The sequence below is a fragment of the Melospiza melodia genome, chromosome 20 (genome assembly GCF_035770615.1).
Source record: "Melospiza melodia melodia isolate bMelMel2 chromosome 20, bMelMel2.pri, whole genome shotgun sequence".
Taxonomy (NCBI): Eukaryota; Metazoa; Chordata; class Aves; order Passeriformes; family Passerellidae; genus Melospiza; species Melospiza melodia.
In genome coordinates this window covers 4,455,379-4,704,052 of record NC_086213.1, presented here as the reverse complement: position 1 = coordinate 4,704,052, position 248,674 = coordinate 4,455,379, and the positions used below count along the sequence as shown (strand labels likewise).

Genomic DNA, 248,674 nt, shown 5'->3' with positions numbered 1-248,674 from the left:
GTCTGTATGAATTTCTGGAGAGATTGGCAGACAGCTTGCTTTTCTAGGAAATAGGTGTAAAACTTTGAACAATCCTAGTCTAAAAGACAGAGAACCCACCAATATATTTGGGCTAATTCCTTGTTCACTTTTTGTCTTTAGGAGCTGGAATTCCCCTTGCTCAGAGTAGCCAAAGAATGGCATTGATGAGGATGGAACAGACCTGGAGGTTAGAGAGGTACCTGGTCTCAGGTAAGAGAGAACATAGATAGGATCCTGCAAGCACCAGTTCAGCTGAAAGAACTCTGTTTCTTGTCTGATGGTTGCAGGTGGCAGCCCCTTGCAGGCAGCAGCAGCTACAGCACTCAGCTGCTCTATCAAAATCCTCACCCTTCTCTAGCAGTAGCTATTTCATTCCCATTGGTTTCAGTACCTTCAATTTTCAAGTTTGTTGTGTGTGACAAGAGGATGGCTCACAGTCCTGGGGCAGTTAGGACACATGTTGGTGGAATTGTTTTGTTGGGATTTTTATCATGTCCTACAGGGTATTTTGGGATGTGTTTGCTTTTACAAATATTTACAGCAAGAAACTGTATCTCATTAGCATTTCCCTCTTCCATCAGGATCTTGGCCCTTACTGAGGTTCTTGCCTCCCATATTCCTAGTTTTCTTTTTATTAATTGTTTTCTTGCTCATTAATAAAACTATATGTTGTGCTTCTCAAGTAGCAGAATCACTATTCTCTTAGCCATAGAAGTGTCACTCTAGCCTTTGCCATTGGCATTCCCAGGTATTTTTAGGACAGATGCTCCCTCTGGGTACACTGGTCATACCTCTGGAAATAATTGGAATTGTACTTTGCAAATGAGCAAAATGTATGGAGATATGTCCTGTATCTTGTACTGGCTGCTATCTCTGCATCCAAGTGGCAAGAAACACGACCACATAAAAAAACCTTGCTCTGAGATTCAAATACAGCAAAGGACTAAAGTTTCTGAAAGCAGGGAAGTGAGGCTCTTGTGTTATTGCTCACTGATATGGGAACACTCCAAGAGCAAACTCCAAGGTATCACTCTCTGTACCCTTGTTAGGAGACAGGGAAAAGGTAATAATGAAGAAAGGGAAGACAGGTTAGAGGTAGGAGCAGAAAGGAGAATTGTCCTTTTATGAGAGCCAGGTACCAGTAAATAACTTTTAAGTGCTAAGAAGGTGGTAGAAGGCAGGACTAGAATCTTTTCAAGGTTTAGGTTCTTCTATGGAGTAAATCACTTCTGTTTAGGAAAAAAAAATCATGGAAGATAAAATATTCCCTGACATGAATATAAAAATGATGAAGCTGCACATGATGAAACTATAAAATTCCAGAGTAGGTCTGTTTTAAAACTCTATCAGGACAAAATGATTAACTTTTAATAGAATGTACCTTGTTGCTTTGATGATGAATTATGAACTGGAGGGAAAATGAAGAGGCAGCTCATGTAAAGCTGCATCATCCTCTGCCTCTGTTCAGACAACACTGTATAACTCAGCTGGTAGCAAAAAGTCTGGCAAGCTCTGTCATTGTTTGCATCCCAGCATGACCTGGAAGCAGACTCACCTCCAGCCAGCACCAGTGCAGTGCTGGGCACCACTGCCAGAGGCCACAGGCCTGGGCAATATTGCTCTTGACAGGAGCACTGAGCAGTGGCAAATGGAGAGAGCTGCAATACATTGCTCTGTTTATTCTGTTTGTGAATTTTAGTTTTCAATATTCTGCTTGCAAAGGTTTGACTTTAACTGAACTGTTCAATTATGTTGATTTTGTGTGCTGTTGTCCAGAGCTTGCTTTCTCACATGATGCTTGAGTGAGCAACAGGATACAGCCATTAAACTTAGTTTATTGAAAATATACAACAATCATTTTGACCACATTGTCTTAAACTCTCCATGTGAAAGAAATGTAGCAGATTTCCTCATGTTCTGTCTCCAAATCTTACTTTCTGGTGGTTCTGTTTTTTTTGTTTTTTTTTTTTTAAGAACAGTAACACTGCCTTGGGGACCCTCCTTGTGTTCCTTTCCTGATATTCTTTTCCTTCCTTTTAACCCAGTATTTGTTTATTTCCCCCACTGTTAAGTATTCATGCCCAACCCCTTCAGTCCCTGAGAAGCACAGTAAATTAGTGTGATTTTCTTGGCTAGGACTTGTGCTTTACTTATTTACATAGGTGTTTATCCTAAAATCCATGAAACATCTATCTTTATTGTCTTAGGTTTGAGAAAGGACCTGTTTCAGGAGAGCTCCATCTGTCTCTGAATAAAGTCAACATGAGCCATCAAATAATCATTAGAATTTCTTTACTCTGGGCACCTGGTGTCCTATGCAAGGTCAGGAAATCTCGCCAATCACATTCTGTTTTCCTGCCACAGAACTGAAAGAGATACAGCTGTCTATCAGCTGGGTTAATTTGTCTCACAATGGAATAAGCAAATCTGACTTTTCTTGTTAAAGTTCTCATGTTATTTTATCATAGGGAATACTGAGATGTGCCTGGTAGCACACCTCACCTAGAGGTGAGGGTTTGTCAGCCGGCTTGCTTGTTGCTGGTCCCAATTGCTGAGCAATGTCACCAAATCTTGGTCAGAAAAAAGTTCTTTGTAAACAGAATGAGAGGTCCATGCTCAGAGATCTGCTCAACCATTCCCATAACAAACCAATTAATGGTTAGAAGCTCCAGTTGAAGACCAAGGTGATGTGGATAATGGTGTGGACAAGGGGGTTGAAGTGCCAGTGTACATTTCTAAGCCCTCCTGATGGATGTTACATTATTCACAAGGCACTGGCTTTTGGGTGCCTATGAGTAATGAGTGGCTCTGGATTGTTTGGTGTCCCTGTCCCCCAAGGCCACTGCCCTTTGAGAGGGAACAGAGTGTGCCACTGCTTGGCAGCCACGCTCCCAACCTGACGCAGTCGTTTTGGGGGGGCATGGAGCTGCCAGAGATGACTCATTCCGCCTCAGTGGCTCATTGAGGAGCTGCAGGGAAAAGTTATTTATAACCAGACCTTTCAGGTTCAGTGCAGCAGCATCTTCAGCAGGAAGGGGACAAGAATGGGGATGGCACATAGGACTTTTCAGTTACAGATCAACCCTCACCCCAATATTGTCCCTAGAGCCACACAGCCACTAGCTGACTTCAGCCAGCATCTTTTCCAAGTCTTTTGCTTGGCTGTCTGGGTGCTGTGGTCCTGTTGCAAGATTCTGGTGATAACTCATCAGCTTCTCAAAGAGCAAGGAGACAGCTGTGAATGTCATCAGTGTGAACAAAACACAAACTCTTTCTACTGCAGCTTCGAAGCTGACACTTGCTGATTCTTTCTGACTCATGGCCATAGCATTATCACTTCTATCTTTTCTTTGTCCATGTTTATCCCTGGCTCACCATTAAGATGAACTCTTGTCATGGGTGTTTTCAAACGGGCTTTATGCTGCCAGCAAATTGCATTTAAACCTCCTGAGGCTTCTCTTCTATACAAGCTAATGCTATAAAACTGCTTTTGGTTTCCTGATCTTGCTGTGGACTCACTTCATCTTTAGGTGCCTCCATGACTCCACATGTGGAACAGAGATAATGATACCCCCTGGGTTAAGCACAGTGGGATCTAGAGTGATGAAACACCACCTAAGTGGCAGTGTTATTATCAGAGTCACAGTACAATAGGAAAGCATTTTACACAACAGCAGAGGACAGCATGTGTTAAAGAAAATATTTGCTACAAACACGTATGTTTTTGTATCTAGGTAACTGTGGACTTTGTCTTGAAGCATATTAGCACACATAAAAATTTTATGTCAAATTAAACTTCTTTGAGTTGTCTGTTCTCTTAACTGGGTTTTGAATTCAAAGCCACAAAGCACCAGGGGTCCTGTTGTATAAATGCCTAAATGCCTACCTTGTTCTTTTCCTACCTCTGTCCTATTCTTAAATCAATTTGCATGCATGTCTGGAACTGGGCTGGAGTTAGATGGCTCTTTGTCTCCAGTCTGTTGATTCTACCCATAGTTTAAATCCTACATATCTGGCCCTTCATCTTCTCTCTTTTTTCCTCTTTACTTCTTTCTTCCTCTCTGTTCTTCACTCAGTAGACAATTGGCTCAGCAGTGTGCAGCTGTTGCACAGTTTGATCAGTGTAAAATGTGTGTAAGGCCCTTTGGTAGATCCATATGGGTTTCCTTGGTGGTCTCTCTTTTGGCTGCCCCTGTGCTCTGGACCCAATGCTACAGTAGCCTTTTTACAGTGGCTTGTGCTGATTATCTTCATACAAAAGCTTTGCTATAAATAGTTCTTGCCTTCAGCTTTGGCAGTGAGCAAAAGGGGAAGTCTACCTTGCATGAACCAGACAGTGCTGCAATGACAATTTATTTCTCCAAGTCCAGCCATAAGACTGCAGAGCTGTGTGAATATGACATGCACATCATGATCTGGACTGGAGGTTACCTCTGCACAGTGTCCAAACTCTTCCTAGCTGCCACATTATTTTCTGTAATGTCTGTTTCATTTTGGGAAAAGCAGACATTTGACTTTAACAAATAAACCTCTGAAACATCAACAAAATGTAACTGGTGCAGAGATATTTGTACCTGTCTTGAGAAAAAGAGACCATATTTCTGTGACATGAGGTGCAGTGTTTTTTGGGGGTTTTTTGAGGGGTAAACTAAGGTGCTTATAACTCATAAGTGATTATAATTAGAATGTCAACTTTGCTCCTTGTCTTCAGCAAATTTTACACAGTAGATAAAATGAGTTTTAGAGCTGTTTTGGTTTATCCTTTTAGCAGCTGCTCTCTTTTCCCTTTGGCACTTTGGGTAGCCATGAGTATGGAAGTGCAGCTGGCTCCCCTGGGTGTCTCATCACTCCACTTGGCCTGAGGCTTGCAGCATTCTTGGGCAGACCCCTGGAAGGGAAAGGGGATCCCAAGGATGGTCAGCTTGACCAGAGAGCGCACAAGGAGATGTGTTCAGGTCTGACTGCATGAACCCAGAACCAAGAGGGCTGGGAAGGGAAACCAAGAGTGTTCATACATGTCAGAGCCTGAAAGGATTTACTTCCCTGCATTTCCAATTGCTTGTTTTCTATCTGGGGAAAATCCCTTTTGACAGCCCAGGCGGTGAGCTTCTAATTCCTGTCTCCGGCTCATTTTTCACTTCAATCCCTCAGCGAACGGATTTTAATGCTTGATGGATTCAAACAAAATTATTTCCGTTCCTGTGGCTTTGCAAAAGCCTCTGGGGTGTGTGTGTGTGCGCACAGGGGAGGAGGGATGGGGCTTGTTTTCGTTCCACTCCAGTAAGCCTCCTCTCCAAGGGAGACCCAGTTCATTTCTTCATTAAGGGCTTTCTTGCTGGTGGTTCCTCCCATGCTGTCCTCCTGGCTCCTGGGTCACAGGGGGACCTGTAAAACATTTGCTGTTCCAAGGGGTACAGCCTGCAATGTTCCAGATCAGTGTTTCTGCAGCAAGTGGGGATTCACATAATATGACCATACTGTGCTTCAGGAGTAGCACTGGACTGGGGGGAATAACTGTGGGGAAACTTTCATCCTCCCCACTCTCACTGGGATTGAGACACCACCACAGGCTGAGGGGTGGGGTTGGTGCCTGAAGCATTAGCTGGGTAATCAGTAGTGTTTAGCACTGACAACTTGTTTGAATGTGTACAAATCACAAATCACCCTGCTGCCATTGTAATGGACAAGTGTTGCTTTTTAGTACTTTAAAATTTTTCCTGATTTTATTTAATTAATAATAATTTTATTAATTTTAAATGAATTTCCAGGCTCCTTTGCCGGCAGAAATCACTGCAGGGAGCTGTGCAGGGGCTCTGCTTGCATAACATTCAGTAATCAGAATTTCAGCTGCTCAATGACCATGTGTTTCTGCTGGGCTTCTTCTACAGAGTTCCTGTGTTTGGGAGGCTAAACTATTTAAATGCTCAGTATATCACCCTTCTATTCAAACCAGATCATTGCATCAAAATTTACAAAACAATTGCTCTATCATACACAGCTCTAATAAGGATTTATAACTAATAAAAGCTAAATATCCTCAATATTCTCTGAAGAATTTAGAGTGTGGCATAAAGTTGATGATATTTGCCAATTTATAAAACTAGTGTTGTTAGGATGTGCTAAGCCCACTTGGTGATACCATATCTAGATTAAGTTGTTTCAACTTATTATAACTGCTCCCAAGCTGTCACATTGTCAAGGCAAAAATCTTGTTCCTGGAGTTGGAAATGTGTTCTGTGTTTCTGTACAGCACATGCCTATCTTCTAGGGCAGCCTCCTCTGTTCACAGCCCCCTGTAATATTTGTTTAGTTACTGATCACCATAAATGATGATCCCTATTGTGTCATGTTTGTAAAGCTGGTGGATCTGGGGACTACAAGGTGTAACCTGTGAGTTTGTTCCTTTTTATCTATCTCTTTATATTATTTCAAACCCCCAGTTCCTCTTCTAACTTCAGTTTTTTTCAGTATGTGTTCTCATTTTTTATTTTGTTAAATACACTGTCTACAGGTGAGAAGCCCTTTATTAGTGTAGTTTTCTAAGATGTCAGATCAGAGACTGTTATTTTGCATTATAAATACTCAAAATTATACACAGAGTATGTGTTCAAGTTTTAGTTGTAAATACAGTAACTGTACTTCAAGAATAATTTATCTAGTTAATATAGTCTTGCCTGTAATTGTATTTTTATTTCAACTTTGTCAATAATCCTCAAGATTTCAAGCCAGGCGTAATAAATTGAAGTGGTAATGAACTTTGGAACTTCATTAATAAAATGATGCAAAGTCTGTTAGGTGGAAGAGCACACTAATTTATGAACCAATAGATACTACTGGCCTGAATGCTTCAGCTAATTGTTACAGCAAGGGTACAGGCAAGACTAATTTTGCATATCTTTAGATTTCAAAAAAGAAATAAATCTAATTGACAGTTTCCTAAGGATCAATTAGAATTTGAATTCATTGTGAGTAATTTGGATTTACTTGCATCACATCAAATTATCTGATATTAGATATGTATTAGCATCTGACTGCAACAGTTTCATCAACGGGATTTGACAATAAATGATAACTTATTTTAATACTGATTTGCACCACATACTTGAAGTGAGGATAATGGAGACTGGAAGTTATCCACAGGGACAGAATAGTGTCAGTACCACTGGGAAAGCAGCATGCTGGCTTTTCTCTGTCACTTGTCTTTTTTACTTAGTGACTGAGACCAGTAAACCTTCCCATCATTGGGAAGTCTGAGAGATATGACTGGAGTCTTTCAGCTGGAAAACCAATATCAAGGTTTTCTTTGCATTCCATGTTGTACCAACTTTCCCACCTGTGCTGCCATTGGCTCAATCTAGGGCTTGCTGTGCCTCTGGCACACCAAACAATACTCTTGCCACTACCCTCAAAGTTTTTCAGTCTCCTATTTACTCATTTATCCAGTCTCAATAACCCTTTAATTGTGACAGGCTTATCAGTGTCATCTCTGAATTTTACCTGGATATTCCTTGCTGTATTGTTGTTTTATTTTTTAATTGCATGTAAGACTGCATCTAGCATGGTACTTGTGTGCCATTGCCCAGTGTAGTGAATGTTTTATTTCCTTTAAAGCTGGTAGCATGTTCATTTCCCACTGCAACACTGAGCTTTCCCCTCTGAACATCTCACTGGAGGTGCCACTGCAGAGGACTTGTCCATGTTGTGCACGCTCTGCTGCTGCTGGCAAAATGTGCAAAGCTGATCCATGACATTTCTGCCTTCTTCTGCATGCCAAATATATTCTCAGTTCATCCTGGTTATCATAGACCAAGTGTGATTGTCCATGATTTGATCTTTGAGCTTACATCTCTCAGATCTCTTATATGGCGTTTTTTGTGGTTTCATGGAGTTTAGATCTGACTTGCAATTAATTCTGGGCTGGATGACTGCCAGAGGCTGGTTCTTTGACCTTCTGCCAGTTTTGAAAATTTTGAGGGTGAATAAATTCCCTGTGAAGAAGACAGACCTTAATTTGGATTTTCTGAAAAATTCTTGGGAGAGACACCCCTTAGTACTCTTTGAAAAGGTAAGAATCAGCCAGGCACATGCTTTTCTTCAGCTTCACTTTCTTTTTTTTTTATATATTTGCCTAAAGAAAATAAATCTTAACATTTCATTTTTACATGAAGTGCACTATCTCATGGTGTATATGGATTTGTGAGGAGTCACTGCCAGAATTAAGTGGAACCTCTTAAACATTTCAAATGCATCAGAACTGAGTATTAAGAAAAGTAAAGCTTCTGATTATCTTCCTTTTGACTGGCATACATGGCTTTTAAATAAACATGGATTCATAGCACATACACATGCAATTTATGTTTTCCCAGTTGCCTTCTGTATTTCCAGACTTTCAGCTCTTCTGGACATCTCTGTAGCTTCTTCTTTTATTCCTGATACCATATGGCATTCCTTAATCCCTCTGCACCCAAACTGCTTTCAAAGTTATTCCTTATTAGTGACGCATTTCCAGCTGTCTCTGCTTAACCCAATGAAGGCTTTGGCCACGGCCCTGCTCCTGAGCCTGGGCAATGGAACCATTTCCAGTCACAGTGGCCAGGGCTGTGCCTTGGGAGGGAACATGCCACAGGCAGTCCCTGCAGCAGGTCATGGTGTGGGAAGGACACACTGGCAGAGGGGGTCAGTCTCCAGGTTCTTCCAAGAGGAGGACACTTTGTAAGTAAGAAATATATTCAAAATGCAGCCAATACTGTTTGCCTGATTACAACCTGATATTTCAGTAGAACACAATGAAACTATCAGAGCAATTGTTCCCATGAGATTTACAGAGAAATGGCCCAGGCTCTCAAAATAAATACCCTTTAGGGCACTTCCTTGGGATATTGTTTTTGGAAAATATTATCAATCTCCAGAAAATAAATTGAATAAACCTCAGTTTGTTTATGTAGCGTTGAGCCCTGTAAACATCCACGCTCATTTCTCTTGGCTGCTGCTCTGGTGTGAGGAGAAGGCATCACCCCTGAGTGACAAAAGTACCAAGTGGGAATTCTGTTCTCACATGCTCTGCCCAGGACAGCCAGTACAGCCACAGGGCTGTAAATCAGCAGACACTTCTCTCTTCTTGTGCAGATACCTTCTGTCAGAGGGCACATTGCTGAGCAAGAGTCTCTAGGCTCCACTCCTAAGTTTTGTCTTTTTTTCTTCAGCACAAGTAGCTGCTGCTGCTGTTATTATTGTTATTATTAATCATCAGTATTGTTTTGTAGTGCTGCAGCTCTATTCCCCCTCTTCTAAGATGTTGTTTCTGCCACAGCCTTTTCTGCCTTTGATCACAACCAAGAAAATGGCTTTGACATCGTATGTATTCCCCTAGCCCACTGCAAAGTCCTAATCCTTCTAATAGCTGGAGGTTTTCAGTTTAAGTCTTTTATTAATATTCAGTCTTAATTGTAAAGCACTTCAGTGATATCCAAAAGCCTGTCTTACATAACAGTCTTATCCACATTTGAGTTCTTCAGAGCTGGAGTGTCAGGAAAAACCTCTGTTTGATCTGCCTCGTCTGTCACAGCCCTCATGCCTTTAATGCACAAACCCATTAACAATACCTTTCAACTGTCTAAGCTCAGATAATGTATATTTTTAAATATTTGATATTATTAGAAAGAGTATGACTTGCTGTCATGTACATATTTAAGTGGTGTCGTGAGCAGAGTCTTTATAAAGTCTTCTGGGAGCCTTGTTTGCAGCTCTAAATCATCTGAAAAGTGAAAGAAGCTATAGGAAATTGAGCTAATTAAGACGTTTCATAAAATGCCAATGATGATAAGATCCTACTATGCCTTAGGTTTTCCTCAGCTGGGTAAACAGGCAAGAGCAACTAGAAACTGGGAAATGCTTCCTTCCTGGCAGTGGATATCCCAGAAAGTCACTGAAAAGTAATATAAGAGAGACCTTTTTGCTAATCAATAATACATTTTTGAATTACAGTTTTTAATATTTAAATTCATTGTAAATGATCATTCACTTTCCTCTTACAGTGATTCAGCTGTTTTAGGAAATTGCCAGTGTTTATATATTTTAGTAAAGACTAGGAGTGAGCCTTCACACTAAAACTGGCATATTTACCTTATATAAACCCCTATTTACCAATATGAACCCTTCATGTTTACTTAAGGAGCTGGTTTTCAGAGGATTGATTCAGCTCAGACATGTATTGTTCAGATTGAACAAAGCCCAAAGTGTAAAGATAGCCTGAAGTGAGAGCCCTTCCAGTAAATGAATGCAGTTTTAAAACAGTTTGATGTTATTAATAAGCAGATAAAAGAGAGATCTAAACTTGGGCTTCAGACAGCAAATATTAACATATCCTTAAAATCTGCCTAAAAAGACAAAGGACATAACAGCACATGTCCACAGTTTGCATTTAGAAGTCGTAGCCAGAGGCAGATTTCTGCTTCCTCCAGCTTCTGCACATGCTGTGTCAAAAGATTTTTAGAAGCCTGCAACACTTTCTCTTTGAATCTGAACAGAGAATCTTAAATCCAAAAGCCTGAGAACCCCTTTGGAAAGCAGATGTTACTTCCTGTTCTTCACATGGAAAGGAACTAAGCCATGGTGCAGTAAAGCTGAAATCCCTGTAGGAACCCTTCACTGGGGGGAAGTACCAGAATTTATCATTTGTGCTTCAAGCAAAATTGTGGGCAGTAAGGGTGGTCATGAACTCCTCTTGTGACAGCAGTTCCCAGTTCCCTGCTTACAACTGGTGTATGTTGGCTGCCTGAAAACTGCAAAGCTGATTTTTGCCACTGCACCGATAAAACTACTTATTCTGTATTAATTAATTTGATCCTTTAATAATTATTAAGAGTAGTAGAACTGCTCCTCTAGATGTTTAAAGGAATTGTTAGAAATTACAAAAAACCTACATTATTCAATATAACTTGATAATTGTATTAATGAGATGTTGTTAGATCCACTACCAAAACATAGCAGCCCTCTGAAATGAGGAATACAAAGCATTTTGCAACAAACTTATTTGTACAGTTGACAAAATATCTGAAATTGAAAGGTAATTTAGGCAGGGTGATACTACCTAAGCTGTAATTTTGTTCAGGACATCAGGTCTTCTATTTAATTATTGAAAAAAAATATTAGATCCTTATAGATAAGGAATTCTCAGTGCCTTTGTCTGGTTTCCTGTGCCAGTGACACTGGTAGCAGCATCTTGTCCCTCTCCCTCCACGAGCCTGCTGGCTCAGCAGGGAGGTGGGCATGTGTGCACAGGAGCTGTTTCAGCTGATGCTCAGACAAGGTGTCCTTCCTCACTGCCATCCTAGGGCTGTTTGTCACCTGGAGGGCACTGCTGGCTGCTAACAAACCTGACCACATTTTGTAACTCAGCTTCCTTTGTAACAGCTTTTCTTTCTGGTTATAAACCAGATGTGCCAAACCCTGTCTCTCCCTGGAGCTATATTCTACTTACAACTGTGCTGGTTATGTACCAGTATTAATGTTCATTAAATAAAAAATTAGAGAGAGAGCAGCTCTATGGAGAGAGAACAGCTGCCCTGGAGATAAGTGATTCACTGCAGTTGATCCCAAATGAATTTCAACTCACTATAGTTATTTCAAACTCTTGCCTTTGTTGTATAACTAAATTTACATTGTATAATGGAGTTGTTCCATGACACATTTAGTTGTTCAGCTCATATTTTAGTTGTTGGTGTTGAAAGAGTCAAAGCATGAAAGCAGCGCCTACTTTTAGTCTGATTTCCCAGGTGCATCAAAAGTGGCAGAATAAAATATGAGGACTGATGTATGATAATCTTGATACACCTTCATACTCTTCCCACTGGAAAATATCCCTCTCCCAAAATAAATACAAGAGGTCTTCTTTGCCAGGAGACTGGCCTGAGATCTGGCTGCTGGACAATGAGCAAGCAATAGCAATTTATTCAGCTTTGTCCCTAAACTACTTCCAACTCAAATTGCAAGTATCTGGTCTTCAGTGCTGCTCTCTTTCCATTCCCTGAACTAATTCTTTAGGCAGTTGATAAATAACCTCTTTTTTTTTTTTTTTTTTTTTTTTTTTTTTAACTGGCAACGATTAAATGTTCCTAGTTAAGAAAAAAAAAAAAAAAAAAAAAGGAAAAAAAAAAAGGCAGGCTTTTAACCTGATAATCAGGAATCCTTTTAAATGCAGCTGAAGGGTCCACCTGTCTCTCTGAAAAGCAGCCATACTCCTGAAGTCCAGATCACATTTTACAAAGAGATGACTCCATCACATATGTAGTTCATTGTGCTTGTAAAACATCTGCATGAGCTTGTGAACTTTGCTCTTACCAAAGAGCTTTGCTCAGGTCTTCTGAAAAGTGGAAAATTATGAAGGGATTTAATTTTCTCCCTCCTAAGTTAATTGTTGCTCTCAGTGTAAACCGAAGACAAGCTGACCAATTGAGCATCCCTTTGTTATTTACTATTTGTCATATTATCATTTTATGCCTCCACACTGTGTCAAATGAAGAGACAGACCACTGCCACTGCTAAAACCACATCAGTTTTGCTTCAGCGATTTTCAGAGGTTTGGGGTTTTTTCCTGGAACCTGTACTCAGACCTTCAATGTGCTTCCTGCCTGCCTTGTAGCTCACCTCCACTTGCACAGCAGTGCTTTCTGCAGAGATGTGACTGTGAAGTTGACTGTAGTTTGGCAACAGAGATGTCTGATATGAAAGAGGTGACATTTGCCAGCCGTGGGCTCTACAACTGCAAAGCTGAGGCAGCTATATCAGCTTAATTAATTGCATTCCTAGCTGTATGAACTGAGACTGAGACTCAGAAAGGGTGTGTAGGAAGGAGGTAGGGTGAGGAGTAATTCCAGGAAAATTATTTACTTTTGTTACATTCCTGGAGTAGGAAAGGTTGCATCCCTCCATAGCAGTCTGGCTAGAGTTAGGCCATGCATGGTAGCTCAGGGAGCCCAGTTGTATCTGTTCCATTGAACAGCAGAATTTCTGTTACATTTCTCTCATGTTATTTGTTTTTACAAGCTAAGAAAGGGTTGGGGCATCATTTCTGTGTGAAATGTGGTCTCCTTCTATGACTGGCCTCTCATGTGCCAACAACATGAAGCTCTAGAGGCAAGCCCAGATCTGTGCCCTCCCAAAGCATCACAGTGAAAAGGTTTGGTGCTTCTCTTTGGAAACAATTCCCCTCTTCCACACTCATGATTGCACTTACCTGTTTTTCCCCCTGCAAGCTTTGTGGGCACAGCCTGGCCCTCTAGCCAGTCCTGTATATTTACATTATAATGTACAGGGAGCTTCACCTTTGTCCCTACACACTTCTGTCCCTTATCTCTCTGTCATCTGGCTTTTCTGCAATTGTGTTTTTCCTGTCATTCATCCATTTCTCTTGTGAACTGTTATTTTTGTTCCATTGCCCTTCATCCTCCTTTCCCATTCCTGTAGTTATTACAGGATCTCACTGCAGCCTTTCCACCTTCAATGCTATTTGACCATAGAAAACAGTGACATCCAATCTATCTGCCACTGTCCTGACAAACACAAAGGGAAGTTCTCTCTTTGCAATCAGGATGCAAGTAACCTGAAGGATGGATTTGAGCACAGGGATTACAGCTGGAACAATAATGCCTTTGTAATACTGTCAGGATTATTCCCCTCCTGTGGAGAAAAACTTGAAAAGCAAAACCCAGTCTTCAAGCAAACAGGATCTCCAGCTGTCAGTTCTTTTGCTTCCTCTGGAGGAGACACATGCCTGTCTAAATACAATATGCCTGAAGACCAACACTTGGCATCTAATGACTATCGAAACATGATGTGTTTCTAAAATCCTCTGAAAGCAATGGAGGGGAAAGGGAAAGACCTTAAATGGGGGCTAGGCAGTTCATCTTCTGCTACAGGACAGATTCCTGATCAGTTTCCTGATTCTCAGCCCAGGCCAGCTTAGATTTTAGTTTGCTTTAGCAAATTGTTTGTATGACATCATACTTACCCTAGATGATTCTATTCTTGAAAATGCAGGTGGGAGAAATAATAAAGACTAGAAAAACCATCACAGACATTTTGTCCCTTCCCATCAACAGCTTGCTGGAGACTTTTTTTTTAATGGGCAGTGCTCACAATTTTACTCATAAACTCCTTTTCTAGGCTTTTAACTGAAATGGAATTCAGGGCAGGCAATGCAGCCCTTGTTTGTTTTAACAGTATTCCCATTTTTGTCAAAAATTTTCTCTAAGCACAAGTGAAGCCAAAAGGAATTGACCAAACCCTTCCCCCAAAAATGCTCATGCATTTGCTCACGGGCTTGCTTTTTGATAAGCACTCTCACAGAAAGGCACGATTTTACACTTGCAGGCAGTGCTGTTTGTCACTGCACGCTGGAATTGGATCTACCTTCCCCCGCCAGCCTCAGGCTGCTCACTTGCTCCAGAATCCCCCAGGTCCAGGAGGGAGGCACAGTTCCTCTCTGCCTTGGCCTTGGACTGAATCACACGGGTAGTTTAACTCAGCTCTGGCTGGGGAAGCAGCGAGCGTGCATGTTACATAATATAATCTTCATGTCTTGAGGATTCAGGCCTGTCCTCTTTTGTGCTGCCAGATGGAAGAGGAGCCACGCTGTCTCTGGAGAGATGTCCCTGCACATCTCGCTGCTCAGCTGTGCTGGAATTAATGTGCTTCTCTCTGCAGCGGGGCACTGTTGTTCCCTGGCATTTGGCTCCAGAGTAACTAGCTCTTTAGTATGCAGTGGATGCTATGCAGCCACTGGGATCCCAAGATTAATTTGTCTAGAAAAAGAGATACACGAAGAACCTCCAAAAGGAATTTGTGGGAGGATGTACTCCAGATTCTCTCAACTGCTAAGGTTTGTTCCCAGCTGAAACCCAGATACAGATGTTGTGGACAGCCAGGTTTCTGCTTTGTGCTCTCACTCTGTCCCATTACAGTTTTTTCAGCTGCTGCTGCTGTTTTGTTACTCAATTCTGTAACATGGCCCCTGTCTGCACTGTTATTGCCTCTGTTAGTCAGGCCGTTTCATGCCCTGATCCCTGACGTGCTCTCCAAAGTGATGAATCACACCTGCACTGGTGAGTCCCTTCTCACTAATGAGACATATGCTCCAAATTCTGCAGTGCTCAGTTGATTGAGGCAAGGAGCTACAACCCACCTGTAGACAGAAATGGCACTACAGTCCTCAGGAATAGCTCAAAAGACCCCAAGGAGGGTGAGGGCAGTGTTAGTCAAACTAGCAAGGAATTTTATCTGTGGGACTTCCTCACAACAATGCCTCATCAGCACCAGCTGGAACTCCAAAAACAGCAGCCTCTCTAGAAGCAATGTTACATCCTGATGGAATTAACTCCCCAAGACATGGAACTATTGAGAAATATTCCTTTCAGCCTCCTGCTACCTCTGAGATTCCTGGCAGAAGAACCCCTGTAGCAGCCATGGCTCCAGCAATGCAGGTGCATTTCCTGCAGGGAAAGCCAGGAGAAATATTCCAGCCATGAGTAGCGATTCTGCACTGCTGACAACAAATAGGAGCAGCCTGTTCTGAAATAAAAACCAGCCCACAACAAAACCCCAAAAGGTACCTTGGCTATAATTAGGAGCTGAAATGACACTGCAGGTTTGAGTGGAAAGTTGGTGCTAGACAAACGTCCCTGCCATGAATCCCTTCAACAGCCCATTTAGCCACCACAACAGCTGCTGCCAAGTGTCCTGAGCAGGACAGGGGCAGAGGGGCCAGCCTCTTCTGCTCTCTGCCATCCATGGGATGGATGGAGGGCACCTTGGGCAGGAATTGCACATGGCTGCTGTGCATCTGATGCTGATAGCACAGCTGATGAGATGAAGCAACGTTGAGCCAGGGCTGCAGCATTTTCCTCTTTCCATGGCAGCTTTGCCCTGACCAGCACTGTATCTATAGTGGTGGGGGCACAGGCTGCAATGGGACCCCAGGCTGCAGAGAAGTTGCACTTGTACTGTTGCAGAGAAGATTGTCATCCCATAGTAACTGCTGTGCATGTGCCAGCAAGAGCAGAGTGAGCATGAGTAAGCTTATTATGCGATAATCACACCTTCATCTTTCTGGGTAGATAAACTGCTGAGGTATCCAAGTCTGGCAGTGAGGCACAATCACTGTCTGAGGATGAGCAAGAAGCAACTGGGACCTTTCCCCATTGGAAACATGTCTGATTTGATGCCATTATCTCTTTCTGTTTTTAAACAGAACATCGTTATTGAACCACCTGTTGCCACTTAATTACCTGTGTTTGATTACAAAGATGTTAAGTTATTGGCTTTTTAGGTACAAACTCCTTCATTTTTATATCCTTGCATGATGTCTCCTAGCAAAGCTTTTATGTCCATTTCAAAAGCTGCATTAAAACTTCTCCTGTGAGCTGTGTCAGGGACACAGCAGCCCAGCCTCCTGTCCTGAACTTTGCGAAATCTGGATCAAGACTTTGAATCCTCTCTGCTATAGTGATCAGACCTATAGGTGCCGACCTATGGGGCAGTGTCGGTAGGCTGAGCACACGGGTGGTGCACTCAGGTGGGCCACGACCCCCAAACCGTGCTGGGTCCTGGCTGCGGTGTGAAGGAACTGTCCGAGGGGCACACGTGTGGGCAGGTGGGTCACCCCGGGGGCAGGGTGCTCACCTTCCCGGCTCTGCCCTCGGAGGGGCTGAGCTCCTTCCCTGGGAGCTGAGGGAGCTGAGGGAGCTGAGGCAGTCAGGCCTCCCCCACCGTCGCCCCCGGGACGCCGCCAGCCTCGCCGTCAGCGCCGCCGGGGGCGATGGTCCCGCGACTCCCGCCCGCCGCCGCGCCGGGGGCTGCGGCCCTTGGGCCCCCAGCGCCGTGCCCGGGGCTGCCGGGCCCTGCACGCCCGCCGCGCTGCGGGAGCGCCGCCCGCCGCCGCCCGCACCCCTCGGCGGCGCCGCTTCGCCTGCGGCGCGCCCCGGCCCGAGCCGGCCCCGGCGGGGGGAGGCCCCGGCTCACCTGGAGAGGCGGCGGCGCGGAGGGTGAGGGGGCAGAGCCCCGGAGGGGGAGACGGTGCCCGCCAGCCCCCGCCGGAGCGCCCCTGCCGCGGCCTTTGTCTGCGCTGTCACATGGGCCGCGGTGCGGGATTTAAGCGGGTCTCCGCAGGACATGCTGTGAGCGGCGCGCCGCAGCCCTGCCCGCAGCGGCAGCGCTCCGCCCGGCCGGGGATGCGGCTCTAGCGGCCCCGCGATGAGCGGCTCCTCCATGGCGAAGAGCGAGTCCCGCACTTCGCTGCTGAAGGCGGCGGGGAGCCGGCGGGCGGCGGGCGGCCAACCCCAGCCCCGCGGCAGCCGCGTCCGGGACGGCAAAGGACAAGGCGAGCAGATGGGGAGGGAGCTGAGCCAGGAGCAGCTCCCCGGGGAGCCCAGTGCCCGCAGGCCGCTCTGCCACCCAGGCGCCCGGGAGGACGGAGCGAGGGGCGCGGGGAAGCTGTCACATGGACGGGGGGAGAGTCAGCCCGAGCCGGCGGAAGGAGGTCCAAGGAGAGGCAGCGGCAAGGAACCGGTGCGGACATCCAGGCAGCATCACCACCTCCCGCCGCACGCCAGCCACGGTCACCCCCAGGACCAGCATCAGCTCTCAGACAGGGATGGGGAGGAGGCAGAGGAGGACTTTTTCTTCAGTCACAGGCAGAGGTCCAGCAGAGAGTCCCTGAAGCTCTCGGAAGGCGCTTCACCTCTGTCCAAATCCAGCAGCAAGTGCTCCACCAAGTCCAGCGGCAGCGATCGGTCAGTGGAAGCGGATCCCCTCATCCAGCAGCTGCACCCCATGCTCAGCTCGGTCTTTGGCCAGGTAAGGGGCAAAGCGCCCCTCGCCACCCACCCCTCTCTCTCTTCCCACCCGCTTTCCCTCCGCGCCCCCTCCTCCTGCGGCTCCCGGACCTTGGGCTCCTGGCTCCGGAGTCCCCGCGGCCCCGGGCACAGCCCGCCGCTGTAAATGCACTGCTTCCTGGGCGCCCCTGCCCAACTTCTCCCGGCGCTGCGGCACGGCCGGGGGCGCTGCGGGGTCGGCCCCAGGAGGGCTCCGCGCCGGGGACGGGGCGCGGGTCAGAACCCCCGGCCCCGCCGGGCGCTGCGGAGGGCGCTCTCGGCGGTGCTGACGGGGGAAGTGCCGGTGCTTTCCCTGTCACCGGGGGAAGTTGTGGCTCTGCCTGCTGAGGGTGAGAGTCAGAGAAGCGGATTTTTAAAAGCTATTTACTTATTAGATTCCATCTCTCTGGCTCCCCGCCTTGCTTTGCTGTATTTGTTTACATCTCCTTATGGTACATTTCTGTACAATCAGCATATGAATCATTTCTGATGGCAGAAGCTGTCAGGGGAAGGTAGTGGGGAGGACGACAAAAAAAAAATCCTGACCCAATTCCGAAGCCTTCCCAGTCACTGTGTTAGAATGGAACAGATGCTTTTGGTGTTTGCAAGCTCTTTTGGTACAAAGCTGTCGCTTTTAGCTGCTTTTGGTAGTGAAATTATCCAACACGGTTACCCTCTAAAAATGAAAAGGCAGAGGGAGACTAGCTTGAAATTCTCTTTTAGAGACATCTAGGGATGTTACTGGAAAATGTAATCTCTGGGAAGATTAATGTAACTGCAATCTTCCAGAAGCACAATTATAGGTATAAGCCAGTAGCCTGGATGGCTAAGTTCCATCCAGCCCTGGAAATGATCAATTAATCCAGAGTTATGATTTCTGGAGTTTGTTATCATTGAGTCTTTTCTTTCTTTCCTGTCTTTCTCTTATTTTTTTTTTCTTCCCTTTTTTTTTTAATGCGTGTTTGGGAGGCTTTGCAGGGAGCCCATTCAGACTGAGATTATGGAGAGAATTAGCAAAAATTTTGTCATAGGATGGAAGGAGGTGATACACCCCTATGTTTAATACAAGAGTGTTGTCTACTTCTGTTCATCTTGACTTCTCCAGATAAAAATCAAAGCACATCTGTTCCCTCCAAAGCACAACACTTTTCCATCCTCACTGACAGTCTGCTGTTTGGGAATTTTGCAGTTGTGTTTAACTTAAAACAAGTGTTACCCTCCCTGTGCCAATGGTGCATCCGAAGTCTAGATTAAAATTTTGTTGTGACAGTAAGGACGAGCCTGGTCAGCAGATTGAAGCTCAACCAGGTTACAAAAAGCCGTATTCCAGCGCCAGGCTTTGAAATGCGTGGTCTTGGCTCTGATTTATGCTGTAGTTCTGAGTGAAGTGAAGATGTATCCAAGAAAAGATTTTAAGTCTGTGGGAGCTGTATGTCCCCAAAGCATCAGAAATACAAACAAATTCATGCCAGATCTCCCACTCATGGAAACCCCTCTGGTTTTGAGCTTAGTCCTTACCTGACCAGCACCTTTATTTTACCTGCTCTGCTGTTCACATTCCAGTGTCAAAAGACAGTTCTGAAAGCTGTAAATATAGCAAAATTTACCTGTGGTGTTCAACAATGCCCTTTACTGAAATGAGAGAGATACAATTCTAATTTTCACTTTTTCGCTGAGTACATTGCACCGGTGCTTACACGCACACACCAGCATCTCTCTTTTGGAGTGTAGTGTTATTTATTGCATTTTTCTCTCTGTATTCGTGTCTCACATGCTTTCTTAGAAGGAACTGTGACAGAATGAAAATTTACTGGAGATTTTAGGACTGACTTTTAGGACTGGGCTGTAGTAGATCCCCCTGTACAGGGGCAGGATGGGGAGCTATAATTTTTTATAATTTAGGATACACAAAGAGCTGGTTACATGAAATATGTGAACCTTTGTTTTTTTTTTTTTGGTAGTGATATCAAAATCCTGGGATGAATAAAGACCCAGGTGTAAGATGTGTGGAAATTCTGTCATGGCACAGAATGATACAAATTTTGTTTCTGTGAATGAAGAAATAAATGCCCAGCATTGTGTAAAAAGGTGTGTGAAGTTTTGAAACTGTGGCAGGGTCATAGGTGCAGACACGTCCAGGGTTGCAGTCTGAGGCTGCAGGTGCTGTAACACCAGTCTGCTCCACATTGTGATTACAAGACAGCAACAGCTCAGCAGATAATTCATTTAATATGAAAACTTCTTTCTAGCCCACACAGCCCAGTGTGAAACAGTTAGAACAGTAATTTTGCAGTACATAGGAGAGGAGCACAGTGATGCATATCACAGCAGCAGAGCACTGTGGTCCAGCAGCACCAGTTTATCTTGATTCAGCTCTACAGATGTGGAACATCATCACCCTGTGCCGTGGTGGTGCAGTGATGTGGTCGCAGATGCAGACACTACAGTGGCACAGTCAGATACACAGAAAAGATTGCAGGGCTGACTCCATGGAGAATGTCATTATTGCAGTAACAGCAAAAAGGAGCAGTTCAGGACTAGAGGGTTGTGTCTGAGGGAGACAGATTTGTAGCTGTGCAGAAAAAAAGACAGAGTGAAGGAAGAAGCGCCGTGTTTATATAACCAGCACAGCAATATAGTGCACTGTGGGTGTGTACTCCAGAAGAATGCTAAGATACTGCCAGGATACAGGATGCAGTGATATTCTATTAATTAGGCTTATGCTATATTGGTGCAGTGATGTTCTAATACCATTAAGCAGTAATACTCTTTTAGGATATTTTACCATTTTGTAATTGAGCGGTACACGAATTAACAAAAGTAGGGTAGTGTAATGATGCATTAAGTATAAGCCAGGATGTCATCTTAGCCTAATGACATGTTTGCCCACCAGCTCAGTGCAGCACTTGCAGAGGAGCACTCTGCTGTGGACTTTCTGCTGGGCTGGGATGCAGCGCGTGCAGCTCCGAGCGTCTGGAGAGCTGCACTGACAATGCAGTGGTGTGGTAACGCAGTCCTGGGGCACAGCAGAGATGTGATACTGGTGCCGTGTGGTAGGAGTTTGGCAGTGCACGGGTGTGGTAATTGTAGAGTGTTGTAGCCTGACAGAAGAGTTCAGCAGTCTACTGGTGTAGTAATACAATATTGCAGACAAGAGCCATTCTGTGCAGCAGTGATCACTTCTGGTGTGATATTTGCAAAGGGCTGCACTGATCTGACAGCACCATCCCGCTGTAGCAGAAGGCAGCAAGTGAAGTATTACCACCATGCCACAGTTTTGGAAGCACAGCTGAGTTAGCAAGAGGACAACGCCACAGACTTACCTGGTGACAGTGCAGTGTGAGTATGGGCTGGTTTTATGCGGGACAGTGGGACAGCAGTGTTTTAAAGTGGCCCTGCAGTGGCAGAGGCTCAGTACAGTGTGAGAGTAGTGCTGTGATTCACGGTGTAGCTGGCAAGGAATGTGTGTATGGTAATGCAGCAAAGTGGGAAATGGCAAGAAAGGGAGCACGAGGAAGATGTTTCATATGATTTTGGCCTGATAGGATAGTGTTGGAGTGGCCAAGTGGCAAAAGTGTGTTGTGAAGCATAAGGGAGCATGCTTATTACCCCTGCAGAGCAGAGAGTCCTGTAGTGTCTCTAGTGTGGCTACAGATCACAGTTCAGCAACAGAAGTGGAGTGGTGACCCCTCAGCAGCTGGGATGGCAGGGAGGTGGCAGGCCTGGCAGCAAGACACAGTTTATCAATGTGACAACAGCAGCAACAGCAGCACAGAGACCGGGACAGCAGTGTGGTGGCAGCAGGACCGCAGTGCAAGTTTTGTGGCATTCCTGGGGCAGCAGGGATGTGGCTGCAGTGCCCAGGGTGAGCAGTGTCACGGGGATGTGGCTGCAGTGCCCACGGTGCAGCAGTGCCAGGGTGATGTGGCTGCAGTGCCCACGGTGCAGCAGCCGCCTGGCACCTGGCTCACATGGCTCTGTGCAGGGACTGCGGCACAGACAGCCACCGGTTCTCATCGCTTCATTCCTCCTGTGCCTCAGCGCTGGCCTAGCTGGTATCTTTAAGAACAGCTTTTTCCGGGCATTTGCTATGCAATATTAATTTGTAAGCGATCCTGCCATGTGAGACCGGAACGTTTTCAGAGCCGTTTAGCTTTCACACCCTACCTGACTGTTAAATTTTTCAGTGAAGTGATTCCCCAACAGTTTTCTGTCAATTGCCTCTGGTAGCATGGGGATCAAAGGGGTCAAACAATTGCCGTAGAGAATCATGAAATATTTACAGGGTTCTGCTGTTAGCACTGTGGCCAAAGGGGCTTTTGTATTCCTATTTGTACAGGGAGTTTAAAGCCTCTCCTGCACCATCTCCCATTCCTGCTTTAATGTCAGTGTCCACATTACCATTAAAATAGGGACGGAATCTTTCTGCATTTCCTGTGAAATTTTCCTTTTATTTTCCTGCTTCATCTCCCTTTATTCTTGAGCTTTAGTTCTTAACAGGTTTTAATGGACCTTACAGCAAACTGGGATGACAGAAGTGGCCCCATTTTGAGACACAAAATGTGGAAAGCATGTGTGGAAATCATGTCAAGAACATTCTCCTCTGACCAGCCGAGAGAGCGTGTAGGGAAAAGATGCCTTGTCCAGCCTTCCTGGTGTTCTCATCTGCCAGATAACTTTGTTCCCTCCAATGTCTTTGGCTTCAGCTGATTCTAACAGGCGTTTTGCCCAAGAGCAGTCACTGCATCAGGACCATTCTTGGAGATCCATCCGTGGAGAAGTAGAAAGCCCTGGCCAGTCCTGCCAGGGTAGAGTGGCTCCTGCCTCAGTAATGGGAGTTTTCAGCTGGCCCTGTGTATTAGCAAGGGAGGCTGCAATGGAAACTTTCATGTGTCACGCTGTGGGGTGGCGAGGTGAAGGTGAAAGGTCTGGGTTTCCAAGTGCTCGCGTGCTGTGTTGTATCTGTAGGGCAGGTGAAGCAGTGGCATGTCAGGGCTGGTGACAAACTGAGACAGTCTCTAACTAAACTGCTCATTAACGCTGTTAAATCGGCACAGTAATTTGGGGTGAACAGACTTCTGGCTTAGCACGACTGACCGCCGGAGTGGTGCTGGTCCCGTGGCACGGTCTTGGCTCGTGTGGAGCATGGAGCGTGGGTGCGCAGATTAGGAGGCAGAAAGAACCCGGAGAAATGCTGTATCCTGCACCGACTTTTCCTCCGTGTTTTATGGCACCTCTGAAGGTTTATACCGGCCCAGAAGGGTCCCTGAGGGCACGGGCGGAGAGGGAAGGGAATCCCCGTGGCCGCAGGGACAGTCCCGCGGACAGACAGCGGTGTTCCCTCTGCTGCTGCCCGTCCCGCCGGGGCTCCCGGGATCGGTGCTGCGGGCCTGTCCCCTACATGCTCCGCCGCGGGCTCCGGGACAGCGGGGCTCCGGCGGGGCTCCAGCGGGGCTCCAGCGGGGCTCCGGGACAGCGGGGCTCCGGCGGGGCTCCAGCGGGGCTCCGGCGGCCCCGGCGCGCCCCCGCGCGGCCCCGCCGCCTCGGCCCGGGGCCCTTCCCCGCCCGGCGGAGCCGCCTTGACACGGACCCGCCGCGCTCTGGGCTCCCGGGACATGCCCTGTCCCTAGGCCGCCCGGTGAGTGTGTCAGAGCCGGGGACAGCCCCGCCGGTGCCGTGAAGTTGGCGAGAGCCGCTCCCAGCTGCGTGTTCACTGGCTCCGGATACCTGCGTGGGGCCCGTACAGCCTGCGTGCTTCCATCCCTGCATGAGTTGCCACAGCCCATGTCCATGCATGTAGATTGACATAAAAAGCCTTCATGTACATGTCTTGTCTATGTACACACAGCTTGCTCGTGCAGCCTCTGCTAAATCTTCTGTGTGGCTTCACAACCACCTCTGTACACGCTTATGCATTCCTGTGCTTAAAACATCGCTCGGCGCTTGTGTGCTCACCTGCCTGCTGACACCTGCCACACCTTCCAAGGTACGTCTCATGTTTTTATATGTAATGACCTCAGACACAGAGAAACATTGTTCCACTTGAGCATATCCACTCAGTTCCCCCTTTGCTCAGCTTGGAGAAAAGTTCATCACATTTATTGCTTGTAAAGAGCTTGAGGGATGTGAGCCAGACGTACAGAATCACTAAGGGGCAATGGATAAGCCTCCTGTCTACAGTAGGTCTGCCAGCAAACATTAATCTTTGTCAGTGATTTACTTTTTAAACAAATCTGTTTTAAAAGGCTATAGAAAGACATCAAAATAAAACCAAGCTAAAAGAACATTCATTAAATATTCTGTTCATGAAATATACAGCAGCATGATCTAATGCACTGAAATACACAAACCTTCTGGTTAGATTCAGTTTATCTTTGGAGAAGAAAAAAAAAGCTTTCAGTAATAAATTAATCATCATTTACATAAGTCCACTGTCCATTTTGTTAAGCTTTACCACCTTGATTTTTGTTTCATGCAATCCTGGGTTTCAACACAATGTCAGGGAAGTTTAGCTTTAGATGCAGTGGCTGGTCTGCAGGTTGTCAGCTGAATTAGCTGTGATTCTTTGTAGCATTCCAGCTTCAGTAACTGTTTTTCCCTGATGCATCCATGAGTGGTATTGATTTCCAATAACAAGCAGCTATATGGTGTACATTCAGTAAAAGATGTCTAGCTAACTTTGGGCTCCGTTTCAATAATCCTCTGACATTCCTGTGACCTCAGAGAGCAGCAGCAGTGTCCATGAACCTGAGTAATCCTTCAGTCAAATGCTCCACTTAAAAATAAAGAACTGTCCTAGCTATGGTCATATTTAGATTTTTAGTAGCGTTCTGCTCCAGCATAAGACCATGAACTCGGTGCTACCCAAGAATGAAGACATTAGCAATATTCTAATATTTCTTCCACCCATTCCTCCCCTGGAGTACTTTGCATCTTGCAACCATCTTTGGAAGGAATACAGAGCATTGTTTCATCCCACTCAGGCAAAATACATTCTCTGCATTTGGAAGGAAACAGGCGATAGTGTAACATTGGGAAGCATCATGTCACAACAGTTGAAGGCAGGAAGTAGAAAAACGGCAGCAACCTCAATGTTCTGCTGAAATAAACCACAAATTGTTAGGTACTTTGGGACCAGTTGTGTTGAGGTGTAGTCAGAGACCTGGGGTACACAGTTTGGTCCTTTTAAAGGTGCTGTCAGATCCTTACTCAAATTAGAAGTGAGGCAGATCTCTGTTTTAGGGTGGCAAATCTCACGTAATGCTGCAGGATTGGTTTGCACTATTTGGTTGATATGGGTTTCCAGGCCTCTGCTCATCTGATGATCAGCCACATTTTCAGTAGCACCTCAGTGTGCCAGCTAAACAGTGACCCCCTGTCCCTCTTGTTTCCAAAGAGGTGAGAGAACCAGACAGAATTAGCTGCTTCTGCAGTAGTCGCAGTTGGATGGAGTACAACAAAATTCCCATATTCTGGAGCAAAGACAAGGAACCACGTAAGGTTTATTTTAAACAACCTCTGTGCTCCATATACATGACAAATCCTCACAGCAGCTTCTGAGCTGTCAAGTTTGTACTTTGTACTTGTCTTTTTGTAGCCCATTGATGATCTTTAGGATCATCATCAGCAAATATCCACAGTACATTGTGGTCTGGCCAACGCATCTCCTGCGTAGGAACTTGGAAGTTGGGCTAATGCAAAATCCTTGGATCAGATCTGCAGGGAAGGTGTCAGGAGAAAGCACGTTCCCATCTATTTTCATCTGATGCAAACTGAAGCCAGCTATTTACAGACAGAGCTGTTCCAAACAGAAGTTGACAGGCAGTCCAGGCTTTGTTACCTTGAGAGGAATAGAAAATATTCTCCGTCTTTTTAATAAACATTCTGTTGTTTGTGATTGATTATGATCCAATTGCTCTAATGGAAGAGAATATTATGCACAGCATGAGTCAGCAACACTTTCCTCCTGGAACAGCTGACAGCAAAGAAAGTTCCCAAACTCTCTGCAGAATTCCTTTCCCTAGATGAGAACCTGGACTGCATCCACCAGTACCTGCCTGTGCCCCCCCCTTGAGATGGACCTGTACTTGTCTGACTGGCATATGGAACCATCCAAGGTTCCTTTGATGTTAGAAGACACAACTCAATGTGCAGCAAAAGCACTTGGGAGCTGATGCAGAAGAAAAAACAGAAATCAGTCACAGAAGTTGAGAGTGCCAGTGCATGTTCCAGTGGTTGGGAGCTTCAAAATAAGATCCTTGACAGAACTGGTACAGGAGCATGTTGCCCACTCCAAATGGTTAGGCTCATCTGAGGTCGTTCAGTAGACAAGACAGTTTCTGTAAAACTATACGTTTCCTGTAAAATACAGATCTGTAGCCACCAGATAAAGGGTTATTTGAAGCAGATTTGAAAAATATTAATCCATGTGGGCACTTTCCACTCTGGAGTAGGAAAAAGTACAACAAAAATTCCTGCCCTGTTAGGATAAATAAAATAAGGGGATGTATTTTAATATACTAAATGTTTAAATCATTTAGTGGGCTCTTGGTAGAACTATGGACTTCAGTGAAAAGATACTAGGAAAGAGTTTTTCCTGCTTTACTATACAATACCCATTACCTACTGACATTGCCCTGTAGCAGTGTTTGTGTTGAGAACAATAATGTAATGTTCCAGCACATGAAGGACTGTGCACTGAAACAGGCCTAGCATCTGAACAGTCCCCATACAAATCCACACTTCCACTGAAAATTTTTGCCAAGCAAAGCTACAGTTTGATAAGCAGTCACATGTTTTGGATTGATTTTGTTTTTTCTGTTGTGTCTGTTGGATATTTGCTGCCACTAGATAAAGCTTCTGGCACCTGCCAAATGATTAGCTATGAGGAGTTCCAACATTTTCCTATGAAATGAGCATTTCTGCCAAAGGTGCCAGCCCAAAGCACAGCACTGCTGCTTTTTAAAGTATCCAGACATATTAAACCACCTAAATCATTCCTTGTTGAATGCCAAGTCAGCCAGCCTTCTCCCTTCCATGTGGTCGGGTCAGTCAGTGTGCCAAATGCTTCTCTCCCATGAGCTGACACCTTGCTCTGTGCCAAGCTGCATCCCTTGAGCTCTCTGCTCTCCACCTTGGACCTGGGGAGAAAGGGAGGGATGCACGAACAGCAGCGAGACTTGCATTTCACAAAGTTCTTACAGATTTTTAGAAAGTTTACAACAGAGACGCAGACCTTAAAAGAACAGTGTGATTGCCACAAAGAACAGTGTGGGAAAACCAGTATACATGCATGTGCAGCCCTCCCACATGCACACTGACTACCCCAGATATAGGCATACCCACAGATCAGCACCTACACAGAAATGTTTCTGACACACTTATTCTCAGCATCCCGTTCTCTTACAGCAGCGTCAGTTGGAGGAAGGGAGAAAATATGTTCCTTCTAACCTAATCTTCTAATGACCTTTCTGCCAACTCCACTTTCCTTGCCTATCTTTAAGCTACCTGTGGTGGTGATGGGAACAAGATCCCACTGTAGAGAGATTTTTCTCCTCAGAGCTCAGCAGGGGCTGTCTGCCAGATTGTGGTGTCCTGCCCAGTTGCTCTTAAGAGAGTCAGAGTAAATAAGGAGATAAAAAAATTGCTCATGATTGCATCTCTTGGGCCTCTTGAGCTCCACTGGAGTTCTTACACAGTCAGAGGATTGTGTCTGTGCTGCAGACCTGGTGCACATGGGCTCCCATTCCCTCTTCCCTTCCTGGACTGCAAATTCCCTGCCAAGCCTGGCAGGAGTCTCAGCCCCCTCACTCTGCCCTGCACATTTCCTACAACTGCCTGTAACTGTAGGGGAGAAAAGCTGGAGAGTAGGCAAACACAGTGGCTGGCTCTGAATGCTCTGGTACAAATCAGTAGAGGGTCACCATCTCATTGAGAGGCTTTTAGAGCTCACTAAGACATGCTCCACAGCTGTATTCCAAAGCTGTCCCACAATAGTCTGGGAACTGTGATGGATTTTTCTGGCAGGACATGTCTGACTCCCTTTCTTCCCTCCCTCTCCCTGGGACAATGTGGGAGATGGGCACTTCTCAGTTGCAGGGTGTTCCTGGCCTCCATGCTTCCTGTCAGGGAGAGATTCATTAGCAGCAGAAAGGCAATTCTCTCCCCTCTCTGCTCTGGAATTGAAGTCATTTGTCTCAGGAAGGAGCCCAGGCGCCTCACTCGCTGTGTGGCAGCTTCTGCTCAAGGGAGACAAGCACTTTGTCAATAAACAAGGAGCCTGGGGAATGGCTCCAGCTGACAGAGGATATTATTAATGACTGGCACTTTGTCAGAGGGTAGATCAGCCTCCCATTAGCTGCCTTAAGAGGGAAAAGAGAAATAGGGCCAAAGATGGAAGCCTGAGAGCAGCTGGGAGTTTCAGCATCCTCCTGCAAAGACCCCACTGCAAGGCCCAGGGCTGGCACAGCCCCCAAGGAGTGACTGTATTTTTCCTCAGCATCTCCTGATGAGGGAGACAGGCCAAGGAAGAGTTTTGCTTTCCACCCTAGCATGGGTGGGCTCTGCTATGGAGGTCTTCCCCTCTGTCCCCCTCTCAGTTTGCCCTGGGTACAAGGGGCAGACAAGGAGTGTCTTCCAGCATGTCCTGCTGCAGCTTTTTGTTTTGGAGAGCCTGTGGACCTTTGTGCAGCTCCTGCAACATCATCTAATGAAGAAGGCATTCAGGGAATCTGAGAGGAGGCTGTCCCACTGCCTTCAGTCTTGGGAAGTTGTTATTACAAGGAAGAGCAAGAAGCACCATTCCCTATGGCCATGCATTTCTGTCTGTGGCTAACTGGAGAAGCTGCAGACTTTTGTCATACTCCCAGACTCATCTCCTTAGGTGGAAGAAGCCTCTAAGCTCTAAAGCAACTGTTGAGTCACCTTAGAATCATACTTAATTTGCCACAGCACCATCAGGGTGGAAGGAGAAATCCTTGCTTTCTTTTGACATTGACAGTTCATCCTTTGTCCTACAGCCCTAGACCTCCAGGAGAGCGAGTCCTTGGCTGCTTCACAAAAAGCATCTGGTGCAAGTCCTCAGCCTATGGAGCTGGTCTTTGTAGAAGCTTTTGTTTGGAACTGCACTTGCAAATAAAGATGTGAAATCTTTCAGCTCAACACCAGAGTGTCCAAGCAGCCTGCTGCATAACAGGGTGTAAGATCAGTGTCATCCTGGTCCTTAGCTCTTCATTCTTCTTATCACTGTGGAGCTGCAGCTGTGGTGCCTCATAGCTAAAGGTGCATCCACTATCCTGCTCAGATACTGTTGCCTGAGTGTGATTATGTGGTTTTTATTCAATTTAAATCTCTTTTCAGACTGAATGCTCTTATGCTCAGCCTGTGATCAGGAAAAAATATATTGGGGACTCATCCCTTTTCTTTCAGCGATTATTCTCTGCTACAGGCATAAAGTCCAAAGTTTAGAGCCAGCTCTAGGTTCAGGTGCCTCTTATTTATTTCAGGACTTGGGCTCTTGCAAATGAAATGGATGGATCTGACATCAAAATTCTTTGATTCACATTATCTAACCTGGGGCTGTTTAGATTTAAGATTCGGGTGTGAGCCCATCTTTGGCAGATTTGTACAGGTTAAACTGCCAGTTGATTTTTACTTGCAGAAATCTGGAAAAACTTTACTGCAAGACTGGCTCAACATCTCTCCCTTGTGGTTAAATATTACTGTCCTGGGGCTGAGAGTGTTGTAGGGTCCCAGGACTGCTGTCTCCAGGCTTGCTTCCACTGTGACAGAATAAAAATCAGACACTTCTAGGTCTGCTGGTATTTATAAGCTGAAACAGGTCCCACCCAGATAAATTGGACCATTTCTGCTCTGAAAGGAGCTGTGGTCTGCTCCAAGCCCCTAAGTGGATTGCCTTCTGGCCAGCCTGGGGCTGTGGTGATTGAAAAGCCAGGAGGAGTTAGAAGGGGGGTGGGTAGGGATGCAGTGTTCAGAGGCTGTGGGGACCCAAACTAGCTAGATTCACAGAACTCATCACTGAAATCACTTCTTGCATTGCCTCTCTGTTTTAATTCTCCCTGAAACAGCCCTCTCCTATGAGTGAAACAATCTTGCCTGCAGATTGAGTGGGGTGGGAGGGATTTGAACATTAATCTGATGTAGATTATACATCCGCCTCCCTCTCTCCCCCCTTCTCACTCACTCTCTCTCTCTCCCTCTCTTTCTGTCTGTTTCTCTCCCCTCCCTCTCCTTCCTGCTTCATCTCTTCAAGAAAGTGAACATAAAGTAAAATACGGAGAGAGAGAGGCAGAGAGAGAAAAAGCTCCCTGAAGAGGGAAAGCCCCAGCAGCCAGTAGCTGTTTGGATTTGCCTGGTGCTGCCTTTCTTGCTTTGCTCCCAAGGAATACCTTTAATGGGATCAATTGCTTCAGTTCCTTTATAACCAAGTCCACCGGAAAGGCAGCCTCAACATATTATGGGCAACTGTGTGAAGTCTCCTCTGAGAAACCTCTCTAAAAAGGTATGTTCCCTGAATTGAATCAATCCAGCCCTGCTTCTTGGGATGGGTGACACTGTGGGCAGATGAGAATGGGAGGTGGGAGAAACATAGAGATGAGTATGAAGGGTTCAGCTTCTTCACCAGACTTTTTCTGTCAGAGCTGCTCGTGCAAGTGCAGCCAGTAAAGCCCAGGATGCTCAGAGCCATAATATGTATAAATAAATGTGTGTATAGGCTCGTGTCCTGCTCACTGTGTGTGTACAGCTCTCCTCTGGGTACGTGCAAGCATGTGCTTGTTGATGTGCACAGTGTGCTGGCACACTCCTGTCAGGGCAGGAGTGAACTTGTGCTTGTGCTTCAGCTGAGAGTTACCTGCTTGAGTAATCATGTGTGCTGTGGGTGTAGGGACATAAATGCATGTATACATGAAGGGTCACTTGTCTGTACATGTTGCCATTGCTGTGTAAGGGTGTGCACACCTATGGGCCCATCTGAGGTACCTGTGTGTCCTTAGCTCTTTACATCTCTAACAGGCATCCTGAGTGCCTGGGCAGGTTTGCTGTGAGTGCAGAAGGCATTCCTGTGTATCACACACATGCCCTTGCTTGTATGGTGCTGTGTGTGCTCACCTGCTGGTGCATGTCCTCACACAAGTCTGTGTGTAGACATGCACATTTTTATGTCTATCCATCCTTACACATGAAACAATTAGTTTTGGTATGTGTTTGGGTACAGAAGCATGTTTTTCTCTCTGTTCTGCTTGTCCATGCATCTGTTTGTGAGTGGATACACTGGGCCCTGGCTGTGTGTTTGTGCATCATGTTGCACATCAGTGTGGCCCATGTGTCCACATGCTTGGGCCCAGCTGCACTTTGTGAGCTGCCACATGTATCTGTTAGGCTTCAGCCCACAGTCTACTCTGTGCTGAAGTTTTGCAGTGGTCCTGGGACAAACTAGATCCAGATCCAGGAATAATTCTGCTGTTATGGACTGGGTTGAAATGGGAACGACATGCCCCAGAAACATTTCTTGTTTGACTGAGGAAGACCTTACAGCACTGTGTACCTGTCAGCCACACGGTTCTCACTTGGCATTGCTGCAAATCTAATAGCTCAGCAAAATGCTATGCAGTTCATTCTCCATAAATGATAAAGTTATGCTGATCATCCAGAGAATTGCAATGAGATGCTGCCTCTGTGGAGACCTTGATGACAGTGAAATGCCACTGCCATCAAAAAGCTTTATCCAGGAGACCTTGGCACCTGGGAAAGCTTCTCTGCAAGGGAGCTGTCTGGGAGAGAGAGGACCTCCATCGTAGAGTTTCTTTTGGCTGCATTTTGGCCTCTTCTGTATAGAAACACAATTTGCTTGTTATCTTGGCTGCTGTAAACAAAGCCAGTAATGGCACAGTGCTGCTGTGGGGGAGCTGGGATACTTGATGAGGAAATTCATCACCCAGCAGTTATGCAGTGCTGAGACCAGTCCTAGGTCAGGGTGACCTGCAGGGAGATGTAGAAGTAGCTCAGGTTCACCCAAATGTTGCACATATGAAAAACCAGCTTGGTTGCTTGTAGGTCGCCTTCAACTTGGAATAAAAGGAGTTGGCTGCAGCTGTACAAGGCGATTGCAATTAAAGTCTGACAGGTAGCCAGGCTGCTTGAATCGAAATAGATTCAAGAACCTGTAAATTGTGTTGTCAGTCTTTGAGGTAATTTATGCTTTTATTCCTAAAAGCTGCTTTGAATAACTCACTTTGTGCCTAGTTACAAGGCCTGGGATGTCAGGACTGAAGAGAAAAAGTTGCAAAGCTGAATCAGAGAATTTCTCAGACATCATTCTAGTGAGCTATGAAATCAGGCACTCATCCTGACAGGTCCTGGTACTCTGCCACTCTTTTCATCACAACACACGTGATTGTACTGCAGACTTTGCAGATCAGTCTTAACATTGCCCAACTTCACTTGGCTGTTATATGATCCCAGTAATTTTTCTCAGATTTTACTTTGAGCAAACTAACTTTGCTGAAATGTTGAAGAGGAGGGACTGCAGACAACACGTGTGGAAGCTGCTCTTGGGTGACAGTCTCAACTCTTGAATACATGATTTCAACCCACAATTTGGGGTTCACTCCCATGCACCAGCTGACTTGGTCTAGGTCTGGATGACACCAGGGTACCTTGCTTGTTCAGGCTGTGACTCCCTGACTGTTGTTGGTAGCTTCAGTTTCTTGTTGTTACGTTGTCCCCCCAAGCGATTGTGGAAGCCATCCTGGCTGCTTTTCCCTCCAAGAGATGCTGCAGTTGGGATCAAGGCCCCTCCAGGTTTGCTGTTCTGCAAAGTCCCTTTGACATTCATTCACTTCATTAAGTGAATCCTGGTGTGCTTCTGCTGTGCAGAAATTAAAAGCCTTGGCATCCAGGTCCCTCACTTTACCACAGCTCTCCACCCCTTTGGCCATCTCTAGATCAACCTGGTGTCTTCCCACTCCATAATCTGACACAGCAAAGGGCTGGACTTGGCCAAGAAGGTTCGTGGTCCTTTGCTAAGAAGGGACTGGGAAAGCCTGATCTCCTCAGTCCTATTCTTGCATTTTCTTTGTCATGAACACTGCTGTTCCCCTGTAATGGGTGGCTGATGTTTCTTTGCCCCATACCAATATCACAGCTCCGTTGCCCTCTCTTCTGCGATGTAGAAGGAGCATGGTGAAGGGAACTTGAGTGGATATTTGCAGGAGAACCTGTGAGACTGCTGGCAGAGGGAACACTGAATGCCATAAATCCTGCCTGCAGTGACAGTGCAGGGCAGGGAGCCTTGCTGAGCTGTTCACCTTGGTATTCTGGCACTGCAGCAGTTTGTCTGGTCACAGTCCTCGGTAGCTCTTGGCAACTGTTTTGTCAAACTGGCAACCTCTATCAAGACAGAAAAATAATGGGATGACTATTATGAGGTACTGCTGTATAGCTTGGTAATAAACTATTGACTGGAAATGTCAGCAAACAAACATTTGGGGCCATGGGGCTTTGCATCCTTCATGTGGCTTCACTGGAATTAAACACTGATGTGGGGCATTTAAGTGATTCATATTATTTGGTATATTAAACTGAAAAACATGCCAGGAAATAAAGCTAATAATTTTGAAAATACATTGCACTGATGTCACAAAGCTGTGTAGCTCAACACAGATGTCTTGACATTTAGCTGAGCTAGTAATATGCCATTCGTGGATGGATGCTCATCTTTCAGTTTTCTAAGGACAAGTGTCCTATGTGTCAGAATTAATCAGAGACCAATTCCTTTCTCAGGCACGGCTGCAATGAAAATGCTTTTCTGCTTCATCATTTTCTTTCTCCCTGGCTTGCTTTTTGAGTTATTTTTGTTTTGATGCTTGATATTCACATGACATTATACATGAGCAGATTGGTGTAAGACTGTGTACAAAAAGGCAAATTACAAACCATGCATGCAATGTAATAGCACATGACAGACACAGCAAGTAGATACAATAGTCTCAGACAAGTGTGAATGGGGGGTGTTTGTGTCTGGTCTTTTAGCCTGAAAATTTACCTCAGGCTTTCAGGAAAGGGTTAATAGAGACAATGACAAGTGACAGAGCTTCTCTGATCACCCCTGGGAACGCTGGCTGTAAAAGTAGAATCATTCCTGAAGAGGAATCTAATGTATGATTAATGTTTATTCTGTAAAACCGAGGGTCCTGTGGGTTGTGTTGGCTTTTTATAGCTGCATGGGAATATCAGGATAAGAGGTTTTTTGCAGAGCCAGGGAAATGCATTTCTATAAAAGGAAAGCAGCGCCTCCTTATAAAATCCAGTGCTGGATTCTGTTCTGGAGCCTTAGCTTAGCAGGACGTGTGCACTTAGAAAATGTGCAAATGCAAACACTCAAAAACGTTGTGCCCGTGTCTGATCTCCACTTTGGGACTGTCGGTGATTAAAAGAGGCCAAGGCAGTGAGTGCCTCAAGCCCTGAGGATGTAACTAATTAGTAGCTGCACAAGGCAGCGTGAGCCTGCAGTTGGCAGGGCCACCTGATGCTGTAAATGGTCTTCTGAAAACGTGATAAAGCGTGTGATGCTGTGTGAGCCTGAGCAGTGGCTTTGTGCAGCTCCGCCGGCTCTCCTGGGGATGCCCGGGCACGGTTTGGCACACGTACTGTTAAGGTGGGCTGTGCTTGTCCTTTCAGCTCATTCAAGGCAGTGTTAGCTCTGGGGCTGACCGTGGGAGTGTGGCACTTCGGGCTGTGTCTGGGTAGATGTGAGCAGCGCTGAGAGTTTGATGTCATTTCAAAGAGAAATTCTCGTGGTTGGTTGTTCTTTCAGCTTTTGAAAGTGAACTCCTGGACTTACTGCTTCTGTACGAATCCAAATAGGCCGGTGGGGGGGACGCAGTGTGCACCAGATGAAAGAAATGTAGCAATTATATCTCTGCGAGGCGGTTCAGTAAAACTTCAGAGGAACGAGATGGGGAGGTAACATCCTCTGTTGTGTTGTTTGCTTGCTGCTGGTTGGCTGGGAAGATCCGCCATGACGAGAAGACGAGCTATAAAGCTGTCCAGACGAGCGAAGAGGGGTCGTCGGCTGGCGAGTACCAGGGTCCGCTCATGGTGCTGGCCCAGAACTGCGCCGTCATGCACAACCTGCTGGGGCCAGCATGCATCTTCCTGAGGAAGGGCTTCGCAGAAAACAGGCAGCCTGTACGTAAGTTACACCCAGCGGGGCGAGACACGCACAAAGCCACGTGGACGCGAGTCGGGGATGCGGAGCCGCCCCCGTGCTCCGCCTGCGTGCAGCTCTGTAACTCCCAGCCCTGGATCTCGAGCGTCCCGGCTCCAGCTCCAAGTGCAGATACAGTCACAGGCTAATGTCTAACCTGAAGGATGTGCAGATATCCTTGTGCTTAAACACCAAGAAAGGAGGATTCTAAACTTGAAGCTGTGGAAAAGAGATCCAAGTCTATACTCGAGTAGCCATAATCATATGAGTTTATGAAAAGGTTTTAGGACTTCAGGACTTGCATTATTCATATGGACTCAGGAAAAGTCCAGTGCTCAAAGCTGTTATTCCAGCAAGACACACATCTCTTGATTAGCTCAGATTAGCATTTAAAGCCTAAATAGCCAGTTAAATGCAAATCAGGGCATCTGTATTGGGAACAAGCTGTCCATATTTGATACTGTTCCTATCAGTTCACAGTGAGCACACTAGCACCAGCAGATATAAGCAGACAGCTGCCTCCTCACAGATACCCAGACACAATCTCTTGTGCACTGGCATACCCAGCCTGACACTGCAGCAATCCCAGCCAGTTAAACTGAGGAACATCAGGCTTTCCTTATATTTGCAAATAGTGCCAGGCTACCAAATGTTATTACCCTCCCACATAGAGGGAGAGAAATAGCAAAACCACCCCTATTCATTCAGTCACACCTATTGTAACTAGGTGCTCATATGCATCCAATGTATGCATTTATACACAAACAATAAACATGTGTGCTTGTATGTATGCCCCCCAATATTGTGTCTTTACAAGAATTAAAACATATTTTTGCCCCCAAACATTCTACTTCTACAGCAATGTGAATTTAAAGACAAACAATTTAATATGATTAACACACTTTTTATGGATATGTACTAGTGAATATGTGAATTGTCAGATATTCACCCAATGCCTTCCATGTTCTTGTGGTGAAACAAAGCTTACCCCAATTGCCTCAGAACCAGAGGTTTATTGCCTCTGTAAGAAACCTCTGCTTTACTTGTGTGTTGATATGGTCATCTACAGCTGTAGGAGACATGTAGGTCTTTATTTCTAAAACCTCTGCTTCAACCAACAACTCAAAAAAGAGTAATTATGTGTCATTATTGATGAAAAGGCTTTTGTTCTTCCTAACCTTCAGCCACTAAGTGATCACACAGTCCCTGTACCAGGTCACTAAAACATGAAACACACTCTTGCACAGGTACACTTGCTGACCTGCCCAGAGCCACCTGTCACAGGAGATAGGTCCAGCTCCCTAGTGGACAGCTGGACAAGTGTCCATCCTGCTTAGGCCATGGAAGCTCAGTGTACCCTGAGAGGTCTCCAAAATAGGATTAGTGATGTCTCTAAGTACCCTGATGTAGAATAAGTGCATCTAATACACAGCTTTACTTTTACTGACTCTCTGGGCCAACAGGATTTCTTGTGCATAGAACAGAAATAAATGAGAGTAAGACCATTAAGTATAATGGACTCTCTGGGGGTCACCTCTGCTCATATCTGGGATCTTAACTCTTGGAATAGTTTTATTCCTCTTCCCATATGTTCTCCGAAAGCTTCAGAGTGATTCAGCCCATTTTATCCCAAGCAATTTTACTCCTTAATAATTTTAGGGAATCTTTCAAATTTAAAACAGAAAACCTCTTCCTGATGTTAGTTATCACTTGAGTCAGATTTTTGGAAGGACATAAAACCTCCCCCTCCTTCTGCATTTGCAGTATCTGGCAAATGCAAATTCTTTGGTGTGCAAAATTAGAGCCAGTGCAGAAGCCCCCACTTCTGACAGGTGTCACTGATGTCAGTTACAATGTGGTCTTCAGTGAGGGAGGAGGAGGAGGAGGGGGAGGATGGTCTTGTGAGGACTGTGCTGGAGGAAGGCCTGGGTCCTACCCTGGCCACTGTCACAAGACAGCAGCTACCATGGGTGAGTCATGGCACCCTTTGCACTGCAGTGCTGGCACTCACAGCCCTGCACCTGCACCTGCACCTGCTGTGCACCCAGCCACTATCTCCAGGGATCAGTGTTTGCACTCCATGGAATAAAGTGCACAAGGTGCTGGAACTGATTGTGGGTGGTTTTCTTCTGTTATTTTATCTAAGGCAGGAGGGCAATTATGCCTCCTGCATCCGGTCTGAGGAGATTGAATTGCTTTATTACTTGGTATTGATGAAAGCAGAACAAATGGGATGACATGTTTGAAAATACCAGGTCTGTGAAGGATGAAACAGCAGAGCCAGCACGCTCTGACAGTTCCATCCAGCACAGAAATGCCTCTGGGAAGGTTATGAGTGGCAAGCTGGTCATTTCTCTGGCACAGCCCACTTCTGCACAGACGTAAACCAGTGTGTGTCCTAGTTTGCTATGCACTCCGAGCAGCTGCCATTAGAGTTTCCAGAGGAGCCTGTGGTTAAATAGCAAAGGATCATGCTTCTCAAACTGATCAAAGGCACCGTCTCCAGGCACATGTGGTGAGGCTGGAGGACACCTGGAAGGCAAGGAGAAACTCCCCACAGTTGAGGGGAAAAGCCGAGAGTGAGACGACAAAAGAGATCGCGTTTCTGTGTTTCCAAATTCTCAGATGATTTGGATTTGCCTGGGAGCCATGAGACGAATTAGAAAGGGCATTTAAACCAGAAAGCAGTGCATTTCCATGCTCATCTCTTCTTCCTGGTGCAGTGTTGGAGCTTTCCTATACTCTTATATCCTCCCCCTTCTTCCAAGAAATTCAAATTGGATGTTTGAAGTTGCAGTGTTTCCTGAACATGGTGAATCCTTGTCCTGTTTCATTTGTGGATGACCTTGATGATGTATATGTTGTGTGTCTGCCTTCATGACTGGTTTTAAAATGCTTGTATATGGAGTTGAGGCTGGGGGGAAGGGGGAAGTTGCTACCTTTTTGTGGGGACAGATTGTAGGAGATGTCACTGAGACATTGACTGTGAGAGACCTCATGGCTGTTGCTGTCCTGCCAGAAGGACAGAGATCAAGCAGTGATCTGAGCAGATGATAGTCTAGACCTGCTGGTTACAAGGACTGCTTCCAGCTGCTTTGATCTGTGTGTGTCAGCGGGAATGGCACTAGAAATACAATCAGAGCTCCAGAGGAGATCATAAGTGCTACAAGGACAGTCTCTGCTCCAGAACTTGGTGCTGGGGAATGATGAAGCAGCTTCATGAAGTTGCCAATAATACCATCAGTGGGGAGGCCACAAATCTTGCTGTGTTGGTCCAGGTCTATTCTGTTCAGGGACCACCTGTCATCCCCCTGTCCACCAGATGAGAGGGAGAGGGCTTGCAGAGAAATGTGTGCAGGTTAACACCCCTCTCTTTGGGAAGGAAAGCTGGGAAGCCTTCCTAGGTAGATGGTATTAAACATGTCATCACCTTCTTGTTTCTTCTCTCACTTTCTGGCTTGTTCCAGAACCCTTTGTACCAATAAGTGCTATTTTGAAACTATTTTGTGGCCAACAAATGTCTTTAACATAATATGTTCTCTTTTTCCAGGATAGAGAACTGCGTCCAGAAGAAATTGAAGGTAAAATTTGTTGTTCCTTCTTTGTCCTCTTTCTCTCTGCCCAGTGAAAATGTGTTGGCTGGCCCTTTCATGGTGGCCCCCATGGGTTAAAATTATTTGGGGCAAATCAAGGGAGATGATTACTGAAATAATCCCAGTAAAAGAAATAATGTATAAAACTGAAGAAGTTCTGACTGTGAAGGAATTTGCATCCATTTCATATTCTTCAGGGTGAGAGGATAAGTAAGTAATGGGATATTGGCTGTTAGGGAATTGCTGTCCCTCCAGCTCCCACAGAAAGTGTTGTGGAGCCTGATACTATAATATGGCTCCAAGGAAGCTGTCTTACCTGCTGATCTCTACAGTGAGGGGTTATATAATAGAGTGCAGAGGTAAATGTTGGAAAAACTTACCAGTTGTAATTTCTTTAGGGAGCACAGTTTAGCAATGAAGTGTTTGTGACACTTGTAGTTGGAACAAGCTTTCCTGCCAGGAATGAGCCAGCAGACAGAATGCTGACAGAAGAGCTTAACTTTGCTCCAGTCATTGCCTCATGTAGGGAGATCTGGTGGGAAAACACTGAGTATCTTAGAGAGTCTGCCTTCATAAAGTGCTGTCTATTCTGGGGAGTTTTCTTGGAAAAGGTATTTCAAGCTGTCGCTGACAATATTGTTCTTCCTTTCCCACAGAATTAAGAGAAGCCTTTAAGGAGTTTGATAAAGACAAGGATGGGTTTATTAACTGCAGGGACCTGGGGAACTGCATGCGGACCATGGGCTACATGCCCACTGAGATGGAGCTAATAGAGCTATCCCAGCAGATCAACATGAACTGTGAGTAATGCACACCCAGCTGTACCTGCCTGTTGCTGCTGTGCCCTGCATCATTGCCTCTTGGTCTCTGGCTGCCTCTTTCCCATTGGATTTTTCCCCTCTCTCCTTTGGTTTTGATTTTCACTTCTTATCATCTCTCCTGTTTGTTTGTGGTCCCTAGAAGTCAATGCCTTTGTTTTTGCTTATCAAAGGGACTGTGTGGACTGTACTGTATATGGGAACAGTGGGTGGAAGGGTTGTCCTTCATGCTTATGTTGTCAGGTATAAAATTGCCCTTAATGTGTGCAGTCAGGCACTGGTGCACAGGTTCTGTGTGTTGTCACATAGAAGCTGTTGTCAGATGGTGTCAGACTGAAGAGTAAGCCTGGGAAGATGGGGATGCTTTGTTTAGATGGGTGATGGATAGGCTGTTGGTCTGTGGTGGTTTTTTGTGTATCTGCTGTGTGCCTGGGGATGGGCTGTGAGCGAGCTGTGCTGGCAGTGTCAGATGGGAGCATCTGCTGCAGTCATGGAAAGATGGGACAAATGCATCTGATTCACTGTAACTGTGTTTGTGACCCTTGTCTTTCACCATCGTTTTTGTCAGCTCTCATCTGTGGCAGTGCAGGGTATCACCCTCAGCCAGGTGGGGAGAGGCATATTTAGTGCATGTTATTTCTGACACAGGATTATGTTAAAAGGACAAATTACTTGGTCAAGGGAAGGAGAACAGCTGTGACATGTGCAACCAGTCACACACAAAAGCAGCTGATAACCCTGGCACACAAGTGCTTGGGAATTTGAGAGTGTTGCTGACAGCTCTCAGGGCACTAACAAGTAAAAGAACTAATACAATGAATAAACAGTTGGACATACATTAGCTGCTGTAATGGAGCAGGACTGCACCAGTGCTGCAGGGCAGTGCCCAGGCTCTGCAGGAACATGGTGCTGTGCCCTTGCTGTGCCCTTTGGCACAGGCACAGCAGAGTTGCTGTAAGCACTAGAACGATCAAGCCTCTGATACGTATTGTGTGATGCAATAAGGGTGTGACAGTCCATGACAGCCTAGGATGGAATAGTTTGGGCTCATTCTACCCAGCCCATAATCCAGAAAACATGGGGTAAAACTGCCTTTCCTTTTCCTTCCACTGTCCCACACCCTCTGTGCTTTGCTTCCTGGAGGGCCAAGTGCTCTGTGGCACACACAGAAATGCAAAGTGAGTGCTGGTCTTGGCTAACTTCTGGAGTTCTTACACACAATCTTTCATCTTGTCCCAAGTGGGCGGCCATGTGGATTTTGAAGATTTTGTTGAGCTGATGGGACCAAAACTTCTAGCAGAGACTGCAGACATGATTGGTGTAAAAGAACTCCGTGATGCCTTCAGAGAGGTGAGTGATCCCTTCCGCGTGCCCCCAGAGAGGTGAGCAACACAAGACAGGATAGAGAGAAGAATCACTGGAGAAGAGAAGAGGAGGAAGAGAGAGCAGCACAGTGGAAGATCTAGAAAGAGCCCAGTCAGGCATGGAATAAAGGAAGAGCAGAGAACATTGCTAAGATAAGGGAACTCTTGAGGCAAGGAAAAGAAAAGCTGGTGCAGACAGAGCATTTGCAAGGGTTTTCTGAGGAGAAAAGACAGACTGGATCCAAAAGACACTCAAAGGAGGAAAAGGAGGGACATGGAAGGAATGGAGAAAATACAGAGCGCTTAGGAGCAAGACAGTACAAAAATCAATCCACAGCAAGATCTGTTTCCCTTAACTGTATTTCCCCTGCTGGTATTTTTCATGTACTTGCAGTTTGACACCAATGGAGATGGGGAGATCAGCACCAGTGAGCTGCGAGAAGCCATGAAGAAACTCCTAGGGCAGCAGGTGGGTCACCGGGACATTGAGGAGATCATCCGGGACGTGGATCTGAACGGAGATGGGCGTGTGGATTTTGAAGGTGAGAAGGGATCAATGCTCGCTGTCCATCTCCCCTGGAGTGAGTCAGAGTCTCTGATCAGAAGCTGAAGTGGAAGACTTGCATGCTCAGGGCCCATGGTTCTGAAGTATGGAGAAAAAAACCTTCATTTTTTCAGTCAGATGAATTGTTCATTTGTGTATCATTTCTTGCTGCATCTCAGTTTTCACTGAGTCTCCATAATTCTAGCATGGTAAGAGATAGAACCTGTCATACAGAAACAGATCCTGGTGCACACATGCTGTGCCTGCCATTGTTTTATGGGGCATTTTCCTTTCTTTTAATCTATTGCAAGAGCTGTGGGGTGGCTGAATTGCTTTGGAGAATGCATTGCACCTTCCACTTCCTCTGGTTCACCTTTGTTATATGCCTTTATAGAGAATTGTTTCTGTGCCTTTATGCCAGAAGATGGTCATATGCCAACTGTGCTCACTTATACTGCAGATATCTGATCCCTAGGTGTCATGTTAAATCCTAGAGATAATTAATTTCTTCTCACACTTTTCATGCCAGAAGGACTTTGAAAAAAAAGAGTGGTTAGGCTACTATCCTAGCCATTAGCTGTGGCAGGAGCAATATTAATAGACCCCAGTGTTTCTGGCAAGGAAGCAGTTGATATCAGACAGCTAAGAAGATATAAGAGCTGGAAGGGTGTGAGAGTGTGGCAGGCTGCTTTTTTCCCTGGTAGAAATCCAGATGTCCCTTTGCAGTAAGGGTGAAGTACTTGAGCTATGAAATTAAAGTAAAATTGACATAATTTTTTTGGCTCAGTGTATTCCTGGGTCTCCTACATGACAAGGCATCTCAGTCCTCAGGATTACTGGAGCCTCTGAGGGCTTTCAAAATATTAGAATACCACCAGTATCTTCCTGGAAAGTATCTGGTAGCTGCAGTTGTTCTAATGCACTGGCTGATTACATGACAGAAGCTCTCCTTGTTTCCCACAGCTAAATTATGTTAGACAGCTAAAATACATGAAATGCTATCCCAGTATCAATTTCTCTGTGAGTTACCACTTTAGTTGTCAAAGGACACCTCTATCAATGGAAAAGGAGAAGTCAAGGGGGTAATTTCCACTGCCCTCCTCTTTGCAGAGTCATTAGTTCCTCAGCAATTCAAGTGCAGAATGAAAACACATTTATATTTGATGGCATTTACACTCAGTTTGAACAACTGCAATTGACTTCACAAACTGCAGGGTAGTCAAGAAATAGATCCAGGCCATCCTTACAGTTAACATGTATCTTTGAAAACAAGAAGTCCCTTAAAGTAAACTTTTCTCTGCAAGAACGCCAGTATAGACACTGGCACAACTCTCCTGCTCTCCCACACTGGTATCTCTGTGAAGTGGCAAGCTTACTAAGAAATCATACCATGTTCCCAAAACTGTAAATCAAGGTTCCCTGAAGTTACAGAGAAGGGAGACAATGCTGGCTGTAGTGTTGCACAAAGAGTTGCTTGTGCAAACAGGACCGTAGGTGGCTGGGAAGGAGTCCAAGGCAATGAACTGACCTGCTGGAAGGATCTTATCACCATATCCAATGCAAGGATTAAAGCCCACGTTATGTGAGCTCTCAGGGCCAGTCTCAGAGTGCACAGGCTTCGCTGGCAGCCTGGGGACTCCAGTCTCACCCTGGCTGCTGTCTCCAGTGAACGAGAGCTGGGCTGGGCACCATGGATGCCTTCTGGCTCAGGGATCTCTTGTGTTGTTGGTTGCAGAGTTTGTTCGCATGATGTCCCGTTGAAGATTATCTCAGCTGCAGAAGAATCAGCACCTTAGAGAGGGCAGAAGAGGACCTGGCTGGAGCATCTAGCCCCGATGTTCCTACGTGAAGGTTTATCGGCTGGCTGCAATTAGGACATTGCAAGATGACCTGCTGCTCCTCCCTCATGGTGGTCCCCATGCCCCTCCACCCTTTCACACTGTGAAAGACTTGCAACTTCCTACAACTGGAACCATTCCTTGAAGAAGATTGCAGGAAACTGCAGAGCCAGGACTTGCCATGATGCTTTCATGGGATATTTGCAACTTTAGACTCCTCCTCCCCAGCTTTATTCTCCCACCAGCTGCTGCAAAGCAAAAGCAGGAGAAATCCTCTTGGCTTGGTGGATGAGAGCAAAGCCATTGGGACTGGTGGCAGCCTCAGGGCGTGCTCTGCACTTCTTGGTTTCCCTTGGTGAACTGTGTCTGTGTTTGCTGTCTCAGTGTGTGTCTATCTGTGTGGAGTTATTTATGCTTCCCCAACACTTATTTGCATCTCCTGTGGTTATGTTTACCAAGAGTAAATTCAAATATATGTCTTGTGGGGGGAAAGTGATAAATATGCACGTTGAAATGATGTGGAGCCTGGATGTCCCTGTGAGAGGTGGTGACCGGGCTGGGGGAGAAGGGCTTGGGCAGATGCACACCCCAGTGTCTGCACCAGGATCCAGAGGCAGGTCCTTGCTGCAGAAAGGGGAGTCAGTGCTGGCCACTAAGTCTGTGTCAGGACTCTGCCCTCCCTCCCACTGTCCCCAGGCCTAGGGGCATGGAGGGGCCTCCCAGTGAGGGCAGTGCAAAGGGTCCCCATCCACTGGCATGGACACAGGTGAGAGCCCCTGCAGTATTGTGGGAAGGAGCTGTGGGAGAAAGGGCCCACAGGGGAGCTGGGTGGGAAGGGGATAAGCAGCAATAGCCAACTTCACCCTTTTCAGTTCATTTTAAACACAACTGTGAGCACATTTATGGTGAGGCCATGGTGTGGGAGCTGAGCTGTAACTCCACTGGTGTTGGGGATTGGCTGGGAGCCTCCTTGTGTGGCAGTGCCCTGCTCTCCAACCTCTTCACACTCAGAAATGCTGCAGGTCTGCAGCAGTGACAGCAGCAGCCTCCAGGTCCTAGCAGCGCTTCCAGACACATCAAATCTTACCCTCCTTTCCCTAAGATGCTCCCTTCCCCTGCTATACCAGACCTACAGTTGTTTCCCTTCTCTATGCAAGGCTCAGTCACAAATTGCCAGGATTAATTTCTGTTTGGCTTCAAATGGCTTCAAAACCATCATCACTGTGTTTCTTGGTGTGATTGGGAGTTGTTTTCCTCTTGGTTGCCTCCTTACACAAACTGGGAGGTCAAGGACCAATATCCTCCTGCTTCCTCCATCTCAAATCTTTCACTTCCAGGGTTCTCCATCAGATTCTCAGGGTCCACAAATCCATGTCCCAAAGGAGGATTTTCTCTTCTGCTTTCCTGTTGCTGTGCCAACCAGCATAGCTGTAGTGATGGCTGATGCTCCAGTGATGGAAAAACTGTTTCTCCTTATATTTGCGTGTGTGTGCATGTTTAGTTGTGTTTGCACAGGTGTGTGCACTAGGAAGGGTTTGTGTGTGTGCACATCAAAGCAAGGAGTGCAGATAGGTACCTGGGAGTGAAGCAATAGAAGAGTTTGTATGCAAGTGGGTGTGTGCTCACTGTGTGTGTTTATCTGTGGAGCTGGTCCCATCTTGGAGATGTGGGTGTGAGCCAAGAACTTGGAAAATGGATATTTACAGATCTCCACATTTACTGGCTCAGTAGCTGTATTATTGAGGGTGATATTGGAGATGAGGGTGATAAACTGAGCAGAGTCCAGAGTCCTGGTATGTTACAAATGTGTTTAGGGCAATACTGGGGAGGGGGAGTCTTGTGCAGGCTTGTCTGCCAAAGGGAGTGCTGGTACACAACTGTGCTTCACTTACAGTGGAGCCTGTTGAGGAAGGAGCTGTTTGTGCCTGTGCTGCTGCCTGTGTGCTGCAGGGTGCTGTGCCTGCCCTGGGCACTGGGCATGGCTGGGGGTGTGCCTTGTGCCACAGCCAGCCTGCAGGAGCCCAGGGGATAGTCAGAGGCCACGAATGTGCTGGCTGCTTCTGCCCATTCCCTGCCCAGACCCTGCCCTGAGCAGTCTCATCTTTTGCCCACAGCATCAGATGGCAGGGCAGTGTTTATTGAAAATGGTTCCCACATGTCTGGAGGCTGGGCTGATCCACAGTGCAGCATCACAGTGGCTGGGCATCCTCCCTGCAAACCACAGCCACTTTTGCTTGAGCAGGTCCCTGTGCTTGTGGTGTGGCAGAGCTGTGCCTGTCATCCCAGGAGTGCTGGGCAAAAGCTGGCTGCAGGACACCTTTGTGTCATTGCAGAGGCAGTCCTGGAACCACAGCTACTTCTGAGGAAAGCTGAGTCTGCCAAATCATCTGTAGCTCTGTTCTGCCAGGTCTCACCATGATACAGTGAACAGGTCAGACAGGGCAGGTCTCAAAAGCCTTCTTTTTTTTTTTCTTTTTTTTTCTTTCCTTCCAACAGAAGCTCTTGAGCTCCTGTTGCTAGTCTGATTTTACTTTCACAACAAACCCCAAATAATCCCAGGGAGTTTTACTATTTCCTTGTGTGGACAGGGGGCAGAGATTAAAGATCCAATCTAAATAATCTAATTCCAGAGATAATCCTTTTGCTCTTATCTCCAATTTCGTACTGGGGAGCTGCTTCCAAGGAGCTCTACATAGCAGGGCACAGCTGTTCCCTTGTGGGCACCTGAGCCTTGTAGCCCTGTGCCATTTGGGAGCCTATGGGGCAGTGGGGCTGGCTCACACTGATTTCTGAGATACCTCATTAACCACGAGGCCTGCTTCTGACCCACATCTTTTTGCTGCTCTTTTTGGACATCCCACATGCTGCTTCCATTTTCCAGCAGTGAATGGCCAATTCCCTAACCATGTGCCCCTCGTTGCTCATGAACAATCAAGGTGCTAGGTAGACCAGGCAGGACTGATTCATTTTGGCACAGCTGCCAGGCGACAGGCAGAGGTCAAGGGATTGAGAAAATGACCCTGAGCCTTTCACTTGTGGGTTACTGGTGTAAATCCAGCCTGCATCAAGGAACTGACTGATGGCTCAGTGGATTAGTAACAGGATGGAGCTTCTGACATCTGGGGCACAAACTGACATCAAGCTGCTGGTGTGACAGCAAGTATTGATTTGGGACAGCAGTGGACACAGGGCAAACAGCATCTGCCATCCTCTTCCAGGAGCTGTCACCAGCCTGTGAGCCAGGGTGAGGGGGCTCCTCTTGCCCCAGATGAGCACAGGCACTGTCCCTCCTCACTGCTGCTCAGTTAATCCCTCGTGCTTTGTGATGCACTACTGATTCCCGGAAAATGATCATCCAAGCTAGTTTTTAGAAAATGCTCATCCTGGGAATACCTGGTAACACTTAAAGTGTTTATGTGCTTCAAAGTTGTGTTCCTGACCCACACATCACAGTTGAAAGTGTAGGATTGGGGAGGATCATTTGTAATCAGCACAAATGAGCTCTAATGAGGCCTCCCTCAGCCTCACCAACTGGACAGCATGGTCCTGGCGATGGCTGCTTGCACTCCTTTGGTAACAGAACTTGGGGGACACCCAACAGGTCACAAACACAGCAGGGAGACAGGAGATTAGCCTGGATTTGATCAGATGCTGCCAGGGCTGGGGTCTGTATCTGGCTGAGATGATTTGCCAGGAATCAGTGTGAGGTGGCTGAATCTGGGGAGGTGCTAAGTTACACATTTCATGCTACTAATGCGGATGTGCTTTCCTAAGGCACCCTGTAGTTTTAGGAACCCCTTCCTTGCAGCAGTGCTGGTGTGGGAGTGCAGCAGTGCCATGTCTGTCCTGACCCAGTTACATCATGAGCCCAAGAACTGATGTCACAGCAGCAGGAACATGCTTTGGGATCCGCTCCAGCCTGGGCAGAGCAGACTGGGGAGCAGGGGGTGGGTGGTTACACATTCTGCCAAACAGTTCACTTCTCCAAGACTGTGTCTGGTTAAGAGGCCCAGAGGTGCATTACAAAAGCAACAAATGCATTTAATTCCCAGTCTGCAGCACCAAGTCTTTATATTTATAGAAGCAAATGCTTTGCGAAAGACTTGAATTAATAAAATATCACTGGCACTTGAAGCAGCCACTGCTATTGCAGCCGGTGCCAGGAGCGCAGCCGTGAGGCCTGCCCGGTATCTGATGCCTCAAGGAACACCGTGATCAGACAAAAGGGCAAACATTAAGTTATTTGTTCCCCCTTTGTGTAGGGAGTGAGTTTCATTCCACCTCCCCCTCTCACTCCAGCCACCCAAGACCTTGCCAAGGTCCTCCAGAAAACAAACCCAGGATTTTACATTCTCCTATAAAGTCCAAGCCAGGGCTCAGCCCACTGGCAGTGTCACGGTCACCTCCCTGCCTTCCCCTTCATTGCCCGCTTTGCTTTGCCCGCAGATTATAGCGGTGCGAGGTGCTCGCACGCCACCGGCCGCTTCGCTCCTTACCGGGCGGACGGCAGCTGCCTATACCCTTACTCCATGGCAGGGGCGAACGGGAGAACCAGCGAGTTCTGCCAAGGCAGCGAGCGGGGCTTGGCAGCCGCCGTTCAAAGCACAGCGGGCACGGAGCTACCGGGACGTGCCGAGGAGCCGCCCCCGACGGCGGTGGAGCTCCCGCTGCCCTGGGTCCGCTCCAGCCCCTTCCCCGAGCGCACCGGGTGCGCTCCGCTCCGCGCTGCCGCAGCGCCGCCCGTTGCCGCGGCAACCCTCGGTCTGCGCTTCCCGCCGCCGCCCCGCCGTGCTCCGCGTTCCGCCGCGCTGGAGCCCCGCGATTGGCGGCGCGGAGGGGCGGGCTTTGCCCACCAGCCGCCGGCGCTCAGGCCAGCTCGCCGGGCTGTCCCTGCTGCGGACACGGCGCTGGGGAGCCTTATCCGTCCCCGCCGCGCTTTCCTAGGGGAGCCTGTTCCACACCCACTCCGCTCCCTGCGCGGGCGGTACCGGCCCCGGGCGCCCCGGCCCGCAGGGACCCGGCTCCCCGCGCCGCTCTCGCCGCTGTCCCCGCGCCGCTCAGCCCAACCCGCCCATCGCCGCCGCTCATTGGCCCGCCGCCTTATGAATATGCAGATACAGGCCCGCGGCGGTCTAATGTCAGGCGGGCAGGTAATTAATATTCTCGTTTCGGCGCGCGGATTGGCCGATGCTCGTCCCGCCCCGGCAGCGGGGTTAGCCGCCCCCTGTCGGCGGCAGGAAGGGGCGGGCGCGGCGCCGGGAGCGCGACATGGTGGGCGCTCGTACGCGCGGGGCGCCGCTGCTGCCGCCCGTGCTGCTACTGCCGCTGCTGCTGCGGGGCGCGGCGGGCGGCATCGCCGACAGCGTCGTCTGGGCCGTCAACGCGGGCGGCGATGCACATGTGGACGTGAACGGCATCCACTTCCGCAAGGACCCGCTCGAGGGCCGCGTGGGCCGAGGTGAGGGCGGGGGACGCGCCGCGGCCGGGGGGTTTCGGCGGGACAGCCCGCGGGGTCCCGCTCGGCTCCGCTCCGCCGGGGCTGCGGGGTCCCGCTGTGCTGGCGGCGGCCGGGACCCGCGCGCCCCCGGCGCCCTCCTGCCCGCTGCACTCCCGGCGGGTCTGTGTGTGTCCCCGCAGGACGGCGGGGGCTCCTCTCCCGCAGCCGCCCGGGGACGGTCGTGGTCCGAAGGCAGCACCGCCACTTGTCACCAGCGGGACCACGGCCCCCCCCCGTTCTCCCGCCGGGCCCAGCTGGGGCCGCATCCCTCGTCCCCGTGGCGGTGCGGGCCCGGGGCCCCAGAGGCGGCGGGATGAGCCCTGCGGGATGGTGCTGTGCCCTCGGCCTGCGGGGTTGTGTAATGCCGGAGGGGAAGTGGCTCCGCGAGGGTTGCAGTAGGATTTCGGCCGGAGAGGCGGCGGGAGCAGTGGCGCTGCCAGCCCTGCCGCGTGCGCCCGCCGGTCGCTTTTTCTCTCCCGTTTTCCGCTGAAGAGCCCGTGTTCTACAGCAGGATCCGCCGGTTCACAGCCCAGTGCGCAGCGCGCTCGGTGCAGTGGGAACAAGCTTTTCCAGCCCTCTGCAGCCGGATCTGGGTCGCGCACGATGGGGGCTGATGCTTGCAGCATTCTGGACCCGACAGCGGAGAGCACAGGCTGCTCGCTGGAGCCCTCGGTGCTGGGCCCCGCGGGGGGAAGGTACAGCCGGCCGCTCTGCTCCATGCCCCAGACCGTGGCTGGCTGTTCAAGGGCAGCGACACGAGCAGAAGTAGAGGCAGATGGGAAATCATCGGCTGCTCTAACTACCAAGTCAGTAAAATCTTCAGCCTACTATTTAGGACAGGATGGAAAATTAATTACACTTGGATTACCTTTTCCTATTTCCCTCAAGACCACCACAGTTGGAATTGTGCGTGTTTCTGATAATTGGTGTACCAAAACTTAGTTGATTCACTAATATATTGAAAAGATAGCTGTGCTGGGCTGCTCTGCTGTCAGTGACAGGTGAGTGGTGGAATGTGGAGATGAGTTCTCAGTCTAACCTTTGCTGTTTCCATGTAGGATGGTGAGGATTTTCCTGTGTTATATGGCTGGAACTGTTATTGCTTGTCCTGCATGAGTGCCATCCCAAATGGAGAGCCTTTTGGGCACACTGAATACAGTGGAGGTCACATTTAAATTCTCATATGGTTTTTCACACCCATGGAAGCTGCTGCTCCAGTCACACTGTGTGCCCTGATCACTATAGGTCAGCTTCCCTTCACAGACCTCTCACAAGTGTGACTTGAATGTCCTTGTGGACTTGAACTATTTATTTCGAGTTGAAGAGAAAAAAGGATCTTTTTCAAGCACATTGTAACATGCACTTCCTTTGTGGAAAGCCCGTGGTGTTTCCTCTGAGCAGCAGGCTGTTACAGTAATCCTGCACCAGCCAGTGGTGCCAGGCACAGTGGAGACTTTACCCCTTTGAGCTCTCAGCTGCCTTTCCCTCAATGGCTTTTTATTGCACCATTGTTCCTTTACTCTGGGCTCCTCTCTGTGTTGATAGACATGTAAGGGCTATAGCAGAAATGTATGGCTGACTGGGAGGAAATGACCTAGGGATAATAATTCTGCCTCTGGGCAATTTAAAACCTTTTTTTTTAAGCCTCCATTCAGCTGCTGTGCCCTAAAGGACTGACTGTGCTGATGGCAATTACAGAATAGGCAGGTGCCAAACATAGTTGAGTTAAAGCTTGGTGTGTACTGCTTGCTCCCTGTGAGCACCCAGCGTGCTGTAAAATCCATCTTGCTTCCACAGCTCTTGTCAACAGAGCTCTGACATGCAGGTGACAGGTCTTCCTCTCCAGTTATCTTCTTGGCTATTAAAGGACTTTCTTCCTGTGCAGGCTTTCCTTTAATAGGAGCTGCCTTCTGTGGAGTCCTTGGTTTGCTATCACTGTAATCTGTAGCTGGCCAGAAATATCTGTGTGGGAGGACAGGTTAAACTTTTCACCCTCTGTATTTCTGGTGGTTAGAGTCCTCTTTATGCCCAAGTTCGAGTGGTAAAGAGAAGTGGAAGATTGCCTGAGCAGCTCTGTGTGAAACAGGAGACTCAGAACTGGCATTAATTTCCTCTCACTCGTTTGCATTGGCTCTGTCTTTGGCAGCGTGTGCTGGGTTAGTAGCTCTTGCTTTGTCTTGGCCAGTGCAGTGTCTGTTCCCATGGAATTGGGGCTGGGAGAGGTGAGTGTCAGCAGAGAACTTCGTCTGGATCAGCTTCTGCCTGAAGTGCCCGTGGATGGATGGTGTCCACAGTCGTCCCTCCTGCCCCTGTTTCGTTGGGAGCTGTTTGGTGTGCAGCCCTGGAGGCATTGCAACAGTTTGCATTTATGCAGGAACCCTGATACAGTAGCAAACCAAGGCAGGTAGAGTTGTTGGGGGCTGCTGTGGAGGTAGTGAAACACTGAAAAGAGGCAAATTTTGTGATTTCTCTTATTTGTCAGTTGCTGTACTGTTTGGGCACAGTGTTTGGGCCCTTCTCAGGGGCTCTTTGCATGCCTACAGACAGCCCCCATTTCAGCTGGGTGGCTCTGAGAACATCAGCTGATGAAGCTGCTGGTGCTCTTGAAATGCTTGTTTATCTTTTTTGCTTCCTTCATCCCATCTTCATGCTGAGAGGTATTGTGGGCCTGTGCTGAGAAGAAAGGGCTTTGTAAGATGCCTAATGCTTTTCACCCTTCTGCCATTCCCCAGTTCTTTGTTGAGGAGGATAAGTCTAAAACCCAGTGCTATCAACTGCTAACTTCAAATCTGTTGCATCAATGAGTCGAGTCAGTCCTATGCCAGCTATTTTAGTTTTGTACTTGGAGTCTGAAATGTGAAAATATTGTAAAAATATTCTAGGTGTTTTCACTCTTTAAAGCAAGAGCCAATGGCCAAGTCCTTTGGCTTCGTGTAATGCTTTTGTAAACAGGCTTTTCTTTCTGAAATGGTGAGAGTGAGTTTACTGTGTCTTGAACTGCAGCAGGTCTCCAAACCTGTTTCCTTACATTTCTTGGATTTTGGGGCTTTGGCTTCTTGTGCTTCTGCTCTGGTAGTGCTGCCACCTGGTCAGAGCAAGCAGGGGAGCTGGGTCTGATGGGTTCTAAGTGCTAATGCCACTTCTGGAGTTAAGAGCTTCAAGAATATATAAAATGTTTCTTCCTCAGAATATAACCCTTCTCTCACTCCTTTGTGCTCAAAACCCAGCCTCTGACTATGGTATGAAGCTGCCAATCCTGAGGTCCAATGCAGAGGACCAGATCCTGTACCAGACCGAGCGCTACAATGAGGAAACCTTTGGCTATGAAGTTCCCATCAAAGAGGAGGGTGACTATGTGCTGGTGTTGAAGTTTGCAGAGGTCTATTTTGCACAGTCTCAACAGAAGGTAAGCAACAGCTCCTTGTGTGTCTCTGATGCGAGTTCCTGGCCAGGACTGAGTGTGCTCAGGTTACCTCTGCTGCTTTGCATGCTGGAGGAAGGAATAAGTTAACTGAGGTCCCAACCTCTGCCAGGTTCTGAACCTTTAGAGCTCTTTTCCACATTCTACCTATACAGTTGGACTGGAAAACTTAATTTCAAAGTATTCAAACAAACATGTGCAACTGAACATAACTAGCAATAGAGTTTTACAACCTATTTAGGCTGTGCTGGCTTTGAGAAGTTTTTTCCTTTTTCTTGAACACTTGTATCTGACTGGACAGCATAGTTATGTTGGAGGAAGTATTGCATAGATTGAAGCAGGGAGGTGGTCTGGGTTTAATAGCCTACTCAAAACAATTTTTACAAATGTAATAAGACTTGATACTGGTTCAGTCTGATCTTGAAAGTAGAGGTAAATTCATCTGCTTTTTGCTTTTTAGAGAAGAATAACCCTTGTCCACTTTTGAAACCCCTCATGTACAGAAGTGGAAGCAGAAACAAGCAGAACTCAAAGCCCTGTTACAAATTGGGGTAGGGGTAGTTTGGGTTTTAGTCTGGCTTTCCTGATTCCATCAGCTTCTTTAGGGCTGATCTCCTTAAGCACTGTGCTGCCTTCCTGCCAGAGAAGTATTTCAGGGAGCAGAACTGGTGGGGCTAGCTTACAGAACAGATGCAAAAAGCAGCCTCAGATTAAACTGAAGGGCTGAGGTATCTTTGGTTCCTCTTCCTTCATGTGGTTCTGCTGGGATTCCCCAGGTGCTGCACGAAGTTTGAGTCATTACAGCCCTGAGGAGGACTTTCACTCTGAGTTCACAGATGTGGTTAGCAGTTAAACATTTTACCTCCTTCAAACCCTGTGTTCCTTACCAGCTTGTTTCCTCTTCTCTGTTCTGCTGCAGGCTGTTAGTTAGAAATGGCTTCATTCCCTAGGGTGTGGTGTGTCACAGCCACCCCAGGGTGGTAGGAGCAGGTCTTCAGACAGGAGAAGAGTTGTGAAAGAGAAGCATGAATAAACTAGAATGAAAATGTGCTGTCCTCAGTCTGAACAGCAGATGTAGGGGCTGTTTTAAAAGGAGGAGGCAGATTTCAGGGTATTTGAAAGCATTGTTAATGCTTTATAGTGTCTTTACCTGGCTGGTTTTGGGCTTTGAATCCTTCCCAAAGGAGGGAGCCAGGACATGTTACAATGCTTTCTGGCTCTGGGTGCATAAAAAGCAGAGACCTTTCCTGCTCTGTTCCCATTTCAACTGTCACGTGCCTGAATCTGCTCTGACTCTGTCATTTCTTCCACCCTGAAGGTATTTGATGTTCGCTTGAATGGCCACGTGGTGGTGAAAGACTTGGACATTTTTGACAGAGTTGGACACAGCACAGCTCACGATGAGATCATTCCCATGAGTATCAAAAAAGGAAAACTGAGTGTCCAGGGAGAGGTTTCAACATTCACAGGAAAGCTCCACATTGAGTTTGTAAAGGTAATAAGCTTTTCAGGGCAGAGCCTTGATCTTCCCTTTCCCCTTCTTACCCAGTCATGTGCAGCTGTGTGCAGGAGGAGGAGAGGTGTTGGTAGGTGGGGAGACCATTCCTGTTCTCAGAGCTGCAGCACTGACTGCTGCTTTTGCTTTTTCCAGGGCTACTATGACAATCCGAAAATCTGTGCCCTATACATCCTGCAAGGAACAGTGGAAGGTAAGCACAGTTTCTGAGCCAGAAGGCTCTTCCCCCTTGGAGAGCAGCCTGTTGCTTCTCAGACTATGAGATCATAGCTTTTCTGACCCACATCTGCCAAAATTGTTTCTCTTTCACTGAGTTCCCACAGAGTGCAGTTGCAGAGAGAAGTAGGTGTGTACTGTCCTCATTCTCCTCTAAGTCACAAAGCTTGTGTCATTTTGGAGTGAGAAAAATCAAATTGTTTTGGAATTTCCTGTATATGGGGTAGAGGAGAAGGGAACATGTCTGGTCAGTCTCAGCTTATAGCTACACATAAATACCCTCTGGCCTTGTATGTCAGCAGCAGCCCTGCAGACAGATAATTTACAGCTATTTTAGCTAGTGCTTAAATATGTCTTACCTGGAGCTTTGTTTTGCCTTTTCAGCTTTAGGACAAGGCAGTATTTTTTCCCAGATACCAGTTCCTCTGGATAGCTCTGGGGAGTGCTGGAAAGGTCCTTGTTCTTTTATCACCCTCTTTGTAAGTGAGCTGGAATTGGAGCCCCTCTAACTCCTGAACTAGAAAGGTTTAGGTTCCCTCTCTGACCATAACATTAATTTGCTTTACTATGGGATGGCCAGGTGCTGCAGAAGATTTGGTAAGAATCTTGTGACCAGGTGGCACCTGCAGCTCAGGCCCAAGGCTCTGGAGGCTGGATTTGAGTGGGGCTTGGCCATGCTGCTCTCACAGCTCTAACTTTGAGGGGTGCAGTGATGTGGAATAGGACTGCTTATGAAAAGGGTTGTTCCTGTTCCTGTTTGCACCTGCATCTGCTGGTTCTGCAGGCAGATCTTACTCAGCAGCTGCAGTATCTGAATTTGTGCTCTACATGTACTTTTGTGCATTAACTTGTCTGTGTGACACATCAATGGTGTGGAAGGATGAAGTTTTTCTGCAGGCTGGATCCTTACATGCTCTTATCTTGCAAAGAAAAGAAATAGTGGTGTTATCCTCTGTGGTAGAAGATATTCCTCTCTTCTGAGGTGTTCTGGTTGTGGTTTTGGTGGGATCTCAGGTGCCCTCTTGCTGATGTTCATGTTGGATTGGGGAGAGGGGAAGGAAGCGTCCCAAGTGAACTCCCAATTTACATCCTGCCTGCTTGCAACCTTTTGTCTTGTTCAACAGATGTTCCAAAGCTGCAGCCACACCCAGGCCTGGAGAAAAAAGAGGAAGATGATGATGAAGATGACTATGATGATGGTTCAAGTGTCAAAAAACAGGCAAATAAGAACCGGGTTCAGTCAGGCCCACGCACACCAAACCCCTATGCCTCGGACAACAGCAGCCTCATGTTTCCTATACTGGTGGCCTTTGGTGTCTTCATCCCTACCCTCTTCTGCCTCTGCCGATTGTGAGAGCAAGCCCCACAGTGCATCAGCCCAGGGGCTGGGAGGGAAGGAGTTGGACCAAATATGGTTGCTTTCAATTTCTCCATATTGTTCATAATTTAAGGAAAAAAAAAAAAAAAGAGATGATTCATTTGGAATGAATAGCAATGAATAGCAGGTCCAGGTAAGAGGGAGCTTACCTTCCCCCTGCCAGCAAGCAGCAAGGCCCTCGCCTTCCCCTTCGCACCATGTGCAGCCTCTGATTCTCCCTGGGGCATCCAAGAGTGAACTGAGTCCTGGCTGGGTGTGTATTGGGCCATGAAAGCTGAGGCTGCCAGTCCTGGGCCGTGTCCCACACTGAGAGAAAGCCATGTGCTGTAGGATCTCTGCCTTTACTGGGTGGAATACGGTTCCTTAAGCAGGAAAGCAATTCTTAAAACAAGGCTGGGGTACACATTTTGTCCAGGAGTGTGGAAGTGTTGTGGTGCTGTTGGGTGTCAAGCAGCTGCAGAGGACGGAGCCTGGCTCAGCATCTCCCTGAACGTGTGCAACACAATGTATGGTACTTGCCTGCAGAAAGATACCAAGGCTCCAGACCAGCCTCCGTGGAGACAGTTCCCTCCTAAGACTGCAAGCTGTGCCAGGAGCAGAGGGATTTGTCTGGCCTGATTTGCTGCACCAGTTGGGAGAGACTTTCCTAGTCTGGCAATTGCAATGTTTGTTCCATCGCAGAGGGATTCTGCTGTAGCCTGCGAGAGGCTGACGTTGTTAGCGTCTGATCAGATGCACTTGTTTTCTGTATTGATTATGGCTTTTGTTTCCTTTAATATCCTTTTATTTTCAAAGGTTTTGTTTTAAGCCCAGTTCCTTGTTTTGCCTTTCCTAGCAAGTGACCTCTACTTTGGAAGAAGCTGAGAATCAGTTGAACTAGAGAGGAGGTTCAGGACTTATTCCTTAACCTTCCTCATGGTGAGCTTCCTTCTCTGTGACTCTAAACAACCTGTGCTGTAGGACAGAGAGCAGAGCAACCTGGTCGATGCTCCCTGGGGTCTCATTCCCTCTGTAGGGACCAGCCCTGCCTGTGGCAGTGAGAAGTAGAGCTGGTCAGTATTTGCAGTGAGTGAGTTTGGCCTTTTGCATATCCAGGCCCTGTAGTGAAGGGGCAGATGTCCACCTTTTCAGTCCTGCAGAGCAAGGTGGTTTGTTGCCATCCAGAGATCTGGAAATGAGCAATGCACTGGAGACAAGGTCACCTGCTTCCCCCAGGGATATTTCTGCAAGAAGCTTCTGTTTCCACATGCAGAGCCTGTGCCTGCCTGGCAGAGGCTGAATGGAGAGAAAGCCACTGCTGTGCCTTCTGGTCCAGAGCTGCAGGCCCTGAGGAACTGCCTTCCCACAATCTTGGCCTCCAACATGCTGAGCGTTTCTGGCTGACCAGGAGGAAGATGTTCTGTGCTGGAGCAGGATCCATCTCAGGCAGGGTTGGGTTTTTGTGGATCAGCTTTGTTGCTGCTGACCTCTGGGCTCCCGGAGTGCTTTACCTCATGCTCTCTCCCTTGTCCTCAGAAGTGTTCTGTCTTTCCCTGGAGCAGTGGCACTGAGCAGTGACCTCTGCTGCTCTGCCTCTCTAGGTTTTGCTAGCACTTGTTTCTGGGTTTGATCCCCTGCAGTGGCTCAGCCTTTCTTTGAGCAGGGTCAGCAGAATTACCAAGTTTCTGGCCAGGGAACTGGAGGAGCAGCCTCTGTTCTGCTGGGCCCGAAGAGCTGAAGCCTTCCCTTCCTCTTATCCCTCAAGCTGTAATAGGAGCTGTCAGCTCAGGGTCTCCAGAGTGGAAGCTGGGGGAGGTGACAAAATGCTGCTCTCTGCATCAGTGCCACTGAACCTTGCCTTTCTGATCACATCACTGCTACAGGCCTGACCCTAATTCTCTATCTGTGAGCTGAAAAACAAGCAGGACCTTCATTATCTTCTCTCTAACTGCACAAGGGGTAGTTTGGGACAGAAGGAAGAGAGTCCCTGCCCCAGTTAAAGGAGAATCCAGGCTTTAGAGAGAGCTGATCTTGAAGAACAAACCTTAGGATGAAAGGTGGTAAGCTTGAAGCTGTCTGCTTCATCTTCTAGCTACTGTTAAAATCCTAATACTACAAAACTATTACAAAATATGAGCTCTGATTTGTTCAGTGACAGTGCCTGCAGAAATTCTCCAGAATTTTTGGGTTTGCTCTAACTGGATTGAAGAGACATTTAGATCTTTATCAGTTTTGAGAATCATGAACTGTGCTAATTTGTTAAGCAAAGAATCTGAGGTTGAAAGGAGGCGTCTCTCTAAGGAGCTGTTCTCCTCCAGGCCTTTTAGGGTGCATTTTATTTGAGCATCCTTGATGCAAGGAATCACTCAGCTTCTTCTGGCTCGCCCACTAATCTAAGCACCTTGCCTACCATGGGTGTGTTTAGATGTGCAGAAGTTGGAGACAAGGCTTTTAGGATAGTTTATCCTGGCCTCTCCTAGCAGCCAGGGCACCCATTTAGTGCCACAGCTGCCCCAAGGCAGAGCTGTACAGGGTGTGATCCAGTTTGTTCTAGTTGCTCAGATCATATGAATTTGTCTTATTTGAATAAGAATAGGGAGGAGAAACAGTTCATCCTTCATGGCTTCAATTTAGTTGTTTTGGCTCTGGATTTGTGCATCTCTCACTACAAAGCTGGTTTCTGGGGTGTTCCTGACCCTGTTAAGGTCCTGTGAGCAGTTTCCTTCCTGGTACATCCCCTCCTGACAGGTTTGCTTTGGAAGGAGCCTTCAAACAGAGCATGTGGGAGCAGCAAGGATGGTGGGGGCTGGCCAGTCAGCACCTTTCTGGAAATGCAGTACTCCAGCTCCCCTGGCCATCTCTGTCTAGTGTCTGCAAGCCAGACTCAGGGGTGTAATGTGGTACCTGGTCCTGACCAGGGAAAGAAAATGTTTGGGCTGGCTGTAGCTTTCCAAAATGGGTGTTTGAGGGAATATCCAAGACACTGTTTAACTGAGACAGGTCAGAGACAAGCCTGTTTGTGCTGATTCCTCTGCCAGCAGCAGGCAGATGGAGTGCAGCAGTGTGGGGAGCTGGGTCAGAACAGACCCTGGCATGATTCCTGTTGTGTAGACAGGGGCAGATACAGCAATTTTAGTAAAGCTTCCACTTAATAAAGGGAAAATCACTGTCTATGATGATTCAGGCCTGGATCCAGCCTCAGAATAATGGTTTCAAAGCTTATTTTAATTGTCCCATCAGCCCCTCCTTTAAGCCAGGCTATTGAAGTCTTCTGTGTGTGTGACTAAACATCTCTGACCCTTTTGAGTGTCCCAGGTGGCAGTGAACAGAAAGCCAAATGAATTCCCTTCTCTTTTTGGTGCCTTTGTCTCAGGCTTTGAATAAAAGTCTATTTGATGGAGCTTCTTTTTTTTTTAAGGAGCTTCTGAGTTTTTTTCTTTTTCTTCAAGGGACAGGCATTCCCTGCCCTTGAGATCAGATGGGGATGGTCTCCCTGTCCCCAGATGCCAGCTCTGGAGGTCACAGCTGAAGCAGAGAGCTGTGAGCAGGTATCTTTATTTCAACCCTTGAAATCAATGGAAGAAAAGTCTAGCAGGGAATAGAAGAACTTGAAGAGCTCCTTCAGGTCTGGTGTGCCCCAGAAATGGCCTGAAGGCAGGATGGAGAACTTCCAGACAGTCTGGTGCCTGGGAGTTGGTGCAGTTCAGAGCAGAGTGAGTCACGCTGGGTCCTGGGAGCTGTTTGGCGCTTAGAGATTCTGGGTGCAGAGTGGGGCTTGGGGGGTCCTGCACCCCTGATTTACTCACTGAGGGCTTGCCCTGTGCTGCTTAGGTCTGAACAGAGCAGGGACCTGTGCCTTGTCCCTTGGCCTTTAAGTTGAAACAGGATTGCAACAGCCAGGGAGGTGTCCTGCTACGGGAGCTCTGGGCTGAACAAGCCTGTTGCTGATAGAAAACAGCAGGAGGGAGAGAGCCACGAGAGCAGCTTCAGCCCTTGATGTGAGACAGATCCTGAGCAGCTGCGAGGTACCAAGTGTGTCAGGCTCTGTTTGGTGCTCAAATGTGGGAGAGATCCGTCTGCTTCTTGCACGTATGATGGGGAGGGAAATATCCTTGCTGAGAATCCAAGGGAGATGGGAACTGGGCCAGCACTGAGCTGATTTACCTACTGGCACTTCTGCATCTCCACAACAAATGCCAAAGCCTAATACAATTCAAGGATGCTATTTTAACGTCGGCCTGGTTCCACCAGTCTGTCTCCACAGGCTGGTCCCACAGAGGCTCACAGAAATATTCCCAACGGCACAAACACGCCAGGCTGGAGCTGGGAAGGCTCAGAAACGTGATCACACAGATGGGCCTCCTGTGCTGCACCCCTGCTTCGTGCTGCCCAGCAGGTCTGGGGCACATGCATTCACCTTGGATCCAAATGGATTTGACCCAGGAGTATTGTAGCATTGAAAGGTGCTGAGATGGATGGGAGAGGTGAAAGCAGGTCCATGTCTTCCGGGACTCTGGCTTGCTCAGAGTTTATTGCTGTATATTAAATACTATTTTTGGAGATTGAGGGGAAGATGAGGGTGGGGAGGGATGTAACGATGCTGTCCCCAGTCTGCTTGGTGGGATGGTACTGCAGGTTATTGATAGGTTTTGATTTTTTTTTCCCATAAAGTGCTTTATTTAAAACAAAAAAAAAAAAAATCAACAGAATAAGTGCTTTCCACCCTCCTAGAAACTGTGCTGGCTGATTAGAAAATGTGAATAATCTTTTGCAAACATCAGAGGTTTCTGCTAAAGAGTTTGTGTGATGGAGATTTGAAGGCAAGGGGCAAAGTACAGCTTGAACCAGTTTAGCTGGGAAGAGTGTGAATCCAGGAAATGCAGGATCTCTGCCCTGGAGTTGTCCCCTGTCACACTTATTGGGGACGTGCTCTCCTGTGCTACCTTGGCTGTTCTGTCACACTGTGGCAGTTCCTGAGCTGGTGTTCTGGAGCCAAGGAGTGACTGGAAACTGGCTGGCAAGTGGGGGTCTTGAACTTTTTGTGGTCTTCTCGGGGGCTTTGTGCATTCAGGGCTTTCCCACTTGAGAAGCAGCTGGGTACGTAAAGGAGCCCCAGAGCCGGTGAGAGCAGAGGCAGGATGTGTGCTCCATGCCAGGAGGCAGCACCAGGCCTGTGAGAGGTGCTGGTGCTGTTTGGGTCCTGTTGGGGTAGCAGAGCTGGCACATGGTCCCACTGCTCCATTGTGCCTGGCTGGGGGCGCGTGGCAGTGACCTGTGCCACTGGCGTTAAGGACACACCACAAACTACTTCAAGCTGCAGGTCTACATTGTCTGTAAAGGCTGAAGCAGTGTGAGGATGTGAGGAGAAACCTCCATCTGTACATGTCACCAGTACAAAGGATTTTTGAGGAGGATTTTTTATTTTACTGCCCATTGTTTTGTGTTATAACAACTTGCAGTGACATTTTTTAGTTTGTTTTGCAGCAAGCTTGGGCCCTAGGTGAAAAGCACAGATACCTATTTCTGATTGCATTGGCTTTGAAGGGACTAGTTTGGGGGAGATGGGCATGGGGTGGGTTATTTTATTTTTGGTACACGGTAGCAATTTTATTTTTTAATTTTCCCAGGATGTTTGGCTGAGGGAATGTTCTGAAATCTACTGTCTGGCAGTTTAACCAGCAGTGTGCTAAAGGAAAATAAACAAAATTATATTGTCACTTGGATGAGATGGTTCCTCTTTTCTGGTGGTGGGGGCAGAGGAGCCCCTCTGGTTTACACCCACACGAGGGAGGCTGAGCCTGGCTGACTGCTGGGTAACACCGTGCTGCTGCCTCCAGTGCAGCCCTGGTGATCTCTTGCCCATTGCTTTGAGTCATAAAGTGCAAATCGAACGGTACAACATCCTCTTAAAAGTGCTGATGTGGTTGTTGCTTCCTGCTCGGAGCCGGAGCAGCAGAGAGATGCAATCTGCTTTCTGGGCTTTGCAAGCTGCCCCCTTTCAGCTTGAAGCCGTGTCAGAGGCAGCTGGGGCTGGGGCTGGAGCAGGGAGGAAGCAGCAGCCTTGTGCTCCAGGTGCCTGCTCCTGTGGCGGTGCTTTCCTGGAAGGCCTGGGTCTGACCTTCCTTAGGGATAGAGGCACCAAGCCCATGCAGCAAGGAGGATTTAGGGGCACTGGTGCAGGCGGTTTTTTTTTTTGAAATAGCATTTGGCTGGCAGTAGCAGGAGTGTGCTGCTCACAAGCCACAGCAAGCGTCACAAATCACTGCTCAAAATCTGTTTCCAGTCATCATAAGCATGTTCAGTGTTGGCTGAAGTCCGAAAAGAGGATGCAGGTGTTTGTTGTTCTTGCCCCAGTTCCCCAGAGGGCTGCAGGTGACTCTTGGCAACTCTTGCGTGCCTGCTGCGGGCCGGTGGGCTGCCCCTGCTTGGGAAGAAACACATTCTTTCCTCTTCGTATTGATACTTTGAATCCCTCCAAGTGCGACCTCCGCGGTTTTTCCCACCGGGCTGGGGAGGCTCGTCCCATGTCTGCCACTGCCACCCGGGGGCACACGGTGCTGTCGCCGTCCCGCTCCCCAGGGACAGCAGCTGGGCTGTCCCCGGTGCTGTGCCCTCCATGGCATCCTCCTGCTGACGCTGCCCCTTCCCGAGAAGTGCTCGTCACTGTCCCCTGCACAGAGCGGGGCTCTCGGGGGACACCTGCCCTGTGTCACCGGCTGCGCTGCGGGCTCAGACCGCGCCTTCGGAGCCGGGAGCCAGCGCGGGGTGACGGCCGGGCGGTGCGGCGGGAGCGGGACGCGGGCTGGCAGCCGGCCGGGGGCAGCGGGAGTGGGACCGGGTTCGTTTGTTCCTTGTGCTGTTTTCCCTCAGGTAACTCGGCTTTCCCAGCCGTCCTGTCGCGCTGCGGCCCCGGGCGGAGCGGCTGCCGCGCCAGCGGTGCCCGTGCCAGGCTCTCGGGTCACCCATCCGGGCGCGACCGCGGCGGGCTCTGCTGAGCTTCGGGCGCGGCGTTGCCTGGCAACGGCCCCCGCCCCGCCCCGCGCTCCCATAGCTACCGAGGCGGGCGGCGGCCATCTTGGCAGCGGCCATGAGCGGCTCCAGGGCGCGGGCGGCGGCGGCGGCACCGGGGCCGGACAAGAAGCTGCCGCCGGGGTCCGGGGGGCCGCTCAGCCGCCTGCGGGGCCGCCGCGGATCGGCCGATGCGCCGCCACGGCAGCCCTGGACCGAGTCCGAGTTGCTGGCGCTGGAGACCGTCCGGCCGGAGCACGTCCTGGGGCTGTGCCGGGTGACGGAGAGTGAGTGCGGGCCGGTCCCGGGGCGGCGGGGGCTCTGCGGGTCGGGGCCGGGCCGGGCCTTTGGCGCGGGGAGCGGCGGGGCCCGGCCGGGCGCTGCCGGCGGGGGACGCGGCGGCTCGGGGTGCGCCCGCCGGCAGCTCCCGTACAACTTCCAGAAAGTTTGGGGGCTTTTGTGTTGTTTGTGGGTTTTGATTTGTTTGAGGCTTTTTGGTTTTTTGTTTTTCCTCTGGGCTGCTGATCTCTGCTTTTCTGTCCCGATCGCATCCCATTCTTGCTTTGCTACCTGGCACTTACCCTGCCTTTGTTTCTCACATCCTTAATTTTGTCCGGCTTTCATGAAGCTTCTGCAAAACAACGAGCAGTACATCTCTTATCGGGCCGGGGCTAACAAAAAGGGAAATTCATTTGGTAAGTGGTCACACGTGTTTTGTAATATTACTATATTTTTTCTCTCTCTTCTAGATTATTTATGCAAACCTGAGGACAACATTTACAACATTGACTTCACTAGGTTTAAGATCCGGGACCTTGAAACTGGAACAGTCCTTTTTGAAATTGCCAAGCCGTCTGCTTCAGGTACAGCATGCAAACGTTGCAGGGAGGATAGAGAGACTGAGAGCTGAGAGGTTGCAATGCACAACCCCTGCAAACCGAGCAGAAGGGTTCTTTGGTATATGTCCTGATGACTAAAATCCTCTCCTTTAAGCACAGGACTGAGTTTATCTATGCTGAGAAACTTGTGATTAAAATGTGATTATTGTTGGGTGGGAGAGAACTATCGACTGGCAATTTTCCTTTTTTGGGCTGGTTATAATGGAGATTAGTTCATGTTCATTGGCAGTTGTGATGGGGGATATCCTGTGAGATTAAGGGGAGGGGTGACTCCAGTTCTGGAGCCACCTCGGCTGGGCCAACTGTCATGGCAAATCTTTTCTCTTTTGCTTCATGCCAGTATAAGCCTCAGACCAATCATTAAATGTGTTTACATTCAGTACCTAAGCAGTAGGCAGCTTGTCCTGATACACCCACTAGGCAGTGTCACCTCAGGTGTGCGCTCTGAGCAGAGTAACTCCGGGCTGGTGTTTTCCAGAGCACGCCGAGGAGGATGAGGATGACAGCAGCGAGCTGGATGCAAGTGCAGGGCGCTTTGTTCGGTACCAGTTCACCCCAGCGTTTCTCCGTCTGCGGACTGTTGGTGCAACGTGAGTATGAGCTCATGGAGAGAAGGGAGAATTGGATGTTTACAAAGTGTTACTTGACAGTTCATAACAAAACTGGGTTGAAGACTTGAGATAGCCTATCTTAGACTTCAAATATCAAACTCTCTGTAAAGAACTCTTGTGTAGCCTCATGCCCAAGGCTCTGTTCTTCCTAACAGGTGTTTTTTTCCTGATTCTTCCATGCAGAGTGGAATTCACAGTGGGAGAAAAGCCAGTGTCAAACTTCCGAATGATTGAGAGGCACTACTTCCGAGATCGCTTACTGAAGAACTTTGATTTTGATTTTGGCTTCTGCATCCCCAGTAGCAGGAACACATGTGAACACATTTATGAATTCCCTCAGCTCTCAGAAGACCTTAGTAAGTACCTCCTTTGCAACACTGAGTGGTGTTTTGTTTGTGTGTGCATTCTCTCCCTCTACTTGTGAAAGAAGTTGTGACTGGGACTGAGGGGACAGGAACAGATACAGGTTCCCAGTTTAGCAATGTGTAATCTTCTCTGAATTAGAGATTTGTGTGCAAAGTCTCCTCCTTTGAAAATGAAAGCCTAAGACAACCTGTGCTAAGTCACAGGCTGCAAGAACTGATCAGTCACAGGGCTGACATGCCTGATGCCTTGTAGTGTAGCCCAGAAGAAAACAAAACACCAGGGAAAGGGTTCTTTTTATAGCCACCCATCTGTTTTTGGCACTTGTTTGTTAGGGCTAGAGCCTCCTGCTATGGAGCAAAACTGGTTCTTCCCTGAGGTCTGTTTTTAAGCCTGCTAAGATCTCTGCAAATACACAGGGTATGTTTGACCTCAGGGGGTGGATGGAGCCAGAGGCACAGGGGTCCTTCTGGGGCTGCCTGGCCGTGGGGAAGGTTTGGAGTTTTCATCCCACCTGTGTACATGTGGGGAGTGCCACAAATGAGCTCCTTCTGCTTATAGATGTGATGGTTGCTTGGCTCCATTCATGGCTCTGGCAGTTTCTAAGCTTATTTGAGTGAGGTTTCTTCATTCCCCCTCTGTTTGCATTTGACAGCTCTTGTCCTGTGAATGGGAAGAAGGGGAAGGGCAAGCAGCAGCCTTTGAAGTAAGCTCAGAAGAGCAGCTTGCTTCTCTTCCTTGGGTAGGGCAGAGCATCACTCAGTAAATGCAGTGGAGTGGCAGAGTCCTTTTTATCCTGACTGAGGCTGTTGGAGGTAATGGAGCTCCCTCTCTCTTTCACAGTCCGTCTGATGGTGGAGAACCCGTACGAGACGCGCTCGGACAGCTTCTACTTTGTGGACAACAAGTTGATAATGCACAACAAGGCCGACTATGCTTACAATGGAGGACAATAATCATTCTGGCTGCTGGATGCTGTGATGCCCTTAACCATTCCAGACGTGCAGGGGTGGACTGGAGTTGCTGTCTCGTGCAACAAGGCTTCTTGCCAAACTTTTTCTCTGTGCATGAGGCTGAGAACATGAAGCAAAGATGACAGCTCCTGAAAGGAAATCTCCCTGCAACACCTCTCTGAGACTCAGCATTTCCTGCCTCTCCTTCTCTGTTCCTGGCTATCTTCTGATAACCTTGGTTAGGTCAGTGATCAGAGGGACTCTTAGACAATTCTTGCTCTTAGTCTTTCTAGTTAGTTTGCACCTTTAGTGCATCTGATGTTTCACCTCTTGGGTGAATATCCTTTTTCAACAGGTCAGATTGTTTGTGTTAAGCTATTTCTTAGCAGGAAAATCTTAACCCCTTCCAGTAGCCAGCGATGCTTGAAGAGCAGATCTTTTGTTCAGTTGGATAGCTCATCTCTTCAGTGGCAGTGGTTTTGTTTGTGGCATTGCTGACATGGTTTTTTAGGGTGCATCCCAATATTCTCCAGTGGGAAAGAGACTAATTTAGCTTCTAAGCAGTGCAGGAATATTCCATCTGCCTCTGAGGGCCTGAGCTGCCCCTAAGAACATTTAAGCTCTGTTTTGCCAGAGATTTCACTAGAGATACGAGATAGGGGAAAAAGGAGATTGTCCCTCTGGTAGCATTTCTGTTTGAGTTTTTGTGAGCAAACTGTTGAATTTCGGAGCTCAGGGGTCAACCTTAGAGCTGAAGTTAATCTCACTATATTTACCATTTCTCCTTCTTCCCTTTGTAGGAATTTTTGGCCCTTGGTACAGAATGTATTGCTTTTTAGGTGGACAGCACATTGTCAGCCTGGCTGGAGTGAAGGTGTCACTCTAGCAGGGCTTAGAGGAAAAAGGGAGAATGTGGAAAATCCCTTGAAAAACGGGTAGGAAGCAGAGCTTCCTAGGCTTCAGTCTGTAATTGTAAACCTGACTGGTCTGTCAGAGTTGCTGTGAGCAGCACCAGCTCATTTCCTGTGTTGCAGTGGAGATATTAGTAGCTAAAAGCTTCCCAGGTCGCATCACTCAGTGTTATGGAGTGGGATCCTTGGAAAGTGAGAATGTACATGATTCTCTTTTTCATTGTTCCCATCATTGCTCTGCCTGCTCAGCTGCTTATTTATGGTTTAGGAAGTCATGTTGCCAGGTTGATACCACAGCTGGGTTTGGGCTCTGGCAATGGGAGATAGCATCATGCAGTGGGAAGAGGAGGACCTGTGTCTTGCCAATAGCTGTGCTGGGACAAGCTCCCAACTGTGCAAAATCTCAGCTATCACAACCTTTTTTCAGTTTTGCTGGCTCTCAAGACTGGTACTTTTCCTGTCCCCATGCTGGGCTGCTCAGTTGTGTCTCTTGCTGGGGGAGTTAGGTTGTGTCTAGACTGGAGACCTTTCCTAATACTACTTCCATTTGTTCTTGAGACAGTTAAAACCTAACTCTTCAATGGTTACCTGTTGTGTTAAGAGGGATTCAGGGTAGTTTGTGCTTCAGCAGGGTTGAGTGGGGTGGACATCAGAGCCTAGAGCCTGTTAATGCAATAGGAAACCACTGCCTTTACTCCAGATTTAGTGAAAGTAACTTTGGCATGGAACATCAGCTGGCATCAGAGTAAGCAGTGAGTGTGTGAGGTAGCAGCCATGAATGAATCTCTAGCTCTTAGGAAGATACTTAATTATGATTAACCACAACAAATGACCTGTTCTGGGTGGAGCATTAATCATAAGCAACCACAACAAATGTCTTGGGAATGTGGAGGGGCAGGGTCTGCCTGATGGAAAGATGAACTATTCTGCCACCATTGATCCCCTCCAGCATCTCCACAGGCACTAATGCAATCTTGTTTAGGATCTTCAGGATTAGTTAAAGCTCCTGTTGAGTTGGATCTCGAGATGTCTCTTACAGTGAGCACCTTCCACAGCCCTCGTGCTGTGCCTCTGAGGTGGGAGCTTTGCTCTAAGTTACTCACCACAAAGCAGAACTGCCTGGAAGCGTGCTTTTCATCTTGAAGTGTTCAGAAATAGTGTCTGAAGAGCCTACTCGTTATTCCCTGGCAAATTTTAGCATATTGAACTGAATTTTGTATGTAGTATAAATCCAGGTGCCTTTAAACTTTTATCACACTTTCTACATGAAGCAACCTCTCGCTTTTCTTAGGAGTGTGCCGATTCCCATCTGTTTCTCTTGTCACTGTAAAGGTTCCTCAAAGGCGATGGGCTGGTCAGCAGGGCGGGAGCGCGCACGGGGCGCTGGGGGCGCGCACGCCATCTGCTGGCGGCGGGAGCGCGCTGCCGGGGCTGTCCCGGTAGGAAAAGGGAATCGCTGTCCTTGGCCAGCAGCAGAGAGGAGGAGACAGCACCGAAGCGGTTGCTTTCGCACTGGTGAATGCGTTGGCTATTCAGCAATAAAAGGGAGAAGTGGAGGAAAACCAGGAGACCCTGCGGTTTTTAGCTGAGTGTGTTTGCTTTGCCAAATCAGAAGGTCTTTGCCCTAAAAGCATGCTGCAGGAAAAAGAAAGTCCCTACAAGAGGGCAACCCAGCACTGAAAAAGTTGATTGTAATCTAGAAAGTCAGGTATTTCCAAACTCCTGTTCCCACTTTAGTAGCTTTCCTAGGATTCCTTTTCTCTTAGGTACTTTCTATAAAGCTTCTTTTCCTTGTGGCAGGGATGATTTTTTTGGTAAACACGGTTTAGCAGACCAGCTTCCTTCTGGAGTGTGTGCTCTGGTGTTTTAATGATGGGTCAAAAGCTACTCATGCCAGTTAGCTTGGAAGAAATTCCACTGGGATCACATCCTTGTCAGGTGAATGGTCAGTTGTGTCCTGGTGCTGCAGGCAAAGGAGATGCTTTCAGTGTTAGTTGGAGTTTGAGCAAGAAAAAAGGTATCAAAGACTACTTCTCTCAGATTTTGTGCTGAGTTGGAAAAAGAAAAAAGTTGGGACCATAGTGAGTTTGCTCAAAACTTCAAAAAGAAAGGGACCAAACTCACAGATGCATATTATGTTTTTTTCCAGTATTTGTCCTCTTATTACCAGGACCTCTTTTTCACATTTTTGAGGCAAGGGCTTTAGATCCATGCCAGCAAACTTCCTGGAGAGCTATTTTCATGCCTTGAGTGTGGAATACATACTGCACCTTGTGAAGGAAGGTCATCTCTTGTTGTATGGACTGGGTACTTCTGTCCTTGTCCTCTGTTTTTGGTAGGAAATGTCTTGTGTGTGTACTTGAGGATTTTCAGTGTTTCTTGTTGCAGAGGAGCAGCAGCTTCTTCTCTGGTGCTTGGGGATGCTTATTCCATTATCTGAGGGTTCAGGAAGAATAAAACAAGTGTTTATTAGTCAGAAATGAAGGAGGAAAGCGGTTGTGAAGCACTAAGGTCCAAATGTAGCAACTCTACTACTCAGCTCTGTGTTTCATCACATCATCTTCAGCTGTTTCCCAGTCTTCTGCCCTGCTGTCCTGTGACATGGAGCTACTTCGTGCTACCCCCGAGCCTGTGGGCTGTGACCCTCGGACACAAACACTGCCATCTCCTGTCCTTGCCGAGGGCAGGGCTGAGTGATGGCAGCCTGCTGGAGTCAGCACCTCTTCCTCTTCAGCAGCAGCAGGACAATGAACACCAGCAAGCGCCCTCTCCTCCTGCCTGGATCCCAGTGCTGTTTCAGGACCCGTATTTATCTCTCACTGTGTGGCCTTGGGGCTGCTGGCGCATGGACTCCTCTGTGCTGTCCCCTTCGGACCCTGCTCCCGTGGCCGTGGCAGCGCCGCGGGGCTGTCCTGGTGCCGCTGTGTTTGTACACGCGTGGTTTTGTCACCAGCAGTCGGAATAAAGGACCTTCCTTCCCTTTCCTTCCCTTTCCTTCCCTTCCCTTCTCTTCCCTTCCCTCGCTTCCTCCCTTCTCTCCCCGCTGCCCGGCGGGGCGGGGCGGGGCGGGGCGGGGCGGGGGGGGCCGCCCGCCAGGGGCGGCGCGTGCGCGCCGGGCCCGCGCTCCCTCAGGCGGCGCCATGGCGATGGCGGCGGCGGCGATGGCGGCGGTCGTGTCCCGCTGCGGCGGAGCGCCCGGGGGTGAGGCCGGCGGAGCGGCTTCCCTCGGCTGCGGCCGCTCGGGGGGCGTGCGGGGCACCGGGAGGGGCGGGAAGGGCCGCGGCCCGCGGGGGAGGTGGCGTCCCGGTGCCCTTCAGGGCCTGCCTGAGGCGAGTCCCCTCAGGCGCGGGAGTGGCGCCGCCCTTCAGCCGGGCCGCAGCTGAGGCCGCGGGGCCGCGGGAAGGTGGCCCGGGCTCGGGGGATCCTCAGGGCCCCTCACGGGCCGGCGCCCGGCCCCGGGCCGGTGTGAAGGGCAACGGCGGCGCTGAGTGCCCTCCCCGCTTCCAGCGCTGGCCCTGCGGTGCCGCCGGCTGCACACCGTGTACCAGAGCGCGGAGCTGCCCGAGACGCACCAGATGCTGCGGCAGACGGTCCGGGACTTCGCAGAGAAGGAGCTGATGCCGCTGGCAGCGCAGCTGGACAAGGAGCACCGCTTCCCGGCCGAGCAGGTGGGTGCAGGGTTGGGAAGGCACAGCCACAGACCCCTTTCCTGGTGCCCTGGGGCAGCACCCTTGGGGCTGAGGCAGCATGTACATCCAGCTCCCGCTTAGCAGAAAATTGAAGTTTAGACCAATTCGTTGCTCTGAATGTGGACGTTGTAATTCCCACAGAGTATTTTGAGCTCTTCACTTTTATTTGTGTTTCTTTGTATCTGACTTTAGTACCACTGAGTTTTTAGTTCTCTTAGCAGTTTATCTGTGGGCTGTAATAAAAAATTATAAAACTAATTTATAAAATTAACATATACTTTTGCAGACTGCACATAATGGTTTATGGTGAGGAATCAGATAGCATGGATGCATTTCAGATGGTGGAAAAAAGCGATCAGGAGGTACATGCTGCTTATCCTCTGGGGCAGTAAATAAATCAGAATTTCAGCCGAACTAGTGATTTTTCATGTGGAAAAAGACACCAGTGTGCATGTTAAGCAATGAAATACAAAGCTCCAGCAAAACAGATCCTGTTAGCCAAGAGACTAACATTAGCCAAGAGACTCCAGGCAAACACTGTCAGAGGCATGAGAGTTTTGTCACATTCCTTTTTCTATTAAGGTATAAGGGTGGTAGCCCGGAAAGTCACACTTACCCTAAGGAAGAAAATAACTTTACTCCTTACTGTTCTCATCTAAAAAATTTGCATTTGATTCTGAATCTTTTGGCTTGAATGTGTAGGGGAAAATTCAAGATACAAACAAGTGTTTAATAAGATGAAGCAACATACATAGAACCAGTGGCTGTCTTGTTCATCTTCTGTATTTAATGTGGAGGATTGGTGTTTTGGGTGCCCACATAGGAGGGAAATTATGTATCTAAAGATTCTCCCTGGTTCCTCTAAAAACAAGCAGAGGCTTATGGTTGCAAAGCAAGGGGTCTAGCTGGGGAACTTGGGGTGGATTGATTGCAATGTAACTAACAAAAAAATTCTCTGGGAAACAAGTTCTGGCTTTGTTAGGAATGAAAAAAATCACCTTGCACCACTGTTTTCTGCAGTCATTCATTCTGTAAAATTCTTCCTTTGTGCAGTCCTAGGCTGAAGCTCAGCAGACTCAAAGGTAAAGTTCTGATGATTTTTATCAGCTAGATTTCCCATTTCTGCTGACAGGAGGCATGCAAGGGTAGAGCTTTGGTGGAAGGCTGAGGAAATGCTGGTGGAGTTCTGTCTCCATATTTCACCTTTAGAAGGCTCCCCCCTTCCCAGTACTGAAGAAAGCTCTTTAAACAAGCAAGAGTCTAAACAGCAGTGACTGTGTACAGCTCCTGCTGCAGTCACTGGGATCTGGGGACACTTACCCATTTCACCAGGAGCTGTGTGCATCTTTTCCTCTGGTGTAGCCCTCCCATGCCCTCCCATGTGTGCTCGCCGTGTGTCTGTATTTGCTGGCACACTGGTGCTGCAGAGGATGGGAGCTGTGCATTCCCGTGTGCAGGTGAAGAAGATGGGAGCCTTGGGGCTGCTGGCCATGGACGTGCCAGAGAAGTACAAAGGAGCAGGGCTCGACTACCTGGCCTATTCCATTGCTGTGGAGGAGATCAGCAGGGGCTGCGCCTCCACCGGCGTCATCGTCAGTGTCAACAACGTGAGTGTGAGCCTGGCACAGCCCAGGGGTGTCTGGGAGAAGGGGATCTGTTCCTGTGCTGGGCTCTCTGCTCTGTGGAGAGCACATTAGAGAGCTGCTCCATTGGTTGTACCTTCAAGAGGCACTAACAGCACCAAAATTTAAAGTCCCTGTATTTAGGGCCAATCCTCAAGTTTGGCTCTGAAGAGCAGAAGCACCAGTGGATTGCTCCCTTCACCAGTGGAGAGAAAATTGGATGTTTTGCCCTCAGTGAACCAGGTGATGTGACTGTTACCATCTCTGTTGCAAAGAATGTGGTGTAGCTTCTTTCCTTTGTCAGGTCTAGGATGGGCTTTAGGTCTTTGGAGCTGGTACAGTTTGTGGAAGGGTTGTTTACAGCAGTTCTGTGTGAGTGGAGTCTCAGTACCCAAAGCATGAACTGCCATCCTCTGGTCCCTGCTGAAAATATTCATTCTGTGTGCACACCTTGCACACGTGGGCCTTTCCCTGTTCTGTGGGAGGGACAGTGGTGACACTGCCACAGTACAAGAGGTGCTGTGAGCTGATGGGGTGCAGGTGGGGGTGGCTTTGCCCCCCCTGTGTCACTGATCACCTGAGGTTTGTTTGCTGCTCCTTCCCTCAGGAAACGGCAGCGATGCAGGTGCAGCCTCCACTGTGGCGCGCCTGGATGGGGACGAGTGGGTTCTGAATGGCACCAAGGCCTGGATCACCAATGCCTGGGACGCCTCAGCCACCGTGGTGTTTGCTACTACAGATAAATCCCTGAAGCACAAGGTGAGATAGTTTGTATCAGCCAGGAAAAGGGGGTGGGAGTGAAGGAGTTGTGGAGAAGCACTTTGCCACGGCTGGGACTCTGTTTTTAGAGCCGTGCAGGCATTGACCAGAGGAGGGGCTGATGTGCTGGTTTTGTTCTGTCTCAGCTCTCCTCTCCCTCCTCCTGGTTACCTGGACATTTGGCTTTTATGTAAAATGGAGGGAGCCTGTTGACAGCCAAGGCAGTGGGAAGGTAAGAAGACACCATTGCTAAGAGTTTGGGTCTCGTTGCAGGGCATTAGTGCATTCCTGGTTCCCATGCCAACAGCTGGGCTGTCACTGGGCAAGAAAGAAGACAAACTGGGAATCCGAGCCTCTTCCACTGCTAACCTGATATTTGAGGACTGCCGGATACCCAAGGGAAACCTCCTGGGGCAGCCAGGAATGGGCTTCAAAATTGCCATGGTAAGAGAGGGATGGGGTGCAGCTCTGGGGGTGTGCAGCTGTAGCTCCCAAGCTTGCTGTTCTGTAAACCATTTCCAGTGGCAGTCACTTCAGGGAGGACTGCTTGCATAAGGTGTTGACCCTCCTTGCCAACATGGGAGGAATCATTCCCAGAGCTTGATGAATGTTTAATTTACACAGGTCTTTGGTAGCACTTTTATTGGCAGTTCTCAGCTGGAGCAATACTGATACCATTGAGGTGCTGTGTCAATAGGGGCAGTATATTTTAATTTTTCTTCTTTCCCAATCCTCTGTCCCTCCAGTTGTACCCATAGATAAAGGGAAAGCATGGCATTTCCCCATGTGAGTAGTGTGGCAGAGGAAAGTTGTCCTGGAGGCTCGTGCACCTTCTGTAGAGTGTCTAAAGGTGAATGACAGCTGAGTTATGGTATGCATGTGACTTCTGGGGAGGAGCAAGGCAGCTGGGAACAGATTTGTTTCCTGCACTGTCCTTTAAGAGTGGTCATTGCTCTCTCTGGAGGGGCACAACACCCTTTGTTGGCCTGACATTTTGGGTCGAGCTGCCTGGAGCAGAGCCCATTCCATTATGTCCAGAACTAAAAGTGGTTGGTGACTGACAGGTTCTTTTAAAGACCTTCAGCCTGGGGTTGAGAAGATAAAGCCTTTTCTCCCTGTGCAGCAATTTCTTCCTGTGCACAGAGGAGCGGAGTAGGTGTTTGAGCTAAGTCATTTAATTGACTGGGTTCACTAACGAGTTTGAAAAATTCTTTCCCATGTGTGTCCAAATGATGAGGATAAAAAAGGAAAACTGACCAGATTTCCAAAGTAAAATCAGCTGTAGAGTGCGTTGGGTCTGCCTGAGAAGTTCTTTCCAGCCCCTTCCAGAGCAGATCCCTGTTGTGCTGCTTCCCTTATTTTGCTCCCTCTGTTTTTCTCCCAGCTAATAAGCAATCCCTCCCTTTCCTCGTCTGTTGTTGAACTCCTGCCTTCTCTCTGCAGTGGCAGTGCTTGTTACAGCTCTCTATTCCTGCATAACTGGGAATTGTGAATCAAGGAGGTCTCTGACCAGGGGATTTTAAGGCTACAGCAGCTTTTCAGCAACATCAGAAATGTGTCTGTACTATTCTTGCTCAAGCATAACTTGACTTACATGTATTTCATGTCTTTTTCAGCAAACTCTGGATGGAGGAAGGATTGGTATTGCCTCACAGGCACTTGGAATAGCACAGGCAGCTCTGGATTGTGCTGTGGATTATGCTGAGAAGAGAATGGCCTTTGGGTCACCCATCACAAAGCTTCAGGCAGTGCAGGTACGGGCAGGGCACAGGGGCTGGTGGAAAGTCCGTGTGGGTGGGGTATCAGGCACACAGTGCACTTTGTACTGTCTGGGGTAAACAGGCTCATAATTCTGTTTTCAAATGCTGTTAAAACTAATTGTTGGGACAGAGGCTCCTTTTCCTTAGATGGCCCCAAGGGTGGAAGAGTTCAGCTGTCCCCTTGTGCAGGCAGGGGCCCTGGAGCCAAGGCACTGTTTGTTGTTGCAGTTCAAGCTGGCAGACATGGCTGTGGCCTTGGAGGGTGCGCGCCTGCTGACCTGGAGAGCTGCTATGCTCAAGGACAATGGGAAGCCCTTCACTAAGGTATCTCCAGCCCTGCTTTGTCCAGCAGCCACAGCACAGGACAGGCTCAAAGCCAGGAGCCCCGCTCCATGGAGCACTGCTGTGCTCAGCAGTGCTGGGCTGTGACCCCCAGCAGGTCCTGGGCCTGCTGCCCACCCTGGGGCAGCCCCCTGAGCTCAGCACTGGCCGTAGCCAAGGGGAGAGGGGTGGCTGCTCTCAGCTGGCACCATCATCAGGCCTGTCTCTCTGCACAGCTGCTCTGTGAGGGTTCAAGCTCCTTGTGCAGGTGAGGAGTTCCTTTTTGTGACAGCTGCACTCTCAGTGATGTTTTCCTTCTCCAAAGGAAGCAGCAATGGCCAAACTGGCTGCATCAGAAGCTGCAACAGCCATCGCTCATCAGGTAACTGTCAATTGGCAATTCTGACATATGTCATGTGGGAAGGGACTTTGGATGTCTCACAAGTGCTTTGGGAAGGTGGGATGGAATTTACTGATTTATATTTGAAACACACTAACCAAAGCAAGCAACCAATCCTATGGCTGAAGCTGTTTAGCACAACCATCTTCACAGGTTGTGGGGACGTAGGAGGATGGCAGGGGTTCATACTGGCCTGTGGCAGCTGTATTATTAAAGTGGCCTGTGCCTGCTGCTGTCCAGGGCAGTGGCAGTTTTAAGGAGCAGTAATGTGGGGGAGAGCATAGGGCCACAAGTCATCACCACTGCACCTGGATGAGATCCTCTGTTCCTTGGTTTAGTGTCCCCTGTCTTTCTTAAAAGCAGCTTAGTGATCCTTATTCTAACAGATACCTCTGAAGCAATGAACTGCCCATCTGGAATATCCATATTTTCTTAACCCAGGTCAATCCTGTGTATTTCTACAATCACAGATAAGCTGCAGTCATCCTCATGTGTCCTACCCTCCCCATTATGCCTGCAGTGGGCTCAGCTCCTCTCAAAATGGCTGTTTGTGTGCATGTGCACTCTGTAGAAAAGATTTCTTGACCCCACTTTGTTCCTAAGCTGCTGCCTTTGTTCCAGGCCATCCAGATCCTGGGAGGGATGGGCTATGTGACAGAGATGCCGGCGGAGCGGCACTACCGCGACGCTCGCATCACCGAGATCTACGAGGGGACCAGTGAGATCCAGAGACTGGTGATTGCAGGCCAGCTGCTCAAGGCCTACCGAGGCTGAGGAAGCTGCCTGGAGCAGCACACTGCCCCCAGTGCATCCTAATGGTGCACAGTGATGGAGTTTGACCCTCTTGAATGAGGCTATTGATGGAGGTTTTCCTCACCAATGAGTAACTGACCCTCTAGTTAAAATGTGCTGATTCTTCTTTGGACAAAGTATGGCACACTGAGGCTGGACTGAGGTTTGTAAGTGATGGCTGTGAGTGCAGGAGGGAGGAGGCAGCCTGTGCTCATAGGGCAGCCTGGGGCTTTTGCTAAATGGGACTGTTGGAATGGCTTGGTAGTGGCAAAATGACAGCACTTGCCAGCCACTGCCAGTTTTGCTGAATTTGTCACTACATGGCCCTGGATAACCAGTGCCAGAGTCAGAGGTGCTGAGGGCTGTGACCCCTGTGCTCTGCTTCAGGCTGCTGGTGCCTCTGCAGACCAGACTGCAGTGGAGTTCAGGTGTGGGATGCAGCTGTGGGTGAGCTCCTAATGGGACAGCCCAGGCTGAGGCAATCCCTGCAGCAGGGCCCCTCTCACTTCCAGCAGGAGAGGAGCCAGACAGGAGGACATGCAGGGACAACCCACACACAGAGGAATCTGAGCAGAGACTGTAGCTGCTGTCTGCATAGATTTGACAACACAAAGAATTCCTCGATCTGGGCCAGCAGGGCCCAGCACCTGTTCACTCAGCTGCTCTGGGATGTAGGGATAGAAGCAAAGGACAGCAAAGCTGCAGTGCCTAGGACTACTTTGTAAAAAATTCAAAATAAACAAAAAACTCCCTCTGCTCCCAAATCTGCTTCTGCAATATCAGCAGGAAAGGAAGTGCCTGACAGGGCAGTAACAGCTTTTAATCTTGACATGTTTTGGGCAATGAGGAAATGAAGAGATGACACACAAAGCTCACCAGGAAGCTTTAGCAGTAGCACATCCTCAATCAGTGATCATTAAGACATTAACTTTAGGAGCATCAACAGCCAAAGGAAAAGCTCTAAACTCAGGAGAAGAGGGAGAGGATTAAGCCTAGAGCCTGCATGGTCCAGTCTGCCTCCTTGTCCAAACAAGTACACTAGAGGGAAATGGTTCTTTTCCTGTGGTGCCATTTATTTAGACTTGTGTGCAGAGAAGAGGAGCAGGATTCTGTTACACGAGAGAGCAGAGAAGACGAATAAAACCTGATTTTAAAGGACCACCACTCCCTCACCTTTTTTTTTTAATGCAGGTGTGAATTAATTTAGAATAATTTCTTCCAGTCCCAAGATGCAGGAGCAGAAACCAGTAGGGCCAGCATGCAGCAGTGAGACCAGTTCTCAGTGATGTCACTCATCCCTGGGCAGGGCGCTGGAGGGCAACAGCGTGTTGGGGCAAGGGCCTCAAGTGCTCAGCTTCTCCTTGTTCTACTGTGCATAAGGATTGACAGAACTTGCCAGGTAGTGCATTCAACAGGAGCATTCCTACTGGAAAATCATTCCAATCATCTTGAATGTGCTGTAAATTATGGAGGGCTTCTCTGGATGAAGCTTGATTTCAGCCTGTATCACCTCTTTGATTCCTGCAGGCTCACTTCAGTGGTGGGACCTGAAGATGTGGGATACTATTTTACACTAACTTATTGCAGCCACTCAGGTAGACCAGGAGCTGCAGGGATGTGAGGACTTCAGCAGTGCAGAGTTCCTGTTATGCTGTGCTCCAGCTGAATCCCCAGTGAGCCAGCACAGTCACACTCTGCCAGCCCAGGTGCTTCTCTCAGACCTGCTGTGCTGTCAGTGCTTGCTGACTGCCCCTCTTCACCCTCAGCCTCCCTCATTACCAGCTCTAATTTGCTGCAGCATGAAACCATCCCTGTTACCCACCGTGCTGGCTGTGACCCTCAGCTGACAGAGGAGAGAGAACCTTGAGCAAAAAAAAAAAAAAAAAAAAAAAAAAAAAAGGAAAAGCTTTAAAACAAAAGCATTCTGAAAGTTTTTCCCTGCTGCCACAGGTTCAGCGAGAGAGCTCAGTGCCCTGTGACCCTGCACTGCTCTGGGGGTAAAACAGCAAACAGGGTTACACACAAAGGAACTTCCAGAGCAAAGCAATGGCTCTGCTCAGAGCAGAACACTTCAGGCTTACTCCTCACTGCTGCTGGCTGAGAGAACTTTGTGTGATGAGTGTGTCTGCTCTGCTCCTCAGGGCTGTTGCAGAGGAACTGCTGAAAGAGCAAAACACAAACGAGTTTGGCAGCATTAAATCAGCAGCTCTTAGCAAGCCACCCCCAGACAAACCCAGGTGTGGGCAGGACCAGGCTCTCCTTGGAGAAAAGGGTCTGTTCACATGTGAAGCCACAACATTTAAGTGACAACTCAGCCAACATTGCAAAGCTGGGGCACAGAGATGGGAAAATCAGGTTATACATAAATTAGAAACATACATAAGTCACTTTTCAAGAACAAAAGCGACAGCTGTCAAGGACTTTGTGGTTTTGCCCCACAATGCTCTAAGAGTACATGAAACTGCTTAGCAGGCACGAGGCAGGTGGAGCCTGAACCAGAATCCTTTCTTAGAAAACACAGCTACAGTAACCAGGAGTTACTTCCTGCCACACCCTAGACCTGACAGCTTTTATACCATGTAGCTCAGACTCTTCCTCATGAGCTCCCTACAGACTAAAAGGAGATGAGCTGTTCTGAAAAAAACCCCAAATTTATTCTGATTTTAAATTAGATCTTTGTTTCACCTGAGAGCCCTCACTATCAACACAGACCTGGCAACAGCCACACATTCAGGTTATGTTGGAATTTGGAAAAAGATGGAAAATAGTATATTTGAACGACATCCTGAAGTAAAAAAGCAAAGTGCCTGGAAGAATAATAGAATGAAAATGTGGAATAGTGATAAAAAAAAAATGTGACAGTGCTGAAACTTGAATGAAAAAACTAATTCCAAATTCACATTTTGGAACTCATCATGTTTGTAAGGTGAAGTCTGACCTTAGGGAAATACCAGCATACAAACAGTACCAATTCTGAGCTGCCTGTTCTCAAAGATGCAGCAGAGGACCAGACCTGTCAGCAGATTTGTACACTACAGCTCTGGTCCATGGCCTGACAACTGTAACCACGCCCTGGTCTATCTCTTTTTTGCCAGCGTTTTACCTCTTGCAAGAAGGTTTCTATTAGTCAATTAATAAAGTAATTCTATTTGACAACTTCCCAGAAGAAGGGGCAGGCAGTGAGATCTCACTGCAAGATTTGTGTCTAGTTTATTAAGGAGTTCAACAAAGAAGGCATCAGCAACTGTACCAGACCCAAGGGGACAGGAACCCAGGTCCTGCACAGCCTCCCAAAATCCAGAGGACCCAAAGCCCCCTGTGCAGTTTGATCCTCAAGCAGTGGAGCAACATCAGCCTGGAAAGACAAAGCCTAAAGGTCCATCTGTGCAGGGAGGGCCCTCAGCTGAGCAGCCAGGTAGGATCCATTTCTAACCCCCTGAATGGTTTGAGCTGAGGGACAAGCTTTGCAGCTTTAACTTACAGCTCTGGGAAAGCACTTCTTCTTAGTACAGTTAAACTTCAGTGAACCTCTGCCAAGTACCAAAATCCTTTTCCCGTTGTCTGAAGGGGCAGCAAACCCTTCCAGTGCAGTGGGTGCTCACCTGGATGGGGCTCAGCACAACCTGAGGGGCAGAGAGGGGTCACAGGGCCCTGAGGGCTCAGTAAGGGCTCACTCCTGGTGCAGGAGAGGGGCACAGAGTGCAGGAAGGCAAGACAGCTTAACAAGAAAGACCAGGCTTTTTTGGGAAAGCTAAATTAATTCTCATTAAGTATTTATTAGCACTTCTAGAACTTTCTCCAGAATGCTTCTCAGGCATAGCCTAAAATGCTGCTACAAAACAGAGAAAGACCTTGTATTTTAATTCCAAAGAAATAATTCCAAATTGAAATACTGCTGTGAAGCTGATGGCACCTGAGCTGTGCACAATTGTCAGGTAGGTGCAAAGGCTGGGCAGGTAAAGCTGCAGAAAAGTGAATCAGAATTTGTTATTTCACTGCTTGGAACTTCTCAGCAAAACAAAAGCCACCAAAAAAGCCTTTTTTTATTTGAATACCCACCTCAATATTTTATACACCTCATGTTTGAAGTATAGCTCAAAACTGGTGCCTTTCTACTGTCTCAAGCAATTCTGGGACAAACAGAAAAAGCAGGTTCTCAATGAAGAACTAATAATTTCATTAAAAAGTGAAATAGTTACAGTTTACAGTTACCTGAGGATGAGCACTGCAGGCACATGGTAGAGGGAATGCTTTCAGCTAAGGGAAAGAAAAGAACTCAGGGGGTGTGTGTGAGAGAGAGATGAAGTTCCAAGTCCCCCCTGCCACACCCACCCACATTTGCTAAATCTCAGCACCCCCATCCCCCAGCAAAGGCTGAGCTGTGCCTTACTGTTTATCCTGGGCCATTCCAGCTGTCCTGGAGGTGCATCCCAGCCAGCTCAGAGGCATCAGGCCCTGTGCCACCCGTGCCAGACCTGCCTGAGAACAGAGGAAGGGGTTCATTAATGACACAGCACACCTGTGGCTGGACAGAATTTCCTGCCATGTCCAATATGCTCTTCTTGTACCACCTGACAGTGCTGAGAGCTTCAGGTGTTTGACCAACCCCTCCCTTACCTGGAACAAAACCAGTGCCAAAGTCACCTCAGTGCTCAGAGTCAGGCTCCAACATTCCTCCTCCTCCTCCCATGCCACTGACACTGCCCAGCATCTGTCACCTAACAGCTGGGAGCTCTCAGGAGAGCTCCCCAAAGCCCACATGGCACAGTACTTGAAAGGAAGAAAGTTTAGTTACCTCAGGGAAACCTTTCAGTCAATAAAATAACAACTGGAACTGCTGGTTTTAAAAAAGAAATAAAATCCACATTTGAACAGGCTACAGGTAGAAAGCAGTCAACACACAAATTCCAACCAGTCACAACAGTAAAGGACAGTTTTTCTTTTTTCTTTTTTTTTTCTTTGAGGGGCAGGGGCATGGAAAAATACAGCACACTAATGAAACAAAATGCAAAAAATACAAAAAAATAGAAAATAGAAAAAATGTATTTACAAGTGATACATTACTGTGATCAGAAAGCACAAAGACAATTGCTGCTATAATACATGCACTGGTCAAGAAGGAACTACTAAAAACCTGCAAGGGAGCTGTTTGTAAAAAAAATATCAAAAAAAGGAGAAAAAAAAAAAAAAGAAAAAAGACACCCCCACCTCCTCCCCCCTCAGACACACAGGGCTGGGTTTGAACTTGTTTCTTCCCTAGTTTGCTACATTGATCAAATCAAATATCCCCTAAAGTCCATGGTACAACCAGTACAAATACTACACTTGGTTTTAAACTGCAGGTTCAGTTGTAGGAGGGGGGAAAACAGCAGCTCATTGTAGATCCATATACATAAAGCCAGAGTAACTGCGCTACATGCTAAAAATTACAGCAAGCCCCTGTCTGCTACACAGCATGATCTTAGCAGGTTTTCCTTTTTATTTATTCATATATATATCTATATGTGTGTATATATATATGTATAAAAATCGTGCCCTTTTTCACTGCAATATGACATCTGGGTGGAAATGTAACTTGTTACAACAAATTTTATATGTATACTGCAAGAAGTCACTCAATGTCTGTGGATTTAATAAGTAACCTCACACCACAGGAAATATTTAATAAATCAAAAAAACCCAATATTGTGACAGAAGACCTTCTGTCTCAGTTCTTTTCAAAACCGAAGTCCCGCAGGAAACTGGTCCCAATGTCCACGAGGGGTTCTCTGAAGAAGCCTCAGTTTGCTGAACTGTTTTTAGTGTTCACAAGTTTTTGAACGACTTCAAGCCGTTTTTAGTTTCAAGTCTGTCTCTTCCTCTCTCACAAAGGTAATAGTCTGGTACTAATCCATCCGAGTGAGGAAAAGAGGAAAGTGGCTGCAGTTGCACAAAGGGTCCCCAATTCCACATCTGCAGGGAGATACGGAGTCACACGGAGCTCTGGGATTTCAGCGTTTGTTTCTTTCCCTCCTTTAATCAAAGTCCTTTCATACGTGTCCCATCGCTGGTACCTTCCCAAGTACCAGCCAGTCCAGCTTAGGAGACAACAAAGCCACGATTAAAGTGAAAAAGGACCAAGGCAGAAGTTCAGGTCACTTCCTGTCCGTTCCATCATACTTCCAGGAAACGGGAGCTGCTGGACTTGGAGTGGAAAGGCTCAGACCACATGCGGCGTAGATCGCCCTAGGCAGGGAAACAGCACACACAGTGCCCTCAGAAACACTCAACTCTGCTCAGAATTCACTTTTTAAAATGCACACAGAATTGCAAACACATCTTAGAGCAAATCTATTCTTCACCTGTTTTACAGATTACAATAAAGACAGTAAAAAGAAATCCTTTCCCTGTCAGGCCAGAATGTCTTACTTTTAGAGCATATATACCCAAAATAGGTTTCTGATGGGAAGGAAATAATTACTTAGGTTGAAAATCCTGCCCTTTCCTATATTCTGCTCTGCACAGTGCTAGATGTGTGCTTCAACAACAGCCCTGGAACAGGAAAGGTAAATTTTACAATTTCTGTTCAGAACAGGTGACTGCGACAAGGCAGGCAAGGTTCTGCCTCTCCAATCGCTGTTCACACTTTGTGCATGTGGTATTTCATGACCAACAGGACAAGGACAAATTCACATATTCAATTAAGAGAAAATTTAGTATTTCAGGATTTATTTAGATTAGAACTACTTGTACTTTATGTGCATGAATGATCTTCTTTTTCAGGAACTCATCTCTCAGTTGCTCAGTCCTCTGACATGAAGACTGACCTGCCACAGCAGTGGTGACTGTGCTGGGCCAGGGCTGCCAGGGACACACATCCTCCCCCGAGAGCTGCTGCCCAGTGCAAGGACACTGCCCCTGCTGCCAGCTGGCCCAGAGCTGCCCACGTGTCCTCCCCTCTTACCTTTAAATAGGCCATGGTGAGGAGTGGCAATAAAGTGAATGGTACCAAATAGAGCAGGGCGGGCTGGGCTGCCCGGTGGATACGAGAAGCTACTGTTGCAGTTAATAAACCTGTAAGAGAAGAAAGCCACTATAAATATCTTCTTGTTGCAGGTGGATGTTCTCAACATTTCACCCACTGAGGCTTCCTTCACCCCCATTCTGAGACAGGTGAGGAAAAGTTACTTCTCTGTGCTTTGCTTTCCCTGAATGCAGTTGAAACAAACAAAACAGTGAAAAATTATTCTATTTTAGTATTAGGCTGTGTCTGGTTTTGAATCTCAGACTAAGTCAAGAATTATTCAGACAAAATACAACAACAGGTGAAAGGGGAAGCTGATTGTGTTTCACTGAAATGCTGCTCTTGAGACTGCTGGTCTGTGGCCCCCAGCCTGAGCAGGCAGGGCTCAGAGGAAGGGCTGTACACATCAGGAATGAATTTCCTGGACACTTGCCAGAAGGGAATGCAGGGGAAAAAAATCAAGGTGTGGGGGAAGGAAGGCTGTTGGTAGGAAATTATCTTTCCTTTTCAGCCTCAGAAGGGCCGTGGGAGGTCAGGATATGCACGTGCATGCCCTGACTGGAGGGAAAAGCCTATTTTATATAAGGCAGGAAAGAGCTGGCTACAGCAAATTACAAGCAGCATTCCAGTTGTACCTATTGATGATTTTCTCCATGTACTACTATGTCAGGATCAGAATACAAAAATATGGGAATTGCCTAGGTGAACTGCTTAAATTTGCTGTGTACTATGTACAGCATAATTAATCTGGAAACTTCCTTATTTTTCCCATCACTCAGGTATTAGCTACGACACTTTTTATGCCAATGAAGCTAAGTGCAAGTGCTAACAAAAGCACACTGATATTCTCTTTCATCCTCTAAATAAAATAAAACAACTACAAAAAAAACCCCTTGAAGATTATAGAAGGCTTTTCTCCCTAGACCATGCCAATAAACGCAAAGAGAGGAGGATTAAAAAGAACATAACCAAGCATCCTCTCAAAGCCTCTTTACACTTGCTTTCATCATCTTTTAAACCTACTACAATAATCCCACATCTGCTCACTGAGGCAGCTCTTAATATTGAACTAATTACTCACCTACAAAATAGCCAATAAGTGTGCAGTGAAAGTAAGAGACCTTCTGCATCCGCCCCGAGATGTTCCCTGGTCCTGGGGCGCTGCAGGAATCGCTGTTGGCTTGTTTCTTGTAGTTATCGTAACGCAGCACGAAGCACAGCAGGAGCCCTGGCATCACAATATCTCCAATCCCCAGCATGGAGAAGTGGCTGCCTGTGGAACTAAAGAGGAACTGGAATTGGGTTCATGGCCAAACAAGAGGTGACAAGCTCTGGACTCCTCCACTGTGGTTTTGAGCTTCATTTGGCACAGCCCCGCTTTCTACCGGCAGACTTGCACATTGCTGGCTATCAGTGATTCCTTCACCACCTCAATTGGTTTTATAGAATAATAACAAAATTATCAATAATAAATATATAATAAAACATTAATATTATTAATAATGTTATTGCAACATTATTTTAATAATAATAAGAAGAATAAATTATAAAATTGTTATTAATAAATATAAAATAAAAATAAATCTGTATCCAGAGATGACATTGCTCCAAACCAGTTTCCTTCTCCCAGTAGTGTTTAAGCTGCTTTTGCCCTTAAATCACTCAGTGAAACAGATCCATTGGCCCAGTATTTCAGTCCTCTCCCTCCTCAGCGCTGATGGGAGGGACCAGCTGGCCCTTTGATCTGACTGTTCATTACCACTGAAGTGCATCTCCATCCCTCTGCATGCAGATCTAAAACAAGGCAGTACACCCACTTGGGACATTCAGACAAAACAGAAAACTAGTCTTGCCAGATCCCCAGAAAAGAGCCTTGTGAAAAAGATGAAAAACTAAAGTCAACCATTATCTTAAATTCAAGATGTTTTTCATGAAAAATTGTTCACTTTGTCAACTTTGTGATTTCATATCACAAAGCTGACAAAGTGAACAATTTTGGTTTTATCGCTGCAGACAATCAACTTCTAATCTCTGTAATTTCAGCATGCCAACATCTAAAGAAACAAGGATGGAGTAATACCCCAACAAAACTCACTGCCTGCCTGCTGCTGCACTGAGCTGCTGCCCCAGCAGGCCCTGGGCATGTCTGCTTGCAGATGTGAGCCACCAGGGAACCCCTGGAGCAGGGACTCGTGGAATGATCTCCCTTCTGCACTGTGCTTGCCTGGTAAGCCACCCTTGCTTAGATCAGTTTCCAACCCCTTCCCAATCATCTGCAATTCCACAGCAATTCAGACTGTTCTGATGTTATATTAAACCTCATCTCTTTTGTTTTTAAGTGTGAGGTCACACTAGCAATCATCAGAACTCTCCCAAATGTCCAGAAGTGCATCCTGCTCTGAACAGGGCACCTTTACCCCAGACAGGGTCCATGAATCAGCAAAGTGTCCAGTCCTCACTGCTCACCATATTCCTCTTCAGCATGAAGAGGGAATGACACAACAGGAATTTTCCATCAGAATTAGTACTGCTAAGTGTGTGGAGGGAAAACATTTCTCATGTAGTACAGCAGCAGAAGCTTTTACCTTGGGAATACAAGTTTGCCAGGCAGTGACAGACGGGGAACATCCCTGCCCACGTTTGGTCCCAGGTGAAGTTTCCGGGATAACACATCCAGGGGGTTGTCAGCTGGTTGTGTGGCCACTTTCACCATAACATTGCTGTTAAAGATGTAGGCAGAAAAAAAGACCTACAGAGCGAGGTAATCAGAAGTTACAAACTGCAATTGCACGGCAACTCAAGCTGAATGTATTTTTGCTTTGCTACTCAAGAAAAGAAAGGCTATTTTCCTTATGATGATAAAAGGTAAAATGGATTTCAAAAATTCAGACAGAGCTTTTTACACTATTAGTCCTCAAAAGTAACTGGAATATACTTTTTGATATCAAAATACTGATTAATATCCTGAGATCCTTTGGCAAAGAATCTGTCTGGACAACAAGCAGATAGTGTGGGATGACAAATGCAGATAACAGCATCATGAAAATGGAAGGAATCTGCAGAACAGAGAAGAGGTGAGCATGGTGCTCACTCATAAATGGAATGAGGCAGCCCTTGTCTCCAGCAGGCTTTTATGCTACAGCCCATCCCACTGGAGTCTCTGGCTGTCAGTGCTTGCCCTGATCAGTGCTTGGCGTTATGCAAAGGTAAAACAAACCCTTCTTGCTATCACAGAACACATCCTGACAGGTTTCCTGCAGAAGTGCACTAAGATTTTTATGCCAACCTGTCTGGCTGTAAGTAATTTGGCATTCTTGTTCTGCAGATTGCACTGCTAATCAGAGGTCAGCACGTGTCCCCTGTGCCAGTGTGGGCACAGCTCTGTGTGTGTGGGAAGTGCTTGTTCTCATCCTCAGCCAGCTGTCAAAATCTGAGGTCCAAATTCTGGGGTTTTTTTTAATAATATGCAGAAGTCAAAATATTCTAATCTTATTTATGCTTTATTTCAAATAATGAGCAAGGAAATAATTCTGTATTCTGTTGTACAACTCAGCATCTCAGAATGGAGTGGTGGAGCCAATCTTGTGTCTTTGCCAAACTTCCTCAACTTCAAACGAGTAGAATTCATGTAAAGCAGGCCCAAGGCCAATTACAAATCCAAAGCATAAAAACAATTTTAGCAAAACCAAACACTTACCCAAAAGACATCATAAATTAATAACCCAGAGAGCAGCAAGCAGGAAACCTTCAGGCTAGGCAGCCGGACAAAGGCAATCATTGCAACACACAGGCCCATGGCCAGAGCTGCAAAATGCAAAACATCAATAGTTCATTAAAAACAGCAGAACAAACAGAAAAACACCAATCCCAAAGCAGTATCTTCCCCCCAGGATCCCAAAGAAGCCTCTGTTTGCCCCTGTGCAGCTCTGCATGCACTAGATGACTGTCTGCCATTTCCAGACAGTGACATTCTTCTCACCAGGGTCAAACAAACTCAAATACATTCAGTAGCCAACTGCACACACGTCCCCTTGGAAGCAGAGATCCCTCCCCAGGCACAACCCCCTGTTCCACTCAACTTCCACCACCCAGCACAAAGAAATGTTCCCATGTCCTCTGTCCTAGAGACTCCATCTGCCCTGTACAACCCTGACTACCCACTTTAAAACAGAGGCAACCAAACAACTTTGAATTCTCTGTGCCCCAAACACAAACCTCTACTTTTCCTCTATTGGTTTTTTAAAGAAATGCATAAAATAAACAAGAGCCTTGATTCTTAATTCAGAAAGGGCACGGTTACATGACTTGTTAAAACTTGGTCTGACAAAAACCCACTCAAAGCAAACTTCTGCTTGGGCAAGACTGTGCAAGACTGCCTGAATACCATGAAACACCATCATTGAGATATCTAGGATTTCCCAATAACCAAAATGTGTGTGAAAGCTTAGGGGAAAAAATATGGGTAAGTTTTTTCCTAATCCCTCCTAAGGGTGAGTTTTCAGCCAGATCAACAAGCCAAACAACAAGATACAGCTCAGATTTTTACTCTGTACCAAGGGGAATTTTGTCAGGGTAGGAAGGTAAGATTTCAAACAAAAACCCAGTTCTCACATTTGTGTCATTGCCTGCTTCTTTGAGCCCAGCCTCATCTACCAAGGATACTCAACTGACAAGTGAATGTATTTCTGCTGGTTACAAGTAAATCCCCAAAGAAATACTTACAATAAAACAAATGCTAAAAAATCTTAAAAAGCAAATCAGCTTTCATCTATGATATCAGTCTATTTGTGAGGAATAATGGAGCCCTGCTGGGATCAGATTACAGTCAATCACACAGACATTTGTCAACAACATGTCTTTGTCTAACATGACATGGAATTTTTAAGAAGTTACAATCCCATTTTTGCCAACTGGAACTGCAGGGGAAGCCAATTCATTATGCACATGCCCACCAGTGTGACAGCTGGACTCAGCCAAAATGGACAAATTAACTTCTGCATTCTCAGGCTGTGATTGTGGGGCTGTGGAGCCACCAAGCACTTTGTTTCACCTGGAAGTTGGGGAGATCCTCCATCCACTCACTGGGGACACACATCCATACATTCATGGGATAAACCTGCCCTGGGCTCCTGCCAGCCTGGCTGCCTGCAGTGCCCAGGGGCTGCACCCCAGCAATCCTGCCAAGCCCACCCTATCTCCTGAGAACTGGCAACCTCAGCACAACCCCAAGAGTCACAGCAGCAAGTTCTGACAAAGCAGTGGGGTCACTGATATAAAATGTACTCTGAGTCACGCTGCACAACTGTAACTAGCTACAAAATGTGAGCAAATTACTGAGGTGTAAAAAATTTGACACAGCAAGGCAGCAGGGAAAAGAATTGCATTCAGTAATTCAGTATAGCCCTGAGTTACAGACTGCCTCAGCAGAAGAGCAAATACAAGGGAACAGACTGTTTTACATCAAAGAGGTTTCTCTAAAGTCAGTGTTAATAATAGCTCAAGCAAGCCTGTATTTAGGAGAGGATTTCCAGGTTATAATTAATGAGAACTGGAAATACTGTAACCAGTATGAGTTTTATCTGTTGTTCACACACTGCATTTCTCTCCCACTGAAATGAACACAGCCACATGCACAAGGCATCAAACTAAGCAAATACTGGGTAGAAAAGAAGATGGAAAAAATCCTTCAGCTGACAGTGAAACACACATGCTAATAATTACACAGTTCTGTAAACGCTTTAAGAAACACTGGTAAATTTAAAAAACAAGCAGGAATGCCCAAGAGCAAGTACAAGTAATATGGGCCAAAGTGCAGGCAATGGACTCCTCTAAATGGAAGGCAGCTTCCCTATCCAAGCTCATGCATAGTGTTGACAAATTATATAAGGCAGATCTTCACTGAAATATACTTCAAATCATTAAAAAATAGCCAAAAGATGAGATAAAGACAGGAAAAGAGGTAGAGCAGCCACACAACCAGCAACTCTGATTTGGAAGTGCTGGGCAATGGGTTAACAAGGCTGAATAAGAAAGCACTGGAGGAGTTAACTATCAATTAACAGAACAAATTAACTCCAGAGTCCCTGCAAACACATACCTTATGGAACAGGGATATTCTGAGGATTAAGAATATTCTTGCATATGTGATTAGACTCTCTGGCAGCTTTCCAGCTCTCCTGCATCCAGAGCAGGTGAAAGCTCCAAGATGCTGCTGGTGCAGAGTCTGGTTTACAAAGCACTGTGTAAGCTGGGGAGGCTTTAAGTTCCCCCTCAGGCCACCAGGTGAAGCTCTGATCTGATGGAAGTGCATTCTAAGAGAAGGGAGTAAGAACACAGCCCAATTGGTGCGGCAGCTCCTGGGGAATCTGTGACCATGGCATTCACTCTGTAGCTACAGATACTCCACACATCTACAGCATTCCTGTTGTACATCTCCAGCTCTGTCCACTATTTAGGAAAGCTTTCATTTTAACCAGGCTTTACCAGGGAACAGTGACCATCCTTGGTGATTCTGTCATCCAACAATCTGCTCTGAGAAATGAGCATTTCAATACCTATAAAGGTCATCATCAACATGCCAGAACAACCCCCCGGAGCCAGCAGAGGCTCACTCTGCCCTGGAACACGTCCCTGCCTTTAGAACCACAGCCAAGGGCTGTGAGGGCAGGGACAGGGTAGGATTTGGGTACTGAAGGCTGCTCCAGCAAGAACCACCACACCTCCATTTCGTAAGGACTGGCAATTACCAAGAAGTATTTCCCGTGTTCTCCTCAGCTCTGGAGCTGCAGAGCTCCTTCACAGCGACAGAACCAACGCACAGCCCCGAGCGAACAGCCAGGGTTCACCGGGAGCACCCGCCCCGTTCCTGCAGCTCCTCCCGCAGCCCCGCCCGGGCCACGAGCGGCGCGTTCACAGCCCCCGGTTCATTTTCTGCCGACGGCCGAACGGGGAACAGGGGATGCACGGGCCGGGCACAGGCAGAGCTGCAGCGCTGCCGCAGGGACAGGAGCAGGAGCGCTCGGCCCGGACACGCGAGTGAGGGCGGCTGTCCCGGCCCTGCTGCCCCGGCACGGCTGCCCCGGCCCGTTCCTGCCCCGGCACGGCTGCCCCGGCCCGTTCCTGCCCCGGCCCGTTCCTGCCCCGGCCCTGCTGCCCCGGCACGGCTGCCCCGGCCCCTTCCTGCCCCGGCCCTGCTGCCCCGGCCCGGCTGCCCCGGCCCGTTCCTGCCCCGGCCCGTTCCTGCCCCGGCCCGTTCCTGCCCCGGCACGGCTGCCCCGGCCCGTTCCTGCCCCGGCCCGTTCCTGCCCCGGCCCTGCTGCCCCGGCACGGCTGCCCCGGCCCGTTCCTGCCCCGGCCCGTTCCTGCCCCGGCGCTGCCCTCCGGGCTCGAGTCCCCGGCATCTCCAGGGCTCAGTCCCACAGAAGGCAGAGATGATGGGATCCCACATACAGCAGCACAGGATGAGTCTAATGCTCCAGTCTGTTTCCCTGACAAAGGCCAATAAAAGCTATTCCCTGTTTGGTGTCACTGGCAAACACTGATTTAATTGGATTGGAACAAATGACAGGAGGATCACCTATATAGTTCAAGTTCCCTTAATAAACTACATAAAGTAATTCAAAGTGAGACAGCGCAACGCAATTCAGTAAATCATAAAAAGCCTCCAAGAGAAGTCAGACACCACTCTGCACAGCAGCTCAGAGCTCTGTAGATGAATTACTGCAAGGTCCACCATGTCAGACTGAAGCACTCACAAAAAAACCTATTTTTAACTAAATGCTTCTGTTGATACCTCGGTGTAGACAACTCTTCAGATTCTGCCAAAATCCACACTTGACATTCCTTTTAGCTTTGCAGCTACTGCAGATCAAGTGTCACCCCTAATTTCATGGTGAGCTACTCTGCTTATCACAAATAGACTTTGTCTGCATTTTTTCATTTACCATCTGGTATTTTAAAAGGTATTTCCCTTCCATACAACAGGTGGGACTTTTAAAGCAGTTCAAACCATGAATGAAGCACAGTGCCCACATATAAAAGAAAGAATGATGGTGCCACAGAGGTTTCAGTGCTAAGGACGTGCTGCTGCTGCTACCTCATTTAAGAGGAGCTGGAAGCTGATGGGATGAATGTTTTCTATTGTAAAAAACTATTTCAAGGGCAGGTAATGTTGTTGCAGCAATTTTTCCTGAAGCAAGCACACCATGTCCTAAGCCCATTTAGCTGCCTGACACTGCTGAGAAGCAGAGGTCCTGCTCCTGGCTACTCCTTCAAGCCTTTGCTATTACACCCACTCCATCCCCTCAGATCCCATCATGCTGCCACTTCACCTTCTGCCAAATTTAGCACATACCTGACTACAAAATAATTCAATTCATCTCACTGCAGCAGCAAAAAAATAGGCTGGTAAAACCCAAGTATGCTGCCATTCTAGTGAGCTGGATCAGTTTACCATGTGATTAACTAAGTGCCAGAGACAGCACAAGAGATCTGGAAGGCAGGAGGGAAGGATGAAGGCTCCTTTTTGGAACAGTAAGCTGTGAATTCAGGTCAATCACCATGAAAAAACCCAATAAATCACACCCTCAAGCCAGCTGGCTGACTGCCAGTTTCGCCCATCTCACCACACAAGGCCAGCACTGCAGAGATCAAAGCCAGCCAGCCACTGAGAGCTGCCTCACAACAAATTATTTCAGCATCAGAACCAATAAACAACAAGATGCACACCAAAAATTAACCAGATTTTTAGAGTCAAGCTATGAATCACAACCAACCACTGTCTCCACACATCCTTAACTCAATCTTGCCACTCACCCTACACCACACAGGTGCAGAATATCTTTCATGAGTGTTCTGGCACTTCCCTGGAAGCTTTTACAAACCAGAAAAACAGGTGTTCCAAGCACTCCCCTGGCATGTTCCTGGCAGTGCCTCGTCAGGGAGTCTGCCACACAGCTTGGCAGCCAAGCCATTAATATTAGCAAATCTCACCCATCATCACCAGGCAAATGATGTGTCAGAAGAGGCACAAACCAGCAGTAAAACCCCTTAATTCACATACTCACCATCCATAAGGAGCCAGTGGCCAGTTAGGACCCAGATAAGGACAAGCATCACAGACAGAGAAAACGAGAGCAACTCAGCAGCAGTGAAACGGCCACAGCAGCCAAAGGAAATCCTAGAACAACACACAAACATCAGCTGGAGGATTTTATGTTTCCATTTAAAGAACAGAAAATGGACACTGCTGGAACATGGCTCAACTGCTGATGAAAGATGCCAAGAACAACTGAAGGGAAGTTCCTTTGCCACAAATAGGTACCAAAACAGCAACAAAATCAAAGCTTTCCCCACATTCAAATAGTATGTGTAAAGCACGAACTGCAGAGATGGAAAAAGTCTTGTAAATCTTGGCACCTCTCTTGAAATCACCAACATTCCTAGCACCACCTAAGACAGTGCTTTTAGCAACATGAACTCCAATCACAAGGTTAAAAAATAAAAGTAGTTTCAAAACATGATATTAACAACTGTAATTTCCACTGGTTTAACTACAGTCTTCAAAAGAGCCAGCATTAAAATCCAGAGTCCAATGTTAACAAACATTAAAATCCAGTGCCAAGTCACAAACTCTAAAATCTCAGCCAAAAGAAGCCAAAGTTATTAAAAATCACTGTTGGGAAATCTAGTTCCCTGTAATGGTATTGCATTTCCCAGGCTGGCAAGTGTAAGTGACTTGCAGAAATTGTGCTTCCTACTTTCACAGTGGAAACATGATGTTGGCACAAAAAAACATGCACAAACATCAGCCCTGAGGTTAATGCTTATTAAAGAACTCTCATTAAAGGAAAGAAATACAAGACACAAGAAGAGGAGCAAAGGATTGCTCAAGTCCTTACTTGTTCTGAGGTGAGCAAGGCCGTGTTAAGTACTGGCACATCGGGAGCAGAAGGAAAGCAAAAGCTATTGTTGCAAGGACTATGGAAAGAAGAAAAGGTAATATTAGGACATTCAGACCTAATTTCTACAGTACACAAACATGCTTCTCCAATTTGAAAAAGCTCTTGCAACAATGTCCTATTATCATATGCTCAGTGTTATTCCAGCATGAGCAGCTCAAAGCTCTGAGGTTTTCTGCACAACAGTGAGCCTTCAGACTGAAATAAAACAAAAGCTCTCAAAGGAATGCAATGCCCCATCCCCAAACCCTAAAAAAAGCCTTAAATTTATTCATGATCATGTCAGCAAGAAAAACAAATCTGAGTAAAAAAAATCTACTACAAACTGGTTGTGAGATTAAATTACAGTTTTTCAACATGACACAGACTAACTCAGCAGAATAGAGAGTTTTTTTCCACTTTTTAACTCAGATAGTAATTTTTTCCCTCATCTCACTCAAATCTCTTTCTTCATCACTAAAACACAGTACAACTTCAAATAACTTATAGCCAGTAGCTGGCAACTCCACTTTTTTTTAAAATACAAAGTGCTTTAGGTTTTTAAAAACAGAATGAAAAATATACATAAATATCCAAACAGACTATTTCCATAAACATTTTCTTTTTCAAGCACCATACTTATCCCACCCACACATTTGTAAAAACATTTAGTAACTGCTGGTATTTATAATCGTTTTTCCTTCCAGTTTTTTTAAAGGACTGTTTAAAAGGCTGAAACATGAGGGCGTGGAGACACAGACATGTCAGCAGCACACATCCAAAACTGTGCAGCCAGAACAGACTGCCATGAAAATCACAGTCTTGGAAGTTTTTGCATGCTGCCATTCAGATCTTTGTGCTGTCCTCTACTTATTCCTTTAAAAATTTTTGTTGCTGGTTTTTAAAAGGGATTTTTGTTCTCTTCTCAAATGAAGATGATGGGAAAGAATCAAACATTGTCTTACAGTTTAAGCCATTCTCTACACAGCTTAAGCCAACCAGAGAAAAATTCAGTTTGGTCAAACCACATTTTTCCATTCTGGTGGGAGGAGGATTTGAAACAAAACAAAAAAAAAAAAAAAGGAGAACTTGAATAATTTAAAAAGAGAATTTCGAAAGTCAGTGCATTGAACAGCACCATGAAAACTCAAATTCTATCAGTATTTCAGAGGGGGGAAGAAAACCAGAAGTGGTAGGGAAAGAATGATCAGCGTGACACCTCTGCACAAACTGAACTAAGAACCCCTCTGCAAGTGCCTGGCACTGCCCAGGAGCCCTGTGCCCCTGCTGCCCTGTGTCCTGCCTGCCCTGTGCCCCTGTGCCCTGTGTCCCTGCTGCCCTGGTGTCCTGCCTGCCCTCCCTGCTCCCCCCAGCACAGCTCAGCCCTCTCTGCCCTTGCAATCTCTCCTCCAGTTCTGCCCAGCAGGGAACCCTGCACCTCCTGCCCCTGTCCCCATGCTGGGCTCAGCAGTGTCCCCATGGCTGGGCTCAGAGGTGTCCCCGTGCTGGGCTCAGCAGTGACCCCGTGCTGGGCTCAGCAGTGACCCCGTGGTGTCCCCGTGCTGGGCTCAGCAGTGTCCCCATGGCTGGGCTCAGTGGTGTCCCCATGGCTGGGCTCAGCAGTGTCCCCGTGCTGGGCTCAGCAGTGACCCCGTGCTGGGCTCAGAGGTGTCCCCGTGGTGTCCCCGTGCTGGGCTCAGCGGTGTCCCCATGGCTGGGCTCAGAGGTGTCCCTGTGCTGGGCTCAGAGGTGTCCCCATGGCTGGGCTCAGTGGTGTCCCCGTGCTGGGCTCAGCAGTGACCCCGTGCTGGGCTCAGAGGTGTCCCCGTGCTGGGCTCAGCAGTGACCCCGTGGTGTCCCCGTGCTGGGCTCAGCAGTGTCCCCATGGCTGGGCTCAGCAGTGTCCCCGTGCTGGGCTCAGAGGTGTCCCCGTGGTGTCCCCGTGCTGGGCTCAGCAGTGTCCCCGTGCTGGGCTCCTTCAGAGTGGGAGCTGAACTGACACGAGGAGGAGGAGCTGCTCCCAGTGCTGCTCTGACTGCCCAGGCTTCCAGCCCCCAGGCTCCTGTCCCCTCCAGGTGCCCTCCAGCCCCAATCCTGACTCCCAAGGAGTCCCTTGGGTAACTCCTGCCTGCAGGCACTGCCAGCCTGGGCTCTGCCCTCTGCCAGCACTGGGTCCTGGCCTTGGCTGCACCTGTGCTTGCTCCTGACTCTTCCCTGAAAGGCAAATCTCTGTGAGAAGATTTGAGAGGGGTTTAAGAAACCAGACATAGCTGTAATGTAGCAGTTCCCCACATGAGCCCCTGCCAGCTACAGAGGATGTAAAATAGCATGGCCTGAGCTTGGTCTGTCCCTCTCAAGGGACAGAGGGACCAAGTTCCACAGCCCCAGGTGCACAGCTCCAGCAGGGTCACTCCCACCCTGCAGCACAGCCTCTGAGGAAGCTTTGCATTTCAGAGGTTCTGGGCCCATGCAAGCCCAAGGAAGAGCATGAACACACATTAGAGGCAGGTTTGAGAATAAAGATAGGCAAGAGCACTGACCCCCAGTCCCCTGAGACCTGCAACAACCCCAAGGGACACAGGATCCTCCACTTACACACACAAGTGTTACAAAGTTACAATTCCCAAGGTCATTTTAAAAATAAATTGACCAATAACCCAAACAAATTAAAATTTCTCTTTTGTCAAAAATCTTTCCTTGTAACATCTTATATATTTGTTTGTATATATTTCCCTCATAGCTAGCATACAGTAGAATCTATCTGAAGTATTTTTTAATAGGAAAGAACATATGTGCCATAGGTCAAAGTTATAAAAGCAGAATTCAACAGGCCTCTACAGGAGGCAGAATTAGACAGGAGCCCCAAGACAAGAGATTTAAATTTCACCCATCAACATCAGCCCTGTTTGAGAGGCTGGCACAGCTCAGGAGTTAAACCATAAGGGCAAAGCCTGCAGTGAAGCAGGAGAGGATGAGAGGTATTTAGGAGTCTAAAAATCTTCACAGACTCAGTATGTGGACTGAGCACAATTTTTAGAAGCTGCTGTGTATCTGGAGCAGTAGGAAGAATCTTGCTACTCTCAACAGCAGCTGGTCTCTTGAAGAATTCCAAAAAGATCAGTAGGCTTAAATTTTGCAAAAAGCAATGCCCTGGCATTTATTTAAAAGACAAAATGTAAATGCTAAACAGGACTGGAGGATCTGCAACTTATTTGCAGGTAAATTTCAATTTTGTTCTAAATTCAAGCAGTGCAAAAGACTAATATTCAAATGTTAGTGAGACCAGAAAGAGAAAAATTGCGTTAAAGCAAAACTAAATTAAAGTAGGAAAGAAGTCTCTGGATAGGATCCCCCAAGTTATTTCCCATGAAGTACTTGAATTCTGAAGTACCATGTACAGTTCTGAGCACCAATTTATAAACAAGTGAATTTCATGCAAAATAACACATCTGGGCATGTTTAGACCTCTGACAATTTATAGTTCAGTAGGTTTAGCACATCTCTAAGTGGAAAATACTTCTCAAATAATACCTGCCTATTTATAGCTACACAGACATGAAAATACAACTGTGAAACCTGAGGATTCTTTTTTTTAATGTACTGTGACATGTATTATAATTCTTACCAACAATATTTAATTATATCAACACTTCCTGTTCTATTGCAAGTCTTATAAAGAGAAGCAAACTGAGTCACCTGCTGTGCATATTGTAAAGACAACTTGAACTGAGTCGAAGAAGAAGAACATGACGAGGAGAGAGACGGACGCTCCGATGGGCAGGAACAGCGCCTGGGTGGAATCGATGGTTTGAATACCTGCAGGACAGAGGGGACACTGAGCTGGTGACACACAGGGACACAGCACAGGGCAGGGCTCTGGCAGCACATTCCCTCTTGGTGCTCTGTGAGCCCAGCACAGCTGCCTGAGGAGGCTCCAGCTGAGCCCTGCAGAACGCAGGGACTGAGAGCTCAGTCTGACCTTGTGCCATGGACAGAATGAATGACAAGCTATGAAAATTAACATTATTGAGGGATTAGAATCACTTTACACTGAGACACATAAATGTGTTGAACAGAGCATATATGAGGTGTAATTAATCTCTGACCAGTGTGAGGCTGGCCCAGCTCATGCAAAGGGTGCCACAGCTCAAATTCCACTTGGGTGAAGGCCACCAAGCTCTTAAATTCCATCACAGGCTGCAATCATGAGATAATATCAAACCTAACAATAAAGGGCAGTTTTCAAAAAATACCCAAGTCATTTATCTGTTTATGAAACCACCAGGTCAGTGAAGTGCACTGTAATTGCCTTTTTGCTAAAAACCATCACAAATTCAGGCTCACATTTCATAGCTGGCAGTAATTTTAAACAGGACAGAGATACTGAATTATTTTCTTCTTAGCATTTCCCTCACCTCACCCATGCAGTGTGAATACCAGGGATGTTAATCATGGGACAGGACAACTTTTACTGTATTTCCGAGTTTTCAGAATCACCAGCAAAATTGAGAAGTCCACCTAACCCCACAAATTCCAAGACTTAACCAGTCTCTGCAGCTATTTTTACATTTGATCCCTGGGGAGGAAAGAAGCCAGAAGCAGCAACCCAATTAAAGATACAAGACACACTTCTACTCATAGAGCACTAAAGTAACAACAGGGAGCATCTGAAATAGTCACATGGTAAGTGACCAATAGAAAATAATACAAGACTAAGACCTAGAAGAGATGTAAAACCAGCTTGACATCCACTGTGTTATCCTAAAATAACTAAACACTGCTGTATGAAGGGGGTTTTACTAATCCCAGGATTTGAAGGGTAACCTTTAGGGTTGAGACATAGTAAATACATACAGATTGTGTGTCAGTGTTTCTGTGTAAGAATGTGTCTTATTTTATTTTTTCCTGTCAAGAGTGGCAAGTCATATAAATAACAGGTTATCTGTACAACTCAGTTAAAATGTATCTAAGTATGTGGGAAAACCTCAAACACACATGAAATGCATTCACTACAACTTAGTATCTGTTATAAATATTCAACCATTTCCATTAAAGAAAATCTGAACAAAAAGCATGGAAGTCATGACAGTTGCAGATGGTCATGTCATTTATTAGTTCATGCCATGATCTATTTATTACTCTCAAACATAAGTAGTACAATAAATTTTAAAAATAAAAAGCAGAAGAATTCAGTCACTTGGGATTTCTGTCTACATTGCTGAGGTTTGGCACATTAAGGTGAAGTGCAATGTAGATAGTCCAGTGATGACAATGTGAAGACACAAAAATTCTAATCTGTGACTTAGACCTGATTCCTCCTGCTCTGAGAAAGCACATTTGTTCACGTCCTTCAACTTCCCAAGGGAAAAACCAAACCAAACAAAAACCCAGAAATGACACGCTGCACACCACCTTGGCATCTGGGAATTAGTGCCTGCAGCATTAAATGTCAGAGTTCTTCATTTAATTTCTGATCATTTTGACAGCTAATCCCCTTAATGTGCTTATTCCCTAGCCCCAGACTGTCTTCCCTTCCTTCCCAGATGCCAAAAGCCTCAACTGCTCATTGCTGTATCACCAAGCACAGCAACCTCTTTGCTCTGTGCTGCCAACAGAAGCAGTGCTGTGACAACTATTTAAATTCCAAGAGTCTACATTAGAAAAGACAAAACCAGCATGAGACACATACAACATATGTTATTTCATTCCTCATTTTAAAGCTATGCTTCTTGCTCTAAACAAAACAAGCTTGGCATTCAGGGTTTCATGCACAGAGCTTCTCACTCCTGCCCTCTATACTCTGGGAAACTATTTCACTCTAGAGTGAATATTGCCTTTTCTCAAAACATGGCAATATAAATTGCCTTCAGTTAAACACAAGTATGAATTTACAACACACTGTGCACACTGTGTTCTACTCTAACTGATCAGCTCCATATTTTCACCTGCAAAACTGTGCATGTCAGATGGCCAAGCTGCCTGCAATCTATTTATAGCCCACAGAAGGGACAGTCACCATGCAGGAGCTGACATGTTAATCCCACCCTGAATAGACAGTGTGCAGACACACACTTTGTGGTGCATTATAAATGAGCTGCCCAGAGCCATGTGAACTCTCTGCTTCAGTTTCTCTACTGATAAGGTGAATCCTCCTCAGGGATTTGTCTGTGCACCCTGCAATCCCTCCCTGCTTACACACTGGCCAACACACCACAGCAACGAGCTCCAGCCAAAAAAGGAATTACACCCCCTTCTCCTGACTGTGGGGTGGCTTTTCTCAAAGTAAAGCTGTTCCCGTTTCCAGTCAAGCCTGACAAATTGTGCCACATGCAGTTTTTATGCATTATGGAAATGTTATGTTGATGTTTTAAATTCAGCTTCCAGGGGTGTGACCCAGCCGTGGACAGCAGTGTCAGAGCACAGCAAGGTGGGAATGCCCAAACACAGCCTGGGACCTGGGAATCTGCAGGTGAGAGTGCCCAGACACAGCCTGGGACCTGGAAATCTGCAGGTGAGAGTGCCCAGACACAGCCTGGGACCTGGGAATCTGCAATGCAGCAGCTCAGACACAGCCACAGGTGACGCAGGAGGTGCAGCCCTGAGGTGAAGCACAAAGGGAAGGAGTAAAGCTGACCCTTACTGTTATTGGTGCTGTTGCCATTAAATGACCCAGTGGTGCTGCTGTTGTCCTTCTCTTTGTCCTGATTCTCAAAGTCCATGTTCAGAGACCTGCAGGGAACAAAGCAAATGTGACAGGTGAGTTCCAAACTCCTGCTCAGGCTCATCAGCTGCAGTTTCATGCCCACTGCCCCTGGAGAAGCCCTGTAATGCTGGTTATTGCAAACAACACCAGACACAGTGGGAAATTAAAATAACTGAAGTGCTTAGCTCCAAATGAGGCCCCACATCCCAGACTGTGACAGTGAGATCAGTCACCAGTGTCTGCACTGGGGAGTGCTGGAAATCTGTGCTGCTGTTTGTTGTTACCTGATTTCTGGGAAGTGTAGAACATGATGGAAGTACAATAAATATTTCAATTCTCTTGTGAATTTGAACTCTTTCCAAGTTCTCATTTTTGTTCCTTTTCTTTCAAATTTGACTATCAGGTTTCATTTTTAAGACAATAATATTTCCTTCCTTGAAATGTTCTCATGAATGACCCAAACTAGCTTTTAAGTGTCTGCTTAATGTAAGGTCTTACTTCACTGAAAAAATTTCAGCAAAGCCTAGAAAATAATCAGATATATATTTTACATGCACACAGAACAGATGACTAGAGGAAGCTCTAAATAAATAGTACAAATTAATACACTTATTAAACCATAGGAGCTGACAACATTCCCCTGAAGAGCCAGCTCAGCTGCTATTGATTCTTTTCATGTTGATATAAACACTTTTTAAAAGTTCTAATTTAGGACAGTATTCTACCCCTTTTGCCATAGTCCTTCACTTTGATACAACTTTCAAATTATATTCTAACACATTTGACATAACCTTCTGAAAAGGGGGAATTTCACTTAAGGTCTGTTTTGACCAGCAATAATTTCTATTGTTAAATTCAATGTGCTTTTTAACAAAAAATACCAGCAATAAAGTTTATCATGACAGTTTCTCACTGATGCATGTGTGGTATCCACAATTTAGCTGCATATTGATTTATTCAAATGAGCTACAGAGAACCACCAGAAGCACTGTGCATCTCCCACTGCACAGCTCCTGTCTTAAGCCTACAGCAGCATCCAAGTATTCCAACAGAACTTCCAGGTCAACAGGAATTAAAGTTCTTTTCAAGTTTAGCTTAACTGAGTTACACAAAGTAAACAAATTCTATTCATTTATCAGACCAGTAACAAGTACACCACGGTCTTCTAAACTTTTCTAGAGGTGTCACAGATATTTTACTGCAGTGCACTGATCATGGACTGCAATGCACAGGTGAGCAAGTCTGTGCTGCAGTCCCAGAACCTGGAATTAGGCACAACCAGGTCTATAGGATCCAAACACAAGTGGTGTATTAAAGACAGAGGGGCTGAGCAGCTTCACTCCACAAAACAAATCCAAGAAAAAGGCTCTTCCAGCACAGAACTGGTTTGCTTCCTTTGCTTCTATTAAACAAATGCTCCCCAACAGTGTTATGAGATTAAAGCAGCTTCTGGTCTCAGGCAAAACACGAGGAAGCTTCCACCTCAGACCCACAGTGCTTCTACACAGATCATGGATCATCAGCTAAAGAGTTATGGAAAGCACAAAGAGGCAATAGAGAATACTAAAATTCTAACAAATTAATCTGTTGTTCTTAGCTTGTTCTTTTAAAGATCTCTTTGCTCTGCCCTTTGTTTGGAGTGCCTCCATCATTCACTTGCACTCCCCTTTCCCCCATTATGAATTGTAGCTTTATAGTTTTCCTCTCAAGCTATAAAAATTTGGGAGGAGGCTGACAGCCCTCCAGGACTTGGTCCAAGATTCACACAAACAAGATAATTCTTTTCTCAGGGCAGTGTTTCCTTCCCCTCTGAATTAGCACAGTTTAGCAAGAACCTCACACCATCATTCTCCCAGTGGCATCGAGCAACTCATAACTTAAGGGATTTCTATCAGCAGAGAAAACTGGAAATAAAACCTATCACATCTACTCTCATAAACAACCTCAGCCCCTCTCTTTTCATTGCCATAGTGTCAGCAATTATTATTACCTATAAATATCCCTGCCTCCAAAGTAAGCATAAATTAGGAAATTACTTTCACTTAACAACACAGCTGCTCTTCCAAGCCAACCTCTGAATAATCTCCAACTGTTTTATGATCTGGCTCTTCCCTCTGCTACAAATTATCACTAACATACTAAAAAAACCTAAGAAGCAATCACTAAAACACCTTCCAAGAAAGTTAAAAATCATACTGTAAAGCAAGATAAACTCAGAACTACTGGGCTGTAGAGAAATGGCAAGCTGGGAAACATTCCCTGCTTTGTTCAAGTTTCTCCTGGGCTCCCAAGGGAATGCTGAGTCAGCATCTCCCCTGGGGCACTGAGCTGCTCCATTGTTTCTTCTGTGGGTCCTCAGAGCTGCAGCTGGTTGCATTTCCAGTGCAGGGTTTCAAAGCAAGTCACCCTCTCCCAGGGAGCCCCTCGGGAGGGTTACACTGAGGCCAGAGCAATGAGTAATGCTGGCACTGCCTGCAAAGCTCAGATTCAACCATGGATCACTCCACTCCACAAATGCCTCAGGGAGACCCTGCAGGACATGTTCTTATCAAGCAATGGAGAAAACAGGAATGCAAGGATTTATCTATAGGGGCACCTGCAGATGCAACTTATTGAGAAGTCCCTTCTTGCTCTAGCAGTGAGGACAGCCACCCACCTGAGAGCTGTGGGAGCATGGGAATGCCATGCTGGAAAGCCAACCCTCAGCACAACATGTTCACAGGACACTGGGTTCACCATGTGAGCTCCTTTCTATTCACACCCACACTTTGGACACTCAAACCCAGAGACAGAAGGCCCCAGGGTCATCCCACACTTCTGGTTTGGCTCAAAAGCAGGTATTTGAACAGGTAGATTCTGGGTTAAATCTGGCTTTACATAAGCTGAGAGCCCCTGTCTGGGGATGTGATAGGATAAAGATTTAGCTGCTACCTGCAAAGCAACCCCAACATTAAAGTCACAGAGAAGCATTTGGACAAGGAGGTGGCTGTCCTGCCCTCAGAGACACCCTGTTCCAGGCTGAGCTCACCTCTTTAGAAATCCACAGCTAACACCTCTACTTGCATGTTCCAGCTTACAGCTTGTAATGGTTTAAGGGATTAGAGCTGCCCCTTTGGCAGCCAGCAATACAAGTATGTCAAGCTCAAGGACTGGGAGCAGTCAGAATGTGCAGGAGAGAGACGCTCAGAAGGGCTGGAAGCAAAATCTCCTGAGCGGGCACAAACGCAGGCAGGAAATGCTCGTTCAGGGAAGGGAACTCCTCTCTAGGGCTGCACTTGGTTCTGGGCTTCACCCACAATTTCTCAGACATTCCTCTGAGTATACTGGGGGTTTGGGATTTTTTCATTTGTTTTGGACAAATGCTGCTTCTATTAATAAGGACAGTGGACCAAGGCTTTCCTTTGTTCCCCTGACACTGCCTCAGATTAGATCCAGCACACACGTGGATTTTATCCTAATGACTCACCCACCCAATTCCTTCTGATCCTATTACTGCACTTCTGTTTCAGCCACTTGCCAGGAATATTACAACTACTCTACCTGCTTCTTTTCAGTTGAAAATCAGAAAGCAAACCCACCTTCTGCAACACAAAGGTTAACTGAGGAGTGCTATTTTCTTTTTGTCTTACAACAGCTCTGCAGGAGACGAGCACTCAAATCCAGATGAACACACCACTGCTGACAGATGAGAATGAGCACCCTCAGCTGTAACTTTTATCTTTCCAGCACATCAGTTTTCTAAGAAAATTCATCCACTTTGCCAGAAGTTTTCATTTTACTACTTTAAGAACTTCCAGATGAATATAATTTTGTAACTTACTACCACACTTTAATTTCTTAAATAACTTAATTGTATTTCAGACCTGTTTGTTAACACCACTGCACAATTTTCTGTAAAAAACTGGTTTTGACCTCACTCTCTGATCAAAGACAATCAGTTTGTCCAAGTCCCCAATGTAACTGTGGGTTTTAGCTCAGACACCTGCTAAAGGAATCACATATAGGAGATGAATTAGGAAAGCAATTTTAAAACTCTGGGACCCTATTTTGGTCTGTAACTCACATTGTGGGGTCTTCAGGATACACACAAAGGCAAAAGACTAAAACAGGACATTTCCTCAATGGTTTGTATCCAACACCATCCCACCACTCCATCCATGAGTCAGATTGCTCTGGAGTTCACAGTCCTTGCAGGGTGAGTAGTTTTAAATGTAAAGTATAGGACAAAATGCTAAGAGCATGTGTAGGTACCAAGAGGAAGAGGATGGCAAACAGCAGGGGAAAATTTTGAAGGGCAAGGAGCTCCAAGAAAGAAGCAATTCAAGTTCACACACTCCTGCTGTTTTATATTGCACTATGCTTTCATAATTGAATCTTAATAAATGCTATTGCTTCTTGCAGTCAGATGCATAGTTCCTTTTTACACAATAGCATAAACTCAAATAGTTAAAAATTTAATTAGTTCCTTGACAATATGCTAATCTGACTCAAAACTTGAAGAAAAAACTAAACAAATCCAACCTTTGATTACTTTTTTATTCTGATCATCTCTAGATTTTGTTTTCCCAAAGCTTTCTATTTTAATTTCACCAGCAGTGCTGTTACCTAACGCTTGCTAACAACACCAGACAGCTCCTGCAAAAAAATTGCCTCTTTCATTATATGACTTTATTAACTTACAGTAGTGATATAAAACCTCTTATCCTAAAACAGCTGCAGCTGACATCATATGGATGAGCACAGCTATCATCTATTTCAGGAGTGCTCATAGCAGTTCAGAGACTCCACAGTGAGTGTAAGGCCTTTTATCACAGAGCTGTGAAATGAAGCAATGTTCTTCAAGAAGCAGAAAGAAAACAATGCTGTATTTAAGTTTAAAAAAATACTTTCATATTGTGATGATATTGTTTCAATATTTCAGTATGAGCCTCGTTCCTTAGGTGCCATTACAGTAAAACAAACTGTATAATACAGCATGCAAGTCTAAAAGGACAATTGAGTTTTCTCTGAACTATACTCAAGTCTCCTAAAATGAGGCAAATTTGATTTTTGAAGACTCAGACTCATCCTGCAGCAGTTCTCAGATGTTTTACTGGAGTTGAACACTGGCAGTGTTTCCCATTTCCCCATGAAGCTGTTACTGACACTGGAGCAAGCAGCAGTGGGAGTCAGGGATTGCTGCTCCACAGGACAGGTCTGAAATCACAGCAGAGCATTCCCAATCTACCACCTCTGGCTAATGGATTGAAAACTCTGCTATCCAGAACATTACCTTCTATCTGTCCCAACAATCCTTTTCTACTCTCTAAAATAGGATTTTACAGAGCTGTCCTCAAGGACTGACTTTTAAGTCATCTTATATGTGCTTGTAAAATGACAATTGCATCCTTCAGAAACCCCAGCTTGCCATTATTCCTTCCTTTTCTATTTCCTTCTCAGAAGCAAATAATTTTTATGTCTATGTCTGACAAAGATACAATGAAACAAAAAAGGCATAAACTGTATTCAGTCACTTGCAATATTTTTACTTGAAAAATAAAAACTCTGCAGAACCTTAAAAAGATAATCTTACCTGAAACTGCCGTAGACTATGAGGAGAATAGAAATCAGGAAGGTAGACACTTGACTGGAATCCACAAGGGAATATGCCCTGCAATTAGAAAAAAGAAGGCAGGTTTGTCATTGTGAGTGTCCATTTGCTAATTCTTTTTCTTATTTTAATATAAATACAGAAACGGATGACAAATCACTGGAGCTCCCTCTGGAGTTCTTGTCTCATCTGGAACACAAAACCTGTAGCTTGTGAATTCACTCATTATATTCAAGGCTGCAGCATGAAAAACCTGCACAGCCAAAAAAGGACAACTCAAAAGCCTTGTGGTAATTTATTCTGAACTCACCAGATTCAGGGGTTTTTCCTCAAACTCATTAAAATCACTTCAATTGCAGCTACTGCAAAACCTGCACATCAATAACAGTAACCTGTTACACCTTCATAGGGGCACCATGGCAGCTGAGGCTCACTTAGCAGGGGGAAATACCCCAAACAAACAAAAGAAACTCCCAAACCTCACAACAAGCAGCAACATTCATTTATTAAACCACACTCAATCACCTCCCTATTCCAGCTTGCAGATCACTCAATGCAGGATTACTGATGGACATTCCAAACCCAGCTTTACCTGACTGACTTCCTAATGTAACCCCCTGTGTTTAAAGCATGAAATATGAACATTCATGCAGCAGAGGCCACTGAGCTGGCAGGGCACAGCAGGCAGGGGAGGCTCTGGGAGTCACTCAGCAACTCCCAACAGGTTCTCCATAACTTGTACTAAAGCAATGGAAAAGAACAAGAAAAATACTCTGTGTTAATTGCATTAGTCTTATCCTACAAAAGACATAACTGAATATTTCTGAAACCAACCAAAAAGCCCAATTTCAGCAAGGCTATGGATATGGAACAAAGATAATTGAATTACATGATTGTTCCAAATTAAGTACCACTGAGCAAATAAAAACTGGAGATACGAGACAGTTAAAGAAACACTCATCCCATTCCCAATTCAAAAGCAATTTAGAGATAATTACCACTAGACACACAATTTAAAATACTTTTGTTTAATATATAAACACAAATGTGAATCTTCTACTACAGAAACTCAATATTAAACATCACTGACAAACAGACTGCCTCTTCCAGATGGAATTATATACTTGTGCAATAAGCTTTTAAGAAATTAGATACTGCTTTGGTTAATTACCATTAATAACTTCCACATATCTCCACATTAAAGTGAAAATCAGGTATCTTATTTGCTCATAATGCTGGCCAACACAAAGACAATCTTAAGCTTTAAGTATTGTATTTTCTTTGTATGCATGACCTTTAGTTCCAGGCTGTGGAATAGAGCCCTAAAAAGCATCCATGAAGATCAATAGAGTGAATTGCAAATACATGCAACACAGTAACTCAGCACTTACAACCAGTGCACACATAAATGTTCAGGTTATACACAATGCAGTTCACAGCACATGACCTTCATGCCATGGTTACAGCTGAACTCACACCAAAGAAAGAGCCTGAGCACATTCACACTGGGTCTGTGTCCTGTTTCCAGCTCTGATTGCAGAAGGAAGCATTCCCTCATCCAGCCTTGCACAAAGGGAAAGGAAAGCTTTGCATTGTTTGGATTTGAGAATAAATAGTGGAACTCGTCTATTAAAAGAATACTCAGAAACTCCACATTTTTAAGAAAAACAAAATTAATGGAATTTCAGAATGGATTAAACATGGCCAGGGTTATGCCATGATTTTTATTAACTTATGTTCATAAAATTTTATCTTCACAAATCAGCAAATACTTTTGAGATGAACAATGTTTGCTACATAATTCTTCATTCGGTGACAACACTGGAGGCTATGATAATTAAAATGCCATTTTGTCATCATTTTAAATGTTAGTCACAACAACGCTGTAAATGTTACAAAGATTCATAAAACAGATAAAATAGAGATGATGGAGCATGGATCAGCCCTGTGCATAAACCATCAGTCCTGTATTAAAACTGAGAGCCCTCTGGTTGGATAAAGAACCTGAAGAAATGCAAACCCGTGTTAAACACTGATCTCACACACCCCAGCCCTGCTGTCAGGCTGCACTGGTGCTCAGGACTGCAACCTGCTGATTCTGTGCCAGGCAGAAATGAGAATTAAAGTCCTTCCATGCTGCACAAGTGCAACAGAGTAAACAGAAACTCATCACAGAGCAGAGATGTTTCCTGACCACCCCCCTAAAACAACCTCAAAGCTCAGTGCTGCTACCAGGATAATGGTCTGGGGAATTTCATATTCACTGATATTCCAGCAAACAGGGCCAGGGAGATGCAGTCACACTTTCCTTCCTCCTCAGGCAGCTGGAAAAAAAGCAAGGCAAAACACACAGAGTGTGACAGGCTGAACTGAGAGAGCAGCTCAGGCATGTCCAGATTCCATCCAAAGTTTCCAACACAAGTAACCCACAAGGAAACTTGAAGGATAATTTTACAATGCCAAAGTGAATCTCATTGTAATAAAACCTCACATCTTTTAAACATTAAATTTCCCTACATCATTTAAGGTATTGCACAAGACCTGAAACCTAAAATCCTATCCACTGACTGGATGGACAGTTTGTTAAGAGACTAAAAATCCTTGATCCCAAATAAATACTTCCTAACACATTAGTCTAGGTTAGAGGTAATAAGCAAATTACTATCACTGAAAGAATGAAAAAGTAAGATTACTTCCAAATTTTTAATATTATTCAAAATGCCAGTGTCTTGCAAACCAATCTGTAATTTTAACTGAAATTTAAATAACCTTCTGCAAGCCCAACAGATTCCACATGCACTAACAGAATTCTCCTGCAGGCACATTTCAAGTGTGCACGTTCATGTGCTCTCACAGCCAAGCAGCATCAGTGCCATGCTGCTCTCAAATGGCACCAGCCAAAGCCAGAACCCACAGCAATGACAGTTTTCAGAAGCTGCAGTCACATTTAAGCAGCCTTTCAGTGCACATATAAAAATGAAACCAGCTTCCTTCTAACAAGGTATTTCTGTAAAACTCTTCAATCTTGGAACAAGTAATGGAAACTTATGCACAGAAAATGCCTGTAACAAGCTCGTGCACAGTTATCCTTTGACTTAAGTACTGATTTTAGATGCAACTCTCAGTACTTACAACAGGAAAATCTACAAAGGAAATATTATTCTTCATCCTCAATCTGAAAATGAATACTGGATAAGGCCAGGCTGAAGGCTCTGTTGAAGCTGACTTCAGTGCAGTTCACCTGTGTGTCATGTTACAAGAACAAATTCCAGCTCATTTCCAAACTCCAGCACATGTGCAGAACACTGCTCAAAGTACAAAGACAACTTGGGTTTTCCCAAGGAAATACATTTTTCAGGATTCTTGCACCACCACACCTGAAATTCCACATCCATGTAAGGAAGCTGGTTTAAGAATAACTATTAATGAATCTATCAGATTCTAACTTATTTAAGTAACAAGTAACTAATTATTACACTCTAGTACTTAATAAAACCAAGCGCTCTGCTGCCTTAAGACCATTTTCTCAGCCAGCTGCTGAGAGGTGACTTCTATAACCTGAGCTCTCACTCTGAACCTGCATCTTTACATGGCTGAGATCAATTTTCATAAATTCTCTGCCATGAGGCATCTATTTCTGGCAGCTCCATGGGCAAGGCTCAGAACACAGAGCCTGCTAAGGCATGCCAAGGCAGAGACACAGCAAGCACTGTTCCATGACATATTCTGTGTGTCTGCCCCAGAGGCTGACAGTGAGAGCATTGTGCACACAACAATCCCAGCAGGGCTGTCCAGCCTGGCACAGAGAGCTCCATGGACCTTTACCTACAGAACACTCCAGGGGTGCCCACTGGGACACAGCAGCACTCCCAAACAGAAACCAGGCAAACACACCACAGCCCTGAGAGCTGGTGTGCAAGCAGCACTGTCCTCTCTTCTGGGAAAAATGAATAACTTCTGTATTCCCAAGGGAACAGAGACCCACTTCATTCCCAGCCAGGGAAGATGGGAACCAGCTCATCAAAGGTGCCACAACAACAGTCATGGCACCACACTGAAGACTCTTGGAAGCTCTTTCCTCTGAATCAGCAGCTGCAGGTCAAGCTCTTTGCCCCTGTCCCTTCAGGTCCAAGCTCACCTGTCTTTGTGGACATTCACCCCACCAGGTTCTGCCATCTGCCTGTTTTCTATTATGAACCTTCTGGGGTTTTTTTCTTTTGTATTTCCACTCAAGAAAATCACCCAGTCAATATAAGCACTGCTTTTCATGTTTCAGCTCCTCCTTGTCACCAGAAGACAGTTTCTGCATAACAAACTCCTTCCTTCCAAACCTCCAGCAGGAAACCTCAGGCAAAGTCTGGGGATTCTTTTTGCCCTCTGTGTTGAGCAGTGAGAATCTGCAATCTGAATTTGTTCAATCAAGACCCAAACCAGGAACCAAAGGGATCTCCAGATGACAGTGCAGAGCATTCCCCTCCTGTCATGGGCAATCTGAAATGACCACAAGCCAACACAACCATCACAAAAACAACTTCTCACCTTTTCCAATCACCTGTTCTTCTTCATCTCATCTCTGCATAACCATCTGCAAAATCACACACAAAACCAGACTGAGGAACCTGCCTCCCTGAATAAAAATGATGAACAAATGGGAGAGTTTCTCAAGTGATTCAGACTCCTGATCTGACCCTTTTCTGGACGTAAAATAAAAGAGAAAAGACTTTTCAGTGGCAGCATTAGCTTAAGTGCCCCAAAATTATTGTTCATTATATTAGGGATGCTTTATGTATTTGGAATAAAAACGCCTTTCTGTTTGCACAAGATGCCTACTAAATGTATAACCATAAAAATTAAACACAGATGAGTAAACATCAGTCCTGACTCTCAGGTACAAGAGACATTATTGTGAAGAATTGTGCCAAGGGGGCAAGGAGAGGCCTGTGCCCTGAGGTTTCCATAGCAATGCACCCTCAAGGCCTTGGACATGAATCATTCCCATCCAAAAGCTGCTGTAACAGCACAAGACAAACCCTCCCTGCACACTCACAGTACCTATACAGGAATGCAATAATAGAGCAACAAATAACTCACAATGACTTGGAAACTGCAGCAGATGAACTAAGTTCACTAAAGCTCACATGAAGAGAGATTGCATTTCATCATGGATTATTTTTAATCAGTGATCAAAACATCCAAGAGTTCACAAGATTGAGGAAAACAAGACTATAAAAGGATGGTAAGCATGCTAGATAGGTTTGAGTACAGATGGATTAAAATAGAAAAGTTTTTGCTGTGTTTAATGGGACCAAATCTGCAACTTGCAGATATCACAGAATCACAAATTCACACTGGGAATGGAGGGAGATAATTTAATTCACTGATCTTACTCTGGGGAGAGACAATCAGTCATGACAGGTGCTTACCTCATCTGTTGTTAAAAATTAATTGGTGAAAAATTCAGGGACTTTCTTGACATGTAATGTAACTCTGACTGCAATTTTTGTCCACAATTTTTCTCCTTTGAAAAGTCCTTTTCAAAACTCATGGAGAGCTTTTCATACTGGCCACATCTGGGGTGAAGTGGATCCAAACATGAATGGATATTTCCACTCACATATTTCAGTTTCTGAAGGATGTGGCTGCTTGAGAAGTGACCACACAAAACTTCAAATATTCTTCAGCCCACATTAAACCCATGACTATTTACCCAATCACTATGGTACTTTTCACTTGCATTTCAAATACCACCCTTATAACCAAATGTCCACTGTCTCCTCACAAGGTAAGTGACATTAATCCATACCCAACATGCATCCCAATCCTCTTCAAAAGAAAATTCCTCATAGGTAGGTACCAGGATTGGAACAGTGATGTCAGGGCACCTCCCTCTGCCTCTCTCCTTGCTCTGTACTCAGCATTCATTCCCAGAACTCTTCATTCCCAGAACCTGCTGAAGGCACACATTCAGTGTGAGGGTCCCATCTCAGCTGATGGGCAACTCTTTCAAAGGGAAATTTTAAAAATCCCCAATATAATTTAAAAAAACCCAAAACACAAAAACCCCCAAAAACCCCCCAAAAAACCACTAAACCAAATCAGAACAATCAACTTCTGCTGGAAATCTGGTGTTCAATGTCAAAATCAAGGATGGAGAAAATTTCCACTCCCCTCCTCCCAAGGGTTTCATGTATTTCAAAGCATTTTTAGTGTGTTTATTCCATCAGTGATTGTCTTGGCAACAGAAAAACAGAAAGTCAAGAAATAGCAGTTGGTAAACTTGAAGCAAGCTGCAGAGTATTTCTGCACTTCCTCTGCCCCACACCAGATTTTTATAGCCATTAACTCCACATGGAAAACAACATTCACCCTCACACTGCTGCACTGACCCAAGGGCTGTGGCTTTTTTGGATCATGCAAGAATGTGCCACTCATGAGGAAAACATTTTCCTGAATCTACCTGCTTTGTAAGCTTTTAAACATTCTACTATTTTATTCCTTAAAAAGAGTGTGTGGTAACTCAGTGATTAGGGCAATTTATTGCTAAGAGCAATTCATTGCTGATGCTCAGGTACCTGGCACTTGTGAGCTGCCACTGTAGAATTATTTATTAAGAGCACAAATCAAACTCAAGGACTCCAGAGCACAGTCCTAGGGCACATGAAAGAAGAGCACTGCCATGGACATGAAGATCAATTACAGCTAATTGCACAAACACTCATTTTGGCTGGGGGTGGGCTCACTCCATAGGTACAACCAATTCTGCTTTTTTCCTTTCCTGGATCCCAGGTCAAGGGTATGACTAAAAAGCCTCTTTCAGCTGCCTTACATGTGTAAGATATACACATACTTAAGAGCCTCCATTAGGCTTGCTGCCAAACCAAAGTTAAATCTGAGTGTAACAGTTAAAGGTATAATTTTAAGTGTGAAGTCATGGCACCCACAGCTGTAAACATATCTCAAGACTCTTCTATTCTTTAGTGTGATTCATAGGAAAAGCAAGCAAATTGCTATGGCTTTGCTTCTGTTAAAGGAGTAGCTTGTTTTCTAAAGTAAGTTTACAATTTCATCTCATTGTCACATGCAGATCTCACTGTCATGCTAAGTATGAGTAATTCAGGGAAACATGGGTTATGTCAGAAAATAAAACAAGTCTAAAGTGAAAGAAAACAAAGAGAAAAGAGTAATATGGAATGTCCCACTAAAACCAGACTTTGCTACACAGACTCTGTGAGGGCTCAGGCAAGCATTTCAAACTGTAACCAGAGAACAATTCTGCTGTTTACCAGGCAGAGCTCCCAGAACAACATTTTCACACTATTAAATACCATACATAGATTTTTTCCTACCCATACAATTTTAAATCCCAAGCACCTCCTCTATTCTTTCCAGAAAGCTGATTCCCTAAATTATCTCTGCAAAACCAAATTCTAAGCTCCCAACTAAATTGCTAAGAGCAAACACTCCTCTGAGCTCACTTTGAGAGGAAATTGAAGTATCCAGTAAGGCATCAGTGGACACAGACTTGAAAAAAAAACCAAATTCTGTTAAAAACATTCTCCAAGCTACTCCTTTGGCTCACCCCACTGTTTGCCACCAGAACAAAGAATAACATGTTTCACAGTTTTTTGGAATTACAGCCACTGGAAGATTTCCAGATTTCACATTCTGCTTGGTGCACTCATTTCCTTGCAGGAATGGGAGCACAACTTCCAGTCCCTGCATGGAAGCACAACAATACTTCAGTCATGCAAAGGAACATTATCCCAAACCAACACAGGACTGTGCCCACATACCTCAAAAATATTTTCAGCTCCTGATGTCCCCAGAGCTCCAGTGGAACCAGAGTCAACAGGACATTTGGGAGCTAACTTTGCCATCAGTGGTAAATGGAGAACAATTAACCAGTACAGCTTCAAATAAGTTGAACTGGACACACATATCTGAGTATGGAGCAGCCTGAACTAAAATAGAGATCCAAAAATCATAGGCTTGTCTTTGACATTGCTGTCACAGAAAACACTGCCTTTTTTATTCAACACTGGATACCTAATTTTTATCTCTTACCTAAATATACACACAAAATAATTTTTTTACATTCCTTATGCTATTGAGAAGGGTTGGTTGGTTGATTTAGACTGGGTCAAGAGTTTTGCTCTAAACTTGACAAATGAAAAAGGATCTGGGAACCTTCCCTCCTTTCTTTCTCAAAGAAAGAAAAAATAAGCAGTCATGAAAAGCAGAGCATGCTTTTGCTGCCAAATATATGTGACCACCAGCCAAGGAATCCTCTCCAGGAGCAAGATTTGGAAATTGTATCACCAGGATTTTGAAAATGTGAAAAGTACATCTATACAGTGATGTCTGCAATAGGGAACCTCCACTGAAGGAGTATAATTTCAACTGAACAAGAATATGTGGAAAAACACATATTTTGATATCAAGATACAGAGCTTGTTAGTAGCAAATGTTTTACTTGATTTTATATTTTAATTGTGTCGTGTTTGTTTCAATTGAGCTGTACCAGATCAGGCAACTTCTTCCACAACACTGGCATCTACTGCAGACCAGCTCCAGCAAACTGCTGGGCCAAGGCACAGCCCTGCTTCTGCTTCCTAAAACCATTGTTGCTTTTATCCCTCCTTGACAATTAGATCTGAAGGACACCAGCTTGTGATAGGATTTGCCTATGCTGGTTTGAAAACTGAAGGGCAAGGAAAGCCCAACAGGCTCCACTGCAAACTGTATCACTTCAGTTTGCCCACCTCTGATTCAGGGGCATTAAGAGTTTTGCAAACAAAACCTGCTTTTTCAAATACTTGCCACTACAATTAGCTTGGGTTTTGATATTAAAACTTATTCACAGACAGGAGAAGAAGAAAGAAGTAGAAAAAGCCATCACAGCCCTGTTTTTATAAAGCAAGTTTGATTCAGGCCAGCAGCTGCACAATCAGCAGGTGTGACACAGAGAAAAGGAGTCAAGATGTGGCCATGAACAAGGTGGGACTGAAATCCTTTAGGGAACAGCTTACAGACAGATCTCACTGAGCACATTGTAATTACACACCTGTAATCCAAGCTTTGCTGGAGCTAAAGTAAATTAAACAAAATTCACCTTCCTATCTTCCTGTACCCAACCTTCCATGCATTAATTAAGTTAATTTTTAAAACAGACCATAAGTACTGTAGTTGCTGCAATATATGATAACATTTTATAATACTGTGTGCTATTTCAGCCCTTTCAGATTTGGTTTTCATTAATAAACTGCAGATAACTTTGCTCCAGCAGCACAGCTCCACCACAGGAAAACACCTTGAGGCAGTCACTAACAACAAACCCAGCATCAACAACAAACAGGGCATTCACTGAGGGGCAAGAAGCAGCCACACTGCACTTGAGAGGGCAAAACTATCAGCTCGTTTAAAGGATGCTTGAGGATGAGGAAAAAAAAAATCCACTTGCTAAACTAATTAAAGAAACTGTATTGTCCTTAACTGTCTATCACTTTACAAGACTTCAGTTCAATGCAGAGGGCAGATTCAAATCATGCTGTAGTATCATAAAAATTGCCAAACACAAGTATAAATACAATGTTTTTGTGGAAGAATTAAAATCAGCAAATATCAGAACAAGATGTAAATATATAAGTATGACAATGCACATAAATATATGTATGAGACATCTGACAAAACAAGAGAGTTGCAGCTCAGCCTCAAGAAAGAACTGACCACACAGGGAGACTTTCCTCCAACACAGAAAACTGTTTCCACCTTCCACAAATAATCAAGAGGAGGACTGGAAGGAGGGAGAAGAGAGGAGGTCAAATCAAGATCTGTTACACACAATCCTCTCTTGCCAGAGCCACAAGTATATTTCTTTATGTAAATTTTCAGATTCCAACAGACCAGTGAACTCTGCAAAGGTCAGTCCAATATTTAGCCTACTCCAAGGACTTGCTGAAACAGCTCTTTTATCTAAATTACCACTTTCAACTGTATGAATTTTCAAAAAACAGCCCTTTTTACATCAGGAAAAAAGGCAAATCAAGGGTGTGGTTACCATAATTAAAGTGTACAAAGTACCACTGTGCAAGCTGTCTACATCTTTATGCTCCACAGCCTAATGATGATCCAAATAACATCGTGCTTCAGAAAGGCCCATAAGGAAATGGCAGTGGTTATCCTTGGCACAGGAAAGTTTTCTGCAATTTTGATGGCTAAGACCTCTTTGGATTATAAAAGTATCAATTTATATCCCAGTCATATATGCAACCTGGAGTTTTCAATCACTTGGTGGTAAAGCTCTGCATTACACAGAAGGTTGCTCAGTGCTGGGTTTCATTTTCTGGCACTTATTCTAATCACAGGAAAAAAATAAAAACTTCCTGAGAATCTTCACCTTAGGCTCCCATCTATGTTTCTATGTTTTGATCTCTGCAATTTTTACACTTAACAGGAAAGTGCATTACAATGACTATAACCATATAAAACAGGAGGATGCTCCCTACATCCAGTTTATAGCAGAAAACATTTCCCTTGCAGAGGGAGTCCCAGGCTCTCCCACAGAGGATTCCCCAGTCCCTGAGGTGCCCCAGGAGCTGCCCCAGCTTGGGCACAGCTCTCCCATGGGTGCTGCTCCTGCAGAAACCCTGCTGGCACCACAGTGCCAATGCTGACAAGCAATTTCTGTCATGACTCAACACTGTTAAACAGCTGCCACACCACAATTCTACAGATTTCAGATCTCAGAGGAACCTGTGCTGTAAGCTGATAAAATATGGGAGTTTCTGTCATTTGGAGTTCAATATTTGTCCCAGTCCTCACTGCTGCTCCATCTGGAGCAGGAAGACAGCAGTGAGTAAATATCTCCTATCTGCCTCAGAATTAAGAGATTCATATTTACTCTGCAGGTTATTGCCAAACAATTAATGTTCCACCTCTGATAGTGTGTGCTGTAACACTGTCTACAAGCACAATAAATTATGTTTTCACTTAAGGAAAAATAAACAAACAGAACCCAATCCAACCTCTCTCAAATAGTCAGAGAACATCAAAACAAGCTCATAAAATTGGACATAGCCTTACTTTTGAGTATTTTCAAACCATGGCACTTGGACTTTTTCTAAATTTAGAAAAGAGGGATAGGAAGACTTCAGCTCTACACTTGCTCGTGTCAGGAATTCCCAGAAGCTCCTTGGGCCTGTAACAGACCCCAAGCTCTGTAAGAGTATCGGGTTACTGTGGCAGACACAGGCACAGAAGTCAAACTAAGCTGAACAAGTCTGTTTTCCAAACATCCAAACATGATCAAAAGGCACAAAAAATAGAAAGCAGAAAGTGTTATCATTATTCCTGATAATACAAGAAAAAAAGTGCTGGTAGGGCAAAAAGTGAGCTTCAAGTGGGTGAAGCAACTACCAGCAGTGAATCCAGAAGATGTAAGGAATGTATGTAAGCTATGTATGTAAGCTATGTTTCCTTTCACACTTGAAGCAGAAGCACTGACTGAAACATGCCTACTACTTTGCTATGTGAGTGAAAAGCCAAGGAATTAAAAAGAAAAGCCAACAAAACAACAAAAGCAAAAAACCCAAACTTCCATGGAGCTAGAAAGTAAAGCTTGAAGTAAAATCTCACACCTGTAATATTGTAATGATAATATTTTATAGTTCCAGTACTTGATTTTTTAATAATGCACTGCTATTCATAAAACCAGAAATATAATTCTAAAATAAAAAGCAACATAATTTGCTTTTTGAATAGCAAATGCAAGGCAACTTCTTTACAAATACTAAACTCTTTTAAGCAGGAAATAAATTAGGGCCTACACTACCAATATGTCAAAGAGCAGCTTCTCACTGCTGAATGGATCCCACCCAGAGAGAATGCACAAAGGCCCATTTGAACACACCACAATTCCCATGCTTAGTTCAGTTACAACTGAGGCAGTACAAAGGGGGAAATTAAATTTAAAACTGGGAATTTCCTCCTGTTCTGAGGCAACTCACACCTTCAAGCACAGGACACACTCCACTAAGTCTCTTCAACAATGGGAATAAATTACTATTTTATTTAGCACAGAAGGACAACCCAAATAAGCAAATGTGTGTTTATTTGAGGAAGAAAATTTCTGAGCAGAAAGCACCAAGATGAGACTACAGAGAGCAGAGCAGGTACCTGTGCCAAAGGCTGGGTGACTCAGGGTATCATGAAGCAGGAAACAGAACTTTAGCTTCAATTGTTAGCATGGCACTAAACACACATCAACAGACTCCAGTGCAATTACCTTGATAAAACTGCACATGATTTACTACAGGAGTCAGTCAGGGTTTTACATTATGAGCATTAGGATTTCCCCATACTAGTGAACCTATTAATGCCAGTATTTTGGACAGACACTTTTCAATTTTCCAAATTGTTTTGAGTCATGTGGTGTAAGAGCCCACAGGCCATCCAGCACAGGAGAGAGGACTGCTGAGGGGGAAGGCAGGCTCAGATAGGAATTTGGTTCAGTGTGAGCAGAATTATTAGCCTGTCACTGGGATGAGTGCAGAGAAGAGTTTCTAAGATGACTAGGAGAGATAGGAACTGAGTTTATGTAGTCTAGAAAAATACACAGTAAGGGGAGAAACCCAGAGGCAAAAGTAAACACTAAGTGGAAGAACTATGAGATTAAAACGACCTAAAATTGTGTTACTCACACCAGGGGAACCTACACTCTTTCCCAACACCAAACTGTAAACTGATCCAATTCCCCCTCAAATCCAATTTCTTTTTCCAATTAACATCTCCATAGTCACAGGAACACTAGTGACAACACAAGAAGTGGCAGTTCTTCCAAGTTTCACCCACTGTGCTTTTTTGGGGGAGGGGACACCAAAACCCAAAGAACACAAAAACCAAGTGGACCAGTTCCAAATGTGTTACCCAGTATGCTCTTTTCAGTCTTGAGAAACAAGAAAAAGAAGGAGAACATGTCCTACTGCTCTTTTGTACTCACTTATTCTAAACAGTAGAGGTTTAATTAAATGATAATGTTCAGAGATTATTAGAGGCATCTCACATGCTGAGCTGGGCTTCCAAATGCTGAAATGCTTATTTACAGCAAATTTTCTCAACAGCAGCTGTCATGTCTTCAATACAGCACCACAAAAACCTTTTGGACAAGCTGAAGTACAGGAATCTTCATGAACAGGACCAAATGAAATCTCTGTTTGACCAGGATCAAATTACAGCCACTTGAAAAGTGCACTAGTTTCATCAGAGAGATATTGTCATTTCATCGTGTATCATTCTCCTCCCACAAACACAGAACTGAAATGCACACCCCAGACCCTGCATCACACCACACACAGGGTGAGTCTGTAATATTCTGCAAACCCAGGCTTGAAAACTATTAGAAATCCCAAACAAAACCAAAATACTATTTTTACTGGACAAAATGTTTGCCTTTTAAAAAGCAAATTTCTAGGTAAAGGCACTGAGATAACATTACACAGGAAAGTAATTTCTCTCCTGTTTCAGGTCATCCTCTCATTTGCACCAGTCATTCTAAATACACATTTCATTAATTCAAGCTCTACTCCTTTAATGTGTGTTTTAGGCTAGAGAAACTGCAACACAGCAGAGCAGAGACCCACTTCTAAAAAGAAGTTTTTCCCTCAGTATTCATTAAACATCACAGCAGAGTCAGATTACATCTCCACCAGCATAAACTGAGCCCAGACAAACAGTCCAGCCCTGACAGGAGCAGCCACATCAGATTTTTCAGGAGTTGGTAAAAACCATGACACTTCCAACCACACGGATAGAGAGGAAAACACATAAAGGCAAGCCAGGTTAACTTCTATTCTGTCCATCTTTAACAGGATTGCTTTGAACAGAGTGAACAGACACTTCAGTATGAATTCTGAACACACAGAGGCAATGGCTCCAATTTTGACATGAACTTAAAATCATTTCCCCAATGATTAGGGAATTAACAGCTCAATTCTTTCAGGAAAAACACAGAACTGCTGGGCTCAATGGGGATGTCCATGCAGCAGCAGGCTCAGAACAACTTAATATATGCCTGGCATCCAGGAGCTACTATAAAACAAACATGATGTGGTTTTGAGCACAGGCACAGTAGAAGACTCAGCTTTCCAGGAAATTTTACATGCTGGAAGCCTAAATGCTGATCCTCCACCATCTGTTTCAATTCACATTTTCATGTAATGTATGGAGCGAGGAACAAAACACAAATCAAAGTGAGTGACCGGATTGAAACACTTCAAACAAACAAAACAGTCTTTTCAACTTGGCAAAAATCTCCCACTATCAACACTCAAACAAGTGAAATTAAACTCTATTTGTGGGGAGGAGCAATCTCTTATCACACCAGCAAATACACAGCTGGAGAGACAGAAACCTTTCAGCATGTACACATGAAAGCTGTGATATCCTCAAGGGGTACATAAAACACCTATGTAGCATTAATTTAAAAAATTGCCTCCCACCAGAAGCAGATTTACCATTTTATCAACAATATTAGAAAACTAGAATAGGAACTAACATTTGAAAATCTGAAGTTTTCCTGCTTGAGGAAAAACGAGTGCAGAGCTAAGGACATTCAAAATGTACTGAGAAAATAGAAAGGGGTTGCCAAGGTTCTCTTGAGCAACACCTGGAAACTGCTATGGGAGAAAAAGAACCCTGAGCTGGAAATGCAGTGTTTCAGCAATCAATATTTTCATAACACATTAGCATATTTTCATAAGACTTTTGATCTATCCATTCAAACCAGGCAGGCAGGATCCATTTTAAAAGCAGTATTGTGAATAATCCAGAGTGTAAGACGGCCCATAAAAGAGAAGTCAGCCTCTTTTTGAAGTCATTTCAGTTTTAATTCATTTAACTTGCACAATTTACCTCAAGGGTTTTTTCCCACACACATAAAACATATATGGGAAAGACTTACAATCATTACATACAACCTAAATTTTCTACTCCAAATCCTATATTGTACCTGTACCATTATTTTAATTTCTGAATCCAGAAAAATAGAGAACAATTTTCTCCAATCAACTGACCTCAATCAATTTTTTTTCCAGCCAGAATGCAAACGCCTGGAGTCTTAGAAACATTTCAAATACAATCCTTGTGTCCCCCATAACCACTCCTAATTTGCTTGGTTTCATCCCAGCTCTGGATTCCAAAGTCTCACAGCCATCTACAAAAATACTACAGAGCTAAATCCTCCCAACATCCTTCTGTAATCCCAGAGGTACTTTAGCAACAGACCAGTCTGAAAATACCCAAGTGCCCTGGGAAGGCAGAGATTACACTCTGTTGTGCTATATCAGTATTTCTGCTGATATTTCTTGCTCAGAAACAAAATGCTTTTTTGGAAAAGATTCTGTAGTGAACATCCAGATGTTTAACCTTCCTAAAAATAACCAAGTTCACCCTTGGAACAGTCATAATTCCAGAGCACCCCTTAGGCAAAAGCACTCACATCAGAACTAGAGCATAGACTCACTCCAATAAAAGTTAAACTCAGGAAAATGTAGTAGCAAGATGACAAAGCTGACTTGAACATCACAATTTTTGGTTGATTGTTAAAGACACCTACTAAATTTAGGCACAATTCACACTGAGTTTGCCACATGCATTGATTCCTGTACCTAAAAACAATATGCTATTTTGAGACCAAAATAATACTAAAACGCTATTTCACTTTCATAACATTATTCACATTTGATTGTACAGAGTGAACAAAGTAAAATGAAAAATTTCAAAATATCCCTTAGTCATCCTTTATGTTTTATCTGAAATCTGCTTTTGCGTAAGAAGTAAAGCACAGTGAGGATGGAGCTAACACAAATTTTAAGCTGATTTTAAAATACTCTCTCATCACTGTTTGGCACTGGGGAGACTTTTTAAGTTCAGATTTTATGCATGAACAAGTGCAACTTGTGTTGCACAGGATTAAGCAGAACAACAAGAAAATCACAGCAGTGCAAAGTTTCAGACATTTTCCCTGCCTGTTTTGTTGTCTGTATTTTAAGAGAGTTCTAAATAAAAGTATTTAAAATGCAAGGAAAGACAAATAATTATGCAAAATTAACAAAGTTGGGCAACATTTTAGGATGAGAAAGGGAGAAAAATGTGACAAAAAGATGACAGATACAATTTGTAGATGAAAAAATGAAGAGAACTTTACTTCAAACTGAACTTTTTTTACTCAAGACTCAACACTGGTTTGTCCGGATATTTTTCTCTAATATCACCCAAAATTTCTTTTAAACACAACAGTGTAACTCTTGGAAAACACATTTTCAACCCCAAGGCAGTTGTAAAAATACCAAACACATACAGAACCATGCAGCTCTTGAGGCAAAGGCTCCCATTTGTTAGTGCTGCTGCAGGACATGGGGAGGTTGCACTGCTGCAAGTCAGAGCCAGGTTCTGCCAGCACCCAGCATTTGCTGGCACCTCAGCAGGTGGATGGAACAGTTCCCATTTTCTGAACTGCCAAGCTGTCTGTAAATTTGTCTGTTCAGTCAAATGGACACAGGTTATTCAGGGCCCTCCTCAGTGCCAGAGCAGCTCCCCACACAGCCAGTGGGGAAGGACACATTTCTGCCCAGGCCTGACAAGAGCCCTCTGCTCTCCCCATTCCCTTTTATGCAGTATTTTTGCACTCCTGGAGCTGGAGTTTAAAATTTAGTTTTTTTCCCATCACCCCATAATTTCTGATCTGTTTCTGGAATATACCAGTAAGAATTCAATTAGTCTACGGAGGTTTTGTATAATATTGGTATTTTCTGTCTCTGATTAGTAATTGTGAAGGAAAGAAAGACTGGATTAAAAGTAGCATGATTTTAAAGAAGTACATGCAAAACATGCATGCAACCCCCAAGAGTTTTTGCTCAATTCAGCTCATGATGAAGTTTTCATTCTTTTCTCTTTCAACAGCTCTCACTTATTACATTCACCTAAGCAACCCCATGGGAAACCACAGACATTACTAAATATTAGAAACTCAGTGGAAGGCAAATGCTGGATTTGACCAGGAATGTGATGACAAAGAGTTTGCTCTAGGCTTCTTTCATGTTTTAGAAAGCCAATTTGCTTTCAGTTCATTTTAGGGGAAGAATGACATAGATTCCAGAGATGTAGTCAGCTATATGAAATCTTGTTTCACAAAACAGAAAATATGAACCACAATGTCTGCTCTCCTGGGAACAGAGGATAAACATCTAATCACATAGGCCCTTGCAAAGGAAAACATTATCTTTTATTGAGAAAAAAGACTAGAAAAACATTCTTTTTCAATATTAGGCATTTGATTTTCTGCACTAAGTGTGCACTGGCAGTACAACTCAGTTCCAGACAAGGTGCAGTATGAACTACCACAATGCCACTGGTAAAGCTGATGATTTTCATCTTTTTCTATCAAATAAGATTTAGTAATATTATACAAATTACCCAGCAAATTTCAGACAAGATGGAATTTAACTTATCTTACCCATAACAACAAGAAAAAAAAGCAGAAATATATCTGGCATTATGATACACAGTCACAACACAGAACAGAATAATTTGTTTTAGAGTCTCCACTATTACACATGGACAACAAAGACACTGCCATCAGCTTTCTTCAGTGTTGATACTTCCCTGGTGTTTAACACACCTTAATCAGGTCTAATTTCTCTTTCTAACTCTAACAAACACCAAAACAGTCTGCTGGATTTATTACTCATTTGCCAGATTGTGCAATGGCTTCCCATTCATTTCACAGTTACAAAAGAGTCTCCTTGGGGTTTGCAAGACCTGTGTAAGAAACTGCTCAGCATGAAACTGCCACTCATCACTTCTACAAACTCATGGCCTTTCCAGTTCCAGTCCTCAGCTCTGAGCAGAAGGGTCTCTCTCAATGTGTTCCTCTCTTGTGGAACACAAATTTGGCAGGGGCACAGTGCTGCTCCTGACCCCGTGCCTCCATCTGCACCAGACAAAACACATCTGGCTCTTCCCTCCTCCCTCCAGGAGAAACACCATGAATCAGGTCATACATCTTCACTGGTAAACTGTGACACACTTTGGCAGCAGCTGTCCTATAAATTTATAAGACAGATAAATTGTGAGCATAAGTAAGCTGTATTCCTTCCCTGCCCATCTTTCTGTGCAACCCTAGCAGTGTCTTAATTAGCAGCATGAATTATTTGCCATGGTAATAGGGAGATATTCAAAGCACAGAATGATAATTTCCCTGAAAGTTCAAACAAGACACTGGCTGGAGATGCACCTCCTGAGACATTATTAGGAAAAGACAAATAAAAATATAAGCATCTCTACCACATCCAAAGCCAGACTACTGCACAAGTGAAAAATTTCTTTTTAAAACACAATACAGGTAGATGAATGCTGTGATGCTTCTCATGGTGAGCTATGAGAAATATAATTATGCCTGGAAAAGTCCAAGCACAACTGAGCTAGTTCCTGACAATGTTCAGACAATGGTCACAGGCAAATTGTGGCAAAACAGCAGGGTCTGTAGCAGCTGATTACAGATTTCTGATGTCATAGCATAAGCCATTCAGTAGCAGTTATTTTCTTTCAAGGGGTTAAATAATTATCCATGCTAAAGAAAGAAGGAAACAGGACAAAAAGCCCCCAGGCCAAACAAATGCCCTGAAGTAAAGAAACCATTGCACCAAACAAACACAGCCCAGTTCCTCATTTCCAGGTGACTGTGGAATGTGCCTCAGTGTGGAAATTACACCTGGTACAGAACCCAACTGTTGTTAATGAGCAAAGCAGGTCACTGATTACCTGTCACCAAACTCTGCTGATAGCATGCACTTCAATTCTCTCTTACTGAAAACAACAGAGATCCTAAATCCAGCCAGCACAGGGACAGAAGGGGATTCTCAGCCATTCTCCTCACATTTTCTGCTTCAGAGACTTTTCCTGCTTTCCAACAGGGAAAGCCCAGTCAGGCTGGCAGCAAGGAGGGTCTGTCACTGATCTCAACCAGAGCAACACTTCAGGAGGATCTCAGAACCAACCACAACCACACAGCTCCCAAAACACAGCACCTTCCTTCAGCCTCACCCAGCACACCTTCACCTTCATGGGATCTTTCCTCTTGGAAAGAAAGGAACCCAATTCAGTTTGGTCAATTCCCTAGTTGCAAAATCAAAAGCAATTTCTGACACATTTAAATCTTACAAAGCAACTAGAAAGAAGATTACTTTTGTAAATAAAATTGCAAATGGCATTAGAGTTGTGCAGGATTTTTATCACCATTTGGTCTTAGCCCACTTGCCTTGTATCAGAAATGGGTGGGTGGCATATCCCTAAGTTTAGTAAGATTTTTTTAAAAGAAAAAAAGAGACCTAGTTACAACATGCTAAAAATTCCCCATCATCAAGAAAACATCCACTCAGCATTGATTACTAAAAATATCTCAACATATATACCCAAGACACTTTTAGTTACAAAACATCTACTACTCAAAGCAACTTTTGTTTCCAAAACAAGAGCACCATGAATTTCTATTAGCTGGGCATTGTGCAGAGTTACTGTCCTCAGGTGTCTACAACTACAAGAAAATCTAAATATTTGCTTCATTTTTACAGTGCTTGCACAGAAAAAATAAAGGACATCACTCCCCTGATAAGGTGCCACACTAGCTAAGATCCATGAATTCACACATTCCTACAACTATTTTTAAATTACTTCCTTTGTTCCTCTCTCTTTACAAACTATCATCAAAAGAATTAACAGCCACAGAAATGAAGGAGAAGTTGGATCTCTCTGGATGATTTGGGGCATTATTCAGGGTCCAGAGGGGTCAGGAGATTCTGTGATCTCACTTCAACAAATTTGGACAGACTGCAGCCTTTCCAAATCAGTCATATAGACACTATAAATAGATTGTCATGGAGTTGTAGAGTCCTGCTCCTCCAGAGCCATCCATTTCCCATGCAGTACCAAGATCCAGGACATTCAGCAGCACTGAAAAATTCCATTACAGAAACTTCCAATAGCTGAACTACAGTGAGCAAAATAAGGGCTTCTATTAGCAACAAGGGATAACAATTTTTCACACTTTACTCTAATGAAAGGGAACTGTATTAGTGTCTTCCAGAACTGGAGCAGTAAGTTATCTGAACCAGGTTTCAGACAATGGAGTGTTTAACATAAGAAAACACAGCCTGTCTTCTATCAGTGCAGTTCAGCCTCATCCCAAGCACTGTCAGCCATCCAAACCCAGAAGTGCCATTTTTCTAAATAAGGTTGTTCAACCTAAAAACTCCACACAATTAATTGCCCAGCTCCACCCTTCCCTTGGTCCTCTAACAGCCACATTACCCAAGAGTCAGATTGTGCTGCAGTTCCAGGGCTAAGTTCATCTAAAGTGCAGCTGAGGCAGGCACATCATCCCAGGCATATTTATTGACAATGCTCCATCATGCACAGAATGTTATGCTTGCCACAGTGCCAGCAAGCAGTCAAAAAAGGACAAAAGAAAACGGATTATTATGTGGCAGAAAGGGAGAACTCTCAGGATAGACAGGGCAATTCTTGTTGGCCTGCAGTGCTCTGCCAAGAGCCCCAGAGCTGTGCTCAGGCTGTCCCTGAGGCAGGGCACAGCAGCACAGACTGTGCAGGCTCAGCCCGTCTGACACCTGCAAGGTGTGAGCTGAGCTCACTGCTCCATCCCAGGGCTGCCACTGCCCCAGCTGAACAGCAAAAATAACCCAGCAGCACACACAGGACAGGCTGTGTCACCTCTGAGCACAGCACACACAGGACAGCCTACACAGGACAGGCTGTGTCACCTCTGAGCACAGCACACACAGGACAGGCTGTGTCACCTCTGAGCACAGCACACACAGGACAGGCTGTGTCACCTCTGAGGACACACAGCCTGTGTCACCTCTGAGCACAGCACACACAGGACAGCCTGTGTCACCTCTCAGGACAGCCTGTGTCACCTCTGAGCACAGCACACACAGGACAGGCTGTGTCACCTCTCAGGACACACAGCCTGTGTCACCTCTGAGGACAGCACACATAGGACAGCCTGTGTCACCTCTCAGGACACACAGCCTGTGTCACCTCTGAGGACCTCATCAACAACTTCACCTTGAACATCTTTCTGTAATGCTCTGTAACACAAATGTGTAATAGTTCTGGTGGCTTTGCTTGGACAGGGAACAACACACTGTGCAAAAGGACTACCTCAATATTTATGACAAAAATCTTACTAAATCTGTAATCTGACATGCAGAGAGGTGGGAAACAGACTAAACCAAAAAAGTTCAGACCAAAGGATGTATCTCCATCTGAAGCAACATAGAAAGAACACGCACAAAAAGTACAGCAGGTTTCCTAACAAGCACACAGAGGAATACCCTCACTTGACACCATAACTGATCACTTGCACTTATCCAGAAGCCAAAACCAGAAGATGAAGTTGATCCTCTCTGATGTTACAGTTTCACTCAAGCCACACAGATGACACTTGAGTGGCCTAACTCGCTCTCAAAGTATTACCTAAAGACAGTCTGTGCAAATTCCTGCTTAACTTCTTCACCTTCACCAGCTCCATCCTTTATCCCCAGGCTCCCACTGCAGCCCTGCTCCTCATCTGGCACAGGGTTCTAATCAAAGCTGTTCAGGAGAACAACCTGTCCCAGACACCACAGAGCTTCTGCTCAGTTCTGGATTTGGTTGTGGGATCTCAGCACCTCAGGACTGAGGTGCAGAGTGACCGAGACCACCCCTGGGGGGCTCGGGAGTCCTGGAATGTTGCCAGAAGTGTCTGGTGGCTGGACTTTGATCCTACACGGGAGACGACACCTGTATGAGGATGGGAGGATCTCATTGGGTGAATGGTGAAGGGATAAGTTAATTAGGGTGTAAGACACAGGGTTTAAGATTTCTGTACAGGGGGGTCTAAAGAAGTAAGATGGAGGAATTGGGGCGTGTCCTGTCCTTCTTCTTCTTCTTCTTGGCCTCCATCTTCTGTGGTGATGTTGGCACTTTGGGATTGGTTATTACTAAAAGTGCACTGGTTAATAAGGGTAAAAGGTATTGGGGAAAAATGATAAATATTGTATACATAACTTCGAGTATAAAGATAGGTGACCGCCCCGGGGGCTCTCAGTGTGCCCATGGCTGGCTGCTGTGCAGACCTCTGTCGGGCCAAGAGAAAATCTTTTAGATAAACAATTAATAAACACCGAGACCGAGAAAAGACCTGAAGCCTCTTCTCGTCCTTTGGAGCGCGGGCTGTCCAAGGCCACCCCGGGCCCTTCCAGGTCACCTAAACAGCCCAGAAACTGACATTTGGTCACTCTCAACACACCAGCAGAGAAATTCTTCCATCTAACTTTGTTATAACTATCTGGAGTGTAATACTCACTGCATTCAAGGACTAATAGAAGAAGGGTTTATTCACATTCATAAATTTCTTTTCTAAGTGACAGAGTTGGTCATGCAGAGCAGAACTCTGACAGCAGAATGTGCTGCAAATCCATCTCCTTGCAAAGTCACTGCCTCCTCATAAAGCAAATGCAACAACTGAAGAAAAGCAGTGGTTCAGAGCAAGAAAGAGCAGGAATACTTGTACTAGAGCCACACAGCTGGTTTGTCTGTGAGATACAGGTGGCTTTGGCAATGAGTGTGACAAAAGGCTAACACATACATACATACATGCAGGCACCACTGGGTTAACACCTGGAACAGAAGATACCATAGCAAAGACTCTGGGGTCTCCACCTTTTCCCTAAACTAGCAATCATCACTTTGTAGATTACACAGGTTAAAAAAAGCAGCTGCTCTAACTGATGGAAAAACATCCACCCAAACTTAGTGTAAAAGACATTACAGAGTCCCCTCAGGTGTGGAGGATATTGATCTGAACACTGCATTGCTTCCTAGACAAAACCCATCCTTCCATCCCAATATATATAAAAAGTCTTATTTGGAGGTTTCATTTCCACAGCATTTCTTGTACTTAAGTAAAAAATATGCAGAACACCATGATACTAATATTTTTTTTTAAGTTATCAAGATATAGTGGGCTTTCCAGTATGAAAGAGGTTGGTTGTTTTTATCACAGAAATCAGAAAACAGGATGTTTTCTCACCTATATTGACTCTAAAGCCAATCCAAAACCACACCTCATACCTATGACACTGGGACTGGTATTTATTGATTACGTGCTTATAAATCCAAACTCTTCTTAGCAATGTATTCACAAGTCAGATAAAAAAATAAAATTAACAACTAATAGTTTAATCAAAGCCTTTAACAGCCATGCCTTACAATCAACAAGCCAAATTGACCAATATGACCTTGTCAGAAAGAGCAGCTCTGAATGCTGCTGAGGGGTTTACAGGATTACTTTATCACTGCCTGGGTAGAATGAAACGTGATTTTATCAGCATTCCATAAAAGAATGAGTTAACACCATCAGCACCCAACTCTGACTCTTCAGTGACAGTGGTAAAAGTACACTCCTGAGTAACCAGGCTGTCTGGCCACATTTAAGCAGCTTTAATCATGCTGGCCCTGTATTAAGACAAATTCATGGTGTCAGATGATGGCTGGTGAGATTCTGAAATGAACTTGACTACTCACAACGGCACCAAGCCACAAGGGGATTCAGCTGGCATGAAAAGACAAAACACTGACCATCAAAACAGGCACCCTGCTTTTGCCACCTCCTACTGAGAGGCAAATTAAAAAAAAAAATAAAAATAAAAGGTCATGAGTTGCCCTGAGCTGGACTGGCCAGGGCCTGATGCTGCCTCACAAGCTGTGGCAGAAGCACAGAACATCCACACACCCAAGTGCCAGGGTCATGGCAGCTGAGGCAGCTCCACAGGCAAAAACAGGTAGCAGAACAGACAGAGACTCTTTTCAACAAACTCTTGCCCAAGTAGCTAAGAAGCTTTTCTTGTGACAACAAAAAGTAGGAACATTCTTTAAAGAGGGTGTTTTGGAAATCTTATGAAACTTCTTCCAGTAAAGCCCCCTGCAGAGAAATATTTTTGGTTTATGGCACACTGCTTTCATCTTTTGATTCAGCTTTAAGGTAGCATGCTTTTTTTATCTGCAAAAATATAAAAAATAAAGAGAAAGATAACTAGCTGGAATACTAACACTGGGGTTCTTCTAAGGCACTTAAGTATGATAAAGACTTATCTTTCTGTTCTGTACCAGCTGTAACTGCTTACAGCTGCATCTGCTTTAGAAGTAGTCAACTTAGCAGAAAATTAAAGAAAAAAAAGTTCAGCTCTTCACTATTTAGCTTTAAAGTTTCCTTTTTCTTGAGGAAAAAAGCACTCTTTAAACTATTTTCACCATAAAGCTTAATTAGATTCTACTCTTCATCTTCAAAACCCTGCAGAGATCATAATGTTCCCCATGAGAGCTTTTAGCCCTTTGTGGTAACTTTTCTGAGCAGCTATTCAGGGGAAGGTGCAGGATCAGCCACCTCCAGGAGAGTTCAGGGAGCAGATAATCTCTCCTGCAGCACACAGCCATCAATCTGAGCTTCTGAAAAGGACCAGAATGACCTTGCACCATCAAACCTAGAAAGCAAGAGAGACACACCTCACCTCAGCAGGCTGCAGAAATCCACATCAGCCAGCTCTGTTTGCTGCTCTGCCTCCTGCTGCTGCACCCACCTCACCTTTAGCTAACAGTGACCCACAGAAGGGACTTCCCATTGACTAAATAAGTCTAAGTCACACTACACCTATTTTATCTTGCCACAAGGGTCTGACAGAGATGATGGTGAGATAAATCACAAATGGAACCTGAAAGTGGCACTAGTAAAGTCACTTCTTTGTGTAAAAACTCACCTCTAGCTTTGGTCTCAGACATGCAATATATAAAACAACTCACCACTGAGCTTTGGTCTTATACATCCAATAGATCTGTATCAACTAACTGCAATAATTACTCAGAATGCACTGTTGAATTTCTACCCACTACTAAAGTTTCCAGATAAATTTAAATCAAGTTTTAAGCCTGGGCTGTCTGACCAGAAGAGATGTCAGATGGCCAGGAGCCACCAGAACTGAGTGGAGCCATAATTCAGCTGCTGTGTTCACCTCTGTCCTGCTAATTGTGCTACTGCAGAGCTCAAACATTTTGTAATGCTGGTTCTTGTCCAAGCTGTGCTATCTCAACTGGAGTCAGCTGGGCTTATTATTCCAGTAATGACTGAAATTAAAATAAATCCTGAGGATATACACTTGCTACTAGCTTAGCCCACGTAGAAAACCCCTCTGCAAAAGTGTCTGTGCTGTAGAGAAATGTGCACCAGATTTACATGCTGAGATCACTTGATTTTTGTACCACCTGAAACCACACTGCACCATGGACCCACACGTACAGGTTTTTGCTATTCTGACATGAAGCTGCTACTTTTGCAGGACTACTGTACTGCAGTACTACTGTCATGAGAAAATAGCATAAGCAGAGCTCCCAGACTTCTGTGATGCAGTCAAACACATCAATTCTTAACATTTCTGTTGATCTCAAAACTTCTGAAATAGTTTGAAATATACTTAAAATTATGTATCATCTCAAATTTACTAGAAGTCACCTGCTGGCTAGTTGTCAGATGAAGAAAAGGACTTTTTAAAGATACTTCTGTCCAAAAACAGCAGAGTACATAGGAATGAAGAAGGAAATTTGGACTTCCAAATTGAGCAAGCAGAGAAGCACTGAGTACAGCTAAGAGGCCTGCAGGATGCTTACCTTTAGCAGTCAGTAGTTAATGTTGCACAGAACTATTTTTTCCTTTGAGATGAACTGAAATTGAGCCTATTTCTTGAATAAGTAAGGTAAGCTTGCCAACTCCTGGCTAAAGTTAAAGGCTGTGTATGAACAGAGGGTGGAACCCCCTGGGTCTCCTCCTGCTTCCCCCACACAGCCTTTGCTGTGGAAGCTCCTGCAGGAACAAGGTTATGGCATTAAAATGGAAGAGAACCCTTCCCCAGACTTTGGCTACATACTGCCTGCATGGGAAAAGAAGTTTTTGGGTCAAAAGTCTATGAACGAGCTACAGGAAGTGAAGGAAGAACATCCAAACCTGGAGTCACAGTAGGAAAAATTGAGGGTCAAACAGTGTAATTTCCCTTTCAGTTCCACTGGTCAGGGAAAATGCTACCATATACAAACTCTGAGAGATGATTTTATCTCTCCAGTTTCTACATTGTCAACTTCAGCAATGGAATATTAAGGATAACACTGTACAGTAGAGAATTATCTCCTTAGTGCATTCTCCCCTATTTATGACACTGGCTGTGATGGTTTTAAAGTACCTCCTTTCTGACATCCTGAAAAAAAGTCCCTTCAGCCTTATTTCCTGCATTTCTTTGAATCCTTGTTGCTGTAGGATATGAACAATGTTTCTTGGTTAGTTATCAGTTACAAAGTTCCCCTCCAAAGAGGCAGCAGAACATTGTGACAGCCCTACAGTCCATACCACACCATTTAATGTGACACACAGATATGGAGGCTATCCAAGGGAATCTGAGACCTGAGGCATGGGGCTGGCCCTAAAAAGAAATACTCAACAGAATCTAATAATGAAGATGACAGCAACACAGCCACACAATTAACGAGCACTGGGATAATGTCATCGTGGAGGTTCCAGCAGACAGAGACATTGAATGGATGGTGAGAGCTGAGCTGCTCTGGGGAGGCACAGGAGGGGAGGAGAACCTGGGCTGGCAGATCAGAGCATTGCAGGCTCAGACACCTCAAGATTTAGGAGAAGAGATCATCAGCACAAGCACCCTTGGAGGAATTAAAGGGAAAGGGAATCAGCAAGTGCTGCAAGGACACATCTGCTCCATTAATCTTATTAAATCATCACCTTCAGAGCGGGTCTGAGTGCCTGGGCCCGTCCAGCTCGTGCTCCACAGCACTGACACCACAGCCAGGCACAGCACAAAGAAAATGGGCACAACTTGCTTCACAAATCCCACCCTTGGTTCTTCATGGAAACTTCCCTCATATGCCACCAGAATCAAATTAGAGGGTTTTGACTGAACAATTTGTGCCAATTATTTGCTTTTAGACTATGTTACAATGCTTAGTGTCATCATAAAATGTCAAAGGACAATAAAGACAACGGCACCTCTGCCACAGATGTTGGCACATCAATTATCAAAATAATGATATAAAATAGCTAAGGTATTGAAAAATACCAGAGTCTGCTCTGCTCTTCTTTCAAATTTCAGGAAATAAAAATCACTGCATTTCAAAAAGCATGACAGATTTTTCAAAGTACTTTTTGTAGGAAGTTTTTCATAAATACCCATTTTTTGGCATTGTGTTTCAGTGACAAATGACTGAGTTTTCAGCAACTAAATCTAGTACTAAAAATGGTGGTATTCACCAAAACACATCTTAACTCAATATCCTCAATTAATTTGTCTGGTGCTCACCACAAAATTCCTCAAATTCCAACAGCATGGGGCTGCTTAACTCATACCAAAATCCCAAAGTGCACAAAATAAGCAATTTATTGGATCCTGTGCTTCAGCAGAAGAGAGAGATGTTCTCAGCTCCATCAAACCTCACACAAACCACAACAACAAGGATTGATATTGGTGGATCCACACACCTAAGCACTCATTTACCTGTGACAAGAAATCATATTCAGGTCATCTTCTGTTCATGGAAATTCGACCTTTCATCCCTAGAAAAGCACAAACCACAGAACCTTCAGTCCTCCAAAGCAGGTTTTTATCCAGGCAGGGAATCCAGGTCTCTGCCAATCCCAGACAGAAAGGCATGTCTGCCTCTTGGCCCAGCAAATATTTACAGGATTTTATATGAAGTGAAAGAGATTTAAGTGGACACACAAAGCTCAACCTCTGAATGACACATAGTTTGGTGATGAGAACACTCTCCTAGAAGGTGAGAGATGCAAGGCCAGAAGCCCTGGGGGATGGAACTGATCTCCTGCATCCTAGCCAAGATCTCCAGCCACTGGGTAAAACTAAAGGAACCAGTAACTTTTATTACCACAGTACCCTGAAAAAGTTAAATGCAGAAATTTTAATTAAAATAGGTGACAGAAATCTTAATTAAAAGATGTACTGCACACCAGCAACAAGAGAATATTGATTTCTGTTCTTCACTTTAAATTTTCTTAAAGAATTTTTAATGCAGTAAATACAGCCTTACAATTAGCAAACAGTGACAGGAGGGATTTTTTCCTTGTGCTTATCAGTCACTCTACACATGTACATTCAAGTCACTGTAAACTTCTACCTATCCCATGCTCTTTGCTCTGTTTGTCTTTGAGCCCAGTGCTGCAGACAGTGCCCTGTCCCCACTGATCCACAGCCTGAGACAGCAAAAGCTCCAGGGAGGGGGACAAGCAACTGAAGTGAGGCTGGTCCTGAAAGACAAACATATGAACTCTAAACCTGATATTCTCCAATTTACTGAGGTTTAAGTCACTTTTCTCATGCTAGACACTCATGCACATTCATACAATGACATCCTTGTTCTCAGGAAGCTCCTAACAATCCTTCAAATGGAATGTGGCCGGTAATTTCAGTTCCTGAAAAATGCAAGACAAAGGGCCAAACTCCACATTTGCATGCCAGGATTTCATGACAGATTTTTGACAGCAGCACAACAGAATTTCATCTATGTACTTTGCAATCTGTTGCCTATCAAGTGCAATATTTGAAAAATTCAGGTGAATTATTTGTTTTCTGTTGTAAACTGCCTCCCATCCTCAAAACACCTTTATTAGTCAGTTAAGGTCTCCCAACCTAAACTGAGCAAACAAGTTAAAAAATCTTGAATGTAAAAAATTATTTTACTAGTATTTGACAAGTTCTGTCAACGAGCTGCAGCTCCTCTTACTCCCTGCCCTCCCACATACACATCCAATCCAGCCAACTAAGACTTGAAAGCACCACCTGAGCCTTCTGGAAGAAGCTGCATTTTAATTCATGGCAGCAGCATGCTAAATGCTTAATTGCAATCAAAGCAAATTCTCAGACCTCTGAATCCAGAAAGACTTCTAACACCAACCACTTTGAATTCTCCCAGGAGCAAAGGCAGCACTGTACATTTACACTTATTCCAAAACCCAGTAGTTTTATTGATTACTCTGACACATCATTAGATTTAATTTCCACACCCTTTGCATTATGAAGAGAAGCTTCTAAATATATCACCAGTTCACTCATGAAACATTTGATGGCTAATACAAGAATCATCCCACTGATTATAACATTTAACAGGGAGTTCAGTTGTTCTTAAGATTAGTGACTCAATACAGTGTCTTTCTTTTTTTGTTCTTAGCCTGCCCTCCCAGCCTGTCTCCTAACCACCACCCTGAGAGGGCACGCACACATGGCAATCCCTATTACCCTTATACAACACTCTTGCAAAGGAAATATTAAAAACACATTTTATTTTGGTGTAGAAATCCCCTTCTTTGCTCTTCACCAATGAAGGAAGCTGTGAAAATCTTTTGTGCATTGAAAGGGCAAAAAAAAAAAAAAAAAAAAAAAAAGAACAAAGCAATCTCTATTGGCAGCCTGGGCAGCAGTAAAAAGGGAGGGGGTGTTACATCAGGCCTTGAAAAACACTAAACACCTACTAACTGCAGATAAACAAGATAGGGATGGTGCTGGGCCTTCTCAAACGCTCCAGCACAAAAAAATCACCACAAAATGCTGGGAATTAAGGACAGACCAAGTATTTCACAAAGCAATGATCTAGGTCCTGCTGCTTCCAAACCCATCTGCTGTCACACTTCCAACAGATTGGTGCCTGAAGATAAATTTCTTGGTATTTACTAATCTCACACACACATATATACATAAATATATTTATACACTGCTCTGCCCATGCTTATTCCCTCCTCAGTTTAGCAGAAACTTTTGTCACTCCCCTGTTCCATTTCCTCGCTGGAGCACACACAGGAAGCAAGGGGAAAATGGGTATTCAACAACCTCTTTCCTCTCCCATTCTATTTCACTTGCAGAAAACTAATTTTAGCTCTCATTTAATCTACAAAATCATGAGCAACCTTGCCATGCAGCAGTATTGTACACAGCTCTCCTTCCCTTTTATTACTGCAGGAATTTGACAAAAGAAAGTTTCTCTACTCACTGCTGACAAGCATTTGATTCAAACACCCTCTCTTTTTAAAAAGTCCATATTCTTTGAAAGAGTATTTCCATCTGGGACTTATCCCACATTTCACATTAAAATTAGTTTTTCCAGGATGACAGTATTCTTCTTCACCAGCAAAATTCTCAGCAGAGCCTCCTTTCAGGATAAGACACCTTTATCTGAAATACTCAGCAAGATGACTTTAGATACAAAAAAGTTAAATAAAAGTACATATGGTTATAGGTGTGGGCACTGCTGAAGAAAAAAGGAAGTTGTCAGAAGAAATTCCTTACAGAACAGTGTCAAAAGATAACTCATGTATTTAAAACTATGAGAGAGATGGGGGAAAAGCCCAAGTCTCTCCTGCTTATGGTATCTTAATTAAAGAAAGTAATTGCATTCAGTTCACTTGTAATTTAAAATAAATATATAAACCTACCTTAAAATCTCAGATTCATATTTACAAACCAATAAATAAAGCAATATGAGAATTGGTTCTCATCTCTTGAAAACAACATCATTAACAAGATGTCAGTGACTGAACCGAGCCCTGTTTCTCATGTTTGCCAATGCTCGTGCCCACTAACCACAGCTGGCAAGTACCTTGTTTCAAAGGACTTTTAACACAACTGAGACTTTTTTTTTTTCAAAAAATCAAGCCCACAATAAGCTTTTATCATATCTTATAAATGTACAGTGGCTCAACAACACATGCAGACAGTTAGGGACAAAAAGATGGAGCCAAGCCTTGTGCACCTGCACAAAAGGGAAGTGCTCCTGCAGCTGGGAACCAATTTACATCCCTGCAGAGGCAGGGGCATGAAAGGGTTGTTCTGAACGCCAGATGAGGCATTTCCAGATGTGACACAAGGTGTGGGTACAGCAGCTGGACACTGCAGCACACCACACACCTGTTCTTGGAAAGCTGCAGCTCTGGCAAATGGACAGGATGGGATCAGCCAACTTCCAAAAGAGCTCCTGGGCACAGCCCTGCTGCACCAGCCTCCCCAGCTGACAAAATGCACATTTGTCTGTCCTAAAAGTGCTAAAGCTCTGGCCAATTTTACACTGAGCTGCATCATCACAACTGTAAATAAACCGAGGCAAGATTGTTGTTAGAAGTGTAAGTAATGAAATGCCCACAGAGAGGAGAGCGCGACTGAAATTGGATTTTTGCTCTGTCCACTGCTCCCACAGCTCCCAGGCAAGGCTGAGCACAGGTAAAAATGCAAAGTGACAGAAACCTCAGGTCCATGAGGACGCCGTGGAGAACACAGCCCTAAAATTATAGGGTTTAAAGACACATCATGTCCTCATTCTGCTACAACCTCAGTACTGTAAAAACTTCCATTCTTCAGATCCACCGAGCACAGTGAAGACCTTAAATGACAATTTCATTCCCTTAAAATACACAGAGGAATGAAATTGTCATTTCAGAAGAGCAAATCCTTCTCTCAGCCTCTGTTAAATATCCTCCCTTTAGACTATTACTGTGGCAAAACCACTCATTCAGAACAGCAAATGAGTTAAGATTAAAATAATGTATAAGTGACATTTTGTTTCATTTACTTCTTTCCAGAAAGCTGACAAATCCAAGAGTTTATGAATTTATCGTTTTATACTGCAATTAAAACACACTACGACACATTTAAATGAACTACAATAAACTGTCTAAATCTGTACCAATATTCATTTACTGTGTCAATATGTAAATGATCTTTGAAGTCAGAAGAGATGTCTTTTCACTGCTATTTTAAAGCAGACCAGACCACTGCCTGAACTGAGCTTGTGAAACAAAATAACAACATCTAAAAAGCAGAACACCAATACAAATGTTGGTTCTTGACAAAGAAGAGACAGGAGAGGGAAGAAGGAGCTGCCAGTCCCAACATGTGGCAGAACAGAAAACCCCACTGGGTTCCAAGCTTTGAAAAGTAATGGGACCATTCAGAACTGGGATGTTTGTTTCACGCTCAAGCCCTTCCACACATCCAGCACACACCAAGGTCAAAAACTTAGATTTAATTCCTTTTTTAATAAGGGACTTATTTCAAAGCAAGTAACTTTTTTCAAAAAAATCCAAGAAACAACCCTGGATGACATCACTGGATTTAAAATGCAGTGAGAATATCACAATAAATTGCTGCAGTGGTCAGGTCAATAGAGATGATGTGCAGGTAAATTATTTGAGGTATTTTGGCTGTGATCCACAAGAGAACAAAACCCCCACATTTATAGGAAGAAACTGCACCCCGTCTCCTTTATCCACCGCCGGCTAGGGCCGAGACAGTGTCAGGACACAATAAAAAATGCCCTCTCATTTGCTACACTTCGTGTCTTTCCACAGGAACTGGTCTCTTCCTCGCCGTTCTATTTCCTGTACAGGGACCAAGCCTATTGTCGCTAGGTGAAAGCACACACACACAGAGACACAGACACACACACGCACACAGATACACACACACACACACACAGAGACAGACAGACAGACACACATACGCACACAGGCACCGACTCACCAGCCTGCGCTGGCATAAATCTCCCTTCAGGCAGAGGTGACCTGCAGCCCTGAACGAGCTCCTGTCCCTGTCCAGGCCCGGCGGATCGGGCGTGCAGGGATCAGCTCGCAGGAGCCCTCCGGGACAGGACAGGACAGGACAGGGCAGGACCGGGGGTGACAGCCCCGCCAATGCCGCCGCCGATCCTCTCCTGCTGCCCGGTGCCGGCGGGGGGGATCCGCACAGCGCGGCCGCCCCGTCCCTCCTCCTCTCCCCTAATCCCTCCTCCTGAGCCGCGCCGAGCCCTCAGCCCGCAGCCCCTCCACCAGCGCGCTCCTTCCCGCCCCGGTTCCCGCCGCAGCCCCCCCGCCGGTCCCCCCGCCCGGGACACCGGCCCCGCGTGGGGCTGCGCTCGGCGCGGCCCGCCCGGCTCGGACCCTCCCGCGGCCTCGGCCCCGCGGCTCACCAGGAGTAGGTCTGCTCCGCCATGGCTGCGGCTGGGCGGCCGGCGCTGGGCTCTGCGGGGCGGCCGGGCCCGGGCTCCTCCTCCGCCTCCTCCTCCGCCTCCTCCTCGCAGGCTCCGGGGCTCAGTGGCGGCCCCGCTGCGGCTCCCGGCCCAACATGGCGGCGGCTGTGAGGAGGGAGAGGAGCCGAGGGGGGGTCCCCGCGCGGGCGGGAAGGGCGATGTTGGCGGCGGGGCGGGCGGAGGCTCAGCAGCCGCGACGCGGGGCCGCGCTAGGGCGCCGGCGGGGCCTCATGGCCGGCGGGGCGGCGGCGGCGGCGGCGGCGACGGCGGCGCGGGGCGGGGCGGGGGCGGGAGGCGGTGGCACCGGGCGGCCGGGCCAGGCCGCGCCGCGTGCCCGCGCTCGCGCACGGCGGGGGCGGAGCCGCGCCGAGGGGCGGGGCCCGAGCGGCGCGCGGGGTCACGTGCCCACAACACCTTCACGTGCCGCCGCCGCCGGCCGCGCGCAGGCGCTGTGGGGCGCGGGGAGGCGGCGGGCGGTGCTGGTTATCGTGCTGCTTATCGGGCCCGGCCGCGCCGCTGCTCGGGATCGGCCCCCGGGCGGGCGGGCGGGATCGCCGCGGACACCGCGCCGAGAGAGGGGCTGGGAGAGAGGGGCGCGGACGGAGCTTCCTCCGGCTGAAAAGCAGCGCGGGCTGCAGGAGGGTTTTGGGGCTGGGGGGCTCCGGTGAGCAGCCGTGAATCCCGAGCCGGCGGCTCCTTTCCCGCAGCGGGGCAGCTCCCCCGTTTTTCGGGGTGCCGGGCAGGGCGAGCGCGGCCGGCTCGGACCGTGCCCCCGGGGCGCTCCGAGCTGCCCCCGCTGCCCCTCACGGCGCTGCTTTCCCCGGCCCGCAGCAGCCGCGGAGAGCGCTGTGGCGCGGGCTGGGCGGTGAATGCACCGTTCAGGTAAAATAATTCCTAACCGCGCTGTTAATGCAGCACATGCACAGGTGTTTCTAGAGATTGCTGTATTTTTGAATCTTTGAAACCAAGGAATATCAATAGGATCAAATGCTTAAATGTTGGTGGATTTTTTTTAATGGAAGGAAAATAATATTCCAGATACTTTGACCAAATAAAAATCATGGGCTTCATTTTATCACCAGGGTGATATTAAAGCTGTGTGAGTCTCATGCTGCGTTGATATTGGTGTGGTTTCTGCTGCCAAACCCTCAGCCCTTCGTTGTGTTTCTGCCAAATGCAGGACCAGTGCTTTTTGCTGGGTTTGCTCACGTGAGTAATCCTTATTTACCTCCTGGGAGTTCACTTGCAGCAATTTTGTGCAAGTGGGGCTTTGCAGAGCTTGGATCAATTGTTCCAGTCCAGCTGTGCATTTCCACTCATTGTCCCTTTCACAACTGCCAGACTGAACATACAGCTAGAGGTGATGTAACTGCATCAAATATAAATAGAAGAACAAATGCCAGGGGCTGGTAAAAATAGGTATTTGTTTTAAAAACAAGTATGAAGAAACTCTGTGCCTTGACTGAATTGTATTTAAATCTTCCAAAAACTAATGGGACATTGGGACATTCTCATTGCATCTACAGGGATGCCAGATGCCTCTGAAATTTGGAACCACACTTTTGTTTCTTCCTATTAGTGGATTGAATAAAATATTTTCATGTTGTCTATCTCATTTATTCTCTCGAATGGGAAAACCTTAGGCGGGTGTGTGGTCATGACAGAGGATTTCAAGTAAGGAACGTCTCTGATCATCTTTGTTGTGTCACCAGTTGCTGTGTAATGCTGGGCAGGTCACTTCATCCCTGCTAGCTCAGCTCATCAGTCAATACACAGGAAACTGCAAAAAACCCTGAAATTTTGGGGAGCTGCAGCAGGAAGATGCTGCATGTGCAACACAGATGCACTTGGTTCTGGTGGAGGGAAGGGCTGGGACTCCTGTGCTCCAGTTTAACAAGGCTTTTATTAAGATGGTGCTGGACTCTGAGGGTTTCTCCCCCTGTCTCTTTTTGCTTTCAAAACAAGTGATGCAGGTTGTGTCACTTCAGCATCCAAACCCTCAGTGTCTTCCCAGCCCTTTGGCCTTGTGGACAGGAATGACCTTAGAGCTCCCCACATAATCAGCACTTTACCCACTTCTAAATCTGCTGCAGAATCGGATTTATCAGCTGAGAGGTGGAAAGGCTCCAAGTGCCCGAGGGGGTCACAGATCCCTGCTGGGCTCAGTCCTGGCACCTGGGGGTGCTGCAGGGATCAGGGGGTGGGGAATGCTCAACTTTCCTCCCAGCTGGAGAAACTTCCTGCCCTGCTTGGGGGGAAAAACACCCTGAGAGTTTGGGGGGAAACTCTGGTGTTCCCACATCCACATATCCCCTGTCTAGAAAAACCAAAAATCTCATGCTTTGGGTAGGATTTGCACAATGGATAAGTTCCTTGCTTTTGCTCTCCTCAGTACAGCAGAAAGACCTGCAGAAATGCTTAGATAATAAATAAATAATTTGGAATCCTCACTCTACTGTGGTGCAATCCTGAATGCCTGGAATGCCTGTTGGTGCTACCATTTTCATTGATGATAACAGAGTAAATATAAGAATTAAAAAGTACCTCTCAGTCCTTTTAAATCAATGCAGGGTAAGATAAATCAGTTTTCAGCCTTGTCTTGATACTAAAGAGCCTTTCCTAATTTTCTTTTTGCTGAGAAGAAGGATGTAAAACTGATATTGGTATCTATGACACAATATCCCTGCTTTGTGTTCATATTGAAATAGCTTCCAGTTTCTCAGTCTTGCAAAATTTCCAGCACATTAATTTGGCACAAATGATTTATAGCTGATGAGCAATTAAAGTATAATTTCTTTCCAGCATCTCAGGCTTTGTGACTAGACTATTAAATGATTTTGCAAGCTTGCTCTATCATTACAGGATAGCAGTGGGATGAATCCACAGGAGAAATTTATTCCTCCCTGCAGACCCAGCATCTACTCTCAACTGCAAACTGGAGCACTGCTTGCATTCCTCAGATAATTTTCTCAGTGTATCTTTTGTACAGTCTCTCTTTGGACCTACAAGAGAGCTTTAGTCTGACTTTCAGTGACAGTTTACTGTGACATTACAAAGTCCTCCCAGAGTACTTGTTCTGCCTGGAACCTTTGATGTAGACTGATGCTTTACTTAGACCTGTCAAGGTATTTCAGAACTAGCAGCAAACAAAACCATTTTTAAAATTATTTTTGTATTTGGAAGGGCAGCTCCCAGAGGCAAGCATGGTAGAGAAAAATCAGATGAAAGTACTGGCTACAAAGAGTCCTCGCCTCCAAATTGTTTAAATGTCAGCAGATGACATTTAGCTAACCATGTCTTGCTTCTGCTGTAATGGAGGTGGAAAGAACCAGAGGAGCTTCATGTAGACACTTCACCCTTCAGGAAAGGACACGACAGTAGAGTTGTCAGCCATGCTTTGTTCAGGAAGGAACAAATAGCATGGACAGGAGCAGAAAAGGAAGGAAAAAACCCCAAAATCAAGAGATCCACTTCTGACTGTACAGCTGGGAGCTACACCAGGCTTTTTGCTTGTCAGCTCCTTGTGGGATTCCCCTTTGCAAACCTAATTACAAGGCGCAGTGACCATGTGTGACACGATTCTCTTCACTACCACCTAGTGGGAAACTCCTTCATAACCCAGCTCCAGGGCTGCTCCTGATCTCCACCCTCACCCTGATGGCAGAAACTGGGAATTAGAGAAGGGAGAAAATGAAGATGACTGGGAAGGAGGACCCAGTCCTGTTTCCACATACAGGCAGAGGAATGTGTAGAGCAAGTTTGGAATTTAAACCCATTTGCCCCATGGATCTACCACAACTCCAAGCTCTGCATCCAGCCCAACCCAGCTTCCTTCTCGGTAAAATCCCATTTTCCAATTATACTCACATATTTACACCAAAGACTACTACATTAGAACCTAACTGGGTATATATTGGAAACATTAAAACATGTATTCAAGCAAGTCCTGCCCCACTGAGATACTCAGGGTTTGCACAAATAGCTGAAATCCAAGCCTGTGAAAACAAAGTATAAATGACAATTATCTCAGATTTTTCACACTCCTGTGTTTCTTTTGGGACTAAGCTCCCAATGCACAAATAATAATCAGTTTTGGTACTCATGTAGCTTTTTCCCCCCCAATAACAGAAATAAGGGTGAAAATTATCATAATAGCTCTCACATTTCAAGGAGGGGATTATGTTAATGCCATTCAGGCCAGTAAAGCATTTATCAGTCCCAGCAGGAAGAACAGTAAAATGGTAAAGAATTATTAAAAGAACCATTTCTCTGTGTTTCATTTGCCAATGGCAATTTTACCACCCTATTCAGGGAATTATATGGGCTCCCTCTAGCAGCACTTTTATCATAAATATATTTAGGCTTTTTTTCCTTCTCTGTATGCTCCTTCAATCTACATTGTACCAGCAAATTACTGTGGTTTTCATCATGTACACTTCATAATAGATATAATTCAGTACATTAAAACATCAGGGGTAAAAATGGTGTTGATACAGGAGTGAGGGTTTGGGAGTCTATTCTGCTTTCCATGAGTTTCACAGGACTCTGCTGTCCCTTACTCTGGGTTTGCCCTTATTTAGTGCAATAAGCAGAATTCAGACCAGTACATGTAAAATCAGAAGAATGTTTCTACTGTGCACCCATTCATACTTCCATGCAGTGTTTTCAGTGTTAAGTAATTCACTCACTTTATTAGGGGAGAAGAGATTACTTTGGAACAGTTAATACAAAACCAAATACTGCAAACATGAGAAAAACAAGCAGGTATCTCTTGGTGTCTTCAAACTTTAAGTTTCCCCTGTTACAATGACCAAGATCATTTTAATCAGAGTGACTCGAGAATCAATCAAGTGTAACCTGGAAATGGTTATAATTAAGGAAATCAAAATAGAGTAAGCACTGGTAATAGATAAAAATGGATATAGGAAACACAAGTCCCCTTATTTCAAATATTCATCCTCAAGGCACAATCCCTGAGTACAATTCAGCTACAGAAGAACATTTTCTGATTATGGCACTCTGCAACTGAGCTCTTCCTCCAATAAAACTATAATCTAACTTCCACCCTTGACCTCTGCTGTTCTCTCATCACCTCAGAACTGCACTTGTAATAAAATCTGAGAAATGTGATATTGCAATCCTTAGTGCCAGGCTATAAAATAGGGATGCTGGCTAATTCACAGCAGGAATCCCTTTCAGTCTGACCACTAACATTTCTAACATTTAAGAAACACTGAAAAGCTCACTGGTTTTCCTGCACTGAGGCTCTGAAATACTTAGTGGGGCTGAGCTATTCTCTGGCACAGCCTGGCAGGTTCCAATGAATGGAAAGATGAAAGTGGGTAAGTTTATTTGGTTTTTTGCTAATTATCCAGGCTCCTGTAGTTTAAAATGGACAATTCCAATAGACCAAGGGAAAAATCCTTTCATGATAAAGTGATAGAGAATATTTACCTCCTCCTCAGCATTTGAAATGTTCCCTTGTTCAGCTAAGCATTCTCCACATGGCATCCAGTTGTAGCATTCAGGGAGGTCCTATCATACAAACAGATGTGCATTTCTGGTTTTATACACTTCAAAGGTCACTGGTCTCAAAAAAAAAAAAAAAAGCTTCTACAGCTGAAGATCCTCAAGGCAAGCAGAAGCAGCAGCATCAGGACTTCTGGGTGCATAAGGAATCCTTGAAACCACACAATATAGACATAACTTGTTGTTATGCTTTCTTCTCTTTACAGCTTCCACTGACAAATATTAAGTTTAAACTTAATGATCTGTGTCCTCATCACCTCTCAAACATTCAGTAGGTTTATATACCAACAGAATATGGACAATCCTTTTAATAAGAACAGTGGTAATATTTTCCACCTTGGTTTATGTAAAAGAGATCACCTTGCCAAAGAGAGGCAGAAAAAAGTAACACACAATGACAGCATCTCCACTGTCACATATTGCAAGAGCTCCACAATCTGCTGTGTCTGTGCAAAATCCTGGACTTATAAGGACATATCATGCAGAAACTGTATGTCATGGTTGGATACTGTAATTACAATTGAAAATTACTGTTATCAGCCACTAATGTTGTCATGTCTACCTGAGGGGAGGGAATAAAGGAAAACTGTAATAACAATAAAATGCATGGAAATAGTATCAACACTGGCAGGACAATGCAAAAAAATGCTCACCATTCTTTAAATTCTCTTGAGATGGGTGCAAAAGCAACACAATTCTTTATTAAGAGTATGATCCCAAAAACATCTTTAGCAGCTGAAGTTGTCTTTACGTTAATGTTCACATGAAAGTTTCTTCAAACAAATGTTTTCACATGGACTCGGGATTCTCATTCGTTTTCAGCCACACAAAGTCGTCAGTATCCATTAGAGCTTTGTTAACGCCCTGCAGGGAGGGGACGTGGTGCTTTGGGCACGGAGCAGATCTGAAATAAAAGGTAAGAGTTAACAGAGTCCCAGTCCTGCCTGTGCCTGGAGGAGGAGGGTCCCTCTGCAGGAACTCTGTCCCGCAGCTGCTGACTCAGGAGCCTGGAGAGCTTGGCCAGTGGTGCCCACCAGGGAAAACAGGAGCCAAGGTCCTCTGCAGCATTGTCTTGGGACACTGCCCAGCCTGGGGACAGCCCTAGCAGGCTCTGTTTAGCTCAGGCTGATGGGAGTGTACAGACACAGGCAGCTGCCCTGGCAAGCTTCCATTGAGACAACAGCTTTACATCCTGCCAGGAGTCACTCGTGTGAGACAATCGAGCCCACACGTGCACATCAAGTTATTCTCTAATTTAGCCACTCAAAGTAGATCGATTCATTAATATAATTTCAGACCAGAAAAGGGAATTTAGTCAAAAAGATTCCTGGAGAATTGTTTTAAGCAGCTCCAGCCAAGCCAGGGATCGTGTTTTAGGAAATCACCCAACAGGTGGGAGCAGGGCCTCAGAGCAGGGCTGGTACCAGGAAGGGATGGAGGCAGATGATAAAGGGGAACCACAAGCTTGCCCACAGCACCCATCAGGAGCAGTAGGGCAGCTGATGATAGAGCAGGGTTTGAGCATGACCCAGCACCCAGGGCTATCCTTTATCAAACACATGAATCACAAGCTCAGAGGGGCAAGCCCTGCAATCCTCCAGGTTATGTGGGAACACTGCTCCTGCTCATAGTTGGGCAATAAACATAGCAAGGTAAAATTGAGGTACTACTAGTATTTGTACATCAAGATACCCAGCACCCAAAGCCAGAAATTAAAAAGTCACTTAGGCCTTCATGCTCTGCCACAGAAATCAGCTGGAGCTTCAGAACACCCTGTGAGCTTTGGGAAGGTTCACATAAAGCCAGTGGTTGCCTGCTCCACTGCTGGGGGATGCACAAAGACCAGCTCAGCTGCCAGTGTGGCTTTCTCTCTCCCCAGAGCCTTTGGCAGGGCTGACACTGGCTGTACTTCACCACTGCCAGAGCTCTGAGCAGGTTCTGTGATATTCCAACAGCAGCACCTTGTCCTGAACCATGGGCAGCCAGGCACAGCTTCTCCTTTTGGGTACTCCACCTCCTTCCTTCTCCACAACTAACGGGGCCAGAAGTAAGCCGTGCTTCTCCATCCCCATCTTCCTAATGTTCTTTCCATACTCACTTTTCCATGCTGCAGATTTTTTATACCTTCATTTTCTTCTCCTTCTCTCTCCTGCTTCCCTCCCTTTCCCCCTCCCCCTGCTTTCTCTCCCTCTGCACTTTGTGAACTGCTGCGGCAGTGCTGAAGTCCAAAGTTCAGTAACTTGCTAAAGCACACAGATAAATATGAACCTTGGAGAATTTACATTTGCTCCAATGTAAACAGATAGCCAAGGGTCCCTTTATCAGCACTGGCTCAGGACAGTCGTGGGGGGTCTGAAGTGGCTCAATTTTGTATTTTGTTTTTTTTGGGGGGTGTAAAGGCGGGAGGCTGCGCTGTGCCCACTCTGCTGACAGTCGGGCGCGTTACCTCGGGACCATGGTGTAGGGAAGCTGGAAGCAGGATAACCCCAAATTCCAAGCCAAGAGACACCAGGCTGAAGACCATGGTGTCCAAGCTGACTCATCTCCAAGTGGAGCTGCTGGAAGCCCTGCTGGAGTCGGGGCTGACCAAGGAGACCTTGATCAAGGCTCTGGGCGAAGCGGAGCCCTACGGGCTGCAGAGCGAGAGCCAGCGCGCCATCAACGCCCTGCAGAGCGAGAAAGGGGAGCCCTGCCCCGACGTCCCCAACCTCCCCAACGGCATGGCCGACTCCAGGGCGTCAGAAGATGAAACCTCAGATGATGGAGAGGAGTTTACCCCTCCGATAATGAAGGAGCTGGAAAACTTGAGCCCTGAGGAGGCTGCTCACCAGAAGGCTGTGGTGGAAAGACTATTACAGTAAGGACAGATTTACTGCTCCTCTTTGCTGCTTTCTTGCACTCTCCCTCTAAATCTCTTTTCCTTTCCTCTTCTCCTCAGTGTCCCTAGTATTCACAATTGATCTACCTGCACAGAGACAGTCTTCATCCATGCCAGGACTAGCAGCCCCCAAATGCTCTATAAATGTTCAGGTTTTCCTTTAATCTTGCTTAAAATGCATTAAGGAAGCTATGGAGCCTGATTATATATTTGACATGGTTATAGCATCAGGCTTCAGAATAGTCCAAGGCCTGTGTAGCTCTCATCTCTTTGACTGAATGTTAGGGTTTAGGATTGAAATTTTTAATACAGTTCACAATTTCAGTCATCAGGAAGAAAAAAAAAACAACCTGGTCATTCTGAGCTGGTGCTATATTTGTATGAATGATACAGTGAAGTTGTAACATTTCCCTGCTGTATTTAAGGAGAATTATATTGTTAATTTCACTGGGGTTTGCTATAGATTATTGGCCAAAGCCAAATCAAGAGACTTTGTCCTTGTTGTTCTTCTGAGTGTGAAGTCCCCTGACTTTGGTGGGGATTTTTCTTGTAAAAAGCACACAGCAAACATATGCAGAGGTTAAACCTGGACAGAACTCTCTGCTTCTGTTGGTCCAGTTACATCCACTGTCTGTCACATTTACAAAGTACATACACAGCAACAGTGTCTGGCTTTGCTGCCACACAAATTTGCCTTTGCATACGATCATTTTTGAGATCAAAAGATAGGGAAAGTTCCCTGAATCCATAAGCCTCTCAATAGACCCAGAGAAGCATTCACTCAGTTTGCCATTTGGGATTCTCACTGGGATAGAATCCCCATGGGAGACCCAAGAGGTTTGTCCAAGCAAGGATCAGGCCCATCCTCCCATCCATCACAAGATTCCTGACTGGTTTAGGGCTATTTTGAAATGACAAGCTGATAGAAGACAGAGGTGCAGCAACATCCTGCACCTAAAATCTTCACTAAAAATCCAGCTAGGGAATTTCTCAGGCTCTCTGATCACCCTCTTTCACGTGCAAAGGAAAGCACTGAAAATGTAACAGCAGAAGCAAACATCAAATCCCACCACAAAAGGCCAGAGCTAAGAAAAGAGCATGACAACAGTTAGCATTCCCTGTAAATACTTAAAAGAAAGCTCCCTGGCAGATTGATGATTCTGCAGAACCCATGAGAGGAAAATTCACTGAATCAGCTCTTACCTGTGTGGAAAAGCATTCCCAATAATTCTGTCTTCTTCCTGGCCCAATATGTCTCATTTCTTCTGCACTTCCAGCTCTTCCACATCTTTAAGTTTTCTCTACTTCCCTTACATCTTTCAGATTCTTTTCACCTATTTCCCTTCTCACCATTGCTTCTGCTGCTATTCTTCCCATTTTGTTGTCTCCTTGGCTGATTCTCTCTCTGCCTCCCACTCTTTTTCTTCCCCCCATCCTTGTCTCCTTCCCATCCTCCTGAGTCTGCGTGCAGGTCTTGGGGCAGTTTGAGCCCAGTGGCACCGGGCGGGCCCTGGCTAGTTACTAATTATCCAATGGCTTTATTATTTCTCTTTTGTCTTATAAATTTATAGACGAAAATACCCTGATAAGCTTTTTGATCATTAACTTTTGATGGTTTGTCAAGTATCTCTCCAGAAAGGAAGCCATGGAGGTTGAGGAAGACTCCCTGGCTTTGTCCCTTTTTCTCTAATGGGTGGGTGAAGCAGGGCTGAAGTGACATCTGCTGTGATCTAAGAACAGGATGGAGGCAATTCCTTCCTGTCACCCTCCCTTCAGCACCATTTCTGGCTTCTGATCCTCCCTGCCTTTCTAGGATATTGCTGCCAGTCTTCCCTGTGCTTACCAGCCTCACCACAAGTCTTACCTCTCTTCCATTAACACTTTCTGACAGTCAGTCTGCTGAGCAGCATTTCCATTTCGCAAATGGAAACTGAGGTACAGACAAATTCTAGGACCTTCCTAAACCCCTGAGAGAGCACAGAGGAGACTGGGCAAGGACAGGGATCTCCTAAGCCTCACACTGGCTCTTAATTACAAAGGCTTTGCTCTGAAACATCAGGGATCTCTGTCATCAATCTCCTCCACCATAGGACAGAGCAATTCACTTCTGCTGTTGATGACAATATAAAGGCACCAGAAGCCTCAGTTTCAGAAAAAGATTACAAGTGGAGTCTCTAATATATCAAAATTAATCAAGTTAAAATGAAAAGAGTAGGAAGCCTGCATTGACATGTTTCATCTTTCTCATCAAATCAACAGAGTGTCTAAAAATCTGTTCAAAGCATCTGAACCAGGAGCAGGGGTTGATAATACCTAAGAAGTTCTCACCTACTAATAAACTTTTTTTGGTTTTAAGATCAAACCTTTCCATTAATAGAAACCTTAAAGCAATGTCCTTGAGATAGTACTGTAAATATTGTAAAGCAGGGCAGAACAGTCTGTGATAGAAATTACTTCCAGCAATAGAAAAAGAAAGGCAGACAAGAATCTCCATGCCCAGGGATTCCCAGCAAAAGGTCACTGCTTGCAGAACTACTTCACCATCTACACAAGGGTTTCAAATGCAGAAACCAGATGGAGGCAATTCTCCCTTTAGACAGAAGCCTCTTTGGGCATTATTAACAATTCCTGGTCTGCAGAACAAATTTTACAGAGAGATTGACTGGTGGGCAGCTATTGCTGATACAGGAAAGTCTTTGTGGTAACTGCAACCATTGCTTATAAAGCTACTGCTTTATAAAGTAGAATCAGGAAAAGTGTCCATTATCAGGCTTTCCAGGAGCTGGAAAGAGAAAAAAATCGACAACACCAAGAGACCAACTATGTCTTCACAAGAACACTGAAGGTGAAACTGGTTTTAAAAACTCTGGTCAAAGCTGAGTAGAACAGAGAAGATACACCCACAGGACTGGGTGCACCCATGGGTGTTGATTAGATTTTGTCCCTGCAGAGAAAACATGCTAAAGGCAGTTCAGATAAAGGTTTCTCTAGTGGGGAATTAACATAATTTCATTTTGTCCTTTCATATGTCTCACTGATCTCCCGTAGATTTACAGTTTGAATAAAAACATTCTTTCCATATCAATCCACACACAAAACAAATTGCATCTATGATAAGAAATAAATGACTCAGTAGGGAGGTAGAGCTGTGAGGAGAAACTCCCAGAATATAAAGCAAGAAGGAGGCTGCCTTGGGGGAAGGGATCAAACTACTGCAGGTAAAGCAAATGAAGAGAGGTATAGTGACAATCCACCTGTAGGGCAAGGGCTGAAATTCCACCAGGAAAGAGAGAAATTGAGATAAGCAACAGATTTCCCCTGGAGGCAGGGATAAAAGCATACTTTCCAGAAGGAAAAAAGAAAACAAAGATATATCATGACAAAGGTCCAGTCTTTCCCCCTGCTTAGAACAGCTCTAGTTGGGGAATCTGGAGATGAAGCTGCCACACCCCTTTCATTTCCACATATAAACCAAGATGAGGCAAACCAGGCCAAGTTCAACAGAAAGGAACACTGCCAGCATGGATGGTCTTACCTTGCCTCTGCACTGAGGTGTGCAGCAGCTCCAGAGGAAAGGGCCGGGCATGGTCCTGAGCACCTCACAGCTCTGAACCTCTGCTTGAGCAGGGGCTGGTCCAAAGCAGCAATCCAGAACCCACCTCAGGGAAATGAAGGCTTCTCCCACCTGAGAATCAGAACAGGAAAGAAGGGAAGAGAGAGTGAAGGAGGAGGAGGAGAAGAAAGAAAAGAACAAAGGAAAAATAAAAAGTCAGGGAGAGTGAAGGAGGGAGAAGGTCCCCTGAATGTTACATCTCCAGCTCTCTGGAATGGGTTTTCTTTAATGCTAACAACTTGATATTTACTTTCCATTTAAATTTGAGATGTTGCTATAAATTATCAACCAGCCTCTTGTTCCCTTTGAGTTTATAACTAACTACCTGGGTTACTTATTGTTCAGGTAACAAAAGGGAGGTGAAAACGCCCTTAAAAAGTGACCTCAGAACTAAGAAAATGGGAAGCTGACATGGAGAGAGGACCCTGGCCCCTGTGCTGGGGATGAGCCATGGAGAAGGGCAATGCTCACATGGCAATAAGCAACTGAGAGCAGGAGAACAAGACTTCAGAAGAAGGAAGTAAAACCTACCTGTGTGAGACCAACCAGGAGGGAGATTACACCCTGGAGAACGAGACCTTGGGGAGACAGTTTGCATCTGAGCAGAGAGGGAAACTAAAAGGCAGGAGACAGTCTTGGAGATAGATAGTTCTGACTCACTGAAACAATTGAGATTTGGCTGTAACAACAAGCAGGAGAACTCAGTTTAGAAATCCTCCCCTCTGACAGTCAATGATATTCTTATAGCCAGTGAAAGAGAAGAGGTTTCAACTTCTGATGTCCCAGCCTGTGATGGAGGCCCTGCAGGTGGAACTGTGTATCTCAGCAAGGGCTCAGCTGGCCAGGCTGTCATCACCTGCACTGTGGTGCAGCCTTGGGCCCAAAGTATTGCTGCTTTGGTTTTGCAGACTGGCTTTTGACAATGTGCAGAGTAGCCAGGATTTCACACAGCTGTCCTAGGAAATCACACTGAACTAAGATTCCCTGCACTATTTTGCATGACAAAGCTCTCTGCTGAGTTAAAAGAAGACAAAACCCACAAGTCTTTAACCACTGTGAGAAGAGACTCACAGAACCTACTGGTTTATTCCTGCCACAAAATGAGGATCTCAACAGGGGAGACAAAACTGACTTGACTGTGGTGCAGAAAGGAACCAACACATAATAGAGGTTTCCATCAGGGCCAACACAGACTTTCCTCTCCCCATCTGAGCCAGAACTCAAATCAGAGAGGCCAGCTTCCCAGTCAGAGGCTTTTCCCCTCCATACAAGGACTTGGGCAATGATCACAGGGTGCAGGTGTTGGCCAGACTATCACAAGTACAAAGGCAGGAGACTGGTTTAGGCAGCAGGAGGGAAAAAGAAAAGAAAGAAAGAAAGAAACAAAAACAACTATGAGGAAAGAAAAACTTTCTTAAATTCAGCTCAAGTTGTGGTTTTTGAAAGACAAAGGTAGTTAAGGGAAGATGCTAAAAATCAGAAGCCTCTATGGCATTAGCTTCAATGTAAAAGAGAAACAAATGTTCTATTTTAAGCAGGTTTTCATAAAGCTGTAACTGATACCATTTGTGTCACACTTTAACTGCTGTGGAGCTTGCTCCTTGGACTAGGCAGCCCTGGGAGAGGGGCTGCAGGGGAACAGAGATAAGGGTGTTTGTACTGAGAGAACAGGTGTGGACTTTGTCCTCCTTATCACCGTGCAGCCTCCAGCAACCTCCTGAGTCAACAAAGCCATGAACAGCACAGTTGTTGCCCTGGCTCAGACATGTGTGCTCTTGTGACAGTTTCTGCACCATCCCAGGCACCTTTTTTTCTCCCCACTGCTCCTTTGATGCTGGTGTTGAATATGACACCAGTGTCTTCCTACAGCTCTGCAAGCCATTTCCTGCAGACATTTCACACAGAAGGCACAGAAGGATGCTGCTGTTCAAAGTGAGCCAGGAGCTGTTCTGCAGAGGTGCTCTGGCACTGCTTGGATTTAGACTGATGGATTTCACATCTTTATTTCTACTGTGACTTTCAGCTGGGGTGAAATCAATACACATAAAGTCACAGTTGTGTTTTCTCTATTTTACTCAAGAACCTTAATGGATATTCTAAGTGGACATCATAAAACCCAGAGGATCACATCAATTATAAAATCCCAAACTGTTCCTGAAATTTTGCCTCATATAGTTCTATTCCTTCAGCAGTTACCCAAGGGAGGCAGCAATAGGAGGAATTAGTAATTCTATATTGCATTTAGAAGCTCTGAGTAGATCTAGGTGTGAACCAATGTGTTTGAGTAACACCTAGCAGATGTGTAAGAACATCATTCTGGATGATTTGTCATATATGGATGATTTGTCATATATATATATATGCATACAGAGCTGTCATGTCACAGTATAATGACAGCCTGTTTCCATTGGCTGAATCATTGCAAGGCAACCCAACCTGGACCAGAATCAGGGCATGAGTCAAGTTCAGTCAAGTATCACAATCAATCTGTCTTGTAAAACCCAGTACATCTGCCCCATCTGCTTTAATGAGAGGGGGATAGAGAGGAAAAGTAATGTAGGGAAAGGGAAGAGAGAGGTTGCTTCTGTGTAGTGGGAAATTCCCCTGGTAAGCAGAGTCTCCTCCTAAGGGCAGACCTAAGTGTGTACAGCCAGCACTTCAAAGGAAGACACTGCTACATCTTTTGCAATTTATCTCCAATGCCATGCAGTTTTACCCTGCATACAAAACTGAGCAAGGCAGCACACTGAGGAACAGCTTTGTCCCCTGCAGGCAATGAGCACTATGGCCTCACCAAACGTGATGGTGATGACTGACAAGTGCCCCTCAGGAGCTGCTGCTGCACTTCCTTGAAACCCAGGTCTGCTCAGAGCAGGTGTTTTATCTCTCTCCCCTGAGGAATGTTTTCTGTTCCTTCCAGAGAGGATCCCTGGCGAGTAGCAAAGATGGTGAAGTCTTACCTGCAGCAGCACAACATCCCTCAGCGTGAGGTGGTGGACACCACAGGTCTGAACCAATCCCACCTCTCCCAACACCTCAACAAGGGCACTCCCATGAAGACCCAAAAAAGGGCAGCCCTGTACACTTGGTACGTCCGGAAGCAGCGAGAGGTGGCCCAGCGTGAGTATGGCAACAACTGCTCCTGTCTCAGTGCCATAAAGGATTCTGCTTGTCCTTACTCCTGATTGTTTTCAAGGAAAAAATTCCCTTTTCCCTTTGTGCTTGCAGAATTCACACATGCTGGCCAGGGTATCCTGACAGATGAGCCCATGGGAGATGACCTGCCCACCAAGAAGGGAAGGAGAAACCGCTTTAAGTGGGGTCCTGCCTCACAACAGATCCTGTTCCAAGCCTATGAGAGGCAGAAAAACCCCAGCAAAGAAGAGAGGGAGGCACTGGTGGAAGAGTGCAACAGGTAAGGGTGGGTGTGTGTCTAAGCACAGCAAGGTCTCTCTGCATTCCTGGTGTTTGCTGGTGCCACTGGGAGACAGAGCAAAGGTACAGCACTGAGTGGCACCACTGACACCAGCCATGCTTGAATTAAATGCCACAAATGATCATTACTTGTCCACAGAGCACAAGGAAAGCCTCAGGTCTCGGAGGATCCTTCCACAGAGTGCACCAGACCACACTGTCTCTGAATAAGCCCAGCTCAGCAAGGCTCTTCTTGTGCTTTTCCCCACAGGGCAGAGTGTATTCAGAGAGGTGTTTCCCCATCTCAGGCCCAGGGACTGGGCTCAAACCTGGTGACAGAGGTCAGAGTTTACAACTGGTTTGCCAACCGCAGGAAGGAGGAGGCTTTCCGGCACAAGCTGGCCATGGACACCTTCAGCGGCCCGCAGCCGGCCCCGGGCCCGCCTCTCACCCCGCACAGCTCCTCCTCCCTGCAGCCACCGCCGGCACTCTCACCCAGCAAAGTTCACGGTAAGGAACAGCCGCAGGGAGACCTGCAAGAGAGCTGAACCTCCCCAAACTCTGTCACCCAAACTGTCTCCCAAGTTCAGACCCTTAGGAAATGAATCTACAAAGAGAAAAAGCAGATTTGCTACAGGGGAAGAGCAAAGGTGACAAAAAGACCGTGTTTCTGGGTGAGGAGAGTGGCTGGAATGTCAAGGGAGATAAAACTCAGTAACGAAACTCAGCCAAAGCTTCTCACCCACTGTGAGGCCTCCCAGCTAGCAGGCATCAACCCCAAACTTGTGTTCCAGGAGCCGTCCCTGCCCATCAGAAGTCAGTTCCATGCCCTTCCAGTCATGTGTGCCCCTCACTCCTTCCAATGCCAGCCCTCTCAGACTCTGTGACAGTTTTTAGGCATGAGGAAAAGTCATTCTCCACCCACAAAGAGCACAGCTTTGCCAGCTGGGGGGTGCTCTTACTCTGGGAAGACAGGATCTCACAGAGACTCCTCTCTACAGCCACATGCAGAGGGGTGCTTTCCTGCTCCCTTGGCTCTCACAGCCAGTGTTTGAGGAAGCAGCTACACCAAATTACAGGGGAAAGTCAGGGCAGGGTGTGAGTGCCTGCTCTTCTGGTTCCCCTACTGACCATTAAGTACCTGCCCAAATATCTGGTGCCAAGTGCCTGCAGAGGAAACTGATTTTAGTGCCTGCCTAAGTTTCTCAGTTTCTCACTTGTGACGAGCAGTTTCCCTCCTGTTGTGATGCAGGAGTGAGGTACAACCAGCAGCCAGCCAGTGAGGCAGAGTCCTCCAGCAGCAACCACCACGGGAACAGCTCCATGGTGACCACCCAGACCATCCTGCATCAGGTGTCTCCCCCTGGGCTGGAGCCCAGCCAGAACCTGCTGAGCACAGACACTAAGCTGGTAAGTGATGGACACTCCTGTTCTGCTGACTGGGACATGTCAGGCCATCTGCCTGTGGTTATAATATGAACTATTCATGGGTTGTTTTTCTAGAATGTTCTTAAACCCACCTTCTTACATTACATAGTCATATCTAACATATTGTTACATATGGTTATTGTACATAACCTCCTATGTGACAATATGATATATTAGAGTCACTCTGCACTGACCATGTAAGACCAATATGTGCCCTCTAGACTGTGGTGAGGGCAGGTATTAGAGCATGAGAGCAAGAAGACATTTCCTCATGAGGTATTAAAACAGTCTGTTCTGGAAACACAGCATTTAAGGTATGACAAGATTTCCTTCTTCCCAGGAAACCCTATTCTCTCCTCCTTCCCAGAGAGATTCTCATCCCATCTCTAACTCTTATTTGGACTCTACGCATCCCAAGAGTTGGTCAGACCAGTGGGATTACCAGAACACAGACCCATACTTACATCTAGCTTACCTGTAAAAATGAAGCCCAACAGCCTGGATGCAGACATGTACTGGATAATTAGATTGCCTCCTCAAAGCCAATTTCCCTCTGAGATCTGACCAGACCTTTTCCCACATCATTAACAAAGAAGCATCAGAGCTATATGACTGATCATTCTCAGTCTGCACATGTTCCCTTGTTTTCAGAGAAACAGTCAGCAGAAGTTTGCATTAGCACAGGCTGGCTGGAGGCAAAGTTAAGGTTGCTAAAAATAAGTCTGATTTAAATCTCATCAGTCACTCACTTTGCAGGATTTCTGGTCTCTTGCTGAAGAAAATAAGTCTTTCATGAGGTCCTGAAAATCTTCTGTGTCTGTGTTCTAAAACTGATATCAAGGTGGTTTGTCCCACTGTTTAACCTCTTGGTGCTTATTCTCACTAAAGATTCCTTACAGCTGTTTGTCTGAGGGGAGAGAAAAGAAGTATAATGTAAGGCATTTAACTTTCTCTATCAGCCAAATCACCAGAATGCTTTTTTGCTCTTCCACAATACTATGACTACAGATCCCTAAAGGAAAGAGGAACTCCTCGATTCCATGCTAAACTCTGCTACTAAAATTACCATGTGAAGTTACCCGAGCCTCTTAATTTCTGTGAACTTCTCCTTCTGCCCTCAGCTATGAAACAGAAGATGATCTTTCCCTATAGAGAACACAGTGGGCTTAATCTCATTGTTACAATTTCTTAAATGTGAAAGAACTAAACCAGCAGGGATTTACTCTTAGTATGTCAACAGCTGACCTGTGGGAGTTAATGATGAGCACACAGGAGCTGCAGACAAGGATATGTGAAGCCTTTCCAGTGAGGAGCAGGAAGAAAGGTGTTTTTGTCACAGCTTTGGGCCCCACCTGCCGCAGGTGGCACATTCAGGGTTCTCCTTTCCCACAGGTCTCAGCTCCTGGAGGAACTCTCCCTCCTGTCAGCACCCTGACTGCCCTGCACAGCCTGGAGCAAAGCCCCCACACGCTGAGCCAGCAGACCCAGAACCTGATCATGGCCTCCCTGCCGGGGGTGATGGCCATCGGGGCGGGCGAGACGCCGTCCCTGGCGCCCGCCTTCACCAACACCGGAGCCTCCACGCTGGTGATCGGTGAGTGGAGGCTGCAGGGCTGACTCCTGCACAGCCACAGCTGCCCCTCCTTGTCACAATCACCTGCCCCATCCTCAAAGCCCCAGCACTGAGCTGGCAGCGATACAAACCTGAGGAAATTGTCACCTAGGATCAGCAGCACTGTTGGCGAGTACCAGTGGATTAAGGACAGATGTTCCTCGTTCATGGTAGAATTAAGTTACACACAAAACCCACGTTTTAAGAGTAATCTATTCCTATGCCAATGTTTTGGTTTGCTGCTCTTAATCTTTCCAGATATAAATATAATACTTCCTTAAAATGATGGAAATTAAAGCATGTTCACAGTGCTTGAAAGACAAAACATCCTGTTCCACCACTTCCTGCGAAGAGCAGCATATGCCTTTGGAATCCACAGCAGTAATTACTATTTTTTTATATTTTTCACTTTGACAGCTTTTCTGGACTTTTATGAGATTTCTTTTCATTCCAAGACTAGTCTACTGCCAAAGTGCATCTCATTAGAGGAAAGGAAAATAAAGTGTATACTCTTCTCTTACACTTTCTTTCAAGGAAGAAAGAGGCCTTGTTTTGTTCCATGGTGACAGCTGTGAACTAATTTCCATTTCTTCCCAAGATTGTGATATGGATTTGAATTTTGTGCAAACAAAAAAAACCCCAAAAACCGGAGTGCTGGACAGACCTACTGATTTACAGGGTCTGGACAGTTATGGGAAATGGGCAGTAATATGTGAAACCTTCTACCTCTCTCTGACTCAAATTCCTTAATTTGGCAGCCCTAGCAAAAAGAGTTGAAACTCCATTCCACGTGGCTGGACAGCCACAGCCTAGTTGTCTGTGTTGCCAAGAGTTTCATAAAATAAAAAGAGTAAATTAACTGGGCACTGAGGTGATGCTCTGAATTTATTTTTGAGCAAGGCCTCCCTGGTGATCACTAAACTAGAAAAGAAACTATACTGGTACACAAGAATGTAGACAGGAACAACCACTGGAAACCAGAGGTGGGTTTGTGCAGTTTTTGGACATTTCCACTTCACTCTCACAGGCAAGAAATCTATCCTTAATCACAGACAACCAAGGGAACACCTGAAAAGCAGGATCTCAAACCACCCTGCAGGGACAGGCTGCCCCAAGGGCTGTTTGAGATGCCCCCATTGCAGAGCAGCCCCACTCCTGCAGTGTGGGCACCACTGGCATCAGTCCTTGTTTTCCAGGCCTGGCCTCAACCCAGCCCCAGAGTGTTCCTGTGATAAACAGCATGGGGAGCAGCCTCACTACCCTGCAGCCTGTTCAGTTCTCCCAGCAACTGCACCCATCCTACCAGCAGCCCCTCATGCAGCAGGTGCAGAGCCACATCAACCAGAGCCCCTTCATGGCCACCATGGCTCAGATACAGAACCCTCACGGTAAGAACATGAATTCATTTGCTTAAGTAAACAAAAATAAAGACACTGTTCCTTCAGTGCATTTGCTGGGTCCTTGGGCTTACAGCACTCTGTTTTCCTCCTCTGTTATTGTTGCTCTAATTATGAAATTATTTTTATTGCATTTATCTCTCTGTCCCTCCACCCCCAGCGTTTTGGAGACAGACAGCAGGTCCCACTGCATGAGGAGAACAGCTCAGCCAAAGCTCCAGCACCCACATGATGTTGTTTTCTTTCCTGTACAGCTCTCTATGGCCCCAAATCTGAAGTGACTCAATATACACATGCAGGCCTCTTACCACAAACCATGGTGATAACAGACACAGCCAATCTCAGTGCCCTGACCAACCTGACACCAACTAAACAGGTAACAGCCTTTCTTTAGCCTCTGTTCCCCTCCTGAGAGCTGCACCAGCCTGCAGGCAGCTCCTTGCATGCCAAAGAGCTTTTGGGTGTGTCTGTGCCATCCCAGCAGAAGCCTGTTTCTCATCTCCTGGCCCTGCTGGGACCAGCTGCAGCACTGGAGGCTCCAGAGCAAGCTCTCCACTGCATCATCCAGGAGGATTTCACCTCCCCAGAACCTGCTCAATGCTCTTCCCACAGCTGTTAGAAGGCATGGAGAAGCCAGGCACTATTAACTCTCTTTTCTCCAGGCATTCACACCTGACTCAGAGACCCACACCGAGTCTGGGATGCACACACCAGTGTCACAGGCACCAACAATCCATCTACAGAACCAAGACACAACAATCCAGCACCTTCAGCCAGGCCCACGCCTCACCTCGAGCCCTGCTGGTAAGAGCAGCAGCCACTGTTGTGGCTCCTAAGCCATGTGTTGCCTAGTTTTTCTTGCCAACACTGTAAAATCCAGTTAGAAAATGGTAATTGGGGCTCTCAATTCCCTAAATTGGCTCTGCCGTGTCCTGAGGGGTTTGAAAAGTCAATACAAGAAACAGATTCAGAGCAGAGTCTGTGTAAGGCCAGACTGTAGAAATTGGCCACTTCAGAAAGGCAAATACCTTAAAAAATATCAACAACAATCAGTGCCAATGAGTACCCAGTCCTGTGGGCAGTTCTCAGGGCTGAGAAGCCCAAGCCTCCCTAATGAAGACTCCAATTGGGTCTTCCCAGTTCTAAGAGGAGAACTAGGACACCAGCAGGAATTCTTAGAACTGAACTCTCTGGAGATTGCTGCCCTCGATGTTTTCAGGCTGGCTGTGGACCCAAGCCAGGGATTTAGCAGCACACAAAACACACAGACAAAAGCAGTTATGCCCCTAAGCCAGCAGAGCACAGCCATGCTGCAAATGGGGTGTACATGCAATAAGGGGACTGGTGAGAATCTGCAATTGACTTCTGCCTGTCCCTTTGGCAGTGTCCTCCAGCAGCCTGGTGCTGTACCAAAGCTCTGACTCCACCAACAGCCACAGCCAGCTGCTGCCATCCACTCACAACGCCATTGAGACCTTCATCTCCACACAGATGGCATCTTCCTCCCAGTAACCACCAGCAGCAGCTCCTGAGTCACTGCCACAGCCAACCTGCCAGGTGCAACTCCAGCCTCACACAAACCCCTGCTCAGCTGCCTCCAGGAGAGAAAACGTCTCAGGCTCAAGACAGAAAAATGGAAAGATGATGCTGGCACTGCTGAAATCCACTGCCACCCCCACAAAAAAAAAAAAAAAAAAAAAAAAAAAAAAAAAAAAAAAAAACAAAGCAGCAAACCTTAACCCTGAGAGCCAGCTCAGAATGGCCAGACATCCTTTTGTGGCTGCCCAAGAAGGAATCCCAACAGTGCCAGGATGTGGATGGGACTTTAATTCACTCAGCCTTCATCAAGCTGAGCCTGTATGAACCTGTCAGAACCAGGATAAATCACGTGGGAAAGAGCAAGGCTGGGCTGCCAAAGAAGGGACACCACCTTTAAACACTCTCCTCCTTTGCTGCAAGAAAGCACCAACAGGAGCTATAAGAAATAACAGAACCTTGGAAGTTCCTGACTTTGCAATGAGAATAACCAAGACACAGATTTGGGAATGGCTTGGCACAAACTTGTCAGTATGGGATCACTGACAAGCTACAAACCCTTAATTAACTACCAAAAAACCAAACATTCTCAGTTAAAAATGACCTGCTCTAAAATCATGCTATCCTAGTGGAAATGGCTTGGTTGTTTTTGATATAGCTCTGCTTTGTTTTAAATGCAGAAATTAAAGTTTAACAGCTGCAAGGAGATTCTTGTTCTCTGCATTGACCCTGTGGGTTCTCATCTCATCTGACTTGCTGAATGATTTGCAGGATGGCATTTCCCACTCCTCCCCTGGGAGGTTCCCATGCTCCACACAGAGCAGAGGTTCCCTCAGTTTTCTCTATAAACACTCAGCTTGGATTCATTTACAGAACATGGCTTATTCTCAGCTTCCATGCAGGCTTGATTTGTAGCTCTTGTATGGAAATAACTGTCCAGGGCTCTAAGAGTCTTGCTTGCACTAAGTGAAGAGTTTTAGTCCCAAGGATCTACTTATGTAATTCCTCTTCTAATTATTCCTCTCTATTTACTCTCAACATCCACATCACTGAGACATCTTTAGCAGACATGAAAATAGCCCCAGCTAACAGGTTTTTGTCTGTGACTAAAACTGAGTTACTCTTTTACCTGTGAAATGGATGAAAAACCTTGAGACTGGAAGGGAGAACTGAAAAAGCCCAACAGTGAACTCTGCAGTTATCATATCTGGGAATACCAAAATTGCAGATAGCTGTGAAAAGTTTCATTGATAAGAGCTTCCTCTAGATACCATCAACAACTTCAGTAACGAGATTCTCTGATAGATTTTATCCTAGAATTGTTTCCTAATTTACCATGAACACCAGTTGCAAATATATCTAATTTCCAGTTAGCATAAAAATAAACCCAAACCAAAGCAAAAAGAATTGTTTAGGCCACCATGCATTTGAAAGCCCAGGTTTAAAATTCAGTACACTGAAGTTTTAACTGCACATAAGGCAAGGAACTTCTGCTGGCACCTTCTGTTAGGTTATAAGCCAACTTTCTACTTAGCTTTTCTATTTTCGGATGCCAGCTGTGTTTTCTTGACTAAAATGCAGCAAGAATCTTACAACAATTTCCCATGCTCAAAGAGCTACACTTCACTCTTTTGGTTTCTCTAATCTGGCTTTCTGAACTTCTGAATCCAGTAAGTTGGATTCCCTGAAACCCAGGAATCTTAAAAACTTAAGTATTTATCAGTAACAGTTAATCTCCTGAAAGACTGAGAGGTGAAGAATAAATAGACAAAGAGTGAAAACTACCAAACCTCACAGCATTTCAGGTATACAAAAGTCATTAACCAGCCCAATCAGAGACAGAAAGGTGGTTTTTAAATTATGCTTAAGTCCCTCCTGTAGCAATTTCATAGCATTGATCATCCAGCAACCAAAAAGCCATCCTGAGCCACCTCTATCTCTGCTGGGGACAATCTGAATACAGCAAGAAAGCCACTGTTCTACAAAACCTTCCAAATTAAGTAGGTTCAAGAGTGTAGTAAAATTTAATAACAACAGATGTCATAAAAAAACCCTATACATGAAAAAAAAAAAAAAAAACATCAACAGAGACAAGTGGAACAGTAGGATGCATTCACACCAACCCTGAAATCAGCTCACCACACACTGCTCATGTGCAGGGACCCTGGAGAGGTGCAGATTGCAGAGGGATTAGTAACACAGCAGGTTTCAAAAACAGATTGTTATGATGTTTGCAGGGAAAAAATAAGGGGCCTTGATTTCTGACAGGATGCTTTTGATAAATGAGTCTCCCACAGGCTGGAGCTATTCTTAGTAGTCCACAAGGAGGCAAAGAGAAAATGCAGTTGATCACCTGTTGCCATGTAAACCAAATGGAATTCATCTCACACTTTCTGCAGAAGGGTTTCAGAGGTGAAGGGACAGAGCAGGAGGAATGCAGCTCTGAGCACATCCCTCTGCCATGCACGTCTGGCACAGCATTTAATCCTTTCAGACTGGGCCTCCATGAGCAGCAGCACAGCCAACTGCTGTGTGAGGAGAACAATGTTCCCTTCCTCGGGGACACAGGAGCACAGGAAGTCCCTTAATTAGTCTCTCAGGCCACTGAGCTTGCAGAACAGACGCTTTGCCAATTAATTTTCCCTCATCTGCAGCAACTCCTGTTGTTAGGTTTTCTTTCAGTTTCCTTCACCCATCACAACCACCTGCTGTTTGCAGAGCAAAATCATCATTCTTTTTTCTTCTTCTTCTTTTTCTTCTTCACAGATCCTGGCAGCACAGAGTTCTCTCTGTGATTGCTGTTCTGTCCTGCTGGCCATTTGCAGACACCAGCCGAGGCAAATCTTTGCAGATCTGGTCACACTCTGCTGGGTCTATTATTTTCTCTTGAATATTATTCTCTCTCCTAATTTTCTTCTTCTTCTTTTTCTGTTTGGGCTCTACAGAGCCCTGACTCTGATCCTGGGACAATGCAGGGAAAGCACTTTGCTTCAGAATATCTGCAGCTGACACAGCAGCCTCCTGGCACCTCTGCCACTCTTGGTCACTGTCAGTGTCACTGCAAAGGTAACAAGAGGGAAGGAAGTTGTGGTGCCCTTCTGCCTTGAATTCACCCAAAAGTTGGACAGCAGAGAAATCTGAGATGAGAACACACAACAAACACCCAATGGCTCTGGGGCTCCCACACCTACAGGTTGCATTTAACCAGTGTGTTCTTTACATACACTAGGAGAGGAAAGAAACATTTCTCCCACAAACATTTCTCATTCCCCAGCAATAAAAAAGAAACAAAATTCTGGTCTAGTCAAATATAAGAGTCATAAATACACACTTCTCAAGCTCTTCACCTTCCTATTCCCTTGTGGGAGTCCCAGCTGCCTGTGCAACGTGGGACGCAGCAGAACTGAGGAGCAGAGCAGCCTTCAGCACCTCACCTGGAGCTAACTGGCCTCCTCCTCCTCGCTGCAGGGCAAGGCTCTGGCTTCCCACAGTCTCCAGGGACAGAGGAAGAGAAGAGGCGAAAACCTGAAGTGTGGAAAGGGAGGTTTTAGGCAGGATATAGAACAGAGGGGGAAGCAATCAACTGCTGTTTCCCTGGAAGGCTCAGTGCTGTTTCTGTATTTCCACAGTGCTTGACAGAAATTATTTGGGAGGACTTGGGGCACAGAGGTCAAAGCTGCAGAGTAACAGCCCTCACAGACAGCACCACAGCCCTCACAGACAGCACCAGGAATTCTTTCAGTGCAAATGTTTATTTGTCACTTGGAGGTACAGCTGGTGATGGACAGGATCCACCCCACCTGTCAGCAGTTAACAATCACAAACAGCCACAATGGCTGAGCCTGGAACTCACCATCATCTTCAGAGTCAGACTGTGCCAGTGAAGTCTGGGATGGTCCTGATGAGTCCTTCAAGACAGTGATGAAACTAAACAGAAAACCCCAGTCAGACCTCAGACAGGTTTGTGCAAACTGAGCTACAGCTGGGTATTTCTGAGAAACAAGACCAGAGGGAGATGCTGCATAGATCTTTTCCTGTTATTGAAGCTGCCTCAGCTCCCTGTTTCCAGAGCAGACCAGGCCCTCTCTCCTCAGCAGTGCAAGCCACAAGAACAGTTTAAAACCAGCATTTCCAAAGCCAGCTCTGAACAGCAGGAATTCCAGTTCTCCAGGGCCATACTTGCACAACAGACAGAGCGGCAGCCCAGCACCAGGCATTCTGCCAGCACTGCCCTGAATCAGGTGCTGGTGTAGGTTGTAAGAACAAAACAAAGATTCTCCTGCCAGCCTTTACATGATGGAAGTCTCTTTTCTCCCCACAAGATGTTCACCACAGAGGCAAACAGGAGACAAGCAGTGCTGCACAGAGAGTTTTGACCAGATGGGCACAGCACATCAGCAAGGTTAGGTCACAGAATATTGGAAGCTTGTACTTAATACAGGCATGAAGGGGACAAGATGCTGAATTTCCTGGGTTTAGCACACAAACACATCAGTGTAACTGACCCACAGAACACAGGTTTCAAGCCTTGCATACCTGTCTAGCATGGTTCCCAGTTTCTTTGCAACGTGTGCTCTGAACTCTGGAGTTGTCTGGAGCTCATTGTCACCCTCCTGGCGGCCGATTGCCTCACGCCCGTTTGAAATAAGAACAAGGATTATCTCTTTTGAGGCCAGGAACATCTGGGCCTCTCACCCAAACCCTTAAAAACATAATTCTGTTCAGATTTAAGCATAATTTCAGATTATGGTTGGATTAATGCCTCAGACAAAAACTTCCCCTTTCAGTACAAAGTATCACAAGATACAAAGTAGATGCAGCATATATATTACACATTAATTTTTCCTTTAGAGAAACATTAAGTCTGAAACCAAGAGCAAAAATACCTCAGGCTTGGCTGATCTTTAGGCTGCAACCGATCCTTTCTAAAACCCCCTGAAAAGAAAGCAGCAAAGGCTCATTTAGAGACCTGCAGCCAGGACCTCTGTGACCCCCGTCAGGCACTGTTAGAGCACACTGAGCAATGAACTCTGTATGTTAGAGCACACAGAGCAATGAACTCTGTATGTTAGAGCACCCAGAGCAATGCCTACAGGACAGCCCTGGCCCAGCTGCGGGGAGAACAGCTGAGAGGGGAAAGGGGAACTTCCCTCAGGCCAGGACTGACGGGAGGGGGCTCTGGGCCCAGCTGGAGGCCGGACATGGCTCGGGAGGGCCGGGCAGAGCCCCCTTCACTTCTGACCGGCCCCGCGGCACAGAGGGATCCCCGCGGGTCAGGAGGAGCCGCGGAGGGGCCGGACCGGAGCGGAGGGGCCGGGAACAGAGGGGAGGGCACGCCGCAGCGGGGGAGCAGAGCCCAGCCTGTCCGCCGCCTCTCACCGCTGTGCGGCTCCGCCCGCGCCGCCGCCAGGGCGGGGCAGTCCCAGGCAGCCTCCCGGAACCGCGCGGCCGCTTCCCCGCCGCTCTCCGAGTCCGAGCCGCTGTCGCTGTCCGGGCCCGAGCCGCCCCTGGGCGCCGCCATCTTGCGAGCGCGGGACACGCTGGGCGCTGTGGTCCGGCCGCGGAGCATGCCGGGAGCTGTAGTCCGGTCGCAAGGCATGCCGGGAGCTGTAGTCCGGCTCCCATAACCGACTTTCACAAACTCTCTCTGTTTTAATGAGCTTCTGGAGGATACGGTTCGTGTCCTTGGGGCCCTGGTAACTTTCTAATCTGTTACTACACTGACATGAAAATTTTTGCTGGATGTAGAAGCTGTGCCCAACCCTGATGCTTTGCTGATAGGCTGAAAACGAGAGAGCTGCTTTGTTGGAGATTTTCGCTGCTCTGCAGGTAGGACTGCTTTGTGTATTCCTACGTGCTGCTGAAAGCAGCAGGAAGACTCCGTATAAATGTTTTGTCCTGCTGGACACCTCCTGGCTTGCACCTTCCAACCCTCCCACTAGAGCTGTGCAGGCTCAGGCCGCCTGACAGCAGACAGGCCACTGACAATATCCATGACAATATTAGGCTCTTTCTTGGCACTGGCTTCCCTTTGTTTCTTCACTGTTCCTTCATAAAATTCACCTTTTTTAGCGGAAGACCTTGGTTTAGGATTCACCTGTCCTCCACTGTGTAAAAGAACAAGTAATTTTGGGCTGTCTTGCACCTTGGAGTCCTCAGAGCTGGGACAAACCATCCAGAAGTGCCTTCCCGGGCAGGTCACCTCCTCTCCCTCACTTTGGTCCCTCTGTTACTTTGGTTTCTCACAACTGTATAGATACCTTTATCAAGCTCTAAATACCTTTATCAAGCTCTAAATACCTTCATCAGGCTCTGTTTCCATCCTGGAGTTTCTCAGCTCAGATTCTTTCCATCCTGAATCTGTTTCTCAGCTCAGATCCTTAGCCCTCTACACTCGTAAGTCAACAATTTGTTTCCCTCAAACTTCCTTCCTTCCCTTTCCGCCCTTCCTTCCTTTTCCGTCCTTCCTTGTCTGTTCTCCCTTCCTGCTGGGGCCGAGCATTCGCTACGAACCTCTCGCAGTCCCCGCGGCCGCCGTTTGGACACGGCCCGCACCGCTCCGGGCAGCCGAGCCGCCCACGCCCGCAGAGCCGGGGGTCGCGGCGGGGCCGAGCAGCGCGGCCCATTCGCCCCGGAGGAGCCCGAGGTAACGAGGGGCCGTGGCGGGCGGCTGTCGCTGCCCGCGGCCCCCCGGCCCGGTTGGCGGAGCCGCGGCGCTCGGTGGGGCGGGGGCCGGGCCCTTCCGCCGGCCGCGCTTCCGGCCGGTCAGGTGACGGGGCCCGGCGGAGCGGCGGCTCGGCTCGGCTCGGGCGCTGCGGGGAGCCCGGACCCGCCGGTGAGCAGGGCCGGGCCGGGCCGGGCCGGGCGGGGCGGGGGGCGGTGGGGGCAGCCGGGGCCGGGCTGCGGCTCCGAGGCCGGGCCGGAGCCGCCTGCGCCCGCTGCTGCCGAGCGGGGCGGGGACGCCGCGGGACCCCCGGCCTCGCCCGGTGCCTCTGGAGCCGCGGGCCCCCGGCGGGCCCGGCGCGGGTCCCCCGAGCTCCGTTCCGCGGCCCGGCGCTGCCCGCCGGGGTTTGTCTCGGAAGCGCCGGGTCGGGGCCGCAGGTGCCCGGTGTGCGCTGTGCGGGGCCGGCCCCGCTGGCTCTGGCTCGGGGTATGTCGCGAGGTGTCAGCTGCTGGAGCATGACATTGGTTATATTTCGGGAATTGTTCATATATTAATGCTCACTTCTTCTTAAATCACGCCTGTTGTGTACAGTAACTGTTGTATTTGATATTTTTACGTTTGCTGCTAACCTGGGTTAGCCAGGCACGTCTGTCTCACACAGGAAAACCATGGGGCAGCGTTACCCATCTGGTTATATTCCTTTTTTTTTTTTTTTCCTTTGGACTTGGTGAGGTAAGAGGATAAAATCTTTGTTGAAAGATTTTTCTTGGAGTTTATATTAAACCTTGATGGAACTGAATAAAAAATAAGCAATTGCTTTAATCGCTGGGGGTTTTTCTGTTTGCATTTACAAGGTACACGGACTCCTCGGTGTTCCTGAAACACCCGAGCTGGGCCCTGGCAGCACTGCCTGTAACACAGACGTGCATTGCAGAATCCCAGTTAATGAAACCAGGCCAGGCAGGGCTGGGAGGCAAATGGCTGCTTTGGCAAGAGCGAGTGAGCTCATGAATTCATGTTTTGGGACCACTTTGTGGTGGTATTAAGAAGCAGGTGCCCAATGCTGTACAGGTTACAGGAGGTGGAAAGATGAACCCGAGAAATGTTTCCAGGGAGTTAAAATGTAACGTGTTTTGGGGACAGAGAAGAGTAAAAAAGTACTGAGAGATAAATATGTATTTAATGATTAACAACAGGACAGTCATGTGTTAGTTAAAATATCTAAAATGACTGTCAAGAATTCAATGCACTTTCTTCTAGACATTGTCAGCAGTTTTCAGCTGAGATTACCTGGTTGTACTTGAAGCCCAAGCAATTGTAATATGTTAAGTATCAAGACTGTTGAACTTATGAGTGGGCATATTTTTATAAACTTTCAGTAGTAGTTTTAGATTTAAATTGAATTTCTAATGTGAATATTCCTTTTGTAAATATTTTTAAGTGTCAGAAAATGACACTATTACCTTAGGGATAAGAAAAATACGCTGACAAATCTTCTTTTTGATTTAAACTGTGAAAGGTTCAGGAACTAAATCAGAACTTGTTTCGTAAACAAACTAGATTTGGATTATTTAAATTTCAGTAATCTTAGCTAAAATAAAATTCATTAGGAAAGAAATATGGAAAAGGCTCTTTCCTGTGGAATTGACATCCAACAGTGCTGCTCTTGTTATTTCATTGTTATGGCAAAGAGGAACAAACTTTGGGTTTTGTTAATAAACTAACCAGACTTCTATATCCTCACCAGAACTTTTTCTCATTGTTCATGAAAAAAATACTTGAGACATCCTAATGCCATGCTGTTAACACATATTCCAGGACTGTTTTGTATAGGTGGAATTAGCTTCTAATTTATACTCCCTCTTTGCCTTTGCCAGGTTAAATTAATGTTCACTTGCTGTTTCCAGCAGATTTTTTTTGTGTTCCTTAACTTATGGTGAAAACTCCTCTAGGCTGTCCTGAAGTGTTTTTGCTGTGTTTTGAGGTCTGGGCAGTGAACTTTGGCAAATGCAGTCATTGGCTGAGTTCAGAAGTGTGATCTTTGACAGCACCACTCAGCTCATGCTTTCCTGGTGAGCAGTTGATTTACAGGTGAAGTTTTTAAAATATTAGAGGGAAATTTCTTTTTTACTGGCTGTTAGTGAGGTCTGTACCCAGCACATGGACATTCCCAGGCCCCTGCACTTACTCTTGTCGTGGATCTCCTGTGCTCTCAGCTGTCACCACACAATTCCAGCTCCTCTTAGAGTTCCACCCTCTCAGGTACCTCCACTTCCATGTCTTCATGCTCCACCAGGTTTCTGTGTTTATTTTGGAAGCCTACTTGCAGATTAGTTCCTTGTTTCTTAACTGTTCGTCCGCTGCCACTCTTGATTCTTGGAGGTAGTAAAGCTCAGTCATTTTTCAGAACAACCTGTTGGGATATAACATAGGGACTGTGGTTTGAAGGAAATAAACAGCTAATCCAGATGGCTTTTATGAAACAAAGATACAATTTTCCTGTAAGTATGTAGAGAGCAAAGAAATAAGAAAAAGACAAGCTCTCTGAATGCCTGCAGTTAGGTATCAGCTGATTTTTATATCCTTTCCTTTGTTTTGTTTGTTGCTCATCCTGCCTCTGGGGTTGATTTGGAGACCTGATCTGAAGGATAAGTTTGTAGCAAACCTTGACTGGCATCCCTCAATTGTGTTTACTTAACCCCAGAAGTCGTGTTCTATCCCAGTGTATTCACAGTCTTCCTCCCAAACTCTAAAGCAAATTGAAAATAAGACTGGTTTGGTCTGTTGTGATAGTCGTTGATTTTTTTTTAGTTTGTGTTTTGCTTATGGTTTGTTGGGTTTTTTCCCCCTGGAGAGTTTTGTCTCAGAGTTCAAGAAGTTTGAGTGACTGTTCAATTTTGAGCTCATTTTGTGCTCGGAACAAGTTCCATTTGCAGTTGAATTTGTACTTTAGGATTCAGAGTACACTCACAAGCTACACAATATGTGATTATCAAATGTAAATTTAGCCCCTGGAAGCTGTTCCACATTTGCCTCTTTGTATATGTGCAGATGTACAGAGCCCAGCAGCACCTGTTACAGACCAGTTATGTTAAACTGGGATATTCCAGGGATGAAATCAAATGTGTGAGAAGGCTTTTATTATTTTTACAGTTGCATTTTGCTATGGTTTTGATATTTTACATTGGTTATGTCCTAACAGGTCACTGGGCCCCTTCAGCCAATGAACAAATCCTTAGGAGAGGATCCCCAGCAGAGATTAAGGAATGACCTGTTCTAGGGAAGGAGATTCAGTGCCTGTTGCATGATGTCATTTTAATCTTTCTTCTGTCTCAGCCATCTTTATTCCATAGCATTACTGATATCTCTCTGGATTTCTTTGTCATGCTTCTTCATAACATTTTATTTATTTCTTGTAGTTACTAAATCTGAGGGGTTTTTTTCAGTAAGTTTTTGTGGAGATACAGATTTTATCTTTTTGACAAGTCTTCAGATTCATTGTTTAATATACAGAATTTAATTTGGAAAAAGAAACTTTTTTCCACATTGCCATTAGAGACTCAGAATTTATTTATTTGCCTCTTGTACACTTCCTTTCCTTGTGTTGTATGTCAAGATGTTTCTTGTGACCATTCTGTAAAGGGATGCAGTATTTTTACAGTGTGTTGAAGTTTTACAGTGTGTTGGTTTTAAGGAGGTTTTCTCAATTTTTATATTAATATATAGAGATCCAAGTTGATAAGTTTTCACTTGAACTACTGAGCAAGACAGGCTGAAGATTCTGGTTGTAAGGATGTGTGAAAAATCCAAGTGTCTTTGGCATACAGTTTGTAGGTTGGCAGCATTTCCATCTGCCCTGATCTAACATGGATTTTAATTTTGTACAAGGAACTGGGTGTAAATGGAGTCGTGGTGTGAAATGCTCAGAGTCAGCACTACTGAAAGCAGCCTATGGTGAAGTGCAGCATCTGTGAATACAAATCTGCCCTTCTGGGACACTGTGCAAAATGATGTAACGGAGTGAAAAAGCTCTGCAGAAATAGATTTCACCTGCTGTAACTGAGGCTTTGCTGCAATACTTCACAAGGTCTGGGTGTGATGCTTTCCTGGCTGTGCAGTGGGATTGTGTTGTAGGAAAAAAGCTGTTGGCAATAACAGCTGGAGATCCTGAGGCTTTAGTTTGCTGCCCTGCCCCTGAGCTGCAGCTCTGCTACAAAGAGGCAACACTAAGGAAAGCCTTTAGTGCTTGGGGGGTAAGTTGGAAAAGAAATTATCTTCTGAAAAATTCAAGTTGCCCTTTGAAAATGCTTCAATGTTTGTACATTTGCAAAAAGTTCAGATAATCTGAATCACCTGTTTGTTTCTCACAGCTTTATCTAAGTATTCCTGTTCCTGCAACTTCAACATGCATGGATGTTAGAGTTTGATGAAAAGCATAGTGAAACATTTTAAACATTTGTATTTTAGTGAATTAATTTCTGTAGCTACTGAAACTCTCTTAGTTCTTGAATTACAAATCTTGCACTGGTAAAAGTATTTCTAGAAGTGCAAACGCTTGTGCTGAGTCTCAAATTTTTAGGTACTGTGGAATTTATATATCAAGGAATTACACTGTAGAGGTTGTTGCTACTGAAATAAAATAAATGCTGTTCTTTGGTAAATATGATTATGTTAATGAGAGACAAAAGCATGGAAGAAAAATTCAAGCACGTTAAGGTAAAATTTTCAACACTTCTGCATTACTACCTTACTACTAGATTAGAAATGTTTAATAGTTTGAAAATACTAGAAATGTTTGATAGTCATTTCAGTGCTGCTGTGATAGCACCTATATACTGCTCAGGAGAGAATTCAAGTTCTAAGCCACCTTTGCTTGCCATTATTGTCATTAATATTCCAAACTAAAGAACATGGAACTTAAAACTCTGCATTGTCAGTCTGCTCAAACTGTGAATTACTTCATGATTAAATTCTGCTTCTGACTGCACTCTCAGTTATAAGTTGTGTTGAATTTTGGAAGAGCATGGGGAGCTCATTCTCCTTACAGCAAATGGCATTTATGAGAAAATACAGGGGGGTTGTTTTGGCTGTGGATGCTTATCAGTGACAGTAAAATACAGGTCACACTATGGGACTGTAAAGTAGCTTAGTCTCTAAAAAAAGATCCCTCTTGGCTACGTTAAACTAAAACCATCAACAACAGGATTCAAGAGCTTCTTAGATAAGTCACTACCAGTTTGGAACGGGGCCAGAATGCAATGTTCATAATGCCAATAATTGTTTAGCTTTGTTTGGTTTTTCCCTTTCTCACAGCTGGGATTCCAAGAGGAAAATTTTCTTGACTTTGTTTGGGCAGTCCTTGAGGATGGCAAGCAAAGGACCCACAGCTTCTGCATCAACAAAGAGCTCCAGTACTGGAGGGACCAGTGGCAGCAGCAGCAGTAATGGCTCTGGGGACAGCACTAATCAGGACAACACTTTTGAATGCAACATCTGTTTAGACACTGCCAAAGATGCAGTTATCAGCTTGTGTGGGCACCTCTTCTGGTAAGTGCTGCAGCCCCACACACCAGCCAGAACACCATTGTCTGATCCCATAAAAACCTGGGGTGTTTGTCATTCTAGAGGAGGGACTGTGGGTTTGCTTTAGGAGGAGCTTGGGTTTGCTCCTCAGCTGCTTTTCTTTGCTTGTATTCCAGGGAGTGGGTTTCCTGTGTCCTAAACTCCCTGTACTGCTGGATTATTGTGTACAAGCAAACAAACAAGCAGCCCCACAGACAGTTCAGTGCCCATTGGTACTGTTTGCTTATGTGTGTTATTTTATTTGTGCTGTCTGGCCTAGCACAGATATGTTCTTCAGACCTAAATTCCATTCTGACCTCTGCCTACCTAAACCTGGATATGCATCTGGGTTCTGTAGGCCAAGTTGTAGTTTCTCCTCCAGGCTTGCTCTTTTTTCCTTTGAAACCATAAAAAAATAGGCAATAAGCTTTTACATATGGGCAATTTCTCTTTTCCCATGATATTGCACTTGTGTTAGGAACTTTTTAGTTCTTTAATTTGACTTGGAAATAATGCACAGCACAGATATATGTGCAGAATTTCTGATGTAACTTGGTTTGAATATACCCCTTCTTGAATGTGAAGAAGTTAAGGATTGACATGGCCAAATGTGGGTGGGTTGGAGTTTATTTTACACAGTGGGCTAAATCTTTGATTAAAAGAAGCCTGAAAATGTTTTTCTCCCGTGTAAATATACATAACATCTGAAAATCCAGGATTTTTTTGGGGGAGATGGAAAATCACTGGCTTAGGGTGTGTTAAGATAAAATAACATTAAATTATTGCACAAAAGGATTTGGAGTAATGGAACCTTAAAAGTACCAGGTGTCTTGTCTGAATGGTGTTATTGAGACCATTTTGAAAGCAGATGGCTGTTTAGCAGTTTTATCTTGTAGCTTGTTTGTCTTTGACCTTTTTTTAATTTGCTATAGCAATTTAATCTGTTTAATGGGAATTTCTCTGCCCTGAGCAACTGAGTCTGATCTCAGTAGCTGACCCTGCTCTGAGCATCAGGTTGGACTGGAGGGTACCTGAGGTACCATCCAGCCTTAGTTATGCCATGATTCTGTGAATGTGGCTGATGTTTCAGCTCAGTTTCTACGATCCTAAAGTCTCATTACTGACAACTTGCTCATCTTGGCTCTGGGATAGTTTTTCATGGTATCAGAAGAGAAAATTTGTACAATAAACCTTAAGATTAATGCAGGTCTGTCTGGGCCTTTGGTATGGATGAGAACCCAGGGGTGGGAGATGCACAGAACCACATTAGGAATTTAGATTGCATAACCTGAAAAAAAACAGTGGAGATCAGTCTTGGGCTGTGTTTGCAAAAATGGTTTTGATGGGAGGCTGCAGAACTGGCCCAGCTGGATTCCAGGATTCTGTTGTCACCAAGCTGCACTATCCCTGTACACTGCACATTTGTCATATAGACTTCAGTAACTAATTCTGTTTTCCTCCCTTTTTCTGCTCTGTGAACAAATTGTCCTGGGAATGCTCACAGTTGGCCTTGTTTACACCAGGTAAGACAGGTTTTCTTTTGCTTTGTCTTTCATCAGCTCCAGTTGCTCAATAAAGCCCTTGGTTCTCTGGAGTATCCCCCTCTATTCAAATGTGCTTTTCTCTCCAGGGCAGTCACAACCTGCTCATGCAGCTTAATGTGCAACAGCTTGCAATCTGCTCTTTGAGCAACAAGAAAACTTAGATTCTGTTCCACTTGCCTCCACTTTGAGTTTCTTAAGCCTTGCATAATTGCAGTTTTGGTACAATTACTGTTGGAGCTTGCAGGGTTTAGTTTGCAGGTTTAAGTGCTGAGTGTACTTGTTTTTGCATAGTGTTTGACATTGTGGTGCCATTATAGAGAAGGTGGATGACAGGAAGGCCATCTGTGCTAGCCCTTGGCCTTTGCAGGACTGCTCACACTCTTTATTTCTTATTTTGCTCCAGTGCAGATCTGAATGTGTCCACATCAGCAAGTTGTTCCCACCAGAACAACAGCCAAAGTGCCAACTCCACTTTGGGGAGCACTTGGCACTTACTAAAATGTTTTGCTCCAGAACTTTGTGAGAAATTGCTAAAGTCTTTCTGCCTGGCTGCAAATGAGGTGTGCATAGTTATTTTTGTGGTATTTTAGTAGTTTTCTTATAATTTCCTTTCTTTTAGTGGCTAGAGACCAGGCCAAACAGACAAGTGTGTCCTGTATGCAAAGCAGGAATCAGTCGAGATAAAGTTATTCCTCTCTATGGAAGAGGTAGCACTGGGCAGCAGGACCCCAGGTAAGAAACCTCAATGCAACTATTTTCATTTGAAAATTAAAGATGAAACTTTAGTTTAGGGTCTTAAGGTTAAAATGTAAAGTGCTGGATTCACAATTTTAAATACTTTGTCAAAAGACATAGATCTGATATTTCTGCCAAATATTTCTGGCTTTTTCAGGGCCTGGATTTGTTCACATTTCTTGTTCTACTGGCAATTCATTTTAATTTGAATCAAGTGTTAATTATCAGTTACGAGTGGCAGGTTGCAATGATTGTTGTCTGACCAGAGAAGCTTATATTAAATGTTCACATCCTCAGTTTTTAGTCTTTGCAATGGGTATTCATTATTCAAAAGTGCAGCTTTATGTGCTGCTCAAGGTCCAAAGCTGCTTCTGGCTCTCTCACACACTGCTCCAGCCCTGCTGGATGGCCCCAGGACACTGCCAGGAGATTGTCTTTTATGGTGGTTCTGATTATTAGCCAGTCTAGTCCAGATACTGTTGTCACATGTCCTTGCACTTGAGCTAATTTCACAACTTCCTGCAGAGAGAAAACTCCACCACGACCCCAAGGACAGAGACCTGAACCAGAGAACAGAGGGGTGAGTGATCAAATGAGCCTGAGTGGTTTAGTTGTTATTGCTAGTGGTATTTATTCATCCTGGAGGACATAATGTGTGAGAGAAGCTGCATGAGGATCCTGCAGCTTACACATCCTGCTCTTCTCAACAACTCCAGCTGGTTGTTCATGAATCATTGATAGCTGTGTTGTGGCAGAGCTCCATTCCTGTGGCACCTTTAGCATCCCAAAGAACAGCCCAACTTCCAGTGTGCTACCACTGGAAAAGCTTTTCATACTTGATTGTTCTCCACATTTCAATACAAGGAAGACTTTGCTTTGAAAATTCTTTGTGCAAGTGTATTTCTGTCAAAACTTACGTGTCATTAATTAATCCATGTATTAATTTAGATTTTTGACACTGACACCTGCTTCTCTCATTTCAATGGGATGTTACTGTTCCATGGCATTAGAAGCAAGAGAAAGTCAATATTTGTTGGATACGTGATTTGAAGAGGGATCTGTGGTTTTGTTGAGGAGATTACATAGGGTGAATGTAAACAGAAGCTGGCACAGATGGAGCAGACGTGGGAGTAGGTGGTAGGACAGACCACAGTGTGCTCCAGCACTGCATGACCTGATGAAACAATGGCACATTTCCATGTAACTCAGCCTGGGCTCCTTGGAGAGGATTGTCTCCCTCATGCTTCAAGCAAACAACTCTGCAGGGTGTGATTAAGGTGCATTTCTGTATTGAATGTACTGGGAGCTCAGCTGTTCTCTTTCACTAGGGCATTGCTGCCTTATTAAATCAGCTCCTGTACCTTACTTGAACCTTTCAGCTGGTGCTGCTGTAAGTCAGAGGGATGGGGTATGAAGGCAGGGCAGTAGTGATGCTGTTCTATTCAGATCCCATACCTGCCACAGAGAGCCTTGCTGTCCCTCGGAGTTAGTGACAAAATGCTTGAGAGGAGTATGGTCAAAAAACCAACTCCTGAAATCAAGGCTCAACCAAGAAACTTTTATTATATGAGTAAAATCATCTTTGTCCTCCCATTGTTGGTGGTGATAAATCAGAGGGTGTTTCAGAACTGGTATCACTGCTTTAATCCTGAGGTGAGAGGACAGAATGCTGGATTATGGAACTGTGGGCTCTCCACAGTGTTAGGCATGACACAAGCCCCTAGATTCACACACAGTTAGCTCTCAAACAGCACACTGCTTCTGCAGAGCAAGATTCATCTCAATTCAGGACACTTATCTTTTGACTTGATATGGTGTTTTAGTCTGGATCCCACGGGGTCAGTGTTACTGCATTGTAACTTCCTTTTTTCCTCCTTATGTCTTGCATTCCTGCCCCAGGTGATTTTTCCACCTTAATTTGAGTCCCCATGGTAATTTTTTTGTGGTTTTCCTATGCATCCCACTGGCAATTTATCATTCCAGTGACTGTTTAACTGATGCACATGTATCACAAAAAGCAATTTAGGTTGTTTTCTTAAGTACCTTTCCTATATGGCTAACAACTGTTAACACATGATAAATTGTTAAGACATTCTAAATAGAATTCCTTCTGTTGATTTTGATACATTGGCAGACACCTACTACTTTTAGTTGAGAAAGGTTACAGTTGGGAAACACTGTCCTGATTTGTGGCCCTCAAACAAGAGCAGCAGTTGCTAGTTATCATTTTCTCAAACCTTTGGTTTGAGAAACCTTGGTGAATTTGCTGCTGTCTGAAACATTTTAAATGCAGGAAAGCTAAGGAGACATCTACAAAAGTGTGTCACACTGAAAGGTGACAGCTTGGCTTTCCTTTAGCTGTGGGAAAGCCAGTGAGAGGGAATATCTGCACAAAATACTCTGAAATAGGCTCTAAGTGATTGGTACCTGTTTTGTCTTCTGATCTTTGTTCTCTGCAGGGATTCCAGGGCTTTGGGTTTGGTGATGGTGGCTTCCAGATGTCCTTTGGAATTGGGGCGTTTCCCTTTGGTATATTTGCAACAGCCTTCAACATAAACGACGGGCGACCTCCTCCAGGTACACAGATCCTCCTCCTGTCCCATCACAGACATTTCACAAACTCTTAAATCACCTGCTGAATGGCAAAGTATTCTGAACAGTAGGCAGTGTTGTCAATAGAAACACAAAATGAAGGTAAAAACACTCTGTAAAGAGCATGGTCTGTGGCTGGTATGTTTTGTACACAGACTCATAAAAGAAGCAAGTTTGTAATTTCCATATAATTTGCTGAAGGCCCTCTTGGGAGACCAGTGACTGCAGAGGAACAGTGGCACTGGAGACTATTCTCCTCTAATTCAGATGTCTCCTCTGGTACACCAGCAGACTTCTCCTGAAAAATGAGACAAATTGGACTAGACTTTCTAATAATAATAAAAAGGAGTCACTAGGGGTGTATGAAGGAGACCCAGATTTTAAAAACAGCAGGAAAGGACCATTTCCTGAAAGATGAGAAGGAAAAATTTAAATTGGTGCTCTGTACCACAAAATTATGAATGCCAGGATTGTTCATTTTTCAGAAATTTATCTCTGAGACAGTCATCTGTATTCTACAATAAGTAACTTTCCAGTGAAATTACTTCATGTTTTTGATTAACAAAAACCAGCTGGGTTACTCCAAGGGGTGACCTTGCTCTCTAACAATGAAGTAATCCCTAGAAAACCTCCTCCCCATCTTCAGTGTAGACAAACTGAATCTGTTTTGGACAAGAACACCTACTGGCCAGGGTTTTCTGAACTTACTTTGTGGAAGGTTATGCCTGGCAAATCTTCTACCATGTCGTATGGACATAGGAATTAGGAGGAACAAACTCATTCTTCACATCACACCAGCATTGCCATGGTCCTGTGCTGTTCTTGGGTCAAATTATCTTCCCTATTAACTATAGTTCAGTGTCCCCTGAAAATCTGTGGGGTTGGGGGGACTGAACTAAGGAATCCTGCTTTGAAATACTTGTCTTCCTTATGATCTGCCCATGCAGCCAGCCACACTGAGGGTGGGAAGTAGAATTTTCTCACCAAGCAGATTCATTCTTTGCATATTTTTCAATGTATGAATATACTATATTCAGAATACACACAATCCCAGAGAAAAGGAAGGAGCTGAACTGTTGTTTGTTTTTTTTACTTCCTGTTTTCCAGCTGTTCCAGGGACTCCTCAATATGTGGATGAGCAGTTCCTTTCCCGCCTCTTCCTGTTTGTGGCACTGGTGATAATGTTCTGGCTGTTGATTGCATAAGTCTTTTCCATTATTCTATATATTCATGACCAACAAGGCCACTGAAACAGTTACAAACTGCATCCCCATCCCATTTTAAACCTCTTGGTGTCTGGTTCCATAGCTACCTATGGGCTTCAGGAATTGGTGGTACCACAGCACAATGAGGAATCTCACATTTTGCACCAGAGTTGGTAATTAAAACATTGGTTTAAAAGTGTATTTCAGCTCAGATATCTTGTACAACAGGTTCCTGCCACAAACCATGGGCCTAGCGTTGAGCTGCTCTCCAAAAGGGAGTGCTGCTTTGAAATCCTGTGCCAATCAGTGACACCAGGCCTGTGGGATACACAGTTATCCCAACAGACTGGGCAGGTAAGGAAGCTTCTCCAGTGTGACCAGTATCTCCTGCTTTGCAACCACGATGGATCTGCCAGAGCTGCAGATGTTGTTTAATGTCTCCATCAACATCTGACCTTCTCCAGGAAATCATCCCCAGCTCTGCTGGGACTCTCTGGGGCACAGCACGTGATGCAGGCAGAGCCAGCTCTGGAGACTGGTTCCGGTTTCTTTTCCGTCTGTTATTTCCCAGCGTGGTGGAAAACCCTTCCTGATGGTTCTCATGGCTGTTAGAAGAAGGGATACAAATTTATGCTGCAATTTTTTAAAGCCTGAGCATGCTGGAGCCAGACCCTGGAAGATTCTCTGGCTGTGGAGCCAGGTGGGGCTGCTGGAGGCAGCCCAGTTCCTCACTGACAAACAGTGTTGTTTGTGTTCCCCGGCTCTGTGCAGCACCTGGGCTGCACTCCTGGATAATCCCCTCCCAACCTCGTCACTGTAGCGACATTTATCTTCCTCAAGGCTTTGAGACTTTCTACACAAGGTCATGTACTCCAGATAAAATCCTATTACAGACCTGAGATCAGCTTGTCTGGGGAGAGGAACAAAAGGCATCTTTACGTGAGTTTTGAGGTAAAACTTGTCATTCTGTAAAATGACACAGGAGGAGCCCTGAGATCCTGCCTTTGCCAGCACATGCTCAGTAGGGAACGTTTGGAGACCTTCTCTCTGCAGGTGCACACAGACCCTCTCCCATGCCACAGCAGGACAGCTGCAGCACCACAGTCTCTGCAGCTAAAATCTACCAAAGATTTTAATTTGAAGTGCTGGAGGAGACCACAACCATTAATGTGCTGAGGGGATATTGCAGAAGGTGAGCAATCTGCAGCCGCTTTGGAATCCTGTTGGGTATTCAGCTTTAAAGAGTACTCCTGATGTATTTGTGTAGATTCCTTCAAAACAGGTATGAGAGATTCCCTAGCAAGATGAACAGTTCATATTTCTCTGACTAGGCAATTCCATTTCTTTTTCTCTTACTGTTTTTAGATTTTTTTGATTCCGGTCGCTCGTACTCATGATGATTTCCTGCAAGATGAATGTTGTGACTTCCCTGGCAGTAGACAGAAAAACTGAAAGCAAATCAATTAATAGAAACTTTGTTTCAGTAGCTTGGGATTTTTAGTGTATGGCAGAGTTTCCTGGGCAGGACACCTTTAATTAATTGTTATAGAAGTTTATTTATGTAATTATAAACTGTTTCCTTTTAGTGTCAAGACGGAGTATGACTGAAGTTTAACTTGCCTACCTCCAAAATTCCATCTGGCAAGTAGAATGTTGCAAAGCTTCTGCAGTGTTTTGTCACGTCAGATTTATACCTGACTCAATAACCTGACAGAATATATTGCTCAACTATTTATAGTTGAGGTGGTGCTTCAGCTTTTGCTGTGCGACACTTGTGAGTAGCTGAACTTTGGCAAAGGGTTCTTCTCAATGTGTAACTTGGTAACTGGGGCCCTTCCCAGGAGCATGGGCTGTTTGGTTTGGTTGTCCTACGATGTCGCAGCTTTGGGTTCCTCTCCTGCGCAGTCAGCACCACCTGCTGATGGGAAGGGAAGGTTCATGTGACGGTAAGGGATGGATTCCTTCTCCTTTTGGACGGAGAAACTCGATGCTGAGAGGTTATGCAGGGAGGAGAAAGGTAGCTTTTTGAAGCCTTTATCCCATAAAGAGGATAGAGAAGTGACTGCAATAGATTCAAGAGGTACTGAAATATATTTAATTAATACATTTTAAAAACCAGAATTTTAATGGATCGGGGGTGGGGATTTCCATCTAGAAGTGAGAGAGATAATGGATTTATCCATTATCTATCTAGGACTGAGAGAGATAATGGAGAAGGCTGCAGAAGCATGACTGAGAGCTCTTATTTTCCGGCAATTCAAGGATGAAATAGTCTAAAAGTGTTAACGCTTGGTTCCCCCTTTCCCTGGTGTGCTTTTGTATGTACCCCTTCCCGTAACCCGACCGCACGCGGCCCGGACGGCTCGGTTAGTGCGTTACCGTTCCTCCTCACTAATTTTCACTGTTGTGAAAGTGATTTAGAATTAAAAAATGGTTTTACATTGAGCGGAGTGCGCCGCCGTTCCTTTGCGCTGCCTGGGGCCGGGAGCGGGAGCGGCGGGGCCCGCCCGGGGCCGCGGCACGTGCGGGGCGGGGCTGCGGGCGGGAGGCGCCGCCATTGGTCGACGGCGCGGAAAGGGCGGGGCGGGCGCGGCGGGGCCGCGCGGGGATTGGCCGGTGCGCGGGGCGGGCGGCGCCGATTGGCCCGTGGCGGGGGCGGGGCGGGCGGCGCGGAGGGACGGGCCCAGGTGCGGCGGCCGCCGCTGGCGTCGGGCGGGCGCGGGATGGAGGCGCTGCCAGGTGAGCTGGGGCCGGGCCGGCCGCGCCTCCGCGGGAGGAGCCGCCCTCCAACACCCGCGGCGGGCGCGCGTACGCGAGGCCGCGGCTCTCGCCCTTATGCGGCCGCTGCTACTTCGGCGGCGTCGCGGGGCGGCCCCTGCGGGGCTGGACGGGGCCGCTGCCTCCTGAGCCCGCGGCCCGGCCGCACGTCAGCCCCGGGCCGGGGAGCGCTCTGGGGCCGGCCCGCCGCTCCCTCCAGCGGCTGGCACCGCGCGGCCCGGGGGCTCCCGGCGGGGCTCCGCAGCCCCGGTGCAGTGAGAGCCGCGGGACGGCCACGGGGGATGCGGCCGCAGCCGGCACCGGCTCCTGCAGCGCGGGGCCCGCCGGTGCCACTCACCCCGTCCGTGGTGCCCCCGGGTTCGGCCGCTGCTCCTCGCTGTGTCTGTGCCACATTCCTCCCGGCCTGGGGAACTCGGCAGACCTGTTCCATGGATTATGTCCCTCCGCGTTTCCTTCGCGCTGTTTCCTGCTCTGTTTTGTTCATTTCCGTCGTTTCTCCTGCATACTGAAGCAATTTCTGTTGGATTGAGAACTGTTCGTTTCCGTTTGAGCTCATCAGCCTTGCTGGGCACACTTACACAGATGCAGCTCTACGGCTGAGAGTAGCTGGAGTTTCTTCTTCGTGGAGTTCCGAAGCTGATGGGTCAGATTCTGTAAGATGGTCAGGGAGGAATTAGTTGCTTGTAGTCAGCTGTGGTGTAGTCATTGAGCTTTAAATTTGTTTAATAGAATCCACAGACAGTTTTGACACGTGTGTGTTGTGCTGGTGACATTGAATGGGAGGGGATGGAGCTGCAGAATGTTTGGTTTGCAGGTAGTTTTGGCCTGCAACTATTTCAGAAGTTCAGCTGACTTCCAGGCTTGCCCTGCTTGGAGAGAGGAGAGTGTTGACTGCCTGTGCATGGAGGCACAGGCACACGGAGCTTTGCCTTTTATTCCCAGTGTGCTGAAAAGCCTTTTCCTTTATAGGACAACACAGGTAGAGTCAGGTTTCTCCAAGGTTCTCCCAACCTTTACTCTGCTGTGCAGGTCTGAGCTCAGGTGGAGTTCTTGGTGTTGTGGATTAACAGGAGGGCACAGGGGCAGGTGATCCAGGTGTGGAGCTGATGCACAATTTTGGGAACTGAAGTAGCACCCTACACCACTTGTCACATTTGAAGGAACCCTTTGAGCCTTACATCTTTATGGAGACCTTCCTGGATACTGCTGGTGATAGTGGTGCTTGTAGCTGAGCAGCAAATGTTTATTTCCCTGAAATAGCTATTCATGTAAAAAGTGCAAGATCTTCACCTTGGTTAATTTTAAACATTGTTGTTGACCTACACAGTGGGGTAAAGGTGCATGGAAGGTTGATGGCTTCTGTTTTGTGTAGCTTCAAGGAACTTAGCAGTGTTATGAACTTGCCTAAGCAACTTGCCTAACCAAGTTGTACCACCCTTTGGAAAAGGGAAGTCGTGGTTTGTGGTTTTCCTTGTCTAAGTGCCCCTTTTCCTTTAATGCAGCCTTGCTGCAAGCAAACTGTTGGTAGCAGGAAGAAACAGATTTGGGATCTGCTCGGCTCTGTGACACATTTCTTGTGCCATCCTGTGCTGAACTAAGATTCTTGACTCTTTAATATGCCTGCACTGCCTTTGGGTTTTTGGATAGCATTTATCTGTGTGCCAAATGCTCTTTGTGCTCAAGCTTTCATTCTGTTTTCCTAGCTTGCTTGCATCTAAGTAACCAGCTCTCTCTGGGGCTTTCTGGCAGTTCTAGCAAAAACTATTATAACTCTGTTATAACAGTTTTAAGTATTTTCTGGAAGGGCAATAGGCCAGTAGCATCACTCCCCCTTCCTAAGTCTGAGGATAGCCTGGTGCTGGCTGTACAGTCTCCATGGGATTATTCATTCAAGAGTGTAATTCCTTCCTGGTAGTCTAGTTGTTCTCTACTGAATGAAGTTTGCCTTTCCTTTCTTTCAGTTCTGGGAAATCCAGTTAATTATACAAATGAGAGCAAACGTTGTGTGCTGAGTCAGTGCTGTGGGGGAAGCAGTAGTGTGGCTTCCTGGCCTAGCATGGTTCTCTGTTGGAATTGTACTAGGTCAGTGTTGCCTTCCTGAAGTCTCTGCTCTGACAGAGCTGTAACTGAACTGTTTTATGTGAAAAGTCATATTTTTTTCTTGTGCAGAATGTGAATAAGCAGATGTCATGTCTGAAGGAAAAAAAATATACAAGATATCAGAGTTTGATTTGGGAGTTCCCACTCTGGGGTTATAGACTGCCTGCAGCTTTCCATGTGGGAAGGCTTTCCTGTCAGTTACTTAGGGTTGTTCTGTATGAAGGATGTACCAATCTGTGTTTTCTCTGCTGTAAACTGATTGCTGTTTGTCCCCTTATTGCTGTGTGCAGGTGAAGAGGTCTGGAGATGTCTGGGATGTGGGGACAGCATTGCAGCTGGGCAGTGCCTGCACAAGACTGTCAATGAGGCTTGGCACATCTCCTGTTTCAGGTAGGTGAAGCTCAGCCTTTCAACCCTCCTTGTGCTGTTCCCCTGGCTGGGACCTGCTGGTGAGGTCCCAGCATGAGCTGGGGATTCCTGCAGTGATCTCTGTGCCTGACCTGTTCCCAGCTCCTTTGTGGCTGTACCTCAGGGACAACATCCAGTCCCCAGAGCAGCTGACACTGCCTGGCACAGATAAAGTGCAAATAAAAGCTCTGATTTACTGCTGGTGGCAGAGGCCATGGGTTACATGTTTGTCTTCTGCAACATTCCAAAGCAGTGCCCAGGCAATTTGCACAGCCTGTTGCTTTTTCCATGTGTGGTAGGTGCAAGGTTGTTAGTAGGGTGCTGATAGAGATCTTTTTGCTTTCTCTCCTTTCCAAACTCTTAAGAGAGACAGACTTATGAAATCTGTTAGATAGTGTTGCTGTCAGCAAGGACAAAAAGGGATGTCTGCCATGGTGGTAGGAGTAATGCCTCTTTTTTGTGTTTCATGAGTACTCAGTCCAGTTTTCATGCTCCAGGATCACATTTCTGAAGGGGTCTGTATTTTTGAGAGAGGTTCAGTACCTGCAGCTTCTACTGGCTTCTATGTTGGCTTGAATATGGGGAGGTTAATGTTTTGGATATTGTTGAAGAAAGTGGGGGAAAAGGAAGCCAAAGTGTGGCTTTGGAGGAATGTTTTCTGTGCCAAAATAAGCATCTATTGTCCTTGTTTAAAGAACACAAGGAAAAAGCCCCAACAAAATACTCCATCTTTGTTGAAGTGAGGATTGTGGTTATTGGTATATTTAAAAAAAATAAAGCATCTCATGCTGCCAAAGCAGTGCAGGCTCAGTTGAGTTGGAAAATGCTGTTTTAGTGACACATTAATAATCACTATAATATTTTTATTTCATTACAAATTCCGGTATTTTGGATTTCTCTTGGTTTTAGTGATCATGTTTAGCCATAATGAAGCAGCTTTTCTTAATCCTGGTTTTCTCTTTTCCCTGAAGGATGAGTATCCTGCTGAGCTTCCCTAGACTGTGCCAGTAGCCAAACCCCAAGCTGTGTGTGCTGGGAAGTCTGTCCCTCTTGCCATTGAATGTATTTCTCTTGTGGGTCTTGATTTGCAAATGTTTTGGTGCTTCTTGCTGTTGGGGCTGTTGAGGTGAGGAGCAGCTGAGCTGGAGGCAACTCCTGCCTTTGGGACACTTCACAGAGGATTTGTTTTCATAGGTTATATTGTGTAATGGAGGTTTGGTTGTTGCTTCTGGGCTGGTTTGTTTAATACAAGTGATGACACCAACCTTTCTCTGAGCTGTGTAGTCACTTTTTGCATTTGCTGATGAACTTCTTGTGCCCTGTGCCTTTGCTGTGCTCAGTGAACAGTTGGAACCTGCAGCAAAGGAAGCTGCCCTCCCCTTTTTCCTAGTTCCAGGGTAGGACTGACATGAAAACAAGTTTCCAGTTTGCCCTGTGTTCCTCCTTTCCTTCTGCTGTCCCTGAGCCATGCTGAGCAGCACTCTTGTGCTGATATCCCAAAGGCAAACTTGAAAAAGCCTCTGAGGGTAGGAGGCTTTGGCAGCTGGGAGCTGTGAGTTCCGGCAGCTCTTGTGCAGTGTTTTTTACAGTCTTCCTGTGGATTAGCTGACTCCCTGGCCTGGCACATAATTTCTCTAATGCAGCTTGGCCCTGCTCCAGGCTCGTTAGCTCTGATTATTCTTGGTGCTGGCAGGAGCTGACGTACATCAGCGTCTCTGAGGATTTAAGTTTTTGTCACTTCCCTCCTTCCTCAAACTGCATCTGCAGGAGCTTTTGTCTCTGAAACCTGCATTTGCTCTGCTGTGGCTTGAGGGAAGAGCAAATCCCTGTTTGTAGATCTTGGATATTTTAGACTGTTCGTTGGCCAGCTAGTTCCTTAGGCTTGAATCTGATGGGCTGGATCTGGCTGAGGAAGTTTCTTAGATGTTTCTGTCACAGAGTCTGTTGTGAATTAACTCTGAATGTGCTTTTGTGCCTGTTGAGACAGCATACACTCTCAAAGGTCACTGCTTTGCACAGTTTGACTGGATTTGGAAATTGCATTGCACAGAACTTCAGACATTACACCAAGAAAGGGAAGGAGAGAAGGGAAAAGGAGCCTTTTCCCAGGTCTGGATCATTTTTACCTCAGGGGATTATTGTAAGAGCTTTTTTGACCAAGAGCTTGCTGGTTTTATTGTTTTCAGTCAAACTTTTTCCCATATTGCAAAATAGAAGGTGAATACTTCTGACTATATATTCTTGAATACTTCTGACTATATATATAAATATACTTTTGAATAAAGTATTATTACCAGTGTTCATTTTTGGTGTTTGTGTTGTTTTTCTGCAGTTAATGACAAATGAACTTAAAGACAATCCCCACTTTCTGTAGGGGTATTGTGTATTTGAATTGGAGTAGGATGGAATGAGAAGACCCAGACACAGCTGTGTGGGTTTGTCTTAAGGACATGGTATTTGTAAAAAATCCAGTTTTGATTATTTGAAAACCACAAATTCAGACCAAGCCTGTAGACTACATCCAGGTGGAAAATGGATGCATAGGAAGAAAATAATTGGAAATGCTGGCAGGAATTCCTACTGTAGCAGGGTGCTTAAGCATTTTTTAGGAAGGAACACAGCTGAGGCTCAGTTCCTTCCTAACCATGAAATAACAGAGCATGTCTAGTGCTGTGGTCTATAAAATAAACCTAATTTAAGTAGCCAAGCAACACTGGCTTGCTGCACAAATCTCTACTAAAAGCCAAAGCCAGAAAAAATGTTCACAGTATATCTTCAAAAGTAGCAGAAGGTGATGGATTACTGGTGATTTTACAGTCACAGATTTAAAGATACCATTTAGTTTATACCTAAACCAGTTAATTAAAAGCTGAAAAATCATGAGGAGTTTGAAGAGCACTGGATTAGCTATCCATGGATCAAGGGGTGCCCTAAGCTCCAGCCCACTGAACAGAAAGAGAAACACTACTAATTTCCCAGCTCTAGTGATTTGATTGTCTTTCAAAATGTGATTTTTCTATACTGAATGCCATATTTTGTGTGCTACAGAAATATTTTTTTTCTCAGCAAAACTTAGTAAATCACTTTGATTCTTTTTACATTTGGGGGCAGGGGAATGCAAGCCAGGCAAACTTATATGAAGACTGTATAGAATATAACTGTATATAATTAAACCTGGTCTGAGGGTATTTTTATAAATCTGTTTTCTGTTTTTAGTATATCTACTATCAACTTATATATGAAGCAAGTAATTTTTGTGGCTTAGGGATGATCAAGAAATTGGTCATCTAACAATCTCCAGTGACTGTAAAATTTTGGTCTCTCAGGCTGTCTACTAGCACTTCATTATCCTCAGGGTTAGAACCTTCTGTCTACTGTCTCCACATTTAAATCCATTTCTTCTCTCCATGTTCATGAAAAACAAGATTTTTCCTCTGCTTCTGTTAGCCACATAGCCTTCCCCTGTCAGAAAGGAGATTGTGTCTCCCATCAGTCCCTTGTACAAGGCAGAAGCCCTGGATTTAGCAGACCTGGCTTTTTCTCCAGACTCTATTTTCTAGACTTTAGATCACTTCTGTCAGTTCAATGTCTTTGGCACAGGCCTTCATTTTCCAAAAGCAGCTCCCTCCCCAGAGGACAAATGGTTGAACAGCATTTGAAGCACAAATGTGGACACATGGTTGAACAGCAAATGGTTGAACAGCATTTGAAGCACAAATGAAGATGTAAGCAAGATGTGTATTAGGAGGAATTTAAATTGTGGAATGTTTGGTGCTTTGAGTTTTCCCTTAGCTTTTCACCTGTGAGCACAAGGCAGGTTTATCCACACAGCAGCTGAGTGTGAGAGCAGGGGAAAGAGCAGCAGAAATAAAAGGCAACTGAATCAAGGTAGGAGCAGGAAGATAAAAATCTCCTCTTCCCTCTATTCTCCAGTTTCTGGCAGCTACAGAAAGTTAATGATAGGGGCCTCAGAGGTGAGAACTCTTCACTAATCCTGCAGATTCCTGGCAATGTTCCTTTGGTGGTGTCTTCTTCAGCATTGAAATTCAGGAGGCCACTATCAGATTCGGGGAGAAATTGTTGCCTATTGGCACACAGATCGCTATGGCCATTGAGAGTTTACACATTCAAAGGAACAATGCAGCACTTTGCAGGTGGCCGCATTCCTCAGGGGAATCTATCAGATACAGGGCATCAATGGCCAGCCTTTATATTTAAGGAGGAATGGGGCATTCCAGTCCAAACTTTCTTTTGCTTGCATTGGCTGCTTGTCCTTTAGGGCACTGTTATCGAGCATTATTATATCAAGGTAATTAGAATTACTCACACAGCAGAGAATGTGAGGCACAGGAGTGAGGCAGGATCCTTCCCTGAGGAGTTCCTGCTCTTCACAGACCAAAGCAGCACGTTAAGGAGGAGTGAGGATGCTGTGCTGTGCCAGTCCTACTGCCATATCTGCTGCATGTACAGAGCAGAAGCCACTGCTTCCCAAACCCTGTATAACCTGTGAAGTTTCAGTTGGTTGAATTTCCTTGGTTTTCCTCTCAGCCCGCACACATTCAGGAGGGCTGCAGCCATCAGACAAACGTGTTGGGGATAAAACCTCTCCTTCCTCATGTGCTTGGTGATGTGAGGTACTGAGCAGCACCACGGTGTTGTTCTGAGGCTGTGCTGCTGCTCAGAAGTGAGGTGATGTGAGGTACTGAGCAGCACCACGGTGTTGTTCTGAGGTTGTGCTGCTGCTCAGAAGTGAGATGCAGTGATGGAGCTGAACTTCAGGTCACTGTTTGTTGTACTTTACTCAAGACCGGCTACAAGAGCTCGGAGGTACGTGCAGATCCCAAGGTGGTGCTTGCAGGAGCTGGCTGGATTGGTTTCAGGAGCTGACTCTTGTCTTTCAACAGCAGCAAAGCACGTGTTACACGTTAAGTGCCTTGGGAATACAATGAGGTGTTGGGATTGCATGAAGTATTTGGAACCCCTCCAAGCTGCGCCCATGCTAAAGGAAAGGCTTGCTGCAAACTCCTCAGGCATCGAGCAGATTCCTCTTCCCTCAATCCCACACATATCGAAGTGTCTGTCTGTGCCGGGAGAAGTTTGTGTATCTCAGGGCTGGGGATGTGCTGAGCAATTCATCTGTCTGCAGACATGCTACCGAGCAGCACGGGATGTGTGGCAAGGAGAGGCTGCAGCCCCTGCTGGCTCAAGGTATTCATCACTGGAATATCACAACAGCTGTGTGATTCATTTCTGGGGAGATAAATCTCTAATAATGGCTGAGACTCAGTGATTAATATCATGGAAGTCCTTGTCAAGGTTTTTCATGTGTTCCTTTTCATTTGGTAGTTATAGTCTTTCTGGCACAAGTTACTGCTCAGTTCTAAACCATAATGAGGAAAAAAGCTCCCCCTGTGATGACCACCTGGTTGTAGTGGAAATGCTGCCAGCATTTGCAAGAGAGAAGTTGCTGATGTCTGACTTGACTTGGTGAAAAAGAAATTTACTCCCGTGCATTTTGGCCCCCAGAGATGGTATCAGTAAAATTACAGAAGGTGCCCCCCCTGCACACACCTGTTATCAGGATTAATGAAGTAGTTATTCTGGCAGGAATTCAGATCTAGAATGTATGAACACATTAACACCTTTTCCAGAGCCCTTTTATCAGAAGACATTGTGTTCTCAAATAGGTCATAGAGACAACAGAAAAAGCAAGAAGTAACAAGACATTTATGTGTAGCCAAAGTAACTTACTGGCTGCTGCTACTGGGTCTTGCTGCAGAAGTAAAATAATTTTGATAAGAAGTTTCCTGTTTAAATAGACATTTGACTATGTGTCCTTTGGCTTTAAGGAAGTCTTAAAATCCTTTCCTAGTTGCTTAGCTGTCTGGGTGGTTTTATTACTTTGAAGTTGGGCTTTATCTGCTGGCTTCATTCACAGACTAGCTGGCTGCTTATCACATCTGTGGATCAAATCTTCAAAGGTTTTGTCTGAAGAGTTGGGATTTATGAGGTCACGTGGAATGGCCCTCGGAGGGCGGCGAGCCCATGGCAGCAGAATTGCGGGGAAAAGCTTTTGTGTGGAGGTGGGCGTGTGGTGGGGAGGTGCTGATAGCCAGGGAAGCGCAGGGTTGGAGCGCTGGCCCCTGCTCGGCACGCAGCATACAGAGAATGTGGGAGACCAGGGCGCATTCCTAGACACAGACTCACCGTGTTGCTGCTTCCAGTGGAGCTGTGTGAAATGTCAGAAGGAATTAGACCCGTGCTGGAACTGACAAGCACATCGGGCTCTGCAGCACTAGGCTTCACTGCACTTTTACAGCCAGGCTTACCAATTACATTCAATGGGGAAAACTCAGATATTTTTTTCCCTTCAGAAAGGTGGCTGCTTATTAAAAGTTAAATTTAAAAAAAAATGTTTAAGAAAGGAGAAAAAAAAGAACACGAAAAGCTGCCTAGGTTTCTGCATACTTCAACAGCAAGCAGCAGCTGTCAAATGTGCAGCCAAGAGTGCCTTGTTCCAGCCCCAAGCGTCCCTGGAGCAGAGTGCCAGCTGAGGTGAGCATCTCCAGGAAAAGCACATTACAGAGCCCTTGTGCTCTTGCCTCTGGAACAGAGCATGGTTTTCAGGCTGTGTTCAGGCATGCCAGGCTTTGCTGACTGCACAGAAATGGGAGGGCTGGGTGCAGCAGCATATGTTTGTTCCATTTCTGAGTGTCTTGCGAGCAGCTTTAGCAGATTAGGTCACTAGAGATCATGCTTGGCTTCAGACAAGCACAGTGATACAACTGCATGTGCTGTGAGCTGGAGAGAGTATTGTGTGCTGATTTATACCTCTCAGCTTCCATTCAGGAGGTGACAATTCTGTTAAAGGATTGTAATGATCTCCTAAAACAGTACTGGAAAGAAAGCGGTGTTTCCTTGGATGAAGCACACTGAATTACCTCCTGCAGCAGGGTGAACAGATTGTAGGTGCTGTGAAGGCAGGATAACCCCACTCACTGTGAAGGGTTTAGGAATGTATATAGTGAATTTGATATACTTGGAGATGTGGCTCGTTGCCGTCTTTGACTCCTGCATTAGAACGTGCGGCTGCTGCAAAGACAAGTTTCACGTGTGTGTGCTTGTATTCCTTGGCCAAAGCTGCTCTCTTTCAGCACTGAATACTCAGCCCCTCTTTGGGTCAGAGCTCCACCCCTGTGGAGGAGCAGAGCCTGTGGAGGCTCTGGAGCCGCCGCTGTCCGCCTGCCATGGCTCCTCCTCCCCTCCCACCCTTGGGTGGAACCAGAGAAGGGAAAAGTTGCCAGTGGTGAGCAGGCAGCAGAGCTCGCAGGGCCGCTGCAGCAGCATGTCCCACTAGCCCGTGAGCAGGGATTCTGTCCTTCCCGAGCTGCTGCTGCTGCTGAGTGCAGGAGAAGATGGTTACAGCAATGGGAGCCAGGAAAAATCTGAAAAGGAATGAGCAGCCGAGAGACCTGGCATTCCTTGGGCAGCTTCAAAGGGAGGTGAAGGATCTGAATCAGCGCAAGGGTAAATGAGCACTGCCTGCTGCCATGTTGGCAGAACAGAGCTGTTCAGAGGCAGTTGGACAAGTTTGTGGCTGATCCGGTTTATCCAGTGTTGAAGATGGGAAGTTACTTGTCTGCTCCAGCTTACTTTGCTCCCAAGGATCCCTTTCGGTAAGTCCTGTGCAGGGTTAGCAGAGGGGCTCCAGAGTGGGGTTCCCCCTGTGTGCCAGCCCAGGCTCAGTGGGTGAGGCTGGAAGAATGAGGTCCCGTGCTCGTGTGCCAGAAACAGCCGGCCTCAAACTGGGATCCCGTGTTGCTTTCAGGATGTTACAGGGAAGATTCCTATGGCCAGTCCCTTCCCAGCTCCCTGGTTGGAGGGAGCAGCTCCAGTGTGTGCCCAGCCAGGCAGAGAGCACTCAATGTGCCACTGTGCCCTGTGCTCTGCTCACCAGCAGAGGAATGAGATTAATGTGCCTGCTGCTGCTTCTCTTCCAAAGCTCCTTGTGACTGGGTGAGGTGAGGTGCTGCTGTGGGAGTTCAGGAAGGTGATGTAATCTGCAGCGAGGCAGCACATAATCCTGTTTAAGAAATCAGGCACTTTTCAGGTAACTAGGATAAGAAGGATTCTTCTGTGATATTTTGGTTAATTCAACTTTTATTCGGTTTTGGTTCAATTGAACAAATGAGAATTGAGAAAGGTGATAGTTCCAGAACAACACTTTGATTGCATTGCTTCTCCACAGTGAGAAAAGTCAGTGAGGCTGAACACAGCCAGGCTGGTGATTGACACTGATGTGCTGATTAGGTGGATGGATGGGGAAAGGCACAGCTTGCACTTTCATTGTTTCCCCTCTGCACGGATTTGCTGTTATTGATCCTGTTCTGCAAACACTTTTGTGCTGGTTTGGGAGTAAGGAGCCCGTTGGTAAAACATTCTAGGATAGAAGTAAATGCTGCACAGTTGCTGAGCTGCTTTAGGCAACTTTCTGAAACAGCAGCTGCTTCCAGAAGAAGGAAAGTGAGCAGACACTCATTATTTGTAATATGTGTAGGGTTTTATGCTAAGCCATAGGTACACCTTCTGAGTGTGTGGAAATGGTTTTGCATAGTCAGAGCTTAAGCACTCTGTCTTTCTAGTGTCTGTTCCTCCTTGTCTGGTGTCTGTTCCGTAGCCAGAGCACACACACTGAGCTAAGCCCGGGTGAGTAAGCCTTGGGTGAGCTGCAGGCTGGGCTGATGCTTCATTCTGCAGCTCTCTGGGCCTGTCCCCTCCCTGCCCTGCCGGCAGAATTGGAACCTCGGCCCTCCTGAGCCTGTCTAGCGTTAACTGATCTGGCCTGACAGTGTGTGAGGGGGGTAATTGTTAATGAGCCCTTCTCCGAGGGATCTGTCCCTTCAGTGCCAGGGAAGTCTTTGCTCCCATGAAGGTATTGCCTTTCATTTAGCTGTAAAAGAGATGCCACCAGGCACCAGTGCAGCTTTTCAACTGAAACTAGGCTGGTTACCTGTTGTGACCTGATCCTCCTACCCCCCCCCCACAAAACCAGGAGTTCATGGAGCAGTGATTTGTGAGCTCTTTCTGCACTTGCTGTGCTGCAGAGCATCAGGGCTGAAGTCTGCACCCAGATGCTGCTTGGGTTCCTAGAGGATGGATGTGGGAGGCAGATTAATTTATTCTGTACAGTCAAAGCTGGGAAGTGAAGAATTCTAATGTCTGGTCTGTATAATCAGAGCAGGGTTCTGCAGCTCTGAAAATGGTGGCTGGGCAGCAAGAGGAAGCATATCTGCAGGTATGGCTGTTACCAGTCCTCCATGAAACTTGATCACCATGATTTGCTACTCTGTAATAAGAATAGCATATAATCTAGGAGAAGATTAGTGGTTTCTAATCTATAAAAGATAGAGGAGCATGGCATACTCCTTTCTCTTGGTTGTGGTGACTGGCAAAGGTTGGCTTCCTTAATGCTTGTAGCAGTAATTGCATTCCTGTCTCGGCTGATGAGAACTTTGGTGCAAGGGCACAGCTCCAGTGAGGCGGGAGAGGAAGAAATGGCAACTCTTGTATCTTCTGGGATAAAATTCTGACATGTCTCTTCAATGAGAGCCTTGTGGAACAATCATGTGCTGCTTTTATCATTTGGTGAATGATAAAAAGCATTGGAGCCGTACCTGTGTGCTGTCAGCCAGTTCCCACACCTGCCTTTCTGAGCCTTTCTGAAGTTACAGAATGCATGGTAAGTGACAAAGGTGCTGTGTGACTGTGCTGCAGCTGTGTCCTGTTCCTTCAGGGATTTACCCAGCAGCCACTTAGACCCTTCCAGCATCCAGCCTCTCCAGGGCTGCTTGCTCTGTTCCTGTTGCCTCATTGTCCAGGGTGGGGCTCTGAGCCTTAAGCTGCAAACTTGTCCTGCCCAGATTTGTTTAATTACATAGCAGAGAACTGACTGCTTGCTGGCTCCACCTCCTCACCTTCATTTTGCTATGGGTGTGTTCCAAATTAGATACCAGTGCTTATTTCCGGATGGAAGCAAATTTAACTAAGTGCTATAAGGCTGAATCAAATATTTAGTACTAGAGGAGGGGTAAAGGAAAGGCAAATGCACATGATCCCCCACCTAAACAGATGTATTGCTTTTGCAGAAATTTTACACTTACTTAGGGAGAAAAAGGAAGGGGTTGAAGGTGAAATGGAAGAGAGGTGAGGAAGGGAAGGTGATGTGCTTAAAAACAAATAAGTGACCCACCTGTGTGGAGAGAACACAGAAAGCCAAGTCCTGAAATCCTGGTGAAGCAGTCTCCAGCACTGCTGTCTGCATCCCAAGTGCAGGTCTGGTCACAGCTCCCTGTTTGAAGATGTAATCACTGCTGGAGCACACACACTGGTACAGGCATGCATGGAGGAGTTGGATAAGTCTGAGGGATCCGATTTGCCCATGCTGAGCCAGATGTTCCTGCCACAAAATGATAGAAATCTTTGCTGTTAGTCTCCACTTGCTCTTTTTTCCCTCCCACTCACCTATGTGCTCATTCAGCACGGGGTATTTACTGCAAATGGAAGCCAAAGGCCAGTGGTTGAAGGCAGAATGCACTGGGATGCCTTCTGGGTCTCTTGCATACCAGGAGCAGGGTGTAACCATGACAGTGCCCCCAGGCTGGGGCTCTAGTGATGTATGTACCATGTAAAGCAATCTTAAGTTATTGTTCCCTCTGCTTCATACAAAATTGGCAGGGCCTGTTGCATGCGCTGGAGTTCTTTCCCATCACTTGGAGGGGGGACAGGATTTGATGCTCCTCAGCTGGGAGAGCAAACACTGTAGAAGCCAAATAGATCTTAAGGAGCAATCTTCCTGAGGGGAGGGTGCAGCTCTGAATACTCCACGAGGTGTGCTTTTCCCTAAAGCCAAGGGCTGCTTACAAGCAGCTTTACCTTGTCACTTTGCAGTCTCTTGAGATGGAGCAAATAACTCTCTGTGCTCTCTTGGAGCATGACCAGCCTCACATATCATCGTGCTCATTACAAGCTGCTGGAGTTTACAAGGAATGTCTTTGGCACAAATAAGCTTTTAGGAAGCTCGTGAGGGGTGAAGTCACTTGTAGCTCTCTTCTTAGCCCTGGGAGCGTGTAAGAAGTGCTCCTGCAGTGGCACCAGCACACTGGGTGCTGAGGGAGGTCAGCTGCCTGGAGGGGCACCCACCTAAACCCCCATCCCACTGCAGTGCTTCCCCCCAGTGCAGTGACTGAGACAGGTGTGGGGGAGGAGACAGAAGAAAATCTTCTTCTCACATTTGTGTCGATGGACTGATCCTCCAGGTGTTTCTTTGAAGCAGTTCTTGGTGACTGACCTGGATTCTGCACTCAGAAATGGCCAGTGCCAGACTTATTTTCCTTTTAAAGTCTGAGAACATGCAGCCCAGGGCTAATGGAATAATCCTTACTGATGCAACTCCTGTCTGTGCCTTATCTCTCAGTAAGTCACACCTCCATGCTGCTGAAGTTAAACTCCCTTGCCCAGTACATCTTGCTGAGGCAGGATAATTTTGTATTCAGCAAGCCTGGGTTCTGCTTGTGAGTTGCTAAAAAGGTATCTGCAGTAGAATTGCTGCATTTTTTTCCTTACTTCTTTTTTGGGGGGAGGGGGGAGTTTGTTTCTTGAAAGGATGTAGATAGATGATTAATAATGGTTTCTTGTTGAAATAGAGGCTGACAGATATGTGAAGGATTTGGGGATTCTCTTCATGAAATCAGAGAATTAGTTTTATTTAGGGATTTTTTTATTTGGGTTTCTTGTGGTGTTTATTTTCCCATGCACTGTGATCAGCAGAAGGGAGAGCAATCAGCTGGGAGAGGTGGGTTTTAATCACAGTTAATTGGTGGATGCAGTAATATATAGAGCTCAGGGGATGAGCTGCTTTGAAAACTGTCCCTCAAACAGAATGCTGCAGTTTACCTTTTGGGAGAGGCCTTCCTACAGAACAATAGAAAAACTTTCCAGAAAGGTTGGTGCAAAACTGGCTTTGCATTTCAAAGGGAAGTGAATCCTGTTTCTCAGTCCTGCTTCTGACCTGGCTGAGGAGGCAGGTCCTGGCACAAGGGGGATGCTATAGAAACACTAAGCACAAACAGAGCAGAGCTCTTGCTGTGCTGGGCAGCTCTGCAGCTGGAAACTTGCATCCAGAAAGAGGGAGAAAGCAGAGGAGCAAAATTTACAAAGCAAAATTTATAAATGTGGGTTTCAATGTGTGGGATTTGTTTTAAAATTTGGAAGTTTCTTTTTCTTGGTACTGGTTGAATCCACCTGTCCTTACAGACCTTGGGTTTGGTGCTAATTTTGAGTTCAAAGAGCACTGGGAAGTGGAAGGGTTTAGTACATCCATAACTAGCAGAAGAGTTTAGTACATCCATAGCTGTCAGACCTACCTGGTGCTGAGCTGCTGCTGAATGTCTGTGTTCTCCATGCAGGAAAGGACTGTTGATTTGTCACTTGCTGCCAACTGGAACTTTGTTCTTTTGTTTTCTTCAAGGTGCTCTGAATGCCAGGATCCCCTCACTAACTGGTACTATGAGAAAGATGGGAAGCTGTACTGTCACAAAGACTACTGGGGGAAGTTTGGGGAATCTTGCCATGGCTGCTCTCTGCTGATGACTGGGCCTGTGATGGTAAGGACTTGGAAGGGTTCCTGCCTGGAGGCAGGACATGCTTGCCTTCATCTCCTCAAACTTAGCTGGGAGTTATCTTAGGTATTCAGATAACCAAGTAAACTGAGGGTAATAATCTCCTTGTTACTCTAATGTCTAATCAAAGATTAGAAATGAAGATTGTGTGGGCATCTTCTAGATAAAAATTAATTTTGAATGGGGGTAGCTGTTAAAGGAGGGAGATGTGAGGATCTGAAGCATATGAACAAATCAAGTGCTGAAAAATACAGACCTGCAAAGCAGAAAGGGGATTCAGGGGACATCTGTTCAGTTTCTGTAGCTCAGTGCCCCAGTGTCTTCAGGGGTATTTTCCACTGCACTGTGGAGTCCCAGCTCTCAGCTCAGGGTGAGCAGCAGGTTCTGGCTGTGGGAAATTGCCATCCAAGTCCCACTTGGCTGTGGCCAGAGTCCTGTTTCAGGCTGATGGTGTCTTGGAGCAGTGTTAGCCCCAACTGCTTTGATGCACTGAACTCTTCCTGCACAGTATGGGCTCACCTAAATGTTCTCCTCCTGTCACAGCCTTGCAAATATTTAAACTTTAAAACTGCCAAGATTAAAACAACACCATTTTTTTCTAGAGCCTAAAAAAAGCAGGATGGTACTCAGTAATATGATTGCTACCTCAAAAGAAAATACTGAGAAATGTGCAGGAAATTTCTCATTGCCTGCAAAAGTCTTTGCATAATAATGTCACTAAATGAAGTTCTCCTAAGGGAAATAGAAAATAGACCAATTAATAAAAATATTCTTAAAAGCTATTTTTTGTCTCAGTTTGTGCTTTTTTTTCTGTCAGCTGGCTGGTTAAATATCTGAATTTGTGCACTGCCTGTCTGCCAAAAAAAAGCCCTTTTAGCTTTATTAATTCAGGCGTAACATTAATTATCGTGCCAAGAGCAACTGAACAGGAAGGTTTAATACCTTGTTTACTAGTCTGCAGCAGACTATCAACTGTTTTTGATAGTTGAGCAGCTGCCAAATACAGCAGAGGTTCCTGGGACGTGAGCTTTGCTTAGAGGGTTGATAATGTTTGTTTTGGAGTTCTGCAAACAAGGTGCCATGGATGGGGTTCAGGAAATGGAGAATGGACTAATAGAACTCTTCAGTAAAAACCTGCCACTTGCCTTAGAGATGTGAGTGAACACATTGATTGGAGAGGAAAAGAGGAGCTGCATCTGCTGCTGGGTTCTGGCCCTCCTAAGCTACTCCCTTTTCTGTCTGTAGGTGGCTGGCGAATACAAGTATCACCCTGAGTGCTTTGCCTGTATGAGCTGCAAAGTGATCATTGAGGATGGGGACACTTATGCACTGGTGCAACATTCCACTCTCTACTGGTAAGAGGAGCTGCATTTCCCACAGAGCTGCTTCCTGCTGAGTGTAAGCCGTGTTCAGCTGGCTCAGAGTGCTTCAGCCGGTGTACTCTGAGGAATGCCAGGAAGCTGCCTTTGAGGGAGGGAGGAAGGAGTGGTGTAAACACTGAAACTATGGCCTGTGGTCAGTGAGAGAACTCAGACGTGTGAGTTTGGCAGGGAGGGATGAGACATAATGACTTTGTTCACTTCTTCCAGTGGAAAATGCCATAACCAGATTGTGCTGACACCGATGATAGAAAAACACTCGACTGAGTCTCTGCGTGAGCAGCTGCCTTACACACTGACCCTCATCTCCATGCCAGCAGCCACGGATGGCAAGAGGGGATTCTCTGTGTCTGTTGAAGGTGGCTGCTCCAGCTATGCCACTGGTGTCCAGGTGAAAGAGTGAGTATGACCAGGTTTTGTACAATGTACATTCCCGTGCAGAGGGAGCTGGTAAAAATCCTGCAGTACTGTTGTCCTGAGGGAATCTTGGCATTACAGGGATGTAGGTTTGCTAATAGTCATTTGTGTTTGGTCTTCATTTCAGTCCTGTGACAACCTTAACTGATAATTGTATCTCTCAGTGCTGTCTCCTTCAGTGAGCACAAAACAAAAGTTTGGGCTAAAATTTTCCCACCGGTGATATGAAGATCTCTCTCCAAACCAGCTCAGACCTGAGCACTTGGTCTAATGGTAGATTAGCACTGGTTTATTTCAAAGTACCAGTATGAAGGGGAGCATATTTTTGATAATTTTGGCTGAACTGACTTCACATAGAGACTGTAATTCCTATCTGTAGGGTTAACAGGATGCACATCAGCCCAGATGTCCGAAACGCCATCCACCCTGCCGATCGGATCCTGGAGATCAACGGAGCTCCCATCCGTACCTTACAGGTGGAGGAGGTGGGTAGAGCTCTGTTCTGAAGCCTCCTTCTCCTCTGCCTTCCTACACCTTTTCTCTTTCCTGACACTGTTCTCCCACCCTGCACACAGTGTGTGTACACTGCTAGTACTGTGCTGACAGGAGGAATAAACATGAAGGCAAGCTTTGCCTTCCAGCTGGAGAGGAAAATGTAACAGATGGGAATGCAGTTAGGATTCAGTGCTGATTTTGTGGCATTCAAATGTGAAGGGAGGTAATGAGAAAAGTCTAGGGCTGTGACAGAGGACAGAGAGGCTGTGAAGACTCTCCCATGTACTGCTGGTAAAGTGCACAGTTCTGATCCTTTTAGAGGCAGTGCTAATACACAAGGGCCCAGCTGATCCTAGGGACATTTCCCATTGCAAAAAATCTATTTGCTATCTTTATTTACAAATAAATGCTTTCTCCAGATATCAGGGGATGCTGCAGGAGTGTAAAGGGAACACCATTACCTTCACTTCCCAAGGGTTTTATTTACTGTTGGCACTAAAGAGAACATGAGCACAAGCCATCTCTCAGATAGATCTCCATGCAACTTCTGCAAAGCTGTTTTTTGCAGCACTGTTCAAGGTGGAAACTTGTGTAGTTTTTGAACACTTCTCAGAGAAAGAAACGTATTTCATAGAGTCATAAAATACCAGACTGGAAAGCACCTCAAGGATCATCTGGTGCAATCTTTCTTGACAAAAGCAGTATCTAGAGCACTATGTCCAGCTGAAACATAAATGTGTCCAGTGTTGGGGAATCCACTACTTTGCTGGGGAGATTATTCCAAGGGCTGATTGTTTTTTGTAAAAAAAAAAGTCTTTGTGTCTGCCTGGAATCTTTCCAGGATTATTTTGTACCATTACCTCTTGTATCTTCCATGTAACTCCTTGTGAAAAGGGAGTCTTCATCTTCCTTGTAGCCACTCTTTATATACTGGAACATGGTGATAAGGTCTCCCCTAAATCTTCTCAAGGCTGAACACACCCAGTTCTCTCAGCCTTTCCTCACGTGGCAGCTTCACAGCACTTCAGTCATCTTTGTGGCCCCTCTCTGTACCCTCTCCAGCCTGTCCACATCTTTTTTATATAGGTTACTTGTAGCTGAGCAGAAAGAAGTATTGGATAGCATAAGGAACTTCTGTGTTGCCAGCCTGACTTGTCTGGTAGACAGTTGTGGTGCACACAACTAAACCACAACTATGGAGTGATCTCACTGAACTCTCTCCTCTGATTCCTGAGGGGCATTCCCTGTGTCTCCTCTGTCTCCTGTAGCTGCCATTGGTTTGATTTCAGGTGGAGGAGTTGATTCGCAAGACAAGCCAGACGCTTCAGCTGCTGATAGAGCACGACCCGGTGTCGCAGCGCCTGGACAGGCTCCGCCTGGACTCGCGCCTTCCCGGCCACATGAAGGCGCCCATCTCCCCTCGCTCCCTCTCGCCTCTGGACATCAAGGAGAACCTGGAGGGAACGCTGCGACGGCGCTCCCTCAGGTAAAGGCTGGGAATCACAGCCCCTGCCCTGTGCTGCCTGCCTGGGCAGCTCAGCCTTGTGACTGCAGTGACTGGGACAGGGCTTATCTCTGATGTCAGCCGTGGGTAAACCAGTGGAGAAGTCATGAAGAGCTTGGGATTCTGCTGTTGGTGTACACTCCCTCTCCGTTCCCTTTCAGGATGACAAACGTTCAGTAATAAAAATGAGGAGCTCTACTGTTAACAGAGAAAAGCTACTAAGTTTCAGAGTCAGTAAATGTAAAGGTCAGGTTTTTACCAGCCTTAGATGACTGGGGAAGAACGTGGGGAAGGGGAATCTGGCTGAGACCTGGGACTTGGGAACAAGTCTTTTTGAGAGTGGAGCACTCAGTTGCTCATTTAGTCTTTTACCAGTACTTTATTTAGAGATAGCAAGTGATGTGTCTTCACAGCTTCCTCCCCCTGTTCTCAGAGCTCCACCTCAGACTGCCAATGCAGGAGAGCTTGTTGTTGCTGTTAGGCAGCTCTGACTTGGAAGCTGCTCTGGATTCATAAGGAGTTTCCACAGTGCTGGGAGAGCATCTGGGTTTGGAGATAGTAAAAGCACTGGAGCACATTAGAAACTGGTCCTTAGGGGTGAATGATGGGATATGCTGGACCAAAGGTTACCCAGCAGCTTCCCTGACCTTCCTGTCATCCTTGTTTTCCAGGAGAAGTAACAGCATTTCTAAGTCCCCTGGCCCCAGCTCTCCAAAGGAACCTCTCCTCCTGAGCCGTGACATCAGTCGTTCTGAGTCCCTGCGCTCCTCTTCCAGCTGCTCCCAGCAAATCTTCCGGCCCTGTGACCTGATCCACGGTGAAGTTCTAGGAAAAGGATTTTTTGGACAAGCAATCAAGGTGAGGGAGGTCCTCAAACATTCATCAGTTACTTTGAGTACAGAAATGTCTGCCTGTCTTGGCATTCTTTACCACCATCTCAGTGGTTTTGCCTTGCTGAGAGTGATCAGTCTTGGATCTTACGTGGTTTGCTCTGAGATCCATTTCTGTTTCCTTCCCTGACCGTGAGTGTGTCTGACTGCAGATGGTTTTGACTTTGTCCCCTTTGAGTGTCAGCCTTGGCTGTACATGTTCATCTTGTGAGTCAGGGTTAGCCCTCCAGAGTGTCACAGCAGGGTGAGGTGGGGAGCACAGGGAACAGGCCACACCTCCTCTTACGAGCATCTTTCCTCTGATGTGTGTTCAGCTCCCCAGCATTTCTTACCCACCCTTAGTGTGGTGTGTTCAGGGGTTTGCTAGGCTGATGTAGTGACCATGTCTGAACCCCTGGCACAGCCTAAATGGCTTGTCATTGTGGGGTGGTGTCTGGTCTTGCATGACTCTCACAGTTCTAATCTCAGTCAATAGCATTCTCTGGCATTTAAACTCTGATCTGACTGAGGGTACTCCAGCAGTTCCTATCCCATTGCTCCTGACAGCATCAGGGGCACCTTTCTCTGCCTTGTTAAGGTTCTGTGAGTTCCTCAGTACTCAGACTGCACTCACCAGGGGATGGGACTTCTCCCCTTTCACTGGTATAAACTTGAGGTGTCCAGCCACCATGTTCATCTCATGCTTCCGTGGGAGGTGATGAGCCAGCACTACAAACCCAATGCTTGATCCATACTAATGAGCATATTTCTCTTCTTCTCTGCTCATAGAGAAATAACAGGTGCAGGTAAGTGAAACCTTTGCTCTGTTGCATGCTTTTGTCATCTGTGTCCCAGCAGTTACTGGCACAAAGGCATTTCTTTTCTGCTCAAATTGCCCCATGGCTGTCCTGTTCTGGTGCATGCTCTGGGAGTTAAATTTGCCCCCATGGAGTTTCATGTGACACTTGTTTTAGTTTTGCTGGTGTGTCAGCTTAAGAATTCCACTTAGCCTTGCCTTTGTCTCTTCACTTCCCTTTATCATTGGATATTAGATGTCCCTGGCTGAAACATGCAGTGTTCCCTGGCTCATTACTTGTGTATGGATGCTTGATTTCAGATGGGAGCAGAAGAACATTTTACTCTTGCTTCTGTTGTGTTATTCCATGCACTCACATTCCACCTGTGTCAGCTTTGTTATGTCCATGGCTCCAAACAGAACTGGTGTGTCACAGTGTTTGCAAGAGCTCATAAGCTTCCTAAATACTGTAACTGGGTCATGTGTTCTGGATTTTAGTTCTTTTAAAGGTCTTTTTTGCCTCCTACCATTAAAAAAAAAAGTGACATTTTTCTTGGACTTCAGATTGATGCAGCAAGTACTGTATCTGGTCACATAATTCTCTTCTGATCAGAGAGGCAAGGTGGTTGTTTAGCTTGCTGCAGATCTTAGGGAGCCAGAGCTGTCCAAGTTAAGCAAATGAAGAGGAGAGGATTTCCAGGAAAATGTGCTCATAGGAATTTGGACTCTTTCTACTCTCTCCTGCACCCTGTGCAAGCAAGCCTGAGCTGGTTACAAAAACCCTCCATAATACAGCAAAATGCCAGGAACTAGTTGGAGATAGGCAAACAGTTCTTGAGGAACTGGAAATGCTTTCCATGTTAAGAGCCAGGAAATTTATTACCTTACTATTATGATGGATTTCTTTGTGTTTTCCACTGTTCTAGGACATTCCTTGCATGTTGAGACACACTGCTCCAAAGGAGCAAGGTAAAATTAACTGCTTCCTGCCTTAACTGAACAGCCTGTGCACTCCAGTTCCACTTGCACGTGGATGAGATTCAGATTCCCCATAAAGCCAAAGCATTTATAATGCAGTTTTGGGTTGTTTGGTTTGCTTTCTGATGCAAGTGAACATTGATTCTTTTGCTGACACAGAATGCAGTTGGTAAAGCTTGTGCACAAAATGTGAGCATCCTGCTGGACAAATGTGTTCCATAAGGGAACTTGGAGGCATGCAGCAGTGTGGAGGCTTTGGCAGCCTGTGTGCACACTCAGCCCTGTGCTACCCAAACTGGAGCCTTCAGCTCTGGATCTTGGCTTGATCCTCTGTCAGCTTTAGGTAGTTTCTGTTTCACACACGGCACCTTCAGTGAATTCCAAAAGGAGAAGTTTCACGCGGTTTTTGGCAGATCCCTGAATTTCCTCCCATCTCTATTCTTCTCTGGGTGGAGGGGAGTGTTGAACTTCTTCAGAAGTTGCAGGAGCATTGGAGGTGTGTGTTCTTGAACCTTGCCTGTAGTTGTGGGTTTTGTTTCCACCAGGTGACTCACAAAGCAACAGGAAAGGTGATGGTGATGAAGGAGCTGATTCGCTGTGATGAGGAAACACAGAAGACTTTCTTGACAGAGGTAGGAGCAGAATTTCAAACAGCTTCTGAGCCAGTGGTGTGGTAGAACTCTCCCATCTTCCCCAGAGAGGGAGAACCTGCCAGCAGCCTGGCAGGAATGAAGGTGCTGAGGAGGGAGACATTGCTCAGGGAAAAGCTGACATGAGCTGAATGTTTGCTGCAGTGAAGTGTGACTCACACTGGGCAATAGACATTGCTTCAGCTCCAGTTCATTAATTTTTCAGTGATAAGAGCAACTTCAGTCAGAGGCAAATTGAGCTATGCAGTACATAAAGGATTTATCCCTTGAGCCTTGTGCATAAGTACAAAGGATGAGGGCCAATATCTGTAACATATTTAAGACTCATGCTGTATTTAAGCAAAACTATTTTCTTGGTGGCTGCCTACCATGTTTTTCAAAGTCAGATTTAGCTTAAAGGCAGTTCTCTAAACACCTGGCACTGCTGTTGTGGCCCTAACACACACAGCACAGACCCAATAGCTGCTCTGGAGAGTTTTGCCCTCTGAAATGTTAGCCAAACTCAAGAGTGCTCTCCTTAAAGACTAAGATCAGGTTAATTGCTCAGCATGAAAATGAAGGGGCAACAGTTCATTGAGTGCCTTAAGGTTGGTGTTTGAGTGATCTCTGTGATCCCTGAACAGGACTTTGAGCTCTGAAGTGCTTTTCACCACAGAATGGACCTGTCAGTACTTGTTCCATTCCCTTTTTGATGTGAATCATCCCTTTGGGATGTCTGTGCCTGCAGGTGAAGGTGATGCGCAGCCTGGACCACCCCAACGTGCTGAAGTTCATTGGTGTGCTGTACAAGGACAAGAAGCTCAATCTCCTCACCGAGTACATCGAGGGGGGCACGCTGAAGGATTTCCTGCGCAATGCAGTGAGTGTTGGACACCTGGGAGATGTGTGCTCAGTGAGCCTGGCTGTGCTGGCTGTGCCAGCCTTATGTACTTGTTGTTAGTTTTCTTTGGAGCTGTGCAGTAAAGCTGCTTCATAGCTGTGGGTGAGCTTGAGGCAGGAAGCCTCTTCTTTCTGGGGCTGTATCATGTGTCTCTGAGTGCTCTAAGAGTCCCTCTTGTGAAGGAACTGCTGGCTGGTAAGATGGTCCCTGACCATTTATCTTTCAGGACCCATTCCCCTGGCAGCAGAAGGTCAGCTTTGCCAAAGGGATTGCCTCTGGAATGGTGAGTGGGACTGTTGCTTTGTAACAGAGCAAACTCTGGGGTCAGAGTTAGTGACTTCAGGAGGGTGGGGTATGAGGGGCTGTGGGCACTGCCTGACTACTGGAACTGGGTTGTAGAGTCTGTCATGAAATGCTCATCTGGGAACCCCTAACACCAGCTTTTCTCCTTGTGTTCCAGGCTTACTTGCACTCCATGTGCATCATTCACAGAGACCTGAATTCACACAATTGCCTGATCAAGCTGGTGAGTTACACCTCAGTTCCCACAGCATGCTGCTTCTCTCCTTGGCATCTTCCTCCCTTGGTTTTCTCCACATGATGTTCCCTCTTTTGTCAGGGTGGAACTGATTTCAGAGAGGCTTTGTGCCCCAGGCAGAGGAGCTTTATTCTCACACAGGGTTTTCTAGACTGATCCAGCTTTCACTGTTTCTGTGTTCTGTTCTCTTACCACCCTTCCTCTGGTAGCAGTTCCTGTAAGAGTCACTTTCTGAGAATTAGTACAGCTCTGTTCTTTATCTCAACTCTGAGGTGTTCTCTGCAGCTGTTTCTGTTCTTTTAACCACTTAGTGACTTTTTATTGGCACTCAGGATTCAGACAAGTGTGTAGGTGTGTACACATGTGTGTCCTCTCATTTTTTTAAATGCTGGGTCACAAGAGTTTTGTGTAGTTTCATTCCCTCAAGCCTGCCCTTTTTCACTTGGCTTCAGACAACCCAGGATCAAAGTCCAAGTTAATTCCTGAACAGGTAAAAGAGGAAGATCTAAAAGGAAAGGTCCAGGTTTCCCCTGGCAAGTGTAGCCAAATTGGTGGGATAAGTGCTAGCAACCACACAGGAAATAAGATCATGAAGGGAGCAAGTGATGAGCTGGGGTCATGAACTGGGTCTCTTACACTGTCTGGACATCTTGCTATGCTCATGGCTGCAGGAAACCCAGATAGTTGCCTTAGACTATAGCTGGTAGTGAACAGGAATTGCAGCCTCTCTGCTCCTGAAAGGGGCTGGGAGTGATCAGTGGCCTGTACTGAACCCCCTGTGCAGGATAAGACAGTGGTGGTGGCTGACTTCGGTCTGTCCCGGCTGATTGTGGAGGAGAGGAAGAAGCCGACCCTGGAGAAGCCGTCGGCCAAGAAGCGGACGCTGCGCAAGAGCGACAGGAAGAAGCGCTACACCGTGGTGGGGAACCCCTACTGGATGGCCCCAGAGATGCTCAATGGTAAGAGTCCAGCACAGGGAGCAGGCAAGGAGACAGCCTGTGACAAGATACAGAGATGACAGGATTACTGGAAGTTTCTGTGCCCCAGTAGCACCTAAACCTTTTAGAGCCTGTGGTTTTAGACCTGCTGATGTGGAAGCTTTGCTATACACACAGAGGTCATAGCTGCAGTCCTGCAGTGCCTGCCCTGGTGAGCCGTTGTACCAGCCCAGGTTCTGTTTCTGGCTTGACAGCAGGATTCTTCAGGAAGGCAACAGAAGTAAACTTGCTGCAATCCAAGTAAAAGGAAAGATAAAAAGAGGCCTGAGATAAAACTGAACCCAAGATCAATTTCTGTTATAGCCTCGTGCTTTGGAATTGCCCCTTGAAAGAGGGAATCATTACGTTCTGGGATGAGGTTTATGCTGTTGCACAGATCTAGGGAGAGGCCATGTGCTGCCAGGTTTGCTGAAGCCTCAGGATTCAGATGGGAATTGTACTACAAGTGCAGGGAAATCTGGGTTTTGACATGCAGCCCTCAGTTGCATTAAGGTTGAGCTGTGACCCTTAGAGGAAAAGCTGCTCCTGCAGGAGTTGAGATGAGGGTGAAATACAGTAGATACAATTTCCTCCTAAAGAGCAGGTCTCTCTGACCAGGTTGGACAGTTTGGCTGGCTGGGATATCAGCACTGTCCAGCGCAGTCTACTGGGGAAGGAAGGACTGGGCTTCTCTCCCCCAGCTCAGTTTTCTATGTTGCTTTCTTGTGTGCTGTTCTGTTTGCCTTTTCTCAAGGTCTCCAGCCCTAAAGAAGTCTGAGGCTGCTTCTCAGAGTTTGTCTCAGTCGTGGCATTTGTCAAGAGAACAGCAACAGCATAGTCTGACATCAGCTCTGAAAGCAAGGCTGCTCAGCAGCCCGTGCCTTGGGAGGGGTGTGTCTGTGAGCAGAGCATGGCGTGCTGGAGCCTGCCAGCTCTCCCAGGATCAAAGTGCTGCCGGTGTGTAATTTATTATCTCTGCAGTCACTGCAGCAGGGACTTGCTGGCTGCTGGGGAAGCTGAGCACTGGCTCCATGCTCTGTAGAGATCCACAAGAACAGCAATCAATGAAAATGGGCAGGAGCTTTCCATAGTTATTCTTAGCCTTTGCTCAGATCTGATAGAGTGTTGTCCTGTAATTCCCCAGTACAAGAGAGAAGCAGGGTTACCATCTGTAATGGCAGTGTAATGCAGCTGGTATATACAGATCTTGGGGTGACCAGCCCTGCTCAGGTTTAAGCCTTGCTTTGAATCCTGTTTTAGGGCTCTCCAGAGAAAAGCCTTAGTTAAGCTTGGTACTGGCAGCTCCTGAAATAGCTGGCTGGGTGACTCTCTCTTTACAGAGCTGAATGTCTCATGTTTCCCACAGGACAGAGCTACGATGAGATGGTGGACATTTTTTCATTTGGGATTGTTCTCTGCGAGGTAAGACAAGGACATTAAATGGCATCTTTAATGTCCCCATCTCTGTGTACACCCAGATCTCTGCATCTGAGTGTGCAGCCTGTGACCTAACAGCACATTATTGGTGAATTAGACTGGGAGAACAAGGCTCTGTTTCCTCAAGGAAGATAACTGTCTTGTAGTTTGCTGGTCCCAGTTTCTTCCTGGACTGAGAGAAGCTGTAAAAAAGTCATCAAGTTCTGACTGAGCCTGCTATCTGTTTGAAAGTAATGCATTTCCTAGAACTGTGATGCTTTTTTCTTTTTCTGCCTCATTAAAAAAACAATCAGCTGCATAATCTCAGCAAATTCAGGGCTTCCACTGGGGATGGCACTTCACTTCAAAGAAGTGGAAACAAAAACCTCTTTGCAGGTCGATTAATGAAGCTTGCACCCTCAAGTCTGTTGGCTTAGTTTATTTCTGAGCCAATGCAGAGTCTGACTGCTATATCAGGCTTTTCTATCTGCAGAACAAAAAGCAGCACTTGAAAGCTGCAAGGTATTTTCAGTTTAAAAATGTGGAAATACAGATGAAAGGCAGGGTGTTATGTGTAACACAGCAGTTGCAGGAACACCAGGGGATGCCAGCACAGTTTCATTTTCAGTGTTTGGGTGAAGGAGACAAAGAAAATGTCTGTGCATAAATCTTTGTGGCCTCATCTGGAGCTCTGTTTACACTGGGCCCTCCTCTCAGAGAATGTTGTGGCTGTGAGTTACAGAGTTAGGAACTTGAAAAATCTGTATGTGGGATTAAAACAATTGTTTCATCTAGAAAAAAAAGACAAATAAAAGGGTAGTAGCATATGAACATTCTCCTTGTCGCCAAAATTATGCTAAAAAAATCCTCTAAAATTAAACACTCAAACAGATAGGGACATAAACCTGCCAAAATACATAATGGGTGTTTCTGTCTAGTTCCAGGATGTAGCTGTCGTGCTGAGTTACTGGCATAGAAAAAAGCCTGGCTGGTTATAAATAACAGCCCTTCTATGATACCCAGTGAGGCTTTAAACTTAATACTCTGTCCACGTGAAAGTTTCTGTTGACCTTCTGAGTCCAGATGCCCCCACAGATCTCTGCTGTGGGCTCCTTCCCTCTACACTTGTGCTGGAGGTGGTGAGCACTGGGGCAGTGCTGGGGCAGGGCTCCCTGTCCACCCAGCTCTTTACTGGCTCTCCTTTTCCTGCAGCCTCCTGGCTGTCAGTTATGGTTGTTTGTCTGTCTTGTCTGTCCCAGCCCTCTGGCTGTGGTGGGGGCTGAATCTGTCACTGGCAGAACAATTCAGAATTGGAGCTGCTGTTGACTTCCCAGCATTGTTCAGGACAGGCTCTGTACTGAGGGGCTTTGCTGTTGGCATGGTAAGATGGTTATGGTGGTGCAGGTTGCCTTGATTGCCTGCCATCAGGAGGGGCTGCATCATCCCCAGCTGCAAGACACTGTACAGCTCCCTGAGAGGGGCACATCATGCTGTGTCTTCTGGCAGAGACCCTGGGCAGGAGGAGAAGGCATCTGGGACTTCCTCCACAGCTGTGGACACCTCTCCAGGTCTTGAAAAAGTTTCCAGTGAAGTTTGTCTATACATAGTGCCACGAGCTCATGGCTCCATTGGAAGGAAGAACAGTTTTCTGTTGTTTCATTTCCACCATAATACTTTGAAGGAGCCCCTGCCTGATCTATTGCAGTACCTAAGTGCTTCTCTCACTTTCTCTAGATCATAGGCCAGGTTTATGCTGACCCAGACTGTCTCCCACGCACACTGGATTTTGGCCTTAATGTCAAGCTGTTCTGGGAGAAGTTTGTTCCTGCTGATTGTCCTCCAGCCTTTTTCCCTCTGGCTGCTATTTGCTGCAGACTGGAACCAGAGAGCAGGTAGGTTTGGGGTCTGGAGGACTCTTTGGAAGCTGCAGGATGTGTCTGTGTTCCCATAGTGCAAGGACTGCTCTGCACAGAGGGCAGCTCCAGCCATCCATGGGAATGCTCAAAGGCTTCCATGAGTGAGAGGCTTCAGAGTCCACAGTTTGGGAGAGAGACTGCTGTATGGTGGAGATGTCTGACACAATTCCAAGACAGATTAAGAAGGAATGGTTGTTCAGGATTTCTCAGCTACAAAGAGCAGGGGCAGACTTTGACAGTAAGATAGATACTTCCTTTGATTTCAGTTATGAAATTTGTAGCTTCAGAACAGTGTTGCTGTAGGTTCCAAAGAGCCAGACCTCCCTGGTCACTGACTGGCTATAAAAATGCGTAGCCCAGACAGATGAGGGCTTTGCAGTCTTGGAAGCTGAATGGGGAGGAAATCCTGGCCCTGTTCATCACTCTGTACATGGTACAGGGACCTGGATGGACAGCTAGTTCAGCCTTTCCGGATGCTGTTCTGCTTCCTCTTTCCTACTCATGTTTTCTCACTGCTGCTTCTAGGCCCCCTTTTTCCAAGCTGGAAGATTCCTTTGAAGCTCTCTCTCTGTACCTGGGAGAACTTGCCATCCCCCTTCCATCTGAGCTGGAGGAGCTGGACCACAATGTGAGTGTGCAGTATGGACTGACCCGTGACAAGCTACCTGAAAACACAACCTAGGCTGCTCCTGCTGCCTGCACCACTTCACTGGAGCTGGGCTGAGCAGCAGGGAGGGAGATGCACTTCAGCCACTTCCAGGGCATTAACCACGCTGTGCATCTGCTGCACTGCCTCTCTCTCCCCACCCAGCTTCCCTCCTCCTGGATATCCTGATTCACTGTGGATTCCTGGCACGTTTCAGAAGCAAAAAGGATTGTTTCCTGCCAGCTGCACCTAGGAAAGCCGCTGAACACTATTTTTCTGGCTTGAGAGATATTTCTCTGGCCTTTTCAGGCTTCTTTACTGTGGTGCCTTAGAACTTGGCTGCAAGCTGTGAAGCCACCCTGGCCTGTGTGCCAGGGAGGGAATTGCTATAGGAGACTCTCCTGGGTAAGGACCAACTTCTGGAACAGCTTCTCCCACTGACTGCCCTGCCCAGAAAGCTGGGGAAATTGGACATCCAGCAACATGTCTCACCAGGACAGCACATGTATGTATGTATGTATTTGCATGTGTTTCCCAGAACAACCCACTGAGATTTTGGCCTCTGACATGCATCAGAGGAAGGAGTAAAAAGCCCCAGGAATTGGGCAGCTCTCCTGAATACCACATCTCTGGGGAAGCACATCTGAATTCTTGTTTTGGTTTTGTGGGCTTTTATTCCTTCTGTGTCTCTGAATACCTCCAAAAGCCTGCCTAGAAACACTAAGACTGCCTAGAAACACTAAGACTGAGCTGTGCTTGCCCCTCCTGATGGCAGATGAGGCAGGCAGCAAATGAGCCACTGGAGCATTTTCAGACCCTGCGCCTGCAGTGAGTTTGCCTGCCCAAAACCTTAACCTAGGTGAAAGTATTTGAACCTGAATGTGTAGTTCTGCACTAGGCACTGGGTGTGGACATTCCTGAGTGCTTGAGCTCTTGGCCTGTGGATGTGAGGTGACAGGAATGACAGCAGAAGGTGCTTGTCAGAAAGCCAAATGTTTGAAGTGGCTCAGACCTTGGGCATGGACAATGGCAAAAGGGGACTTGCCCAAGGTTAATTAAAGGATGGACTTGTCATGAATAGAAAAGTGCTGGAGAATGTCCCATCCTCCCTGGAGTGGCAGCTGGAGAACTAATAATTCAGTTGCCACTACCTCATCCTTTCCTGCAGATTGTCCAAGTTGCTCCTTTGAAGGTCCTTCGTGCAGCTGCTGCTGCAGCACCTGAGCTGATTCTCCAAACAGAAATTTTCCTCAGGGTCATTCCCTGCTCTGGGGTGGGGGGAAAAGGGCTTGGAGTCATTGGGAGGTGGGTAGGGCTGTATTTTCTTCCAGTACTTCTCTTCTTCCTCCCTTGGTGGGTGAAGGAAGGAAGGAAGCTACTGCTGCAGTAGCTCACGTGGTTGGCAGAACTGAACAAAAAGCTGAATCAAGTTCTGCTCTAAGTCTCACAAACATCATGGTTTAACTGGATTTTAGTGTGCTCCTTTTCCCCTCCTCCTCCCTTCAGCATTGAATGGTGGGGAATGGGTGTTAGTCTTTGCTGTTACTTTGGTTTCCTCCCCTACCCATGAGTTTAAAGTATTATGTACAATAACATGGGCCCAGCCATCACCTGACATCAGGTATGCAAGGGGGGTGTTTTTAGTCTGTGTAGTGGTGTTTTAGAAACACTAGGGCCTCCCTGTGCTGAGAGTCAGGCAGGAGCCTCTCTAAACTGGGTCCAGTGGATCCAGGATTGTTAATAGGATTTGCCCTTTCATTCCCCCTCCCAGGCTGGTTTGTGAGGGGACCCCTGAAGGGAGAGTCCTGGGTGATGTGTGGGTGGGGTTTATGAACTGTGATTTGCACAGCTCCACGTTCTAACTAAATTAAAGAGCAGTAACTGTATGCTGATTTTGTGGTCTCTGTGTTCAATAAAGCCGGAAGCCGTCACTTTCTCGGGTTTCTGTTGTAGTCACAAAATGGCAACACCAAAGCTGCCCAGATTCTGACCATCCAGAACAGTCTTTTCTGAGCCTGTGGAGTGTGCCACATTCACAGAACTGCAGAATCACAGTGCAGTGCTCTGTAGGACTATTTACCTGGAGTGAGGGAAAGGGAACAAGTTCTGTTCAGTCCTTGGTTGGTTTCAAGGGTGGACAGGAGTCAGCAGATCAAGGAGCCTCTCCATTTTCCTTTTCTAATGCAGGGATAAAAATGCAACCTGTTCTTGGAAACATCTTATTCTGAAATATGTAGTTCAGGGGACTTTTGTTTAGACAACAACTGAACAAAAATGCTGGCTCTGTTAGTCCCTCTATAAGCTGCTGTGCTCCATCTCCATTGCACTTCTCAAGGGATGGAGCTGCTGCTGAGCAGCACCAAAGCAGAACTGAGCCAGGTCAGTGCAGGAAGGGGCTGTAAGCAAGAGTCTGTTCCCATGGGCCAGCCTGCTGAGTCACCCACAGCTGCTTTTCAGGAACAGTGTCCCAGTCCAAGAGGAGCTGCTGGAGCAGGGAGACAAGCTTCATGCCCCTTGTCAGTGCTGCTGCATGCAGGCACTGCTTGTAGGGATTTACTTTTGGGCCTGGCAAACTGAAGTGGCATCTTCCCTTCTCCTCAGTTCAAAGTCTGAAACACTGCAAAGGATGCTGCTCTGGCAGGAGGAATGCACAGATGAGCCACAGTCCACATAGGTCTACAGAGCATTCTTCTTTTAAGCTTTAATATAAGGTAGCACAGTCTGCACCTTCTCATAATGAGGTATTTAAAACATTTTACAAAGAAATGGTATTCAAAGGCATTTAAAAATAAAATATTTCCCTTTTCTGAATCAAACATTAACACTAAAACCCCTGCTGCCAAGTGCTGCTCCCTGTTAGGCCCACAGCCCTAAAGCAGATGGCTGGAAAACTTACTTGAATGGCTTGAATCCCCTGAAGCGGGGACAGATGTTTCCCTGAACTGGCCTTGCCTTGGTGCCATGAGGGAGACACTGCAGCAACCATCCCTTCCAAAACCCCTGAAATGCTAATAAAAGTTGTTACAAAACCTCTCTAATAGGACCAGGCTCTGTAAGTAAGTAGTCTTGCTGCACAAGCTGAGTGTGTGACAGAGGCTGGACCAGGAGCCACACCAGAACTTCAGTATCTTACAAAACAGCTGTCCTGTTCTGCCCTTAGAGCCAGAGCTGCTGCTCTGTGATCAGGGTGACCTCCACAGCTTGGCCACTCTGTCCAGCACTGGCTCTGTAGGAAGCCTAGGGAGTTCAAAAGAGGATGTTCTCTATCCTCAGTGTTTAACCTGCTGTAAGTAACTGAAGGGCAGTTTGTTTTCTTCACAACTATCTATCACTCACCCTTGCTTTAATGATCTGTGTAAGTGAGCAGGAGGCACAGACAGACCCCCTGGACACCTACAACTGTGGCTGTGCATGTAGCACCACAGGGGAATGGAGAAGTGGCCTCAGCCCTGGAAGACCTGGATTTGTCAAGAGCTTGAGGAGAGCACTGGGTCTAAACATTCTGCTTCTGGGCAAAGACATCCCTTAAACAAGCTCTTCCTTGGAAAAAAACCTGATCCAGTAGCAGGATTCTGGACAGTGATTCCAGCTGTCAGCCACAAAGCAAAAAGGCAGGAACTATAATCAGTGTAATTATCTAGCTAAATCTGACATGAAGCTCCCCTCAGTCCCTGCAGTACTGTTCTCTCCTGAGGTTCCAGGCTGAAACTTAAGTAACAGTGCACACCATTAAATAGGAAAAGAATGTAGAAAGAGGAAGCCACGACCACACTCCAGGCTACAGGATCTGTGGCCAGTTAAGCCTGGCCCATCATCCCCCCCCAGCTCCTTGGCACTCCATGGAGACAGGTGGGAAGAAGCAGCAGGGTCCACCACACCAGTCCCCAGCTGGTCATGCACTGAACGGTGCCCCTCAAGCAGATGATGAATTGCCCATTGCTCTGTTCCTCTGCATCACCTTCGTCCGGCGTTCATCAAAAAGAAAACAAAACAGAAATGAACACACGCACCCCCTGCACTCACAGTGGGAAGCTGGAGGCTTTGCTCGGCCTGTAGCGCTCCTGCCTGAGCTGCTCAGGCCCCAGGAGTCCCTGCCTGGCCCATGAGGGGGCCGCTGCCATCCCGGGGGTCCTCCACGGGCGTCTGGCTGGGCTGCACCACGATGGTGTTCTCATCCACCAGCTCGCACGCGGGGTTGCTGAACGCCGACAGGGGCAGCGTGATGCGCTGCATCTCCCGCTCGTAAACCTTCTGCTCGTGCTTCTCCTTCAGGTCCTTCCCCCTGCATTACAACAAAAACCAAAATACACACGTGGGGTGAGTGCTGCTGCTTGGAGGGGGAGTCTCAGTAGAGCTGATGGAGTAGAGAAGAAGGGACTGTGCTCTTTAAGATTTAAGTGGTTTCAGCTGCATACAAAGGGCCAGAAATATTCCCTACTGTAAGCAGAGGACCACAGCTGAGCATCTCTGAAAAACAAGCAGCCAAGTGAAGTCTGTCCCTCCCTCAAACTGGCTTATTCACTGACACTGCTGCTGATAAATGACTGTACAGCCAAGCCCCTCCTTCAAACCACAGAGCTGCCATATGTTTCCTTATCCTTTCCAGTCCCACAGCACTGCCTGGTGCAGGCCCAGGGGAGGAGTGAGACAGTGCAGAGGCCACTGCTGTGGAAAAGAGCTTCTGTAACCTGCTTCATCTGGAACAAATACTGGAGGTGATGACAGCTTCTGCCTTTTGTTGCAGCAAATTAAGCTGTCCAAAAAGTATTAAAGCTGACTTCAGAGCCGGCCCTGCCTTCTGCCACTGCAGCTATAACAGCTTAATGCCACAACCAGCTCCTCAAACCTACCTCAGTCTCCAGCCTGTTGCTAAGTGAAGGAACACCTCTGTAATTTGTGCCGTGGAAGAACTGCCTTGCTTTAAAAATGGATTTGGCATTAATAGCATCTTGTCTCCAGAAGAGCTATGTATACCAAAAACTACTAAACACATTAAAGGTTTCTCACCACACCTACTACCCAAACCTGCCAGCTTGCACATGCAATTCTGAGATCAAGGCGAGGAAGGAGACAGTAAACCTGCAGAAGATCCCTGCTGTGAGCTCTCTGTGACTGGAGAAGCAAAGCTGCCTTTGGCCAAAGCCCAGCACTGGTCTATTGCTTCCTCCCACTGAGGACGGGAGAGAGGTGGGATGGGCACCACTTGCTCCTCCTGAGGCTCGTGATCTCAGGCAGGCAGAGCTGCTGGGGTTTCCTGTTGGCATTCTGGCTGCTTTTCAAAGCTGCCTACAAACGTGCAGCAGTGGCTGCCATTCCTGCCAGCACACAAGACAGCATTCTCTGAAGTGACACCTCAAATCAGATTCCTCGACAAGCGGCACTCTGTGTTTTGCCCCTTATGTAACACTCCTCCCTCTGCTTTTTTTCTGTCAGCATTTATTATAAACACTTACATAAGGACATGTCCCAGCTTGGGAAAGGGCTCCTTCTGCTTGGTTGTGTCAGACTGTTGTCAAACAGCCAAAACATAGAACAAACCCTCCCAGAGGAGGGAGCCTGGGCCTTTGCTTGCTGCAGTGACAATCACTGCTATTTGTTAATCCTGCCCTCTCTCTTACAACTAAGCTTGCTACTGCCACTACCCTCAAACACTGCTGAGCTACAGAAACATTTCTGTCCCACACAGTGAAGTGACTGAAAAAAAAGTAACTGAAGTCAAAATCAAAACTGACCTTAAAGTATACAGGAACTTTGCTAAAATGAACTTGGACCAAAAAAAAAGTGCTACCTGACAGTCAGCTTCATAGGATACAATGCATGAGTAGCAAAAAAAACCTGCTCATTGTTTTTCTTCTAAAGATAGACTAGAGAAATCAGGGGAACAGGTGGCCTGCTAGAAGAATTGTTCTTTTTCTGAGCAAAACAAACTTCCTGTGAGGGCACCTGGGATCTCTCTTTCCAGTTCTGATAAAGTCCTGCTAGCGAGTACATCTGAAAAAGCCACATCAAGGTGCACATGCATACACAAACCTCAGACATTAAAGAGGGCAATTTGAAACTTCAAGTGAGATAGAACATCACAATAATGGGGGAATGGAGAAGAACAGAGTTAACTCTTCAGTAGTTCTTTCCTCAGTGTAACAAACAAACTTGCTTAATGTGCCATAATCAAACATGCTTCTGTCCCATTTGGTTGGGTGTGCAGGTGCTCAGACATTCCTGCTCTATATACACCAGCTTTTGAACAAAGAACAGCCACTCACCTCTTATAGATGTACCCCACGACAATGCCAGCCCCAATGGCAATGATTATCACCATCATGATCAGCCCCAGCACATAACCTGTGAAAAGAGAAAAATAAGAGCCAAAATTAAGAGGTGGCAGATCCAGCTATAATGCTGTTTTCAGAGCCTCAAAACAGGTCTGTCCTGCCACAATTACAGGAATGGATCCATCAAATGATCCTGGGTTTGTACCTAGTGTCCCTAAGTCCTTCTTTTCTCTGGAGTTCATCTGCACTCTCTGACTGATGCCAATGACGGGCTGCACCGCGGCTGCCTCGCTCCGGGAGGGCAAAGTATCAGCTGGTTCAAACACCTGCTCCTCCTCCTGGGAAGCACCAACTTCTGCTGTGGGGACTGGGGTTGTGCTGGCTGCAGCATCTGTTGAGAGGAGAAAAAAATAAAAAAAATATATATACAACATACCAAGCACTTATGACTACTTCAAAACAACATGTGTCTTGAGAGTGGGACAGCTCTAAACTGGCATCACTGAACTGCCTTCAAAGCACACTGAAAAACACTTGTTCCCCCTTAAGTTGTTGCCAGAAATCCTACCAAAGTAGACAAGAAATCTGTTCTTCCCCCCACTTTCCTCTGACATGAACCTATTTAACTAAGAGTCCAAGGCACCACCACAGATGAAAGAAGTCAGAGAGCAGATTGAAACCCAGGTTCAGGGCATAAGTCCAGAGGATGCACAATGACTTCATTTAGTGTACAGATCGATATACAGGCTGCAGCTTCAATCATGCTGAACAAGATTATGAGAATCTCCATCCCAAATCTCCCAGGAGCCTATTTATCCCTCTTCTGCCTCAATCTTCCTGACACAGGAAAGTCTGACAGGAGACTCCAGCTGGTGTGAAAACAATCTGGAGGTATTTTTCCCTGGTCCCTCCTTGCAGTGTGTACCAAACTGATAGTCTGGGACACCACTGGACAGGCTAAGTCAGAGCAGGCAGCACAGCCACTGACTAAGGACAATTCCTTCCTCAGTCAAGGCCCAGACATGGCACCCAAGGATACAGGTTCCTTCCCAGCCCTGTTTTTTATCAATGCTCTTTTTCATCAACAGCATTGAAAGATTTTCAAGGTAGCTCCTTCTTTCATGACATAGTTTAACTGGAAGCTGCAGCACTGTAAAAGCTGTGACAGTGTAAAGTAGGTATCTACTACCTTTTCTACACAATCCCCCTTCCTTTTTGGAAATGCTATTCACAGTATGCATCCACACCTGAAAGATCACTCCACCTGCATCTCCCCCCACAGCAGGCAATAACTCCCTGTGGATTTTCTATCTGCAGCCATTTTGAGTCCTCAGTGCAATGTGAAATGGAAGTACAGAAGAGAGTCAGAGACAGGAAATCAGGGGTCCTGCACAGTAACTTCAAGTAGGGTCAGCCAGGGCAACTGAACTAAAGTGAACTGTTGAACCATTAAATGGTGCCCGCTCTGAGACACAAAAATATGAAACCTATTAAACCTGCAAATGGCTGAAAGGTCAGGTAACTCTTCTGATCCTAAAGCTGCAAGAGTGTTTTGAGGAAGGATCTTGGCAGCAGAACATTTTTTTGCTTCACCTTTAGGGAAAAGCAGGCAAAAAAAGAGCAAAGTGAAAAAAAGGGGAGAGTGTATGTGCGTGGGAAAAGTATTTACATGCAAGGATAGCAGTCTCAAGGGACAGTGGTGTCAGTAAATCTTGCAGGGCTCGGAAAGTAGTAAACAGTTCAAAAAACCCCCAGTGGTTGCTCTGATGTCAGTCAACACTGACACCTCCTCTCCCCAAAACAGGCTTCAGCTACAGTTCTTTTGGCAAACTGTTTCTCACTGTGACTATCCAGGAGGAATCCAGTGTTTCCATTTCTTACTGTCCTCCTTTCTAGTTCTCAGTTTTTCCACATTCTTGCCGTGCACCCTGTACTCAAATTCCCACTGGCAATTCTTTAACAGCAGGAAGCTTCTTTAGTCAGCCATAACATGCCCCACAGCAGCAGTCTACCCGCACCTCGGCAGCTCCTGGATGTCCAGACCTCAGCCTTTTGCAACACAGCTGGAGAGCGCGACAGCGATAAGCGAATTATGGGGAGTGGGGGCTTCTCACAGGCCTTTTCTGGCACTAATGGCAAAGCCGGAGGGGCGGAGCACGGCATAGCTGGGAGGCAGATGTGCACGCACAGGCGGGGGCTGGAGGGAGCTCTGGGTACGCGGTGTTTCCGAGGGAGGTGCTGGCGTAGCCCGGGGTTGTTTGTGCGCCGGGGGACCCCACCCTGGTGACAAACCGAGCCCCGGCGGTAGGGGGCAGGCCAAGGAGGGCAGAAAGAGACAGGGACCGGCGGCGGCCGCTCCTACCTGAGCACTGGGCGATGTCGCAGGATCGCCGCTCGGGGATCCCGGTAGCGCCTTGGATGTAGCACCAGGGCGCGGCGTCGCCGTCCGGGTTCCTGCAGCTGTTGTGGTCCTCATCGAGTGCTAGGGAGCAGCGGGCCGTCAGCGCGGCCGCGGCGCCCCCCGCTCCCCCGAGAGCCCCTCCCGGCCCCGGACCCACCTGCCGGGAGCGCGGCGCCGGTACCGTTCCGCACCATCCGCCAGTTGAGGCACGGGGCGCCGCCGGAGGCCACTCGCCGGCTGCCGCGGTAGGACTCGCCGTTACCGCGGACGCATTCTGCGGAGAGACGAGCCGAGCCTGGCGGGCGGCCCGAGCAGCCCCCGCCGCTCCGGGCAGCTCCCAGCACGGCCCCCGCTTTCCCCACAGGGGTGTTCCCCCTCCCCAGAGCGGCCTTTGTCCCCCACAAAGCCGGGCCGCCACTCGCTCACTCACCCTCGGCGCCGCAGGCGGCCCCCAGCAGCAGCAGCGAGCCCAGCAGCAGCAGCGGCAGCGCCCACCGCGGACCCCCGGGCAGCATCCTCGGCGCGGAGGGCGAGGAGCCGCCGGCAGCCCGGCCGCGCAGCTCGGCTCGGCTCCGCTCGGCGAGACCTGCCCCGGCGCTCCCTCCCCGTAAACAACCGCCGGGCTGCGCTCCCCCCCCGCCCCGCAGCCGCCGCCGGGTCCTAACGCTGCCGCTGCCGCCGCCCGCCCCCAGCAGGGGAAGGGGCGGCTGCCGCGGGGCAGGGCTCGGGCTCGGGGCAGGGCTCGGGGCAGAGCGAAGCTGCTGCCGCACAGCGTCCCTCGCCCCGATGGGTGCGCGGTGCCGTGGGGCTGTTTGGCTCGAGGGGAGCTCCGCGTCTCTGGGCTTGTCTCCTACAGTCGCAGGAAAAGTCTTAGACCAGAAGAGGAGACTTTCCACACGGAACTACGCTTGAACAACTGCCTGTGGCAGGAAAAGGGTTTGTCTTCGGAGACCCAAAACTGTTCTCTCCCCTAGAGAATTATCATGAAGGACTAAATCCTGCTGCCCTTATTCTCCCTTTGGGTTCCCTAAGCTGTAAAGATACGTTGTAGGGGCTACACACTGCTACGGAGGCTGTGCAACTCCACCTTAAAGGGCTTTTTACATCCTCGCCTCTGCCAATCCATTACTTTTCATTGACTCCATGGGCTTACTCTAAAAGCTGTGCCTGCTCATAGGAAAAACCAAGGTAAACAGCATGAAGATGGTTTAGAGTCGTTCTACTGCAGGCATGCAGCCACTGTGATAAAGCCTCTCTGCAGACATTTCACACGGCTCACAATAAATACTTCTGTTTCTGAACATGCCAAGGGACTCAGACAGTGCAGCCCCAGTGCCTGTACACGGCATCTGGAGTCCTCAGCACTGTTTCTGTTTTACACCAGTGAAAAACAAGCCACTGAATAGCTGGTCCTGTTCAACAATGAGCTCGCAGAGGCAGCCTGGGCCAACTGATGGGTTTGTAGCCAAGGCACAGGCCTGCAGCACAAGGTGCTATTTCTGGCTTTCCCACAGAGTTCTTCCTGACCTTGGCCAACCTGCCTGCCTCGCTTCTTTGCACTTTCCCTTCCTTTTTGTTACATGAGGTACAATCAAACCTTCCTTCTTAGAATAGGACAGGGAAGTTCCCTTCTTTTAAAGTTCTTTGAAATCACATGGAAATCACTGAACACATAAGAAGTACTTCTATGCCAGGAAGCTGCTCCAGTGTTGGATAAATCACTTTTCAAGGCAGTGCTGCCTGCAGCAGTGGTCTTTCCCTTCCGCTCCCAGATGTTTCCATCCTGGCAGTGCTCTCTGTCAGGCTGCTACAGGTTATTGTGTAACAAACCTGCCCAAGGTTCTGATCCAACCCAACTTTTGCCCCTTTTTCACCAGGTCATGAACGTTTTAAGCCCTTTACAGCCAAGTCACCTGCTGCATCCAGTCCACAATGGAGCACAAAACCAGAGATGTACCAGCATGATAGATGGATAATGAGGAAACAGGTCAATTAAGCAGCACTACCACCAAGTATGAAACCACAGGTCTTAGCACACATTTGTGTGACTTAAGCTTTAACAACATGATTTGCCACTACAGAAAATTTAGTTTAGTAATGTCAGATTTTAAAAAAATATGGGTGCAAAAAAAAAATCAAAACAGGAAACAAAAAACCAACTGTGTGTGCCAGTCCTGACTGACATCACCAGCTAAGATGCAGCCTTTGTGCAATTATGCTCATTTTCTGCACAGACACCCTGCTACTGCATTCCTGATGTTCTCCAGTTACTCTCTCTAAAGGCAAGGCTAACTGGAGTCAGCAGGAATTTTTAATAAGGGCTATTCAATCAAGCTGCCTGTTTGTAATAGCTTTTCATCAGATTTTATGAGACAAATTCCATTCAGCAGAAACCGCAGGGCCACACACACATCCAGAGGCACTGCCTGTCCAAAACTTTGCAGATGGACTGCCAGCCTGCACAATTAATGTCCTTTTGCTCATTTCATGAGACTAACTAATGCCTCCATGCCACCTAGCACAGAGAGCACTTCCTTCTGTACATACTGATCCAAGAACTGCAGTAATCTCTGTGGAAACAAATCTCAGGCCTTCCTAGTTCTCTCTCCTACTATGTAACAAGATAAATTTGCACTTCTCCTTACAGGCAGCCAAGTTCCAGCAAACAATTTGAGTTTCTAGTCCACAGAAGGACAATGGGGAATCTGGAAGAAATGCAAAAATCTTTACAGTAATGGTAAAGATCAAAGACTTTTCCACAACTGACTTCTAAGCATAATTTTTTCTTTCATCTCTAGCTTTCTCCAGGATGAGGGAAGATTTATGCTTGGCAGTTTCACAGAGTTAAGTTTAATAGGATGCCAGGTGGCAGCTGTCAGAGGCAGACTCAATTGCTCTTTCCACTGCTTAGGAATGGGTTTGCTCTTCTTGCTACACTTTTAGAGATTAAACATGACATTATTTCCTAGGACTTGATTTTAAACTACCCAAACTATAAGTAAGTTAACAGTTTTGCAGCTACTTCCTCACATAGTTTACACTTAGATCTCTGTTGGTATATACACATACATGTATCACAACACATCCCCACGTTTTACAGGAGAAAATACACACTATTTTTAGGAATGAGGGACATTAAACATCTTCTCTAAACTCAGTGTGAACCAGTTTCAGCTGTGAGCTGGTACCTTTCTTTATACAGGTTCCAGAATGAACAATGTCTGCTTTCTCTCTCTCCTATCTATCAGCTGCTCTTTCTTGTTTATTTGTTCTACATTTGCACCTGTGGAAAAATTCAAAGTGTTTTGAGATTAAAAAAAAAAAAAACAACAACCAAACAAAAAAATAAAAAAAGAAATCTAACAGCACAGCACTCTGTGCCAAGGGAGGCAGCCCCAGATCTACAGCTCTGAAATGACTCTGCAAGGAGCCATCAAACCCACCCTCCTTCTCTGGCCACAGCCAAGTGTGTTCTGATCTTGCCAGGCAGAAGTTCATCTAACCTCCTGGGCAAGAACTAACATGCTTTATTACTTAACCTCACTAAATAAGACACTGAGGGGAGTAAACAAAATGAGTTTTCTAATCTGAGTAATCTTTCCTAGCCAAATTAACATGGATTACTTAAAATGGAAAAAGTTGACCATTGCCCTCCTTGTGACAGGACACTCGTCATGCTCCCATCACCTCCCCTTTCTTATTTCTAGATAATCAAAATAATTGTTCCAATTTCCCCCAAAACTCCTTTTCCTCAATTTTCTGCTTCTTTCATAAATGGAAATGTTTAGAATAACGAGTACCATTCTGAGACCTCACCAGGAATAGAATATTAGAGCAGTTTGTGCTTAAGCTTAAAAAGCTGCAAGCATCAAATGTTATTAAACACTATTAAGTGCTTCAGCACTTGCAACTCCAACAAAAGCAGGGGTTTTATTTCTTTGCTGCCTCTCTCTTGATCATGAAAACAACTCTGGGTCTCACCTGCAAAAAGCCTTCTGTTAAGCAATGATGCAGGAATTGGAAACAAATTTGTTTCATTTCTAAGCTAGATATAATTTTAATGTAATAAAAGCTAATTTTAATGTAATAAAAGAACATCAGGGCTATGACAAAAGGATCAGATATTGACTTTATGAAAGTGAGCCGAGTATAACCAAAAATCAAGGCAGAGGCAATGACTACAAAGGAGTCGCTGTGGAGCGACAGGAGTGTCTGCTGGCACTGTAGCACGGCGCTGCTGACATGCTCGGGGAGAGGGAGAGGCTTTCTCCTCTTTCTCCTCCCCCTTCAGTCTGACAGCGTGAGCTATTGCAAAGAAAATGCCAGCCACAGCCTCCAAGGACTAACAAGGAAGTCTGCAGAAGCAAAACAACCATATGCGATATTTGAACTGGTTCAGACTGGTTCACACTTTGCTCCACTAACTCCGAGTGCTTTCTCAGATGAGTTTTTGTGTGGGCTGTAATAAAAGGCCAGAGGCCTCGGGAGGGCAGTCTGGGTCCTATTGTTTACTGGGGAGAAGCATTAAGAGATTATCTCTAAATACTCTCGGCAATCAGCGACTTAAGAAATTTCACACACTGACTCCTCTTAATGGCATCATTTTTTGTGTCCTTTTTGGACAAGAACTGCCCAGTGCCTTTCCAGTTTTCTCAGTTTTGAAGTGCTGACAGAGATCTGTGTTCACACTGGCCCACTGCAGCCAAGGTCCCCATGGATCATCCCTCAGCTCCTTCCCTGGCTGCAGCATTCCAAGCTCGGTATCTGATCACAGATTGCTTTACCTGCTACCCAGTGGGTGTGCCTCGCAGCAGGACACCACCAAACCACAGCAATCCTGTCAGGAATTGGGTACAGCTGTCTAAAGATGTTTCAGTCTCCAGCTGCACTGGTTTTTGTTGGGTTGTTTGTTTGGTTGTTTTTTTGCTGCAGATGCAGGCTGCTACTGACAAAAGCCAGAGCACACATTTCTAAGGGTGGAGGCAGGGAAGCTATTTTGAAAGATACTGTGATCTACTCAGAGAACACACAAGTCTGAGCCAAGAGCAGAAGCTTTACTCTCAATTTTTGAATGATCTTTGCCTGACCTTAGGCAAGCTTCTGCCTTGATTTCCCATATTAGTATTACTTATGTCACAGAGGCAGAAACGATTATATGTCTGCAAAGCACTTTGGAAGCTTCAGACATCCAATACCTACCTTATGAAATGGTTCTGCAGGGGAAGGAATCCTGGAGATATGCAGGAGATGTTCTCAAGTTCTACATAGGTAGCAATGACTTAGATGAAAGTACAAATAAGCATTAATGCAGGACTTCATTAAAATAGGAGAATGTGTTGTTGGTTGTTTTTTAAGGTATAAATGTACTTTCGTAATTTTCTTACATCTCAAACCACAGTTGTGCCCAGCAGCACCTGGCAAAGCTGAGCAGTCTGATAACCCAATTTGTTCTTGTTAGAAAATGCCTACCTAAAAATAATTGTTTATTATTTGCACATGAGAAATATGAAAAGGTAGCATCAAAACATCTGGAGATTTCAGTCAAAAGGAATAAAGATTTCTGTTCTGATATCTGTTCAAATTAACCTCAAGTGAATTGGATGGGATTATTAAATATCCTTCTACCAATCTTTCACTCACTATGGAAGCCAATTTCACAGTGAAAGCCCAAAACTCTGCTGTTTAAACCCCAATAATAATGGAATATTACCACAGTAATAGTTAGACTTCATTGTGAAAAACATGAGGTTAAAGTTGCACTTAAATATGCAAAACTCCTACTCTAAATAGCACTACCACTCATGTGACCTCTATCCCAAGCCATCAGAAAGGCTGTAAGGTTATAAACTTGAACACATAAAAAATCCAAACACGTATTTGCTTCCCTCTAGGGCTTTGGGACCAGGACTGGAATCATCAGCATGAGGGCAGAGCAGAGACTCATTTGGTAATGGGTCTGTAATTCAGTGTGAGCAGAGAAGCAGAGACCAAACCTTGCAGTGGAGCTACTGCTGCTTCTTCATAAAGTGCAGCATTCAGGGACATTTACAGTGCAGAGCTCACAACTCTGGATTCTGTTTCTTAGCTGACCTGAAAGCAGATAAAACCACAGGTACTGCGAAAGACTCCACAGGTGTTTGTCTGAAGGCTGTGGGAGGAGTTGTTTATTTTGGGAAGTTGCCCTTTCTTTCCTGTTGAAGAAAGCAAATCTGTGTTTTCTCTGGGTCACACACATGCCACAAGCATGCAGAGATAGCCTTTTTCATGACTGACATAGGCACATGGGCTTTTTTACATCCATTTGCAAAAGCAAACACACTGTTCCTTTAAGGATGTTTACAGAACAGGCAAACCTCTGTTGTTATTTTGTCTTGAGTTTGCCATTCTTTTAGAAAGTTAAGGCTCCATCTGGTAACACCATGAGGTGGTAAAAAGCCAGGAAGAAACAAAGGTTTAATAAAGTTTCACTTAACACTTGCACTTATTTCTTTAGTGTATATAAGAGTGTGGAGTTGAAACACTCTGCATTTGACTTCAGCACCTGAGGTAGGCAGGCCAGAAGCAAAACTCTATTAATATGACCTCAGTTTTATTTCACTGCCATTCAGTGAGGACAATACCAAATTTCACAGATATTTGTTACTCCATCCACTTATGCTGAAATGAGAAACCTCACCACACAGTGCCAGAGAAAGAATTGCCTAGTCAAAATAAGGCAATCCTGATACACAGTTTTGCAACCTGCCCACCACACTATGAATTCTCACACAGAGCTGTGGAAATGTGCAAAGGCAGAATTGTCTCTGAAAAGGGGATGATTTTGAGATATGAGAAGTCCAGGCCATCTCTGTGCACTCATGGTCTCTCCATCTCCAGGAAATGAATGCATGCAGCCTGCAGAGTTTAATTCTCTTTTGGTTTATTACTATTTAAAAATCAGGTTTTGTATCCCCTTCTACAGAGGCTTCACCTTCCAACAGAACATACAAAAAAATACACACAATAGAAAAAAAAAGATAGGTAGGTAAGTTGCTTTATACAAACAGGTCCCTAAGAACCCAAAAAGGCTAAAACAGGCTCGGTTTCAATAGAAGCAGGCCCATAAATAGGCAAGAGACTTCATTCAAGTAGGGAAAGAGTCATCCATCCTCACCTAAGATCCTTTCTTGCTCCACTGAAGACAATGGGAGGATTCCCAGCACCTTCAGTAGAAGCAGGATTGGGATTCATCAGAGCCAATGGCAAACTTCTCTGCTCCTTCCCTTCCAAGGCACTGTCTCTTCCATATGGCGTGCAGCCAGGGAAAAATACCAGTTTTCCTGGCTCATCCCACACTCATGTTTCAGTTGTTCACTCTACAAGACATCTAAGAACAGCCTTTTATTTTCTCTCTTACTCTGGTATTTGCACTAATTGCAGCAAACTTTCAGATTACAACAGTACCGAAGAAAAATTCTGAGCCCAAGAGCAAGGCTTGGTTGATTCCTCAAGAGCCAGCAGTCAGTCTGACAACTTTGCAGAGGGCATGTAAAATTAGCCTGGAGAAGGCACCAGTTTGTAGACACAGCAGCCAAAAAGGTATTAGCAAGCATGAGATTGATTTATTATAAAATCACTTACCCAAGGTCACTATGTGACTGCAGGATGCTCAAGAGCATTTATGGCTGCCAGTGGCTGCATGAAGTGACTCCATGGTCCACATGGAACACAGGAGCTGGGAGGGAGTCACTGGAGCATCACTGAGACTCCAGTTACCTCCCTCCTTCAGCATATCCTGGCTCAGAGCACTTCCAGGTCTCCAAAATTGCAGTACAAGTGTGGAGGCCGCCCAGGAAAAGCTTCGTTCACATAAACCCTGAGAGCAGATCAACAGTGCCAGGCAGTCTTTAAATAAATTTAAATATCACAACTTTCAGGAAAAATGTGGCCAAATGTTTGTTTAACTTTGCATTACATCTGAAGTCAGTGAGGCCAAACATTTGTGACAGAGTTCAGCAACACAATTGTGCAGCACAATATGGCACATCAATTAAATATTGGCACGTTCTCACCCAAAGGTTATCATCATCTCATCTCACAGACAGGAACACAGACAGGAAGAGGCTAGAGATGACACAGAGAGTTAATGCTTGGCAAACAGGCCATCAGTGCCTGCCACCACAGAGTGCACAGCTGTGGTTTTTCACTATGTGCCATAACCAATGCAACCATCAGCACAACCCCTGACAGCCAGGGCTGCATCACTGCAGTTATGGCACAGCACTCTTTTACAGTGCTGCTTTCTCTTTTCAGTTCTTAGCCAAATAGCTCCTGTTTGTTTTACAGCCAACAGCCCTTGCAGAGCTGCACACATCCAAGCAGGATGCACAGGATGTGAGGAGGGTGAGGATGAGGATGAAAGCAGCAGGCACAGAGCACTTTGCAGTGCTGGTACCTGTGGCTGCAGCCCAGCAGCACTGCTGCCCCTCCCTCTGGATCCTCTGGAACATGCTGCCCTCTCACAGGGCCAGGGAGCTGCAGCACACTGGGCTGGAAGCCAAATCAGTTCCCAAGGGCTCATTCACAACAGCTGAAGGATCTTGTTTTGAAAAGGATGTTCAGGATTAAAAAACGTGGCTCTTTCAAGAGACACTGGAGTATTCCAGAATTTGTTTTCAAGTTTTCCTTGTGGGTTTATTTTTTCCCCCCTCTTTGCTCATTTGTTTTGTCTCTCAGGGTAGAATTGAGAGCTTAAGCTCAGAAATTCACTGTGAGCTTCTGCTCTGTTCAAATAAAATACAGGTATTGTGCCCAAGAAAAAGGGGAGCAGTACTAAGCTGGCTTAATTTACATTTGGGTATTGACAATGCTGTTAAGGTATAATTATAATGCTGAACAAGCCAGCACATTGTGTTGTTTGGCACTTGCTCTCAGACTTTATGCCATGGTGACAATTGAAAATATTTTATTATTTTGGTGGGTGGTAAAGAAAAACCTTTCCTGTTTCACTACTTAGAATTTTGGTGGCTGTTTTTTACTTTGTCCATTTTTCTCTCATGAAACCCAAGGAGAACTCTTGCTCTCCATTCATTCTTCCAACACTGAAGTCTGGAGTTCCTTTGAAATTTACTTTGGCATCTACTTCCTCAAGCAAGCACCTTAAAAAAAATTAAAGCTGAAAGTGGTACCCCACTCCCGACTCAAGACGTAAGTTTAGATACTGAATTCTAGGAACAAAGATTTAGTGAAAAAACAAGACACTAAAGTTACAACAGAGCCTACAAAATCTAGGTTAGCTTTCATACTAGCAATTCAATTAGTTGAGTTATAGACATTCAGTTACACAGCTCTTCTATTCAAGTCATTCCTTACTGCTGACAGCAGTTGAGGGAGGAACAATAATTTCAGGGAATACATGGGAAATAACAAATATTCCCTAAGTCACTGGCACTCAAACAGGTCTAAAATTGTGACTGGGCATTTACAATTATTCAAAAGATTGGTAGGAAGACCAACTCCACACCATCTTAATAGTTCTAGGCTTTAAAAACCAAAAAAACCCATCCCCCCAACATATAATACTTTGCCCTACTATAATTAAGGCACTGGATTGAGAGAAGGAAAAATCTGTGTTCAATTTCTGGTTCTGCTATCAATTTCCCATATCATCATGGGCAAATCACTTAGGATTGAGAGCTCCCATGCACATTGCCATGTGTCAGGTGAGCCACACTGTTTGCACACATTTAAGACATGACAAATGCAAGGTCACGTCACCTAATTTAACTGAGTAGAGAATAAATTCACATTAAATTGCTTCACCTTACATTTGTTCTGGATTAACATTTATCAATTCAGGCAACAAAAGCCTGAGAAGTTTGTGCCCTCCCATTTAAGACAACACTTAAGCATGCATGCAAGTGGTTTTTAGTCCTTAATCTTTCACTCATTCTCTTATAAGCATCTATTCCTTTCTTGTCTTTAATATTTAGATTATGAACGACTGAAGATGTTTTCATCATACCTAATACACAAGGCTTGAGCCTCAGATGAGAGTTATGGGACTCCTATAATACAAACAAATACTACAAGTCTGATGATTTAAATTTGCATGAACTGAACTTTCATTCTTAATATGTGCACCAACTCAAACATTGGCTTGCAGTCCCTGCAAAGGGGAAGGCAAGGAAGGGAGAGTGGCCCAAATCAGAACTATCATCTACACACCAATTAAAAATCAAATGTCATGGCAACAAGCTGCAGCTCAAGGCATGTTACATACTTCCCTTTGAACTCTGGACTTGTGAGGCTGAGTTCTCTCTTTGGATCTGTCTCGTGTTCTATAAGAAACAGGCATTTCCCAAAGTACACAATAGAGAGAATTTGCATGTAGATTAAATTACTGTCCAGAATGGAACAGTATGCCCCCAAAGAAGCAAAAAGCACTGAAAACACAGCACAGCTAAAGATCTGCCCAATTTCCTGCTGGCACTGGGCTGCACCAGCCTCCTGTGTTGGTACAAATCTCTCCCATTTACACCAGGATGATCTAGAACTGTCATTTCAGGATTGTTAACCTCCTGCCTAATTGTTTCCCTGTCCACTAGACTGAGAAGTAAGTAGTTTTCATTCAATGTATTCATGACAACTTAGTAAGCATTTTCTTTGACAAGCAGAATACACAGTGTTTTTGAAGGCTTGGTTTTCAGATAAAGGCTTTTGTTTCACCAGGTCAAATTCTGTAGCATTCAAAATTAAATTCTGATAGATACAGCCAAAACTCAGCCCACTTGTAACACTAAAGTCAGGGGAAATAAATGTAGGATGAAAGTGTTCTGTACTCTGGACTTGCTTTTGGAGTTTTGATTAATGCACCTTTGAGTGCATGTAGGAACACTGGGGACAAAAACTTCTGTCTCTCAGCACACAGCCTCAGTTCAACAGAAATTTCCCTTGTGGATTAATTATGAGCTATTAGTAAATCAGTGACTGCAGCTGCATTTGCTAATCCCAACAAATTGTTGTGCTGACTGGAAAGCCTCTCTCCTGATTTGCTCAGGAGCTTACACGGTTGTCTCAGCACTAGATTTGTAAGGTATTTTAAAAAGTTTTGTCACTTGTCTAAGATATTCTGTTTTTACCTGTCTACTAATCTTACCAGTACAAGAGCAATTCCATGAAGCTTTAGTGGTGGGGTTTGTTTGTTTCACTGCTTTTTCCTTTTAAATGAGGCTCATACCTATTGCAGGATTCTGGGAGGAGATGACTGGAGAAGAACATGTCCTTCAGTCTCCCAACACAGATTAATAGCAAAACATCAAGTCCACTGCAACATGCTCTCAATTTAGAAAGTGCTGGTGCTATAAAGAGAAAGCCATGGATTATTCATCCTTGATTTATAATAGTGGAGAGCAAGTACAAAAAGTAGCTTCTTACAAGAGGGAATCTGGGTCTTCTAACTCTGTAGAATTTAGAATGTAATTCCAAAATCCATATACTTACAAAGGCCTCTCTAATTCTAACATAAAACCAAATTTGGAATATCAGTGAAGCATCAGCTGCAGGGTTTGGGTTAGAAGCACCTGGGCAATGCAGGCAGTGGCACAAGAACACTTTGTGCATGTTTGCACACACAAATCTCCTGCAGCAAATGAGAACCTGGTCCAAGAGGGTCTGCTCCAGCACTGCACTAATGATGGAGGCAGATATTGTCTCATGGGATGCATGTTTGGGGCAGGACATGGGCTCTCAGAATGGCCTTTTTGGAAACATTCAATACACAAAGCGGTTTACCAAATCACTACTTAAACCTTTGCTCAATAACTCTCTCAACAATTGTGATGTAGAGAAGATTCTTCACAGATATGAAAATAAGGAATAAATTCAGGAAACTGTTCTTTGTGACTTTGAGCATCAACAGCAGAACCATAATTAAAACTCAGAGTATTCCTAACTCCTAACCCTGTGTTAAACAACATTTATACCTGGGTTTGGTACATAAAACCATGACTAGTTACATGGAAGGAAAGGGAGGGTCAAGAAAGGACATTATTTCTGCACAAGTGGTATTTTCAGATTAAATGGAATGTCCAACAGCCTGGAGTGCAGCTTCTTTGCATTTTGTAATCAATTATTTTTCAAAGAGATGCTGTTTGCAATTCTCACCTCATTTGGAAAAGAAAGGAGTAACAGTGGCTTTTGCAAACCTGACTAGAGACAGGTCAGGAGAGCACAACTGGCCAAAAAGCCCAGCTCACTGAGAATACAGCACAGTGCAGAGTGGGATTCACATTTCATTACTGGCTCTCATTTGCACACCTTTTGGACAGGTGGCCAAACTGCTCAAAAACCAGACAAAACGAGGGGATGCAAAGTAACATACTAACTTCTTTAATAGAGTCCAATCCAATTAAATCAAAATCACTCTGTGAACCCCTGGGTTTATTCACACTAAACAAGTCAGTGGTACATAGTGTTAACCCGATAGCTGATCGTGTTCATCCCCTAGGTCCCCACATGAAAAATGAGCACCAGTCAACCAGACTGTAATGGTATTTTTCCTTCCTTTTTTTTTTTCTTTTTTTTTTTATTTTAATAAAAACTATTTCTTTCATAGACTTAAAACAACCAACTAGCCAAGTTATTAATTATAGTACATCTAAAAAAAAAAAAATCTCATACTAACCCTAATGTGACTGCTGCTTTACGAGTGCTCTGTGTACCGCCTTAGACTGGCTTTTCAGTAGCAATTCACTACAACAGGTCCTAAAATAATAATAATAATAATAAAGAATTAAAAACCTGACAGCAAGTTTAATGGTCAAAAGTAATAAAAACAACCTGTTCTGTAAGGTGATTTTTCTCAGCAGTTCAGTCCTGCTGCAGCACTCACAGCCTCACAAAGGCAGAAGGGGATCAAATTCTCTCACCTTCTTTAAATGTTTCTGGTTTTAAAAGGACAACTGCATTGTAACCTGCTAGGAACCATGGGGCATTTTACTTAACATTATTTTCAATAATGGGTCTGTTTTTTAAACTTACTGTTTTTCTGGGGGAGTTTAGGGAGGGCAGGGGAATAGAGGGAGAACAAAATCACAGCTCCCTGTAGCTGCAGCTCCCCGGGTGCCTCGGTCACTAGGACTGTCTCATCTCAGACCAGTGCTGGTAACTCCTGATTACTCTCAAAGAACACGAGGAAAACACCACCAGCAGCCTCTAAAGCTCCATTTGTTTTGGGTCATATCTCCTATTCAAGGCCACCATCTTCTGTAATTTATCAGCTAAAGAAGCATTTTCTCCCTCTCCCCAGTGAAGGTTTAAAGGTGGGGTAGGGCATGAGACAAAGAAGGAAGCTAAAATGAATAAAAAATTCTCAGCTATAGAACCAAATTTCATTATTTCCTTTCATTCACAGCATCTTATCATCAGAGCCAGACTGCTGCTTTGCTTTAAGATCCAACTGATCTCATTTCCCCTCTGGCCCCATTGGTTGCTGGTCGACCTCTGGATCCACAAGGGATGATGCAAATGCTGACTGGACGATCTGAAACCCAAAGGACTCCAGAAGAGACATGTTCTGTTGGGGTGAGAAGGGGGATCCCAGAGCAGGACCCAGGTCCCCCAGAGGGCCACCAAGGGCCCTGACGTGCACTTTCTGTATGTGTTTGTTCAGATAAGACTTGGATCTGAAAAAGCTGCCGCATTCGGGGCACGGGTACTTCTTCTCTCCTTCCATCTCCATTTTGTTTTTGCTGACTGCCAGGTCACACGAGAAGGACCCATTGGTGCTCTGCTTCTCAGGAGTCTTGAGGTCACTGGTGTCAGAGAGGTCTCCATATGAATCAGAACTCTCAGTCGGGTCCGAATGTGAACATTTCTGGCCTTCTACGGGAAAAAGAAAAGAGAGAAGTTCTCAGAATCTTGGCTCCCAAAGGAAGATAATTTAGCATGCATTAAAATAAATTAGATTGGTTACCACCTGATCACATGAATGCCTGTCACAACAGAGTGATACACACTTAACATCCAATCCCTCACATCCTAGAGCCCTTGAGCACAGGTCCCCTTTCCAAACCACCAGGCTGCTATCAGAGCAACAGCTGGGGTTTCATCAGGGATTTGTCATGGTACTGAATGCAACCATAATGGCTGGTTCATACAACACTTCTTGAATCCCAAGGATGTCTCACAATGTTTACACCTCAGACACTACAAAAGGATGGTCCTAATGATGAGTTTTCAACTGTGTAATTCACTTGCACACTCCTGAAATGCTGTTGATACTTTGGGGGAGAGCCTAGAAACTTCATGAAGTACAACAGGCTGCAGCAAGATGTGAAGAAACCTGGAAACATTCAGCAAAACATCAGGGAGCTACTGCAATTTAAGAAGTGCAATTCCATTTAGTCTCAAGAAACTCTTTTTCACAAGTGCAACACTGTTAGAAGTTAACTTCACAACCTAAAATTGTTCTATCTTTAAATACTGCAGTGTGAAAAACAGCAGAGAGGTTAGGGACATTATTTAAGTTATTTGGATATATTTCCTGGCAAAGCCCCTGGTATGTTTGGAGTCTTCCCATTCTCCTCTGGCATTATGCCAGGGAAGTTTGTCCACACTTTTTTGCTCAGTGCATGTGAATGAGCGTGAGAAACCCAGACACTAAAGGAGTCTCTGAATACAAACAGGCTGTATCTACTATTAACTCTGAGAGACCAAAGAACCACTTGGCACAACCCAAAAGACAGATTTGCTCTGGACTCAGCATTACAAACCTAACAGGATATGCATGAAATCAATACACCACTGAGCTGGAATAAATCTCTTGTTAAGTCAGCACACCACCCAAAACTAAAGGGCTTCTGTAGTAACTCTATCAAGACTTCAACAGAAAAATTACACAACTCAAGCTTTCTGCTGGCACAGTGTTTGTTCAACCCAGCCCTCTGTGTTCTCCTGGGCAAGAAAAAAACAGAACAACCATGGCTTTGAAGAATTTTCTGATGTTTCACTTTCACCAGGAATACTGACAGCTCAAACCAGGAAGCAAAAAGCTATTCTACACAGGCAAACACACTGCTTTACTTATTCAGAAGTTAAGCAGTGCTTAACTTGGCTATGCTTACAATAACAACTTTTTCTCCCCACCCAGTTAAATGAATGTCAAAACAAGAAAGCACTGGTACTATCATCATCCTTCACCTCTCCTCCCCAACAATGCATTTAGAAGGGTAAGTTTAGCTACAGACAGCTGGCTGCATGTACAGTATGGCTCCTGGCAAAACCACAAACGGGCTTTGACTGACGCAAGACTCAAGGGGAGTGGGACTAACAAATTTGCCCTCAGGCAAAATTAAGATGCTGACTGCTCCAAGGAAGAGGGTCAAGATGAACTAACATGGCTTTTTCAATCTCCCAAACTGAAGAAGCTGCCAAAGCTTCACATACTCTCCTGTGCCCATTTCCTTCCCCTAGACTTGTTAAATCAGCTGTGCAATGACAGGTATGATATCCTACATGGTGCTATGGAATTTCCCTGCATCTCCCTAAGCTTCTCTCCAGCATTTCCCTGTCCTTCCTCCCTCCCGTTTCTCGTGCCCAGCCCGACACCCACACCACAAAGCCCTGCCCAGAGCAGCAAGGTGCAGAGCAGGAGTCTCTTGCCTTTGATGCCATAGGTCCTGACGCAGTGGAACGCTGCTCCCCCATTCGGGATGGGCTCCTGGTGCCTGGAGACCTGGGGAAGGGGAACACCGTGGTGGGTTTTAACATGGACCTTTAAGTAGGAGGCAGAGGAGAAACCTAAACAAGATAAAAGGAGATGAGATCCTGCCACCAGCAAAGACACACATCTGCCTTCCCTGTTCCTTTAATCTTTCTCTTGCTCCTGCTCCCTATTTTAAAGCTGCTGTTCCACCAGTTCCCTGTGACATGCTCACGTAGGAGTCCTGTCATCCTCAGGCAGAAATGCAATGCACACTTTTCATCAGACTGAGTTTGCTTTTTGTTAGTCACAAAGAGAGAGCAGCCTCCTTAAAAACAAATTCTGTGTAAGCAAACCTAGCAGGTGACATGAAATTTCTGGAAAAGAGGCAGAAGAGACATCATACAAAAAGGCACCCACGTCTCTTCACCATTTTTCTGCTGGTTTATTTTTTAGTTAAAAATATTTTTGTCATCTGATAATACATTGGAAGATAGTTCCAATTAGTTGATTTTGTGCTCTTAGGGTCTGAAGGAATGCTATCTATTGAGAACCCTTGTTGGTTTAGTGTGCTTTTCCCCTTAGGTTTCTATAGCACTTATAGCAACTTCTAGAAGGCAGAAAGCTGAAACTATTGACTTTTTAAGGTATACACTTTTGCTCAATAGTAGTTTTTGAAAAATATTTCCTGCAGTCAGCTCACCCTGAGTTTAAAAAAATATACTAGAACTCATATTTTGTCTACAGTTAACAAAAAGTACTAAAAATAAATTTCAGTATTTTTATTAGCTCTTGATCTGTAAGCACCAAACACTGAAAATAAAAACATATATATCAAACAATTGATTTCTGAACAAAGCAGGTTTTTACATTTGTGTGTGTGCTTTTTAAAATGTTTCTTCAAGTCTCATGTTGGTTTTTTTTTTTAATGCAAGGAATTATCTCACATATACTTTGAAAGTTTTTAAATTCAACCTGAATAAGATTTGCAGTCACTACTAGCACATTGGACCATATAGGAGGCAGAGCTTTAAAGACTTCCTACAGAGGTAAAGCTGCCACCACCAAGCAGCTTAATTTTCTGTTATACTTTGAACAGAGTATTATGGCACTTTCTTGTTAGAAATATTTCCCACTAACAACTAAGAGCACAACACAAGGTTCACCAGTGCAGACCCAGAGATGCAGGTTCCCCTTCTGGAGAGAGAAAACCCAAGCCCTAGATTTTTTTTAAACCAATATAGCATTTGCAGCACAAGCCCTTGCAAGAGAACTTTCATAACAATATTTTCCTTAAAATATGAGTAGATATTCTACCAGAAAGCCATTTTTATAGTGATATAACTGCATTTACATTTGATGATATATAGTAATATATTAGGAATGCTGCAAAGCAAGTACTACACACCTCTCTGGGGTGGATTTTCTGACTGCAGCTGTTAGTTTCAGGTGCTGAATTTAATAATGAATGTGGCTTTACACTAGATTTCCCTGTGTCTAGCACACAGAATACCCCTCTACCCTGACTTTTATCCAGAGGTTATTAAGAATTATGTATACAGGACCTGCAAAGCAAGAACTCCACAGCAAGCTGCTGAAGGGAAAAGGGGCAGGCTGCTGAGAATGAACCAGAGGTAGATACTGTGCACCCCTGAGCTGAAGATAAAAGTACAGAAAGTAGATCAATCACAACTGATAAAACCAAGAACATGTGACTCTCAAAATACAATGGAGCAGAATCACCAAGGCCAAGTGATGCAGGGAATTCATGTAAGGATATTATCCTCTGAAATAATGCAAGGCCTACCCTCAGATACAAAATGCTGCATTGAAAATCTCACTGGGCAGCACGAGAATATATTCCTACAAATACCAAAAATTCACTGCAGAGCTGAAAGAACAGTCTTTGACTGGCAGAGCAAAGGGCACAGTGTACAGATACAATGGTGACACTTCCACCTGAGAGGTGCTTTCCTTATTTCACACATGTGGCTAATAACCACATGCATGCTGAGATCAACCTCTCATGCAGCAATGCATTAAAATCTCCCTGCCAGCCATTAAAAAAGGACTACATGCAGGTATTCAGTGCTTTTCTACACCAAACTGACACAGGAAAATCTGAACTTGTAATCTCTGCACAGAGGGTTTTTTTCTGAACTCTGCAGTTCTATTTGTAGAGTTCATTGTTTTACAGAATGGAAACTGCTGCAAAGTGTGTTAGCTCCCCTTTATGCACTTGGCAGATGAACATGTGAGTCATCAACTTCCATCAAAACCCTAAGAATGCAAACTGCTTCATGGGAAACTGGTTCAAGGGAGACTTTTCTGGGGTTGTTTTCATCCTAATTTTCTCCTGAAGCACTTAGGACTGGCCTTTTTATCTCCACCAGACTTTAATTATGAATGCCTGTCCTAGGAAGATGGGGGTTTATAAACCATAATCCTTCACTCTTAAAATCTCTTTCAGAGCAAAGTCAGAGGATAAAGTGGCAGTATTTTTCAGAGCAGGAATGTATTTATTGCTTTACTCATACACATCTCTCCCCTTTGCAAAACATTATTTCTTCATACCAGAAGAACCAATATTAAAAACATGTATAGAGAGGAAATGATCTCCTTTATATAAATGGGACCTGTCCCTTGATCTCTTAGATAAGGTCTATAAGGAGATAAACTATAGAAATAATTGCAGGATGATCCTTGTTCAAAAATTGTAATTTGGATTTAGCTGGAACATGAGGAGAATGTTTTTACTTTATTTACTGCATTCTGTCCCCCGTGAATGTACAAGAACTCAGTGTGAAAAAATAAATCCTCATTTGTGATTGGAATATTTACCCTTTTCCTAACTAATTTAATTCTGTGAAACAAACAATGTGTATGTGTTTGAAACACAACCCCAAGTTCTGAGTTGCAGGTGTCATTACTAAGTACCAAAGTCATTAATCTCTGGAATACTTTGAAAAAGCCCAACCAAGCAAATAAAGTTCCTAAGGATGGTAAAAGACTGTGTGAGAACACAACAGGAGCACATCTTCTTTATTTAAACCAATTAAAGAGAATTTGTCTAAAAATGTGAGGCTTGAGGATTCATTTTTTAAGCACATTTTAGACAAATTCTTTAAGAAAAAAAACCAACAACAACAAAATACCAAACCAAAAAAGAAAAAGAAACAACCCCCAAAATCCCAGGGGGAAAAAACCCAACACAAAACTCCCCAGAACCACTTCACTGTTTCCCTGATTTAACAAGATTTAATTGCTTCCATGATTACTCCAAGCATAAAGACCTCAAGTAAGAACACAACCTGGAAAAAACAACTCACAGCTGGTAGTTTTTTAAAATTATACCACAACATTGTAAGAGAAATAGGTGTGATAAAGAAATGAGCGACATGACATGGCAAACTACTGGCTACAGCTTTCTGCCAGGTACTGGGTTCCATCCCCATCTCCTAAAGCCATCAAACCTTTAAAACAACACCAGACACCTCATTAAGGTCCACAGCAAAGCCTTCAGTCCAGTGGGATAAACTCAGGGAGTTTGAGGCTGTCATTAACACCACGAATGTCACCTTTCCATCCACTTTTTTTTTTTTTTTTTTAAAGTGGCCAACATCCAAAATTCTCTCCACAAGCAGCTTGAGCTTGCAGAGCATTCTTGCTTGACAATTACTATATCCAGAGGCTGACAATTACTATATCCAGAACCAGCTAAGTTTCAATTAAAAAATACAGCAGCACATTAGCCACGGGAAGAATAAACAAAATCTCTCTGCACAAGCACCCCAGCCATGGCACAGCTGTGACCAGGTTACTGTGTGTGCCTTCTGACTGCACCAGTGCCTATCAAACAGATATTTCTAATCCAGAAATCTTCCATTAGACTTCATCTTGCCAGGCTCTACGGTTTAAAAAAGAATTATTTAAAACAATGAACATTATACTTTGATTCTAGAACACCTGGGATTAAAAATTCTGCTGTCATTGATCATAAACCTATTATCAAAATTTACAGCATAAAACAATGAGTTTACAACACAGCTGTTTGATAAATCCAGTCTGTAGCTTACCCTTCCTATGAATTTTAACACTTCCTATGAAATTTAACATTATTCAGTATTCATAATTACATGTTTTAAATCCTGATGCAAACTGAAATTCACAGCAGACAATTGTGACAACTCCCAGAAAAACACAAACTGTAAGAAGAAAGTAGTTGCTTAAAGTTTGCTGTACAACAGGTTCCCTATCCTTCTACAGAAGTATATATTTTATTTCAATTCCCACTGTACATTTAGACTTGTAAAATGTGAATAAACCACTCAGTCATTTTATTGTTTGAATGCCGGGTCTGTCTTTGTCACTCTGGCTCCATTTCCAAAGAGCTGCAGTGACATCCAGTGGTAGTTAAGTTGAAATTCAAGCTTACAAATCGTGGAAACAAGACAATTCCTCCCAGCCCATCTGAGTTTCTGTCTGGCACTATGTTCACCGGGAGGGGAGCAGGATAGCACCTGGATCTCAAACAATATCTTCCATGTTGTTGCCACAAAAAGAATCAGGATAAGCTTAAACTTCTGTTTTTCAGAAGCCAGGCCTTCTGAAAAGGAGGGCAAGCTCCATTTCACACCATCTACCTGGAGCTTCAAAACCTGAAGATTTTCAACCCAGATGTCTGTTCCATTCACACTGATAACATCACTTTCAGGATTTACAGACTGTTCAACTAGGAAACACCTCCCTTGCAATTTAATGTTGATTACTCATCAACTCCACAAGCTCCCTGTACAGTCTGCACATTAAACACAGAAGAACTTTATTTTCTCAAAAGATTTCACCTCTCTTTAACTAGAAAAAAGAACACATGTCAAGAAAAAGACTCATCAGAAAAAACAAATCCCAAAACACAGCAGCAATCTCTTCTAACACCTACTAGCTATGTATACCTGTGTGAGCCAAAAAGGCATTTTGAACTTGTCAATCAATCCCTTAAAAAAAAACCACCAGTAAGTCAAAAATAATTTTTCCAGCTTGCCTTACATCCCACAAAGCCTAAATTTCCAACTCTCTCCAACTGAAGAGTACCAAAAAAGATGGAAAAGCTTCACAAGCTTAGTCATATGGTTTAGTTTTACATAGTGCTGCACGGAGCAGAGTTGGACTTGGTGATCTTTATGGGTCCCTTCCAACAGTGAAAAATTGTATTTGTACAAATAAAGGTAAACCACATTCCTAGTGCTCCTTACAAAGCATGTTTTAGAAATGTACATTAGTACAAAGCAATTAAGAGGAAGAGCAGCTTGACTCTGTTGCACCAGGAGGTTAAGTAATACTTAGTAACACAATGTAGATTTATGTTCAATGTATGATTTTCAACTTGATGTGTATTTTAAAGATACAAAAACATTCTTCCAAACTGACTGCAAGGGCTCAAGTCTGGTTAGGTACAGAAAAAAAAAAAAAAGAAGATATGTGTTGAACAGCAGCAATGCAAGCAAGCATGGTTATTGTAGAGGGATCTGGCTATTTAGCAAATAAAATTTGCTTCAGATTTCTTTGGGAGCCATGTGAAAAGGCCAGACCTGTGCTCCATCAGTTCCAGGGTTAAGGATTCAGCAGGAAAAGCAGAGTATGGACGCAAACAGGGTACAACCTCCTCCTGCTGCAGAGAGTCACGCAGCCTTACAGCTCCCCTCGGGTGCTGCCCATCCCAGTGCAATTAAAACCAGTTTCTTCATTACCTCGGTTACAGATAGTGCAGAAGTTGCTTGGTCCTTCACTATGCTTCTTCAAGTGATCTGCCATGTATGCTGCTCTCAGGTACTTCCCACACACCTGGCACGGGACCTTGTCCTCGTGGCAGGCCAGGTGTGAGCGCAGCCGGTCCCGCGTGGCAAAGGAAGCATTGCAGGTCTGCAGGTGTAACACAACCATGTCAGTCATCAGCTCTGCTGGCAGCACTGATATTGCTGAATATATTTAGCATTCTTTAGAGTAAATACCTTAGGTACTGTGCATGATGATGCATATAATGCATTTTCCCCCAGATAAAAAATTCAGAACACCAACACATTGCACAAGTTGTAATGTTACCACTCAAAAGAATTAAAGCAGCAAGAAAACAGCTCTGACACACTACAGACAGTAAAACTTACTCCAAGATAGACTTGTAAGGTTTTAGCTCCTTTCTGAGGATAAAGATATTAAAATTTTAAGTAATATTTAACAAAAGAAGTAGCAGAAACCACTTTGCTGTGTTTACAATAAGTTCTGCCATTTTACTGAGCCATTACAATCACTTTAAACCACTCAAATGTCCTCTCTGTCATTTTCCTCAATTCTACTCTTTGATGACATAAATCTAACTTCAGTACACAGAATTCTTTTGGAGTGTGAAGACATACAAACAAAGGATCACAGAATTATCTGGGATGACAACATGACAAGAGACAGTGGAAGAGTCACTCTGGTATCCACAGCAGCAGTGCAGACAAACTGTAGCAGTGAAGCCTCAAAACTGAGCAGATATCAAAATAACTGCATGACATTGTAATTTGTTTTAACTTACCCCTGGTCAAGGTATCATATTCCAATACTGCCACAAAACAAGCTTGATTTGGCATAAGGTAATATTGATTCTATTTGCCCACTTTCCAGCTGAAATCTGCACGGTAAGTGAAGCTCCCTCCCGTTTTTCTAACCCCAGCAATGGGCAGGCAGGCTGTGCCCACAGCCTGTTCCAGTGGCCTGCCAGGTCTGAAAGGCTTGCTCTGTCTCTAAGGTGTGAAGGGAAATAAGTCACCAGCAATATGCTGCACAAGGGATTAGGGTTATAGTCTAAACCATTTCACAAGTGCAAGAGGAGAAACAAAAGCAAACACACATCAGAACAACCAGACCAAGCCAGAGCAGTGACATTCAAGAGTGTACAGTGTTTTGTTTACACCAACTTCATATAAAATATCACAGTTTTAAGAGATATAACCAGAAACCCCCCAAAAATAATATGAGGCTGCTCACTGTCTTGGGAACTGGATATAAACTGTATTTTTAAATACCAGTGTGTAATTAAACCACTGTTTCAATAGAGATAAGACTTGTTAAAGTAACAATCTTAGTAAAATTCCAAAATTATAATTCAAGTAAGTGGAACTGATAATACAGAAGAGAATAATGTAATTACATAGAATTCAGTTAATCAAGAGCTTAATCCAAAAACCACTGAAGGCAGCTGAAAAGCACCTATCAATCTCACCAGGCTTTACACTCACTCGATCCTGTGAGATGCTGAAGTGTGGAAAACTCCCATGGAGCTGAGGCTGCTCTGCAGCAAGTACAAGACTTAACACCCCAGAGGATCAGGACTTAATGAAATTGAAAGGGCAACAGTAAAATTATCTGGATTTCTGCAACATGCACAGTTTAACTATGCCCACCAGACAAAGATGTATAAATTACAAGTATTGAGGTTTAAGAGGCAAATTCTTAAACATGAAAGATTTCTCTTCATTTGTGATCTCAGTACACAGCACTGAGCAAAACAGGTGCAGCTTTCACTTACTAAAGTGTTCTTAGAGGTAAGCACTCTCTTAAGGCAGGATTGCAGCACTGATGCCAATCAATCTGCTGGCTATCAGCTGAAGATATATCACTAGAGTATCAACAATGACAGCCCAGAGATCCATCATCAATAACTCTAAATGGAGCCACAGGCAGGTCCATACCTGAGCATTGGGAGTGCTTTAGCCAATGAGAAGCAGACCAGAGACAAATCACATAAATACAGCGATGCCAAAGTAAAACCAAATCTATCCCACAGTGAACTTAACAAGTTGAAAGCTTAGGCAAAAGCAATATAAAAATTTATGTGTTTGATTTCTCACTGCTGCTGCTGAGTTGTGTAAAGCTCACCTTTGGATAAGCTATATAATAAATATATCTGCAACAAAGCTTAAAAACAATAATTAAGTCCAGTGGAAAAAGCAAGAACCAGTTTAGCTGAATCATAACAATGGGAGACAGGACTAGGGTTAAAGAAAATCCCAAAGTTAATATTCAAATAGTTAATATTTATAAAAGGTATAGAGAAAAAAAAAGTTTTATTTTATGAAAGATGTGAAGTGCTAAATGAGTGCTAAGTATTTGTCATTAATTGTTAATCATAGAAGAAAACTCTCCAGTGCTTTCCTATCAAACATTGCACAGGTATATAAATAGATCAAAAAGAATATATAAAGTTTAAAAACATTGCTTAAGAAATACCTCTTGAAGTTTCAACTTTTCTATGGATGTGGATGTCTCTGAGCTTATTCCATGGTGGCTGCCATTTTCCTGCTAATAGGCAGGAAGTAAGAGAAATTAGGACAGGAAGAAACTCATTCTGCATTGAAATCAATGGGATACGCACTGGACTTGGGATGCCAATTAAGTTGTGCTTTACTTTAACCAGCATTTTTAATTTTATTTAATTTGCCTGATGAACAACCTGTCTTGTCTCTGAGAGGAGCAAACTTGTGTTTTCTCCCCTTGTTCTTTCACGTGCCCAGATTTTCAGATCACTGCTCCCAGACTGCAGCCTGACTTTCACACATTGACAGCTTCACCCCATCCCATGGGAGCAGAAACTGAGCTGCCCCATTCTGGCCACAAACCAGACTCACTCCTTCTCCTGCAGCCAGAACTCAACTGCCAGACTGGGGAAAAAAGTATAAATTCACCAGTGCAACAATCCAGGGGAAAAGATCCAGAGTGCCATTTGCCTGGACACCAAAGCAGCTTCCTGGATCTGATTTCTCAGCTGCTTTGGCTCTGTGGAGATGTTCCCTAATCTGAGTCTACATTAACAGCAATGGCAAAGCTGGAGTAAGGCTTTGGCATCAGGTGTAGAGGTGCTGTAAGTCAGGATACTTGTGAGAGATCTGTGAAGCACAGCTGTTATTTCAGGGGATGAGTGCAGGATTACAAACTGAGCACTGAAAACTATTGCTGTTGATGTTCAGCTTAAAATTGTCCTGTTTCTCATACTTTCATTCATTCTGAAGTTGGGTTGACACCTTCCCACTTTTTGGTACTCCAAAGTGTGCTGTGATGCCACACCAACAAAACATTATCACCAGTTTGCAAAGATACCTTAGAGCTCAGGTAAATGGCCAGTTTGTTTAAATCATAACAGAGCACAAATTTCAAAAATGCCATTACAATAGAGGATTCTGGAGTGCTCTGCTGTTTATGTAAAGGGCCAGTTTGTTTAAATCATAACAGAGCACAAATTTCAAAAATGCCATTACAATAAAGGATTCTGGAGTGCTCTGCTGTTTATGGAGTAATTCTCTTTTCCAGTAAACATAAACAAAGCATGACAATAACAGGAATTTTCAACAGGAACTAAACAGACTCAAAAAGGATCCTCAAGGCTGTTCAGGCTGCTCTCAGAGGGAGGTAATTTGCCAAACTAAATCAATGGAAAAAGAGAATGGAAAATGGGCAAACAACATGCCAATATTAAGCTATTTTCCTTCTTGGTGGCCAGATCCTATGTTAGATACATATAAAGGAACAGATGCATAACTGATTATGAGATAATCACAGGGAGAACATCATCAATTTATTCATCAGTTTTCATATTTGGAACAAGTTCTCAGTGACTGCATCCCCTCTGTGGTTTCTACAATGTACAGCAGATCTGTGGATATTATTCAAGAAGACTTTCTAAATCTGACAGGATATTGCAAAGCATTTTCTCCAAAGATACAACAGGTCATTAAATTTTCTGCACCTTAAGATTCACGAAAATTGCAGGCCTAAGCAATCAAAAATCAAGAACAACCCAAGCCTGAAGGACAATCTCAACTCTGTCTTGATGATTGTAACCTATAGCCTGTACCTTTAGCTGAAATGAGCAGTGCAGACAGTATTATGGCACTTTAGATAACACACAGTAAGAAAGACTGCTCTTGGAAACTGCCATCACAAAATACATGTGTGCAAGGAAATGGAGTTGAGCTTGGCTGTGCCATCTTAGCTTCCATGTTTCTTTACTTCTGAGCTCTTAGTGTATCCTCTGATTCACACAGTTTGTATTTAATATTCTTAAATCAAGGTTAAACTATAAAAGAATTATCAGTCATCAGCTAGCAAAGGACAATTCTCAGCTATCTGTGCTATCTGTGAAAGTGTTCAGCCAGTAATCTTGGTATCAGCTGAGTGTCTGTTCCTGTTGGGATGTAAACATTCATCATCAGTTCACTGTCCCCACACTCTGAATTCTTTTTAGGAGTGGAATTTTCTGGTTTGTATAAATCTGTAACCATAAATCATCTCAAGACACTTGAGCCAATGTAAGGCTTTATGCAGTTAAATCAATGTGACAGCTCTATGGCCTTTCAAATGAGCTGGGCTTTCACAGATCATATGGATGTCAACAGAAACCTTTAGATGGCTCCAGCTGTCTGGAAAACTTCTCAGGATTCTTAAAATTTCAACATGTTTCAAAACTCTCACAATTTGAAGGAAATACAGGCGTGTAAAAACGTGCAACAATGCAGATCAGGAGGCAGCAATCATGTAGGATTGTCTAGCTTCATAAAACAGGGTTAAATATTTTAGAAGAAAAAAATCCACTAACCTTCACTGTCCTCAAAAGAAAAAAAAATAATAGAGTCTTGCTTCAGCTTCTTTAGACAAATATTAAATATTTCTTCAGAAGCCAAGCATGGAGATTGTTAGCCCAACAACTGTTTTAAAAGTTTGCCCAACATCTCTCTGATGGCAATGTGTGATGGTGGAAGCTGATTCTCAACTTTGTGTTAATTGATACTTCCAGGCACCTTTTAAATCTTTCTATAAATGGATTACAAAGTATCTTCCTTCATTTGATCTTTCCAACCTTATTAACTATAAAAAACCATATACAACATTATGACATTGTACAACAAAGGATATTGTGATGTCATTATTCATATTCTCCCTGAGACAGAAAAAGCTTCCAATTTTGCTCAGTGCAATGTTCTGAAGGCTATGCAATTTTACAAAATAGTATCTTGACAAGTTATGATAATTACAATTTACTAATTTTTTTGGAAGTTATTCTAAAAAAAATGAAGTCAGCATTGGAGCCTCCTGATGGCAACAACTGCAATTAAAAAAAAGGGAGGGAATCATCAGTGACAGGGACTCCAAGCCCAGTGGCTGGGTGAGAGATCCAGGGTGAGACTGGGACAGCACAGCAGGGAAGAACAGTGGTGGAAGGGGGAGAGGCAGGAGCACCAAAGGTGTAGATGAGGTGAGAGGGGAAGGGAGGGATGTAAAGCAGATGTCACTGTGGAACACTGTTCTTTACACACATTTGTCCCAAATCACATATACATGGTATTTCAAAATTGTCTGCACACATAAAGGCAATGCCAAAGATTACCCAAACATCAATCTAAACCCCTGTGGCTCCTACCTGACACTTGTGAGGTCTCTCTGAGGTATGCACCTGTTTGATGTGTCCATTCAAGTGGTCTGGCCTTAAAGGAAAACACACATAAGCACACTTAAAACAAGTACTAAAGTTACAATTTTAACACCAAAGAAAAGAAGAAAAAAAAAAAAAGAAAAATTATCCCAGTGCTGTATCTATTATGACAATTGTAGTGATATTTAACTTTCCAAGAACCAGATTGTCAACAACTGGGACTCTATCTTGTTATCTACCCTCTGCAACTTGCTAAAAAGCAGCATTTTCTCAGGAAGAAATCATGACTGAATGATCAGAGGAAACAGGAAATACAAGTTATGATTTTCAAGCCTGCATGTTCCCATCCAAAATCCTATTTTAGACCTTAACAATCAGGGCACTTTGATTTACAGCGCTGAATATTTGAAAATCACACCCTTTTGGTTTATGTCCTCAACACAGATGTAAAAAGCCAACTTTAAGCACCTCTTGCAAAAAGACTACCTAAACTCTGTTGCTGTGATACATTTTCCACCTGCAAGATGAAAAAACACTCCTAACTTACAACTTGGTAGGGAGACTGCATTAATACAAATAAAGTGCTCTGAACGTTCCAACTAGAAGGTGCGATGGAGAGCAAATCATTACTGAAGAAAGTTAGAGCATTCTTCACAACCAGCAAAGCCTACTTGGAAGAAGAAAGGACTGAAGAGCTGCAGATTGTCCTGGTGGGAGTTTCTCCTAGTGGGAAGAAAGCTTTTCATTGTATGAGACCAAAACTGCTTGGAAACAAGTTCTCCACGCTCTCCTCCCCCAACTCGCCGGCCGCACCAATGAGAGGGCGCGGGATGGAATTCACGCCCTGCAGACACGAACAGGCCGGACTGTGCAGCGGGGCTGGGGCGGTGCGACCGGACAGACGGGTTGGGGTCCCTGGGTACCTCCAGCCCAGCAACCTCAGTGCTGCGCTGCTGAACGCAGGAAAGGACACTAAAATTACACATCACACTTCCATCTTCCTCTGGCTGCTCTCGGGAGTGAATACTGAAACTTAAAGAGTCTCTAGTTTTCATTCATACTTCGGTTTTACAGATACGCGAACGGGTTTGTTGTTAACTTTTGTAACAGCATTCCCGCCTGTTCTCATGAACTTGCTGAGGAAAACAAGAACTCAACGTGGATGTCTCACTTCCCCTTAATGACAAAAACCTTTCATACAGCAACAGCAGAAATCTTTAAGTGTCAATGAAAACAATGAAACTTGGCACACGATCCCGGGTAGCGCTATAGTAAGAAAAGTACTTTCACTTCTAGCCACAGCTGAGATTTTCATTTTGTGACCTTCCATCACTCAATCCGCAGTCCTTATAAAGATGCATCCCTAATTACTGCCGATTTAAAAAGGGAGAGCGGGGGGGCTACATTTTCATAAATTATTTCAATAACAGGAAGTCCCTCTATCAAAAAGAGAGCTGGGGCAAAATTCCACAATTTACACAGCCTGGTGGCCTTTTGAGTTGTTTTCAGATCTCGAGTCCTTGCCTCACGTCAGAGCAAATCAAGTGCCGTGGAAAACCGACTGCTGGTACAGAAATAGCAGAGCACATCCCCCTCCCCCCACTACTTCTACACTCAAAGCGAGCGGCAAACTTCCAAAAAAGTTTCAAATTCATTAACTCAAGACTATAAGATACCACTATCACAACTACGTGTACCAAACTACTTTTTACATTAGCTCCCACAAACAGCGACAACAAAAATCAGCAACATTAAATGCACAGATCTTACGTATGTTGCAGGGCAGAAACAGGATCCCCTTCAGAAGGATGTAAACCCAAAGGACACAAAGATCATGTATTAAAAGATACTTGATGCTGCAGCCTTTGAAATCTCACCTCTTCCTTCACATTTGGGTGATAAAAAACATTACGAACTAAGAGAAATGAAGGGAAGTTAAGAAAAAGAAAATTTAAAATGGATACGAGAAAAATATTAATCTTGAGATGTATTATTTTGCACTTCAACAGCACCTTCAAGCTACCTACACATCAGCGATCTCAAGGCACTTCTGTGAGGCAGGTAATTATTTCTATACCCATTTCACAGAAGAGTCATTTGAGGCAGAGCCTGACTGACTTGCCCAAGGACACGCACACACCAGCTCTGGGACAAAGCTGGGAACGTTAGCCAGAAGCCACTGACTCCCAGTTCAATGGCTTCGTTACTTTTAAACCCTTCCCAGAGACTGCAGAACAGCATCTCAGAGGAAATGATGGAAGTCTCATTCCTTTAAACATTCTAAAGTGGAATAGTCAAACTATCCAAAGCACATTTCCAAGGGACAGGAAAGTCAGCTCCCTAGGTCTCTGTGTGTGTCAATGTCCATACAAGCACTCTCTTACCTGGAAAAGCCTTTTCCACAGCTCTGGCAGATGTAGGGCTTTCCCACAGAGCCATCATGCGATCGAACATGATAGGACATCCTGTCTTTCCGCTTGAACCTCAAGCCACACACCGGACAAGAGTAAGGCTTTTCGCCAGAGTGTGACAGCTTGTGCCGGTTCAGGTGGTACACGTCCCGAAAAATCTTGCCACAGATCTCACAGGCCACCTGTTTCCTCGTCCTGCTTCTTTTTCGAGGCGCGTCGGGGTCGTCCTGACCAGGAACACCATTTTCACCCAGCCGTGGGGGTGGGATGTCTATGTAGCCCAGCTGTAAGCTCGTCACCCCATGTTGGGCCTCGTGCTGCCGAAGACGATTGGCATCCGTGAACACCTTCCCACAGAGACCACAAGGCAGGATCCCAGCCTCCCGCAGGCCCCCTGGGCTACCGAACATCATGGAGTCCAAGAGATTGGCTTTACGGGGACGCCCTCTGCCCCTCTTGGTGCTTAAAGTGGGGGCACTAGCAGCAACATTCTGGAAGGGTGAGGCCAGCAGCGGCGGGGACAGAGGTCCTGCCACCATGGGCAGGCGGTCCACACCCTGCAGGACAGGGAGGGAGGACTGCGCAGCGCTGAGCGCAGCCCGCGTGGCCTCGTCTTCAGGCATGCCAGCGATGCCATTGCCATTGGGCGCCAAAGCGGCACCGTTGGTCATGTCAAGAGGGAAGCCGAGGTCGGCAGCCCCCGGACGGAAGAGCATGATGTCAGGGCGTGCGGGGGGCACGAGGAGCTGCACGTTGGACTGCTTGATGACCTCCTGGCAGATGTCGATCACGGAGCGCATCAGCAGGAACTTGGCGGCCGTCATGAGCTCCGGGAAGCTCTCCAGCCGCACCACGATGCGCGACGTGTAGGCGAAGTCCAGGATGTCTCCGAACACCTTGGAGCTGATGGTGTGCATCTCCAGCTCCCGCCCGCCCCCGGGGGCGCCGCCGGTCGCCGCCGCAGCCCCGCCGGCCGCCGCCTCCGCCGCGCTCCCCTCCGCGCCGCCGCCGCCGCCACCTGCGCCGTCGCCGAGCTGCGCGCTGAACACCGACTCGAAGTACTCGCTGCAAGCGGCCAGCACGGCGCGGTGCGCCGGGAAGCTCTCGTCGCCCACGCGTAGGAGCACGTCGCAGAAGCGGCCGCCGTTCTTGCGCTGCTGGTTGAGGCTGTGCAGCACGTCGGCGCTGTGCCGGCTCACCTGGTAGGTGTAGCAGCCCGCCGAGGGGCCGCAGGCGGCGGCCTCGCTCACCCGCTCCATGGGGGCTGCGCCGCCCCGCCGGCGCCCGCAGGGGGCGCGCGCGCTCTCGGGCCGCCCGGCGGCGCGCGCCGCCTCCTCCTGCTCGTTCCCCGCCCCTGCCCGGGCCGGCGGCGCGCGCGCGGCGCTCCCTGCACAGCGCGAGGGGCTCGCGCGGCGCGGGGGGGGGCGAGACAAAAGGCTCGGGCGGCCGAGGCGCGCGCGCGGCCGCGCGAGCCCCGCCCGGGCCCGGCCGCCACGAGGCGCTGCGGCCGCGGAG

The 248,674-nt window shown here is 45.7% G+C and overlaps 11 protein-coding genes across 30 annotated transcripts; 7 read left to right on the top strand and 4 right to left on the bottom strand.

Annotated features, from left to right (window-relative positions):
- The first annotated feature begins 17,067 nt into the window (after positions 1 to 17,067).
- On the top strand, positions 17,068 to 43,789 carry CABP1 (calcium binding protein 1). Of its 4 annotated transcripts, none has more exons than XM_063173025.1 (8): positions 17,732 to 17,871; positions 30,160 to 30,408; positions 34,920 to 35,096; positions 38,666 to 38,696; positions 39,365 to 39,508; positions 40,767 to 40,876; positions 41,285 to 41,432; positions 43,170 to 43,789. In XM_063173025.1, exons 2-8 carry the CDS (start codon positions 30,364 to 30,366, stop codon positions 43,193 to 43,195), a joined length of 681 nt encoding a protein of 226 aa, XP_063029095.1. In that variant the 5' UTR covers positions 17,732 to 17,871; positions 30,160 to 30,363; the 3' UTR covers positions 43,196 to 43,789. The 4 variants fall into 4 exon arrangements, with proteins under 4 accessions (XP_063029093.1, XP_063029092.1, XP_063029095.1 ...); XM_063173024.1 differs by lacking the exon at positions 17,732 to 17,871 and adding an exon at positions 21,038 to 21,227; XM_063173022.1 differs by lacking the exon at positions 30,160 to 30,408 and having other exon boundaries at positions 17,094 to 17,871.
- Positions 43,790 to 48,540: 4,751 nt separating this feature from the next.
- Positions 48,541 to 60,996, top strand: MLEC (malectin). Its single transcript, XM_063173427.1, has 5 exons — positions 48,541 to 48,730; positions 51,997 to 52,175; positions 53,509 to 53,685; positions 53,842 to 53,899; positions 55,047 to 60,996. The coding sequence occupies exons 1-5, from the start codon at positions 48,541 to 48,543 to the stop codon at positions 55,274 to 55,276; spliced, it is 834 nt and encodes a 277-aa protein (XP_063029497.1). The 3' UTR covers positions 55,277 to 60,996.
- A 1,370-nt stretch (positions 60,997 to 62,366) lies between these two features.
- UNC119B (unc-119 lipid binding chaperone B) lies at positions 62,367 to 69,008 on the top strand. The gene is made up of 5 exons (XM_063172832.1): positions 62,367 to 62,574; positions 63,037 to 63,150; positions 63,665 to 63,776; positions 63,981 to 64,153; positions 65,004 to 69,008. The coding sequence occupies exons 1-5, from the start codon at positions 62,367 to 62,369 to the stop codon at positions 65,114 to 65,116; spliced, it is 720 nt and encodes a 239-aa protein (XP_063028902.1). The 3' UTR covers positions 65,117 to 69,008.
- A 153-nt stretch (positions 69,009 to 69,161) lies between these two features.
- ACADS (acyl-CoA dehydrogenase short chain) lies at positions 69,162 to 76,526 on the top strand. Its single transcript, XM_063173298.1, has 10 exons — positions 69,162 to 69,225; positions 69,532 to 69,692; positions 71,171 to 71,320; positions 71,467 to 71,578; positions 71,943 to 72,094; positions 72,368 to 72,538; positions 73,711 to 73,848; positions 74,083 to 74,178; positions 74,501 to 74,557; positions 75,197 to 76,526. The coding sequence occupies exons 1-10, from the start codon at positions 69,165 to 69,167 to the stop codon at positions 75,347 to 75,349; spliced, it is 1,251 nt and encodes a 416-aa protein (XP_063029368.1). The 5' UTR covers positions 69,162 to 69,164; the 3' UTR covers positions 75,350 to 76,526.
- A 3,765-nt stretch (positions 76,527 to 80,291) lies between these two features.
- On the bottom strand, positions 80,292 to 137,990 carry SPPL3 (signal peptide peptidase like 3). 2 transcript variants are annotated; one of them, XM_063173299.1, is made up of 11 exons: positions 137,737 to 137,990; positions 104,584 to 104,661; positions 98,943 to 99,037; positions 96,005 to 96,124; positions 92,270 to 92,348; positions 91,436 to 91,548; positions 86,068 to 86,174; positions 84,956 to 85,119; positions 83,452 to 83,651; positions 82,311 to 82,420; positions 80,292 to 81,592 (listed from the first exon to the last, which is right to left on the bottom strand). In XM_063173299.1, exons 1-11 carry the CDS (start codon positions 137,757 to 137,759, stop codon positions 81,521 to 81,523), a joined length of 1,161 nt encoding a protein of 386 aa, XP_063029369.1. In that variant the 5' UTR covers positions 137,760 to 137,990; the 3' UTR covers positions 80,292 to 81,520. The 2 variants fall into 2 exon arrangements, with proteins under 2 accessions (XP_063029369.1, XP_063029370.1); XM_063173300.1 differs by having other exon boundaries at positions 98,949 to 99,037.
- Positions 137,991 to 142,458: 4,468 nt separating this feature from the next.
- C20H12orf43 (chromosome 20 C12orf43 homolog) lies at positions 142,459 to 164,724 on the bottom strand. Of its 5 annotated transcripts, none has more exons than XR_010030188.1 (11): positions 164,583 to 164,724; positions 164,091 to 164,138; positions 163,740 to 163,839; positions 163,057 to 163,130; positions 162,638 to 162,728; positions 161,557 to 162,261; positions 155,408 to 155,565; positions 149,739 to 149,888; positions 143,979 to 144,229; positions 143,251 to 143,476; positions 142,459 to 142,653 (listed from the first exon to the last, which is right to left on the bottom strand). XR_010030188.1 is itself a non-coding variant. In XM_063173359.1 (6 exons), exons 1-6 carry the CDS (start codon positions 164,722 to 164,724, stop codon positions 161,964 to 161,966), a joined length of 753 nt encoding a protein of 250 aa, XP_063029429.1. In that variant the 3' UTR covers positions 161,205 to 161,963. The 5 variants fall into 5 exon arrangements, 1 of the variants encoding a protein (XP_063029429.1); XR_010030186.1 differs by having other exon boundaries at positions 143,251 to 143,331; XR_010030187.1 differs by having other exon boundaries at positions 142,459 to 143,476.
- HNF1A (HNF1 homeobox A) lies at positions 145,580 to 159,911 on the top strand. Its single transcript, XM_063173357.1, has 10 exons — positions 145,580 to 146,182; positions 152,737 to 152,936; positions 153,045 to 153,231; positions 153,502 to 153,740; positions 154,483 to 154,640; positions 156,051 to 156,252; positions 157,467 to 157,658; positions 157,922 to 158,043; positions 158,330 to 158,471; positions 159,052 to 159,911. Exons 1-10 carry the CDS (start codon positions 145,848 to 145,850, stop codon positions 159,177 to 159,179), a joined length of 1,905 nt encoding a protein of 634 aa, XP_063029427.1. The 5' UTR covers positions 145,580 to 145,847; the 3' UTR covers positions 159,180 to 159,911.
- Positions 164,725 to 165,780: 1,056 nt separating the features above from the next.
- RNF185 (ring finger protein 185) lies at positions 165,781 to 179,950 on the top strand. Of its 3 annotated transcripts, XR_010030190.1 has the most exons (8): positions 165,781 to 165,849; positions 171,181 to 171,414; positions 172,934 to 172,952; positions 173,593 to 173,705; positions 174,234 to 174,288; positions 176,168 to 176,285; positions 177,408 to 178,697; positions 179,092 to 179,950. XR_010030190.1 is itself a non-coding variant. In XM_063173360.1 (7 exons), the coding sequence occupies exons 2-7, from the start codon at positions 171,233 to 171,235 to the stop codon at positions 177,503 to 177,505; spliced, it is 585 nt and encodes a 194-aa protein (XP_063029430.1). In that variant the 5' UTR covers positions 165,781 to 165,849; positions 171,181 to 171,232; the 3' UTR covers positions 177,506 to 179,950. The 3 variants fall into 3 exon arrangements, 2 of the variants coding, with proteins under 2 accessions (XP_063029430.1, XP_063029431.1); XM_063173360.1 differs by having other exon boundaries at positions 177,408 to 179,950; XM_063173361.1 differs by lacking the exon at positions 165,781 to 165,849 and adding an exon at positions 165,991 to 166,038 and having other exon boundaries at positions 177,408 to 179,950.
- On the top strand, positions 178,601 to 209,436 carry LIMK2 (LIM domain kinase 2). Of its 5 annotated transcripts, none has more exons than XM_063173356.1 (16): positions 178,601 to 178,697; positions 182,674 to 182,773; positions 195,318 to 195,453; positions 196,714 to 196,823; positions 197,058 to 197,246; positions 197,644 to 197,749; positions 199,049 to 199,245; positions 199,935 to 200,121; positions 202,452 to 202,538; positions 203,284 to 203,415; positions 203,663 to 203,719; positions 203,897 to 203,962; positions 204,759 to 204,933; positions 206,318 to 206,373; positions 208,102 to 208,259; positions 208,809 to 209,436. In XM_063173356.1, the coding sequence occupies exons 3-16, from the start codon at positions 195,436 to 195,438 to the stop codon at positions 208,963 to 208,965; spliced, it is 1,695 nt and encodes a 564-aa protein (XP_063029426.1). In that variant the 5' UTR covers positions 178,601 to 178,697; positions 182,674 to 182,773; positions 195,318 to 195,435; the 3' UTR covers positions 208,966 to 209,436. The 5 variants fall into 5 exon arrangements, with proteins under 5 accessions (XP_063029426.1, XP_063029421.1, XP_063029422.1 ...); XM_063173351.1 differs by lacking the exon at positions 178,601 to 178,697 and adding an exon at positions 180,198 to 180,244; XM_063173352.1 differs by lacking the exon at positions 178,601 to 178,697 and adding an exon at positions 180,654 to 180,926.
- A 2,170-nt stretch (positions 209,437 to 211,606) lies between these two features.
- Positions 211,607 to 218,132, bottom strand: PIK3IP1 (phosphoinositide-3-kinase interacting protein 1). The gene is made up of 6 exons (XM_063173358.1): positions 218,033 to 218,132; positions 217,760 to 217,876; positions 217,564 to 217,683; positions 215,407 to 215,592; positions 215,193 to 215,271; positions 211,607 to 213,211 (listed from the first exon to the last, which is right to left on the bottom strand). Exons 1-6 carry the CDS (start codon positions 218,115 to 218,117, stop codon positions 213,004 to 213,006), a joined length of 795 nt encoding a protein of 264 aa, XP_063029428.1. The 5' UTR covers positions 218,118 to 218,132; the 3' UTR covers positions 211,607 to 213,003.
- A 6,178-nt stretch (positions 218,133 to 224,310) lies between these two features.
- Positions 224,311 to 248,418, bottom strand: PATZ1 (POZ/BTB and AT hook containing zinc finger 1). Of its 6 annotated transcripts, none has more exons than XM_063172972.1 (6): positions 247,133 to 248,418; positions 244,737 to 244,800; positions 241,553 to 241,624; positions 239,032 to 239,203; positions 233,245 to 233,382; positions 224,311 to 231,465 (listed from the first exon to the last, which is right to left on the bottom strand). In XM_063172972.1, the coding sequence occupies exons 1-6, from the start codon at positions 248,416 to 248,418 to the stop codon at positions 231,047 to 231,049; spliced, it is 2,151 nt and encodes a 716-aa protein (XP_063029042.1). In that variant the 3' UTR covers positions 224,311 to 231,046. The 6 variants fall into 6 exon arrangements, with proteins under 6 accessions (XP_063029042.1, XP_063029043.1, XP_063029045.1 ...); XM_063172973.1 differs by having other exon boundaries at positions 241,553 to 241,621; XM_063172975.1 differs by lacking the exon at positions 233,245 to 233,382.
- Between the last annotated feature and the right edge of the window lie 256 nt (positions 248,419 to 248,674).

Bases quoted from the DNA above. Each gene is read 5' to 3' on its own strand.
- CABP1 (XM_063173022.1), top strand. From the start codon at position 17,269: ATGAGCGGCTCCTCCATGGCGAAGAGCGAGTCCCGCACTTCGCTGCTG. The intron at 39,509-40,766 runs GTGAGTAATGCA...TCTTGTCCCAAG, and splicing joins CCAGCAGATCAACATGAACT to TGGGCGGCCATGTGGATTTT. The intron at 41,433-43,169 runs GTGAGAAGGGAT...TGTTGGTTGCAG, and splicing joins TGGGCGTGTGGATTTTGAAG to AGTTTGTTCGCATGATGTCC.
- MLEC (XM_063173427.1), top strand. From the start codon at position 48,541: ATGGTGGGCGCTCGTACGCGCGGGGCGCCGCTGCTGCCGCCCGTGCTG. The intron at 48,731-51,996 runs GTGAGGGCGGGG...CTCAAAACCCAG, and splicing joins CGAGGGCCGCGTGGGCCGAG to CCTCTGACTATGGTATGAAG. The intron at 52,176-53,508 runs GTAAGCAACAGC...TCCACCCTGAAG, and splicing joins TTGCACAGTCTCAACAGAAG to GTATTTGATGTTCGCTTGAA.
- UNC119B (XM_063172832.1), top strand. From the start codon at position 62,367: ATGAGCGGCTCCAGGGCGCGGGCGGCGGCGGCGGCACCGGGGCCGGAC. The intron at 63,151-63,664 runs GTACAGCATGCA...GGTGTTTTCCAG, and splicing joins TGCCAAGCCGTCTGCTTCAG to AGCACGCCGAGGAGGATGAG. The intron at 64,154-65,003 runs GTAAGTACCTCC...TCTCTTTCACAG, and splicing joins TCAGCTCTCAGAAGACCTTA to TCCGTCTGATGGTGGAGAAC.
- ACADS (XM_063173298.1), top strand. From the start codon at position 69,165: ATGGCGATGGCGGCGGCGGCGATGGCGGCGGTCGTGTCCCGCTGCGGC. The intron at 71,321-71,466 runs GTGAGTGTGAGC...CAAAATTTAAAG, and splicing joins TCATCGTCAGTGTCAACAAC to TCCCTGTATTTAGGGCCAAT. The intron at 72,095-72,367 runs GTGAGATAGTTT...GTCTCGTTGCAG, and splicing joins ATAAATCCCTGAAGCACAAG to GGCATTAGTGCATTCCTGGT.
- SPPL3 (XM_063173299.1), bottom strand. From the start codon at position 137,759: ATGGCGGAGCAGACCTACTCCTG. The intron at 91,549-92,269 runs GTAAGGACTTGA...GTGTTGTTCTAG, and splicing joins CCTTGCTCACCTCAGAACAA to GATTTCCTTTGGCTGCTGTG. The intron at 82,421-83,451 runs GTGAGTAATTAG...CTTCTCTTACAG, and splicing joins ACTTATTGGCTATTTTGTAG to GTTTATTAACTGCAACAGTA.
- HNF1A (XM_063173357.1), top strand. From the start codon at position 145,848: ATGGTGTCCAAGCTGACTCATCTCCAAGTGGAGCTGCTGGAAGCCCTG. The intron at 146,183-152,736 runs GTAAGGACAGAT...TGTTCCTTCCAG, and splicing joins GTGGTGGAAAGACTATTACA to AGAGGATCCCTGGCGAGTAG. The intron at 152,937-153,044 runs GTGAGTATGGCA...TTGTGCTTGCAG, and splicing joins GCAGCGAGAGGTGGCCCAGC to AATTCACACATGCTGGCCAG.
- C20H12orf43 (XM_063173359.1), bottom strand. From the start codon at position 164,724: ATGGCGGCGCCCAGGGGCGGCTCGGGCCCGGACAGCGACAGCGGCTCG. The intron at 164,139-164,582 runs GTGAGAGGCGGC...CTTTCTTTTCAG, and splicing joins GCGGGCGGAGCCGCACAGCG to GGGGTTTTAGAAAGGATCGG. The intron at 163,131-163,739 runs GTATGCAAGGCT...TTTTCTGTTTAG, and splicing joins CTGGGAACCATGCTAGACAG to TTTCATCACTGTCTTGAAGG.
- RNF185 (XM_063173360.1), top strand. From the start codon at position 171,233: ATGGCAAGCAAAGGACCCACAGCTTCTGCATCAACAAAGAGCTCCAGT. The intron at 173,706-174,233 runs GTAAGAAACCTC...AACTTCCTGCAG, and splicing joins ACTGGGCAGCAGGACCCCAG to AGAGAAAACTCCACCACGAC. The intron at 174,289-176,167 runs GTGAGTGATCAA...TGTTCTCTGCAG, and splicing joins CTGAACCAGAGAACAGAGGG to GGATTCCAGGGCTTTGGGTT.
- LIMK2 (XM_063173351.1), top strand. The intron at 202,539-203,283 runs GTAGGAGCAGAA...CTGTGCCTGCAG, and splicing joins AGAAGACTTTCTTGACAGAG to GTGAAGGTGATGCGCAGCCT. The intron at 203,720-203,896 runs GTGAGTGGGACT...CTTGTGTTCCAG, and splicing joins AAGGGATTGCCTCTGGAATG to GCTTACTTGCACTCCATGTG.
- PIK3IP1 (XM_063173358.1), bottom strand. From the start codon at position 218,117: ATGCTGCCCGGGGGTCCGCGGTGGGCGCTGCCGCTGCTGCTGCTGGGC. The intron at 217,684-217,759 runs GTGGGTCCGGGG...GCTGCTCCCTAG, and splicing joins CGGCGCCGCGCTCCCGGCAG to CACTCGATGAGGACCACAAC. The intron at 213,212-215,192 runs GTGAGTGGCTGT...GTTGTAATGCAG, and splicing joins GTGGGGTACATCTATAAGAG to GGGGAAGGACCTGAAGGAGA.
- PATZ1 (XM_063172972.1), bottom strand. From the start codon at position 248,418: ATGGAGCGGGTGAGCGAGGCCGCCGCCTGCGGCCCCTCGGCGGGCTGC. The intron at 241,625-244,736 runs GTAGGAGCCACA...CCTGCCTATTAG, and splicing joins AGAGACCTCACAAGTGTCAG to CAGGAAAATGGCAGCCACCA. The intron at 239,204-241,552 runs GTATTTCTTAAG...TTACACCTGCAG, and splicing joins AAAAGTTGAAACTTCAAGAG to ACCTGCAATGCTTCCTTTGC.